General features: G+C 33.3%; 3 protein-coding genes and 2 long non-coding RNA genes across 9 annotated transcripts in view; 2 read left to right on the top strand and 3 right to left on the bottom strand.

Moving 5' to 3' along the window:
- Positions 1-90,656, top strand: part of LOC126884299 (sulfite oxidase-like) — a 111,674-nt gene extending 21,018 nt beyond the window's left edge. Inside the window, exons 3-10 of the mRNA XM_050650239.1 lie at positions 2,481-2,662; positions 14,379-14,538; positions 45,453-45,642; positions 46,729-46,860; positions 61,660-61,852; positions 66,409-66,609; positions 66,668-66,840; positions 90,364-90,656. Of these exons, the coding sequence (XP_050506196.1) occupies positions 2,481-2,662; positions 14,379-14,538; positions 45,453-45,642; positions 46,729-46,860; positions 61,660-61,852; positions 66,409-66,609; positions 66,668-66,840; positions 90,364-90,492 (1,360 nt within the window). The 3' untranslated portion in view covers positions 90,493-90,656. The remainder of the gene's footprint in view (positions 1-2,480; positions 2,663-14,378; positions 14,539-45,452; positions 45,643-46,728; positions 46,861-61,659; positions 61,853-66,408; positions 66,610-66,667; positions 66,841-90,363) is intronic.
- Positions 75,065-87,609, bottom strand: LOC126884300 (uncharacterized). Its single transcript, XR_007697947.1, has 2 exons — positions 86,989-87,609; positions 75,065-76,233 (listed from the first exon to the last, which is right to left on the bottom strand). It is a non-coding gene; the product is annotated as an uncharacterized LOC126884300 (long non-coding RNA).
- Positions 90,657-92,976: 2,320 nt separating the features above from the next.
- Positions 92,977-96,062, bottom strand: LOC114335060 (uncharacterized). The gene is made up of 3 exons (XR_007697946.1): positions 95,736-96,062; positions 95,483-95,677; positions 92,977-93,700 (listed from the first exon to the last, which is right to left on the bottom strand). It is a non-coding gene; the product is annotated as an uncharacterized LOC114335060 (long non-coding RNA).
- Positions 96,063-117,997: 21,935 nt separating this feature from the next.
- LOC114332354 (sulfite oxidase-like) lies at positions 117,998-279,592 on the top strand. Of its 5 annotated transcripts, none has more exons than XM_050650231.1 (11): positions 117,998-118,147; positions 118,199-118,485; positions 122,282-122,369; positions 133,023-133,198; positions 193,463-193,634; positions 214,326-214,515; positions 233,219-233,356; positions 239,431-239,617; positions 264,217-264,420; positions 275,517-275,686; positions 279,432-279,592. In XM_050650231.1, exons 1-11 carry the CDS (start codon positions 118,119-118,121, stop codon positions 279,555-279,557), a joined length of 1,767 nt encoding a protein of 588 aa, XP_050506188.1. In that variant the 5' UTR covers positions 117,998-118,118; the 3' UTR covers positions 279,558-279,592. The 5 variants fall into 5 exon arrangements, 4 of the variants coding, with proteins under 4 accessions (XP_050506188.1, XP_050506190.1, XP_050506189.1 ...); XM_050650233.1 differs by having other exon boundaries at positions 275,517-275,721; XM_050650232.1 differs by lacking the exons at positions 117,998-118,147; positions 118,199-118,485; positions 122,282-122,369; positions 133,023-133,198 and adding exons at positions 151,105-151,249; positions 151,310-151,539; positions 178,718-178,796; positions 185,897-186,081.
- On the bottom strand, positions 158,600-161,239 carry LOC126884296 (uncharacterized). Its single transcript, XM_050650235.1, has 2 exons — positions 160,592-161,239; positions 158,600-159,466 (listed from the first exon to the last, which is right to left on the bottom strand). Exons 1-2 carry the CDS (start codon positions 161,042-161,044, stop codon positions 158,645-158,647), a joined length of 1,275 nt encoding a protein of 424 aa, XP_050506192.1. The 5' UTR covers positions 161,045-161,239; the 3' UTR covers positions 158,600-158,644.
- Positions 279,593-288,358: the final 8,766 nt, after the last annotated feature.

Here is a 288,358-nt window from a genome sequence, read left to right as displayed (position 1 = left end):
ACATTGTTGTTCCGATGCCCAAAATATTGTTTCAAAATACAATAATAATATGGGTGGCACTGATTTGATGGATAGCGATGTATCTTGCTATCGAATTGGAATCCGTTCCAAGAAATGGTATTGGCCTATTTTTACATACCTAGTGGACGCGAACATTAAAAATGCGTGGAAGTTGTATAGAAAATCTGGTCGTAACATTAGCCAATTGGAATTTACACGGGCTATCATCCAAATGAGTCTATTAAGAAATAAATCCCACCGAAAGCACCAGGAAGAGTGTCCGCAGCTGCAAGAAATGACTCTCGAATTGGAGATATTCGGTACGAGGGATTAAATCATTTTGTGGTTTCTGTACCAGAAAACAAATGAAGAAGATGCCCACGGATTGGATTTTTAAGCCGAGGGAGAACAGTGTGCTGCAAATATGATGTAGTCCTTTGTATTGACTGTTTTCGCAATTTTCATACCAAGTAACTCTTAACGAACATCTATCGGGTTTGCGCCTAGTGGTCCCATATGGGAACAGTTTTTTTCTCAATAAGTCTTTCATTTACAAACAATTTTCTCCTTACGTTTTGTACAGAATACGGTTACATTTAAAGATTTTTAATAAATGTTGAAAACAAAAAAAAATTCTCGGCGTTAGTGGGTTAAACAGCTAATAGGTTCAACTAACAAAAGCAACCATTCGCGGACAATGAATTTGTTCTGCAACCTTTCAAATATTTACGCAAAGAGTTAAATCATGGTGATGGGTTGGTCCCGAAATTGTTCAGACGGACTCTGAAATATGTCATAAAATAGAATGTCAATAGAACCAATATTCTAATGAACAAGTTAGTACAACGTGCCACATACACGATGAGATTAACAGATATGCAGAGCAAAGGAGGAACAAAATATATATATATACAACTGAAAAGAGCCATATAAGTCAAAGGATCATAATAAGGACTTGGAACAAGAAATCGATTACCATCAGCCCTCAGCAACACAATATTGAAACAGTAAAAAGCTTCACATTTCTACTAGTCGAATTAAATACAGCAAACTTAAAAAAAATATTAATGAAAGGTAATAAAATGTCTTCTTCACTAGCATATTCCTCACTCTAACTTTATAGATACATTCGAAGATTAAGATCTATAAAACATTTTCAGACCACTAGTATGTAGTATGTTATGTTATGGACACCGGACAAAGGCTATTAAAAAAAAAACAAAAAGGAAATTCTTTTTTAGAATTCGGAAGTTTAAAATTTGAAGTTTTTTGGAAAATTCCACAGAAGATCTTTGGACTGATCAACGAAAATTAATAAATATGGAGATTTACACATACAATTAGCCCTAGACAATTTAATGCAGGGCAGAAGAAAAAAAGAGAGCCCAGGGAAAATATGTGTGTGAAATGCCAGCTGACGTGCAATACCTGATGAGCATTAGAAATTGGAGGTGCCGAGGCACAAATTATTGGATGTCAAGACAATTTGGCAGTAGCGCCATTGGAAGAATATGCATTTTTAACTCTTGTATAATATACAGTGCTAGTCAAAAGTCCGTAACCTCCCCCTCGTATCTTTTGAACGGTTATACCTACAATAGTGAACTTTGGAGGGAGGAAATAAACGGACGTAAGCTTCTTAACTAGTCATGACAGGTGACGTAATTATGACAGATGACTTTACAGCGCCACTGTGACAGATAATTTTAAATGGGACCTTATGGCAAGTGATACCTCGTTTGAAAGGTATTGAAAATACCTATTCAGTCATACTAATTTTGTTTGAGTTTAAGCTAATTTTGATGAATAAATGAAATAGATATAAAATTGTATTTTCGCATTTAATTAATAAAAATTCAAAATTCCTCCTATGATTACTTGTCAAAAAGGTTGAAGTTGACGTAAAAACTACTAGAGAATTGAAAAACGTCAACTTTTTAGACAAAAAAACCATAGGCGGACATTTGAATTTTTATTAATTAAATGCGAAATTACAATATCATATTTATTTAATTTAATCACCAAAATCAAAATCAACTTAAACCCAAAAAAATTAGTATGACTGAATAGGTATTTTGAATACCTTTCAAAGGAGGTATCACTTGCCATAAGGTTCCATTTAAAATTATCGGCCACAGCGGCTCTGTAACGTCATCTATCACTATTACATTACGTCACCTGTCATGACTAGTTAAGAAGCTTACGTCCGTTTATTTCCTCCCTCCAAATTTCACTCTTAAAGGTATAACCGTTCAAAAGATACGAGGGGGGGGGGTACGGACTTTTGACTAGCACTGTATAAACATGTCTTGTATACATTTTTCTTGTTTGACGGAATGTAACTTCTATGTAATATTTTACACCAATTAAGTACATCATATAAATTGCATCTTTCATTTTTATTAATACTTTTATTATGATTTCAACATCCAGAACTTTTCGTTTTCTTTGAATCTATTAAATAATTTGTACCCTTTTAGAGAAACAGGAATATGGGTAACCTATAAAGAAGGGGTTTACAACATCACAGAGTTCGTTGAAGGACATCCCGGTGGAGATCAAATTTTGATGGCAGCAGGTAGTTCAGTGGAACCTTTTTGGATGTTGTATGGTATACACGAAAATCCACATGTTTATGAGATTTTAGAAACTTATCGAATAGGTAAATAAAATTTTCTTATTATTTACACGAGAATTTTTATGAAATTTTATAATCATCTAGTAGGGCAGTAAATGAGGGTATTTGGCTCCGAATTCCATCCTACTACATCGATTTACTTGAAATTTTCACAGTAAGTAGGGAATAGCTAAAGAAATAAAGTCTACAATATATTATACTATGGCACTTTTATCTTGGGGCGGTTCCCGTCCCTTCAAATGGGTGGAAAATTTTTTGGTCAAAATAACTGCATGAGTGGCTAGATAATCTAATTCTAAGCATAAACTGTTCTAACTATTTAATGGGAAATAAGCCACAATATTATTAAAAAATGATTTTTATTAACGTTTCGATTGGGGTTGATTTCAAGTAATCGAATGAACTATCTTTCAGTAAAGTCGTCCCAGGAACGCAACTCATAAATATTGTCAACATCATTTTAAAGTCTTCTACTTTAAAATGTATCATATGTATAGTATTTTTACTACAAAAGCGATATTACGTAGGTCAAAATTTTTGACATAAGAGAACTGTCAAAACATTAGAATGTGACTTTTCATTATTGCCATGTTTATAATAAACATTTCAATAATGAAAAGTCACATTCTAATGTTTTGACAGTTCTCCTACGTCAAAAATTTTGACCTACGTAATATCGCTTTTGTAGTAAAAATACTATATCTGAATTGCGGATATAAATGAGTCAAATTAAATAAATTATTAGAAGAATTTTTTTTACTAAGCAACAACATTTTTGTTTATGTTAGTAGTATTTTGTATTTTGACAACGGCACCCGACTTGGGCGTCGAAACGTTAATAAAAATCATTTTTTAATAATATTGTGGCTTATTTCCCATTAAATAGTTAAAATTGTAAAAATGCCACAAGAAAATAGCTTCAGAACAACATAAACTGTTCTATAATTTTTTTTAGAAAACTCAATACTTTTTGAGTTATTCGTGGTTGAAAATTGGTTATTTTCATTGAAAAATGCCACCTTTTCGGACGGTTTCTTGGGAATACCTTAAAAACTATGCATTTAATTAAAAAATGTATACAGTGATGAGCGTGCTAATAACCGGCAAAATAGCGCAAAAGATGGAAAACATATTAAATTGTGAGATAAAAAGAAATAAAACTAGTAGAGTTGTTAAATTTAGCGATAGTAACATATACATTGACATTATATTGATTTTTTCTCACCTTTAGACGTATCAGAGAAGTATATCAACTAAAACTGTCACTGTGACAGTGGCATTTCTTAAATTCGTCCGATACGTCTAAAGGTGGGAAACAATCAATATAATGTCAATCTATAAATTACTTTCGCTAAATTTAACACCTCCACTAGGTTCATCTCTTTTTATCTCACAACTTAATATTTTTTCCATCTTTTGCTTATTTTGCCGGTTATTAGTGCGCTCATCACTGTATAAAACATTTTTGTAGCTGATAAACATAAACAAAGAGGTTCATTCTTTCACAAATCTTCTAGTTATAATACAAAAAGAGATATGGTAGGTGAAAAGAGTTTGTATTTTGGTACAATCTCAAATCGGTGCATTCAACTTGAAATAACAGAGAAACGGCCGATTTTAGGTGTATAATGTTACCAATACTTTTTATAGTGCTTGAAAACACCTTTAAAATGAGCAATATTAAATGTCGATTACATTCAAATAATACTGCCAATAAAACTGATGACTTAATGTATTTTAAGAAAAAAATGAGAAGTATATTTAACCCCTCATCCACCAGAATTTAAATGCATTGTTTTTCTTGTACAATACCTTTTACTACAGTGTTATTGTTATGTTCAAAAAGTTGGACAGGTTTAAAATAAATGGTTTTTGAAAGAAAAAAATATGAAAAAATTAAAAAAAAAATTTGAAAATTTTTTTTTTAAGAAACGCTTTTCTTTAGTTACGAGTGACTAAAATTAAAAATATTATAAAAAAATCAACTAAAAGGCAAAAAACAACTCAAAGGATTATTCGAAAAAAACTGTCATGACAGATTAAATATACAAAAATTTTACACATTCGTTAAAAATTTGAAAAAATCTAACACATTCGTTAAAGAAAATCGTGTGGCGCGTCAAACCGTTTATTCGATGAAGACGCATCCCACGCTTTTCTTTAACGAATGTGGTAGATTTTTTCAATTTTTAAACGAATGTGTGAGATTTTTGTATATTTAATCTGTCATGACAGTTTTTTTCGAATAATCCTTCGAGTTTGATTTTTTTTATTTTTTGATTTTTAGTTGATTTTTTTATAATATTTTTAACTTTAGTCACTCGTAACTAAAGAAAAGCGTGTCTTAAAAATTTATTTTTCATATTTTTTTATTTTTTGCATTTTAGTCTTACCCCCTTTCAAACATTAAAATATATCGTCATGTTTAAAAAAAAAAGATGTATATGATAGACACATTTTTTGCATTTATTTCAACATTTGATACATACATTGTACATTTTCTGTAATTTCTTCATACATTTCTTAAATCAAAATCATTATTTACACCTATTACAGTTTTCGCAGTCTTTCCATCTCTTCTAATGCTTTACTATTGCACGGTGTAGACCCTGTTAATTTCTTGCACTCGGCTCAATGCAACGTAAGCCCAACGTAAGTGAAATTATGTATAGTTAATATAATTAGCTACAATCTGTATAAGTTTCAAGTTTCTACATTGTAAATAACAAGAAAATTTAAGCATTTTCCATTAGGTACAATCGTTTCTTTTATTTAAACAATTAATACACATAAAAATTTTTATTTACTATTCGTGTACTGTTCCTGCCAATGCATATGTCTGCAAATTTTCATCTAAAAGTCAAATTAACGTCTAAAAATTTGCCCAAACGATTAAACTAAAGTAAAGCAAGTATTTTTTAAATTTCCTTAAAAATCTTCCTTTTTCTCCGTGTATCTCGAAAATGATAAGAGATGCGAAAAAAAGATACCGTACAAAAATGTAGGGTTTTTAGATCAAAATTTTGTTTTCATTTTTTATTACTGTACCTATTCAAGTTACATGGAGAAAAAGGAAGATTTTTAAGAAAATTTAAAAATGCGCTCTATAATTTGATCTTATTTTTTTTTGAAAAATCATTCATTTTAAACACGTCGTTTTCAAACTTTTTGAACACAGAAATAACGCTATAATAAAAGGTATTGTGGATGCATTTAAATTCTGGTGGATGAGGAATTAAATAAAAATTTCTCATTTTTTCTTAAAATACATTAGTCATCAATTTTTTTGCAGCATATTTTGCTTAGTTTGAATGTAATCGACGTTTAATATTGCTCATTTTTTAAAGGTCTTTTCAAGCACTACAAAAGCTATTGGTAACATTATACATCTAAAATCGACCGTTTCTCTGTTATTTCAAGTTACATATACCGATTTGAGCATGCACAAAAAAAAACAAACTCTTTTCACCTACCATATCTCTTTTTGTATTATAACTACAAGTTTTATGAAGGAACGAATCTCTTTGTTGTTTTTGCATAGTTTTTAAGGTATTCGCAAAAAAGCTTCCGAAAAGATGTCATTTTTCAATGAAAATGACCAATTTTCAACCACGAATAACTCAAAAAGTATTTTGTTTTAAAAAAAAGTATACAACAGTTTTTGCTTAGAACTTGGTTTATATCCACTTCCGTAGTTATTTTGACCAAAAAATATTCCACCGTCTTGAAGGGGTGGGAACCGCCCCCAGATAAAAAGCGCCATAGTATATAGGGTAGACTTTGAATTAGGAGATAAGTAGAGGCTATTCCTAAAATCTCATTAAAATATATTCAGTAGGATAGTATTCGGAGGTAATATCAGAGAACAACGACCACAGAGAAGTGACACGCCTTTTATCTTTCGTGGCTAAGCCACCAATGACACTAAACCAACCAGAGCAACCAGGGAACCAATAGTCAGTGGCAAATATAAAGTATTGCACCGAGAAAAAGTGGGATGCAGGGCCGGCTTTTGTTGGCATTCTTTAGAATGATTGAATTATTTTTGATTTACAAAATGTTGCAAATAACGTATGGTCCTAAAGTTTTGGGAAAAATTTCATCTGGTCTGATTGAGAAGCAAAATGCATTTAACAAAGAAGGCCATGGAATTGAAATGTCATCAGTTATTGACATTTAATAAACAAAGCAGAATATTTTGGTTTGTGCTCTGCAAAATGTCTTATAAAATTGATATTCGTCGAGGTGTTTATAATATGGTTGGGCGAATGTCGAAACGAGATATTGTTAATATTTATCGAGATCAAAACATAAGCAAATCGACAATTTATCGCACAATCAGAGAATGTGAAGAAGGGATACCATGTGTTAACTTACGTAAAAGTGGCCGACCGCGGGTTTTGAACCATATAAGAGAGGCAAGACTGATTGAAGCAGCTAAGAACAAAATTGGGGTCTCACAGCGAAAACTGGCCAGAAGATTTCATGTTGGAAAGACTACAGTATACAGGACCCTATCGAGTAACAATATTATCTACCGAAAAATGAAGGAAAGCTCCAAAATACACAGAGGATCAATTAGAGAGAATTCCGAGATGTTGCCGCGCGTTAAGGCGAGTGCATTTCGTCAACAAGTTGATCGTGATGGACGATGAAAAATATTTTTCCACCTACCTCTACCGAAAGTATACTTTTCCGGACCTGTTTGTAGGGAGCAAAGTTGTACTTTTCCTCCCTAGGGAGGAAAATATTTTTCCTCCCTAGGGAGGAAAAGTAAAAGTGACGTCATGGTATTTCATTCATGAAATGTAACTTATTGACGCCCTGTACAATATCTATTTTTTATTACGTAAGTTTCTATACATTTTAACGTTTATTTATAAAACACTCTGTATTTTGCATAATGGTAAAAAACAGTAAATTGTTATTTTGATTTAACAATGTTTACATTATTTATTTGACTTATATTTGACAGTTGACAGTTATATTGTACGTACTTGTTAGTTTTAGTTCTAATAAATTTTGTTGGTTAGTTACATAAATAAACTAAGTAAAAATGAAAAAATGACTTGTTATTTGAGGAAGGTGGAAAAACCATATGTATAACATGGGAGTAAAGTGCCTTTTCCTCCCTTGAATGATTACTGCCCTCCGCTACGCGTCGGGCAGTAAACTTCATTCTCGGGAGGAAAAGTAGCACTTTCCTCCCTTGTTATACAAATAGCTATTACTTTGTCCAACTCTGAGATGAAGGGTAACGATGGGTTTTACACGAACGATTACGAAAATGTACCTGATGAAATAAAATTCAAAAGTAAGAAAAAATTTGAGGACAAAATTTTGGTATGATGTGCAATTTCTGAGGCTGGCTTTATCTCACAGCCCTACATTGGTGTTGTTCGAGGCAAAGCCTTAAACGGAAATATTTATATTCAAAGATGTCTCTCTAAATTGCTTCAGTTTGTGAACACACATCATGCAAATGATCAAATTAATAGTCTTTTGGCCAGATCTTGCTTCATGTCATTACGCGAGGATCACAAGGGACTGGTACGAAACTAACAACATTACCTTTGTACCGAAAGCAGACAATCCCCCCAACCTACCTCAGGCTCGTCCAATTGAAGAGTTCTGGGCAATATTAAGTCGGAAAGTCTATAATAACGGATGGGAAGCACAAAATCAGGAACAGTTAAGACGCCGCATATATACAAAAATTAGAGAAATTGACGCCGAGGTCGTCCAAAGGATGATGCAACGTGTCAGGGGAATTATTAGGCAAATCGAAAATAATGGTCTCTTTTCTCGAAAATATAAGATTATTGTGGTCAGAGTTATATGCTTTTGAAATTTTTCCCAAAACTTTAGGACCATACGTTATATCGCACAATGCAAAATAATGGTGAAAATCATATTGATTGGAACCATAGATGAAAATACGTTTTTGTTTATCCTGATTTTGGCATTGAAAGATCAATAATCAAATATACTTAATATACACTGATTCTTATTGGCTTGGGCTGATACACGATATAATTTGGTCGTCGAGGTATTTCCTAGTAAATTAGATTTTTTAATATAGGTAATCGAAAAATAACACAGCCATTGTAACTGCCACGGAAATGTCACAAACTCTGAAAGTTCTAATTCTCTTTGGGTGACAAATGTTCGTGATCGACAACAAGAAACTTGTATGGTGAAATCGAATGTCAATACTGTATTTGTCTTGGAAACCTACCAAAAGTACATTTTTCCTTTAAAGTCGAATAATGGGACAAAGTAATAAAAAAAAAACCAAGAAGTACTTTACCAGTAGGTATATTTATATAAATATAAAGATGTAATTAAAAAATAATCAAAAAAGTATTACACGAATCGTTACAATTACACCGATTTGTAACATTACATACACTACATACATTCAGTTTCATTGTAAATCCAAGATGTCCACCGCTATATAATGGCGGATTTCATATTTTTTCACAACTACTTCAATATGGGTATCAAATGAAAGGACTTGACTATTAATAAAGAGTTCATAATAGAAAATCCAAAACGGCCGCCAAAAATGGCGGGTTACATATTTAATTTCACAACTACCTCAATATAGGTATCAAATGAAGGGGCTTGACTAGTAGAAAAGAGTTCATTATACACTCACCGCCACAGAAAACGGGCACCCCAAAAAATGGGTCATTTTTAATGACTTGTATTTCCTAAACCTGATATCCGACTTAAGTAATTTTTTTAATATGTTATAGCCTTATTCTTTATCAATATCGCTGTAATAATATTGTTGCTAGAGAGGTACATTGTCATTGTATACAGGCGGTGCCGCCCAAAATCCCGACAGCCAAAATCCCGACGGCCAAGCCACAATCCCGACACGTAGAATCCCGACAGGCCAAAATCCCGACATACAACAATCCTCGCATAAGTAAAAATTCCGACTTTTGTTTAATACTTTTAATACAAAATACTTTTGTTTAGTAACAAAAAATAAAAAACAGATGACCATAAACAAAAAACAAGAAATAAATGTAATTATATGTTAAAAAGAAACTTATCAAACCTGTCGGGATTCTGGCCTGTCGGGATTTTGGCCTGTCGGGATTCTGGCGGAACACCCTGTGAAATGTTATAGCTTTTATAAAATACTGAAATTAAAACCCAACTATAGCCTCAGGTTTTCTCAACATTCTGTTTTTTTATTCATTCGCTTATGTTGGATAATAAAAAAGTTAGGGAGTTTAACAACTAGCGATGTTCTTTATCAATACAGGGTGTTTTTAAATAAGTACGGCAAACTTTAAGGGGTAATTCTGCATGATAAAATAATGACAGTTTGCTTTATAAACGTATGCCCGCAAATGCTTCGTTTCTGATATAGGGGGTGTTGAAGTTGTTCTTACAAACTGACGATTTATTTATTGCTTAAAACGGTTTGTGATATGCAAATGAAATTTGGTAGATTTTAAGAGGTAGTTATTGCGCATTTTTTGGCATACAATTAAGAATTTTATATTCACCATTGGCGTGCATACGGGATATATCTGAAATATTTATACCCGTATGCACGTCAATGGTGAATATAAAATTCTTAATTGTATGCCAAAAAATGCGCAATAACTACCTCTTAAAATTTACCAAATTTCATTTGCATATCACAAACCGATTTAGAGCAATAAATAAATTGTCAGTTTGTAAGAACAATTTCAACACCCCCTATATCGGAAACGAAGCATTTGCGGGCATACGTTTATAAAGCAAACTGTCATTATTTTATCATGCAGACTTACCCCTTAAAGTTTGCCATACTTATTTAAAAACACCCTGTATTGACGAAAAACAGGGGTAGTTGTTAATGGTAGGGGAGCCCGAGCGGGGATTTTTGCAGTTACTCGAGCGCGTCAGATTATCATATGGGGAGAAACCTGGTACCCTGCAGATGTACCTCTACCATATATTGGCTCTTAACACAGGGGAGTTCGTTAAGGGGGGCCCGAAAAAAAATCTATCCTTAAAAAAACTCGAAATTGTCAGATTAAGATAAGGTAAGTTAAGTACATGCAAAAGAGTGTATATTTCAAAAATCTGACGATTTGAGTGGGGCGTAAGGAAATGGGTGAGTCCCAAAGTTTCACAAGAAAAAGCGAATATTTCGCGAAATGAATGACAGATTGAAAAACTAAAAAATATGTTCTCAATATTTTTTTAAAATCTATCGAATGATACCAAACAGGACTTTCCACGGAAAGGGGTGGGGGGTAAATTTAATATTTTAAATACGAATTCCGCGATATTTCGCGAAATAAACATCAGATCAAAAAACTGTGAAATACACTTATTCAATATTTTTGAAAAATTTATCCAATGGCACCAAACACAACCCCCCACGGAGGTGGGGTGGGGGGTTACTTTAAAATCTTAAATAGGAGCCCTTATTTTTTATTGCAGATTTGGATTCCTTACGTAAAAATAAGTAACTTTTATTCGAAATATTTTTTCGAATTATGGATAGATGGGGTTATAATCAGAAAAAACGATTGTTGGAAATGGAAAACTAAATTAAAAAATGGCAAGCGCCCACTAAAATGGAAAACTTTACTTAACTTTTTTTGGTTTTAGGACCTACTCTTCACAACCCAATAGGTCCCCAAAGCGCTCGAGTGACTGCACGTTTAGCATACTTTGCTCCCCTACCATAAAGTGCCTAACTTTTTTATTATCCAACATAAGCGAATGAATCAAAAAACAGAATGTTAAGAAAACCTGAGGCTATAGTTTGGTTTTAATTTCAATATTTTATAAAAGCTAGAACATTCCACAGGGTGTTCCAAAGTTTGAGAAAAAACACAGTTTGATTCGTACACCCTGTATACAATGACAATGTACCTGTCTAGCAACAATATTATTAAAATATATTATATAAATATATTATATAATATATTATAAATATATTAAAAAAAAAACAATATTATTACAGCGATATTGTTAAACAATAAGACTATAACATATTAAAAGAATTACTTAAATTGGATATCAGGTTTAAGGAATACAAGTCATTAAAAATGGCCCATTTTTTAGGGTGCCCGTTTTTTGTGCCGGTGAGTGTAGAAATTCCAAAATAGCTGCCAACAGAATAGCCGATTACATATTTTCGTTGGCATACTCTTATACCCCCATGTACTGTTGTTTTATTTTTATTGACTTCCAAAAGGCATTTGATCGTGTTAAATATTTTATATTGATCGCAGTTTTAAGAAACATTGGCTTGTATGGCAGAGACGTTGCTACATGAAAAGGCCACTATCAAGGCTGTTAAGTCTCATTAAGAGGACTAAGCTAGATGAAGTGCTTTAAAAGAAAGGGGAAACACAATAGATCTACTAAGGTCGCAGTGTATCAGGCTCTATTGGCCGCCCCATTTTCTACATTCTTCTACATTCTTCTACATGGCAGAGACGTTCGTTTAATTGCAAATTTGTATTGAAATCAAACAACATCAGTTTTGGTAGATGGTTTGCAATCACAGGCTCTTAATATTAAAAGAGAAGTACGGCAGGGATGTCTCTTGTCGCCATTTACTCCGAAAGAATTTTCAGAAATGCACTTTCTGTCGTCAATAATTTGCGATATGCGGACGACACAGTGCTCCTAGCTTGTCACGCACGGGAGGCTATACTATAATATACGGTGATGAGTGCGCTAATACCCGGAAAAATAAAGCAAAAGACGGAAAACATAATGCGTTGTGAAATAAAACATAAGACTACAATATAATATCGATGTATCCACCTTTGTATCCACAAAAGACATGTTAAACTACAAAACCGTCTATTTTCTTTGTTTCTAAAGATATCAGTTACATTCAAAAACAAAATATTCAGAAAACACGAATACAATACGATTTCGATGTGTACTTCGATCCATATATGTATTTGATCTTTGCTATTTATATTTGTCGAATTAAAAGTTGGCACACAATTTTTGTATACTTCAGAAGGTAGATAAGTATTTAGTTTTTTCACAATTTAATGAATTTTGTTTATTTTCAACCATGTTTTTGATTCGACAAAATTCGACAGATTCGACACTATTCAACTGACTAACATGTTACAGGAATACCAGATAGTAAACATCTTTGTCTATCTCGGGTCTAGTATAACTAACGATGGCAACTGTGAAGCAGAAGTTCGGAGACGTATTGGTATGGCAAAAAATGCGATGAGTCGCCCAACTAAAGGTTGGAAAGACAGATCTATCTCTCAAAATATGAAGATGAGACTGGTGAATGCCCTTGTATTCTCAATATTTCTATACGTAGCAGAGACTTAGATTCTTCGCGCATGCGAGCGCCAAAAAATTGATGCCTTTGAGATGTGGTGATGGAGAAGAATGCTGCGCATACCATGGACAGCTCATAGGACAAACGTTTCCATTCTGAACCAACTCAATATTAAAAAAAGGCTGTCCACAATATGTCTGCAACGAATTCTGCTATTCTTTGGTCACGTGGTTCGCAGAGGTGACGACAGTTTGGAGAGATTAATCGTTTCTGGAAACGTTCCGGGGAGAAGATCAAGAGGACGATCACCAACTAGATGGTCCGACCAAATAAAGAATTCAGCTGGAAACTCATTCTGCGAAGCTCTTAGAGCAGCTGAAGATAGAGACCAATGGAGAAACATTGTTAGGAATCTTGGAAGAAATCACGATCCTCAGTAATGGGGAAACGACAAGAGAGAGATATGTTTTTGCAATGTTGAAGTCTTGTTCTGCTATAATTTTAAGATTTTCCCAATTATCGGCCCCAATCATGTCTTCAAGAATTTTTAGTTTAAATAGTATTTTGTTTGTATCGTATTAGAAATTCTCGTGTATAGAACTCTTTATATATTTTTATTTCGTAAAAATAGGATATTTGTATTATTGTTTTGGAGTGCGATGATACACGGACAACATCTGTTGATTTTTGACCTGGCTGGCCCTTCGCAGACGTGTCTGTTAATGAAATACATACACTGACACCAAATTTAATATTTTGAAATATCCCTTGCTTGGCAGAGCGAAGTTTTTTATGCATTATGTAGGGGTAATGTATACAAGGAAATGAATCACTTTCGTCTTGATTTATTATGAAAAATATTAATCAAGTCACTAATCAAGTCAAATTAATACTATTATAATATACCTATTAACTAATATGTAACAATTACAAAGCAATAACAATTACCTGCTATTATTCTTAGGAAATCTAAACTTATTCATCTTTCTGTCGTAGATGAACATCCGCGAAACACACACGAGTAACTAGACATTTTAACTATACCCAATGCTACTATATAATTATTATGTAAAATGATCCAATCAACTTGTTGAGTCGAGTATTTACCATACACACCTACGGACTATCGTAAAACAACCAGAGGGACAGAATTAGCACATGTTGACGACAGTAAACCAAACAGGTTCGCGCATGCGTCTACAAAAACGGTACACGTTCGAGTACGTTCGTGTCGTTTCTCAGTGGTCGTTGTTCTCTGGTAATATCCTATTCTTGCTCTCATTGACTGGCGTATAGATAGAAAATATGATGTAGGTCATTATTTCTTGCTATTTGCTACAATGCTACAATTTTGTAGCTATATTATATGTATATGTCGTTGCTATATATTACAATAATATATGACAACCTTTGCCGCATTGAAAAATAATATACAATAAGCTGTTGTTTCAGGAAATTTAAAACCAGATGACAGGAATTATTTTACTTCAGATATGTCGGACCCATATTCTACAGACCCTAAAAGGCATATAGCATTGAAACCAGCCTGTGTCAAACCATTCAATGCTGAATTACCGCCAGAGCTGCTAGTGGAAAGCTTTTTAACACCAAAGTAAATATGTAATTGTTTTAATATTAGAATATATTCGTCTGTTTATCATTTTAATCGATTTTCTGTTGAGTAAACTCGGCGCAATCCAATTGTGAATGCTTTCGGTTGTCATGGAGTGTTTTACTGACATTCATTCATGTGAGTCTGGCTTTTAGTCCAGAGAAGTAAGGTTTTTGTCGGGACACTTGACCAGCCAGGTTGCAAATGGATTTTTAGGGTACTGTATACCTAATACATTATAAATACAAAAATGCCTGTCACAGTTCGGACGAGAATTTGAGTTATTAACAAATAAGGTACAAAACTGTCAGTTTTTCGTTTAAATCGCTACAGGAAAAATAAGGTATGTAATTAAATGTCTTATTTGGAGTATGCACCTTTTAGTTCATGAATAAAGGTTTAAAATTGCAGTTTTTAATTTTGGTCTGATTATTTGTTGCTTCGGAAATTGCAAAATAAGAAAAAACAGTCTGGTAGGATGTAGAATAACATTTTTGGATGTTGTTTTATGTGCTATTAAATTGAAAACTTAGTTTTTGCTAGCAGTTGCCGCTAGGGCATCCCTGCCATTTCGTTCGTTGCAATCCGTGACTGCACGCCGGGGTTTGTCCTAGTTGGGTCAGAGAGAGCAGCATATGTGCCTCCTGATGAGAGACTAATAAGTTTCGAAACCGGTAGAGGTGCTTGCTGCACTCTCTGATTGAACTGGAATGATGATGCGGCTGTAGTTTCGTGTTGCAACGAAATTGAAAATGGTTATCAAGTTTGATGCAAAATAAGACTAAAATTTCGAAAATCAAAAATTTGCTATAACTTTTTCGTAAATGAACTTAAGACTTTGATATTGTATGAAAGGTAGAGTCAAACAGTTCTTATAATACACAAAAAATTTCAAGACACTCGTCTATTAGTTTAAGTTTTATTCAATTTGTTTATTTCAAAGAGCTTTTTTGCAATGTTATTGTTCAGAAAATAATAATGATCCAGCAATTCTGTGGAAATCACATGAAAGAAGAATACTTATATTTTCAACGTATTTAAAAATACCAATAAAAAGTTATGGTTACCATTTCGAAAATAGTTTACTAAAGTAGAGTCATTTTTGGCTTATAATAGTTATTTATGTATTAAGAGCGAAAAGTGATACGTTCTTGCTTGAGAGTAAGAGTTACCGGTAATTAATCGAAAGCAATAATGTTACTTTGCGCTTGTAATACATACATTTTTTCTACAATCACTTAATAAAATGAAACTATTTGTAAATAATTAACTTAATTGTAATTATTTTATATATGTCATTATAATGTCATAACATTAACTTTTATATATTTCAGTTTGAATGTTCAATGTGTTTGTATTGTATGGTTGCTAAAGTGGCTAACTTTTGGCCTTAATTGATCTAGGCGAAATTTTTTTTTGTGATAATTGGTGTAAGAATATCAGCTTTACAAATAACAAAGTGAATTTGGTCTACAATTAATATTAACAAAGTTATTCAAATTGTTTATAAGCCCAAAATGACTGTACTTTATTAAAATGTTTTTGCAATGGTAAAAATGACTTGCTGATTTTTTATTAAAAATAATGAAAATATTGGTCTTTTTCTTTCATGTGTTACCCACAAAATCGCTGTATCGTTATTATTTTCTGAGCAATAACATTGCAAAAAAGCTCTGTGGGATAAAAATTTAATAAAATTTAATCCAAGCGACGGATTATCTTGAATTTTTTTTGTGCATTCTGTGGACAGTTTGACTCAAACTTTCATGCAATATTCAGCCGTGTGATGGATGACCGAAGTTATCTTTAACGTTTGAGTTAAAGTTAGGCTTACTCTCAGGTATAACGATGCCCATAACTATTTAGGTAAAATTCGGTGTGATGTATTTTTCACAGTTATAAGATAGTTATTTCGTCAACGTTATATTAGAAATAACATTTGAGGGACAAAGTTTGAAGTAACAAAGAGAACCTTATGTAGAAATAGTACAAGTTGGAGTGAGTGCGAGGGATTGTTCGGAATTCGGAACATGCTACAGGATGGGTAGATGACCGTAAAAGTAAATACCCATCGTCGGCCACCGCCGCGCGCCGATGACCGAACAGTGCGGAACAGCAAACATCTGTTCGGGTTGGGTGGTGTTTTAAACGGTAGATAGAAACGGGATTGCCACATTGGTGTATTTTCCCACAATTTTGGGGTAACTTGAAAGCGTCTAGGGAAATTTTTCTAAACAGAAATTGTAGTGGAATTTTTTGGGGGCGGAAAATTATATGGGATTTTAAGGAGTCATGGTAAATTAAATTTCCGAATGTACATAGAACTGCATATTATACTCCCTTATAATCGAAGACGATAGGAACTATGAATTATTTCCAGGGCCCTCGTTGATAAGTAGTATAATTTTGGCTTACTGTTCTCTTCATTTGACTACTAATTTATTAGAATGCGGCAAAAATTTAAATTTGGGGTATTTGAGCTTCAATTTGAGGGAATTTCAGTTTCTAAGTGGGGGATTTATAAAATATCTGGCAACTCTGGATAGAAAGCTCAGTAGGTACTTAAAATAAAATTTCAACTTATATCTGTCGATTTAATTTTTGTATATTTAAAATTGTATTACCCTTCTATTCTCAATTATTAAATTATTAGCTTCTAAATTCACTTGATTCCTTACTAAAAACAAGTCAAAAGATGAACCTAACCTTACATAACTACAGAGTTATCTCATAACTTAAGGTTTAACGTCGCGTTATAAAGTGACAGTTGATATATCAGATAACTCAAGAACTGTCAAGAAATAACGCAAGTAGTTAAGTTAAATATGATACATCACACCAATTCGAGGATTGTAACTTCGGTCATCCATCACAGGGCTGATTAAAGTCTTATGTCAATTTTCGCAAATGTTATAGCGAATTTTTGATTTTCGAAATTTTATTTTTATTTTGCAATTTCCGAAGCAACAAATGATCGGACAAAAATTCAAAAACTGCCATTTTAAACCTTCGTTCATCTACTAAAATATGAATAATCTAAATAAAATATCTAATTACCCTATTTTGACCTGTAGCGATTTAAATAAAAAAACTGCCATTTTTGATCCTTATTTGTCAATAACTAAAATTCTCGTCCGAACTGTAACGGGCATTTTTGTATTTATAATGTATTAGATATACAGAGAAGACGAGAAAATTTCGGATCATACACGATACATGTATTTGGGCTCAACTCTGCTCTAGGTTGTTGACCAACAAAAGGTTTTCAAATAATTATATTATAAAAAATTGAAGAATCTCAGATGCAGAATCCACACCAATTTAATAAATTAAAATGGTAGATAGTATTTTAAACCTGAGATTTTTCGTGTTTGAAAGTTCTTACTGGTACATCCTTAATCTGCGACTTTTTCAATTAATAAGACAGCAGACGACGAATATAGAAAACGAAAGGGAAACGATCACATTTCGCTTTCATTCGTCTAGGAAAAACGGACAGCAGAGGAACTTTCAGTACTCAAATCCGAGTAAAGGAAATAAAAATAATAATAAATGATGGTTTTGCTTGTTTTCGATCCAGAGGGTTGCACACCAGCTAGACAGGCACTGTTTCTACCCTTTCAGGCGTCATCAGTAGCTTTCGAAAGTGTGCCCACCTCTGAACCGAAAAACAACTCCACCATCATTTTAAAGGGAATCTGAAAAATAATTCAAATTTCCCATCAGACGCGATACAGCGACATCTACTAAAAAATTGAAGAATCTCAGATGCAGAATCCACCAATTTAATAAATTAAAATGGTAGATAGTATTTTAAAACTCAGATTTTTTGTGTTTGAAAGTTCTTACTGGTACATCCTTAATCTGCGACTTTTTCAATTAATAAGACAGCAGACGACGAATATAGAAAACGAAAGGGAAACGATCACATTTCGCTTTCATTCGTCTAGGAAAAACGGACAGCAGAGGAACTTTCAGTACTCAAATCCGAGTAAAGGAAATAAAAATAATAATAAATGATGGTTTTGCTTGTTTTCGATTCAGAGGGTTGCACACCAGCTAGACAGGCACTGTTTCTACCCTTTCAGGCGTCATCAGTAGCTTTCGAAAGTGTGCCCACCTCTGAACCGAAAAACAACTCCACCATCATTTTAAAGGGAATCTGGAAAATAATTCAAATTTCCCATCAGACGCGATACAGCGACATCTACTAAAAAATTGAAAAATCTCAGATGCAGAATCCACCAATTTAATAAATTAAAATGGTAGATAGTATTTTAAAACTGAGATTTTTCGTGTTTGAAAGTTCTTACTGGTACATCCTTAATCTGCGACTTTTTCAATTAATAAGACAGCAGACGACGAATATAGAAAACGAAAGGGAAACGATCACATTTCGCTTTCATTCGTCTAGGAAAAACGGACAGCAGAGGAACTTTCAGTACTCAAATCCGAGTAAAGGAAATAAAAATAATAATAAATGATGGTTTTGCTTGTTTTCGATCCAGAGGGTTGCACACCAGCTAGACAGGCACTGTTTCTACCCTTTCAGGCGTCATCAGTAGCTTTCGAAAGTGTGCCCACCTCTGAACCGAAAAACAACTCCACCATCATTTTAAAGGGAATCTGAAAAATAATTCAAATTTCCCATCAGACGCGATACAGCGACATCTACTAAAAAATTGAAGAATCTCAGATGCAGAATCCACCAATTTAATAAATTAAAATGGTAGATAGTATTTTAAAACTGAGATTTTTCGTGTTTGAAAGTTCTTACTGGTACATCTGCGACTTTTTCAATTAATAAGACAGCAGACGACGAATATAGAAAACGATTTTTACGATTTTAATTATTATTATAATTATATTATAATTCATCATACAATAGTTCATCGGGCTACTGGATTCTGAACTCATTCAAAAATAAGTCAAAATTTAACTCCACCCAAATAGTTGCTACGGCTCCGCCCATCACGTATAAAAATTGAAAGTCGCACCTGTGGCGAAAACTAGACTAACCTCTAACCTGACTAACGTGTCAAAACTGCTTTTGCATGTCCGCATATCCCAAGGATTATAACCGAACCGACTACAAGCACAAGCCAATTGCAGATTCTAGCTTTCTACGCATACGCGGTACGAATGGACTACATATTATGGATATGTACTTAAAACATATAATTTCACCTAAAATACATCAAAGTTTTAATAATTTTTTCTACAATCACTTGATAAAGAAGACTTTTTCGCTTGCCAATGGCAACGAAAAATTGACGTTTATTGAGTACCGTCACTTTATCGCTCTAGTGCGTTAAAGTTTGAAAAACGCGCGTCGTCCATAGCAACCATACCACCATACAATACAAACAAATTGAAAATTCATACTCATAAAGGCGCGTCGTCCGTAGCAACCATAAATCCATACAATACAAACAAATTGAATATTCAAACTCATAAAGTTAATGATTTAAAAATAGTTTCATTTTATTAAGTGATTGTAGAAAAAATGTTGTATGTATTACAAGCATAAAGTGACATTATTGCTTTCGAGAAATTAACGCGCTCCGCTACACGTCGCGTGGTAACTATTACTCTCAAGCAATAATGTATCACTTTTAGCTCTTAATACATAAATAACTATTATAGGGTGTCCCAAAAGTAGCGGAACGGTCGAATATCTCGCGAAATATACATCGGATCGAAAAACTGAAAAATACGTGTTGACTAATTTTGAAAAATATATCCAGTGACAGTAAACACGACCCCCCCCACTCCACCCCCTAGAGGTGCGATGGGGGTAACTTTAAAGATCTGCGACGATTATGACTAAAGGAGTTAATGTACATACTTACATATATTATATAGAATTATTAAATTTTGATGTATTTTAGGTAAAATTATGTTTTAAGTACATATCCATAAACTTATAATAATCTATTCTTACTGTGTATGCGTAGAAAGTTAGAGAATATGCAACCGGCTTGTGGTTGTTATCAGTTTGGTTATAATCCTTGGGGCTCTGCGGACATGCAAGTGTCCTAGACAAGCTCGTTCCTTTTCTAAGCAGTTAAGACGTTTGGACAGTGTTGTCAATCGCATTTCTCTAGATCTTTCTCTCAAACAAGGTATAACGTTTAACCACAAAATATTTACAGGAAAGACAGGAAATAACTACAAACCATTAAGCATTAAGTTTATTTTTGTTATTAGTCTGTTCTATAGTAGATTGATAGTTACACTGAAAAATATAGGCAAATATCCGATTTATTCGAAGACACGAAGCAGATATAACTTTCAAACAGATCCTCAAATCGGATTATTAAGGTCGCTTGGCAACATTGAATTTGGGCGGCGCTATGGGCTATAATAGCACCTCCTCAAAGGAGACAGATAATTGAACGATATTTTATACAATGTCTATCAACGTGGTATGGATTTCTGTGTGTCGAAGTTTTATATTGGTCCACTATGTTAAATGCAGTTCAACCGTACATGTCGTCAATGCAATATTCCGAAATTTGGTCGCTGAAACTGTATAGTACCCAAAAAAACCCATTTGCAACCTGGCTGGTCAAGTGTCCCGAATATGGTATATTTTTGCCTTATTTCGGAGTATTTGGTCAGTGATGTAATAAAGAGGGGGGAGTATATTGAGAACAAATTACTTTTTATTACTTTTATTAATATTATAAAGATTTTGTTGCAAAATAATTCTTCTTCTTAAAATGCCCTCTCCTCAATTGAGGTTGGCTACTACAATTGCAGCTTCTCTGTCTTCAGCTGTTCTTATCAGCTGTTCAAAATTTAGCCCTGTCCATTGTCTGATGTTTCTTAGCCAAGATAGTCGTTTTCTTCCTAGTCCTGTCTTTCACTCAATCTTTCCTTTCACTATTAGTTGAACTTTTCTAATTTTCACTGTATAATATGGTGTAACTAGTTCCAAATCCAGACATCCAAAGTGAAAGTTATCCTCCAACACCAAATTGTTCTATATGGTCCACATAATGTTCAGAAAAAAGTCACACCATTTTGAGCGTCGGGTTTGGGGGGGGGGGGGGGGGGGGGGGGAGAAATCGGTCAATATTTCTACAACTATGCGGTTTAGCATGAACAACCTTGTATACAAAAATGTTCTACATTAAATTTGAAACAAAAAAGGCCCTATGCATAATCCTTCTAAAATGAACGGTTTCAAAGTTACGGAGGTAGTATAGTATAATTGGTCCAAATAAGGCCTAACCCAGACATTAAAAGTAAAAGTTTTCCTTCAACACCAAATTGTTCTATATGGTCCAGATATTGTTCAGTAAAAAGTTACACCATTTTGAGCGTCCGGTTTGGGGAGCAGATGGGGGAGAAATCGGTAAATTAGTAGTTTTTTTATGTTTTTTGTCAATATTTCTAAAAATATGCTTTAGTGTAAACAATCTTCTATGCAAAAATGTTCTACATCAAATTTAAAACAAAAAAGGTCCTATACATAATTGTTATAAAATCCACGGTTCCAGAGTTACGGAGGGTGAAAAGTGGAGGTTTTCAATACTTTTTATATTTTTTGGGCAATTTATAATATTTTTACTGATTGAAAGAAATTTTCTTTAGCAGAATTTGCTATTTCAGTGGCCGATGGTATGTTAGTGATAAGCCCTTGAAGAAACGTCAACCTCACCACCCAAAACCATCATCAATTGCCCAAAAAATATAAAAAGTATTGAAAACCTCCACTTTTCACCCTCCGTAACTCTGGAACCGTGGATTTTATAACAATTATGTATAGGACCTTTTTTGTTTTAAATTTGATGTAGAACATTTTTGCATAGAAGATTGTTTACACTAAAGCATATTTTTAGAAATATTGACAAAAAACATAAAAAAACTACTAATTTACCGATTTCTCCCCCATCTGCTCCCCAAACCGGACGCTCAAAATGGTGTAACTTTTTACTGAACAATATGTGGACCATATAGAACAATTTGGTGTTGGAGGAAAACTTTTACTTTGGATGTCTGGGTTAGGCCTTTTTTTGGACCAATTATACTATACTACCTCCGTAACTTTGGAACCGTTCATTTTAGAAGGATTATGTATAGGGCCTTTTTTATTTCAAATTTAATGTAGAACATTTTTGTATAGAAGGTTGTTCATGCTAAACCTCATAGTTTTAGAAATAGTATTGACGAAAAACGTAAAAAACTACGAATTTACCGACTTCTCCCCCTCTCCCCCCAAACCCGACGCTCAAAAAGGTGTGACTTTTTTCTGAACATTATATGGACCATATAGAACAATTTGGTGTTGGAGGATAACTTTGACTTTGGATGTCTGGGTCATGTCATTTTTTGAATCAATTCTATCATACTAGTATTGAAAAGGTCTCATACCTTGCCTATAATGCACTGCCAAATAATTGACTGCCACTATTTTTTAATCGTCTTTATATTGAAAAACTTTGTCACATGCCTTAAGAACCTACGTGCTTTTTCCAAAAAATTTTAATAAATGGAAGACAGTTTGACATTTAATTTCATTTCAGAGACCACACCACCACTATCTGTTTTGCGCAGTTTGATCTCTTGATCGCTTTAGAACAGCTCGTGGTGTGCTCGGGTACACCACGCACACCACGGGCTGTTCTGAAGAGATCAAGAGATCTAAATATGCAAAAACAGATAGTGGTGGTTTGAAACGAAATTAAATCTTAGACTGTCGTTATTAGAGCTCCATTTTCCCGCCCCCTTTTGATTTCCCGGGAATCGGGAGTCGGCAATTTGGATTTCCCGGGAATTCCCAGGAATCGAAAAATTTAAAAATAAAAAAAAGAAATTGTTTTTTTTTAATGTATTAATGTTTTTTCAATGCAATTAGTATAAAAACGCATTTTGATTAGATATTAGAAATTTTAGAAAAATTTATAAAGTTAAAAGAAAATTCGAAGTTTTAAAGGAAATTTTAAAAATAGGAAAATTATACATTTTTGTTCTGAATTTTCGCTATTTCTATTATTGAAATAAATGTTTTGAGAAAACATAAATTGTTCCGTGTTTGATCTTTCAAGCAAGCAAGCAAGCAATTTGATTTAACCCGACCTGTGGGATTTGTTCACCCTCTCGAAGGAGTACATTCGGGTGTAACAAGTCATTGGGGCGAGGTGTTTTGACCCGAGTTATACAGGGATCACCCCACCTCGCTCCAATGCCCCAGGCCATCCCTTTCCCCCCCCATAGCACGCTGATGCGCGATGGGGGCACAACTATCGTAGCCAAATGCTCTTCACAATGGAACCCTGGGTAATAAGATTCCACTGTGGTACCCTAATCGAATGCAAAAAAACTAGGCCCAGCGTGATGCGCTCTATGCCTTTATCTTCTTAATAACTTACCCGCGGTACTAAAAATTGCTTGCTTGGGCCCCGAGTCATCGTGCCGAGCCCCACTGAGCCCTGTTGGGCCCTGCTGGGCCCCGCCCGATGACTCGATGCTCTAATTTTTTTGTGTTTTTGGTTTTTTTAATTTTTTTTGGGGGCTTTCGCCATTTTTTATTTTATATAAATTTTTTTGGGGGCTTAAGGCCCTTCTAATTTTCTAATATTTGCTTACCTTGGAGGTGGTCGTGGTACTTGGACTTCGTGGGTAACGCTATCTTCGGCACTTGTTTCGAGCTACGAACACACTACTATCACTTATCACTTTTAGTTTATCCTATAATTTGTTGTTTCGGGCGTCTGTGCTTCCATCGGTGGAACTCGTCGTATCTTAGCGTCTCTCGCAGTATGTAATTTGGGTGATGTTCTAACTCTGCGAATTTGACCCTTGCCTTGTCTGTCATGGTTTCTGTGACTCTCACCTGTTGGAGTTCTCTGAACAGGAATCTTTCAGCTACATATCTTGGGACTCTGACGGCCTCCCTCAAGCTGTTGTTATGGACTGCTTGGATCTTCTTCTTGTGTGTATTACATACGTGTCCCCATGCGAGAGACGCATAAGTTAATACCGGTAGGATTATACTATTTATCAATCTTAACCTTGTTTTGAGTGTTAGTTTACTTTTTCTGCCTGTGAGTCCTCTTAGATTCGCTCTTGCTATGTTGGCCTTCTGGACTGTGGCTTCTACGTGTTTTTGGAAGGTTAATCCTTTATCCATAATGACTCCTAGGTATTTGGCTTCGTTTTTCCACTCGATGGGCCTGTTCTGCACCCTCAATTGTTCCTCTGGCTGCTGTCTCCCTTTCTTGTATAGCACCGCTTGTGTTTTCTCTGAATTTATGGCTATCTTCCATTTGATACACCATGCTTCAATTTCTTCTAGTGCAGTTTGTAGGTTGGTCACTGCTATATCTGCGTTTCTATGCTTGGCCGCTATTGCTGTATCGTCGGCGTAGAGGCTCATGAGGGTACCTGGTGTTCTAGGTACATCTGCGGTGTATATCGTGTACAGCAGGGGTGACAGGACCGCTCCCTGTGGTACTCCAGCCTCCGGGATTCCGAGTTCGGACAGGACTTGTCCTATCCGAATCGTGAACCTCCGGCCGCCCAAGTACGACGAGATTAGCCTCGTCATCGCTCCGCTGTACCCGTAATCCCGCATTTTGAATAGGAGCCCCTTGTGCCAGACTCTGTCGAATGCCTTGCTTACATCCAGGAACGCTGCTCCAGTGTACTGCTTATCATTGAAACCGGCTGCTATGTACTCGGTTAGCCTGAGGACTTGTAGTTCGCTGGAGTGCTCTGCTCTAAATCCGAATTGAGCCTCTGGGATGATATTTAGTCGGGTTGTTTCCGCTTGCAGTCTGCTGAGGATGATTCTTTCCACTATCTTGCTGATCGCTGGAAGTAAGCTGATTGGCCTGTAGTTCTGTGGGAATGTGTGATTCTTGCCAGGTTTTGGAATCATGATGACACGGGCCTCTTTCCATCTGTTTGGGAATGTCTTGAATCTTAATATTGCGTTTATAATGTTTGTGAAATACACTATAGCTTTTCTGGGCAAATATTTTAGGGCTCTGTTGGTTATTTCGTCGAGGCCAGGCGCTTTTCTCGGTGAACTATTTTTGATATGTTCATTGATTTCTTCCGGTGATGTTGGGGGGATGAAGTCCTCTGGGTCTTCTGGTCCTTCTTCTTGTTCTTCGACTTCTTCCAGGAAGTCGTCGTCTTCGTCTTGGTGGAAGTTCAGTCTGCATTCATCTTCGAGTGTAGTCCTCATCGCCTCTGCTTTGTCTTCTATGGTGTATACCATGCCGTATCTTCCATGTAGTGGGGGGATGGGTTTCCTGTCGCTTCTCAGCATTTTCTGGAGCTTCCAGACATTTCTCATGTTTGAGTCTTGTTCTTCCATCTCTTGTACGAAGTTGTCCCATTTTTCGCTACGGTGGAGTTTTAGGGCCGTTTGGACCTCCCTATTTAAAATATTTGCCCAGGATTTATCTACTCTGTTTCTTGTTCTTCTTGCTGTTTTCTTTGCTCTATTTTTTTCCCTTATCAACTCTTGTGTTTCTTGTGGTATGTCTTTGAACCTTCCCATGAATATCTCGACATCTTCCTCTGTTGTGCTGTTTCTAATTGCCTCTTGGATGATATTTTCGAACTCTAGGACTTTTCCTTCTATTTCTTCTGGATTGTTTATTACTGGCACTATGTTTATTCCTTCACTTACTAACCTTTTGTAGTTAGTCCACTTTATTTTCTTTTTTGTTCTTTTTGGCGGGTTTGTCTCTTCCCATGTTCCGATTTCTAGTAGGATGGGGTGGTGGTCAGTTGATCCTTCGTCCAGCGTGATTAATTCTGATTGCAGTCCTAGGTTTTTGGCTACAACTAAGTCGATGTGTGTCGGAAGTGCGTTTCCTGGGTAGTGGGTAGGTTCTTCTGGGCCCATTGCCATTGTGTCTTCGTTGTTTTCTATGTATCTGTTTAGTAGTCGTCCATTTCTGTTCGTAGCTCTGTCGTTCCAGTTGGGGGATCTTGCATTCAGGTCTCCTATTATGATGGATGGTTCGGCGATGTTTAGGAACGCATCTAGGTCATCGTCCATTAAAGGGTCTTGTGGTCTTACGTAGGCTGATGTGATCCTTATTGCGCCTTGCCTCATGTTAACTTCTATTGTTGTGGCTTCCATGTTGACCAGTGGTGGAGTAGTGTAACTGGTGTGTCTAATACCCTTCTTTACTAGGATGGCCGTTCCTCCTGATCTTCTAGTGAGGTCGTTCCTATATACGTCGTATCCAGGAAACTTTAGGTTGAAGTTGTTGGTCAGTTTTGTTTCCTGAATTGCTACGATGTCCATCTCGTATCTGTTGGCGAGTTCATCTAGTATGTTCTGATTTGTGGTTATGCCGCCCGGGTTCCAGGAGCCTATCCTCAAGTATCCCCTCTCTGCCATTAGTTCTGTGCCTGCCTGGTGCTGATTATCACCTCTTGGACTACCTTAGTCACGATGTTTGTGACCATCCTGACTAGGTACTCTTCGTCTGGGAGGGTTGGTCGGTTGGACGGTGTGTTGTTCTGCGCTGGTTGGTTTCCCTGCGTGGCTTGCGCGTAGGATACCCCGGTTGCCTGCTGTCTTCGGTTTGGTGGTGGTCGCTGTTGTGACCTCTGTGGTGGAGGCCTCCCCCAGGTTGGGCACCTAGGACATCCTCTGTAGTTGGCTGGGTGGCTCCCATTGCAGTTGGCACATGTTGCCTTGACTTCTCTGTCTCTCTGGCACTGCTTTGAGTGGTGTTCTTCGCCGCACTTCACACATCTCGGGTCCTTGTGACACGAGTTCTGGGCGTGATGGAACCCTTGGCAGTTGAAGCACTGCGTCGGTCCTGCTGCCTTGCGTAGGTCCTCTACCACAACTTTCATGTGGCACAGGTTCGTTACCCGCTTTGCTTTTTCCACGTCTTCCTGATCCAGTGTCATGACAAACATGGGTAGTGGCCTCCTTTTCCCTACTCTCGTAGACATGTTACGTGCTGTGTGGCAGGTTATTCCATATTGGTTTGCCATGTCTTCTTGGATTGCCCTCTCGGTGGTATTCGTGGGCAATCCTCGTAACACTAATTTTGGTTTCCTGTCTTCGTCGAGTGGAAAGGCTATCCATTGTAGCCTCTTTTTCTCTTTGGCGGCGTATGCTTCTGCATATTCCTCCACTATCCTTGTCATCTTTCTGTAGTCATCCGGGCTTTTAGCCTGGATGAGCGTCTCTCTGCCACTTCTGGAGATTTTGTTTGTGGTGATGATGCCTTTGCCCTGGGCTATGGTAAGAATAGCCCCTGTCTCGCTGACACTCTGTAACTTAATTACAGGCGGTTTTCTGTATGGTGTTACCTGGTTTTCAGGTAACACGGCTTCTTCGGCGTCTTCTTCGTTTTGGTTTGTTTCCATTGACACTGTATCAGTTTGACTGGAAGCGGCAAGCGCGTCCCTATCTGTGCTCGTGGATGGCACTGGTTCCTCGGGGAGGGGTAGATGTACCTGGGGAGCTAGTTTCATGGCTTTTTCTTGGTTGGACGTCCATGTGGCGTCTTCCTCGTCGGTTAGTGGAAGGTGTGTCACCAGGGGTGGAAACTCTTCCTTTCTCTTTTTCCTCTGTTGGGTGGACGCCTCCTTCGTCGAGGTGGTAGCCTTCTGGCTGGGTGGTCGAGTCTGCTCGGTGGTCATCTTTTTGGTGGCAGGCTGCTCTACTGGTGGCTTTTTGTCCGTCTTTTCGGGGTTTTTCTTCTCCGGTTTCTTTGCGAGTTGTTTCTGGAGAGCTATCAACTCGTCGAATCTGGCATCCATCTTTTCGCTCATTCGTCGAATCTCCGTATTCAGCTCTTTGATCTCTGCCTTCTGTTGTGCGATCACCTCTTCGTATTTTTTGTGGTTTGCATCAACGTTTGCTGCAAATTCTTTCATCAGGGTTCTGAGTCGGTTGATTTCTTCTTTGGCCCTTGTCAGCTCGTCTTCGCTGGCGGCATCCTCTTCAACCCGCTGACGTTTGGTAGTGCCCCCGCCTTCGGCGCCTGGGACGTCTTCGTCCATGTCCTCGACTTCCTGGGTGGCCTCGATGTTCTGGGAATCCTCGACTTCCTGGGTGGCTTCGGTGACGTTCTCGGTGGTCTCGACGTTCTGCGTGGAGTCCTTGCCTTTTGACTTCTTTTTCTTTTTTCTTATTCTACGATTTTGGATCGTAAAACCGTCTTTTCCATCTTCCTGGTCGCTCGAGTGGTCATCGCTGCTCTCTTCAGGGTGCTGTAACAGGAGGGACTCTTTAGAGTCTGCATATCTTGGCGGGGAAAGCGCCTTGGATCTGGGGGGTGACCGAGATCTGACTCGTGTCATCTTTGGTTGGGAGCGGTAACCTAACTTTTAGAAGAAGCCTTTTTTTCAGCCGATTGGCCCGACACCACATCGACTTCAGGGTTGGCTCCCTGCACAACAGCGCGGTAGTTCTCGTACCTAGACAGAACTAGGTACGGGATCCTCTTGATTTTCTCAACTCTCTGACCTTAGGGGCCGGGGCTGCAAGATGTATTCTAAATAACTACACCTTGCAGTGTCGAGGTACAGTGTTTTAAACTGTACCCATTCCTATCGGAGGCACAGAGAGTATCCCGTAGCGGGCTCACGTCGAGCCCGCTATTGCTTATTCTGCTTTCCAACCCTTGTTTGCAATGTCTCAGAAAATTCAATGAAATCAAACTTCCTGAGTTTCACCACATCCAAGAGGTTGGCTTTTGCCTCTGCTTCCACGTCTTCGCGTCTAGCGAGAGCGAGCGCTCTAGTGTTGCTGTGCTTACATTCACAGCCGTACTAAGAAGTACGTTACACTAAAGCACTTCCCTCTCCTCGACTTGTTGCGCTGCTACTGCTGCTCGTCCGCACTCTGCACGTCTTGTCTCTTCGGCGGCTACCGAGAGACTTTACTGCGTGCGTATTGTTTGATCTTTCAGGTAGGCTCTTCTTTTTTTATACAGAAATTTGCTGTTGAAAACGCCCTTTCGCTGTCTGTTGAAGTATAGTTGTACAAGTTGTCAAACATAGGAAGAAGTTTGAAAATCTTACAGTCGCCACGCCCACCTGATGCGCACTAAATTTATCGAAAATATAACCAATCGAAGTCTGCAATTCAACGTGTAAAGTTCGGTCGGTATAGTCTGCGGCAGAGGTTCCTTAAAGAACACCGACAGTGACGTAAAATGGAATTTAAATCCAAATTAAATGGAAAAGTTTTGTCCGGTCAAAGCCGAGAAATTATAGCAAATGTTATGCATTTTATGCAACAAGAAGCAAGGGACAACGTACCTCTAATAGATTTAAAACAAGTGCAAAAACGTGTTGTAAGAGCAACAGGTGTAAGTTTAAGCGCCATACAAGCAATTTCGAACGAAATGAAGTGCATCCAAGACGGTACAGCATCAACATTTAGTACTCCAAATAAAAAAAGAAATAAGTCTGCTTTAAAATCTAACTTGGATGAGTGCGACAAAGGGGTGCTTCGTCGATTTATTATTAATTTTTGTACTACCGAAAAACAAGTTCCAACTTTACGACGAATACATAGAAAATTTGCCACTGAGTACAACTACAATGGTTCGCATGAATCATTGAGAAAAGCCATGAAGGATATAGGGTTTCGTTGGAGAAAAACAAAAACTAATAAAAAACTTTTAATGGAAAAACCGCAAATCCAACAATTGAGGCGTAACTTTCTTCGAGATATTAAAAAATACCGAGAAGAGAAGCGCCCTATCATATACATGGACGAAACCTACATTCATTCTTCCCATACTCATTCAAAAAGTTGGAGCGACCATTCCAATGAGGGATTACGTGCTCCGATTTCAAAAGGTCAGAGACTGATTATAGTGCATGCAGGTGGAGAAAACGGTTTTGTAAAAAATGCTTATTTGAAATTTAAATCCAACACAAAAACAGGTGACTACCACAGTGAAATGAATTATGAAAATTATAAAAAATGGCTTCAGGAAATGCTTATTCCCAATCTTCCTCCACGTAGTGTACTGGTTGTTGACAACGCTCCTTATCACAACGTGCAAGCTGAAAAGTGTCCTACTATGAGTTCAACGAAAAGTGTAATGAAAGACTGGCTAATAAAACGCAACCTGCCTTTTTCAGAAGATATGTTAAAAGTAGATCTTTACAGCATTGTACAAAGCCATAAACCCAGATTTAAGGTGTATGAAATTGACAGAATACTGGGTAATAGTGGTCATTCGGTATTACGGCTACCTCCGTATCATCCAGATCTGAATCCCATAGAATTAGTGTGGGCAGCTCTTAAGAAATACGTGGCTGATAAAAACGTTGACTTTAAGTTTAGTGATGTGGATCGTTTTTGCGATGAATTTTTTGAAACATTTTCAAATGAAGAGTGGAAAAAACGATGTGAACACGCTAAAAGTTTCGAAAAATTTTTTAGGGAAAAGGAACCTGTTCTAGATGTAGTTTTTGATAAAATAATAATTAATCTTGATGAAGACAGTAGTAGTGATTTCAGTGATGATAATTCTGAGTCTGATAGTGATTTTTTAGGAGTTGAGCCTCTGTAAACATTTTACTCTTCTTAATTATTATTTCTTATTGCTCTCTCTTCGCTAAGTTTTAAAATATTATTTTCTGTCCATTTCTAAGGCTCTATACGCTCAATCCAAAATAAAATCAATTTATTCGTTAAAACATCTAGGTTAACATTATCAACTGCCCCTGCAATATCCTCGAAACCTGCAATAGCCATGAGGTTACTAGGAAATCCAGCTAAAGTATCTGCTTTTACTGTTGTATTTTTATTATTATTGCTTTTTAGTAAATGTTTCCTTTAATTAATATGGCTACCCCTATAACAGTAGTCATATTTTTACATTGTTTATTAAAATTTATGGGTTATCATTATCTTCTTTTGTATTTACTTGTCTTTATTTTTTAATAAAATTATTTACTTTATATTATAGTTTCATTTCATTATATTGTTTATTTATTTAGTGTAAACGCATGTACAATCTAAACCTTTATTGGAAAAAAGCTGATGAATATAAAATAAATGCACGACGTATTTTTTACATAATTCCTACCTACTTGCTTGAGATGTTATAATAAATTAAAATAAAATAACTTTTGAGGAAGAGTGTACCGTATCGCCAAACCGAGCGTTTACGTCTTCCCTCTCTTACTCTCCGAATGCGTTCTCTGTCCCTTCTCTGCGCCGACGGCTAGGATTCCGAAACCTTTTCCTATATTTGACAAATAGTAGGTCTAATGCTTTTTAGTGCAGTGAGTAATTTTTTGTCCGGTCAGCTGATTTGAATTGTACAACACGAGCTCTTTTGTTTAATCATTTTCCCTATATACTAATTCTTCATAAACATAATTTTAAATTAAAATATTTATGTTTATAATTCTGGATGCTTAAAAATTAATCAGATCAGTCTGATAAACAATAGAATGTTTTTTATGCTGACCGATATGATACATTCTGATTTATGGTCAAAATCGGAAAGTTTAAAATATTATTAAAAGACAAAAAATATTTTAAGTGGAATAATTTAAAATGATTATTAAGCAGACAGAAATAATTGTATCAGAATCATTTATTCAATGTAAGTTGCTCATAATTTAAAAAAATATTTAAAAAAATCCCAGGAAACCTCTAAGAATTCCCGGGAATCAGTATTTCCATTCTCTACTGATTTCCCGGGAAATTTGTCCCGGGAATTTCCCGGAAATGGAGCACTAGTCGTTATTTTACCTTCGTTTTACTCACAAATTGAGTACTAGGAATCAAAATTTGTTTGATCTTTACCTAGATAAATTGACGTATTGTGGAATGCATATCGTAGATTCCCCATGTCTATCCATATCTTAAACTCTCTTTCTTTTACCTTCGTTTTACTCACAAATTGAATACTAGGAATCAAAATTCGTTTGATCTTTACCTAGATAAATTCTGCCGTGCTTGAAAACGCCGTATCTGCAAAAATGTTTACTTCTTTCTAACCCAAATGTGCATATCTATCTTATTTGCTTACTAAAAATGACGTAAGTTAAGCCAAAACACATTAAACACACCGAATCTTCTGCCGTATTCTGTGTAAATGTATACGAATTCTTAAACAAAAATCAATTCTACTCGAATGTGATGTCTCTGTAGATACGGCGTTTTGGCTAAGCACGGCAGAATTGACGTGTTGTGGAATGCATATCGTAGATTCCCCATGACTATCCATTTGTCTTAAATCTTATAGTTCTCCGGTTCATTAGATTTCTCGTTGCTGTTAATTTTTAATAAGTTGGCAGACCTACAATGTCTGATATATTTTTTTACTAAAACCACATATATGTTTAATGGGCAGTTATAAGACGCGTTCCAAGTGACATGAAAACCGTCCTTCGTACTGCCCTCGTCATGCGCATTATAAAAAATGCGTTCCAAGCAAACATGAACGATGATTTGTATCGTACACTGTGTTGTTCCAAGCGATCCATGTACCGTTTCGAAATCGGTAACTGAACGGTCCTTTTGATACATGCCTTCAAGCAGAAACTATTTGTACTGACTTGCGCAGTTAGGATTGTTTTCATTTTTACTGGGCACTGCTATAGATCAGGCTGATGATTCAATAATAGAATAATCCACAATCCACGCTATTAATACCTGTGAATCTTGATTTTCGTTTAAATAATTATTAATTCTTTTTTTTTCAAGTTATTCCTAAAAATTATCTTGGATAATTTATTATTTTTTTTTTCATAGAAGACAGTTATGTTATGTCAAATATCGAAAAATCTGATGACAATTTTTAAGCTGAAATGATAAATTTCATAAAGAAATGATAATGTCTAACCATCTAGCAAACTACAAGTGATACTCGTACTGAAAATGGTTCCGGCGCAACTCGAACTTGAAATGGTACACAAATGCGTTCCAAGAGGGTTACGTACCGGTAATCGGTTCGGGATCGAAAGAAAACCGTTCAAGGGCGATTCTGCGCATTAAAACAGTCCAATCGATTTCGTGACGGTTCAAGGGATCGTACAAATGTGTCGTCTTGGAACGAACCTATAATAGTTAGAGATACACATGACAGTATTGTTGCTGATCGAAAGCAAGGTGCCTTAACCGTAGTAACTACCGAAATATGGCGTTTGAAAGAAGAACTTTCAGTAAATCCTAATAAAACGAATGGTTTTATTAAAAACACAGAAACAAAATTGTACGAAAGCCTCAAAAAAAAATAAAGGAAGAATGAAAATTTGCGGATACGTAGATAAAAGTATCTATTATTATATAAGAAAAAGTTTACATTTCTACATCCCTTTCATATTACAAAAATTGGGAAATTACCCCTTCTCGGGGGAGAAAAAATATACATTCAAAATAAGCCCGGAATTGAATAAAATGACTAATTCTAAGTAACTTTTGTTCTATAGAGTTGTTTCACTAAGTCAATACTTGTCGAGTTATTTGCGAGTGAATTATGTTCCTTTTTAATAAAAAAAACATGTTTTTGGACAGTTTTCGCAAATAACACCAAAAGTAAGTATTTTATCGAAAAAAATATTCTTAGCAAAAATATAGCTTATAAAACAGTGAAAAAATGGTGTACGTATGAAGTCTGTACCAGTAGAAGCAGAGAGCAGAGTAATTGTCTCAGAGTAAATCAGAGTAAACAGTCTGTAATTAAAACTAGGTTCGTATTCGTCAAATTCGAAATCGAATATTTCAACGTGAAATAACCAAAAAACGAAGCACTTTTCGGGGAAAACTCTTCACAACTTTTTTAAAGGTTTATTTTTGTTTTTTAAAAATTTTTTTAACATTAAAAGTAAATGAGGTACGTTTAAAATATTGTTGGTCCCTTTTATTTTTGGGCAAAAAGAATCGCGAAAACCACCCTCTAATTAGCATTCTAAATAAAGTTAATCGTTACTGCTTCACGTTACTTGACTTATAGCCCGGGAGGTAGTGTCAAATTTAACCGGAGCATTTTAGCATGGCTGTTTTCGTTTTATTTAGATAGGTGTTCCAAAGCTTTTTAACAAATGATGTGTTGATGTGAAGCCCCGAGCTTGCCCAACTCGGGGATTTTAGGTAAGAAAGGGTAAAATATGAAACTTAATGGAAAAACGCTACAACTTATATGTAAAATATTTATCTCCGTGACTTACGTGTATAATAGCCAAGAATACGTAGCTACTGGCTTTCACCCAGACGACTCAGGTTCAATTCCTGGCCCTGAAAATCGTTGTTTTTAAAATTGACATTTTGATTTAAAAAATAATTACTTTTTGATAATACCACGTTTTTATTATTTATACGACACAGTATAAAAAAGTCTGTATGTCTTTTATAGAATCGTAAACTTTGCATTTGATCATGTATATACAGCTGACGCTTTTTTCTTACAATCTAAAATTCATAAATTAATGACTTATAATACTTTTTAAATCTTTTTCAAACTACATAGTTCAATATTTTTTTATTATTAACTAGCTGACCCGGCAAACATCGCACCGCCTTAGACCTAAAAAATTATGTTTAAAAGTTAAATAAGTTCAAAAATATTTTTTTATTATTAACTAGCTGACCCGGCAAACTTTGCACCGTCTTAGAACTAAAAAATAATGTTTAAATGTTAAATACCTACAAATTATCAGAAAGCCAAAAAACTCAAAAATATTGCGTATACTTTTTTCTAATAATAGTATATTGTACAACAAGAGAGAAAAAAAACATATTTCTCACGAGCGCAGAAGTTTGTTGGCACGAGCCGAGGTACGAGGCGAGTGCACCAAATCAAGCGAGGGAGAAATATGTCGTTTTCTCACGTGTTCTACACTGTACTTTTTCTATGGATGCGTTTTTGTCAAAAGTTCAAACGTTAAAATTAAATAATTTAGGTGCTTTTATGTAGATTATTTGTCAAAATTGAAATAAAATACATATTAGTATACATAATATGTAGGTATTTAATATTCTTAATATTTATATACTTTTATTTATTTAAAATTATAGTTACCAGTTATATTTGAACAGTTTTGAAAGGTAATTCCTGGTAAGTTTTGATTTGACACATTTTATTTGACAAAAATATTTGTGTTTGTATTGTGCATGTTACCATGGAAACCGCGATTCTACGTATGGAACCCGTGAGAAAAAATATTTCTCACTGCAATGGCCGACTTTTCTCACAGCCTGAGAAATTGTTCGTTTTGAATGTATGTAAGTAGTGAGAGAAGTTGCACATTGTATAGCATCCATCCATCAAGCAGGCCATCGAAATTTGTAAATCTAAGAATCCTTTCCATTCGCAAATTAATTTCGTTAAGAAAGATACTTTAGAACAGGGGTGGGCAAAGTGCGGCCCTCGGGCCGCATGCGGCCCTTTATACATTTTTTTGCGGCCCGCGGAGAAAAGTGAATTATTTATTTGAAAATTTTTTTAATTAGTGCTAATATTAATAAATAAATATAGATAATGCAGCTATTAATTAACAATTTCTCAGCGGGTGATTTTTCCGCAATTTTTCAACATAAAGCTGGCAATTATTTGGGTTTCCAACAGATTTGTCGGCTCCCTGAATGAAATCCACGAAATTTCAACAAATGGAAACGATATTTTTGAAGTAGTCTGGGACTGTTTGGAAAACTTTAAATTAACGCTGTAACCTAGTAAGTGTAACAACTGACGGAGCACCAAATTTAAGAGGAACAAATATTGTAATGTTGAGAAAACTTAAAGGTTACGTCCATGAACAATTTTCAGAACATTAGTTATTATTTTTCACTGCTTAATCCATGAGCAGGTATTGTGCAAAAATGTTTTGCAAGTAGTTAACGCCAACGTCATTTAAATTATAACTAATATTGTTAATTATTCGTTCAAAGAGAACAAAAACAATGAAGGGAATCTAAGATTTTTCAAATTTATAACTTTGTTTATTTTGATTTAAATGACGCGTGTTGCATATTACGTATGATGCGTGTTTGTATCTATTTAAGCACGGAATTTCGCTTCAAATATTTAAGTAACTAATAGCAATGTGAAAATATAATCCAGAAAATAAATTTAATTTCAAACTTAAATTGTGGCTTATTCCCAAATAAAATAGTAAATTGCATAAGATGTCACAAGGAAATAGCTTCAGAACAGTATTAGGGAAAAAAGAAATAGGTTCAAAAATAAAATAAAAATGAATAAATATATTGATACACATATATTTGAGGGAAATACCATTCTTAATTAAGTGCGAATGCTTTTTACTTTTATTATTTTAAATAAAAGTACATAAATCAATAAATAAATAAATAAACTTCAAAAATACTCTCTAAAATTTTAAGCTTTACCGGAGTAAAATTACCGGAAGTAAAGCATGTTTAACATCCCTACCTTCGACTCGTTTTGCAGTAGCTTGAGCGTAGTGAGAAACGTTCAACAGCTGTTCCCGTCGCTTTTGTAAATTACTCTACGATTAAAAAAACCAAAAAGTCAAACCAAACGCGTTTTTCGCAAAACTGCTTTTTTCAAAGGCGGTGGACATTGTAACTCAAAAACTACCTACTTGACAGATCCACCTGAAATTTTTCATAGATTTCCTTTGGACATTTCTTGAGGTAACTCTATCGAGATATGTTTTGGTTAACAATAATAAATAGGTTGATTTTCACCCTTTTTACAAAAATTTCCTTATTTTGACTGGTATTTTGAGTGATATCAAAAACTCAAAAATCGTTAAAACTAGAAAACTCAACAGCGTTACCTTGAGAAATTCATAAGCTAATAAAATAGTTTTGAATTTTTTGTTTCATATGATCTATTGACGAGTTCTACTGCAAAATCCATTTTTTCTTGGAGCTGCGTGTAGAAATTTGCCACCGTTGGCCTATTTCTTAATATTTGGTCTTGAATTTATTTTAAATAACCTTTGAATTGTACTGAATATGTTTGTTTAATTTAACCATGCCCCCCACCCGTAAACAAAATTGGTAAAAAGTTAAAAAATCGAACATGTTAAGGTAACAAATATTGCGGCCCTCGGTAATAGACCAAAAATATTTTGTGGCCCTTACTAAAAAAAGTTTGCCTACCCCTGCTTTAGAACCATCTATAAATCTGGATCCTTTGACTCCACCAAGAGATAGATTAACCAATAACTCTAATAGTCGGTATCTTCTAGCCAGATTAAGGGAACCGGATATCTTAAAAGCCATTAAACTTCATCTTGCTTATCTACACGACCAACCTGCTTCTGTATTTTGCGATGGATTTACGAACACAAGCGTTAAACTGTTTTTGGCTTCCGAAGGGCTTCCTACCAACACGGAAGATCTACGAAAAATTCTTCTAGAATTTAACGAAGTCTATGGAATTGGTCCAGATGAGGTGGAAGCTGATCTTGCTGCTTTTAGGTCCTTTCTCGCTTCTGAAAGAATTATCCATTTACAAAAATCAAGGGAATGTCACCAAAATTACTATTCCGCTGTGTCTCCTAAACGAAATTTTTAAACATCACGACGTGTTCTGAGGGACTAGAATCCTCAAATTATTTTAGTGATAACAACTTTAGCATGTTTCTGATTAATATTCGTTCTATAAGATATAAAACTTATGAATTATTTCTATTTCTAGAGGAATTAGGGTTTCCTCCGATAGTTGCGGTTACTGAGCACTGGCTTGAAGTCAACGAGCCTTTTTTTGTAGAAAAATATTCCACTATTGCTAAGTACGATCGTCAAAGTTCAGCGCATGGAGGTACCCTGATTCTTTCTACAAATAATGATTTTTCTCTGGTAACAAAATATGATTTTCTATTAAGCGAAGCATTCTTTGAGTTTTCCTTAGTTTACAGTAAGAACTTTAATCTTTATATTATTTGCATTTATAGATCACCTGACTCTTCCGTGGAACTATTTTTTCAGAACCTGCTTAATTTGTTAGATGACCTGCCCCATAAAAGCAGAAACATTTTATGCGGGGACTTTAACATTAATTATGCTGCTGCTTGTGCTACACAAATATCCCTAGTCAACATATTTGAATCGTATGGTCTAACAATGCACATTGATTCTCCTACAAGGATTACAAAAACTTCATCTACCATAATTGACTATATTGTCTCAGACTTCTCACCCCGTGATGTCTGCGCTACAACTGTTAATGCGGGACTATCTGATCATGAAGCGGTTTATACGAAGTTTACCATCTTTAGCAAGCACTCTTCGAAAACTCGATGTTTAGGCAGGATTTTTTCCGCTCGGAATTTTCGTAAATTCCAAAATTTATGCTTAACCTCTGAGTGGCCCTTTCCTTCTATGAACGTCGATAATAATTTCAGTGACTTGTTGAATAAGCTTGTCTGTATCTTTAATAAAGCATTTCCTTTAATCACAATTAAGCCAAAACATCACAAACCCTGGACTACCAAAGGTGTCCGCATATCAGCCAAAAATATGCGTTCACTACTGTACATCAAGAAATTTACTACCAACGTCTCTGTTACTGAATATATCACCAAGTACAGGGCAATCTATTTAAAACATAAAATCAGCTAAAAAATTGTACTATCAAAATCGTCTGAGAAGCTCTAAAAGTGTTGCAAAAGAAACTTGGTCCATAATAAACGATCTTCGTAATAAAACTCACACAGCTCAAACATTTTCCCTTCCAGACCCAGAAAATCTAAATGAATACTTTGTTAATGTGAGTAAAAATATAACATCAACTATTGTGTCACAACAAGATCCCATTTCCTATCTCCCTAATTCAGGAAAGGTCTCGAATTCATTCTATATAAGACCGGTTGATAAATCTGAACTGATTCAGACAATCAATAATATCAAAAGCAAATCTTCCTGTAGTACCGATGGACTATCCATAAAAATTTTCTCAAATCTCCCAGACAGTGTGTTGGGAGTCCTTATCTCTCTAATTAATGATTCTTTTGAGAAAGGTAAATTTCCAGAGTGCCTAAAGACGGCCATCATTATTCCTCTTCATAAGGGTGGTGAAAAATCAAATGCCTGCAACTATAGACCTATTGCATTACTACCGGTACTCTCCAAAATTATTGAGAAACTCATAAAAGCCCGACTTATGTCCTTTCTCGTTGATAACAATATTTTATCACAAAATCAGTTCGGCTTTTTAAATAATAAATGTACCACAGATGCCATGTTTTCTGTACTACATGAGGTTTATCAAGCATTAAACAATAATCTGCACACTGCCACTGTTTTTTGTGATTATGCCAAAGCTTTTGATTGTGTGAATCACGACATTTTGATAAAAAAACTAGATTTCTACGGAATTCGAGGTATTTCTTCGAACTGGTTTCAATCTTACTTGGATAATAGGAAACAACTGGTTAGAGCAAATGATACAGACTCTAGTCTCAAAAATGTTGTATGTGGGGTACCACAAGGTTGACTATTGGGTCCTCTACTTTTCCTTATCTTTATTAATGACATCACTAGCTTAAAAATCGATGGAAAAGTTTTTCTTTTTGCTGATGATACCAGTATCACTTGGAGCAACTCAAATATCGCAACTCTTCATGCTACTATAACTTCTGATCTACTTACAATAAAATCTTGGTCCGATTCAAATTTACTCTCTTTTAACGTAGATAAAACAGTAGCATTGTCCTATAAAGGAGCTCTTCAACCCTTACCTCTTCATAACAGCCAGATCAGTATCGTTGATTCTGTAAAGTTTCTTGGTATTTTTTTAGATAGCAATCTGAAATGGTCCCTTCATATTGATGTGTTAAGCAAGAAACTATCCTCAGCTTGCTTTGCAATAAGATCTGTTTCGAAGGAAATGAATTTAGCCTCTTCCAAAATAACATATTTTTCTTTGTTCGAGTCACATCTTCGATATGGTCTCCCTTTTTGGGGTTCTGGTGCGGCTGCCCAAACTGATGTTATTTTTAAATTACAAAAAAGAGCAATAAGATATCTGTTTGGCCTCAGAAGAACAACACATTGCAGAAGCTACTTCAAAGATCACAGGATTCTAACACTACCTTCTTTATATATTTTAGAAACTGTTTGCTTAATTCGTAAACATCTACATGTCTTTCCAGCAAGACCTAGACATGACTATTCCACCAGAAATTCTACCTTTGACATCTATTTACCGATCCCGTCCAGTGAGTTAGTAAAGAAATCTATATTATATTCTGCAAAAAAACTTTACAACCATCTCCCTCTACAACTTAAATCTGCAACATCTTTCCCCACGTTCCGTAAAATGACTAAAGCCTATTTATCTGAAAGACCATATTATTCAACAGCAGAGTTTCTTAACCAATAACTAAGAAAGTACAGTATTCTTATTTATAAGTATAATCTTAATCTATATTTGAGTGTCATATGCAGCAGCTTAACTTAACTTATTAAATTTCTTAAGGTAGAATATGCAATTTGCAAATTTTTTTTTTAAATTTTGCAATAGATTGTTACTGTTTTTTTTTGTTTCTCTTCATTATTTTTATTTATATAGACGATTTATATCATTTTAGTAAATTGTATTTGTTATTTGTTATTGTTCTTATTTATGATTCTTGTAAGCTTTGTCTATAAAATTGTTAAATTTTTCATGACAATAAAGCATATTTCTATTCTCTATTCTATCAATTGAAAAAATTAGTATATTGCACAACAAGAGAGAAAAAAGACAGATTTCTCACGAGCGCAGAAGTTTGTTGGCACGAGGCGAGGGCCGCAAATCAAGCGAGGGAGAAATATGTCATTTTCTCATGTGTTGTACACTGTACTTTTTCTATGGATGCGGTTTTGTCAAGAGTTCAAACTTCAAAATTAAATAATTTAGGTGCTTTTAGGTATATTATATGCATAATTTGAAATAAAATACATATACATGTAGGTATTTAATTTAATATTCTTAAAATTTATATACCTTATTTTTTTAAATTTTAATAAACATATTTTTGAACAGTTTTGAAAGATAATTCCTGGTAAGTTTTGCTTTAACACATTTATTTAACAACATTAATTGTGTTTGTATTGTGCATGTTACCATGGAAACGGTGATCATAGTATGGAAGACCGTAGGAAAACCCGTGAGAAAAAATATTTCTCACTGCAATTGCTGATTTTTCTCACTGCGTGAGGAATTGTTCGTTTTGAATGTATGTAAGTAGTGAGAGAAGTTGCATATTGTATAGCACCCATAGAAAAACAATATTGTTTTTGTGGTGTCTGCGTAAAAAATAATGATTACTTAGATTGGTCGTATTAACTCAGAAACCTTCCCGGGTTCATGTACAACAACTTTGCTTGAGGTGGTCATATGATCAAATGCATAGTTTACGATTCGATAAGAGGCATACAGACAAACGTTCATTTCTATGTATCTTAAAGAACAAGGAAATATTTAGATTAATAAGGGGTTGGTGATAGAAAACTGAAAAATAAGGCTCAAAAAAAAATAAAAAAGACCGTCGGGGGGGGGGAACCCCCTTTTTCACTTAGATTGGTCGTACTAACTAAGGAAGCTTCAGGGGATTATGTACAACTTTGTTTATTAAGGAGGTCAATCATAATAATATTATGAAATTATCATATTATGATCAAATGCATAGTTTACGATTCTATAAAAGACATACAGACTTTTTTATATTGTGTCGTATAAATAATAAAAACGTGGTATTATCAAAAAATAATTATTTTTCAAATCAAAATGTCAATTTTAAAAACAAAAAAGATTTTCAGGGCCAGAAATTGAACCCGAGTCGTCTGGGTGAAAGCCAGTAGTTAGGTATCTTGGCTTGTATACACGTAAGTCACGGAGATAAATATTTGATATATAAGTTGTAGCGTTTTTCCATCAAGTTTCACATTTTACTTTTCTAGCCTAAAATCCCCGGTTTTGGGCCAGCTGACACATCATTTGTTAATAAGCTTTGGAACACCTAACTAAATAAAAAGAAAACAGCCATGCTAAAATGCTCCGGTTAAATTTGACACTACCTCCCGGACTATTATGTATTGTTTATATGATCTATAAGTTTCATTGGTTCAAAGTGCTCATTTTTGAATTTTTTTTTAATTTCTTTTTATTTTCAAAATAACTTAAAAATTATTAGTAATACCAAAAATCTCAAAGAATAATAAAATGTACGTTTTGCTTTTCTGAATATTTTGGTTTTTTTCCTGTTGGACAAAAATTGGTTATGCTATGGCTGTTCAAAATTTGCATACACTCGTGATTTGTGACTCGTTCAAACCATTTTAACTACAGCCTTGTCAAAAATAAGCACTTTGAACCGATGTAACTTACAGATCATATAAAGAATACATAAGCAAAGTAACTTATGAAGCGGTAACGATTAATAATTTTATTTGGGATGCTAATCCCAGGATGCTAATAAAGGGTCCAACATTTTGAGCGTAACTCACTTTTTCAATGTTAGAAGTTTTTTTTAATAAAAATAAACCTTTTTTAAGCACTAAAAAAAGTTGTGATGAGTTTTCCTCGAAATTTGATGATTTTTCCAATTTTTTTTACCACAAAAAAGGCACCAATTTTATTTTGAGCGTAACTTGCTTACTTTTGATGCTAGAAACTCTTTAAAAAAAAACAAAAATAACCTTTTTTTATAAACTTCTAATGAGTGTTCCCCAAAAATTGCTTCATTTTTTTGGTTATTTCACGTTGAAATATTGGATTTGGACGAATAATAATCTACATTTCATTAGCTACAACTCTGCTTCTACTGAGTCTACAGACTTCATACATACACCATTTTTTTCACTTTTTCCGTTATTTCCGAAAAACCGTCCAATAACATGTTTTTTTTGTTAAAAATGGACATATTCAGTCGCAAATCTCGAAAAGTATTGACTTAGTGAAAAAAACTCTATAGAATAAAAGTTGCTTAGAATTGGTAATTTTATCCAATTCCGGACTTATTTGAATGTATATTTTTTCACCCCTAAGAAGGGGTAATTTCCCAATATTTGTAAAATGGAGGGGGTGTAGAATTGTAAACTTCTTCTTATATAATAATAGACAATTTCAACTACCTATTCCCAAATTTTCATCCATCCTTTGTTTTTTTTGGGTCAGATTGTTCTTTGATCGGGCTAGAAACTTTTAATTCACAAATAGAAGGAAATTAACAATTAATTCTGTGACGACGAATCTGACACCACTATCATTCTCAGTCAAACTTACATGAAATTCTCACCTCGCGAATATCGCTACTAAATCAACAAGGTCTCTTTGGACGTACTGTGGGCTTTGTGGCAAAACATGGGATCTGAAACTTAAAATGTTAGTTATTTGGACTGCGATACGAATAGCGGAGTCGTAAATAGTGCAAATTCTCGTTTATGTAGGAATAATCATTAAAAGCTTTTGGTCATGCTCGCCTCACATTAGTAATGATGAACACCGAGAGAGGGCCAGTAATACTTAGGGAACGCTATCCAAGTTACACCATAAGTATGCAAACTAATTTTACATCTCTTCTGGGAGATCTTGCAAATAATGTTGGTTTTGTGCTTTCACAGCAGTTTCAAAAGAATTTTGACGGTTATATTATATACGAGCATTATTTTTATTGATATTAGAGAGCATCCATACAGCGCTTGTCTGAAATGTCTTCACAATCTTTGTTGTTCATGTAAGAGTTCGTTGTTGTTGTCAATCAGATGCCAATTGACATCTAAGTCAGCAGCCACTTCACTTAAAGACCACTTTTCTATTCTTTTTCTCATGAGGATCTTTCAGTGCGTCACAGTTTTTCGATTTTTTTCTAACGCATTAAATTGTATATGACAGAAAAAAAGGCACGTCGGAGATTACAGACATTTATAACATTTATTCTAGTTGTCGATAGACGGCGCTATAATCGAAAAAAATTATTTATGAATTATATAATATATCTACGAATATAATCTGTACAATTTATGACTATACAAATCAAAGAAAATATCATTTTATAAATGCAATAAACACAAATGATTTGTTTTTATGCCAAATTGCAAATAAAATGTGACAACTATCAGATTTAACTAAAATATCATGTTAGAATAAGTGTGTATTATCACGGACTTACCTTTTTTTCTATCATTTTTGACGCACTGAAAAATGCTCATGAAAAGGACTATACCAATTTTGCTATTTCATTCGACACTTGAGGCAGATCTAAATGCTGCAGTATTTTTGAAAAATAATTGTTTATTTATAATTTGTTAATTGTTTTTAAGAACTGAGAAATTTGAACGCTGAAAACGATTATGACGCAAAATCTAAATGGCATGATTAAAATTACGCTTTCACATTTAGGTTTCGTCAACTGTGCACTACTAAGACTTTTAAGTTCTGTCCATAAGTTTCTACTGAGCTTTTTGTAATAAATTTATTCTCCATGCACTGCTAATATTCATTTAACCGCCTCCTTTAGTTCTATAATATTTGTGAGTTACTTCCTGTTTTTGGATATTCTCCAAAGTTAAGATTCGCCTTTAACCTTCCGATGACCAACCTTTTTTTGTTACACGGATGACCAATGGGGGGGGGGGAAAGACCCCTAGGTCAAAAATGACAATTAAAAAAAAAATGAAGTGTTTTTTTTTGTCGACGTCATAAGCGTAAAACTACTTGGAATTACACATAATAGACGGTATTTTACTAAACATCAACTTCAGAATATATTTTTTATTCGTAAAATATAGGGAATTTTTTTTATTTCAAAATATGAGGATATCTAGAATGATATTAAAGTCAAATAAAAAAATAATGAGTTAAAAATTGAAAATACTTTTGAATTTATTAAAGAAAAACATACGCTGGGGTCACAATTTCCCCCGCTTGGTCATCCGAAGGTTAACATATTTTAATAATATATAACTATTCTTACAATTTTGCTTTAATGTCTGTACATTGTATTATTCATAACGTTTTTAGTGAACTATTCTACGTTAGGAATCATTTACCTGTTCCAGAAATTAATCCAGATAGTTACGAATTGGAAATAGACATTGAAGGAAAAAATAAAGTAACCGTTTTTACGTTGGAGCAATTGAAAAAAATGCCAAAGCATACCATTACTGCTACTATCATGTGCGCCGGTAATAGACGAAGTGAAATGATACAGGTAAAGATATTTAATAATATCCGGTAAATAAAATTTTATAAATTTAGTAGGCATCTTATATTTCGATTAAGTCTGTGATGAAATGAAGAAAATTGATATCGTATTGAGATGACATCTGAGACTAAAATCTGATTTGTTCCATTTGAGTCTGATGTGACGTGAGTATAACGTTTTGTGTGCAGCAAGCTTCATTGCATATTTCTATGATGTGTATCATTAAACGTACAGCTGCGGTCACTGATAATTTACAGCTTCATATTTACATTTTATTTTGATTGTAATCAACCTATTCTGTGTCGCCACTGGTAATTAACGTCACATTGACGTATAAAGTGCGTTTAAACAAGGCAAAAATTCAAAAAATCCCCTACTAGATACATATTTAACAAAATTAAATTAGCGTGCAAAGGGTGTAAATTATTCACTGGCCGCAGCTGTACATAGACATGCGGAATCTACACTTTAACGTCGACTCAGTATGGCCAAGTATGGAGAAGCTGTAAGGTTTTCCAGGGCGCAGGCGTTCGAATCGGCAACATGCGCAATACTTTTTGAGTTTGTAGTGGATATCGAACAAGCATCATTCAGCATCAAAGGCGGATACAATCACTTCTCAGCTAACTGGGCAGCTTCACGTACTATATTCAATGAACACTATTTGCTGTACGTTCAATAATTAACAGATATGTTTTTAATTTGGAATAAATTGCGCAAAATAACTCCTTTTGCAAACTAGTAAAACTTTATTGTTAATAAGATGTTTAACGGGGATTCTTTACGATTCATCGATATTCATTCACCCTTAACAGATTTTATTAATTCTAGATTCATAATATCTTTACTTTTAATTATTTCCGATTTCCCTGTATTCTCTACTATTCTGGAAGTACGAAAACACTGTGTGATAATGACAACGGGTTACTGTTTTACTAGGACCTGTTAAAACAGATCTTCATGATAAAGTTGGAAAACCAATGAAGATTTTAATAATAATACAATAAATAAATAATTTCTTTGTGAGAAACTAAAACTGATTGTAAACTTATAATATGTAGTAGTTATTATAAATGACATGTTTTATTTCAGGTTAGACCTGTCAAAGGTTTAAATTGGGGAGCAGCAGCTATCGGCAACGCTACTTGGAGTGGTGTATATTTACGTGATGTTTTGTTACTTGCTGGTATGGACGAGAATGATCAAAAATATAAACATGTTCAGGTATCTGCAGTTTCTTTTTTCCCATTACATTATATATCTTAATATTAATACATTGCATACTTATAAAAATAGTGTCATAACTCAAGAAATTTTCATTTACGGCCACATCTTAATTGTGATACAAATGGTTCGTACAGTATAAATACCGTTGCACGCCATCCACGTCACAGCAAGTGATGTCACATGATACCAACATAGAATATTTAAGTTATAGGTCTGTTCGTTCTTAGAATCGTTTAGCCAAGTACACCGGAATTACAGCCATAGAAAGAATATTTGAAGATTTATATGTTATTAATGTAAACTTAAAGAAACATACCATAACTTGTTTCATTTAATTTGCATAAATGGATAAATAAAAGAAATATGAAAAAAATTTTTTTAAGAAACGCTTTTCTTTAGTTACGAGTGCCTAAAATTAAAAATATTATAAAAAATCAACTAAAAAACAAAAAATAAAAAAAACTGAAAAAATCTAACACATTCGTTAAAGAAAAGCGTGGCGCATCTTCATCGAATAAACGGTTTTGGCCCCACGATTTTCTTTAACGAATGTGTTAGATTTTTTCAATTTTTTTTTTTTTTATTTTTTGCTTTTTAGTTGATTTTTTATAATATTTTTAATTTTAGGCACTTGTAACTAAAGAAAAGCGTTTCTTAAAAAAATTTTTTTCATATTTTTTTTATTTTTTACTTTTTAGTCTTACACTTTTCAAACATTAAAATATATCGTCATGTTTATTAAATTATGTATAAAACATATGATGTAGGTACAAACATGAAAAGTAGTCGGAATCGGCAAAAAATTTGAAACTTTATTGCATAACGTAAACAATTAACGTAAAAAGTGAAATTATGTATAGCTCATATAATTAGCTACAATTTGTAAAAGTTTCAAATTTCTTCATTGTAAAAAACTTTTACATTTTCCTTTAAATTTAATCATTGATTTTAATCATTTTCCGTTAAAATCGTTTTTTTATTTAGACAATTAATAAACATAAACAATTTTTTTATTGACTATTCGTGTATTGTTTCCGCGAATCCATATGTCTGCAAATTTTTAGTCATTTGCATTGAGCAAAAGGCAGTCAAATTAACGTCCAAAGATTTGACCCAAACGATTGAACTAAAGAAATGCGTTTAATTAATACGCCAAAACGAATGCGTTAATGTTAATTGTAGCACAAAACCTCTCTACCGGTGGTTTTTCTAAGACTACGATAAAAACAGGAATTTTTTTAATTCGATGTTTGGTTGACGATGGCTTAGTGTGAAAACCTCATATCTCATTGTACAGAAAATTTTACATGAGTGACTTTAAACTGAATTTCTGCATACTCTAACCCAAAATATATATGAAAAATGTATGTGTAATGCTCTAAACATAATCAAAAATATGTAAACATAGTTTTTTTGTTTTAAGTTATAATATGCAGAATAGACCAGTAAGGATCTGTTTTTAGGTGGACGTGAGAGGTGGCATTCAGATTTTTGCGGATAAAGTAAGGTGATAGCTTCGATAATAATAATTAATTTATGCTCCTTCTTAAATATGCCCGGAACATTAATAAAAAAAATAAAATATTTAAAAATTTAAAAAAATTTCGTTTTTTTTTTTACTTTTTTTGCTTATATCTTTAAAACGATTCATTTTGGAACAAAGTCGTATAGTCATCGTATAATAAAACAAAGATAATTGAATTTTCTATCAGATGCGATTGGTTAACAATATCTTAATTTATCACCCTTGCTGCAAAATAGCAATAAATATAAAATAAGAGAGCAAAACAAGCCTGTCCTGATTCAATGATTTTCCATCACTTAGGTTACACTTGGAACCTTCCTAATTCGCTTAGAAAATTTTTGTAATGTGCTAAAACCGTACACCAAATTTCATTAAAATTGACTTACTAGATTTTGAATAATAATTTTGCAATCTAAACTTTTTTTAAAAAATTAAAATTTTTTAAAATCTTGCACAACAATAACTAGAACATACAAAGATTTGTCCATTTTTTTACATATAAAGAAGCACTCCACCTATCTAATGCACTTTACAGAATTGAAATCGGATTGTTTAAGCAGCCTCAGCAATTATAACAGCAAAGTTATAAACAATTTTTTGGCTTATAAACAAATTAGTCCTGTGGTCAGGAGGGGGTGCTACGGGCTCCTTTATTTAGATGGACTTATCCAAGATTTTTATGTATTTTTGACCCGTAGAACACTATTTTTTTGGGTAACAGTTGATCCGGATGCCGATAAGATTGTTATAAACAAAGAACTTGAGGAATTACATAACATCGATTTTTCGCAAAATAAAACATTTTTTTGTATTTCTTGGGTAATTCTAAGCAAAAAATGTTCTTACAAGTTTTTACGTAGGATGCATAGTTTTCGAGATAAACGCAGTGGAACTTTCAAAAATTCGAAAAATTGAAATTTTTGAACGCGAATAACTGTTGATTAAAAAATAAAATAGCAATTATGCTGACAGAATTTGAAAGTCTAAGTCAAATTATACCGGTTTTAATTATTTGCATTTCTAAAAATTAATTTTTTTATTATTAAACAAAGCTATTTGTTTATAAGCCAAAAAATTGTTTATAAGTTTAAAACATTGCTGAGACCCCTTAAATAATCGTATTTTAATTCTGTAAAGTGTATTAGATAGGTAGAGCACCTCTTTATATGTAAAAAAATTAGGCAACTTCTAAATGGTCTACTTTTTGTTCAGAAAGATTTTAAAAAATTTGAACTTTTTTAAAAACATTTAGATTGCAAATTTATTATGCAAAATCTATTAAGTCGATTTTAATGAAATTTGGTACACGGTTTAAGTATGTTAAAACAAATTTCCTAAGCGAATTATTAAGGTTCTAAGTGCCACCAAAGTGGTTAAAAACATTGAATAACAACAGGCGTATTTTGCCCCCTTATTTTGTATTTATTGCTATATTGCAGAAAAGGTAATACCTTAAGACATTTTTGACCAGTTGTATATCATACAAAATTCAATTATCTTTATTTTATTTCTCAACGACCTTGTTCCAAAACGAATCGTTTTAAAGTTATAAGCGAAGAAAGCAGAAAAAAATCGACATTTTTCGAAATTTTTAAATATTTTAATTTTTTTATTAATGTTCCGTGCATATTTGAGAAGAAGCATAAGTCAATTATTATTACTGAAGGTGTCACCTAACTTTATCTGCAAAAATCCGAATGCCACCTCTCACATCCGAAAATAGACGTTTTTTCACAGATCCTTACTGGTCTAAGAAATTAAGTTTAAAGTCTCTCCTGTAAAATTTTCTGTGAAATGAGATACGAGGTTTTCACACTAAGCTATCGTGAAGTTTTGTTTCGTATCATATTGAAATTTGACACGAATAATAGGGGAGCAAAGTATGCTAAATTTGCAGTCACTCGAGCGTTATGGGGACCTATTGGGTTGTGATTATTAGGTCCTAAAACTAAAAAAATTTAAGTAAAATTTTCCATTTTAGTGGGAACTTTCCACTTTTTAATTTAATTTTCCATTTCCAACAATCGTTTTTTCCGATGATAGCGCCATCTATCCATAGCTCGAAAAAATGTCTCGAATAAGTTGCCTATTTTTACGTATAGAATCCAAATCTGCAATAAAAATTTGGGGCTTCCATTTAAGATTTTAAAGTAACCTCCAACCCCACCTCCGTGGGAGGTCATGTTTGATACCATTCGATATATTTTTCAAAAACATAATGAAATTGTATTTTGCTGTTTTTAGATCTGATGTTTATTTTGCAAAATATCGCGGGTTTGAATTTAAAATTTTAAATTTACTCCCCAACCCTCTCCGTGGGGGGTCATGTTTGGTACCATTCAATCGATTTTTGAAAAATATTGAAGACGTATTTTTTAGTTTTTCGATCTGACGTTCATTTCGCGAAATATTCGCTTTTTTTTGTGAAACTTTTTGATTCACGCATTTCCTTACGCCCCGCTCAAATCGTCAGATTTTTATTTTTGAAATATACACTCTTTTGCATGTATTAAACTTACCTTATCTTAATCTGACAATTTCGAGTATTTTTAAGGATAGATTTTTTTTCGGGCTCCCCATAACGAACTTCCCTGTGTTAAGAGCCAATATATGGCAGAGGTACATCTTCAGGGTACCAGGTTTCTCCCCATATGATAATCTGACGCGCTCAAGTAACTGCAAAAATCCCCGCTTGGGCTCCCCTACCATAAGCGCCGATTTTTATATAAACAAATATGAGCGTTCAAAATTTGAAACTTCATTGTTTATCTATGAAGCATAACGTAAACAATTAACGTAAAAAGTAAAATTATGTATAGTTCATATCATTAGCTACAAAAGGTAAAAGTTTCAAGTTTCTACATTGTAAAAAACAAGAGAATTTAAGCATTTTCCATTAAAATCGTTTTTTTTTTATTTAAACAATTAATAAACATAAAAAAAATTATTGACTATTCGTGTATTGTTCCCGCGAATAAATATGTCTGCAAATTTTCATTCATTTGCATTGAAGAAAAGGCAGTCAAATTAACGTCTAAAGATTTTATGCAAACTATTGAATTAAATAAAAGCGTTTACAAAAGGTTTTTATTAGGCACATTTGTCCGGATCCCACTTTAACTGTGAACGAACGAAGGTGACATTTTGGCATAAATTGGTAACACTTATTTGACAGTTGCGGTGTTGACAATTCAGATTTATTTTTATTATTTACTATATTGAATATTTTATATATTGTTTTATACACTCATGGACAAAAATATTGCATATTGACAATGTGAAATTATCATGTGAAGTGAATTTTTTTGTGCTGCAATCCTTAGCCCTCTACGTGTCATAGGTTTATGATTAAGTTTACGATTGCGATGTTTTAAAAAGTCATATAAATGCTCGATTGGATTTAAATCTGATATCGGCTATATGGTGGCCAATATGATTTTTAAATTGAATCTCATTATGGTAAGTATTCACTATCCTAGTGACATGAAGATGTGTGTTAACATGTATTAGAACAAATATATCCAATATGGCTAGAAAATGCGTCTAAAATGTTTTTAATGTACATGTCACCTGTCATTCACCCAATCACCTACACAAGTTCAGTATGTCCTTTCCAAGAAACACCATTCCATAGTACTATGCCGCCGCCACCACCAAAATTAACGCCCTGTATGCGTTAGACGAAGTTTTGTTAATCATGCTTCCATATGGTGAACGGTATGCCCGTTGTAACCTCATACAGAGCGTTAATTTTCGTGGTGGCGGCATAGTGCTATGGAGTGGTATTTCTTGGAAAATACAATATTTTAGGAGATCGTGTCTTGCCATTTGCCAGCAATATTGGATATGACAGATTCGTTCTAATGCATGATAACGCACTATTAGAATAGTGAATACTAACCTTGATGAGATTCAATTCAAAAATTATATTTGCCACCATATAGTTCATATCAGATTTAAATCCGATCGACCATTCATATGACTTTTTAAAATATCGCATTCAGAAAAGAAATCCTATTTCTATAACACTGGGGGCTAAGGATTGCAGGACAAAAAAATTTCTCTTCACATGAAAATTTAAAAATATGCAATGTTTTGCAAATGCAATCCACTACTGCAATAATTATGTGATATACATATTTGTTTTATAATGAATTCAGGAATTTTTTGTAATTTTGCAGCAATGTCAACTTACGTAGATCTCTGACGTAGATAATGACGTGCAACGGTAAATATACTGTACTAACCATATGTGTAATAACGTCATCTGTCAATTCAGGCTAATTTTTTTTTGATGGTGAAAGTATCGTTAGACATTTCTTCCCATTTGATTAATGCCAATTTGGCAAACCATTTAAATAGTGACATAAATGTCTCGGTACGGTGTACATCAAATACATCATACAAATTATTTCATTATTTGACCACAATAGCTTGAGGAAAGCTTTGGAAGCGCTTAAGGTTAGCTCTAAGCTGGTTCTTGAGTGCAAGAGAGCTCTGATGATGTTGCTCTGACCAACAGGGTTGGCTTAGTATGAGCACCGGGTCACACATGTGTAGAAGGAAACGAACGGGCTGACGCCCTGGCAAGACGGGGCTCATCCACTCTGCCTGTGGAATCCGAACCTGTAATTGGGGTGCCCTTCACTACTGGTCGGGGTAATCTCAAGGAGCTTCTTATGCGGAAGTTCCAGGACTTCTGGGCCAGTTGTGGAGGTATGAGACAGGCTAGGCTTCACATAGTGGGGCCATCCAAAAATCTCACAGCACAACTTCTTCTAGACCGTAGAAGATGTTTCCTGGTGGTCAGTATGCTCACCGATCACTGTAGACTCCGGCGGCACCTTCATCTGCTTGGATTGGCGGATGGATCACGATGCCCGTCTATGCGATGAGGAGGAGGAAAATTCCTCACATGTCCTCTGGAAGTGACCGGCCTTTCAGATGTGGCAGATATTGGGATCGGCCTTTATGCAGCCGAGCCAGGTGAGTGAGTAACCTTTGAAGATACTTGTAGCTTTCTATATGACCGTAAGGTTGCTGAACGATTATACTTCGGGCCGGCATCGGCAGGAGGAGCTCAGATTTGCTGATTCTGATACACATGGGAGCCCGGTGAAGCCTGGGCCCCAGTAACGTCGAAGACTAGGTTTTTATGGACCTGGTCCGTAGGATAGGGGTAATACAATGGCCAGCCGTAGGAGGTCTAAGTGTCTGAAGGGCTCAGAAGTGGACCCTGAAAACATTAACCGTAAATGAACTGGAGGCCTTTAAAATCTGGATATACTGGAGGATCCTCAAGATTTCACGGACATTGTATACCTCAAACGAAGAAGTGCTACATAGAATATGCAAGGAACGAGAAATTGTTACAAGAGTGAAAGTTGGGGAATAAAGCACCCGGTCAAGATGGGGTAACAGTGAAAATGTTGAAAAATGGAGGGAACTTAGAATTCCCTACAGATACTGTTCAACAAAATACAAGAGAAAAGAATACCAGAAAACTGGAATGAAGCAATAACAATGTTATTCAAAAAGGGAGACAAATGTGATCTGAACAATTATAGACCAATAACACTACTGAACACCATGTATAAACTGCTTATAAAAATTATAACAAACAGATTAATTAGTCCAAGTAATGAAGCTTAAAATAGGGCAAAACCTCGCAATTTTTACAGAATGGATCGATTTGCTTGAAAATTTGAGAGTAAGTAGTGGATAGTCCAAGGATCAAAATCTATATGATGCCGAAAGGCGCTTTTACCATGGGGGTGGTTGCCACCCTATGTCGGGGGTGAAAATTTTTTATTATATTTTGACCGCAAAAGTTGGTAAAAACATTCATTCTAAGCAAAAAATGTTCTATACATTTTTTTGATAAAATTAATAGTTTTCGATTTATTCGCTATCGAAAGTGTTAGTTTTATATTAAAAAAATTAATGTTTTTAATCAGTTTTCTGCAAATAACTCAAAAAGTTTTCGTTTTATCAAAACAACTTTGCTTAACAAAAATGTACCTTTTGAAAAAATAAACAAAACCGTTTTTTTAAATTTTCTTTAAGATCAATAGTAATCGAGCTATACTTTATTATATGTTAGCTCTTCTTCGTCAAATGCTAAATATTGTAGTTTCCAAGTCAAAAGACGGGAAAACTATGCATTTTTCGAGGATAACTTGTTTAAACTAATTTGAAGTATTTAAAAATATCTATCTCCAGAAATAAAACAAAGTCTTTAGCTCAAAAATTAAGTGGCTTATAATGAAAAGAATGTCACCCTATATTTTTCAGCGAAAAAGTGATTGAAAGCAAACCCCTAATCACCACCCTGAATAAAATTAGTCATTGACCTTATTTCGTCTTCTTTACTTATGTATAGGTTTTAGAAGTTTAACTGGTTTAGAATGATTAGTTTTTAAAAAAATGGAGTCAAAAGCAAATATCGAATTTTTGAAGGGTGGTAAAAAATTTCCTTTTCTTCAGAATAGAAAGATTATCATCATAGATACGAAAAACTATTTAAATATGAAATTGTAGCTTATTTAATTCCCAAGAACTTGGTTTGCAAAAAATTTTTCTACGGTAAAAATTGAGTGAGCGATTGACAATTAAATCGTATAATAACATGCAAAAATCACCTTTACCAACCCTTTCAAAGTCACCACTTTTTGCAACTGAGGATTTTAAAAGAATTTAATATTAATAGTCTTATAGATCTTGTAAAAACCTACAAAACTATTTTTTACCAAACTTTCTAAGATAAAAATTAAAAAGGTTATGGTTAAAAAATCAATATATTTTTTTAAGAGAAAAAAAAAGAAATCCAATTGGAAGCATAATAATGTAAGTTAGCTTTGCTTTTAGTCATTGGCCTTATTCATTCTTCTTTATTTATGTATTATTAATAGATTCTAGAAGTTTGACTGGCTTAGAATGATGTTTTAAAAAAACTGGAGTTAAAAGCGAATAACGACTTTTTGTAGTTTGGCAAAAAATGCCATTTTCTTCAGAATAGAAAGATTAGCATCAGTTATACGAAAAAATGTTTTTATATGAAATTGTAGGTTATTTCATTCCCAAGAACTTGGTTTGAAAAAATTTTTTCTACGGCAAAAATTGAGTGAATGGTAAATGAGTATATAAAAAAACATTGATTTTTTCTGTATAAAACTAACACTTTCGATAGCGAATAAATCGAAAAGTATTAATTTTATCAAAAAAATGTATAGAACATTTTTTGCTTAGAATGAATTTTTTTATCAACTTTTGCAGTCAAAATATAATAAAAAATTTCCACCCCTAAGATGGGGTGGCAACCGCCCCCATGGTAAAAGCGCCTTTCGGCATCATATAGATTTTGATCCTTGAACTATCCACTACTTGTTTTCAAATTTTTAAGCAAATCGATCCATTCTGTAAAAATTGCGAGGTGAAATGCTTCGGTTCCTGGACTAAATAGGAAAGCTAGATGGATACCAATGTCGAGATACTAAAACTGGATTCAGAAAGGGACAAAGCGCAACAGACCACTTGCTAACAATGAAAATCCTCATTGAACGCGCTAATGAGTACAAAAACCCCTATATGTTGCTTTTGTGAATTTGAAAAAAGCCTTTGATAGTATTGAACACTGGACCATACAATCCTTGCTAATAAACGGAAGGATCGACTATCGATACACAGAAATGTTGAAAAACATCTACGAAAGAGCAACAAACACAGTAAAACATCCAAAACAAAACAACAAACCAATAAAAATAAATAGGGGAATCTGGCAAGGGGACACAATATCCCCAAAATTATTTACACAAGCACTAGAAGATGTATTCACAAAATTTTAATGGCTCAACAAAGGAATCAACATCAATGGAAAACTGCTGAAAAACCTGAGATATGCGGATGACATAGTGGTGATATCAGACAATATGAAAGATCTTAACGAAATGGTGACACAATTGGACAAGGAAGGAAAGCATGCAAATAGGAACAAGTACAATACAGAAAGGTCAAAGAGTACATATCATTATCATCGGTAGCTCGACAACCCTTTTTGGGTCCTGGCTTGTTCTAGGATTTTCCTCCATTCTGTTCCGTTCCTTGCTTTGTTCTTCCAATTGGTGATCTCAAGTGTTTTCAGATCTTGTTCCATGTATCTAAGTTTGGGTCTTCCCTTTGACCTTCTCCCTACTGGTGTCTGCCTCATTATATGTTTTGGCGTTTCAGTCTCCAACATCTCCTCAACATGGCCCATCCAGCGCAGACGCCCGATCTTTATGGATGTAATCAAGGAGTACATATACCTAGGGCAAATAATGAAACTGAGTAAAGAAAATCAAACAGCAGAAATAAAAAGGAGAATAAGACTCGTATGGGTGGCATTCGGAAAAATGAGCTGTATCCTGAAAAACCAGAAATATGCTCAATACCTCCGCACAAAAGTATATGATCAATGTGTTCTACCAGTACTTATATATGGAGCACAGACATGGACCTTCACAAAGGAAAAGATGGCGAATACTCAAAGGGCAATAGAAAGGCAGATGCTGGGTATCAAGCTAAGTGATAAAAAGAAAAATACATGGATCAGAAATAAAACCAAAGTGAAAGACGTAAACAAACATGCAACTACTCTCAAATGGATTGCAGGACACAACGGTAGATAAAGAAACGGAAGATGGAATGAAGCGATAACCCACTAGAGACCTTGGGACCATAAGAGAGGAACGGGCAGACCACAAAGAAGATGATCGGATGACCTAAAAAGATACGCAGGGATCAGATGGACAGGCTTAGCACTGGAAAGTTTTTAGCAACTGGAGCACAAAGGAAAGTTTTCTTGGGAAAGAAAGGACTAGGAAGAAGATTATTGTTACTAAGAAACATCCGACAATGGACACAACTACATTTTGAATAGCTATTCAGAACATATCGAGACAGAGTTTGCAATTGTAGTAGTCAACCTCGATTGAGGAGAGGGCACTTTAAAAAGAATTTCACTAGAAAGAAGATACATTTTTTCTTTTTTATGCTACAAATCATTTAAAGAGATCTTCGAGGCTGCCACTCAAAACATGCATGACTTCACGAGATAATAAAGGAAAGTGTGTAAGGCGACATATCAATACCTCGTATCGAAAATCATTATCTTCTTGAGCAAATTGCTAGAGAATATTTTGAAGTTCTTAAGGCAATATCCGATATATGTATACTAAGCTGTGTGTACTAAAAACGGTAATGAATTAATGAATCGACTGAACTCATATTTTTAATACATAGTATAATACACTAAAAAAAGATAAGTGCGAACTGTGTGATGCATACACTAATACGGGAAATCAAGAGAAGGAATTAAAACAAAAGTATGAAAGTCACGAGAAAGAAAAGAATCTATCAAGATCTGAAATGAAACAGGATATGAAGAATAACAGATAACAAACATAACAAATATTTTTCCTTGCAGGAGGGCTTGTAGGAGAGCATATGTGGATTCATTTCGCACAATGTGTTCGAAGTACTGTAACTTTCGAGGTTGGATGATGGCATTGTAATGTTATTGTTGTAAGTACATAGTAATAGTTGGTCAGACCAATAGGTAAATTTGTTTGATTGTAATTGAGACAGTCACCAGATGTCACCACCATTTCTGTCAGGGTCGCAACGTCACGCGTAACTAAGATATGTACATCCAAAATGTAAAGACACCAAGTTGGATACGATCCTATTCATAACACCCCAACTCACATACATATTAAGAAAAATAAATACAGAGAGAGTCTGTAATTTGCAATAAATTCAATATCTCAAATACTAATTGTTTTTTTGAAAAATGCTCAGACCCGTCGATTAGTATTTCAAATTGTCCTTTTTGACATACAATAATAATGTATACAGGGTGTCCCAATTTAGAGATATGACGTCATCGTTAATTTTCTTAAATGGCAACACTGTCATTTTGAAAGCTATTTTGATAGGGTGTGTAAAGTTATATACAACTGCAAAATATTAAATTTTTATTGTTTACCATTTACAAGATAATAGTAAATAACAAAGTTATGTCTGTAATTCGGAATAAATTCAATAATTATAATACTAATTGTTTTTTTTTTAAATGCTTAGACCAGTCGATTAGTATTTCAAATTGTCAGTTTTGACATACAATAATAACGTATACAGGGTGTCCCAATTTAGAGATATGACGTCATCGCTGATTTTCATAAATGGCAACACTGTCATTTTGATAGCTATTTCGATAGGGTGTGTAAAGTTATACACAACTGCAAAATTTGAAAATTTTTTCCCTACCATTTACAAGATAATAAAAAATAACAAAGTTATGAAAAACAAGTAATCAAATAATAATTGAATTTAATTATTTCGAATAAACAAATACTCATAATGTTGCCCATTGACAATTTAACAATAATTTAGGGCATCATTATGAGTATTTGCTTAATTGAAATAATTAAATTCAATTATTATTTGATTACTTGTTTTTCATAACTTTGTATTTTTTATTATCTTGTAAATGGTAGGGAATAAACATCTGAAATTTTGCAGTTGTGTATAACTTTACACAACCTTTCAAAATAGCTATCAAAATGACAGTGTTGCCATTTATGAAAATCAACGATGACGTCATATCGCTAAATTGGGACACCCTGTATACATTATTATTTTATGTAAATAATGACAATTTGAAATACTAATCGACGGGTCTGAGCATTTTTCAAAAAAACAATTAGTATTTTAATTATTGAATTTATTCCAAATTACAGACATAACTTTGTTATTTTCTATTATCTTGTAAATGGTAAACAATAAAAATTTAATATTTTGCAGTTGTATATAACTTTACACACCCTATCAAAATAGCTATCAAAATGACAGTGTTGCCATTTAAGAAAATCAACGATGACGTCATATCTCTAAATTGGGACACCCTGTATACATTATTATTGTATGTCAAAAAGGATAATTTGAAATACTAATCGACGGGTCTAAGCATGTTTCAAAAAAACAATTAGTATTTGAGATATTGAATTTATTCCAAATTACAGACTCTCTCTGTATATGGAAGAATATATTTAGAAATTGAATTAATGATGTCATGCTACTGTACATTATACATTTATAATAGCATGACATCATTAATTCAATTTCTTAATATATTCTTCCACATATTTTTTTTTAATATGTATGCGAGTTTTGGTGTTATGAATAGAATCGTATTCAACTTGGTGTCTATGCATTTGGATTCATCGTAGTTACGCCAGACGTTGCGACCCTGACAGAAATGGTGGTGACATCTAGTGACTGTCTCAATTAGAATCAAACAAATTTATTTATCGGGTTGACCAAGTACGAGAGGTGAATCAAATATAAACCGACCTTTGCTAATAGCTTTTTATTGAATTATAAATACAACAATTAAACAATACTGAGCTTCACCGATGAGGCATAAGGATGCTGAAGTAGCTATATGGAGATGGTGGTCCAACTCTGAATCAAATATAAACAAAACCTGCCTTGATCTTTTTTTATCTAAATTAAACAATACTTCATTTTTCTATATACATTCCTTCTTTCTGTATGCATTTTTCCCAGCGGATAGGAAGTTTCTTTATTCCATTTTGCTCCACTTGATTATCATCATCAAAACGCGCTCCGCCTAGTGCATCTTTTAATGGACCGAACATGTGGTAATCACATGGTGAAAGGTCAGGACTGTATGCAGGATGTTCAACGGAAGTCCAATGCATTTCCGCTAATTTTTCTTGTGTTAGGGCAGCTGTATGTGCTCGGGCGTTATCATGCAATAGCAACACATCTAGTATAGGACATCCCCGTCTTTTGGACCTATAGGCAGCTCGAACACGGTCCAAAAGACTACAGTAGTAATCGGCATTAACGGTTCGTCTCTCATGAAGAAAATCCAGCAACAAAACGTCACGATAATCCCCAAAACACTGTCGCTAAAACTATGCCTGCAGACAAACGAGTTTTCGCCTTTATCGGACAATCTTCATCTTTTTTTCTCCACTCCTTACTTGCTCTATTAGACTCAGGTGTATAGTGATGTACCCAAGTCTCATCGCATGTCACTATACGCTGTAAAAATGCATTTCCTTCTGCTTGCTTACGCGTCAGCAGTCTTTGAGAAATTTCGACACGAGAAGTTCGTTGAACTTCATTCAAAAGCCTTGGAACTTTGGAACCCACCTTGCCGAAATTTTTCGAAACCCAAGTTTTGTCCTGATGATTGACTGGACACTACCATAGCTTATTCCTACTGTTTGTTGAATTTGTGTTATGGTCAGTCGATCTGCCGCAATAAGGTCACGAATGGTGTCAATATTTTCCTGAGACGTGCTTGTTTTTGGACGTCGTTGATGACTTCTGTTTTGCACGGTATCTCGTCCTTCACGAACTTGTCTATGCCAAAATTTCACTTTTGTAATGGACAGTGTTGATTTCCCATATTGATTTTTTAATCTTCGCCAAATTTCAGCGGGACCAACATTTTCTTTTGCAAGGAATTTGATAACAATGCGTTGTGCAACCGAACATGGCACTACTCTCTCGCTCATCGCAACAGTAACTGACCGCACGCCATTAGAAAAGGGGCGTTAGCGCGAATTCACACATTAGACTATAACCTTTCACCACAGCACTAATTTAGACATAATAATCAGTTTATGCTAAGTGGGGACGGGAAGGTCGGTTTATATTTGATCCACCCACGTATTACTATATAAACAATGATGATGGTCAGTAGCTCTCGGTTCTTCTTCATTCTTCTGAGGACCTCGTCATTTGTAACTCGGTTAGTCCAAGGGATTTTAAATATTCTCTGATGTGACTATATGTCAAATGTTTCCAATTTTCTGTACATATCTGCGTTCAAAGTCCACGATTCAACAAGGACATAGCATCGCAGCACTTTTATACCAAGAGAGAGGTTGTGGCTCTTGATGAAGGCCCCTATCCGGTTGAAGGTGGATTTCCGATGCGCTCTCTTATCTTTTGGTTTTTGGTCCATTCTTCATTTATTGTGGTGCCGAAGTAGTTGCAGTAAGTCACTATTTCTACACGGTTTTGAAAGTACTCACAAGTCACTGAAAATATAGGCACTCAGCGACTAATTCATTAGATTCTAACGGGTTTTACCAGTTGCCTGAAGCTTGTAACTTGTGCTAAAGGATTATTTCATTATATACGCGAATTTTTCCTTTACAAAAATGGTTTATAAACTTAGCTTTTAATTCTAGTTTGAAGGATATGACAGTGATGCAACAGGTAAAACTTATGGTGCATCAATACCAATCTGGAAAGCTCTAGATCAAAGGGGAGACGTATTGCTAGCTTATGAAATGAACGGTGTGCCCATTCCTAGAGATCACGGTTTTCCCGTGAGAGTTATTGTCCCAGGCATAGTGGGTGCGAGAAATGTGAAATGGCTTGGTAAGTTTTTTATGGATCAGAAAATTTAACGTAAAAAATATTGATCTCTGATGATATTAGATATTTAGTGGTATAAATAAAAACGGAGTATAAATTGACGAGTATGTTCTCATGGGTGTGAGCATAAAGTATAAGTTTATACTCTATTTCATATGAATAAAATACATAGTGAAATAACTCCAAAATTTCGTATATGGAGTTATTTATAAGGAAATTTATTAAAATATATTTCGTATATGCGTCCGCAGGATAATACTGCACGTGCACCCTGGGTAAACTAAAGAACTAGCACAAGAGGCGCCAGACAATCTTTTTCAAGATCCTGGCAGAAGAATATCGCAGTTTTTTTATAGTAATTAAAGATGACACAGTTAATGAATGGACTTTCCAAGGAACAAATAACAAAAGAAATTGGATCCAATGTAAGAGTTTGCCAATTAAATACAGAAGGTATAAGTAGAACAAAATCTCAAATTCTATACAGACTATTAAAAGATAACGATATTGATCTGGTTGCAATACAAGAAACACACACAGAAAACGAATTCCAATTGAATTCAAGAGGAAAAATCCCCGGCTATGATCTACTAGGTAACCAACAGGGTACCAACTAAATTTTTGTTTATAAAAATGAATTATTTATAATGTATTGTTATCTTTATTTGTATACAAAAACTGTGATATATAGCCATACGCTAAATAAATATAAGGAAATGTTCATTAACTCTTGTTTTATCGATACCAAAAGTATCGATACCGAAAGTATCGATATTATGTTGTACTATATTATAGAAACAAGTCAAAATTGTATTTTACATTAGATTAGTTTTAATATTTCTTTACAATATTATCTCTATTTCATATACAGGGTGAGTCATGAGGAACTGTACATACTCCTACCTCGTATAGAGGCTCCTATGGGGAATAACAAGTGACCATTAAAAAGTGTCTGCTCCCATTGTTTAATAATATACAGGGCGAGTTTCGCATTTTGACAGAAATTTGTATTCGTCATAATTTTTGAACGGTCAGATCGATGTGTCTCTTATTTTGGTCAATCGTTACACTATTACCACCTAATCAACTGATTTATTCAAACTAGAAAAAAATCCGGTCCGGCTTTAAAAAATTAGTTCGTTTGGGTCTTAGAAAAAATTTCACCATGTATACGCTTTTTGAAAACTCTAATATGAATTTTACAAATTAGACAAATTGGCAATTAAAATGGCATATTAATTTTTTTCCGCACACGATTACTTAATTTTTTATAAAAAAATCAAATTTGACTATAAATTAAAAGTTTGGTAAAGTGAACCATAGATTTAAAAAAATTAAGTTTTATTACAAAAATTAATTTTTTTTGAACAAATATTTAATTTATGTTACCTCTCAGTCAACTGATTTATTCAAACTAGAAAAAAATCAGGCCCGGATTTAAAAAATTAGTTCGTTTTGGTCTTAGAAAAAATTTCACCCTGTATACGCTTTTTGAAAACTCTAATATGAATGTTACTCTAATATGGCATATTTATTTTTTCCCCACACGATTACTTAATTTTATATTAAAAAATCAAATTTGTCAAAATCGGAATTTTAACCTAAAAATGAAAAAAAAATTAAATCACGGTTTAACTCGTTACAACTCTGTTCCATTTTAATATTTTTTTTCTGAAATTTTTACAGCACATATCTCTTACCATTGTGAAGACTATGAAAATTGTTGTAGACTTTCAGTTTTCTTCTAGTAAAAGTTATGAATTTTTAAAAAATAAAAGGTGCAGATTCGTGAATTGCAAAGTTAAATCGCAAAAATTAAGTGAAAAAATTTAAAATTTATCTATTTGATCACGTCTATGTTAAACTATAGAGTCCAAAAGAAGTGTTATGGGGAGTTTTAGATCTAGACGTGTTATAGAAAAATAAATAGTAAAACTTTTAATTTTAAGAAAAACGTTGTTTTTGTAAATTAATTTTTGTAAAAAAAGTTAATTTTTTTAAATCTATGCAAAAACTTTGCCAAACTTTTTATGCATAGTAAAATTTGATTTTTTAATAAAAAATTTAGTAATTGTGTGGGGAAAAAATAAATATCCATTTTAATTGCCTATTTGTTTAATTTGTAAAATTCATAATATACACTTGCGATCATAAAAACCGGGTCACTCGATGAATTATTCAAGTTAGATGTCTCGAATTTTCTAAACCTGTTGTCCGATTTGAGTGATTTTTTTAGTATGTTATAGCCTTATTCTTTAACAATATCGCCATAATAATATTGTTGCTAGACAGGTAAATTGTCATTGAATACCGGGTGTAACAATCATACTGTGTTTATTCCTCAAAGTTCGAAACACCCCGTGGAATGTTTTAGCATTGATAAAATATTGAAATTAAAACTCGATTGTAACCTTAGGCTTTCTTAACATTTTCTTTTTCTATTTATTTGTTTATGTTGACAATAAAAAAGTTAGGCACCTTAACAACTAACCATGTTCTTCATCAATACAGGGTGTTTCTAAATAAGTGCGACAAACTTTAAGGGGCAATTCTGCATGAAAAAATACTGACCGTTTGCGTTATAAACGTATGACCGCAAATTCTTCGGTTTCGATATACGGGATGTTGAATTTTTTCTTACAAACTGACGATTTATTTATTGCTCTAAAACCGGTAGAGATATGCAAATGAAATTTGGTAGATGTTAAGAGGTAGTTATTGCCCATTTTTTGACATACAATTAAGAATTTTATATTTACCATTGGCGTGCATACGGGATGTATCTAAAATGTTTATACCCGTATGCACGCCAATGGTGAATATATAATTATTAATTGTATGTCAAAAAATCCACAATAACTGCCTCTTAAAACCTACCAAATTTCATTTGCATATCTCTGTTGGTTTTAGAGCAATAAATAAATAGTCAGTTTGTAAGAAAAATTTCAACATCCCGTATCTCGGAAACGAAGCATTTGCGGACATGTTTATAAAGCAAACTGTCATTATTTTTTCATACAGAATTGCCCCTTAAAGTTTGTCGCACTTATTTAGAAACACCCTGTATTGATGAAGAACATGGCTAGTTATTAACGTGCTTAACTTTTTTATTGTCCAACATAAACAAATAAATCAAAAAAGAAAATGTTAAGATAGCCTAAGGCTACAATTGAGTTTTAATTTCAATATTTTATCTCTGCTAAGACATTCCACAGGGTGTTCCGAACTTTTAGGAATAAACACAGTATGATTGTTACACCCGGTATACAATGACAATTTACCGGTCTAGCAACAATATTATTATAGCGGGATTGCTAAAGAATAAGGCTATAACATACTAAAAAAATCACTCAAATCGGACAAGAGGTTTAGAAAATTCGAAACATCTAATTTAAATAACTCATCGAGTGACCCGTTTTTTATGATCGCGAGTGTAGTTTTCAAAAAGCGTATACAGGGTGAAATTTTTTCTAAGACCCAAAGGAACTAATTTTTTAAATCCGGGCCTGACTTTTTTCTAGTTTGAATAAATCAGTTGATTGGGTGGTCCCATAAATTAAATATTTGTTCAAAAAAATTAATTTTTGTAATAAAAGTTAATTTTTTTTTTAATCTATGGTTCACTTTACCAAACTTTTAATCCATAGTCAAATTTGATTTTTTTTTATAAAAAAAATAAGTAATCGTGTGCGGAAAAAAATAAATATGCCATTTTAATTGCCTATTTGTCTCATTTTAAAATTCATATTAGAGTTTTCAAAAAGCTTATACAGGATGAAATTTTTTCTAAGAACCAAACGAACTAATTTTTTTAAAGCCGGACCTGTTTTTTTTCTAGTTTGAATAAATTAGTTGATTAGGTGGTAATAGTGTAACGATTGACCCAAATAATAGACACATCGATCTGACCGTTCAAAAATTATGATGAATACAAATTTCTGTCAAAATGCGAGACTCGCCCTGTATATTATTAAACAATGGGAGCAGACACTTTTTAATGGTCATTTGTTATTCCTCATAGGGGCCTCTATACGAGGTAGGAGTATGTACAGTTCCTCATGACTCACCCTGTATTCAATCAGACAATCTTTCTAAATATCTCCTGGCAGAAGTATATCGCAGTTTTTTTAGAGTAATAATTAAAGATGACACAGCTAACGAATGGACTTTCCAAGGAACAAATTACAAACGAAGTTGGACCCAATGTAAAAGTTTGCCAATTAAATATAAGTAGAGCAAAATATCAAATTCTATACAGACTTTATAATGTATTGCTATCTTTATTTACATACAAAAACTGTAATATAGCCATACGCTAAATAAATAAATTTCATTATTTTACTAGATACATGCAGCGACACTTCTAATATTTTCTTTATGAACGTTAGATTTGTAGTTGCTGACTATAATTCATACAGAAAAATTTTGAGTTGTTTCTGTATAATACTCCTACACAGATTCCCTTGAAAACATTTTGAGGGATTTGAGGCCGAAAAATGATTTTTTCAAATGATTTTCTCAGATGATTTTCTTTGATACTCATCATAAGTTTATTGTAGAAAAAATAATAGTTTCTGAGAACGAGAGTGATTCCCATTGGCAACAGAATGATTATAAAGGATTTTCACCATCGGTCGACTGGGACACTGTTGACTTTACTAAATCTCCCGCTATTCAGGAATTACCAGTGATATCTGCTATCTGTCAACCTACAGCGAATGGTGCCGTTAAAGTAGAGGATGGAAAAATAACGGTGAAAGGTAATCACCTTTTTAAATAAAAGAAGCCAACAGATATAGTCTTGAATTTGTGTTTTAGGATATGCCTGGTCAGGAGGAGGACAGAAAATTGTTAGAGTTGACGTTACGATAGATGGAGGAAAAACGTGGCACGTTGCTAAATTCGATCATCAAGATAAAACACCTCCTCCTAAGCATTGGTCTTGGACATTGTGGTCGATTGAAATTCCCGTTGATGCAAATTTAAAAAGTGTAAGTAGCTATTTAAATCGTGTTTATAGTTATAAACGAAACGTTGTTCCATTTTACTACTATCCGTGCGATAGAAGATGACAAATATATGGTTTTTTGCCTTTTAAAACCATTCGCTTAACGTTTGTTAAAGTCAAGAAGCCTTCTTATAAAAATTTGCTATATTTGTTTTGATAATTTTGAATTTACTCCTTGATCCAGTTTGGATTTGCACTTGCAGTGAGATGAAATGTTTGAAGGTTGGAAAAACAATTAGAACGTTTTGTGTATTTTTGTGGAAAATAAGAAAAACCTGCCTAACCTAACCATTTTCCTGCCTTTTCATTTATTTATTGATTGATTTATTGACCCTCATTTATTTTTATAAGATGAGGAGTTACACTCATAGTGAAAGGGAGGAATGCATGGTTTCTTCTTCTTCTTTTTGTGTAGACATGACTGTTTTTCAATGTGCCTCCAGTAAGTTGTTCCATCGTTTCACTTCCCACTGATCGTCATCCTATTGAGAACAGTCTCTCGTCGTATTTACTACTGTATTTGTTGTCTTTGGCTTATACAGTGCGCTGGAATAAGTGTTACCCCCTTACTAACTTATTTATTTTTAGCACATAAGCAAAACGCTCGGACAGGTCGATTTTTAAAATAATCATAGTATATTATAGCATTAATGTTTTGAACTTTACGCGGTCCCACTTCAGGTGACAGTGATAACTTTGATTTTTTTAAATGGGAAAGTACACCATGTGACACCTTTTTGAGACCGTAGGCGCAAAATTTCGGTCGAATTATTTTGAAATGTATTCATGTTTTTCGAATCATGGGAAAACTAATAAGTATTTTTGAAAAATTTAAGCTCAGATTGAAATATTACAGTATTATCGAGGGTCAAAAGTCCGTGAGAACTTCTACATATAATGATTATTTTAATAACTCACAGGGGTGAAAACAAAAGAAAATTTAGTCGGATTTTTAATTTCAAATATATCATTCAAAAGAAATTTTTGTTTATTCTATTCTATAGTACAGTCAGTCATTGAAGCTTTTTAGCTCAGAAATTTTTTACTATAAACCGATTTACATGAAATTTTGGAATTAGGCTTATCCTACCCTTAACTTCAAAAGTGATATTGAGCCGAACTCCGTTTTCAACCTGAGGGTGGTTGCCACCCCTTTTCGGTGGTGGATTTTTTTTTCAAAATAACCTCAGATATCGATAGAAGACCTAATTTTAAGTAAAAACTGTTGTATAAAGTTTTTTCAAAAACCCAATGCTTTTCATGTTATTGGCAATTGAAAATTCGGAAATTTCTCACGATTTTCAACAGTTTTTTGCAAATATCTCCAAAAATATGCATTTTAACGATAATATTATAATGAACAAAATTGTAGCAGGTAAAAAAATAAACAAATTGGTTTTTTAAAGAGTGTTCTAAGTGCAATATTAAGCGAGGTATTGAAGATCAAAACCGTTTTTTATTTTGTGTGAAATTTGGTCGATGTATTCAATGCCATCTAGCGGAGAGCTAATAAATTTTATGCATGCTAATGAGAAAGGGTTTTATAGTGCTTAAAATAAGCTTTAAAATGAGCACTGTTAAAAGTCTGTTGTAGGTAAAATAAGTGCGCCGTAATGAAAAAAAGAGGAACATCTAATGGGTTTTTTTTAATCAATGGATTTCCACCAAAATTAAAATTAATTGTATTCCGTCTAGAATTAACTTTAATATAAAGAGTTTGGACTGGCAACACGGTAGTCAAACGAAAACAAATATTGTATTTACCGTCTGCAATAAACTTAATTTTTGAGAGTTGTAACGGGAAATAAGTTATTAAAAGTATCCAGTGAACAATATAAGACATTAAGTTAAGGTTAGTGATAGTTAAAAACATTAAAATCGGTGAAATAACATCAAAATAGAACCAAGGACATACAAAAAGTAAGATCGCTAAAATTGTTAAGCCTGTTTAACAACAAAACGTAGTCACGAAACTCTGGCCGATGAAATTGCGACGTTGCCGTTGTGAGTAGATTTTCCAGGTAACCACAGAAAATAACAACCGATAATAAACATACAAAATAAATACGGTAAACGCTGTCTTCTCTGCACTGTTGAGGTGGAAGACAGTGTTTGGCGCCGGAAAATGGAAAGGTATCTGGAAACTTTAGACAGTGATGATACACAGTCAGAAGGAGGGTCAAAAAGGAAGGACAGATATATGGATAACGAAGAAAATGATATTTTTAGAAAGAAAAAAAAGTTCTCGAGAACACCAACAAAAAATCAAGAGAAAAGAAATGAAGAAGCAAAAATTGATCAATTATTAATAATGGTGAGCCACCTCACCGATGACATTAAGGAAATAAAAAGAAATCAAAAAGAAAGCAAGGAAGCAATAGAAAAGCTCGTTATAGAAAACAGAGCGCTGAGAAAAGAAAATGAGGATCTAAAACAAGAGAATATAGAAATCAAGGAGGAACTCAGAGAAATAACAAACCACATGGAAGTTATAGAAAAACACCGACGAATAAATAACGTAGTCATGAACGGTCTAAGGATAGACACTAGTGATGTAACGAATGTCATTTTTTTAACATTCGCGAATACGAATGTGAATGCGAATATCTGCTACTGACATTCGCGAATGCGGATGCGAATGCGAATGTCCAGTTTTTTTAATTTGTTTCTATTTTTGTAATGTTTCCTAAATTTTTAATGAAAAGTTAATTGATATTTAGTGTAAATCAATCTGAATCTTAAGCTTTATTACATAATACCAAATAATAAAAAAAAAACGTGAAGGCTGATAATGTGATTATACAAGGTTAAGTTCTATCTATCTATTGCCCTTCATTTGTCCAAAGTTGAACGTAGGCCTCCCCCTTACTTTTCCACTCTTCTCGGTTCAGTGCTAATGCTGTCGATCTGGTCGCTGCGTATCTCTTTAGGTCATTCGACCATCTCGTCTGTGGTCTGCCTCTTCCTCTTTTGTAGTCCCAAGGTCTCCAGTGAGTTATCGCTTCATTCCATCCGTCTCTTTGTCTGCTGTTGTGTCCTGCATATTTCCATTTGAGAGTAGCTGCATGTTTGAGGTTAAGTTACCTTTTCTTAATAAGAAAAAGATGAGAAGTGAACCTAATATTATCTTAAAATTATTTTTTTTCTGGTTTTCATATTCGCAAAACATTCGCACAAATTTCGCGAATGCGGATGCGAATGCGAATATGCAAAAACATGCGAATATTCACGAATGCGAATGCTAATACGAATATTCGTTACATCACTAATAGACACATATGAGCAATCAGGGTTAAAAGAAACAACTAACAATTTCATCAAACAACACTTAGGAGTAGAGGTTAAAATAAGAAATGCTCACAAGCTAGGAGAAAAAACATGCCTCATTGAATTAGAAAACCAAGAAGAAAAAAGAAAAATAATGGAAAAAAAGTATAAGTTAAAAGAAATAAGAGGGCTGAAGGTATATATTAACGAAGATGCAACCATAAGAGAACGAGAAATACAGAAAACAATTAGAAACATTGCTCAGGAAGAAAGAAACAAAGGAAATGAAGTCAAGATTGGAGTAAAAAAAATATGGGTAAACAACAACGAATGGAAGTGGAACGACAAAGAAGGAAAAATGATCAAAACAACATCAAAAAACTAGCAAACAATTGTACCATGGGAATAACGATGACGACACAACTACAGAAAAAGGATAACGATAATACAAAAACAGGACAAAAGAGAAAAAAAATGAAAACCGGACAAAAACACAAGAGGACATGTCGAAAAGAACACTTACTTTTAGGAACATGGAATGTAAGAGGCACATATGGAGAAGGTAAACTTAAACATCTAGCGAGAGAAATAGAAAAGTTCCAATTTGACATAGTAGCCTTGCAGGAGACGAAACAGCTGGGAAATGATATATTAGAAATAGAAGATACAGTGTTTTTTAATAGCGGCGGAAAAAATAGAACATTAGGCACAGGTTTTATGCTACGAAAAGAACTAAAGGAAGCAATAGTAGAATTCAAACCAATATCAGATCGAATATGTAGTATCAGGATCAAGGGAAAATACCAAAAAATCACTCTCATAAATATTCACGCACCATCTGAAGAAAAAGATAATGATTTCAAAGAATCTTTTTACAGTGAACTAAATAGAACAATCGAAAGTATACCCAGATACGACATGAAAATTATTTTAGGCGACGCAAATGCCAAAATAGGGAAGGAAGAAGTATTTAGACCGACAATAGGAAAACATAGTAAACACAATGAAACTAATGAGAACGGACAGTTCCTCATAGATTTTGCAAGAGAAAAAAATATGATCATAATGAGCACATATTTCGAAAGAAAAGAAATACACAAGGAAACATGGATATCACCAGATAGAAAGACCAAAAACCAAATAGATCACGTGCTGATCGAAAAAGAAGAGCAGCAATGTATAAAGAAGATTAGAACATACAGAGGACCAGATGCCGACTCCGACCATTACATGGTGGGTATCAAAATGAAGCAACTGATACCTGAAAACAAAAACAAAATAAAAGAAAAGAAATGTATAAATAAACCAATTCGGTTTGCAACAAAAAAAGAGCAAGAAACATACAGAGAAACAATGGAAAGAGAACTAAAAAAGATACAAATAAATAACAAACGGAGAACAACTGGGAAATCATAAAGCAAGTAATGAACAAAGCAGCAAAAGAATGTAATAAACAAGAGATTAAAAAGAGGAAGGAGTGGTTCGACATAGAGTGCCAAAAAGAAATAGAACTAAGACAATCACTAAGGATGGAAATGATCAAGAAAGAAACAACAGAGACGCATAATAGATATATAGAACAAAGACAAAAAGTAAAGAGGTTGTTGAGAGAAAAGAAGAGAAACCACTTAGATAATAAGCTAAAAGAAATAGAAGAGAACTACAGAAATAAAGAAATAAAAAACCTTTATCAAGGTGCCAGAAACGAGAAAAGAGGATACCAGCAAAAACCCATATTCGTTAAAAACAAAGCTGGAGATAATATAAGCGGTGAAGCAGAAATAGTAGAGAGATGGAAAGAGTATTTTGACGAATTACTAAATGGCAAGAATAAGCCAAACCAAAATGAATCCATAGAAGCAGAGACAGAAAATGAACGGTTAGAAGACATAGAAGATAATCCACCGAGCAAAGAACAAATCGAGGAAATAATTAAAAATCTTAAAAACAACAAATGTCCTGGAAGCGATAACATAACAGCAGAGATGATGAAATATGGTGGAAAATTGCTGAATGATTGGATACATAAAATCATAAAAGATATATGGTTAAAAGAACGAATACCAGAGGACTGGAAGGAAGCAATTATCTGCCCATTACATAAAAAAGGCGACAAAACAGAATGCAGTAATTATAGAGGAATAGCATTACTAAATACCGTATACAAAATCCTAGGAAAATCCATAAAAGACAAACTTGAAAAAGAAGCTGAAAATATAATAGGCGAATATCAGTGCGGATTTAGAAGAGAGAGAAGCACAACGGACCAAGTATTCGTAATCAGAGAATTACAAGCAGAAGGCTATGAACACAACCTACCAACGATAGCATTATTCATCGACTTCCAACACGCATACGATAGAATAAAGAGGAAGCAATTAAAAGAGGCGCTTGAGGAATTGGGAGTTAGCAGAAAGTTACGTAACATGATACATCTTACTCTGGAGAATACAGAAAACAGAGTCAAAATAAACAATCAATCATCAGAAAAAATTATAGTAAACGAAGGATTAAGACAGGGCGATCCTCTGTCATCTTTACTCTTCAACTTATGCCTAGAAAAAATAATGCGAGAAGCGAAAATCAATAGAGAAGGACTCATATATCAAAGAAGACACCAAGTTCTGGCGTTTGCGGATGATGTGGTGTTACTGGCAAGAGGAAAAAAAGAGCTACAGGAGATGGTACAGAGAATAGTAAAAGCAGCGAAGAAAATGGGACTGTATATAAATTCAACTAAAACAAAATGTATGGAGTGGACAGATGGTCAGTTTAGGAATGGACAAAAGTTTAAAGTAGAAGTAGAAGAAGGAACATCATACGAATTCGAAATGGTAGAAAGATTTACATACCTAGGGGCAATAATATCACGTAAACCTATCATTATAGAAGAAATACAAGCTAGAATAATGGCAGGCAATAGAAGTGTACATGCGCTTAATGCAATGTTGAAAAGCAAGTTTCTATCAAGAAGGGCAAAAGTACAGCTATACAAAACAACTATACAGCCAATAGTAACATACTGCAGTGAGACATCGACAATGACAAAAAATGAACAAAATTTACTGGAGATCTGGGAAAGGAAAATACTAAGGAAGATATATGGAGGAAAAATAAGGGACGGTTTATGGATGAGAAGATCAAATGATGAGTTAAAGCAATTATACAACCAACCTAATATAATAGGAGTGATAAAGGCTCAGAGACTTAGATGGCGAGGTCACATTGAAAGGATGCCAAACACGAGGACTCCAAAAAAGGTACTAAACTACACTATAACTTCAAGAAAGAGAAGAGGAAGGCCGAAAAATAGATGGAAGCCAGACGTCGAAAAAGATTTGGAAAGAATGGGGCTAGAGGGCCAAAAAAGAAAAATGAGTAACAGGAAGGAATGGAGGAAAATCACATATCAAGCCAGAGAAGAGCTCAGCACATAAAGAAACGTGAAAATGAAGAAAAAAAAACAAACTTTTCAAGCCATGGGCCTCTAAGGCCTTTAGTGCTATTGTATATATACACACACCGGCAAAATTAGCCGAACACGTTAAAAATGGGACATGTTTGATGTCTCGTATTTCATAAACCAGTGGTCCGATTTGAGTGATTCTTTTAGTATGTTATAGCCTTATTATTTAAGAATATCGGTGTAATAATACTGTTGCTAGACAGGTAAATGTCATTTTATACCGGGTGTAACAAGCATACTGTGTTTTTTTCTTAAAATTCGGAACACCCTGTGGAATATTCCAGCATATATAAAATATTAAAATTAAAACTTGATTGTAGAATTATTCTTTCTTAACATTTTCTTTTTTGATTTATTTGCTTATGTTGGAAAATAAAAAAGTTATGTGCTTTAACAACTAACCATGTTTTTTATCAGTAAATCCTCATAGTAGGGGAGAAAAGTATGCTAAATTTGCAATTACTCGAGCGCTCTTGGGACCTGGAGTGGATTGTGAAGAGTGGCTGCTACAACCAAAAAAAGTTAAGTTTTCCATAAAGTGTGGGACTCTCCATTTTTCAATTTAATTTTCCATTTCCACCAATCGTTTTTTCCGATTATAGCGCCATTTATCTATAATAGGAAAAAATGTTGCGAATAAAAGTTGCTTATTTTTACGTCAAGGATCCAAATCTGCAGTAAAAATTGGGAGCTCCTATTTAATATTTTAATGTAACCCCTTACCCCACCTTCGTAGGGGGTCGTGTTTGGTGCCATTCGGTAGATTTTTGAAAAATATTGAATGGGTGTATTTTGCAGTTTTACGATCTGATGTTCATTTCGCAAAATATCGCAGGGTTCGTATTTATAATTTTTAATTTACCCCCCACCTTGTAACCTGTTAGAAGAAGATTTTCTGTTGAGTGAATGCACAGAGAGTGATAAACTCCAACAGAAGTAGGAAAAAGAAGATCTACTTAATGTAGCCAAAGGAACAAAAATGTGTGGCTTCTACGTTGGAAGAAGCTGAAGTAACTAAAATACTACTTCGCAGTAGTACTTGTATGGGAAGATGTAAAGACAAAGAGTATAGACTTGATATAGGACTGGAGATGGAAAATTATGAATAGATAGATGTAACTTGAATAGCTAGCTCAATATGCAAGAGAATGGCCACTTGACACTCAAGGAAGGATTCGGCCAATTTGCACGGCTATTTCTGGCTGGACAATAAATTAAAGGAAATGACAATGATGGCTAGAAAAGAAGATATTAAGACACTGTTCACAAAGTAGATAAGGTAAATATAATAATATAATGAAAATAGAATAAATTTTTGGGCGCCAGAAGAAGGATAACTGGGTTAACCCTCTTCCAGGTATTCTACGCTGCTATAGAGTATATTAAATTTGTAGTACAAGTAGGTTAAATGTTATTAAAGATTATTAAGTTATAAAATATATTATCAAGATAAAGGAGTAATAAGAAAAAAAAATCACAATAAATGTATATTTATTGAATGTAACTACCAGATTTTCACAATCTCCGAGTTAAGACAAGTAACTAGTATGTAACTCTAACATGACAAAAAAAAAATACTAGTGAAAGTCATTTACAGAATTACCTTACAAATATAATCTAAGAATAATCTTAATAAGGTTAGAAAATCTGAATAAGGGTACCTCTAATACAGAAAGTACAACTTACACTTGGTTAGCAGTAACTACCCTCACCCAATAACAATGGTACGAATATCATACGTACACTTAATTCAATACTACCTGATAATATGAACAAGATATTTAATATATGTATGTACAACTCAATGAGTTGACGGGTACCAAGTCCCTAAGTGAACCAACGGAGTTCTGGATACCAAAGATCCTTTTACCGACTCGTGGTTCTTAATAATAATGGCAAGTAAAACTAGTACCTTCCTGAGGGGATGGGTACTAGGGATTTATTCGAATTTAATATAAAAATTAATAGTTAAAGTTAAATAATTTGAATAATAGAAATTTTTAATGATATTTGAAGTTAATTTGAAAAATTTAATTTAAAATATACTAAAATAATTAAAGGAGTTTAAATAGTTATATAAAAGGGAAACAAGCCAAAGAATAATAAAAAAATATAAGAGTACCAACACTATTGTATGGGAAAGTATCTGAGCTCAGAGATTCTCACCATGGAGGTTACGCAGCTTTGGGGAACGCTATCAATTATTATACTGTTCTGTAATACTATAAAAATCTTGAAAAGGGAAAGGTTATGTGCAATAAATTTATAAAGTACCTATATGAATAAACTAAGTATCCTGAAAATCACAAAAAACCAGTCTAAATTTTTACTTAGAGCAAACCGAATGTTCATCAACACAAACCCCTTTTCACAATCTTCCAATGTTCCTTGCGGTGCGTTCCTTGCTGTGTATTCCCCAAATTGACCGGGATGCAATGAGCACAAGGGGGTGCTAACTCCCTCTTGCAACTGTCCTGCTGGAGGTACAAGAAAACAGGTGAAAAAAAAACCAGTTGAAGGTACAGGCGAAAAAGATAGATATGGAGATCTTCCAGGCTGGTCTTCTAGTGACCGTCTCTCTAGAAGTGGTCTACCTTGGTGGTCTTAGGTTTTCTTTTTTTTTTTATGATTTCATAGTGGTGGCTAAAAAAAACACATATGGTATTACTACCAATCCACCAATGTGTCAAAAAGAAGCAAGAGAAACGAGGAGGTGTTTTTATTCCTATGGGAATAAGAAGAAATAGGTCATTAAGTCCAAAAACTTGAATGACTAGACAGCTCGACTCTTTATTAAGTTGTTATCAGATGACCTTGTTCAAATAACACATGTGATTTTCAATTTGGCTACAAGATATAATTACTGTGAAAAAATATTTCATTATAATATATACACAGGTATATAGATATATTATACAAGGATGAAATATAGTATGATTAGGCAATGGATACTTGTTTGATCATGGTTCAAAAGATAGGAGATCTGTAGACTTAAAAGGAATATAAAAAAAATTGAGTTTAAATTAGCTCTATTTTCCAACAGAAAGCACAAATTAGCAAAGAATATTCAATTATCTCTCGATGATTTTGATCCATGAAAATAAACCATAGAAACCATGAACATAGACGACATGAAACTTAATTAGCAAGTTAGTCAAGAAAATTTCAATATGGCGGAAAATAAATTAATAAAATTTTTTATTTACCAGGCCGGAACTCATTTTAAATCTGCATTCAAATTCTTCAACTTCGTATTCACTAATAACTTTATATTCCCTAATGCTGGATGGATTCAATCTTTAATTATAATTTGGATCTTGAAATTGTGGGTAAAATATCAAGCTACCGACCTGCCACTCCGACACACTTCTAGAAAGCCAATGCCCTCTCGTTAGCTGGCTGACGATCTCCGTGGGCAATTCAATTCCCCTCTCCCATCGATACGCTGTCAAACGCAAGCAAACCAATGTTGCCACACTTAAAATGTGACGTCACAAGCATTTAAAATTCTGTGATGGTGTTATGTTATATTTTAATAACCATTGAAAGAAAATAATTCTAAAAATAATGAAATAATATCTTCCCATCAATAATGGATTCTATAAGGGGCGGAACGTCACATTCCCTTTTGACCACGAGAAAAAAAAATTTTAATTAAAATTTTTTTTTTTTTCACATATTAAACTAAAGTAGTAGTACTTAGTGTATCATTCCCCGTTGATTCGCAAGATTACAAATAATCACAACTAATAATCAAGGGAAAGCAGGATGGTCACTGCAGCAACTAACAGGAATTGCAAAAGATGACCCGAAGTCCTAGTAAACGTGACTGTTTTTTTTTTTTTTTTTTTTTTTAAAGCCAAACAACCTACAGATGAGATTTAATTTATAATGACAAATAAGTGTCGAATTGGCAGCAAATCCAAAGTTGTACTATCCCTGGACATCAGATTTATAAAGGGTATATCCAAGGACGAACAACCAGGCAAAGGTGTGAGCCAATTCATACCCTAACGCAAGTAAATATACTAAAGTCACCAAATAAATCAATAACTAAAATTAGTGAAGAATAATCGAACACTCAATCCAAAATTGGAATAACAATGGACACCAGATTTGTAATGGCATATCCAGAGAAGAACAATCAGGAAGATTTATGGAACAATTCTCACCAATACCGAATAATACAAATAGTAAACATACCAAACGAATCCAAACACATTAACCAAACTAAATGTGGAATTGGACACTCAATCCAAAATCGGACTATCAATGGACACCAGATTTATAAGAGCATATCCAAAGAAGAACGATCAGGAAAATTTATGGACCAATTCCCACTAATACTAAATAAATAACTAAATTAGCTCTACATCTTCCCTCATTCGGTAATATGAGCCTATCTAAACTAAATAATAAAAATGAAGGGTAACTTATAAGTACTATGACTCTATGGTAAATACAAAATATGACGGGAACGAGCTCCCAATTTTTTTTTATAAGACTGTATATTCATTTGAACATACATAGGATTATCCAGGAGATATTCCTGAATCTAAGCAACAACTAATGCCTGAGGATAGAAGAGGGAATCTACTAAAAAGAAAATCAATAATTTGTCCCGACGGGTTGATCACTAACATTACGACTCTACGTATATGGATAATCAAAGCATCAATATACTATGAACTAAGAGACATAAAATAAGCAAACTAAACTTCCCTATTATCGTGTGAAAACGTGCCTGGAATATCTGGACTAATTACACAAGAATGGTTAGGAAATGTTGCGCACCGTTTCCCGACCGGAAATATTATCATGCATAAACATCCGCATACTCAACCATGAAAGACATGGATTACGAAATCGGATAGCAGTGATCAGTTGCTGAATTTCGAACCCACGTATTCACCAACTTTGAGCATTAACAGACTAGTTCATAAGAAGAAATATGAAAGACTCAAGAATTCATCTATAAACCAAAATTCCAAACTCATTCCAGAATTATACTGTGGAGAAAATAAGGATCTGAATTATTGTAAAGTATCTAACATGTCCGTGACAAATGTCAATAGCGTAACCCAATAACAAATTAAAAACCCCATCTTTCCAATATGGCAAATCCAATACTTACATGATATAAAAATAATATAAAAAAAATAATAATAAGTAGGTAATCAAATATCCAAAATATAACACATAATCTAAGATATGGTAGTGTAACATAGTTCCATTTCTATTCAGCAAGAATACTTGTATGAGCCGACATATCCAAATATCTAATAATCAACAGCCCTTTTATTATAAGAGGTTGAGTACACAAACTAAAAGTACAAGTGGGGATTATCAACTTGGTAATACTATTGGCTGGATTAGTACTTGAGAATATTTGTCCATGAATTAAAATGCAATTCATAATACAGAAAAAATGATAAACTCATACAAGCGGTATTACACAAGAATTCGGTACCTAATAAGTAACTAATAAGTGAGAAGTCATCAAACCATGCCGAAGGTTAAAAATTATGCTATGGTCCTGCACTCTCTGGTGATTAAAAATTTAGACTAAAATACTATACCATAATAAAACGAGCTAAAGGCAAACACAGGAAGATATTAGCTTAAACAACCCTAAGTTAATCTTCTTCCGATGAAGTTGAAGAATCAACATCGTCCATGGTATTGTCAGGCAGTAAATCCTTTACATGAAATTGACCAATTCGCTTATTAGTCAAATTGTCCTTTAATTCATAAATCAAAGGAGATATTACCCTTAAGACAGTACATGGGACATACTTCTGGCAAAACTTTGCAGAAATGGCATCACCCTTACTGGATTTGACAAAATTGCGCTTTAATACTCGATCACCAACAAAGAATCGCAGATCTCGTTTCCTCAAATTATAGTGCTGCTGGTTCCTTAGGTAAGAAGTTTTTAACTTCTTCCTAATGTCTGCGAAAATATGAGGTAACGTCTGGAGATCATCTAAGCGATGAAGTTTCTCAGATATTTGAGGAAGATTTTCGGAATTGTCTGAAATTACACCAAAATAATCACCTGATAAAGCAACATTCCTACCAAAATTCAGATATGCTGGAGAGCACTGGGTAACTTCATGGACAGAAGTCCTTATGGCTTGAGCTATGGAATGAATATATTGATCCCAAGCTCTGTGATCTGGGTATGTATAGGACCTTAGAGCTGTGACAATACTGCGATTTACTCTCTCAGTATGGTTTGCTTGTGGATGGTAGGCAGCATTATAAAAGGTCTTCTGAACCTTATATTTAGCTAAAAGATCTTTAAAGGCCTTTGATACAAACTGAGGACCATTGTCACATGACACAATTTGGGGAACACCGTACACCAAAAAGACTTGTTCCTCCAAATATTTCAAAATTGCTGGAGTTGTGGCCTGACGAAGAGGACAAACTAAAGGAAATTTAGTGAAATAATCCACAACTACCAGGCAATAGGTATTACCCTTGTAGCTCCGAGGATACGGTCCAATGAGATCCATTGAGATCATCTGCCAAGGAAAATTGATGTTTCTGAAGGAACCCATAAGTCCAGCTTGTGGTAGGTTACTTGGTTTGCAAGTAGCACAAACCATGCATTTAGAAATGTACCTTTTAATAGACTTCCGCATGCCAGGCCAATAATATAATTCAGCAATGCGGTGATATGTCTTATAAAACCCAAAATGACCAGCTGTAACTTCATCATGAAACATATGCAGAATATTTTCCCTATTTGGCGTAGGCACAACTATTTTCCACTCCGACATGTTGGATAAGGACTCTATCGGACTAAAGGTGTGTTTGTACAGAACATTATTCTCTACCTTAAAATCAGGATATTTTTGTGGGTCTTGAGTAACCCTATCAATCATATTCTGATACCACACATCAGGGGTTAAAGAAGACAGATCTAGGACATTAATATCGTGGACACGTGAAAGAGCATCTGCAACCACGACCCCGTTTGCCTTTCTATGGACAATCTTATATGAATAGGCAGCCAGTTTACATATCCATCGAGAAAGTCTCTGAGAAGGGTTTTTCATACTATGAAGCCATACCAAGGAACTATGGTCCGTAATTATAGTGAAATTACGACCTTCCAAATAATAACGAAACGCTTCTAACCCATGGATGATAGCTAAGAGTTCTTTCTCTGTGGTTGAATAGTTTTTCTGGGCCTTATTCAACTTCTTACTAGTGTAAGCTATTGGGTGTTCAGAGCCATCCTTCAACTGAAATAATACGCCACCAGAAGCAGTATTAGAGCAATCTGTCATTAGATAAAAATGCTCATCAAAATTAGGTGACATCATGACCGGAGCGCTCGTTAAAGCATCTTTAACGCGCCGAAAAGCTTCATCGGCCTCAGGAGTCCAAGTAATGGTCTGTCCCTTTTTCCTGTTCTTCAAAAGATCAGTAAGAGGAGACAACAAGGTAGAGTATGACGGTACAAACCGACGATAATAGCCACACATTCCCAATATCCTACGGACTTGGGTGGTGGTCTTAGGTATGGGAAAATTTTTAATAGCTACTATTTTCTCAGGATCAGTCCTTAGCCCCTGGTTATCAACAACATAACCCAAGAACTTAAGACTAGGACGACAAAACTGACATTTATCCAAATTGATCGTCAGATTAGCTTCCTTAAGACGTAAAAATAACTTATCTAAAATTTCCATATGAAGGGAAAAATCGGGAGTGACAACCAAAATATCGTCCAAATAATAGAAAACATAGGGCTCTAACTGTGGACCAATGACTAAATCCATCAGACGACACATTGTCTGAGGAGCAGAAACAAGACCGAAAGGCATGGTGACAAACTGGAATAATCCTTTACCACTGACAGCAAAAGCAGTATACTTCTTGCTCTCTTCACTCAGTGGGATCTGTAAGAAGGCCTTAGACAAATCAATAGAAGAGATGTATTTGGCATTCTGAAGTTTGCTCAAAATCACATCTATTCTGGGGATAGGATAAGCATCCCTGTTCGTTGTGATACTGTTTAGTTTTCGACCGTCAAAGCAGATCCTGAAGGATCCATCCTTCTTCTTCGTTAACCAGAGTGGGGAACAATAGGACGACGTTGAATGTTCTATGATATTTAAAGCAAGCATCGAATCTACTTCTTTTTCTAAATCTGCCTGCCAGGCTTGAGGTATGGGATACTGATACAACCTAAAAGGAGTGGGATTTCCCACTTCGATAGTGTGAGATATTAACGACGTACGACCTAGTTTGTCTTTTGAAGAAAGAGTAGTGAATTTAGAGATCATACTCTCTAATTGCCTTTGTTCGGAGCTTGATAAACTAGCAAAATCATGAATAGCACTAAGGGTAGATAAATTAAATTCAGATATGGAAAAAGAAAAATCAGAACAACTTAAGGTGCTATTGAAAGCATTGAAAAAGTCCATACCTAGAATTATAGAATTCTGCACGGAAGGAATAACATAGAATGTAATTTCTCTACATAAATCGGCCACTGTGATTTCAATTTGGAGTTTGCCTGTAATGGACTGAACTGTACCATCTGCAGTAGATACTTGCAAAGATGAAATGGGCATAATGGGAATACTAGAATTTTTCAATAAATTTAATGAATGTGCCCCTATCAAGGAAATATTAGAGCCACTATCTAACAAAGCTAAACACGATTGTCCTAGAATTTGAATAGGGAGATATGGCCTATTATCATTTTGTTTCCTAACTAATAAAGAATTAATATCTAGATATAAAGTATTTGGTTGTCTAGAACCGTTATAGGGAACTAACCTAGACGTATCATCATCATTAACAAAACTAGAATCTAATATAGATAATGGAACTACATCACTATCACAATTATTATTGTTACGTTGAACACTACCAATCAAAGAAGAATTTGTAAATGAACATCTGTGATCATTTGAATCAAGCGAATCTAACGTATCATCTATAGAAATTAATTTCTGGTTTAATTTTGTTTTGTGGTGTGTGCTGTTTTCTTGAACGACACCCCTTTCCCTTTTCGTGAAGATGGGTTTGGGTTGCTGGATGTGCTTGGTCCAGCAGTTTCGTTTGACGATGGGGTTGGATTCCCTGATTGGGTGTTGGACGGAGAAACGTTCAGGGGACGGACCTCCGACGTCTCGTTTCCCGAACACTTAGAACAATTCCTTTTAAGGGTGTTCTCTCGGCCACAACCATGGCAGAAAATACGACTTTGAGGAATTGCACAATTGTAAAACGGATGACCTGGCTGATCACAATTCCAACAGACAAGAGAACTAACAACCGAAACATTATGATCATGGCCCTTATTTGGCCAAGAACGTTGCCTAAAGGAAGTTGGCTGAGAAGAAGAGTTAGAATAGGATCGAGATGTGGATGGAGGTTGCGAAGACCAGGATAAAGTTTCCTCCAAACGTTTGCACTTTATAGTAAGGTCATCAATGTTCTGAATGTCCATAAGAGCTAATTGTTGATGATAAAAGGGTAATAGACATTTAAGGATGATTTTAATTTTAGCTAAATCTGACAAAGGAGTGTCTAAACGACTACACATACCTAATATAGTATTAATAAACATAGTAACAGATTCCCCAGGTTTCTGCTTATGATTCTTAATTTGATCTAGTAGGTCGTCCTGGAACGAGTACGGAAGAAAATCTGACTTCAACTTTTTAATCAGATCAGACCAACAAGAAAAATTACCCCTATTATTCCTAAACCAGGTAAAAGCTGTCCCGGTGAACAGTTCAGCAGATGCAGCAAACAAATCCTCTTCAGAAACACCTCTAGATACTCGAAGACATTCAACCCTTTCCAAAAATGACATCACATCAGTGTGCTGTTTTTCACCTGAAAATGAAATACCCCATTTGTGTACTTGCACAGGTTTGGAGTAAGTGAAACTAGATACATTGACTGGAGCATTAGGAGTAGAGGTAGCTATGGGGTTAACTCTAGAATCAAGTTCACCCTCTAGTGTTAATATTCTAAGAGAAACAGATTTCTTGAAAGGTTCCTGTTCTTCGGTAGGACAGTGTAACAAGTGTACACGGGCAGAAATATGGCCTAGACGAGATGTTAATCGCGCATACTCTGTATCCTTTACAGTTCCCCTAAATTTTTCGATTTTTTTAGACAAGCTGTCCAATGTTTCAGAGATTCCTTTCTGTTGTTCCTCAAAAGGGATGGATACAGCTGATATTTGGAGAAAACTCCTATTGCCAGCTTCTTGTTTCAAAGCACCTCTCAGAAGATTGCGTTTTTTATCGACAGTTGTCGACTCCTCTGGCATTATGTCCCTAATCTTTAATTCATAATCCAGTTCATCCACCAGAAGATGTTCAGCTTTAAAAGCACACATGATGAGAGCAAAATTATTGACAAGTAGTCCAAAGAACAGAAGTATGAAAGATACCTAAGTTTGCACGCAAAATATATATACCGAGAAAATATTCGCAACACACCAACAAAATCAAAATGGCCAGCAAAAAATATATATATATATATAATGAAGTATATAATCAAATAAATAAGATCAAATAAATATATAAGATCAAATAAATGGATAAATAATCCAATAAATAATGTATACTCAAGTAAACCTACTACCTAAATACTGGAAGTAAATTTTTATTTATATGTAACTTACCACCACTTTGGAAAAAATATATATAATAATAATCAATGCTTAGTTGTACCTCCAACTATACCACTATTGGCTGAAGGAATAAAAATTACCTTATATGAATTATATTATTAATAGCAATATTAAATATAAGTTCCCAATAAAAAATTCAAATTTAACCCAGAATGTAAGTTGCACAAACCTATACTATAATGAGGTCCCAAAATATAAACAAAAATCAAAACAGCGTATAAGAATACCTGATATGTATCAGAAATTAAAAATAAAATAAATAAGTAACAAGATGTGTATAGAGATACCAAACGGAAATAACAAAGAAACTTGAGATAAAAAGAGAAGAATTGACCTAAATAAGTACTGTCTCAGACCAAAAATAAGGCCCCACGTTGGGCGCCAATGTAACCTGTTAGAAGAAGATTTTCTGTTGAGTGAATGCACAGAGAGTGATAAACTCCAACAGAAGTAGGAAAAAGAAGATCTACTTAATGTAGCCAAAGGAACAAAAATGTGTGGCTTCTACGTTGGAAGAAGCTGAAGTAACTAAAATACTACTTCGCAGTAGTACTTGTATGGGAAGATGTAAAGACAAAGAGTATAGACTTGATATAGGACTGGAGATGGAAAATTATGAATAGATAGATGTAACTTGAATAGCTAGCTCAATATGCAAGAGAATGGCCACTTGACACTCAAGGAAGGATTCGGCCAATTTGCACGGCTATTTCTGGCTGGACAATAAATTAAAGGAAATGACAATGATGGCTAGAAAAGAAGATATTAAGACACTGTTCACAAAGTAGATAAGGTAAATATAATAATATAATGAAAATAGAATAAATTTTTGGGCGCCAGAAGAAGGATAACTGGGTTAACCCTCTTCCAGGTATTCTACGCTGCTATAGAGTATATTAAATTTGTAGTACAAGTAGGTTAAATGTTATTAAAGATTATTAAGTTATAAAATATATTATCAAGATAAAGGAGTAATAAGAAAAAAAAATCACAATAAATGTATATTTATTGAATGTAACTACCAGATTTTCACAATCTCCGAGTTAAGACAAGTAACTAGTATGTAACTCTAACATGACAAAAAAAAAATACTAGTGAAAGTCATTTACAGAATTACCTTACAAATATAATCTAAGAATAATCTTAATAAGGTTAGAAAATCTGAATAAGGGTACCTCTAATACAGAAAGTACAACTTACACTTGGTTAGCAGTAACTACCCTCACCCAATAACAATGGTACGAATATCATACGTACACTTAATTCAATACTACCTGATAATATGAACAAGATATTTAATATATGTATGTACAACTCAATGAGTTGACGGGTACCAAGTCCCTAAGTGAACCAACGGAGTTCTGGATACCAAAGATCCTTTTACCGACTCGTGGTTCTTAATAATAATGGCAAGTAAAACTAGTACCTTCCTGAGGGGATGGGTACTAGGGATTTATTCGAATTTAATATAAAAATTAATAGTTAAAGTTAAATAATTTGAATAATAGAAATTTTTAATGATATTTGAAGTTAATTTGAAAAATTTAATTTAAAATATACTAAAATAATTAAAGGAGTTTAAATAGTTATATAAAAGGGAAACAAGCCAAAGAATAATAAAAAAATATAAGAGTACCAACACTATTGTATGGGAAAGTATCTGAGCTCAGAGATTCTCACCATGGAGGTTACGCAGCTTTGGGGAACGCTATCAATTATTATACTGTTCTGTAATACTATAAAAATCTTGAAAAGGGAAAGGTTATGTGCAATAAATTTATAAAGTACCTATATGAATAAACTAAGTATCCTGAAAATCACAAAAAACCAGTCTAAATTTTTACTTAGAGCAAACCGAATGTTCATCAACACAAACCCCTTTTCACAATCTTCCAATGTTCCTTGCGGTGCGTTCCTTGCTGTGTATTCCCCAAATTGACCGGGATGCAATGAGCACAAGGGGGTGCTAACTCCCTCTTGCAACTGTCCTGCTGGAGGTACAAGAAAACAGGTGAAAAAAAAACCAGTTGAAGGTACAGGCGAAAAAGATAGATATGGAGATCTTCCAGGCTGGTCTCCTAGTGACCGTCTCTCTAGAAGTGGTCTACCTTGGTGGTCTTAGGTTTTCTTTTTTTTTTTTATGATTTCATAGTGGTGGCTAAAAAAACACATATGGTATTACTACCAATCCACCAATGTGTCAAAAAGAAGCAAGAGAAACGAGGAGGTGTTTTTATTCCTATGGGAATAAGAAGAAATAGGTCATTAAGTCCAAAAACTTGAATGACTAGACAGCTCGACTCTTTATTAAGTTGTTATCAGATGACCTTGTTCAAATAACACATGTGATTTTCAATTTGGCTACAAGATATAATTACTGTGAAAAAATATTTCATTATAATATATACACAGGTATATAGATATATTATACAAGGATGAAATATAGTATGATTAGGCAATGGATACTTGTTTGATCATGGTTCAAAAGATAGGAGATCTGTAGACTTGAAAGGAATATAAAAAAAATTGAGTTTAAATTAGCTCTATTTTCCAACAGAAAGCACAAATTAGCAAAGAATATTCAATTATCTCTCGATGATTTTGATCCATGAAAATAAACCATAGAAACCATGAACATAGACGACATGAAACTTAATTAGCAAGTTAGTCAAGAAAATTTCAATATGGCGGAAAATAAATTAATAAAATTTTTTATTTACCAGGCCGGAACTCATTTTAAATCTGCATTCAAATTCTTCAACTTCGTATTCACTAATAACTTTATATTCCCTAATGCTGGATGGATTCAATCTTTAATTATAATTTGGATCTTGAAATTGTGGGTAAAATATCAAGCTACCGACCTGCCACTCCGACACACTTCTAGAAAGCCAATGCCCTCTCGTTAGCTGGCTGACGATCTCCGTGGGCAATTCAATTCCCCTCTCCCATCGATACGCTGTCAAACGCAAGCAAACCAATGTTGCCACACTTAAAATGTGACGTCACAAGCATTTAAAATTCTGTGATGGTGTTATGTTATATTTTAATAACCATTGAAAGAAAATAATTCTAAAAATAATGAAATAATATCTTCCCATCAATAATGGATTCTATAAGGGGCGGAACGTCACAACCTCTCTCCGTGGGGTGTCACAAGCCCCCACGGAGGTGGGGTGGGGGATTTAATTTAAAATCTTAAATAGGAGCCCCCAATTTTTATTGCAGATTCGGATTCTTTACGTAAAAATAAGCAACTTTTATTCGACATATTTTTTCGAATTATGGATAGATAGCGCTATAATCGGAGAAAAATGATTGTTTCAAATGGAAAATTAAATTAAAAAATGAAAATACTCCCACTTTATGGAAAACGTAACTTAACCTTTTTCTGATTTTAGCACATACTCTTCACAATCCAATAGGTCCCCATAACGCTCGAGTAACTGCAAATTTAGTATACTTTCCTCCCCTACTATGAGGATTTATTGATGAAAAACATGGATAGTTGTTAACGCACATAACTTTTTTATTATCTCACATAAGTAAATGAATCGAAAAGAAAAATGTTAAGCAAGCCTAAGTCTACAATCGAGCATTAATTCTAATATTTTACATATGCTATAATATTCCACAGGGTGTTCCAAACTTTAAGAAAAAAACACCAGTATGATTGGTACACCCGGTATAAAATGGTATTTACCTGTCTCGCAACAATATTATTACAACGATATTCTTAAATAATAAGGCTATAACATACTAAAAGAATCACTTAAATCGGACAACTGGTTTATGAAATACGAGACATCAAACATGTCCCATTTTTAACGTGTTCGGCTAATTTTGCCGGTGTGTGTATATAAAGAGTTTGATGGATTCTAGCAGTTTCGCTATTTCGAAACACATATTTTTTGAAAAAATCACGATTTTAAGAAACAAAATTTTTCGAGTTTAAAACAAACCACCTTCTTTTCATAATATCTCAAAAATAATGAAAGGTACGTTAAAAAGTGTAATAGTAAAAAAATAGGCTTTTTTGACAAAAATTTTGATTTGTTTATTTTTCCTATCACACAAAAATTGACCAAAGATATGATTGATTAAAGAATACGATTAATTTTAATTTTGATGAAAATGGCACTTATAAAATCCATTGATTTAAAAAAACCATTAGATGTTTCTCTTTTTTTTTAATTACAGCTCACTCATTTTACGTACAAAAGACTTTTAACAGTGCTTATTTTACAGCTTATTTTAAGCACTATAAACTCCTTTCTCATTAGCATGCATAAAATTTATTCGCTCTCCGCTAGATGGCATTGAATGCATCGATTAAATTTCACACAAAATAAAAAACGTCTTTGATCTTCAATATCTCGCTTAATATTGCACTTAGAACACTCTTTAAAACACCAATTTGTTTATTTTTTCACCTGCTACAATTTTGTTCAGTATAATATTATCGTTAAAATGCATATTTTTGGAGATATTTGCAAAAAACTGTTGAACATCGTGAGAAAATTCCGAATTTTCAATTGCCAATAACTTGAAAAGTATTGGGTTTTTGAAAAAACTTTATACATTTTTTGAAAAAAAAATTCCACCACCGAAAAGGGGTGGCAACCACCCCCAGGGTGAAAACGGAGTTCGGATCAATATCACTTTTGAAGTTATGGGTAAGATAAGCCTAATTCCAAAATCTCATGTAAATCGGTTCATAGTAAAAAATTTCGGAGTTAAAAACCTATTTTACGCTTCAATGACTGCACTACTAAGGGACTTTCAGGCCTCGGTAATAATGTAATCTTTTATTCTGCGTTTAAATTTTTCAAAAATACTTATTAGTTTTCTCAGAATTCGAAAAAAATGAATGCATTTAAAAACAATTCGATCGAAATTTTGCGCTTACGCTCTTAAAAGGATTAAAGTATTATACATTTTTGTAATCAGTATTTCAAACGCTTTTACATGAGCTATCACATGATGTACTTTCCCATTTAAAAAAATCAAAGTTTTGCCTGTCACCTGAAGAGGGATCGCGTAAAGTTCGAAACATTATATAATATACTTTGAATATTTTAAAAATCGACCTGTCCGAGCGTTTTGCTTATGTGCTAGAAATAAATAAGTTATTAAGGGGGGCTAACACTTATTTCATCGCACTGTATGATCGTTTCATTTTACTCTTCCGTTTCTTACCCAGTTCTTGATGTTCTGCACCTTGCATCTCCGTCGTATATCTGTAATATCAGCTCTGTCCCATAGTGCCTTACCATGGATTTTTTTGTTTTTTTTTTTTTTCGTTTGACACATAAACGTCAAATTTTATTTATTAATGTTAATATAGGTAATGTTAAATGGTAGCTTACTATTTTGTATTTGACATGTCTACCCAATAATATGTATTATATTAAGTTGGACACATGGCGTGTCTACTTAAGTTGGACACATAATTATTATGGGAAAATTTTTTATTTTTAATTTTATAAAAACAATATTCTTCATAAAAAGTTTTGCGTGGTCTAAAACCTAAGTTTCAATAATCAAATATCAAATTTTATCTATATTATACGAGGTATGTCAAAAAACATGAATTTTGCTCAAGAGTAAAGTGCCTTTATTTATCACAATAATAAAAAATTGTTTTTATGAAAAGTTGTTTGGAATTAAAATTATGTTCTAGTATATGCAGTATCCTAATGAAAAAAATAATATTTGAATTTTTTTCTCAACTTATTGATACCTTAAATAATTTTCATTAATAACTCTTTCAGTATTGATTTTACGAAAAAAGTTATTCATAAAAAGCTCTTCATGGTCCAAAAATGTAACCATCATATTAAATTTTAAATTTTGTACGAGGTAGATCAAAAATATGAATTCGCTCAAGAGTAAAATACCTTTATAGTTCACAATATTTCAATTAGAGGGATATAATTGCATATTAAAACATAGTTTTTAATTCTAGACAACTTTTCGTAATAGCAATTTTTCATATAATGAATCTAAATAAGTAAATAGACAACGTTTTCGTTATGATAATGCTCGCATTTTCAGCTTGTTGTATATAAAATACGTGTAATAACTTATTTCAGGTAGAAATTTGGGCGAAAGCAGTAGATTCTTCATACAATACTCAACCGGAAAACGTTGAAAATATTTGGAATTTAAGAGGAGTGTTAAGCAACGCCTATCACAAAGTTAGGGCAAATCTAAAAAAATGAACAATCTAGTTTTAAGTCACTTCTTTTTTATGTATTGAGAGTATTAAGAAATTGCTTAATAATTTTTGAGATTATATATGTATAAGGCGAACAAAGAGTCAAATAATTTGTTGGTTGTTGAGAATTGGTATATATGAAAGAAAATATATATTTAAATTAATTAATTGTTGTTTTATTTTTATAACCAATAAAAAGCTTAAGAGGCTATATCGGCGCGTCATCAATATTTTTTTTCTAAAGTTCTGCTAACTTTCAACAGTGCGTCGGCAATACGACAGTGATAGTGACGCTATACTATCAAAAAAGAAAGCACACTATTGTGATAACAGTAATTATTATACTCATAGGCGCGCTAAATGTTGCAAAGTCAGCCAAGTTCGATTTCTTGTTATAGATAATCCATTTTTAGTAATTCCAATGTGACACAATATAAAAAGTGGGATTAAAAAGTTTATTTGAAGAAAGTGTATTTACTTTGTTCTTTTAATGGCGGTACAGACTCGCTTTTTTAATATTTTATTTAATTAATTGATGTATTCGACTGTTACTTGATGGAAGTTTATTTTATCTAACAATAAAACACTGAAAACGTTTGTTTTCTATACTTCCACAAAATTTATTACAACTAAGTGACTACAGCTGTTTCGGCAGAGTGCCTTTCTCAAGTGATTTAGTTTACTATGTGTTTGCCTTTTTAAAGTCTTTATCGACTTTACAATTATATCTGTATTTTTCAATTTATTAATTTCCATAGATTCTAATAAAGATAGCTTAAGACCTTTATTTTGAATATGCAAAATTGGAAACTGTTCATTAAAAGAATGATTATGATCTAGAAGGTGAAGTGCGTATGTAGAAGTGTCTGTTTTTCTATTGTTGAAAGCCCTTTTGTGTTCTGCTATCCGTTTGTCAAAGGTTCTGCCAGTTTGACCACAAGAATCTACAGGTCGAGCAAGTCTCGTAAATTTCACGATTGCGAGCCACGCTTCACGCAACCGTGTTTGCGTACTTGTGTTTCGAGTTGCGTGGTCGTGCGGAGTTATATTTACCAATTCGCGCAATCGTACTTGAGACGCTGTGTCAGGTGAGGTGTTTGAAAATTTGTGTAACTTGATACTTGATTGCTTGATTCTGTGGTGTGAAGGTTAAACTTTTGTTTTATTTTTTTTTTGTTTTGTGTTTTTTGAAGATAACACAGAAAATACAAGAGGGCAGCATACTTTGCAAAACAACTGTTACAATTTGAAATCAACAATTTGTTAAGTTGTTGTCTTGCAGGTAAAAAAAGTGACTTTTTAAAAAAATTATATCTTGGAAACTAAAAATTATTTTTATTTATAATTGAAACATGTAAAAGTATAGTACTCTCAAAAAAATTTTAGCCAAAAATATTCATTTTTGTAGAGTTGACTGCAATTTTTCGACAACAGCCCTTTTTTGCATAACAAGTCCAGTCTCATCTGAAATCAAAGTTTCTTGTAGTTTATACCGCTGGCTAGTGAATGAACAAAGGATTTTTTATTAGATGAGGTCATTTTTGTTTTATAAAAAAAACTACTTTAAAAATGAGAAAAATTGGGGTCAAAAATGTGTTTAAACTTATGTAAAATCTTCAAATTTCATTTTTTTTAATTCCTTCGTTCATATTCTAGCCAGAGGTATAAACTACAAGAAACTTTTTTATTTCAGATGAGACTGGACTTAGTTATGCTGCCAACGCAAAAAAAAACTTAAACTCTACAAAAATGAATATTTTTGGCTGAAACTTTTTTTGAGACTACCTAAGTACTATACTTTTACATGTTCCAATTATAAATAAAAATAAATTTTAGTTTTCGAGATATAATTTTTTTAAAAAGTCACTTTTTTTACCCACAAGACCTATGTAACCCCTTAAAAAAATGTTTGGAAGAATATGTTTGATGGCCAAGATGCATACATATATTTAGAAGGAAAGTTCCTGATTTCTGTAGTATAATACATAATACCGAAGAGGAAGTAGCCCTAAGCGTCGGACTCCACTTGCGATTTGTAGTTGTGAAGATTGAACACATTCTTTCAAATAGAAGTCAATCCATGATTATTTAGTCACAAATGGATTGACTTGTATTTGAAACAATGTGTTCAATCTTCCTGATTACAAATCGCAAGTGGAGTGCGGCGGTAATAACACCAAAATATTCCATAGAAGGTACACAGACATTGAAAAATTCCTGGAATATCCCCGAAAACATGTTCCCTGAACATCCCAGGAAAATCCTGTGTCAGCATTTTAAACATTACCTGAATGTCTTATTGGAACATTCCATGAATGTCCACGAATGTTCTCTGGACATTCAAGATATATTTTGTAGACATGCCCTGGATATACCAGAAATACAGTGATGAGCGCTCTAATAACCGGCAAAATAGCACAAAAGATGTATTAAGTAGTGCGATAAAAAGACATGAAACTAGTCGAGCTGGGAAATTTAGCGATATTAACTTATACATTTAGATTGTATTGATTTTGTACCACCTTCAGATGTATCAGACGAGTTTGGAAACTACCACTGTCACAGTGACAGTTTTAGTTGACATACTCCTCCGATATGTGTAAAGGTGGGATCAATATAACGTAAATTTAAAGGTTAATTTCGCTAAATTTCCCAGCTCGACTAGTTTCATTTCTTTTTATCTCACAACTAAATATGTTGCCCATATTTTGCCGGTTATTAGGGCACTCATCACTGTACATCCTTGCTGATGTGACAATACCTCCTATCTGTTTTTTCATGAGTTTTGTATGAGAGATGGAAAAACATGTTTTAAGGTCACCTCCTGTGTTCATATGTAAGTTTTGACTTGTTTTGTAGTTCATAGATAGTTTAATTTACTACAAAACAAGTCAAAAAATATCATATGAAAACAGGAGGTGACCCCAAGACAAGTTTTTAGTCTCTCTTACAAAACTCATGAAAAAACAGATAGGATGTATTATTACATCACTGACGATATGTGGCCATACCAAATAATACATCCTTGATAAATATAAACATTTTTATTGAACAAAATCTTTTCATACATTTTTTTAATGCAATTTACTGATATTCCTAAATATTTCAAAAAAATGTGTCACATTTGCTTTGTAAACCTTTCTTTTGCCTTTCGTAGCCACATATTCCGTTTCCTTCCTGGTTTTTTTGTAGACCACTTCTCTCAGCTGATTCTAAAAAAATAAAATAAATGGTAATTTTTCTATCCTTTACAATTAACAATCAGAAGAAATATTATTTACAGATAATGATATGCATAATAATAATAGGTTTGTTCTAGCATCAGTTTGAAACCATCAGCGAATAGTGGACCAGCGCGAGTAGAGGGGATCGCATTGGTGACTGTATTATGTTCTTTTACTGACCAACTGTTTGCTGATGGTTTTTGACTAGTTTGACTGTTTGCTAGAACAAACCTAATAATAATGAATATTTTGTATTTTGACAATGACATCTGATGTGGAAGTCAAAACATTAATAAAATTATTTTTTCAAGTTAACTTTCACATGCGTGTCTTAAAATTGTACTTTTAATACTTATATCATAAATAACTATTAAAACTATCTTAAGAGGAAACAGTATCGATCAACAGGTAGCGAACATGTGTTCCAAGATTGCGGCTGTAACTTTGAATATTTTTTCGAGATATTTGGCACACATATTCGTAATATAATAAAGAATGGCGGTACAGAGCCCAATTTGAAAAATATATTAATATGTGGAAATTACTCTGTAATTAAATACAATATAAAAAACGAGCTTGTACCGCCATTAAGAAGAACAAAAAAATACACTTTCTTCAAATACATTTTTTATCCGATTTTGTGTTATTTTGGAACTACTAAAATTTTTTATTTCATTAGTAGTTCCAAAATTACACAAAATCTAGGCATCGGATAAAAAAGTTTATTTGAAGAAAGTGTATTTTTTTGTTCTTCTTAATGGCGGTACAGGCTCGTTTTCTAAATATTGTATAATTACAGAGTAATTTCCACATATTAATATATTTTTCAAATTGGGCTCTGTACCGCCATTCTCTATTATTTTACGAATACGTGTGCCAAATGCATCGAAAAAATATTCAAAATTACAGTGACAATCTTGGAACACGTTTTGGCTACCTGTTTATCGCTACTGTATTACCTTAAAACATTGTAATTTGCTAAACCAGTATATTTTACTCTACTACTACTCTACTAGCTACCTCATTTTCCACTGTTTCTAAAGACTTGTTTACATGGGTAGAGTTTTGAGGAGAGTAGAGTAGCAGTAGTACTCTACCAAAAATGGCTTGATACCATTCACATGAGGAGAGTACAAGTATAGTACTGATGCTAGTATAGTGAAACCGATTTTTGTATTTTTAAACACTCTTGATTATAAGTGCACCTTAAATTCTTAATTTTTTGCTTAAGCTCGTTTACTCCAAAGCCCCCTTTGCCATTCTTTCGACGATTTCATCCTCCGCAGCTTGCTTCAAACTTTTATTTCTGTAGTATACACTACCTAAATTCCATAAACACTGGTATTCGCCGTATTATAGCTCTACAAGTTTTAAAGTTTCATCTTCGGTGAACTTCATTTTCACTATTTACACAAAACACAATTCCAGCCAGAATGACAGCGCCCCCATGTACCCTCCTACCTACTCTATTCTGCCATAATTGAGCTTGTTCCATGGGTAGAGTGTGCAGCCGAGTAGACATTTTGGCAGTAGTGGTGGTCATAGAGTAGTTACTTTGCCATAGGTTGCTAGTCACTCTACTTTAACTCCAACTATACACTCTACCAGCTATTCTACTGTGCTGAGCATTTTTACAGGTAGAGTTACTCTACTCTATCAAGTACTTGCAACATTACTCTACCCCTGTAAACAAGTCTTAAATCTACTGAATGAAAATCTACTTAATCTTAATCTACTCTTAATGAAAAATGTCTAAAATCATTTACCCACCTAGTATTATTGTAGAATTTAAGACAGTCCAGTGCCTTATAAATAATTTCAATATGAATATTTTTTCCTTTAATTCTCCTTTGATACCACTCCATTTTAGATTTTCTGGAACTTATTTCATTGTGTTAATAGCCCATATTTATTGAAGGAACCCAATCTGGAGATTGTTATTATCGATTAAGTCGGCTGGTTTTCCTATAAGATTAAAATGTTAACATCTTCAAAAATCCTTACTGTTGTAATTGTAACTTACCAGATATAAAATGATTACAGCAGACAGGACAGGAAAATTTTCATTTCGCTAGTAAAACCTGTACATTGTATTGCATTTAACCATTGTTGTCTCTCAGATACCTTATTTAGTTCAGTTTAAAAGTGAACTTTATCACAATTACTTTGCATTTCACACTTCAAAACACAACACCAATGAAGCATATTATCTTTCTAAATTAATACTTCCAGAGAAAATGTTAAATTAATCTTTGTACAACACAAAATTACAAAGAAATACAACTAAAATTATCTAAAACTCATTAAGAACAGATAGAATAACATTTATCTTTTACACCCAGTAGCCATATTGACATATTGATTTAATTTTGACATGATATATTATATGATCAGTAGAAACGATTATATTTTTTGGTAAATATAACTCCGCACGACCACGCAACTCGAAACACAAGTACGCAAACACGGTTGCGTGAAGCGTGGCTCGCAATCGTGAAATTTACGAGACTTGCTCGATCTGTAGATTCTTGTGTTTGACCGGTGACACAACAAACATGAGTTCTTCGTATATCATTGTTCTATCGCCTCTAATAAAACTTTACCGTGAGTATCATTAGTTTCGCAACCCCATGCCATGTTGTGAGCGTTGAAGTCCCCTCCAATGATGAATGGAGAAGGAATGTGTTGACAAAAATTGACCCATTCTTCAACCGTTACTCTAATACCGGGTTCTTTGTATGTGGATATTATATGTATAGGTTTCTTGATACACGAAAGTTTAACGGCCATGCAAGTATAAGTAAAATTATAATTATCAGTAGTAATTGCACAAGAGCTCTAAAATTATTGAATTTTTCCCGAGTGACACTTTGACAGTTTTAATTTCACGAACCGAAGGCGAGTGAAATTATGTCTTAAAGTGTCACGGGGGCAAAAATTCTATATTAATTTTAGAGATCGAGTGCAATTTGTTGCGATTATTTCATGAATAAAACTGTTCAAAACCCAAATTTTATTGTAATTTATTTATGTAAGTACAAATTAGTACAATTAAACACACAGTTGTTATAAATATTTTACGGTTGAAAGTCATCACTTTTATAATTAAAAAAAAATTAATTGTAATTAATGTCACTGAATGTATTTTTTCGTAGCAACGAAGGGCATCTGACGTAATATACTTGACGACGGGAAATTATCAAAAATTATCCATTTAATTTAGATTTCTGTAGCTTTCTATTGGTCAGAATCTCCTATGAATGAAATATTCCAATAAATTTATCTCTTCTGTAATTATTTTATTTTTAATTAAAATTGCTGAACCTCCGTACCCATCGGGGCGATCAGATCTAAAGCAATTATAACCTGAGAAGTTATAAAATTTTCCTGGTTTAAACCATGTTTCTGATAACATGGCCACATATATTTTTTTGAATAAGTAAGGCTTCTAAATTTGGTTTATTAGAAACTGCTGAGCGACAGTTCCATTGTAAAAAATTTATAGGGTTAGTTGTGTCTGACATAATGTTTGAAATAGTAAGTCTTCTTGTGAGATCGATGCCGTACTTAAGTATTTATTAATTTGTTGTATAATCACTGTTTTTGATTTGTCTAAATTTTCAGCGAGTTTTAATGAACTAATTATATTAAGAACCAATTCTAAAATTACATTATTTAATTGTGATGGTACTCCTTGTGTTTGCAAGTTTGTTGTATTTGTATGCTCTGTATATTTGGACGTATTATAAATACCACCTTTTTGTCTAGGAATATTTTCTTGAGAAATTATTTCTTTTCTAGCTGATTCCAAATGATTGGAAGAACTTGGCCGGTGTCGCTTAAAATTTGTTTTTGTTATTACTGCTGAAGAACATATGTGATGAGAATTTCTTTGCGGATGAAGCTGATTTATTTGGAATTACTTGATAGGATTGCTCATTCTGATTAGAATTGGTTGGCAAGAAAGAACTACTATTTCTGGCAGCAATATTGGCATATGAAACTTTCGGAATTTGTTTACATGCATCAAAGAAATTTAGATTTATTGATGGCATCGTATTCTTAATTTGTTTCTGTCTAGAGAATTCAGGACATGCACTTGTTGAAACATGTTGGAGTATATTCATTTACTATACAATCTTTTGTATTATGGAAATCATGACATTTGTTGCACCTGGGACGTGCTTTACATTGAGATCCAAGATGTCCAAAACGGAAGGCAAGAGAAACATAATAAAATTTTTTGAACATAGGGTTCGACGTCGTTAATCACTTTATTAACAATACATGATTTTGTTGGAACTTTGTCTATTATTGTTTTATCTTCCATATGTTTTTCTACCTTTCTATTTATTCTTCTAACCGAAACTACTTCGAACTTACAGTGCATATCGTATTGTTTAATTTTATTTTTGATATATTCTTCTGAAAATTCTATATCTATGTCCCTAATTATCCCCTGTCTATGCAGTATAAACTTCGGAACGTAAACATCTAAATTGTTGTTTGTAAATAATAGGGCTTTTCATCGATTGTCATTTGTTTCGAGCTTCTGTCATATGTTGTCTAATCCATATATATTAATATTATACACGGATTATACGACATTTGACAGAAGCTCGAAACAAATGACTGTGAATGAAAAGCCCTATGAGCAAGCTTTTTGATTGATTAACAAATTGGCTGATTGATAATCTTTAAATTTAATTCTAATTCTATTCTTGCCTATGGAATCAATACTAGTAATTTTGTTATCTAAATTCGAAAAATTAGAGAGTATAATGTCGCCAATTTTGATAGCATTAAGCTGACCTTTAAAGTTCGGAGTATTATTTTCTATATATATACATGGAAAGGACCTACATCACTGCTCTGATATAGGAAATGTTCTCTTATATTGTCTGTAGAAATATCATAAGATTTATTAGGTACTTACAGTTTCTCCTTTATTTTTTGATTTACCGTCCCATGTGTTATTTATATTGATGTCACTTTTCTCTATTTTATCATCTTCATCCATCCTGTTATTATCTGGAGGTTTATCTGGAGGTCTCCCCGCATAGTCCATATTAAATTTTAAAGTTTTTAATTATTGAACACTTTGTCACTTCCAATTGACGTCTCCAAACGGAAACCCCAAATGGGGTAAAATAGATTCAAATACAATTAACTTCTAGGTTTTTCTTGGTCACTGGGAATGAAAAACTATAAAGGATGTAATAAATCGGGTTTTACAAGCCCAAATTTTATTATTTCACTTTTTAAATAGCACTTCACTTCAAAAGCTAATAAACAAGATAGTTGAGTATGGAGAAGAATATGGATTATCAATAAACATCAAGAAAACTAAATTTATGAGGATATCAAAAACCCAAAATAATGATGAAAGCCTGACAATTAAAGGTAAAACTTTAGAACAAGTAGAAAACTACAACTATCTTGGCACAATAATTAATCACACAAACGATTACTCCAAAGAAATCAAAGTTCGAATAGAGAAAGCAAGAACAAACTTCAATAAAATGAGAAAGGTACTTTGTGCAAGAGAACTGAAATTAGACTTGAGAGTTAGGCTAACAAGGTGTTATATTTTCTCGACTCTGCTTTACGGGATAGAAGCATGGACACTTAACGCATCGACTACTAAAAAGTTGGAAGCATTTGAACTGTGGGTGTATAGAAGAATCCTGAAGATATCATGGACCGAGCATATAACAAACAACGAAGTCATGAGAAGAGTCAACAAAAGACTGGAAATATTGGAAACCATCAAGACACGAAAGCTGCAGAACCTGGGGCATGTTATGCGTAATGAGAGATACAACATACTTCAGTTGATTATACAGGAGAAAATCCAGGGCAAGAGAAGTGTAGGAAGGAGACGAATCTCGTGGTTGCGTAACTTGAGGGAATGGTACGGATGCACATCAACCGAACTATTCAGAGCAGCAGCATCTAAGATCAGAATAGCCATGATGATTGCCAACCTCCGTCTCGGAGATGGCACATGAAGAAGAAGACAAAAGTCAAAGTCATGCCAGGGGTTAATCTGGAAATATTTTTAACATCCTTTAAAATCGGATTATACAGTACGTAAATCGTTCAGCTGGATAAAGGGAACATGCATTGTATATATTTAGATACATAAATACATACATTGTATTATATTGAGAAAATGGTGGCAACTGAGCACTCTCGATGACAATAGGGTTGTTAGCATTAAGGGACATTAACCTCAAAAATGACAAATCATTTCGACTGACACAAATAAACGTCAAAATATAACAATGTAGTAGCTAAACATTTTTGGCCTAAGGGAATGGGTAATTTGTTTAATTTTTAAATTAGTTTTTAAATAAATAAATATTTAAAAAATTAAAGTAAAATTATTAATTTATTAATCATAAACTTTGTTTTTGATTTATTTATGGACAGCCTTGCTTCAAAACTCACTCATTCTATTTGTTCGTTCTAACAGCTCTATTGCACCAAAAACTCGTACTCGAACAGAAGCTTCAACTAACACAGGTTAGCGCAATTGCCACAATTCTCTCAATGTATATTCCCTATGTCCAGCTGAACGATTTACGTACTGTATAATGTAACCTCAACTGTTTAAAATCAACTCAAGGGTTTTTACCCGTATATTTTGGTGGCTTAAAGCATGTAAACCTGTAAGTATAACTATATATTCACTTTTTACCTTGTCAAAATTTAACCTCACGTTTGTTTTACTTATAGAGTTATACTTATTTTAGGTGATAACACTGATGATGGGATATTGATTCCGAAAACGTTTTGTTGTGATATTTTTCTGAAGGTTTTTATTTTTTTTTTAATATTGTTACCTTCTTACCGGCGGGCGTGAGAAATACAAAATAAGATTTACTATTTTATTTGGGCATAGGTTTTAAATTAATTAAAATTATTAATTAAATATATACATAATTCGAGTTTTAAATCAAGTTTACTTGACGTTTCGACTTTCACTTCGGAAATCGTTATCAATATAAAAAAACGTTATAATCGTTATCAATATAAATTAAAAATTTAACTTTGTTTTTGGCGAAGCAACGCAGTTGGAACAAGCAGATGTAATATTATAATAATTGTCACCGGAAAGCGAAAAAGGTAACGCACAACTTGAAAGAACCTATAAATTTCTAACTTCGTTTCTGGTGAAGCAACGAAGTTGGAACAAGCAGATATATTATAATTGTGTCATCGGAAAGCGAAAAACGTAACGCACAACTTGGAAGAAGCTATAGATTTCTAATTTCGTTTCTGCTGAAGCAACGGAGTTGGAACAAGCAGATACATTATAATTGTGTCATCGGAAAGCGAAAAAGATAACGCACAACTTGGGAGAACCTATAGATTTCTAACTTCGTTTCTGGTGAAGCAACGCAGTTGGAACAAGCTATATATTATAATTGTGTCACCGGAAAGCGAAAAAGGTAACGCACAACTTGGAAGAACCTATAGTTTTCTAACTTCGTTTCTGGTGAAGCAACGGAGTTGAAACAAGAAGATATATTATAATTGTGTCACCGGAAAGCGAAAAAGGTAACGGACAGAATTGTGTATTGTTAAGTGTAAGTGAAAGACAGATTTCCCGGCGGGTGCATGGTAAATGTTACTTGTACTGGCTTTCTTTCATTGATTTTAATTCTTCAAATTCTCCATTGATTGTACCATTCTGCGGGTTGGTTTTATGTGGGGTTGGAGATGAGAAGAGGCATCTACTGGATTCTCACTAGTTGATAATACAGCTGCGTCATATGCAAAGAATGCAATTATTGTACTTTTGTGTGTTTCTGTTACCTAAATCCGCTGTGAAAATCAGGAGAAGTATTTTTTGAATTTCCGTTGCAAATCGACTGTTATTTTGTGTGATTGCATGACATGGGTTAATATTAATAAATCAGCTTCTATCTGACTTCTCACGGTATTACACCAAATTCAGAAACGCTTTAAATTAGTTTGGTTAGTCTTAAATCATATGTACTATTTCCGAGCTAAGATATAAACAGAATTTTGCATTTTTCGTTCTTTTCTTTGATTTGTCATTCTATAATTATCTACATTATTGGTATTTTTTATTACTCTACCCCTAATTGATATCTATTGCTTGATTTTTCACATTAAATTTGTGTTTTGTTTCTTTCTCTTTGGATTTTATGTGTTATATGTTTGTATTTGTTGTTTTTGTATTTCTTTATTCTTTAGCACGTATGTCTTAAACTGGTTTACAATTCTCTTAATTTTTCTTATTTTTTCTTCTTGCTTGTATTTTACTTTTATCTAAAGTGACCAGAGTTATAGCGTGCACTGCGCACCACTTTTGTTTCTAATTCTAGGTACTTATATTGTTTAAAGATCATGCTTTGTTTATGATGGGATCAATAAAATTTGTTGTTTTCCACTGGTTGAAATCAACGTCCTCTTGCATTCTTCTTTTCATCGTAGCTATGTGTCTTTACAAACATTCCATTATTTATTGCAAAACTTTTATTATACTTTCCCCATTGGCATTCGTTGTTTAAATTTTTTTGTATGACTTCCTATTGTATATTCATGTATCGTTTCCTCTCATTGTATTAGGTAGTTACTCTTTTATCAATGTTTTACTATTTTATATAAAATTTTGAAAATATTTTTATTTTTTTGACCTCTCCCATTTTTTATAAACTCCTCTTTCCGCTCTCCAAACGGAGAGAGGAGTTACACAGGGAAACACTATCTCTCCAAAATTATTTACTATTGCATTAGAAGATGTGTTCAAGAAGTTAAATTGGGAACAACGTGGAAATAAAATAGATGGCAGATTTTTAAGTCATCGAACAGTTGCCGATGACACAGTACTCATAAGCAACAATACAGGAGAGCTAATCTACATGGTAAAGTAACTTAAACATTTAAACAAGAATCTGAAAATGTCGGTTTGAAAATGAATTTAGATAAAACAAAATTGATGATAAATCAAGATATCACAATCGACTTAGGTGTAAGTGAGATCGAAAGTGTCGAAGAGTATATTATATACCCAGGCCACACAAAGCAGGACGAAGGTGGAAGATGTAATTGGCAGAATTGCGCAAATGAAATGGAACTGGGTAGGACACGTGGCACGACAAAATCTCGAAGGGTGGACGAGAAATAATATACCTTGTAGACAACGCGAGCACAGTCATAGTAGAGGAATACCACAAAAACGATGGCTAGACGACATTAAAGCAAAAATGAGGAGAAACTAGCACAAAACAGAGAAGAATGGAGAACTCGTGGGGAGGTCTTTGTCCAGGAGTTGATGCATATAGGCTGAAGAAGAAGATTTTTTTATTAAACACATCGATATCTTCCGACTTTATTCTTTTGGTGTGCTTGATTTCTTACGTTTTACCTATAAACACAAAATATATTGTAAGGAAAGAATTTCGAATAGACGGTCCCCAAGACTAGAAATTTCCATTCGTTTGAGAGAACGGTAGGCTTGCCGACAGAGCATCGATCAAGTGGTAGAGATGAGCGCGGATATTTCTGGAATGTTCCATAATAACTTTATCGCATATATAAACCGAGGACGATGATACCTTAAGTTAATTTTAGCTAGAGTTTGTAAAATAAACTCGTATAAATAAATTAATAAAGTCATATATAAATAGGAACCGCTAGTTTCATTGTAATTATAAGTTATTACACTTTTTATTTACAAATATAAGTTATTTACAAAAACACTTTTGAACTTTATTCGTCGGGAATAATTAAAGGGCGTTAATTGTTCGGTATTCGGACTTTTAAAAGAACATTTGAAAAGTACGTGTGAGCCTACCAAAGATGTTGCTAGAAGACCTTTCCGTAAAACAGTTGCGGGAACGGGATGCAGACAGCAGTGGGGCCAAGAAAACCCTACAAACATGACTCAAGGGTGTCCTCAGGAAGAACGGAGATGACCCAAAGACGTTCCACTTCCAGTCAGCAGAACAAGCAATCTTATCGAAATTCGAAAGTGTTTCTCAAAAGATCTATGAAACGTCTAAGATAAATAATGGGAAATTCGACCAGAAATTCGAAGGTATTTCTCAAAAGATCGATGAAACTTCTAGAAAAAGCGACGAGAAATTCGAAAACGTTGCTAAAAAATTTTACGAGATTTCTCAAGTAATTAAAGAAGTTTATAGAGATAGAATAACGAGAAATTTGAAGAAGTTTCTAGAACATTCGATAAAATACAGAAAAGTGTAGACAACAATAAAGAAATGCTAGAGGAAAAGATCAAACAATTAGAGAGCATGATGACCGATACAAAAGTGCAACCATCAGTGAATGCAGTAGCTTTAGATCCTGTAGTGGAAGATGAAACACCGAGAGACCAAACATCGCATCATATGAGATTTAAATTACCACTATTTTGATGGAAAGTCTTCTTGGTCCATATACCTGAGACAATTTGAAGCTATAGTCGGTTCGCTAAACGCAACTGGCTGGTGATTTTAGTAAGTAATTTTGTCAAATTGGTAAAATTGGCAAAACAAATAATTACTAAATAGTTAATAATTACTAAATAGTTAGTAATTTTGCCAATTGTGGCAAAATTGAACAAAAACAAAAAAATTACCTACTAAAATCACTAGCCAGTTAATTGTGTCTGAGTTTAGCGAACCGACTATATTGCGACCGCCAATCATTAGACCGAACAATAAAGGCTGTTTCTTTGACTGCTGCTCTACGAGTTGATGCTGCAGATATATTAAGGTTAATTCCTAAGGGCAAAGAAAAATGTTACCAGACCTTGTTCACTCGTCTAAAAAAAACGCTATGGAGATGCCTATCTACAACAAGTATACAAAGCACAACTGCGAAGTAGAAGTCAACGAGCAAGTGGGAATCTGCAAGAATTTGAAGCAGATGTGGCTCGTGTGGTGCGGTTGGATTATCCGGAGGTGCCAGACAGCGTTTTAGAAGAAATTGCGGTAGATATCTTCGTCAATGGGTTGAAATATAGTGAACTACAGAAAGCTTTACGACTAGCAAGACCGAAAGTTTTAGATGAAGCACTTGCTATTGAATTGGAACACGAAACGGCTAGTCAAGCTTCACGAAGCCATAGAGTAAGAACCATTGAAGAAAGTGACGAACACAACGATGAACGTCTAGTGGAAATGATACGGAGAGTAGTTCGTAACGAGATGCCAAAGAGACGCGAGCCTAGATGTTGGAATTGCGGCGACGTAGGCCATATTCGTCGAAATTGTAAGAAGATCGTACAGCAGTTGGAAAACTAGAGCGGGTCGACACCAAGGGGCAACTGCCGACCTCGAAAACTAGAGCCTCCATAGTAACTGTTAACATTACGTCCTGCGGTGGAATTCATAACCCAGGCAACCAAACGACGTTTTTATAACGTAGATAACACGTCATAAAAATGACCAATTGACGTGTTTCTATGACGTAGTACTGACGTTGAAAATCACGTGTATTTGTCTCATCGATTTGACGTCATAATTGTGACGATTTTAAAACGTAATCGTATCTACGTTTTTTTCACGTCGGTAAAATCACGTCTTTAATACTTTCAAAAAGTGACCTCTTTCAGATGTTTCAAAATAGTATAAAAAATAGGTACATAACATGAAACCTATAGGCCTACGTCCCATGTGTCGAAGATATAAGTACTACCACTTGTTTAAGATCGCTTGTGCGCTAGGCTAGAAACATTATTAATTCTGCATGATTGTACCAGCCCTCACATTTTAGAATTTTCACAAGTTATATATACCTACTTACTGTGTCAAAACTGAAACAACATATATATGAAACTAATAAATAATTTATTAACAAGTTATCCAGCATACTAATATCTTAATTTAACGCTGCCTTCATATCTTCATTTAACGCTTAATTAAAAACAAATAAACATAACCTCAAATAGTTTTCAAGAAGAATTACTGCATTAAACTAACTCACTGAGCAAAAACACATAAAAATCGCTTAATTTACACGTTTCTTCAACTAAATATCTAAATGAAAAGTCTTATTTTATCACACAAGGCACAAACCACGTAAACAATAAATGAGAAATTTCTTATGAACATTTAGCGATATCTATACCCAAACGAAATTGTTTGGAGTCAATACAAACAAGCAAGCTCCTCCCAATTTTGTGACGTCAGACTTAGGCTGTCTGAAATTAAAACGTTTTTTAAACGTAATTTTAACGTCATTAATCTTACGTATTTAAAATCACCTACAAAAGACGTCTATATGACGTAATGTTCAAACACGTGTTATATTCAACCAAAAACTGACGTTTCCTCAACGTTATATGACGTCACTTGGTTGCCTGGGAACTTACACATTGAAGGTCGTATCAATAATAGATGAAGATCGTTTTTGGCGGATACAGGTGCAACAAGAACTACCGCACGTCCAGAAGTAGTACGAGGCCATCTTAAATTGTCACCTGCAACACTAAGGTTTAGAACAGCGACTGATGAGCTAATTAATGCATATGGCGACGCTAATATGTCAGTTTCCATTGGCCAGACCACAGCTGAACACCAAGTATTAATAATTGCCGAGATCTCCGACGAGTTCATATTGGGAATGGACATACTAAGAAAAGTTGGGGCTGTATTGGATATTCAAAATGGAGTCCTCAAGATCAATGGTGAAGAGTTTCCCTTTCACGACAACAAAGAAGATGTCATCCGCTTACTAACTACAGGCGATGCTAACCATACCCGGTAATAGTGAGAAAATTCTGATGGCCAGACTTGATGGACACTGCCGAGAGGGAAGTTTAAGGATGGTCGAAGGGTTTTGAATTTAAGGGAAACTGCTATCAAGTTGTATAGAGGAGCTTTTATCGGACAGTGTGTTCCAGTGGCTTTAATTTGGGAATACCAATGAGAAATCATCGAAGTCGAAGTATCCAAAGGAGCTTGTTGAGATGATCATTGAAAGATGCCAAGATCTTGATCATGAACGAACGGAAAAAGTAAGGTCTTTGCTGATAGGGTATCAAGATGTTTTTGCTATTAATAAGAAGGATAAGGGCAAAAGAAGCATAGTAACGCATAAAATAAATACCGGAGACTCATCCAATCAGACAACGGCCTAGACGACTTCCATTTTCCAAAAGAGATGAAACCGAAGAGATTATCAAGGATATGGACAAACAAGGGGTAATTGAACAATCAAACAGCCCATGGGCATCATCAGTAGTTCTAGTAAAGAAGAAAGATGGTTCAGCGCGTTTTTGTATTGACTACCGCCAGCTCAATGCGGTAACAAAAAAGATAGTTATCCTTTGCCCAGAATAGACGATACATTTTATATTCTCTCCGGTTTTCGTTGGTTCTCCACAATCGATTTAAAAAGTGGATATTGTCAAGTAGACATAGAGCCAGCCGATCGGGAGAAAACCGCGCATTTTCGATAGGATCAGGGCTTTGGCAGTTTACGGCTATGCCTTTTGGTTTATGTAATGCTTCTGCCACATTTGAAAGATTAATGGAGGCAGTTTTAAGAGGCCTAACATGAAAAACATGTCTGGTTTACTTGGGTGGTGTAATTGTGGTTGGAAGGTCCTTTGATGAACATGCTAAGAATCTAATAGAAGTCTTTCAACGATTGAGGGCAGCGAATTTGAAGTTAAGCCCGAAGAAATGTCACATGTTTCGACGAGAAGTTAAGTACTTGGGACATATTGCATCGAGTAATGGTGTAACAGCTGATCCTGAAAAGATTGAGGAATTAAAGATTGGCCAGTACCAAAAGATAAACATGAAATTAGAAGGGGGAAGGGGGAAAGGCAGTTTTGTTTCAATTTGATTCAGAGTTAGATTACCATCTACAGATAGCTATATCTGCATCTTATGCTTCATCATTGTAGCTATGCAGTCCCAACTCTGAAAAAAAATTAAACAAGCCTGCCTTTTAAGGGAAATCACCGCGATGCAGTAATTCCACCTTTGAGATGCAAAACAGCGACATCTCTAGGAAAACGACGAAAAGACCCAGATGCAAAGTTTACTGAAATAAAACAATTAAAATATTATAATTGAAATAAAACAATAAACAATATTTTAAATCCAAGACTTTTCGTCGAAAGAAACTGCTTTCTGGTTACATCCTGAATCTCCAGCTTTATAAGCACGGAGACGACGAATATAGAAGAAAGTAGAAAGGACAATGGTCACGTATCTACTCCCTTTTCGTCTAGGAAAAAGTGCCGAAAGACAGTTTCGAGTACTCAAAAATCTGAGTAAAGAAGAATCTTTTCGTTGTCTTCCTAGTTTTATGAAATTAGAAGTTTACTTGGCGTATGTACATATTACCGTGTGGACCTGTGAGGAAAAACGCAATCTTCAGAAGTCGATACAACAATGAACTTTATCAACTTTATATGGTAGCACCTCTGTCAGAGTTCATTAGAATACAAAGATTGTAATGGGCCGGACATGTGATAATAATGGGAGAGGATAGGCTACCAAAAAGAGCACTTAATGCTAGAATGCAGGGAAAGAGACCGGTTGGAAAGCCAAGAAAGCGCTGGGAAGACACAGTGAACAGCGACGCACAAGCCCTTTTAGGAGTCCGTGTATGGAGAAGAGCAGCCACAGACAAGCAAAGGTGGAGGCCAAAAACAAAGGAGGGGAAGGCTCAATTTGTGCTGTAGTGCAGTAGAAGAAGATGTACATATTACCGACAATTTGTCAAAGGATTTGCCAATATCTCCAAGCCCCTAATAAAGTTGATGGAGGAGGGCAAAAAATATGCATGGAGTCAAGAGTGCCAAAAAGCTTTCGAAAAACTACAAATGGCTCTGATCACTGCACCGATATTAAGCTACCCGAGACAGGCATGAAAATTTGTTTTGGACACCGATGCTGGCAACAGTGCCATAGGAGCTGTTCTCTCACAAATCCAGGATGGAGAGGAAAAAGTCATCGCTTATTTCAGCAAAGTCCTATCGAAACCAGAAAAAAAAACTATAGCGTTACCAAAAGAGAACTGCTGGGCGTAGTGAAGGCTTGCGAGTATTTCCCTAAATACTTGTATGGCAGAAATTCCCTTCTTCGAACAGATCACGCTGCTTTAAAATGGCTCATACAATTCCGTAATCCAGAAGGCCAGATGGCAAGATGGTTAGAACGATTACAAGAATATGATTGCGAGATAGAACACAGGGCCAAAACAGTTCATTCCAATGCTGATGCCTTTTCCAGACGACCATGCAATGCAAATTGTAATCATTGTGCCAAATTAGAGGAACGATTTTGCCCCGTGAGACGAACCACCGTCGTTAATGATAAATGGCAGCCTTAACAGTTACAAGACGCCCAAGAAGATGATCCATGTATAAAGAGAGTATTGGATTGGATGCGTCGAGGCGAGAGACCTAGTTGGCAGAACATTAGTGTATGTAGGCCAGAAGTCAAGGCCTATTGGAGCCAATGGAATTGCCTGGTACTAAAAAATGATCTTGTGTACAGAACCTTTGAGAGTGATGATTGTACAGAATATAAGCTTCAGTTGATTGTACCTAAAAGTAAAGTGTCAGAAGTATTGCGTCAGTTGCATGACGGTGCATCAGGTGGACACTTTGGTATTACGAAGACTCTACAGAAGGTTCGGGAACGGTTCTGTTGGTTGAACTGTAAAGATGAGTACGAAGATGGTGCCGGAAATGTGAACTGTGTGCATCCAGTAATGGTTCAGTTGGTAAAAAGAAAGCACAAATGAGACAGTACAACGTTGGCAGTTCTATGAAAAGAGTAGCAATCGACATTTCAGGTCCATTTCCAGAAACCGATGCTGGAAATAAATACATCCTGGTAGCCATGGATTATTTTACGAAATTGACCGAGGCCTATGCATTACCAAATCAAGAAGCTGCTACCGTTGCAGAGGTACTTATTAAATAATTCTTCAGCCGATTTGGTGTTCCCTTGGAGATACACTCCGAAGAAGGGCGAAACTTTGAGTCAGCCCTTTTCCAAAACGTTTGTAAATTGATTGGTGCCAATTATACCAGAACGACACCCCTGCATCCTCAATTAGATGGAATGGTCGAGAGGATGAACCGAACGATGGGTAAAGACTTGTCCAAAGTTGTATCTGAACATAAGCGAGATTAGGATCAGCACATTTATTTATTCCTGATAGCCTACCGCTCGGCCGTGAATGAAACTAGAGGTCAGACACCAACCTGCCTGATGTTGGGTCGTGAAGTTCGTTTGCCCTGCGACCTAGAGTTTGGCTGCAGACCTTCCGAGGAATATGTTGCAGAGGAAGAATATGTCGAGCGCCTGAAGTTGCGAATGAACAGCATTCATGAACTTCCCCGACAACACATCCAGATAGCCAGTGACAGAATGAAAGATCACTATGATTCTCGATGCCAGAATGAAAAATTCAAAGTAGGTGATCTTGTCTGGCTTTATAATCCACAACGTCGTCGAGGCTTGTGTCCTAAACTGCAAAGACAATGGGAAGGTCCGTATGAAGTTAAGAAGAAAAAAATGACGTAATATACAGAATTAATAAGTTCCCAAACGGTAAACCAAAAGTTATTCACATAAATCGTCTTGCACCATATGCCGGCTCAAATGAAACAGAACAAGCACGAATCCTCCAACATAAGATGAATGATGCTGTATAGCCAAGTTTTAAGGAATTTATGTCAAATTACGCAGAGAGAACGAGTACTAGATTCGGTGTGACCACAAAAGTTCTGTTTAGTGTTTCATAAAACGTCTCTCCAGCCCACTGTGTTGCCCAAGACCGCGAGATGACTAAAGGAATCTCGTCCGTATTCAATAGGAAGTTTGGCCACCTGGACGAGTTAAGAAATCAGTAGCCTAAAGTTGAAAGAATGCTACGATTAGAAGATGGTTCTCGATCTTTGCTTTATATGGCGACCAGAAAATGATATACAGACACGCCAAGCTACGAGAACATATGGCGTGCTCTAACTAATTTGAAGAAAATCGTGTGTAATTATGACATCACGAATTTGGCTTTACCAAAAATAGGCCATGCAGTAGAAAATCTGGATTGGAAGAATGTGAGAAGCATGCTTGAAGTGATTTTCAGAGAAACCGGCGTACGAATCACCGTGTGTTGCATGAACCCGAAGATATACCCTTCAAAGACAGCAGACTGTTATTTCTTTTCTAGGCGTGTATGCAGAGCTTAGGAGTCCTGTAGATTCCGCCATCCTGGATCTTCATCTAGAGTTGCTGATCGGTACGTTCAGATCTTAAGAGGTAAGCGGTGTAACGAAAGAATTTCGAATAGACGGTCCCCACGACTAGAAATTTCCATTCATTCGAGACAACGGTAGTCGTGCCGACAGAACATCGATCGAGTGGTATAGATGAGCGCGGATATTTCTGGAATGGTCCATAATAACTTTATCGCATATATAAACCGAGGACGATGTTAACTTAGGTTAGTTTAAGGTAGAGTTTGTAAAGGAAACTCAGTGGCGGCTCGTGGCTTTAGGGACAGGGTCGGCAAGGTTTTTGTCTCATCAGATAGGTATACCATCTAATTAAAAGACTTCAATCATCATAGAAGATTTTTGGTTTTTGTTTTTTTTTTTATTTTTTTTTGTTTTTTCACATAGATTTAGAATCTAAACATGTATATAAATTAACTTTAGTCTATGTTGTTTGCACGTACATAGCAAAATGGGTTATAACATCATCGTAAAATTTATTAATGTGTTGGAGAGATTTGAATAGTTTTTTCTATTGACATTTGAGAAAAGCTTGACATTCTCTTTTGTTTCATGGTGTTTCGACAATACGTTTCGACACTTTTGAGACAAGAGAAATCCCATTCATTTAAGGCAAAAGTTGGTAGCAATGAGAGAATTCATGATAATAATTTATTAATTTCGGGAACAGTTTGTTGCAATGAATTGCAGTACCTATATAAAATTATACATATTTTGTAACTTATCCCATATCTTCCGAAAATATTTGGATCAGCATATAAAATTTTTAATTAATTACCTTAGTTTATTTGATTAAAGAATGATGGATAGTTTTAATACACTTGTGTAATAGATATTTTGAAAATTCTTTGGCGTAACTTTTAAATTTTTGCAAATCTTCAAAATTTGAAAAAATTAGTACCTATCTATTTACATATTTGCACAAGTAATAATAGTATAAAAAATTTCAAAATATACTTGTTTTTCGAGATCTGTGTCATACTTTTGTATTTCGTTGGGGTGTTCGGAAATATCAAGCGAATCCAAAACGTCATTGCGTATATATTGAAAATTACTATCTCTGAGATTTTTTACCAGCTTTGTTATTCTGTTTTTGGAATAAATAATGTCAGTTGACTGATTTTGAACAACATTGAATATCACATCAGTTTGGGTAAACACTTTCTTAAAATTATGTAAAAAAATATTAAAAGAATAATTATTTAGTAAAGTTTTCAAACCGATTGCTTCACGGATCGCGATATTATCACTTGCAACATTGTCGCCTTTATTAATAAAATTAAAAACTTCCAAAAGCTGTTTACGCAAATCGGCTACAGTGAAAACTAACCGAGATTTGAAATTCCAAAAGCTACTTTATTTCATAAATAATTTCATCCCAAGCTCACTATTAGCAGAGTATGTGGCTTGGTACATGCCTTGCTGGTGTCTGCCCATCACCGATCGGCAGATTGCTATCTGCCGGGCTCTGCCATTCAAATACGGGTGAAATTGTGGTGAAATGTATAATTGGTTGCCTATCGGCTAATATTCCACAGCGCTTCTTACAAGTGAATCGTAAATCTAGGGACGGCTTGCCGTCCCTGTCGAAGCAGATCTTATAAAAAAGAATTCACACAATTGCAATCGGATGCATCGCTGGGATTATTAATTTGAAAAGATTCTTACGCGTAGGGATCACTTAACGTATCGGATTGATCAAATTCTTTTAAAAACAATGAATAAAATTTAGTCTGTATTATCTCACAGATTTTTTTTTTATTTTACAGAAACAAATATCATCAACTCTGATTAAATTAAATATTTAGAAAATCTACAATGTGTCCATAAATGTGTGGGTCGGCACTGCCGACCCTGACTGGCCGCCACTGAGTAAACTTGTATAAATGAACTAATAAAGTCTTATATAAATACGAACCGCTAGTTTCATTGTAATTATAAGTTATTACAGTAAAAAAACCTCTACAATATTTAATAAATTACAAACAAGAAAAAGAAAAGCTTAACATCTAAAAACACTAATTGAAATTAACTCCATATATCTTCTTCTTTAAGTGCCGTCTCCCAATCGGAGGTTGGATATCATCATCACTGTCTTTACTCTATCTACCGCTGCTCTAAATAGTTCTATAGAACTGCATTTAAACCAGTCCCTTAAATTCTTCAATTATAACACTCTCCTTCTTTCTATACTCCTGCCTCATCTTATCTTTCCTTGTATTATCAGTATTAGCAGTTCAATGCGCTGTCCCCTCGCATTAAGTGTCCCAGATATTGTAACTTTCTTATTTTTATTGTGATGATTATTTCGTATTCTTTGCCCATTTTTCGCAATATTTTCGTGTTAGTTTTCTGCTGTGTCCATGCTATCCTAAGCATCGCCCTGTAACACCACATTTCGAAGGACTGAAGCTTATTTATGTGTTCTTGCTTCAATGTCCAACTGCATAATATATACTTAAAATAATAATTTTTAGTCCAGTAATCTTAAAATAAGACACACGAAGATTCACAATACATAGAGTGAGGACGTTTGAGTTGGAATAAATTCATTATCTCAAGAATGGGCAAATCTAGAGAGAAATCCTGAGACAAGTCGATTTTTATTTTTAAATTATGACTTTTTGGCATAAATCTCGTAATAGTGACGTCATCCATCTGGGCGTGATGACGTAATAGATGATTTTTTAAATAAGAGTAGGGGTTGTGTGATAGCTCATTTGAAAGGTTATTTAATTATCTATTCAGTAATATAAACGTTAACATAATTCTTTATACAGCGTGTCAAGAAAAATTTATTTTGAATTAAATTAATTTAGACAAAAAGAAGAAGGTATGTAATTCATTTAATTAAAAATACATTTTAGTGCTGCCAGAAAACAGAAAGAAATGTTGATTTCACAAATAAACATTGCTTCTCGCTTAAATTCAATGTTAAAGCTCCCACCCACCTGTCTCTTAGCAGTTTAAACATTGAATTTAAGCGAAAAGCAATGCTTATTTGTGAAATAAATATTTTTACCTGTTTTCTGAGATCAGTAAAATGTATATTGAATTAAATAAATTGCTTTCATTCTTCTTTTTGTGTCAAATAATTTAATAAAGAAAATAGGTTATTGTTTATATTAGTGAATAGGGAATTGAACAGCCTTTCAAATGACCTATCACACAACCCCTACTCTTATTTTAAAAAACATCGATTACGTCATCACACCCAGATGGATGACGTCACTTGTATGATATATATGCCAAACAGTTCTAATTTAAAAATAAAAATCGACCTGTCTCAGGATTTTTTTCCAAATTCAGCCATTCTCGAGATAATGAATTTATTCCAACTCAAACATCCTCACTATATTGAAAGGATGGATGTAGATGTTATGTATCATATAAAGCCACGGTTCTTAGACATTACTAAAGCTATTACAAATTATATATGATACAATTAATCCAAAAGATGGCATAACCCAGACATCCAAAGTGAAAGTTATCCTCCAACACCAAATTGTTCTATATGGTCCACATAATGTTCAGAAAAAGGTCACACCATTTTGAGCGTCGGGTTTGGGGGGAGAGGAGAAAGTAATCGATAAATTCGTAGTTTTTTTAGGTTTTTCGTCAATATTTCTAAAACTATGCGGTTTAGCATGAACAAGCTTCTATACAAAAATGTTCTACATTAAATTTGAAATAAAAAATGCCCTATGCATAATCCTTCTAAAATGAACGGTTCCAAAGTTACGGAGGTAGTATAATATAATTGGTCCAAAAAAAGGCCTAACCTAGACATCCAAAGTAAAAGTTTTCCTTTTACACCAAATTGTTCTATATGGTCCACATATTGTTCAGTAAAAAGTTACACCATTTTGAGCGTCCGGTTTGGGGGGAGGGGGAGATGGGGAGAAGTCGGTAAATTATAGTAGCTTTTTTACGTTTTTCGTCAATATTTCTAAAACTATGCTATAGGTAGCGTAAATACTATTGTTATAATACTAACGTATGTTCTATACAAAAATGTTCTACATGAAATTTAAAACAAAAAAGATCCTATACATAATAATTGTTATAAAATCAACGATTCCACAGTTACGGAGGGTGAAAAGTAAAGGTTTTCGATACTTTTTATATTTTTTGGGCAACTGATGATGATTTTGTGTGGTGAGGTTGACGTTTCTTCAAGGACTTATAACTAACATACAAACGGCCACTGAAATAGCAATTCCTGTTAAAGAAAATTTCTTTCATTAGTAATAATATTATAAATTGCTCATAACATATAAAAAGTATCGAAAACCTATACTTTTCACCCTCCGTAACTCTGGAACCGTTGATTTTATAACAATTATGTATGGACCTTTTTTGTTCTAAATTTTGTGTAGAACATTTTTGGTTAAAACATTGTTTACGCTAATGCATAGTTTTAGAAATATTGACGAAAAACGTAAAAAAACTACTAATTTACCGATTTATCCCCCATCTACCCCCCAAACCGGATGCTGAAAATGGTGTAACTTTTTACTGAACAATATGTGGACGAAATAGAACAATTTGGTGTTAAAGGAAAACTTTTACTTTGGATGTTTGGGTTAGACCTTTTTCCGGACCAATTGTAATATACTACCTCCGTAACTTTGGACCTTCATTTTAGAAGGATTATGCATAGGGCCTTTTTTATTTCAAATTTAATGTTGAACATTTTTGTATAGAAGGTTGTTTATGATAAACCGCCCATAGTTTTAGAAATATTGACTTCTCTTCTTCTTCTTCTTCTTGTAATAGGACTATGTCCTGTTTCTTCTGTTACAGTCTTTGCTGCGATCCGGAGCTCCAACTCTCGTACCATCGTTTTTTGGGTCTTCCTATGGGTCGCTTGGTGTTGGGCTTCTGTGTTTTCGCCGAATGCGCCATACGTTCAGGGTCCATCCGATCTACGTGGTCCCTCCACATGCGTCGTCGCGCTCTTGTCCATCTCACTACGTCCTGAACGCCTAGCTCTCTCAATGTGTCTTCGTTTCGTACTCTATCATCTCTGAGTGTGATACCTCTTATGGATCTTAGGGTTTTCATCTCTGTTGTTCTCATTATCTGTTTGGTCTTTGTTGTCTCGGCCCTTGTCTCAGCTGCGTATGTCAGTACGGGTCTAACACATGTCTTATAAATGCGGACTTTGCTTTCGGTGCTCATATATTTATTCCGCCAGATTATATCCCTCAGGAAACCAGATATTCTCGCTGCTTTCATTGCCTGCTGTTTTGATTCTTGCCACAGATGCCTGTCGCTAGATATTTCCACACCTAAGTATCTGCAATCCATTACCTGTTCGATTATATGGTCGTCCACTACTAACTTACATCTAATTGGGTTCCTGGATATTACCATCGATTGGGTTTTCTCTTTGGATAGTGTCAGGTTATAGTTTTCGGCGGTTATTTTGAATTTTTGTAGTAGGCGTTGTAAGTCATCTTCGTTTTCGGCTATTAAGATTGCATCATCTGCGTAGCAAAGTATTCTCATGGTTCGGTTACCCATTTTGTATCCCTGATTCATTATGTTAACACTACCTATAACTTCATCCATTATTAAATTAAATAGGCATGGACTGAGGCTGTCCCCTTTTCTAATGCCTGCATTGATTTTGATTTCTTCCGTGAGCCCGTGTGTGGTTTTAATTCGTGTTTTGTTGGATCTATTGAGCTCTTTGATTATGTGTCTATACCTCTGACCTATGTTTTTCTTTTCAAGGATAGTGAGCACGTCCTTTAATCGTACTCTGTCGAATGCTTGTTTCAGATCTACAAAGCATGTGAACATGGGCTTGTCGAATTCTATTGATTTCTCAACTAATTGTCGCATTATGAAAATAGCGTCTATTGTAGATCTGTTTGGGCGAAAACCCTGTTGTTCTTCCGATACACCGGCTTTCTTATATATTTTTTGGGATAGAATTTTTGTCAATAGTTTTGATGTAGAATTGAGTAGTGTAATTCCTCGGTAGTTCGTAGGATCTGTCTTTACGCCTTTCTTGTAAATGGGTATTGTTATACTCTCTCTCCATTCCTCTGGTACTGCCAGGTTGTTTACAATTTTTTTGAATAATGTTGTTATCTCTTCTATTATTTTTGTACCTCCGTATTTAATTAATTCATTTGGTATATTATCCGGACCTGGTGATTTTCTATTTTTTGATCTTTTGATTGCTTCGTTTACTTCTTCTTGGGTGATGTTGTCATTCTCTGTTTCTTCTTGGTGAATGCTTTGTAGGTCATTTCTTTGTACTTCATTATTATCGTCGTTATCGTCTTTGTATAGATTCTCGAAATGAGTTACCCATTCTTCTGGTTTTATTGCGTTAATTTGTAATTCTTCGGTAACCGGCTTCTTCTTGTTCCTCAACATGTTCCATACCTTCCTTTGACCTCCTCGTAAATCATGTTCCATGTCATTTGAGAATTTTTCCCAATATATTTGTTTTAGATCTTTGATTCTGTTAGTTGTTCTATTTCTTTCTGATTTATATCTTTGATATTCTTCTGGGGTCCTATTGTTAATATATCTTACGTATGCATCTTTCTTCTCTTTTGCTAAATCTTTGACTTCCTGTGTGAACCATGGTTTTTGGTTTCTGCCGCTGTTTAACTCAATTGTTCTTTCTCCAATGGCTTCTTTTGCACTACTAGTTATATGATTTTTTATTTTTTCCCATGCTTCGTTTATATTGTCTGTGATTTCAATAGGGCTGAGATTGATCTTTTCCTCAAGTCTTTTTTGGTAGAGATCCTTAGTACTTTCGTCTTGTAGGGATTCTATGTTGAACTTGGTGATGTAGTTAGGTGGTTATATTGACGAAAAACGTAAAAAACTACGACTTTATCCGATTTCTCCCCCCCCCCCCCAAACCAGACGCTCAAAATGGTGTGACTTTTTTCTTAACATTATGTGGACCATATAGAACAATTTGGTGTTGGAGGATTACTTTCACTTTGGATGTCTGGGTTTTGCTTCTAGTTATACCATACTATAATAACCGTGATATAAAGCCATGTTTTGTAATACATACGCCTTCTTTATATACTTAGTTCCTACAAATTGTAAATCTACATAAATCTGTCATGTTTTAACATATGTCAAGTTATTTTTTCATTTGTGTTTTAAGAAATGGAACTTGTTAAAGGCGCTCTGAGAAGGTTGGTATTAATAATTTACTCCTAATTAAAAATAACCCCATTTTATTTTAGGCTGTCGACGGGACTTCCAACATACCAAAAACTAAGACCAACTGCACAGAAATTTTGTAATTTTAATACCACTAAAAATTCCAGTAATTTTTTTCCCAAATCAAAACCTAGTTTAATATGTGGACAGACATTTCCTCACTACGATTTTAATAAAACCATTAATAATGATTTTAGTCAAAACTATTATAAACAGTTTCACACAAAGAAATTTGCAAAAGATCGAGCTTCCCTTTTAAAAGCATTTGTTATAGGAGGCGCTTTTGTAGGATCGGTGACCTATTTTCTTGGTGAGTACATATCTATATACTTAGCTATCTTTTAATAGCATTTTTAAAGATATTTATTATTTTCCTACGTCATTTGATATCGGTATTCTTTTTTTGATTTGTGTTGGTTCTTTTGGTTGGCTAAAGGAAATGGATGTAGGATAAATGCAAGGAATTATAAAAGTTGAATGAAAAACATGATACATTTAATATGTTTAAAAAAGTTAGAGAAGTAGCTGGTCTTTATAATAAGAAAACTCCACATACTATAACCGATTCGTCGGAAAAAATAATAATAGACGAACACGAAATTAGAACAACGTGGTATAATTATATAAATGAACTGTATAATGATGATAAACCCGAAGAACTGGAGACTTTAGATGAAGGCGAAGGACCAGAAATACTACATGCTATAAAATTGGCAAAAAACAAGGAAGCCGTTGGTCCTGACAACATACCGACAAATATGTTAAAGCTTATAAATGAGGAAAACATTGGAATAATGGTCACACTTTTCAATGATGTTTATTCGACTGGTGATGTCGCTGAAGCTTGGTTAAAATCCGAATTCATAACCCTACCAAAAAAACAACGTCCGAAAAACTGTAGTGATTACAGAATGATAAGCCTTATGAGCCACACTTTGAAAATATTTCTGCGTATCATCCACAGTCGAATCAGAGATAAAATGTGAAGAAGACCAGGATGAAACACAATTTGGCTTTAGAAATGGACTGGGAACTCGGGACGCACTCTCTGCACTAAATGTATTATTGCAGAAATGCCGAGATCAAACGAAAGACATCTTTGATGTATTCATTGACTATGAAGAGCCCTTTGATCGTGTGCAGCATCACAAATTAATTAAAAAATATTATAGAAAAATTATACTGGCGTCAAACAACGGCAACTTGCATAAATAAAAAATCAACAGAAATATGTACAATTTAAAAAGGTGCCAGACAAGGTTGTATACTGTCCCTACTGTTATTCAATTTTTATTCAGATAGAATATTTAAAGAAGTGCTGCATAATTTGGAACGGGGCGTGAAAGTTAATGATAAATATTCTGATAAATACAATTAGATATGCAGACGATACAGTTATTTTAAGTGATGACATGAATGGATTGCAATGCCATTGACACAGTAGGAAGAGAGTTTGGCCCAACCATAAACTGTTCAAAACCAAAATACATGGTGTTTATAATATTTGGCACATCAAGTCCCACGGTTATATATGTTGATGGTCATATAATTCAAAGAGTACCCTGTTTTGAATATCTTGGTTGCCATATTACTGAACAACTAGATCCATATAAAGAAATAAAATGTAGAATCGAGATAGCCTGCACAACATTTTTAAAAGTGAGGTCATTCTTCTGTAATGATAACTTGCAACTTCAACTTCGAAAGCACATGATTAAATGTTACATTTGGTCAGTCCTCTTATACGGTGTCGAAGCATGGACATTAAAAATATCCAGCATTAATGTTTGGAGGCGTTTTAAATGTGGCTGCACAGACGTACACTAAAAATACCATGGACGGCTATGCTGACAAATTTGGCAGTCCTTAAGAGAGCAAATGCTGCTCGTGAACTGCTTGGTAATGTCAAATGTAGAAAGATGGCCTATTTTGGACACGTAGTAGGGGAGACCGATATAATGTTCTTCAACTTGTTATGATGGGTAAAATCGAAGGACGCAGAGGAATTGGTAGAAAACAGGCCCCTTGGTTGAAGAATATCAAGGAGTGGACAGGCATAAAGAAAGCAGAACAACTATTTAGAGTACCTCGAGTTAGAGACAGTTTCGCCATGTTAATCGCCAACGTCAAGGGGACTTGATAGGGCACGTTAAGAAGAAGTTGGTTCTTTTTGTTTAAGCTCCGTCTTGTTATTGTTGGGTGGCAATTGTTAGTGCGAATATGACCAAACTTTGGACTTTTTTTGTTAGCATTTGTAAGTCTAATCCTGTTAAGCTACGTAGACAAGTTATTTGCCATGATTAGGTAGATACTTTAACATTCCATTATCATCTACAGGAAGCTATACTTATCAGATAAGATGTTACTGGAATTATCGTATTTGAAATATTCAGATATCCAAAGACCTCTAAACATTACGAGTTGATTTTTAAAACGATACTAAACGGTACTGTATACATAATATTTTAACATGCGGTATTGTAGAAGATCGGTACGGCGAGTAATGAGACACTATCACATTTTTGAGAAATTATTTCTGTCCAATTTTATTCTACATCCGATTTCTTGTTTAAAGTTTAATATATCCAAAATCATTGGTATTAAAAGTTTTCACGTGTTTCATTTCGTTTATTGTACCCCCTCTGTGGCTCAGTGGTAAGAGAGCCTACCTGCGGATTTAGGGGTCGTGAGTTGAAATATTATCAGGAATAGTAAATTTTTCATTTATTGGAAATTCATAAGTGAAAATAGTTTCTATCCTTGTGGGATCGGTACTCATTGGAGAGACCGCAGACGTTCGGATACACTTAGCGTCTCTTTATAAAGACAATGAAGTTGACTTTTCAAAGTAACAAGACATTTATTCAACACACACACTACACACTACACTTGGTATCTGATTGCAAAATCTACTGTACCATGACCATTAGTTGTCGAGGCATTAAGCTAAATAAAAAAAATAGTTATTATTTTATTGTTTACTAGTATTTCATAATTGGTCTATTACTTTGAGAAATTAGTATGGTTTTTGTTTTATTGAAATTCATATTAAGGCTTTACTTTTACCGTTTTGTTCTTCTTTTTGTTGTGCTACTTTTTTCGGAGTTGGGAAATCAGCAAGAATATCGCTAACTTTATACTGCTGATGGAAAGAGTGCATATTGCAGGTGCTATTTTATATTGCTGTATCGAATGAAATTTATAATCTTCTGGTTGACTACTATTCCTTCCCTCTGGCAGATACTTTCACAGTAAATATTAAACAACATTGGTGAAAAGATGCACCCCCTGTTGCACTGTTGCAAATATTTCTATTTCTTGGGCATCCCATCTTCCATTAATTAGATTTCTAATTCCAATATAGATTAAGAGAAATTTGCAGAAACTTGCATTACTTCACCTGACCTTCACCTTCTTGCACTATTAAGTATATTATTTTACGCGAATTTGCAGTTCTGGTTAATTTCCAGCAATTACAACTACTGTTGTTAACAATTTTTACGTTAAATAATAATAGTAAAAGTAATAGTTTTATTTAGCTGTTCTTTGAATATGTATCTATACTTTTAGTGTTTTCCATTTATATTCTAACCAATAAAAATTCTGTTTCAAAACCTTTGTAAGACTTATCATAAGTTATTAAATATCATTAATGTATGCTTTGACAATTTTTTTAACGGCATAGGTATTAATCATTCAACCAGTCGCAATCAGTGTAATGTGTAGTGTGTGTTGAGTAAATGTCTTGTTACTTAGTACAGTCGACTTCATTGTCTTTACAAAGAGACTCTTATTTTACTGACCAAACGTCAAGTTATTGTATCCGAACATCTACGGTCCCTCAGGTGAGTAAGTACCGATCCCACAAGGATAGAAATTATTTTTATTTATTAAATTTTTAATAGGGAAAAATTTTCTACCCAGCTGGGATTTGAACTCACAACCCTTGGATCCAAAAAAGGACTCTTTTACCACTGAGCCACAGAGGGGGTATGCTTTGACAATAACTTTAATTTATTTGGATAATTTATATCCAAGTTAAAAAAATCTGGAAAGTTCATCTGTTAGAGTCGAATACCACCAGTATTGTATTTAAATATTTTTAGGTAAAGCCACTAACAAAGTAGTACTTGGTGAATATGATGAAGATTTACCTTGCTACACAGCTGAGGACGTAGCAAAACATAAAACGAGGTAAGTAGTTAGCAACCTCATTTTTATGACTAGCAGCAATTATTAGCAAATTAGTCACATCTATTTACTTGGCGCTATATATACAGTCTTCTTTTTCCGTTTTTTTCTTAGATTTACTTTGACCATTGCCAGTCCCCCGTTGTAATAATTTCCGATATTATGTCTTCGGTACTTTACTTATTTAAATGTCTGGGATAAGTAACATGTGTCATTGGCCTACAATCCCACTAAGTCAGCGGCGGATCCAGCATCATTAAGAGGAGGGGCCGATTGGCTAAAATAAAAATCGGATCGAAGAACTGAAAAATACCTGTTCAGTAATTTTTAAAAATCTATCGAATGACACCCAATACGACAACTTACTCCAACCCCTGGAGGTGGGGTGGGGCTCAATTTAAAATCGTAAATGGAAACCCCCAGTTTTTATTGCAGATTTGGATTCCTTACGTAAAAGTAAGCAACTTTTATTCGAGACATTTTTTCTATTCTATACAAATAGAATAATATAGAAATAGTCTGTCTCGAGAAATACACTTCCAAATGAAAAACTAAAAAAACACCTTATATATTTTTCAAAACCCTATCGAATGACACCGTGTCGTGTTTGGTGGCATTCGTCGATAGGATTTTGAAAAATATTCAACTCGTATTTTTTGATTTTTCATTTGAGAGTGTGTTTCTATAGATATTAAACAATTTCTATAAATTACCTATGGTATCACGATAAATCGTTTTTCCGATTATAGCGCCATCTATCCAGAATTCGAAAAAATGTCTCGAATAAACGTTGCTTACTTTTACGTAAGGAATCCAAATCTGCAATTAAAACTGGGGGTCTCCATTAAATATTTTAAAGTTACCCCCATCCCACTTCCAGGGAGTCGAGTAGGGGGTCGTGTTTGGTATCATTTGATATATTTTTAAAAATTATTGAACACATATTTTTTATTTTTTCGATCCGATGTTCATTTTGCTAAATATTCAACGGTTCCGCTACTTTTCGGTTGGGACACCCTATATATAAAGTTGATGAAATAAAAATAAATATATGTAGTGAATTATCACTAGTAATACCACTAGAGGTCAAATTATTTCCGGAAATTTTTTTGAGATCATGAATATTTTGAAAATTTCCCGAGTCGCAGACGAGGGAAATTTTCTAAAAATATTCATGATCAAAAAAAATTTCCGGATATTAATTTGACTTCGCGTGGTATTCGGTAAGAAAATTCCACACCAAATTTGCATTTGAAAATCCAAAGCTGCATGAACAGATTAATAGCGCGCCATAGCTTTGTCAGCAATTATTTAGGCTTTCAAATTCGTAATTTCTACTCATTGTAGTTGCATGGGAATACCATTTCAAGATAGAAAATAGTATATTCTTCAATTTTACATAAGTTTTGAGTAACTACAAGTGATAGAAAATGAATCAAAACTAAATTATGTAGGTAAACAAATAAAAACCAGTCTGTCAAAAATGTTCTGTTATTGTAAACGTCAAAAAATTTCCACTATAATTCGCTGTTGGGTACCCCACGAGCAAAAAATTTCCGATAAAATACCTCCGTTGCCATGGTGATCTGTCAAAATAACGTATTTTGATTGGTTCAAAATTACAGGTGTGGAATTTTCACTAGTAATACCACTAGAGGTCAAATTATTTCCGGAAATTTTTTTGAGATCATGAATATTTTGAAAATTTCCCGAGTCGCAGACGAGGGAAATTTTCTAAAAATATTCATGATCAAAAAAAAATTTCCGGATATTAATTTGACTTCGCGTGGTATTCGGTAAGAAAATTCCACACCAAATTTGCATTTGAAAATCCAAAGCTGCATGAACAGATTAATAGCGCGCCATAGCTTTGTCAGCAATTATTTAGGCTTTCAAATTCGTAATTTCTACTCATTGTAGTTGCATGGGAATACCATTTCAAGATAGAAAATAGTATATTCTTCAATTTTACATAAGTTTTGAGTAACTACAAGTGATAGAAAATGAATCAAAACTAAATTATGTAAACAAATAAAAACCAGTCTGTCAAAAATGTTCTGTTATTGTAAACGTAAAAAAATTTCCACTATAATTCGCTGTTGGGTACCCCACGAGCAAAAAATTTCCGATAAAATACCTCCGTTGCCATAGTGATCTGTCAAAATAACGTATTTTGATTGGTTCAAAATTACAGGTGTGGAATTTTCATTAAAATTTAAAAAACCTACAAAATGAGACTTTGCAAGTTAATAACTTACAGTAGTTTAGGAAATGTAATAATGAATTAACCGAATGTAATTTTCAAAAAATCAAAATACTTTACTTTTTTCAAGGCAAAAAAATTCATGTTGAAATAGTTTTAATTTTATTTCGTAATGGGAAAGTACATCATGTGACACCTAATTTAAAATCGTTTGAAATACTGATTACAAAAATGTATAATTAATACGTACATGCGCAAAATGTTGGTCAAATTCTTTTTAAACGCATTCATTTTTTTCTCAAATCCTGAGAAAACTAATACTATAATCTTTGAAACATTTAAACGCAGAATAAAATATTACATATTACCGAGGGCCGAAAGTACATTAGAATAAACAAAAAGTTTCTTTTGAATGATATATTTGAAATTGACACGCTGACTGACAGAACGTCTATAGCCGTCTAATTTCCATTGATGTAATGTGACACAACGTCTATAGACGTTGCGTTTCCCCTATTCTACTTTGCAAAATACATATAGTGTCACAACACTTGCTTATACATTAGACGCGCTGTCCGTCAACGTGTTAAAAATCATACTCAATTTTCTCTTTTTTTCACCCCTGTAACTTATTAAAATAAATAATATAAAAGTTTTCAGGGACTTTCGACCCTCGGTAATAACGTAATCTTGCATTTTGCTTTTAAATGAGGTGTCACATGATGTACTTTCTCATATAAAGTTTAAAATTTAATTTATTACCATAATTTTATATGTGGATGATTGCATCCCGCGACATAAATGACTATCTATCGTACTCGTGGAAAAATACTCACTTCTGTCAAACGTGATATAAAATAAAATTATATAATATATAAGACATACATTTCATGCATATAAGACATACCTTTTTCCATAAAACTAAGTAGAATTGGTTTACTGCGTCATCGTTGATTTGTATCTGACACACTGAAAAATCGCATGACTTGTTTTGAATGCTCTCAGAACTTAAATTTGATCCAAGATCAGTAGGTCTCATAGTATGATCTATCTGATAAGATGTACCTTGTACATATTTTATATCATCATTACTATTAATATTATCACCTAAATTACGCTAATTTAAAAAAATATCAGTTATATTGCGACATTTGAATTTTTTACTTTTAAGTTCTCGGTAGAAGCTTCTGGTTCCTATCGTTTATTTGACATTTTATAACTCGTCGTAAATCACACATATATTAATATATAAAAAAAGAAGAATAAACTCAAAATACTATTAATCACGCTAACAATTTACAAACTAAGATCTGTACGAATCAGTATTAGATATGTTACTTGCATCGATACCAAAATATAGTGGAGTCAATGAAGGTGGATATGAGTTATTACCTCAGATTTCGTTGAACCTCCATCGATTTTCATAAAAATTGATGAGTGGTTAAAGGATACCTCAAGGAACAAAGGTGACATAGTGCCAACTTGCGCTTTTTGCATTTTAGGGGTGAAATACACCCCTTTTTTAAAAATTATTTTTTAGATTTCTGAAAGTGCAGTCACTGTAAGTTTTCACTTCCTATTTTGTTGAACCTTCATCGATTTTCATGAAAATCGGTAAGTAGTTAGAGGATACCTCAAGCAATAAAAGATATATAGCATCAACTTGCGCTTTTTCATTTTAGGGGTGTAATACACCCCTACTTTTTAAATTGTAAAAAATGCAGATTTCCGCATTATGGCGCAAGTAATCTCGTTTAATTAAGAAAAATAAATATTTTTTTTATATTTATGTGCATGAATTACATTTTTTTTTAATTTTTCAACCCTTATAGCAACCAAAAATACGAAAATTCACAAGTCGAAAATCACGAAAACCTTATTCTTCTATATTTCTGAAAGTGTAGTCACTGAATGTTTTCACCCACGATTTCTTTGAACCTTCATCGATTTTCATGAAAATTGTTGATTAGTTAGAGGATACTTCAAAAAAAAAGTGATATGGCACCAAGTTGCGCTTTCTGCATTTTAGGGGTGAAATCCACCTTTTTTTTTTTAATGATAAAAATGCAGATTTCAGCATTCTGGATCAAGCAATCTCGTTTAATTAAGTAAAATAAATATTTTTTTACATTTATGTGCATGATTTATAATTTTTATTAATTTTTTAAACCTTATAGCAACCAAAAATCAGATAATTAGCAAATCGACAATCACGAAAAAAATTAATCTTTTATATTTCCAAAAAGGCAGTCACTGAAGGTTTTCACCCCTGATTTCGTTGAACCTCCATCAATTTTCATGAAAATTGGTAAGTAGTTAGAGGATACCTCAAGAAACAAAAATGATGTGGTACCAACTTGCGCTTTTGTCCTGGGGGTGGATGTTACCCCTTCTCATGGGTGAACACTATTTTATTAAAAATAACCCCATAATTAGATAGAGGAGTAAATTCTAAGCAAACTTTCTTTTATCAAGTTTATAAATTTTTTATTTAAATAATATTTCATAATTTAATAAAATTTTATTGGTACAGTAAAACCTGACAATAACGGCCACTAAAAATAGAAAACAATTGGCCGTTATAGAAATGTGGCGGCTAATGCTAGGTTTCCTTTTAAACAAATACATAAAATATAATTGAAAATTTATTTATTTTAGTAATTAAAGCAAATCTAATTAAATATAATTCTACAAACAAACGGAACATACTAAAACTAAATTCAATTTACTACAATATAAAACAATATCTATACGAAAAAACAAACGGAACATACTAAAACTAAATTCAATTTACTACAATATAAAACAATATCTATACGAAAAAACAACTACAAGAAAAACAGAATTTTTGTTTGTTTTACATTTTTTTAGATAAACGAAACATACTAAAACTAATTTAATATACGTAATACATAATATAAAACAACATACTATAGCTACTAAGACAAATACGCTTATCACTAAAGTATCGTCGTGCTTCCATGCTATATTCAACAAAACCAACTTGGTAGGGCCTTTAATTAGATATCGCAAATCACTTTGGCTGATTTTGTCTGCATATATATTTTGTTTGAGGAATCCCTTTTTTTTGTGGGACTGGATATAGGACATTTCTCAAGTATGAATTCACATTCATGGTATATCGTTGCTATACAGGGATAATAATCTGTGCAATGTTATGGTACAGGCTACGTTAAATATGAAGTAAATGTGGAAGATATACACTGGTTATTCATTTCAATTTAATTTGATTGTTTTTTAATCGTTTACAATATTTAAAATAATTAAAGACATAAAGTTAGTGATTTCAAAAATAAATTCAGTTCTCACTGGCAGGGTGGGAAATAATAAAGTGCCATACAATAGCATTTCATTACAATGCTCATTAGATGCATTACAGGCAGCTCCGTTTGAGAAAACTCATACTCTCAAACTTTGAGAAAACACTCATTCAGTTTCGACCAACCCTGTATTAGCTAAAATTAAACGTTTTGCTAGATTAATAATTTTTAACAATAATAGATTATATTAAAAATCACTTGAACATAAATTGATTTTCTGATGTCAAATCACTACAATTATACAGGTCGTGAATATTGCTATGAAATTTGAAAATAAAAACGTAATTATCTTTTAAACTACTTCGTATAACATCACAAAACCTGATATTTTAAGAAATAAAACATAGAGGAGAATCCAAAAATGTAAAAATATACAGGGTGTTCCATTAAACAGAAGATAATTTTGTTTCACCCTGTCAATATGGGTGGCCCTGTATATTTGGAAATGTATTTAAATTCTGATATTATCTATGCCCCAATCTCACCTAAATAAACTTTTTTCGTATCTCCTACAACAAACGACTAATTGGACTTCCCACAACCTGTATACATACAAAATCTCCGCTATAAATTTTTTTCAAAGAAAATGTTATTGGTTTTTTAAAAATAACTCCGTTAAATTTTGAAATATGAGATTTATCCAAAAACCATTACAAAGGTTCTATAACACTGTATTAAACATAATTTTCTAAATCCTTTATTTTTATTTAAATACAAGGTGAAAGGGCCCCGGTTACATGGTTCTCGCAGTAAAATTTAGGTTTTAAATGTTTCTACCTCGGTTATTTTTTGTCGTAAAAAAATATTAAAAAAAGAAATAGCTTAAATAAAGTTAAAACTAAAATTTTGTTCACTACCTTTTTTAAGTATATCGAGTATTTTTGGAGTTATTATCAAAAGAAAATGAAATTCACGAAAATTTTAAAAATTCTAATTTTTTTAATCGTATTTTTTTTTCAAAAATATGCATTCTAAACCGGTCAAAATTGTTGAAGTTATTAGTCATATTAAAATAAATAAAGTTTTAAATGGGTTACTATAAATTTTAATTTTTGTGGAAATGACGTATGTTTCATTTTTCATTCTTCCCTAAAAAATCTGAAAGGGTCCTCTTATTTCCATCATAACTTGCTTAATTTTGATGCTATCTACTTCTTATATAGCTTTTTGATAGTTACCTTTAAGTACTTTATTAAAATGTTTAATATCTATATTTAACAAAGTGCATCGTTTTCCTGTTATTTAAGCTTGAATACTAAGATTTGAGTACTCGCGGAAAAAAAATATACATTCAATTGCATATAACTCACTTTGTATATGTAATAAAGGATTTTTCGAATAAGGAGCTTATTTATTTTTATATTATCTTCGATTTTGGTAATAACAACTTTTTTGAAGAAACTTATGGTTTTTGAGTTATTTATGAAAAACTGCTTTAAAACATGGATTTTTTTCAGGAAAAATCAAAACTTTTGATCTTTAATAACTCAAAAACTATTGATTTATTGAAATAACTTTATATAACAAATTTTACTTATAATTTGTCCCTCTATCGATTAGTGGTATTATTTTTAATAAAATAATTGCCACCCCCGAGAAGGGGTGGCATCCCCCCCCCAGGGTAAAAGCGCAAGTTGGCACCATGTCACCTTTGTTTCTTGAGGTATCCTCTACATACTTACCAATTTTCATGAAAATCGATGGAGGTTCAACGAAATCGGAGGTGAAAACCTTCATTGACTCCACTAATACACTAATTACTAATAATTAATGAGGGTGTTCTTTTTTCGTTGTCAGCTATCGGCGTGTGAACATATTTATATATTCGGCGAATTAATATAGTTTTTGCTAGGCGCGCAATTTTCGAGAGATTTCCGGCGAATCTGTTATCTGCAAGTCTGCAAGCGATTTTATAATTATTATACGTGGAGATGCTTAAGTATGTGTTCACAGTATATAGGATTACATATTTTTTAAAAAAATGCTTATTGTGATCATTTTTAATTCTTAATTTATAAGGATTATAAATTACTCATTTCCAAATACACTGGCGTCACTGGCCCGTTTTAGCCAAGTCTCATACTAATAAAATACATTTATTATATGTAATTCATAATTCATATAATATTGTAATTTTAAAACATGCATAATTATCTATTTGAAAAAATAAATGAATGTTTTTGTAATCTTTATGTTATAATTAAAAAAAAAATAAATCACTTGGGTTGAGAGGGGGACCGATCGCCCCCATCGCCCCCCCTGGGATCCGCCACTGCACTAAGTATTACCTCATGGTCCTTCTTATTTTCTTCTTTATGTTTCTCATTCTTTAAGGACATTGGCGATTATCATGGCCCATTTTACTTTGTCTGCGCAGGGGTTCCGAAGAGTTTTTTACTGTTCTTCCACTTCTTTCCACTTTCTCTTGTATAACTAATCGCACCAACTCTTATTTTTCATTTCTTAGTATGTGACCAAAGTACCTCATTTTTCTTCCCTTCATAGTGTTGAGTATTTCTTATTCTTTTTCATCTTTCATAATATTTCTGTGTTTATTATGTATGGTGTCCATGATATTTGCCACATTCTTCGATAATACCACATCTCAAAGCTGGCAAGTCTTTTTTCAGTTGCGTCCGTAATTGCCAAGGCTTAAACTCAATATAAAAGAGCAAAGAATACATAGCATTTCAATACTATAAGTAGTTCTTATCTCTATTCCCAGTCATTTATTGCATATTACTGTTTTTATCTTATTGATAGCGCTTCTGGCTATCTTAATTGGTCGTTTTACTTCGAGCTACGGTCCCATTGTTCATTTAGTTCACATCCCAAATTGTTGTATCTGCGTAACTAAACTTTTTCCTTTAACATAGTTGTCTTCAATCTTGTTCTTACTGACAATCATGATTTTTGTATTTTTGTGTTCAGAGCCATTCCATATGTCTCGCAGTACTGCGAGGTGCGAGCAACCAAAATTTGCAGCCCTTTTCTGTTGATCGCAAGTAGTATTATATCGTCTACATGTCTGAGATTATTCACTAATCTTTTTTTTAATTGATATGCCTTCATTGATGTCTTCTAGTGCCTGTTTAAACATTTCTTCTGAGCACGTATTAAAATGTAGAGGTGATCGTACTCATCCTTGTCGTACTTACAGTCACGTATATCGTTTTTCTTGGCATAAAGTAATCTCTTTGAGACTGATATACGACATGAAGGTTTTCTGGATATACTTCTTAAATAAAATGTTTTCTCTTTTTCTTCTGCTCAAATCAGACAAGACTCGTTAGTATCTGGCACTTGGTTTTAAGGCCTTGTACCATACCTTGTTTTTTCCTTAAACTCTAATAAGTCCTGTGGCCTCAACGAGGACCAACAGCTTTCTTATTGGTAGTTCTTGGGAGCTCTTATAAGCCCTAAGGTGAACTCTAGGCTAGTGTGGGAATGTCGACAAGAACTTGACAGACTGGCGCAACATGAAAGTGTTATTCTGGTATGGGTTCCAGGTCATCGGGACATATACGACAACGAAAGAGCTGATGAACTTGCCAGAAGGTCATCAGCTACAAAATACCTGGATCCAGAGCCGGCCGTGGTAATGCCAAAAAGCACCGTCCGCTAACGTATAAAAGCCTGGATCCGAAGCCAACACAACTCACACTGGGAGGGCATACCCGGTCAAATACATGGCAAGACGTGTATCGAACGGACATGTGCTAGAAGCGCTGAATTATTGCTGAAAACAAGTAGAAGTCAGCTCAGAGTCATAACAGGTTTCCTCACTACGCATGCGCCAGTTAAGGGTCACCTGCATACAATAGGGATGTTTCATGGAGACTTGAGCTACAGACTCTGTAACAGAGGACCTGAAACAGTCAACCATATCTTGCATCAATACAGACCACAAAGCAAAAACGTAAATTGACCCTAGGTTGTAAGATTTATTATAATTGCATGTTTGTCCAAAAACTCCTAATCCAGTACCATGGGCAGTTTTAGAGCCATCAGTGAAACATATCATATAGTACGTAAATCGTTCAGCTGGACATAGGGAATACACATTGAGATAATTATGGCAACTACGTTAACCTGTGTTAGTTGAAGCGAGTTCTTGGTGCAATAGCAATAGAGATGTTAGAACGAACAGAATGAGTGAGTTTGGAAGCAAGGCTGTCCATAAATAAATCAAAAACAAAAATAATGATTAATAATTTTACTTTAATTTTTAAAATATTTTTTATAATTACAATACATTGCCATGTTTTGACGTTTATTTGTGTCAGCCGAAATGAATTGTCAATTTTGAGGTTAATGCCCCTAATGCTATCAACCATATTGTCATCGACAGAACGCAGTTGCCACAATTATCTCAATGTATATTCCCTATTTCCAGCTGAACGATTTACGTACTGTATAAATCCCCATTAATATTTGGCTGCCAAACTCACAAAAATATGGAAGAACACTGACATTACAAAAAACACAAAATTATGCCTTGTTTGAGCATTAATTTGATTTTTTGTGGCTCTCTCCGGTATTTTGGTTTAGTTTCGCTAGTCCGTATTCTCCACTAGGTATATCTTAAAATTTGTTTTGTTCATTATTCTTTCTACATAAGTCTTCCAAGTTGTTGGCTATTATGACTGTATCGTCGCCATACCTAATGTTATTAATTAAACTTCCATTCACTTTTATGCTCGTTTATCAAAGCTTCTTGTATGATCTCTTCAGAATAAGCATTAAACAATAACGGCAACAAATATAGTGAGATATTTGGGACATATAACTAGAAGAAGAGAAGGTATGGAACGAATGATATTTGACGGCAACGTAGAGAGCAAAAGATCTAGAGAGAGATCTCCAGTAAGATGGTCGGACCAAATAAAGGACATGACTGGTTACTCATTCTCCTAAGCAAATCAACACGCACAGTAGATAGTGAACAGAAATAGTCAAACAAAATACATGACGACGCTACATTCTTATGAAGGAGAAAATATAGAGGAAGAGGAGTATTTGGGAGCTCTCAATGAAGTTCAAAGTTGCCAGGATTAATCTTCTCATTGAAAATTAGTTCTGATGGTGCCCTAAAATATTTTATTTTTGTAGGAAAGCTGGAGTGTGGGTATCATACAACCGAGGAGTATACGATATCACTGATTATCTTAATAAAAATCCTGAACATACCCTGCAAATCTCAGCAGGTGGACCAGTGCATAGATTCTCAACAGCCAAAGAAAACTATGATGCAGATTCCCTTGAATTTTTAGAAAAATATCGTATAGGTAACAATCTAATATTACCAATTCAACCCAAATAAAAGTAAACAGTACGTCGACAATCAAATAAAACGCATTCTGAAAATACGTTTTAATTAATGTTAAGTACTAAACAATATTTTCAAGCATAGGTATTCAAATAAACTGCTCGTCAGAAGTTAGGGATACCTATAGAAAATTCTGCTGAATTTTTATAGTAGATTTTTTCGTAAACAGATTAACGGATTCCGCTAATTTTTTTTATTATTATTTTAGACTTTTCTTTAGTATTTACACAGTTATGCAAAGGTTTACTCAAACTTTTTTTTTGTACTTATACCGGATGGAAGAAAAGAAATGTTTTTCTTATGTTAAGTTTGAGACGCCCTGTAGGGAGGACGAGGTACAAATGGGAGTATATATTGAAATCGTATTGTAGTCTCATGTTTTGTGAACATTTTGTTTTTTGAATGTCGCTGATTGATATCTTTAGAAATAAAAAAATAGACGGTTTTGTAATTTAACATGTGTTTTAACCGAAACAAAAGTTTGAGACATCTTGTAGGGAGAAAAAGGCACAAAGGTGAGTATACCTTGATATTTTGTTGTAGTCTCATATTTTGTGAATATTTTATTTTTGTAATTTCTCTGATATCTTTAATAACAAAGAAACTAGACGATATTACTCTTTAATATGTGTTTTAACTGACGACATGCGTCACATCACACATGTGAAACTTAGAAAAACATATTAAAGAGTAATAGTTTCTTTGTTATTAAAGATATCAGAGAAATTAAAAAAAATAAAATATTAAAAAAATATGAGACTACAACATAATATCGGGGACACCTTTGTGCCTTTTTCTCCCTACAATGTGTCTCAAACTTTTGTTTCGGTTAAAACACATGTTAAATTACAAAACCGTCTATTTTTTTGTTTCTAAAGATATGAGGCACATTCCAAAAACAGCAAGTTCACAAAACATAAGACTACAATATTATTCTGATGTATACTCACATTTGTACCTCGTACTCCCTACAGGGTGTCTCAAACTTAACAGAAGAAAATCATATTATTTTCTTCCACCCGTTATAAGTACAAAAAATAAATTTGAGTAAACCTTTGCACAACTGTGTAAATACTAAAGAAAAAGCTAAAATAAAAATAAATAGCGGAATTCGTCTGTTCGCGAAAAAATCAACTACGAAATTCAGCATAATTTTCTGTATCTCTAACTTTTGACGAGCAGTTTATTATTTGTATGAAAGGTTTACAAGTTTAATCAAAAGTAGAGTGGCTTGAATTATAATAATTATGAAATTTGTGGTATTTTCGTTGTTGTTGAAAAGATTTTCCACTTTTCCAAAAACACTAGAAATTGTTTTCAAATTCACCATCCTGTATATTCTATAATTTTTAGATTCCAGAGTAATTTAGATCTGCCAAAGTAATATGAATAACTTCATGTAACAGTGCTTAAACATAGATGCAAGTACTTCACATAAATGTCATCAGTTCCAATTTTTATTATACATGCATATTAAATTTTTTTTTTTTTGATTTTGTTAAAAATGTGAGAAGGATAACAAAAAGAAGATTGGAGGAGGGCAAAGAACTCTTCCTAGGGTTTATAGATCTAAGTTGACACGGTAAACTCGCTATGAGCCAATGAGTAGAGGGGATTTGACAGTTTTCATCAGCGCTGTTAGTGGCAGTTTTGTGCATTGAATTTGAACAATTTTATCAGAAAAGTACAAGTTTCAAACCGCGAGAGAGCGCTACCGACGAAATTCACAGCCAATAAAAACAGAGGTAACCTCTAAATTTCACAAAACTTCTTCTTTTTCTCAGTGGCCTCTTGCATAAGCAGTCATCCAGTCGGACGAATTTATATATTAAATATTAAAATTATAATGAATAAAATAAAAAAACATAATTACTTTTACTATTAATTCTGTGTATTAGGAAGTAAATATGGAGTTGCTTCGAGAAGAAGTTACTGGAGAAAGCGTAAGGGCGCGTCCATAGTGCACGCTGGTTTCCGAAGTCAGCACCGAGTCCGTGTGCAAATAATCCTTCGTATTTAAACGGGCCTGTCCAAAGTCCACCTGCGCGCTGTTATTAGGATTATTCGCAAACGGACTCGGCTTTATGACTCGGAAACAAGCATGCACTATAGACGCTCCCTAAGGTCCGACAATGACGCAAATATTATATGAAAATTAGGTCATACTATACTGCCCATATAACACAAATTTCATAATATTATTTCATAATATATTACCTCCGATATCTATCCTAAGGCATCGATTTTAATGAAATTTTGTAAATATGCTCTAATTACCTCCTAATTCAAAGTCCACCCTATGCCGACATATGCTTATTATTTTTAGGGTTGAAAACTACCCCTTATTGACAAAATGCAATAAAACTAGTTCTAAACGCCAATCCAAGTACTTTTTAGGTTTTGATATAGTTCGATGAAGTTAAATAAATATCGTTTTATAATTTAAAATATTATTGTTGGTTGGTAGAATAATTTAACCTTTATAAACCACCCCTTTTAATAATAAAATGTACAAAAAAGTGATTTACTAATATTTTTAATTAATTTAATATCCAATTTAAATCAGTTTTGTCAGTAGATTGGATAAATATTATTTTTCATTTTTTCATCTTTCAACCCTTAAAAATAACACATATATTTTTAAAGTAAAAAAAAATAAAAAAATACATTTGAACTTATCTATGTTGTTTATTTCTCTTTGTTTACATGACGTTGATACTTTTTTGTCATTTACAATAAAAATATCTTTTTATAATTTTGCATCCCTTAAAATTACCCCTCAAGGTGGAAAATATATAAGTAGAGAAAAAAAGATCTTTGCAGAAACAAAATATCTAATAAAATTTATCCAAAAAATGTATAGAAAAATATGTAATTTTTTTTTAGACATTTAAAGAAAAACAGTCATGTCATTAAGATATTCTAATCTTCATAACTGCTGCCACTGTCATTCGTTTTTCCTCATCTTTGTCAAAGATTGGAGTACTGTTTTTTCAGTTAACACCTGCACATTTCCACAAGCGCACGACGCACTTTATCCTTTTTGGCAGTTTCAAAAAATTATTTCTGATAATTCCTGCGACGCAGGAGATTTATGCATTTTTGTGGACTGCAAATATCCATTAGCATATTCCATCCCTAATCAATTGGGTTGAGAGCTTTATCGCCTAGCCAAATATGAATTTTAGTCCAGAGAAATAAGGTTTTTGTCGGAACACTTGAGCAGCCAGGTTGCAAATGGATTTTGGATACTATATACCTAATACATTATAAATACAAAAATGCCCATCACAGTTCGGACAAGAAACTTAGCTATTACCAAATAATAATCAAAAATGGCAGTTTTTTAGTTTAAATCGCTACAGGTAAAATAGGGTAATTAAGTATCTTATTTATAATATTCTCCTTTTAGTGGATGACCCAAGGTTTAAAGTGGCACTTTTTGAATTTTGATCTGATCATTTTTTGCTTCGAAACTTGCAAAATAAGACTAAAATTTCAAAAATAAAAAATGTGCTATAACTTTTGCGAAAATGGCCTTAAGACTTTCATATTGCACGAAAAGTTGAGTCAAACATTCCGTATAATGCACAAAAAATTTTAAGACGATCCGTTAAATAATTTAAATTTTATTCAATTTGTTTATTGCAAAGAGCTTTTTTTTTCGCAATATTATTGTTAAAAAATAATAATGATATATCAATTCTGTGGAAACCACATGCAAGAAGAATAGTTATATTTTTAAAGTATTGAAAAAAATCATTCAAAAGTCGTTTTTATTACTCCGAAAACAGTTTAGTAAAATAGAGTCATTTTTCGCTTATAAACAATTTGAATAGCTTCGTTAATATTGACTATAGAGTAAATCTGCTTTAGGATTTCAAAAGTTGGTATTTTTACACAAATTTTTGAAAAAAACTTTTTGTCTAGGTTAATTAGGGTCAAAGTTAGCCACTTTTATTATTTAATTCACAGTGACTTCTATATACATCAAATTCTCCTGTAACAGTGTTAGTTACCATACTACTCCGAAACGGCTTGGTCGATTTTTATGAAATTTTAGAAGTATATCCTATAGGATGGAGAATAGGTTTTAGTCTATTTTTTATGCCCATAAGTTATAAGGGGGATTGCCCCCCTAATATTTTTTAATTTTTTAGACAAAATGATCTACCTTAATTTTATATCATGTTGAATTAAAAAATACATACAACCCTTAATTTTTCACTCTTCTATCACAACCCCTATTTGTTAATAGCCATCTATATATTTACATCTATAAAATTCTCCTGTCACAGTGTTAGTTTCCATACTCCTCCGAGACCGCTTGACCGATTTTTATGGAATTAAATATGTATATTCGGTAGGTCTTAGAATCGGTCGTAATCTATTTTTCATATCCCTGAGTAATAAGCGGAGTTCCCCCTAACATTTTGTAATGTTAGGTGGGGATGTGTGTACATACCGTACTCTATAATAAGACTACGAGTACATACAAATTAAAAAAAATTATGATCAAAATTCATCAACAAGATCCGGCGATATTAGCAGCATATCTTTAAAGAATCAGTTTCATTTTTTGAGTGCACGGATTTTAATAATTCCCCTCCACCGACCACGAATCCATTCCGTTAGGACGTCATTTTTAAAACTTTATTAACCACTCTGTTGGGGTTCAAAGTTTACTCAAACTTTTACACATAAAATATATACCTTCAGCTTCAAAATGGTTCGAGTTAGGTTGTTCTATTGTTATAAACAAAGTAGCCGTCAATTAAATAAAAAAAAAGTGGCTAACTTTGACCGTAATTAACCTATATATAATTTTATATAATATATAATTATATATAATTATATATACGGTTTTCTTTGAAAATTCGTTTAAAAATACCAGTTGTTCAAATCCCATTGTAGTTTTAGCCTACAGTCAATATTAACAATTCTAACTCTATTTAACTCTATTTTAGTTAAATGTTTGCGGAGTGATAAAAATGAGTGATGAAAATATGACTATTCTCCTTTCATGTTGTTTCCACATAATTATATCATTATTATTTTCTGAACAATAACATTGCGAAAAAAAAGCTCTTTGGGATAAACAAATTGAATAACATTTAAATTAATTGACGAATCGTCTTAAACATTTTTGTGCATTGTGTGGACTGTTTGACTCAACTTTTTATGCAATATAAAAGTCTTAAATTCATTTCGCAAAAGTTATAGCAAATTTTTTATGTTCGAAATTTTAGTTTTATTTTGCAATATCCGAAGCAACAAATGATCAGGCCAAAATTCAAAAAGCGCTATTTTAAATCTAGGCTCATCTACTACAAGAAAAATATCATAAATAAGATATTTAATTACCCTATTTTTACCTGTAACGATTTAAAAGAAAAAACTGCCATTTTTGACCCTTATTTGTTAATAACTAAATTTCTCGTCCAAACTGTGACGGGCAATTTTGTATTTAAAATGTATTAGGTATATAGTACCCAAAAAACTCATTTGCAACCTGGCTGCTCAAGCCAAAAAAGACCTGGCTGCTCAAGTGTCCCGAACATGGTATGTATTTTTGTCTTATTTTCCTGGCGTATTTGGTCATAAACTCTCTTAATATGCTCGTCCAAAGCATCAACTATTCGCGGTGTGCAAGTACTTGGAAGGGGAAACGAGAAACGACCCTGCGCGAGTCGCGGAGAAATATTGCAACTATCTTAAATAATTCATATTGTCAAATTGACGTATATTTCATACCTTCTGTCAATGAAGCAGAAAAATTATATATTGCTCCACAATATTGATATGATATGCAATTATTATATAAAGGTAAATTTAATTAATTTTATTTAGCTTGCATACTGCATTTTAATAACTAATTTTATTTACTACATACAATTGTTGACGTTTTCATAACATAACCTGAATCTTATTTTTTCTTCTTATTATTTTTTGGACTATGGCCTTGACAATTATCCAGTAACTAGGACTAATAAGTTTGTTCGTAGAACGATCAGCAACCGTTGCCAACCATCAGACGCATGCGCGTTCGTAGTCTACGAACGCTAACTGTTAACTGCGCAACGCTAACTGTTCACTGCGCATGCTTCTGATGGTTGGCAACGGTTGCTGATCGATTGGATCGTACTACGAACAAACCTATTATAATTGGCCAATATAATTAAAAGTGCGAATTTTAGTATAGAGCGTAGAAATAGGGGTCGCTTTGCCGAACTTGCACGGTCCCAATAGGTACGAGTGAGGCCATTTTTAAAGCAGTGCTTTTCACCAGCAGCGGTAAAAAGTGAGTCGTCGATATGAAATACATACCGACTACTCACAGTACAGTATAGTAGGTATCTTCAAAATGACCTCCGTTTATTTCAAAAATACTGTATCAATTCAAAAACCATTTTAAAAGAAAATTGAAGGTATATAAAACCATATTGATCACATCAATTCAAATTCTTTAGTTTTTAAAAGATAGAGAGTCAAGGAGCACAAGAAAGTAATACTCGCGCTATCAACTTAAAGTAGTGGTATCTTAGACACTTTTTATGCTACAGTAACGAAAAAATTAAAATTTTTGTCAAAAAATCCATACATTTTTGTACTGAATAATTATTTTTTTCGTACATATAATATCATAAAAACATCTATGTTTGGCATTCGCTGATGATGTAGTAATTCTATCCAGAAGCAAGAACGAATTAAAAGAGGTAGTAGACCGACTAGAAAAGGCAGCTCGAGAAAAAAGACTCTATGAAATAAACATTAAGCACTTGAAATGGACCGACAAAGAATTTGAACAGAGGCAATATTTAATGATAACAACGGATAAAGAAAAAATGTATAAATTTGAAAAGGTAGAGAGATTTGAATATTTAGGGACTTTATTTTCGAGTAGACCAAGCATCTTGGAAGAAATACACAAAATACTAATGTCAGGGAACAGGGAATCGTTGCATGTATGCACTCAACAGAAGCAAAAATATATCCAAAGCAGCTAAATTAAGAACGTTACTGTGATAAGACCAATAGTTACGTATGCCTGGACTATGACAAAAACCGAGCAATGAATGTTACAGGTATGGAAAAGAAAAATACTTAGAAGAATATGTGGGGGAAAATTATCAACAATCAGTGGACACGAAGAACAATCAAAGAGTTAGAAGAATTGTATAAGGAGCCCAATATAATTGCAGTTGTAAGAGCACAAAGACTTAGATGGTTAGAACATGTCCAAAGAATAGCTCAAGTTAGAATGCCCAAACTCATGTTAAGCGCTACAATAGGTGGTAAAAATCGAAAAGGAAGACCTAGAACATTAAAGTAAAAGGTACTGTAAAAGGAAAATGTATTTAAATGTTGGTGGATGGGCGGTTAAATATACTGCTCTGTTTTTTTTTATTGAGTGATCAAATTTTTGTGCATCATATATCGCTGAGTTTGAAGGCAATCGACATTTAATAGTGCTTATTTTAAAGCGCTTTTTAAGCACTACAACAACCAGTCCAATGATTTGAGCTTGAGCATGGAATGTTGTTCTGAAGCTATTTTCTTGTGGCATTTTTATAATCAAGTATATTCAAATGGGAAATAAGCCACAATTTTACCTAAAAATGATTTTATTAACGTTTCGACGCCCAAGTCGGGTGTCGTTGTCAAAATATTAATATTATTAATATTATTATATCAGTATTATTTTGTATTTTGACAACGACACCCGACTTGGGCGTCGAAACGTTAATAAAATCATTTTTAGGTAAAATTGTGGCTTATTTCCCATTTGAATATACTTGATTGAGCATCGAAATAACATTAAAATAAAAGATGTTGTAAAAGGAAAATGATGTATTTAAATTCTGGTGGATGCGCGATAAACATATCTACTGGTCTTTGTTTTTTTAATTGGGTGATCAAATTTTTGTGCACTGTATCTCGCTTAGTCTGAACGCAATCGTCATTTAATAGTGCTCATTTTAACGAGCACTACAAAAATCAGTCCAACGAATTGAGCATAGAAATAACAATAAAGTAAAAGGTATTGTAGAAGGAAAATGATGTATTTAAATTCTGGTGGATGCGCGGTTAAATATACCTACTGCTATTTTTTTAATTGGGTGATCAAATTCTTTGCACCGTATCTCGCTTAGTTAGAATGCAATCTACATTTAATAGTGCTCATTTTAAAGGTATTTGCAAGCATTACAAAAAATATTGTCAGCATTATACCAGTAAAATCGATCATTTTTCTGTTATTTCAAGAATGCATCGATTCGAACATACACAAAACAAAAAGTCTTCTTTCACCTACCCTTTCTTGGTTTGTTTTGCAACTAAGACATTTCTGAAGAAACGAATCTCTTTCTATTTTTATATGCTGTCAAATAGGCTTTGTAGTAGACTTTTTTCGTCAGATGCATAGTTTTTAAGTTATTTGCAAAACACCGTCCGAAAATTGTCATTTGTAAATGAAAATGGTTTTTCAATCAAGAATAAGTCAAAAAGTATTAAGTTAAAAAATATACAGTGCTAGTCAAAAGTCCGTACCCCCTTCCCCAGTATCCTTTGAACGGTTATACCTATAATAGTGAAATTTGGAGGGAGGAAATAAACGGACGTAAGCTTGTTAACTAGTCATGACAGGTGATGTAATAGTGACAGATGACTTTACAGCGCCACTGTGACAGATAATTTTAAATGGGACCTTATGGCAAGTGATACCTCGTTTGAATGATATTGACAACACCTATTCAGCTATACTAATTTTGTTTGAGTTTAAGCTAATTTTGATGAATAAAATGAAATAAATATAAAATTGTAGTTTCGCATTTAATTAATAAATATTCAAAATTCCGCCAATTATAACTTGTCAAAAAGGTTGAAGTTGACGTAAAAACTACTAGAGAATTGAAAAACGTCAACTTTTTTGACAAAAAACCATAGGCTGACCTTTGATTTTTATTAATTAAATGCAAAACTACAATATTATATTTATTTTATATATTCACCAAAAATCAAAATCAACTTAAACCCAAAAAATTAGCATGCCTGAATAGGTATTTTGAATACCTTTCAAACGGGGTATCACTTGCTAGGTCCTATTTAAAATTATTGATCACAGTGGCTCTGTAACGTCATCTGTCACTATTACGTCACCTGTCATGACTAGTTAAGAAGATTACGTCTGTTTATTTCCTCCCTCCAAATTTCACTATTATAGGTATAACCGATCAAAAGATAAGAGGGGGGTACGGACTTTTGACTAGCACTGTATAGAACATTTTTGCTTACAATAGGGAACTTGCACAAACTTTTAAATTCGAAAAAAATGCTATAAATCACGACAGAACATAATTTAAAACATATATCAAAGAAAAAAAGTTTTTTTTGTCTTTCGTTTGGCCCCTAAAGACGATTAAAAATTCAAATTATAGCAGCCAGCCCAAAACGTGCTCTCATTGATCGTGACGTCATATCATTGTAGTATTGGATTGTCCTCTGTGATCGTCATTAATTCATTAGGTTTGGCATTCGTTTTGACACTCAGTTTTATAAATCTGTTAGTTGCTATTTCTGGTTAATATTTGAGTGTTTTTGTTAAGACAACTTTTAATTAATAGTTGAGTGTTTTATTACTTAAGACAATTTTTTAAAATGACCGAAGAGGGTTTTTCTAAAGGCCATGGCCAGTCTGATAACTTACTTATAGTAAATGCATATGTGTATGGTGGCCACATATTTTCAAAAGGGTAAAGGGTTAAAATTTTTTCGTTGGAGAAGTTCGCGGAGTTAAAGCAGATAAGTACATAATTACTTTACTTAATCCTAAGCCTTTCTACCTCTAGATATAAGGCTGCTAGGGGAGTTCGAGATTGGCAGGCGAAGCAAGAAGTTGTGCGGCCGGTGTATTGGCGATAAGGTAATTTCGGAATCGAAACCTATCAAAATAAAAACACCGGTTTTTAAAAGACCTATCGTTATCGATAATGGTTAAAGTTAAAAAGTGTTCAAAAATGAATAACCATTTTCAATTTAGTTGCAACACGAAACTACAGCCGCATCATTATTCCAGTTCAATCAGAGAGTGCAGCAAGCGCCTCTACTGGTTTCGAAACTTATAAGTCTCTCATCAGGAGCCACATATGCTGCTCTCTCTGACCCAACTAGGACAAACCTCGGCGTGCAGTCACGGATTGCAACGAACGAAATGGCAGGGATGCCCTAGCGGCAACTGTTAGCAAAAAACTAAGTTTCCAATCTAATAGCACATAAAACAACATCCAAAAATGTTATTCTACATCCTACCAGACTGAAAACAATGGGAACCTTCTCTGGTAACACCTCCGAGGCTTCTACAATTTGCAAGCCATAACGGATGCTGAGACTAAGGAAGATGAAGGAATTTTACAATTTATAATTCACGTCCCATCTTTTTTTTAAGTGTTCTTGTGCGAAATAAAAATAAACTTTAAAGTGTATATAATAATATTTATATTAGTGCTGAGGATAACATTTAACATTTAATTTAAAAAGTACATAATATGTATATTATATACCTTTTTTTATCGGCTGGTTTTAATAGTTGTAGTTTTACAAAATGGCACTAAGCAAAACTTATAGTGTTTTCTTTTATTTTCCATAGTAAACCTTCTCTCATTTCCTTCAAAAACTGTATCAAATTACAATCTCTACAAATTGGTATATGTGTATTATTACAATGACAGACGATAAATGTCATTTAATTATAAATATAAACATAAACCAAAATATAATGATGTGACGTCACGGGTCGTTTGAAATGGTTTATACACACAGATTTTAAAGTTATTATGAGTTTTTAAAGCGTGAACTTTTGGAAATCTCATTTTTAAACAAAAATTTAACATGAACATGTAATAAAAAATGTGCAAGTTCCCTATTACGTCCTCTAACGACTTCCGTGGTTATTTTAACCAAATAAATTTTTACCTCCGAGAAGGGGTGAGAACCACCCACAAGATAATATCATATTTTGTCATGTGGTAGACTTTGTTTCCTGAGCTATTCCCTACTTACAGTAAGGTAAAGAAAATTAATAGGTAATTAGTATTAGGTATTTATATATATACACCGTTACTAAGCGTCAACGCCCTTCGGTAGGAATCTATGCAGGAGTATCACCAAGCCGCAAGCCCTTATCCCTTGCCTTGCCGCTCCTCCATAGGCCGATCAGACGCTAGTTATTCCAGACCAAGTCGTAGATTCTATTGAATTTTATACTACCGACGTTGGTCTTTTATTAATTTCATGTCCTGGCTAAGGCTCGAACCGTCGATCGCAAATCCACTAAACTTGTCGATCGACTGTGCCTCTTCCAACTGGACCGTCGTGACTGACTATTAGGTATTTATAAAAGGATGTAATTTTAAAATCCACGAGGAAAAAATTTTGTAATTTTACTCCGTGTTGTTAGCCCGCCATAGAATACATAAAATAAGATGTTTTAGTTTTTATTTAAAGGAATAATTCAGTTTAACGTTATTTCCCAGAAATATGCTTTGCTAGCGGTGACAATAAGAAAACTTAGAATTTTGAATGATAGAAGGTCTAATAGTCTAAGAGCTGGGAGCGGATTTTGTGCGTGATAAGTAATATGGAAAAACTATACGGGGATATGTTGAATTAGTTGTGTACATGACTTTCATTAACGGCCGGAAACCAGAGTTGGGGCCGAGGGTAGTTATAAGGGGTCAAAGTCGCGGATTTTATTATTTTTTTTATGACGCTCATGATCGAGAGGGTGCACCAAAATTTGGGAATAAGTAGGTCATGACGTACCTAAGTAAAATCTCTAGGGGCTCAACGCTGCGTGGCCGACAAAGGGGTGGGGGTAGAAGTGAATATAAAAAATATAAGGGGTTTTTTGCGACGTTCGTGATTGAGATAGTGCACCAAAATTTGGGTATAAGTAGACCATGACATAAATAATTAAAATCCCCAGAGCCGGAAACCAGAGTCGGGAAGGAAGGTAGTTATAAAGGGCCAAAGTTCCGTTTTCTATTATTTTTTTTTGTGACGCTCATGATCGAGATTTTTTCTGCCGTTCGTGATCGAGATAGTGCACCAAAATTTGGAAATAAGTAGATCATGACATTACTAAGTAAAATCTCCAGGGGCGGAACACTGCGTGGGGGACAAATGTTGTGCCGGGTCACAAAAAAAATAATACACACTGCGACTTTGACCCCTTAAAACTACCCTCATCCCCAACTCTGGTTTCCGGCTCTGGGGCTTTTACTTAGCTAAGTCATGGTCTACTTATTCCCAAATTTTGGTGCACTATCTCAATCTAGCACGTCGCAAAAAACCCCTTATATTTTTTATATTCACACCTACCCCCACCCCTTTATCGGCCACGCAGCGTTCCATCCCTGGAGATTGTACTTAGTTACCTCATGACCTACTTATTCCCAAATTTTGGTGCATTGTCTCGATCATGAGCGTCACAAAAAAAATAATAAAAACGGCGAATTTGACCCCTTATAATTACCCTCATGCCCAACTCTGGTTTCCGGCTCTGAGCATTTTACTTAGCTATGTCATGGTCTACTTATTCCCAAATTTTGGTGTACTCCCTCAATCACGAACGTCGCAAAAAAACCCCTTATATTTTTTCTATTCACCCCTGCCCCACCCCTTTGTCGGCCACGCAGCGTGCCACCCCTGGAGATTTTACTTAGTTACGTCATGACCTACTTATTCCCAAATTTTGGTGCACTCGATCATGAGCGTCACAAAAAAAAATAATAAAAACGGCGATTTTGACCCCTTATAACTACCCTCATCCCCAACTCTGGTTTCCGGCTCTGGAGATTTTACTTAGTAATGTCATTATCTGCTTATTCCCAAATTTTGGTCCACTATCTCAATCAGGAACGTCGCAAAAAACCCTTTATATTTTTTATATTCACCCCTACCCCCACCCCTTTGTCGGCCACGCAGCGTTCCGCCCCTAGAGGTTTTACTTAGTTACGTCATGACCTACTTATTCCCAAATTTGGGTGCACTATCTCGATCATGAGCGTCATAAAAAAAAATAATAAAATCCGCGACTTTGACCCCTTATAACTACCCTCGGCCCCAACTCTGGTTTCCGGCCGTTGGTGAAAGTCATGTACACAACTAATTCAACATATATCCAACATATCACGCACAAAATCCGCTTCTATCTCTCCGACTATAATAGAAGTATTTAGTGGTACGTATGTATATTCTAAATAGAAAAACGTACAATTTGAATATTTTAAATTACATTTATAATATGTTTTATCTACGACTGATACATAATATATGTATTATACTTGTGGTGTTTGCAATATAATGCCATATAATAATCCCTTAGGGATTAATAATGCGGGATTAATAGCTATTAATCCCTCGGAATGTTACTCCCTCGCCGCTAACGCGGTTCGGTTCGTAAATATTCCTCGGGAATAATAGCCATCATTATTGACTCGTGGTATAATCTACTATAATATTATTTCTATTCGTTTATTAAAGCATTTCCTTTGATATCATGTGGGTTCTTTTTTAAGCTCATTATTAAAAATCATATAAGCAATAATATAAAATAGCACTCTTTTTACTTTTACTTTTTACCCATTTTAACCCATGATTTAAATTATTCTACTACTCTAACTCTATCTTCTAATGATCTACTTAAACAGGCTAAAGTGCTTTTTCTTTGTATTTCAGCAGGTTGATTGTCACTAGCAATTGGTACTTTTCATGACTTAAGTATTTATATATGAACTAATATTTCGTTGCAGTCGGGTCTCGGCGTTTTTTATAATTTTTTAAATTAAGGACAGAAATAATATCTAATTATTGTGTTCCATAAGTGAGTTCCATCCTGTATAGGCAGTAGAGTATTTTAACATTTTTATTGAAAATTATACAGTTTAAAATGGGTAAGCAAATTTTGTTATGAATTTCATCATTATAAAATTTATCTGTACAGGGTGTTTGGTAAAGAATGGGCCATAGCTTAACCTCAGGCTCCTGAGGGTAAAATAGGCCGATTTAAGCTAACTTACCTTAGTACAAAGTTTATAATAACCGAGATACAGTTAAACTTATTTTTTATTTATTATTTAATATTTCCTGACAGGTATGAGATAACAACACGAAATTTGGTATGTGGGGGTTTTTTAGGTCGAGAAAACTAAATTCCCCACCAAAAATTATGTATTGCCCAGAGGGCGCCACATACGCCTTTCAGCACTCATTTATTACGTTCAATTTTTTTATCACTCACTTTGTATAATTTTGACATTAAAATTTTTATTCTCCTATTAGTTTTACTTAAAAAAGGTATACTTCTTCCATCTCCCTAAACTCAACCGTTTTCGAGATAAACGCATTTTAAATCTGCGATACACCATCATTTTTAGCATAATATCATTGTAGTTTTGTAGTTACACCAGAAAAATAACTTAAAACCATAATAATTGTGCCAATTCTCAAATTTATGTCATTGCATCGCAAATTCCATTTGAAGAAATTTGCGATACATTTTTGGATAATTTTATGGTTTTAAGTTATTTTTCTGGTGTAACTACAAATATTATGCTAAAAATTATGTTGCACCGCAGATTTAAAATGCGTTTATCTCGAAAACAGTTGAGTTTAGGGAGATGAAAGAAGTATACCTTTTTTAAGTAAAGCTAATAGGGGAATAAAAATTTTAATGTCAAAATTATACGGAGTGACGGATAAAAAAAATTGAACGTATTAAATGAGTGCTGAAAGACGTATGTTTTGTGCTGAAAGGCTCCCACATAAAAAAAGTTTAACTTTGACACCCTGTATCTCGGTTATTATAAACTTTGTACTAAAGTAAGTTAGCTTAAATCGGCCTATTTTAACCTCAGGAATCTGAGGTTAAGCTATGGCCCATTCTTTACCAAGCACCCTATACCTATGTATTTTTACTATTTAATAAACAACCAAATATAATGTGTTTTAAGTCCCCCAGTTCACCACATAAACACGAGGAATCATCAATTAAACCAATTTTACATTATTTATAGCTTGGTGACATATTGCATGATTTGTTCTTATTCTGTTTATAGTAACAATAAAGTTCCTGTTATTTTGATTGTGGAACCATCTTAGCCTTGGGATTTAGATGACATGATTTATGGTAGAGGAGCCCAAAGGGGGATTTTTGCAGTTATTCGAGCGCGTCAGATTATCACATTGGGAGAAACCTTGTACCCTGTAAATGTGCCTCTATCATATATTGGCTCTTAATACAGGTGAGTTCGTTAAGGGGGTCCGAAAAAAATCTATCCTTAGAAAAACTCGAAATCGACAGATTAAGATAAGGTAAGTTAAGTAAGGGGGGCGTAAGGAAATGGGTGAGTCACAAAGTTTCACAAAAAAGCGAATATTTCACGAAATAAACGTCAGATCAAAAAACTAAAAAATTCGTGTGCAATATTTTTCAAAAATCTATCGAAAATAATACTATACACGACTCCCTTGGAGATGGAGGGGGGGGGGGAATTTAAAATTTTAAATACGAACCCCGCGGTATTTCGCGAACAAAACATCAGATCGAAAAACTGAAAAATACTAATAGACCAGGGCGGATTTGTTTTGAGGTGGATGTGAGAGAAGGCATTCGGATTTTTGCAGATAAAGTTAGGTGACAACGTCAATAATTATAATTGACTTATGCTCCTTCTCAAATTTGCCCGGAACATTAAACGAAAAAATTTAAATATTTAAAAATTTCGAAAAATATCGATTTTTGTCTAATTTCATTGCTTATAACTTTAAAACGATTCATTTTGGAACAAAGTCGTACGGAAAGAAAATAAAGATAATTAAATTTCGTATAGTATACGACTGGTTTAAAATGTCTTAAATTATTTTATTCAATATTTTTCAACTACTTTGGTTGCACTTAGAACCTTCATAATTCGCTTAAAAAATTCTAACAACATACTTAAACCGTCCACCAAATTTCATTAAAATCGATCTGATAGATTTTGCGTAATATATTTGCAATCTAAATTTTTTTCAAAAAGTTAAAATGTTTTAAAAACTTTCTGAACAAAAAGTAGACCATTTAGAAGTTTGATAATTCTTTTACATATAAAGAGGTTCTCTACCTATCTAATACACTTTACAGAATTAAAATCAGAGTATTTAAGCGTCTTCAGCAGTGTTTTAAAGTTATAAACAATGTTTTGGCTTATAAACAAATAGTCAGGACATTTGAGTTGGAATAAATTCATTTTCTTGAAAATGGGCGACTCTGGAGGTAAATCCCGAAACAGATAGATTTTTATTTTTAAATTATAATTTTTTGGCATAATATCATACTAGTGACGTCATCCATCTGGGTGTGATGACGTAATCTAAATATTGTAATTAATTTAATTCAAAAAAAATTTATTCAAACTTTGTACAAATAAGTATGTTAATGTTTATATTAGTGAAAAAAAAATTGAATAGCCTTTCGATTGATTCACCTATTCTCATTTAAAAAAATCATCGATTACGTCATCACGCCCAGATGGATGACGTTACTAGTATGATATATATACCAAAAAATTAGAATTAGAATTAGAATAAAAATCGACCTGTTTCGGTATTTCCCTCCAGAGACGCCTATTCTCGAGAAAATGAATTTATGCCAACTCAAACGTCCTCACTGTATTTGTTTATAAGCCAAAACATTGTTTATAATCTTAAAACAGTGCTGAGGCCGCTTAATTAATCCGATTTTAATTCTGTAAAGTATATTAGATAGGTAGAGAACCTCTTTATATGTAAAAAAATTAGGAAACTTCTAAATGGTCTACTTTTTCTTCAGAAAGTTTTTAAAAAATTTGAATTTAAAAAAAAATTAGATTGCAAAATTATTCTGCAAAATCTATCATGTCGATTTTAATGAAATTTGGTGAACGATTTAAGTATGAAAGAATTTTCTAAGCGAATTACGAAAGTTCTAAGCGTAACCAATGTGGTTGAAAAACATTGAATAAAAACAGGCTTATTTTGCCCCCTTATTTTGAATTTATTGCCATTTTGCAAAAAGGGTAATAATTTAAGACATTTTTAACCAGTCGTTTGTCATACAAAATTCAATTATCCTTATTTTATTTTCCTATGACTTTGGTCCAAAATGAATCGTTTTAAAGTTATAAGCAAAGAAAGTAGAAAAAAAATCGATGTTTTTCGAAATTTTTAAATATTTTAATTTTTTTATTAATGTTCCGGGCTTATTTGAGAAGGCATAAGTCAATTATTATTATTGAAGTAGTCACCTAACTTTATCTGCAAAAATCCGAATGCCACCTCGCACATCCAAAAATAGACGTTTTTTCACAGATTCACCCTGGTCCATAAAGAATGACACCAAACACGACCCTCCACGGAGGTGGGACGGGGTGTTACTTTAAAATCATAAATAGGAGCCCCCATTTTTTTTATTGCAGATTTGGATTCCTTACGTAAAGATAAGTAACTTTTATTCGACACATTATTTCGAATTTTCGATAGATGGCGCTATAATAAGAAAAAACGATTATTGGAATTGCAAAATTAAATAAAAAAATTGAAAGCCTTTCACTTTATGGAAAACTTAATTTAACTTTTTTTGGTTTTAGGACTTTCTCTACACAACCCAATAGGTTTCCATAACGCTCGAGTAACTGCAAATTTAGCATACTTTCCTCCCCTACTAATTGAATCCCGTTTATTTGTACATTGTACTCATACAATTCTTAGTTCTTGACATTATTATCTTGAATAGACTGAGAGTCTCCGTCTAAGTTTGAGCCGGATTTTGCAAACTTATCACGTTGGTTGGTAAACCCAATTATATGTACCATGTAAATTTTAATATTTTGGCTTTGAACATGATTTTTCTCTTTGACATGAAGTTTTATAATGTCAAAGTCTTTGATATTTAATATATTCTGATGCATTTTTTCAAATTATTTGTTAAAAGGTAAGTTTATAACAGATTATTTATACATTATATTTCATTATTATTCTATACTTATTTCAGATTTGTAAGGCATGTTAAACTTTTCCCCAGAAATAATAGTAGTCAGTTACTTAACAAGAAACAGTTAAAGATATATAAGAAAAATGCATTGCTCAAATTCCTGCCAATTTATAAATATAACAAAAAATATTATTCATATAAGTTCGACTATAGCAAGAATTCGAAAAACTTATATAAAGTGATTTTAGGAGCAGCACTTTCTGGTTCCCTAGTGGTATATTTACTGAAAGGTAAGTTTTTAAATTAATTATTATAACAGCGAAATATACCTGTTGCTACTGAGATTTTTTGGGTCCTTTCCTGGTTTTAACAAGACTATTACTAAAGATTTTCTCTATGATTTTGTAATTTCGCAGGCTTTGTAGCACATGTTATAAAGTTGCAAGATCCAGTTTCTTGGTCCTTGGCCTATATGCTTTATTTGTTCATTGCATATATTATCCACATTTGCAGCTTTCCCGTTTTTTATGTTCATACCGTCGCCGTCGTTGAGTTCTTTTAGTGCAAAAGAAGTTCCTAGATCGTTTGTCTTCTGATTCAATCTTCTTCTAGTATTTGGGTCCTTATATCTCGGTTCTTAGTTCGTCCAATCTTAAGGAGTTGAGTAGCCACTTGGTTTGCTTTAACCTTGCAAGGTGGTTTATGTTCTTTTGAATCACCGTTAAGTTTTTTTGACAAGGTTATATGCTATTTTGCCACTATGTCCATTTTTTTCGAGGGTTTCATCCACTTTTCCTTTCTGGCCCCTGTCTCAGCTGTTGGAGTAGGACTGCTCCGAAGTCAACCATTTCTTGGCTAAAAGGATCAGCGGAATATAGGGTTTTGTACGTTCCTATTAGTTCTTTGGACTCGTTGGACATCCCGGAAACATATTGCTGTCTACATCCCCTGGGGATAACTTTCCTAGACACATATTACCTCTACAAATTTTTCGTATATCTCTACATTTGGTTTAAAACGGAGCAGCTCAAAATCTAGCATGTCTTCCCATTTTTTTGTCAGTTTGCCTTTTTGAAGTTAAATCTCGTTCTTGTGGTCTGACAATTGGAAAGATATTTATACCAATTGAAGACCTAAGTGTATACCTAGAATACCTTCCTAGTGAATGAAGGTGGTATATAACTTCACTATCATATGACACTTATTAAATACTGCACCTCCAAAAAGCTTAATAAGAGATATTCTAGTTGATGAAGGTGGTATGTAACATGTAAAATACGATTTTTGAATGGAAGAGTGAGGTATGAACCATTTTTCGTTTTTTTCAGGTTTAAATTGTTTATAACTTTGTTAAAAACGATTAACTTTAAAAAAAATTACAAAAGTCCTTTTTTATTTCCAACGATCAAAAGAACCTAAAATAATGTCTACCCAGGCCGAAAAATTGTATTTTTATAATTTGTTTATTTTTTTTTTTAAATAAATGTAGCAATAACTCCGAAATTATGACATTTAGGTATAGGGAATATAACACGAAACATAATCAGCATTTCTTAAGAACTTCAAAACGCAAAAAATATATAGCGTGTTCCATTCGAAATAAGAAAGTTCATTAGATTTACAGAAAAGAGCTTTCGATACAAAAAACTCACTCTGTATAAAATACTCCATTTAATAATACAAGGCAAGGTAGACGGATGAAGAAGGGCCAGGTCGTAGAAGACCGTCATGGCTTAGAAACCTGTGAGAATTGTTTAACAGATCCTCTGCATCCCTTTTCTGAACTGCCGTCAAGAGAATTACTATATCCAATTTCATAGCCAATGCTCTATAATCGATCACGGCACATGAAGAAGAAGATTTTTTTTGTATTCAATCACATAAACTTCTGTAAAACGGATTATAGAGTGTTATTTCATGCAACATACCCCCTTCATCCATTCAGATAAAGGATAGTTATACAAACTAAAATTAATGGAAGAAGGTACGCTGGTTCCTAAAAAAACTGATACGACTCTTAAAGCGTATTTTGTAGAAAATTGAGCAGTGTATTTTGAAGGATAAATACTTATTATTTACATACTGTCACTGTCACTGCCAAATCTTAAAATTTATCAGATAACTTACTCTGTTCAACCTCAAAAAATTCTTACATTCCGGACATTCTTACAAAAAATTTAAGAAGTTTAAACATTTACGGTCCCTATAATGTTATGTATCTTTTGGCACTGAGTGATAAACGTATTTTTGATTTTATTTTGTTTTTCCTATATGACTGTAAAATTAAGTTATAGAATGACTAGATTAGGCTTGTAACCTTAAATAATGTCTTTCCTTTTGATTGCCTACATGCCTGCCTTACCGTGTGGGGTGGGTAAATAGGTAATCAATAATTATTAAGAAAAAAGAAAAATCCTTGAATGAGAAAAGTGTGACCCTTGTCCTTATCCCAAAATTTTTATTAAGATTAATTTAGCAAAAATTCACTTTGAAAATAAAATGTTTATTATATATATTCTTAACAAAAAGGTAGGTCAGACTTAGATAACCTTAACTTAGATTAGTAATTAGATAGTTTAGATAAGATATATATATTATGTTTATGTATGTACTATTTACTTTGTTTCTGGCCGCATGGTCTAATTCTAAAGCCAATAAAAAAAAACCTCAAAAAATGGCTCCCCATGCTAGCAAAGAACTAAAAGCAAGAATTGTAACAAAGTTAGAAGATGGTTGGTCACTATCTGCCGTAGCGAACCATTTTAACGTAAACAGAACAGTTTTTAATATTAATAAAATATGGAGAGAACAAGAAACTTTCGAAAGAAATGAAGGTTCTGGAAGACCTAAAATATCTGCCGCTCATGAAGATCTTACGCTTTTGGAGAGATTAGAAGAGAATCCTTTTGAAGATGCGAAAACTGCAAGCATTATGTCACAGTTTCATTAGTTAAGTCGTTTGTTTTATTCCTTAATAATAATAAAAATAATAACAACAACCCCATTTTATGTAAAAACTATCATTTATATACTCTTTATAAAATGCAAGAATTTAAAATAATATCAAAATTTAGACCTTAATAATTATTACAATTTATGAATATGTAATGAGTTGTTTGTTTAATTTATTATTTGTCTGTCATAATAAATATAATATAATGTCCGACCAATCAAATACACTGCTCAAAATGATCAAACCTTACTAAGAGTCAGTATCAGTTTTTTTAGGAACCAGCTGTACCTACAGTTTTTATTTATTTTTAGAAAAAAAAAATACTAAAAATATAAACAAATTATCAACATTATATGTAAAGAAATGATTATAGCAATATAAATAAAGCCAAATAGCACAAACAATATTTTCATGATAAAAGTAGAGGAATAAAAATTTTAACTGCCCATATATCAAAAGGTAGGCTTTGTAACATACCCTATTTCTTCCACTTTCAGGTCTTCAATTGTTCTAAGAGTTTTTGGTATGGGGCCATATATTATATTTGGTACATCAGTCTTTGAGGTTATTACTTGAAACACAAATGTCCGGGTTATATTCTGTTTTTCAAACTTTGCTCTGAAAAGGTGGGGTAGTTTAAGACCATGGATTAACGTAAGACTACTCGTTTCAGCCCATTCTTCAACTGCGTCTCCATTTTTGCGCCTGAATCTGCATAGCCCTGTAGAGTAAACTGTGACTGTTAAAGTCTCCAGTATAAGCTGATTGGGTTGTGATTGGAAGTTCGTTTTTTTCTTCTTTTTTTTTGGCATCAGAATTTTGGCATCACTTTTGATAGATTTTTTTGTGTCACATATTTGTCACATGCAAAAAATATATGATCCAAGTCACTTATTGTATTGAAAGGTTCCCACAAATCCGACTGTATTACATTGATTTTATATAGATGTGCGGGATAACAGGCCTGGCCAAATTTTAGTCGAGAGATAGTAACAATATCGTGTCTTGAAAAATCTAAATTTTTATGCCAATAAACTGTCGGGATTTTCGGATGCAAAAGAGTATACTTTGTTGGACAATTTATACAGTACTGATTCCATTGAAGTTTCCAGTTATCATGTAGTCCTGTTTTACTTATGGTTATACATTCTTGAAGTCCAATATCATTCAATGTTTCCTCGCCCCTCAAAATGCTGTCTTTTGCCAACTGATCTAGTTTTTCATTATTTTCAAGACCGATACGAGCTTTTAGCCACGTGAATACTATATTACACTGCATAGTAGTTAGATTAGATAATAGTATTTTTAATTCTTTGATGTAGGGATTTACGTTAACAGAATTTTCGTCTAGTTGACTAGAGAAACTTTTTAAAACTGATAATGAGTCGAAAAATATGTTTATTTGTTTGAGATTTTTATTTTCGGCGTATTGGCATGCTTTTATGATAGCTATGGTTTCTGCTGAAAATATTGATGTATTGGAATTAAGTTTAAACTTTTCTTTAACATCTAGTGATGGTACGGTATACAAAAGGCACAGCCCACACCATCACTTTGTTTTGAAGCATCGGTATATATTTTCAGGTGATTAGGGTATTTTGGAAGTTACATAGTTATGGGTGAAAATATAAAGAGCTGGTTTGGGGGCTTATATACCGAGGTTATTGTGTAGTTTCCGATCTCAATGGTTATTACCTCTTTACCATTTACATTCGTTGTTCCCACAGATGAGACTATGGTTTGAGTTCTCACAAATACCGCGCTTTCATGCTTATTTTGTGGCATCTCCGCAATCGTTTCATGCTTTTTTGATTTTTGTTCTCGCTGCAATTAGGTCTGTGAGTTTACTGGATGCACACTATCTCACATTTCGTGTTCTTGCAGAATTCTAATACAATATCTTCTTTGGATGTCGTGATGCCCTCAATATATATGCTCGCCGTGACCAGACACCTCGTAACGCGACAGTTCGTAACCGGACAGTTGGTAACGGACAATTCGTAACAGTGACAGTTCGTAACGGCGACACTTGGTAACGGCGACAGTTCGTAACTAGACAAATTCGTAACGGACAATTCGTAACGTCCAAATTGAATTATTCTGTATATTTTTGTTAATGTGGAAACTAACTGTTCTCACAGTTATAATTGAAATTATCTTTATCAATTTAACGAATCAGTACGGGGATAAACATGTTTAACACATTTTATATTTCGTGTTTCAGAGTATGTACCTATATTAAAAGTTTTTAAACAGAAACAAATATTTAAATACATACAAACTTTTAACAATATTCTTAAAAGTTTATTTCTCTTATTGTTCCTTAAATTTGCATATACAGTAAAACCTGTGTTACCGGCCACTTGCCAAAAACAGCCACCTGTACTAACGGAAAGTTTAAAAATTCTCCAAAACAATTACAGTAAAACCTGTGTTACGGGCCAACGGCCCAAAAAGGCCACTTGTACTAACCACCAGTTTAAAAATTCTCTAAACCAATTATATGTAGACTACAAAAACTGGCAATACCGGCCACCTTTCTATATCGGCCAATAGTTCTTTCATTTTTAGTGGCCGTTACTGACACGTTTTACTGTATATGTAGACTACAAAAACTGGCAATACCGGCCACCTTTCTATATCGGCCAATAATTCATTCATTTTTATTGGCCCTTACTGACAGGTTTTACTGTACCTAGACAAAGGAATAATGAAGTACTTAACTCCTGACATCTTTAATCTGACAATCGTCTTTAGACAGTCTCAAATTTTAAATAAACATTTTGTAAAGGAAAGATTATAATTACCTGTTATTATAATAAACCTTGTGATTGGTAATAGGTAATAGCTTTGGGACATTCAATCAACGGTTATATGTAGTTGATAAGAGGAATGGCTTTTATTACTTTAATACGTGGTTTAAATACTTTTATTATATTCTGAAACACGAAATATGAAATGCCTTAATAGTTATTTATGATATAAGTGTTAAAAGTACACGTTTAAGGCACGCATGTGAAAGTTTGCAGAAAGAGCGAAGCGAGTTCTGCAATTCACATGAGTGCCTTAAAATGTACTTTTTAACACGCATATCAGACAATATTTTTTGTACAAACGTAATTACAGGACAATATCTACAAAAACTTTTACTTGAACTTGACCGACATTCCATTTTTATATTTTTTTGACATTACATCAAAATTGCCTATACGGTCAATACGAACTGCAGTGCCATAAAAATTTTAAAGCACTAGTGCCTTAAAGTAGCATTTTTAACGCTCGCATGGAGTGCTAAAAATTGCATTTTTAGCACGGTTGTAGAAAAAAATGTTTATCCTGATACTGATTCGTTAAATTGATAAACATAGTTTCATTTATAACTGTAATGACAGTTAGTTTCCACGTTAACAACAATAAACAGAATAATTCAATTTGGACGTTACGAATTGTCCGTTACGAATTTGTATAGTTACGAACTGTCGCCGTTACGAACTGTCGTCGTTACGAACTGTCGCTGTTACGAATTGTCCGTTACCAACTGTCCGGTTACGAACTGTCGCGTTACGAGATGTCATGGAACCATGCTCGCTACTGTCAGTATTGGTTCTGAGAGGAACCGTTGTGGTTTGATGTTTGCCATCTGATTTAGTTTGGTCCAGTGTTGGAAGGATTAGCCGTCTACTATAGTCCTTCTCACCTTGACTTTACAGTATAAAGAACATAGGTAACGCAGTCCTTATAAAGTATAGTTTCCACCAGAGGAACATGAAGGAACTTTTGTGTTTCTGTTGCTTGTTGCTTAAAAATGTTTCGCAAAGTTCCTCAAAGTTCCTAAGTGTTTCTTCTTGTTTCGACAACAAATGTTGCATGTTTGCGATTGTTGGTGGTTTCCAGTTTTAGCGGTAAACTTCAAAAGAAATACGGCAACAACAGGCAACATAAACATATTGTTGTCTGAGTGGAAACAGATACAGCAACTTGTAGTGACTTGTTTTTGTCTAGTGCAGCTCGACGGCGAACGTGGAATAATTTATAGTCGGTCGGACGTGTGAAAAAATAGAAAAATGCCGTTCATGTGGACAAATGAGTTAGTACTCGAATTAATCGAAATGTGAGTGTTTATGGAATACAAAGCACGCCCAGTATAAATGTAGAAATGCGAAACACGATGCTTGGACAACATTGGCAGAAAAAACAGGCTCAAATATAGAAGAAGTGAAAAGAAAAATGAAAAATGTTATTGCACAATTCTATAGAGAAAGAAAAAAATATCGTACGTTAAAAAAGTCGGGAGCCGGCGCCGTATTTATTTCAAAGTGGTTTGCTTATGAAGTCTTGTTGTTTCTTGCGGGCAGGAACAAAGTTAGAAAATGTACTGAAAAAGGAATAACTACAAGTGAGGTACGTATTTTTTTTGTTTTATTTGTAATTTTTATACAAAGTTAAAAATTATTTTGCCATGGAACCATTCCTTCGGGTGACATAAAATATTGAGCAAATTCATCTCGAACTTGTTTAGCTTCCAACGTTGAATTACGTGCTTGTTTTTGCAGTGATGCAAACATATTGTTGTTTATTTCGTTTCTCCAAGAACCTGGGATCCTTTCGCCCGTATCTTTGTCTTCTGAATCAAAGGTGCCAGGAGGTGAGTATGACTTTCGGGAATGTAAACTGCTTCTCAGAAAATTATGGAGATATACACATGCAGCAACAACTAATTCCACTCTGTCGGGTTCAAGTAGCATGGGTTTTCTTAATACCCTGAACCTAGCAGACATGATTCCAAAAACCATCTCAGAAATACGCCTAGCGCGTGACAAGCGGTAATTAAAAATTCGTTTTGAGGAACCTTTCTCTTGAGTGCCAGGGTAAGGTTTCAATAAGTTTGGTGATAGGGGAAAAGCGTCATCTCCTAGAAAAACAAACGGAACAGCTTTTGTTCTTCCTGGCAATGGTTCTAATTCAGGCAAATTGAGCGTGTTTTGATATAACATTTTTTTGAAATGAGTACTGTCAAACACTCCACCGTCGGATATACAACCTTGGCTGCCCACATTAAGATACATCACCTCATAATTTGCGTTGGCCACAATAAATAACACCACACTGAAGAAGGACTTATAATTATAAAATTCACTGCCACTATGTTTTGGTGCTTGTATCATAATGTGTTTGCCATCCATAACCCCGGCACATTTAGGAAAATTCCAAAGATTAGCGAATTGATGTCCCGTAATAAGCCACTCCTCTCTACTCTGAGGCATCTGAAAAATAAAAAACCGGTAAATTTGTTTAATCAAAACTTCTCTCGCTTTAAATATAATTTGTATTTCATATTAAAAGAGTAAGAAGTAAAAATATATTTTTAATTTTCAGGGTGAAGATGATGGGTCAGACAGCAGTGCAACGGACAGCGGGGAAGTTGAATCGCAAGATTCCAATATAGCAGACGAGGCAGATGCAGTAACTGATTCTTCTTTTATTGTTGGAGAGGCGAACAATGACGTCGACACTCTGAACAAAACTGTTGCTGCTATTACTGAAACACCTACAAAGCCTAATGAAAACAGAACCAGATCTCCAACGCCTTCCACAAGCAGCACTACAAAAAGTAAACAGGGACCTAGGCTCTTTAAAAGTCCAAAAACAATGAAGAAAAGACAAGCTGATGTGAAAACTGACGAACGACAGGAAGAGGCATATGTATTGCTGAAGCAGCTACAAAATAAAAAGCCACGTAATCGGTTCCAAATTTTCGGCGAACTAGTTGCCTGTAAAATCGAAAATCTTCAAAATGAAAACGCTAAAAACACGGTAGAGCATTTGATCTCTAATATTTTGTATGACGCATCTATGGGTAAATACGATCGGCCATTTCCATGTTATCAAAGTTGGCATACACCTTCGGCCAATAACAACACAGCAAGATATTATTCAGATAACCAGAACTATTACTCATCCAGTACCAATGATTCTGTAACATCACCAGCCTCAACAACACACACACCTATGCCATCCCCAAATAGCTCTTGTTATGAAACTAACTATCTTCCCCAAACAGAGACAAACAATTCGACACTCTCAAAAGAAAAGCAGCCTTGTAGAAATCTTCAAGAATCATCTATATCTGATGCGATACGTCTGGCCATGTCAGATGCAGGACTTGATGTAAATTACTGATAAAATATTATTTGTTAAAAAGAATATCTCTTTAATTTTTTAATTAGATTTTTTAAATTTTTTATTTAGAATTTAAATAGAATATCTTGTTAATTTTTTTCTCACACTTCAAAAAATTGGTTTTTATTAAAATTTTTTAAAATGTCTACTACTAATTACATTATGTCATTTGATTGAAAAGCTGTATATCTACCGAGGTATCTACTTACCTTAAGTTTATCCTTCAGAACTTCAGCGATTACTTTACATACTTCTGGTATAATTCTACTAATTGATGATACCGAAATTTTGAACAAGTACATCAAGGAATGGTAAGAATCGCCTGTTGCAAGGAATCGCAGTGTGAGCAGTAGTCGTTCCATTGGTGAAATGGCTTGTCTATAATTTGTATCTTCTTTCTGTATTTTGGGGGCAATTTGACATAATAACCATTCAAAATCGGTGCTGGACATTCGTAAAAAATTTTTGACACTACCATTATTTTTATTATTTCCTATGTATACATCGTCTTTTTTTAATACATTGAGTAGATGCATGCCACCATATTCACTTCTATCACAGAGACTTGGTTTCACCCAACATTTGTGCTTTCTTTTTTTCTTTTTTGCCGACAACACTATATAGGCCGCCGCTGCTGCAGCTATTTCATCATCTTGATCCATGTTTACCAACCGCGGTGGAAACACTAAGTTGCTCTCTCTCAGTTATCAGAAACGACCGGAAACAAAAAGTTCTGTCAGTGGAAATAAAAAGTTTACATTTGTTGCTAATAAGTTCCTAAATTTACAAACAAGAAGAAACACAGGCAACAAAAATGTTGCTACATGTTGCTATTTGTTCCTCCGGTGGAAACAATGCTTAAGAGTTTTTAGCGCAGTGATGCCGATTTTATCAAAAAGAATTTTTAATCGAACATTAGAGAGATTAAATTAAAAATGTACGTTTCGTTCGGTTTCGTTCTCACACGGTAGAAAAAAAAATAATATTAATGTCCGACTGGTATATTATTTAACAAATAATAATGACATGATTTCGAAGTCAGTTAACTATGAAATAATGCCCTAGGGCAGGGGTCGGCAACTTTTTCGTATGGTCGGTAACAACATTTTATACGGGCCCAAATTCAAATATAGCTCAAATAGTCTTCTTCTTCATTTTGTTTGCATCCACTTCTAGACAAAGGCCTTCCCATGAGTTATCCACTTCTCTCTATTTTGTGCTATTTAGTTAAAGTTTCTCCCCACTTTTGCTTTGATGTCATCTAGACATCGTTTTTGAGGTCTTCCTTTATTATGACTGTGCTCGTGCGGTCTCCAATGTATAAAGTTTCTCGTCCACATTTCGTTGTTTTGTCACGTCACGTGTTCTACCCAGTTCCATTTCATTTGCGTAATTCTTCCAATTACATCTTCCAACTTCGTCATGCTTCACTCATTCTTGTTTTCGTAATATGTTCTTTCAGAGATACTTCTAACATAGCTCGTTCGATGGACCTCTAACTCGTTCGATGTATATTTTGTATTATTTTTATTCATTTTTCATCTGTTTTAAGGCATTTATAACTTCCTTGTTAGTAATTTTGGGAATATTTAGATCCTACATTTAATATTTCCATACTGTGGTTTTCTGGTTTTGCTACGCTGGACAAATATAATTCTGTATAAATAGTAATCTTCAACAATGTTTATTATTTTATGTTTGTCGTTTGTTCGGTATTGTTGTCCCTGAAGTCTTGTCTTTTTTTTTTTTGGCTTTGGCAGAGCCAATTAGCCAGACTTGTTTGTGATTGATTGCAGATTCATAGTCATAAATTTCTTATAAACATAGGTACATTCTACAATATTATTTTTATAGATACATTGGTACATTGTGTAGCTTTTTTTATTTTGTTTTTTTTTAATTATTTTACTGTTTTTTTAATATATATTTTAATTTGTGCGAAACACTTCTTTTTTTATGTTTGTTTCTATTTTTTTTTATTTATTATTTTTTTGTTATTATTTTATTATGTGTTTTTTTATATATTTTTTTATTTTTTCAAACCACATTAACAAATTATGCCTATTATATTACGTTTACAACTTGTATTTACATAATTTAACATGTTTATAAATGAGATGAAGAATTTCCATATCATTTGTAAATATTAAAGTATTAAGGTTTATTGGGAAAAAACATTTTAAATCTTTTAATTCCTTATAAAGGTCGTTTATGTTATTTATGTTTAAATGACATTCTAATATGACATGTGTTAGATCTCCGATTTTGCCACAAGTACAATTGGGAGTATCTGACAAGCCTTATTATTATTATCTTATTCTTTTTCATATTGCCTTATTAAGTTCCTTATTTTCTAGTGAATTTTGGTCCATACAACTTCTGTCCTTAATCGTCTGTTGTGTTTCTGTCTTTAATTTATTATTCATCATAAGTTTGTTGATTTTTTCTAAAATTATATTAGTACTTTGGCGGGCCGCGCAAAAAGTTGCAAAGGGCCGCATGTGGCCCGCGAGCCGCAATTTGCCGACCTCTGTCCTAGGGCAATAAATATAAATAACTAGTTAAGTACTATCAAGTTGACAAATAACAACCTAAGTAAAACTATGGTTAGTTACCACAATTACGTTATGACTATTGCTGGTAAATGTAGTTATTTGAAAACTTCCCTTTTAATTTGTTTAATCATCTCGGACAAATCTCATTGTTAGCTATATTCTACAAGGATGACCCACTAAAATTTTCAGATGGAAATATTTGCAGCGACCAAAGATACAGCGAGGTAAATATGAAAAATCATCAAAATTGATTTTTCGCATTTTTGCATAGAATTTGATTGTTAAACATGTTCCACCAATTCTAGATAAAAATAAACTTCATATTCGGATTCAGCGACCTCGAAAACATAAAAAAATGACCAAAATTTGCCATTCACCTATCCTATTCGCTTTTTCGATTTCTAAGCCTCAAATTAGGGGTGTGCCGCTCGCCTATAAGGGGAAAGGAGCAAAATGCAAAAATTTTGACGCATGTCAAATTTTTCTATGTGTTTTAAATGTATTCATGTTTTTTCGAATCCTGAGAAAACTAATAAGTATTTTTGAAAGATTTAAACGCAGAATGAAAGACTACTCTATTACCGGGGGCTGAAAGTCCCTTAGGATAAATAAAAAGTTTGTTTTGAATGAAATATTTGCAATTAAAAATCACACTAAATTTCCCCTTTTATTTTCACCCCTGCAACTTATTAAAATAAACATTATAGAAGTTTTCAGGGACTTTCGGCCCTCGGTAATAATTCAATGTTTCATTCTGCGTTTACATTTTTCAAAAATATTTATTAGTTTTCTCAGTATTAGAAAAAAATGTATACATTTAAAACAAATTGAAAATTTTGACATGCTTCAAAATTTTTGCATTTTGCTCTGTTTCTCTCAAGCAGTAAACATCTAGTGACAAAGGGACACAAAAGATTTTTGAATAATACCGCTTCCTCATGGAAGCGTTAATTCCTAATGTATTATGCGTCAAAATGCGTAATGTATTATACGACAAAAAATTTTCATGTGCAAGGGCAAAACCGAAACAGTTACATATTTTTCCGCCATATTCGTATTCACAATTTTTTATTTAAAAAAAAGCGCATGTATATGCATATATTCTAATGCTTTCGGCCACAAAGATTTAAAATTACTTCCCACAATTGTTAATAGATTTTTTAATCCAGAAACAGGAATTCAAATTAGAATATTAGATTTTGTTTCAATGCCGGGTGAAACTTCACAAATAATTTTTGATTCAATGCGGCAGTTGTGTGCACCGATCTGTCATGTTATACAGTATGTAGAAAATAACTATCTGTTATTACTCTGGGCTAATTAGCAAAATTCGTGGAAAAGTTATTTACCAGCAATTTTATTGCTGGAATCGAATTATAAGATCCTATATAATAATAATATAGGTATGCAAAGTCCGCAGATAGTGTGCTACTTTTTTTATAAACAAAATGGCGCCGACTAATCGTATTTTATTCAATTATTGCTCTATAACTCCGAAGATTTTAACTTTACAACAAAAACACCCAAATAAAAATTCACCGCAAATTAAATTCTGCATAGAGATATGTTTTTCACGATTTGCTCCGACGAAAATTTTCCTCGGAAAATGCGGGTTTTCCTAACAAAAACTCTAATTTTCAAATAAAGTTTTAGGTAAGTAATTATTAATCAATAATTAAATAACTTAGTGATATCAAAGCTTTCTTGGTATAGATTGTAATTCCAGAAGCCGGTAAAAATTAAACGGATATTTTAGCAACAATTCAATTGATACTTAAGAATTTATGATCGCAATAATAACCAAAATAATCATGATACATTGATCAAACTTATAAAGATTATAAAGATGAGATGCTTATTTAATATTTTATCGACAAAATATAAATTTTTCTTTTTTTGCATAATCTTTAAATTTTGAAAAAAAAATAGTTATAATACGCTGGTCTAATTAGTAAAGTACAAAGAAAGTTTATTTACCAGCAATTTTATTGCTGGAATCGAATTATAAGATCCTATATATTATTAATATAGGTATGCAAAGTCCTCAGATAGTGTGCTACTTTTTTTATAAACAAAATGGCGCCGACAAATCGTATTTTTTTCAATTATTGCTCTATAACTCCGAAGATTTTAACTTTACACCAAAAACACTCAAGTAAACCTTCACCCCAATTTAATTCTACATAGAGGCATGTTTTTCTCGATTTGCTCCGACGAAAATTTTCCTCGGAAAATGTGGATTTTCCCAACAAAATCTCGAATTTTCAAATAATTTTTTTGGGCCAGTAATTCTTTATCAATAATTATATAGCTTGGTGAAATAAAGGCTTTCTTGGTATAGATTATAAATTCAGAAGCCGGTGAAAATGAAACGAATACTTTAGCAACAATTCAATTGTTAATTAACAATTTACAGTCGCAATAACAACCAAACTTAGAAAGATTATAAAGGTGTGATGCCTATTTAATATTTTGTCGACAAAATATAAATTTTTCATTTTTTGCATTGTCTTTAAATGTAACATTTCTCAGAAATGGTTTATTATGTTCTAATTTTAAAAATACTTAAAATGCGTTTTTCATAGGTCTTGAAAATGAATGCTTTAAAAAAATTTTCCAACCATTTGCAAAAAAGTTATGAAACAGTAAAGTAAATATACGATATCTCCGTTGTTTATAATTTGTTTTAATTGTTTCAAAGCTTAAAAGTGAGTCTATGGTACAATCTAATTACTCACAAAGAATGTCAAAAATTAGTGCAATGGATATATTTTAATCAAAGATTAAAAATACTTTTTTTTGTAATTTTTAGCGCAAAAGTAGGCCTGATACAGAGTCGGAGCTAAAATGTTCACTCGAAGCGACTGACACGCAGCATACATTATTTATTAAAAGTGTACGTCGCGCGACCGCCGGTCGTCGCTCCGAGTGAAAATTTTTGCTACAGTACTGTATTATTCTACTTTCGCGCGTGTAAATTACAAAAAAATATATTTTAATCTTTAATTAAAATATAACCATTAAACTTATAATCGATATTTTTTTGTAAATAATTAGCTTTTACTTTAAACTCACTTCTACGCTTTGAAAGAATTAAAAAAATTATAAACACCGTAGTAATCGTATGTTAATTTTGCTATTTCATAACTTTTTTGCAAATGGTTGCAAAAAAGTTTTAAAGCATTCTTTTTATGCAAAAAAATAAAAAAATTATATTTTGTCGACTAAAATGTTAAATAGGCATCTCATCTTTATAAGATTTCAAAGTTTAATCAGTGTATCATAATTATTTTGGTTACTATTGCGACCATAAATTATTAATTAACAATTGCATTGTGGCTAAAATATTCGTTTAATTTTCACCAGCTTCTGGAACTATAATCTAAACCAAGAAGGCTTTTAAGTCACCAAATTATTTAATTGTTGGTAGATAGTTACTTATCTAAAACTTTATTTGAAAATTAAAGATTTTGTTGGGAAAACCCGCATTTTCTGAGGAAAATTTTTGTCGGAGCAGATCGGAAAAAACACGTCTCTATGCAGAATTTCATCACGGTGAATTTTTATTTGAGTGTTTTTGTTGTAAAGTTAAAATCTTCGGAGTTATAGAGCAATAATTGAAAAAAACACGATTTTCGTGCGCCATTTTCTTTATAAAAAAAGTAGCACACTATGTGAGGACTTTTCATACCTATATTATTAATATATAGGATCTTATAATTCGATTTCAGCAATAAAATTGCTGGGTAAATAACTTTTCCCAAAAATGGCCTATTATCCGATAATCAGCCCAGACTATACAGGGTGTTTCATTGGGAAACGGAAATACTTTAATGGTGAATAGAGGTCACCAAGGCGGTTCTAGGTCTACTAAATTTTTTGTCCTACCGACTTTTATATCCGAGTTACAGGGTGTTTTATAGATTTTGCTCATTTCTTTCCTAAGCCATAACTTTAGAACTACCCTGTATATTTTTTTAATATTTGGCACACATATTTCTCATTCAAAACCCAAACGACCGACATACTAATCACAAGAAAAATCCAGGTCCGTACTAACAAAAAATTATAAAATAATTGTGACCTTAAAACAACACTCTGTATATTGAAGTTTTGAAAATATGTTTGCATATTTGAAAAGAGCACAAAAAACTAAGTCTAATAGTTTGCTTCGATTTTTCGGCCAGACAATTTTTTGACTTTAATTTTGAAATTATATTGAATTTTTCTAAGAACTCCACATTAAAAAGCAGGTATTATTAACTTTTAATTGTAAATTATTAAATTTATTGAATAAATACTCATTTTAAAATGAATCAATATCTATTTAACACATTGGAAAGACCCAATTATTACTCACAAGAAAAATCCAGGTCCGGATTAACAAAAAAACATAAAGTAATTGTGACCTTGAAACAACACCCTGTATATTGACATTTTCAAAAATTGTTTGCACATTTGAAAAGACCACAAAAATCTGAGTTTATTGGTTCACTTTGATTTTTTGTGCAAAAATTTATTAACTTTAATTTTGAAATTAAATGTATTCAAATTTTTAAGAACCCTGAAATTAATAAGCAGGTTTTTAAAGCACTTTTATTAATAAATCATTTAAGTTAATGAATAAATACTAATTTTAAAAATAATCAGTCATTATTTACAGCATTAGAAGGACTTACTTACGAATCACAAGAAAAATCCAGGTCCGTATATTCCGTATATAGTTGACAGAACACCCTGTATATTGAAATTTTTAAAATACGTTTGCACTCCTGAAGAGAGCACGAAAAACTAAGTTTAATGTCCCGCTTTAATTTTTGGTGCAGACAATTTAATCACATTACTTTTGAAATTATATCGAAATTTTTATTATGAGTTCCCAGAGTTCTTAAAAATTTCGACATAATATCAAAATTAAATTCATTAAATTTGAAGAATGATAAGTTTCTGCCAAATAAATGACTTGTTAATAGGTAATTCTTTCTGGTATCAACCGAGAAACGAAAAATATACATACGTAGCAGAAGAAAGAAATGCGAGAAGCATAATTGACTACATAGTATATCCTCGAGACGCAGAACTAACGATACAAAATATAAAAACGGAGAACGAAGCCGAACTCGGTACCCAACACAGACTAGTCACAGCAGAGATAAACATGAAACTAATGGAAATAATAGAGAGTCCTCAATATACAAGAATAGCAATACATAAGATGAAAAATATGGAAATGAGGAAGTTATACCAAAGAGAGACAGATAAAATACTGGAACAGTATGAAAACAATGAGGAAATATGGAATATGGAAGAGAAATGGAAAAAATTAAGAGACACGTTACGGAACACTGCAAAACAAGTATGTGGAATAAGAAAGAATGGTAATAATAATAAAAGAACTGGATGGTGGAATAAGGAAATAAAGCAAGCTGTAAAAAGGAAGAAAGAAATGTGGAAGCGATACATAAACACAAATCAAGAGCAAGACAGAGACGAATACAGAAGACAGAGAAATATAGTGAAAGAACTAGTAAAAGATGCGAAGAAGAAGAGCTGGAAGGAATTCGGTGAAGAATTGAACGAAGGTTTTGGGAATAACAATAAACAGTTTTGGAATAAAACAAGAAGCATGAAAGGAACAAAAAGGAAACAAATAAGAGGAATTAGAAATGAGCGAAATGAATTGAAAACAAACATACAAGACATACTAACCATATGGAATAAGCACTATAAAGAAAAATTCGAGGCAAGTAACCAACAAGATGAGGAGAGAGGACAGCAGGCAAGAGAAGTGGATAGGGACAATCGAGTAGACGAAATTCATATCAAAGATATTGAAGAAGGATTGGCAAGAATAAAGATTGGAAAAGCGGGAGGTGCCGATGACATAGATCCGGAGATGATGAAGTACGTGGGAGAACGAGGCAAGTTTTGGCTGCTGGAAATAATGAGGGAAGCATGGAGAACAGAAAAGATACCGGAAGACTGGGAAGAAAATTTATTGATACCAATACACAAAAAAGGAGATGAAGCGGAATGTGATAACTATAGGGCTATATGCTTATCATCAGTGGCATATAAAGTCTACACCGGGATAATAGAAAGGAAGCTCAGGAAAGAACTGGAAGGAAAACTAGAAGAAGAACAAGCGGCTTTTAGGAAGCAAAGAGGAACAACAGATAATATATACATACTGAGAAATATAATTGAAAGGAAAAACGAAATAGGAGAAGACTTATATGTTAAATTTAAAGAGATATTAAAGCTGCTTTTGATTCTATAAATAGAGAAGTAATATGGTCAGTAATGGAAGATCTGCAAATCCCGCAAAAGATAGTAAGCGTGGTAAAAAGTACGTATAGAAACGTACTTGCTAAAGTACAAATAAATGGAAACAGATCTCCAATAATAAACCTAAGGAGAGGAATAAAACAAGGGGACAGTCTCAGCCCAGTTTTGTTTATATTAGTAATGGATAGAGTAATGAAGAGCGCTAAAAGAAGGTCAAGGCAATTACAGTCAATAATAGGGTACAGGAATTTAGTACCAGTGAGAATGGAGGGATTACTATATGCAGATGACTTAGTAATAATAGCAGACAATAAAGAGAAAATGCAAAAATTAATCAATATATGGGTGGAGGAAATAGAAAATTTGAAAATGGAGGTAAATGTAAAGAAAACGAAGACCATGATAGTAACCCAAAAGAAAAGGGAAGAAATAAACCGTGTGTGTGTTTATGTTTTATTGGCACTGGTTTAAGCAACCAACTGGCCAGTCAATGTGTTTTGAATTCTCTCTTTTACAAAATATATGCTTAGTATCTAAATTTAAAACTATTAGTACTACTGTTTTTTTTACTCTGTTTTTTTTATTATTTTTTTTATTATATTTTTTAACATTTTTTTTATTACATTTTTTATTTTATTTTTTTTTTTTTGTATATTTTTTTATCGCGCTAAGACCTAAACCCGATTCAACCTCGCGGAGGTTTAGATCTTAGTAACTTTTTATTTTATTTAATTATTATTTTTTTTTTTTTATTTTTTTTTCTTTTTTTCTCAGAGCTTTAATTTTAAACAATTAACATGGTTGTACAAAATTTTATAAACATCTAGATTGTTTGATTGTAAAAGGTATATAAGATTAAAAGGAAATTGTACATTAATTTGAACTAGATTGGCAAAAAAGTTTGATATTTCAATAAAATGTAAAGGACATTCTAATAGCATATGTTGTAGATCAGCTAGCTCTCCACATAAACATTCATCATTATCTACAAGTCCTATTTCTCTTTTGTAGACTGGAGTCAGACAGTGATTACTTCTTATTCGACAAATAGTTTTGATAAAGCCTTTGTTGGAAACTTGATTAAACCATGTCTTGATGGGAAGTGTAGGCTGGATTTTTTTGTAATAATTTCCTTTGTCTGAATTATTGTATTGTTCCTGCCATTTCGTCCGTTTGATAGATCTCATAATAGAAATTATGTCTCCCATAGGAAGTTGATAAGTATGCAGAGTGGATTCCTTCGTTGTTGCTTTTTTAGCCAGATCATCTACTATTTCGTTGTTTTTTATACCAATGTGTGCTTTTATCCAACACAATATTATATTTTTGCCCGATTTCAAAGCTTCACTGTTCATTGCTATGATGTCACTGATGATATAATTTTCTGCAAAATTATGTACATTGTATTTCAATGTCTTTACAATGCTTTGGCAGTCTGTAAATATAACATAATTGAGTTCTTTTTGATTAATACATATTTTGTATGCTTCTTTGATTGCAATGAGTTCAGCTGTGAAAATTGTCATTTTATCAGGTAATCTGTTGTTTATTTTTATACTTTTTTGTGGGTAATATATAGCATATCCAACTTTTCCTTCCATTTTTGAACCATCCGTATATAATTTCTGATAACTCCCCCAGTTTTTTTGTACACACTGAAGGTGGTCTATTTTAGTAAGGAAGTCTGTCGCACGAATATTACTTAAATGACAGTTAACTGGAGATAAATAATCTTCATAATTTAGCTTTCGAGACGAGCTTTGTTCAATTTGGTGTATGTCGCCAATGGAATTAGAAACGTTGAGGAAGCTTTCCACAACTAAAAGCAGTTTCTTTTTTTCCCAGTAATAATGAGTTAGGTATGAGGTGGTTAAATGAACAATTTTATTTAATAGCAGTTTATCGTTAACCGCTGTTTTAACTATAAATTTCTCACTTAGGTATTCCCTGCGTAATGAAAGTGGAGGTTCATTAAGCTCACATTCCATGACCAATATAGGTGTGCTACGAAGATAACCAGTGCATAACCTAAGTGCCTTATTTTTGATCCTCTCGATTTTTTGGAGTACAGAGTTTGATGCTGAGCCATAAAAAATAGATCCATAGTCTAAGATTGATCTTATCAAATTTCTGTATAGTAATATTGATATGTTTGGATCAGCTCCCCAGTTACTGACACTTACAGTCTTCATGATATTCATTGCATTTTCCATTCTTCGTAATATGTAATTTGTGTGTTCTTTCCAATTTAATTTGGAGTCTAAAAATACGCCAAGAAATTTTATTGAAGTTTTATAAGGAATACTAGTATTATCAAATTGTAGATGGCTTTGAGGAACATATCGTTTTTTAGTGAAGGTAACAATGGTTGATTTACTCTCTGATATTGTTAAGTTATTATCGGTAGCCCATTTTTTTATAATATTCAATGTCGATTTAAGGTAGTTATTACATCTATCTATTGACTTATTTTCTGCATATATCGCAACATCATCAGCGTACTGTAGGATTTTTATGTGTTGAGGAAGTTTAGTTTCTAAGTCAGCAGTATACAGTATATATAATATAGGACTTAGGATGCTACCCTGAGGTAGTCCCAAAGATGTGTATCGGGAGTTAGATTGATCTCCATTTAATCTAACGTGAACTGCTCGATTAATGTATAAGTTAATGATGTTCCATGTTACTATCTCGGGTATTCCTATTTCCAACATTTTCGCGTATAGTATGTGAAGATTAACGTTGTCGTAAGCCCCTTTTATATCTAAGAACAAAGCACTAACTGCTTTCTTATAAGTAAAGGAACTATAAATGTCTATTAAAAAGTGGCAGAGGCTATCTTGTGTGGATTTACCTTTTCTAAAACCAAACTGACTTCTTGGTAATAGGTCGTTCTTTTCTAGCCAAAATTCCAGACGGTTTTTAATAAGTCTCTCATATGTTTTTAGTATACAGGAAGCCAGACCGATTGGACGGTAAGAATCCCAATTCTTTGATGATTTTCCTGGTTTTAAAACCGGGATAATAGTGTAAACGTGCCAATCGTCAGGAATCTTTATGCGGCGCATCCAAATTTCATTATATATATTTAGTAGTGCAGCCTTACCAATTCTTGAAAGATTTGATAGCATCGAGTAATGGATATTATCGGCACCTGGTGCTGAATTTGAGTTTTTCTTCAACGCAAAGTTTAGTTCAGTGGCAGAAAATGGTTTGACTAGGAAACGGATTGGTTCTGGATAGTCGTACAGAGCATTTAGTTGTAAATCAGGAATTACTAATTCTGCAGACGGCGGTGTGATATTTTGATGGAACTCTTCTATCCACGAAGCTTCCGACAGAATAACAGGGACTTTGTTCTTTGTTTTTCTATTTTTTATTCGGTTAACTTTTGACCATACATCTTTAATAGGGACTGACCTATTTAGGGATCCGACATAATCTCTCCAGCTATTTCTTTTAGTTTGTTTAGTGATCTTCTTGACATGTGCATCATCTTTTTTATACTTAAGTAGGTTTTCATGGTTTGGATTTTCTTTGAATATACAAAAACTTTCCTGTCTTCTTCTGACTGCTTCTTCACATTCTAAATCCCACCAGTATTTTCCTCTGGAAGTCGGTTTTTTTATTTTAAATTTGGGGATGCAGTAGGATGCAGTTGTATTTATATTGTGCAAAATTTGTTCATAAGAATTTATATCTTTAAATTGAGAGAATACATCTTCCGAATACTGTTCATATAATTTCCAGTCGACATTCTTTAAATTCCACTTTTGTGAATATGGATTATATGTATGAGTTGGTTGATCCTCTAACTCTACTCTTATAGGTGTATGGTCTGAACCAAATAGGTCTTGAAGTGTTTTCCAAGTGATCAGGTGGTTTAAGTCAGGAGTACAAATGGTCAGGTCTATTGCCGATTTCGAGAAGTTCCTAAAGAAAGTAGGAGAGCCATAATTTTTGAATATTAAATTATTATCGTCTATACAGTCCATCAAGATTTTACCTTTCATATCTGTTTGGTTGTCTAGGCCCCAGGCAATGTGGTGAGCATTAAGGTCACCTCCTATTATAAATGGTCTTTCTATAGATGTTATGAAATTGTTCCATTGTTGTAACAATAACTTGGTTCCTGGGGGAACATACATAGATATAAATGTGACAGTATATGACTTAAACTTTATTTTTATTGCTACTTTATTGACGTTTATTAAATCTACTTTCATGGTGACTTCCTCGTAATATAGGTTTGAATTTATTAAAATTGCTGAGCCACCGCCAACAGTTACTGAAAAGCGGTCGTCTCTGACAATATTGTACCCGTGAAAGTTATAATACTTTTCTGGTTTAAATCTAGTTTCTGATAATAATGCGATATCAACTTTCTGGTCTTCTAATAGGTGGATAAGGTTTTCTCTATTAGAGTTAGCCGATCTACAATTCCATTGACAAATTACCAATCTATTCATTATTATATAAGAGAGAACTTAAAACTGATTGAATTGAATTTACTAGAACTGATTTTTCTGGAATTTCAAAATTTTTGTGATTTATATTAGAGATAATACTTGTAACTATATTTGATATTAATTCTGTTAATTCTTTTGATGGTTCATGTATTTTAGATCCTTGTTCTGGATTAAATGTAGATTGATACGAAGAAGAGGTGATAATACCACCAGGTCTGTTGGACATGGGGTTTAACTTTATTATTTTTTGATGTTCCATTGTTACTTGGTCTGGTGAGGAAGAGATAGGTCGTTTGTATTTTGGTGGTTTTATTATTGTGTATCTATTTGAAACTGAAGGTAGAGCGAACTGATTGGAAGATGTTTGAGACGTGGACAATTGAGTAAAGGAATATGAAGAGGATGGTGCATTCATATTTGGAGTTTGATGAGAATTTATTGAGGAATTATTGGCTGCTATAGATGCATAAGTTATCTTAGGAAAGAGTTTAATTGTTTCCTTAAAAGATAAGCTGTTTTCAGACATATAATGTTTTATTTTCTTTTGGCGATCAAATTCTGGGCATATCTCCCATTCATTAGTGAAGTGTTCACCTTCACAGGATAGACATTTTTTGTTAAACGATGATAAAGAACAAGAATCGGAAAGGTGAGATTCATGACACTTAAAACAGCGAGGATTACTTTTACACTGCTTACTCATGTGCCCATACCTATAGCAGTGGTAACAGATAATTACCTTTTGCTGGTATTTTTCAACAGTGTGTAAGACATGATTAATTACTACATACTTTGGTATATTCTGGCATTTAAAAGACACAATAACTGATTTTGTTGGATTAAATATTACTTTGTCATCTGCTACTATTTTTCTTGTTATTCGTTTCACATACTCAACCGAGAATTTGCAATGGTGATCAAATTCCTTTACTCTATTTTTAAGATATTCTTCCGATATATCTGAATCTATATCCCTTACTACACCTAGTTTAAACAATTGAAATTTTGGAATGTATGCGGTCAGATTTTTTTGAATAAGGAATTTGGAAGTAACTAAAGCATTTGCGCTACTATAATTTTTAAATGAGACCCTAACTCGGTTGCGTCCGATTGAGTCAATTTTTTTTATATAATTGTCAATTTCTGGATGTAACGTAAATAGGATCTCGCCTATTTTAACAGCGTTTAATTTTCCTGTAAAATTTAAACTGGAGTTTTCAATGAAAATGTAAAAAGGTCCTAAATCAATTTTTTCGTATAAATAAACAGGCCTGGTTTTTTCTGGTTGATCTGAGTTTACTAAAGTATTTTGTTTTTCATTAATATTGTTAAGATTAATACTACTACTTATCTTATTTTGAGGCTGGTTGGGTAGAAATCCATTTAAATCTTGTAAATCACAGCTACTATCCATCGAATTCTCAATATCAGGCGGTTCGCCTCCACTAGATGACTCCATAGAGGAGTTTTCAAGTAACGTTTAACTTATGAACACTTTCAAAATGTAAACTAAATAAGGAAAAGTTTAACAAAACTAAACAAACTAAATTAGAACGGTATAAATCAAATAATCCGCCAAAAATTAATATTTTTCGGAGAGATTTCCAAATTTAAATTAACTTTTGGAAGAAATAAACCAAACGATATTTAGGTGCAAAAACGAAATAATAGAAACAGTCTCGACGTTTGAATACCTTGGAGTAATAATATCAGAGGATGGAAAGATAGATCAAGAAATCTCATACAGAGCGAAAAAAGCAAATAAGATCTACTATGCACTAAATAAAACAATATTTGGAAAGGAAGAAATAGATAAAGAAATAAAACTGAAGGTATACAACGCAATCTCTGTGCCAACTTTAATGTATGCAAGTGAGACATGGGTAAACAATGCAAAAATAGACAGTACAATAAACGCAGCGGAGATGAAGCAGCTAAGAAAAATAGCAGGAAAAACGAAATTGGACAGAATAAGAAATGAAAATATTAGACAAAGACTGAAACAGGAATCGATAATAACCAAGATACAAAAAAGAAAATTAAAATGGTATGGACACATTAACAGAATGGACCAGGGAAGACTACCAAAGCAGGTGATGGAATCGAAAAGATATGGTAAAAGAAGGAAAGGAAGGCCAAGGAAGAGACGGATCGATCAGATTATAGAAATTGGACAGGAAAAAGGAAAAACACATCAACAAATGAAAGAGTTAGCAAAGGACCGCAAGAAATGGAAGAGATGGATAGAAGATGAATAAAACCTCCGACGCCCCTGGGGGGCATAAGGAGTTTCGAGAAAGAAGAAGAAGAAGAAATTCATTAAATTGTCTGGCCAAAAAAATTGAAGCTAACGATTAAACTTTGTTTTTTGTGCTCTTTTCATACCTATGTGCAAACGAGTTTTGAAAATTTCAATATACAGGGTGTTGTTTCAAGGTTACAATTACTTTATATTGTTTTGTTAATCCGGACCTGGATTTTTGTTGTGATTTGTAAGTGGGTCATTCGAATGTCGTCAATAAGTATTAATTATTTTTAAAATGGGTATTTGTTTAATAACTTTAATAATTTATTGTTAAAAGTGCTTTAAAAATCTGCTTTTTAATTTTAGTGTTCTTAAAAGTATCAATATATTTAATTTCAAAATTAAAGTCATTAAATTTCCTTCACGAAAAATTAAAGCAAACCGATAAACTCAGATTTTTGTGGTTTTTTCAAATGAGCAAACAAATTTTGAAAATTTCAATATACAGGGTGTTGTTTCAAGATCACAATTACTTTTTTTTTGTTAATTCGGACCTGGATTTTTCTTGTGATTCATAATTGGGTCATTCCAATGCGGTAAATAAGTATTGATTAATTTTAAAATAAGTATTTATTCAATAGCTTTAATAATTTACAATTAAAAGTTAATAATATCTTCTTTTTAATGTCAGAGTTCTTAAAAAATTCAATATAATTTTAAAATCAAAGTCATAAAATTGTCTGGCCGAAAATTGAAGCGAACGACTAGACTTACTTTTTTGTGCTCTTTTCAAATATGCAAACAGATTTTTAGAATTTTAATATACAGGTTGTTGTTTTAAGGTCACAATTACTTTATAATTTTTTGTTAATCCGGACCTGGATTTTTTTTGTGATTAGTATGTCGGTCGTTTGGGTTTTGGATGAGACACACGTGTAGCAAATATCAAAAAAATATACAAGGTGGTTCTAAAGTTATGGCTTAGGAAAGAAATTGGCAAAATCGATAAAACACCCTGTAACTCGGTTATAAAAGTCGGTAGGGCAAAAAATGTAGTATACCTAGAACCACCTCGGTGACCTCTATTCACAATTAAAGTATTTCCGTTTCCCAATGAAACACCCTGTATAATGTTTTTTATTTATAACTTTTTATAGTATAAAAAACAGCAGTAGTACTTTTTTGATGTAAAATTTTAACAAACATTTTAAAACTTTTTGACGTTTTATGAAGATAATTAACTTAGATGTAACATCGTTTGTGAATAACAACGACCTATTTGACCAAAGCTTGGATCAAGTAAAAAGTGTTTTCTTTCACCTAGTATTTGCTGAATTCCCCAATAACATCACCATCGTGTTTTAAGAGGAAACAGTAGCGATCAAAAGGTAGCGAAAACGCGTTCCAAGATTGCGGTTGTAATTTTGAATATTTTTTCGAGATATTTGGTACAAGTATTCGTAATATAATAAAGAATGGCGGTACAGAGCCCAATTTGAAAAATATATTAATATGTGGAAATTACTCTGTAATTAAATACAATATTATAAAAACGAGCCTGTACCGCCATTAAAAAGAACAAAAAAATACACTTTCTTCAAATAAACTTTTTTATCCGATGCCTAGATTTTGTGTCATTTTGGAACTACTAAAATTTTTTATTTCATTAGTAGTTCCAAAATGACACAAAATCTAGGCATCGGATAAAAAAGTTTATTTGAAGAAAGTGTATTTTTTTGTTCTTCTTAATGGCGGTATAGACTCGTTTTTTTAATATTGTATTTAATTACAGAGTAATTTCCACATAGTAATATATTTTTTAAATTGGGTTCTGTACCGCCATTCTTTATTATATTACGAATACGTGTGCCAAATATCTCGAAAAAATATTCAAAATTACAGCCGCAATCTTGGAACGCGTTTTCGCTACCTGTTGATCGCTACTGTTTGCTCTTAAGGGTGTAGACGCAAAATATCGCGCCAATAATTTTTTTTGAATCCTGAGAAAACTAATAAGTATTTTAAAAATATTTAAACATATAATGAAAAATTGCAATATTACCGAAGTCCCTGAAAACTTCTATATTTATTTTAATAAGCTACAGGGGTGAAAAAAAAAGAGAAAATCCGAGCTCACATCTTGTTTAAACCCTTCATTAACAAATTAAAGAACAATATTTAAAAAAAGAAGCCCAAAATATTTATCGGCAACTGTTTTTGACACTTAGAAATCGTTATTTCTCATTTTTTCAATTTTAAATTGTTTATATGTCGATAACGATCTACTTTAGAGAATAATTACAAGATACCTGTTTTGTTCAAAATGATCCAAAAAGATTTTGATTTTTACAATATTAGCACCACTTTTCGTATTTCACTCTCGAATCTCATCCTGGAGTATTTCACGAAGATGATTCTGCAAAAAAGATCTCAAATCTCAAAGGAATATTTTTCCATACAAACCAGAGGTTACTGTCTTGTCTAAAACCCTTAATTAATTTTGTAAATACCCGCTAATGACAACACTACCAATAATCAGTTTGTTCTTTTTTGTTGTGTAAATATTTCCAGTATAAATAAAACTAAATGTAGGTAAATGCGTTAGTAATCAACATGCCCGGTTTACTTTTGGGTAACGGTAGGTCTTTGCTTTTTCCATTATGATACATTGGATTCTAATTGTGCAATAATAACCGTCTTTTAGTGCAAAACATATTAAATTTATTAACACGTTTATTATCAGTGAATATGTTTGTACGTGATAATATTATCTTGTAGGTGTCAAAGTTGTTCCAGGTGAACCTAAAAAGGGATTGCCAGATTATACATTAGAAGACGTCGCTGAACATAAAACAAGGTAAGCAAATTTATTTATTTATTTATTGCACATTAACAAAATTCAAGCCCAAATATAATTTGAACGTCTGAATGTTGTAAAATTGGAAGCCTTTGAAATCTGGGTATACCGAAGAATCCTACGAATAAGTTGGGTGGATAGAGTTCGTAACGAAGTTGTTTTGCACCGGATGGGAAAAGTCACGGAAGTCGTCAGAACAGTTAAAAATCGAAAAATTGAATATTTTGGCCATGTTATGCGACACCCAGAGAGATATAATATACTTCATTTAATAATACAAGGCAAGGTAGACGGAAGAAGAGGGCCAGGTCGAAGAAGAACGTCACGGCTTAAAAACCTGAGAGAATGGTATAACAGATCCTCTGCATCCCTTTTCCGAGCTGCCGTTAACAAAATTGCTATAGCCAATTTGATAGCCAACGTTCGATAATCGAGCACGGCACTCGAAGAAGAAGAATGTTTAAACGATGTTTTGTATAGTATGGTGCAAATGTTATTTCATAATATTGTTCTGAAGCTATTTCCTTGTGGCATTTTTATAATCAACTATTTTTAATGGGAAATAAGCCACAATTTTACCACAAAGATGATTTTATTAACGTTTCAAAGCCCAAATCGGGTTTCGTTGTCAAAATACAAAATACTACTAAAATAAACAAAAATGTTGTTGCTAAGTAAAAAAAATTCTTCTAATAATTTATTTAATGTGACTCATTTATATTGGCAATTCAGTTTATATTGTGACGGATATTCTTGAGTTGGGATTCATTTCATGTAATCGAATGAACTATCTTTTAGTAAAGTCGTCCCAGGAACGCAACTCATAAATATTGGCGATATCATTTTAAAGTCTTCTACTTTAAAATGTATAATATACGTCTGAATTGCCAATAAAAATGAGTCAGATTAAATAAATTATTAGAAGATTTTTTTTTTACTTAGCAACAACATTTTTGTTTATTTTAGTAGTATTTTGTATTTTTACAACGAAACCCGATTTGAGTTTCGAAACATTAATAAATAAAATCATTTTTTTGGTAAAATTTTGGCTTATTTCCCATTAAAAATATTGTCAATTTTTATTTTTAAATTATGATTTTTTGACATATTATACTATATCCTACTAGTGACATCATCCATCTGGGTGTGATGGCGTAATCGAAGACTTTTTTAAATAAGAATAGGGGTCGTGTGCTAGCTCATTTGAAAGCTTATTTAATTTTCTATTTAGTGATATAAACATTGATATAATTATTTGTACAGGGTACCTAAGAAACATTATTTTGAATTAAACTAATTGACACAAAAAGAAGAATGTATGTCATTTGTTAAATTCTAAATACATTCTACTGCTGTCAGAAAACAGAAAAAAAATTAGTTCACAAATAAACATTGTTTTTCGCTTAAATTAAATATTCAAACTATCAAGAGGCAGATGGATGGCAGCTTGAACATTGAAATTAGAAGAAAAGCAATGTTGATTTATCAAAAAACATTTTTTTCTGTTTTCTGAGAGCAGTAGAATGTATTTTGAATTAAATAAATTACCTACATTATTCTTTTTGTGTCAATTAATTTAATTAAAACATTTTTTTCTTGGACACCCTGCATAAATAATTATGTTATTAGTAAGTCTAAGTTTTCACTCTAATGGCATATAAAGCAACATAATGACATCCCACCAGAATGAAAACAATGGGAACCTTCTATGGTTGAACATTGAAAATGGTTATTCATTTTTTAATTATGTTATTGTTTATATTACTGAATAGAGAATTTAATTACCTTGCAAATGAGCTAGCACACGACCACTACTCTCATTAAAAAAATCATCGTTTACGTTATCACGCCCAGATCGATGAAGTCACTAGTATGTACTTACGATATATACCTATGTCAAAAAATCATAATTTAAAAATAAAAATCGACGTGTTTCAGGATTTTTTCTTAAAGTCTCTAAATTACGGAATAACAAATTTATTCCAAACATTACATAAGTATATTAAATTTTAATTTTTAAATTGTAAATAAACAAAATTGTATTAGGTACCGAAAATTTTTTATTGCTTTTTCTTTACAAGTTTAGCTCTCAGCTCTTAACTACTAAGCTTAGTTTCCAATACAAACTGCTCGGTCAAAAGTTAAGGATTTCTTCGGGAAGTGTTATTCAGACATATATGGGAAATAAAATTGTTTATTTTGAAAACATCACTGAATTTGTTGTGTGTCAAATATCTAATACCAACTCGAACCTTTCGTAATACTAAATAAATAAAATTACCTAACAAAATTCCTTGAACTCGTAGACCAGAGCTTCTTCTTCTTTAAGTGCTGTCTCCCAATAGGATGTTGGATATCATCATCACTATCTTTAGTCTATCTACCGCTGTTCTGAATAGTTCTATAGAAATGTATTTAAACCAATACATTGTCAAAATGTATTTAATTAAATTCCTCAACCAGGACACGCTCCTTGTTCCTATACCCCTTCCTCATCTGATCTTTTCCTGTATTATCAGTTTTAGCAGATCATTTCGATGTTCCCTCACTACATGTCCCAGAACGTGCATAAACTTGTCAACATCAGTATATTAAGAGCAAGATTTTACTACTTGCAGGATTTTGAGGTCGTTGAACATGAATACCCAATCAGAACCGACCCCAGGAGAACCGGTGCCCGGGGTTACTGCTAAAGCACTTCATCTGGAGTTTCGAGGATTTTCGGCATTAAATTGATGTAAACAGATTACTCGGTAGTTTTTGAAATCGCTAAACACGAATACGTCATTAGAAGGGACCCCCGGAGTACCTGGTGTCCAAGGTCACTGCTGAGTTACGTCATATTTTAGAGTCTCGAGAGTTTTCGGCACTAAATTGATGCAAATAGATTATTCGGGTGGTTTTTTGGGGTTGCTGAACAGAAACATGACATTAGAACTAACCGTCGGAGCATCTAGTGAACATAGTGACTGATATGCATGTCATATTCTGGAATTTCAATGGTTTTCGGTCTTTGTAGGTGGGTTCTGATGGCATGTTCGTGTTCAGCAACCCCAAAACCCCCGAGTAATCTATTTGTATCAATTTGGTGTTGGAAAGCCTCGAAATTCCAGAAGATGACATGCACATCAGTCACCCTGGGCATGAGTGCTCCGCGAGTCGGTTCTGATATCATATCCGTGTTCATCAACCCAAGAAAACCCCAAAGAATCTGTTTGTATTAATTTAATGCCTTTTATATGACAGGAGGGTTAAAAAATACCTCGAAACTCCAGAAGATGACGTGCCTCAGTAGTGACGTGCTCCGGGGGTCGGTTTTGATGACTTATTCGTGTTCAGCGATCCCAACAACCCCAAGTAATTTGTTTGCATCAATTTAATGCTAAAATCCCCTCGAAACTCCAGATGACGTGCCTTCGCAGTAATCGTGGGCACAAGGTATTGCGAAGGATCGGTTTTCATGTTCAGCGTATTCATGTTCAACGACCCCAGAAAACCTCGAAGTAGGAAAATCTGGTCTTTAATTTTGATTTTTACAAGTTAATGAACTTTTGGATGTATTTTATGCACTGTAAACGGAATTATGCATTTCCATCCATTTTTTTTATTGTAGACTTTTTCCTGACGACCGACATTCCGAACCCAATTCAAAAAGTTGTAAGTTATAGTTGTTCCATTTTATCTTTGCCCATGCGTCAGAATTCATTTTCAAACAAATTAAATCAAAACATAAAGTGAAACGCACGCCAACGTACATAGTATACAGTGATGAGTATATGTAAAACATAATACATTGCGAAACAAAAAGAGATGAAACTAGTGGAGGTGGAAATTATCGTTATAAACGTATTAATTAACCTTACATTTCATATTTTCCCACCTTTAGACGTCTGTGACAAGAGTATTTTATAAAATTCTACTGTCACAATGACAGTTGTCATACTCCTCTGATACGTCTAAAGGTGGGAAACTGTGTAAACTATGTACTTAATATAATGTTATTTTAGACGTTTATAACGATAATTTCCACCTCCACTAGTTTCATCTCTTTTTGTGTCGCAATGTATTATGTTTTCCATCTTTTGAGCTCTTTTGCAAGTTATTAGCACGCTCATCACTGTAGTATAGTATACAGTATACAAAATGTATAAAGGGTGTTTCATTAATAATTGTCCATATAATAACTGGAGAAACCTTAGCACAAAATACGAAGATTTAACCTAAAACACTTAAATAAAATGTGGTTCCTTACTGAGTTACAGGGTGTTTTATCTAAAAATTTAAAAATTATTTTTGTATAGCATTTTAAAACTATTCGACGTATCCTTTTCATACTTGGTAGGTAGTATAGGTACTGTACAAACTACTAAATTGTGTTAAACAAAGGTTTCTGGTTATTACCAGAGGCGTACGACGGGGGAAAGTGAATGGTTGACCCTTTCCAAATTCTACGCCACTGACGAAATTGCTATTTTGGTTAAATTTTTCGATTCTCCAATACTTTCTATGAAAATAATATACTCTTCATTCATAACGATAAAGTCATTAGTTTTCGAATTGTTTGCAGTTAAAAATGAAACGACACGGTTATTTTAATTAATGTATTGTGCCGCTTAATTCTTAGTTTCAAATATCTCGAAAACTAATCGATTTATCGTTACGAATCAAGAGTATAATATTTACATAAAAAGTATTGCAAAATCAAAAAATTACACTAAAATAGCAACTTCGTCAGTGGCGTAGAATTTGTGAAGGGTCAACCAGCCACTATCCCCTGTCGTACGCCTCTGTTAGTAGCTAGAAACGTTAATTTATCTTAATTTAGTAGGGTGTACAGGACCTACACTTTCTGCCAAGTATGATAAGGATACGCTAAATAGTTTTAAAGTACTGGGTACAAATAATTTTTAAATTTTAATCATATTTGAATCATATCATAAATTAATCAAAATAACTGCGCCGTTTCATATTTAACTTCAAATATCTCGAAAACTAATGACTTTATCGTTACCAAGGAAGAGTATATTATTTACGTAGAAAGTATTGGATAATCTAAAAATGGCCCTAAAATAGTAATTCCTCCAGTGGTGTAGAATTTGAGAAGGGTCAACCATTCACCATCCCCTGTCGTACGCCTCTGGTGGTAGCTAGAAACGTTTGTTTATCATAATTTAGTAGGGTGTCTAGTAGTCGCACTTTCTGCCAAGTATGAAAAGAATACGTCGAATAGTTTTAAAATGCTGAGCAACAATAATTTTTAAATGTTTAGATAAAACACCCTGTAACTCAGTAAGGAACCACATTTTATTTAAGTGTTTTAGGTTAAATCTTCGTATTTTGCGCTAAGGTTTCTCCAGTTACTATATGGACAATTATTAATGAAACACCCTGTATAGACACACCCAAATTTATATGGAATCATCTGATATTTCTTATTATTTCGTGCGGATTTAAAAAACGAATACACGAAGTCAAGTAATATTTTTTATTTTAAAGCAATTTAACAACAAATGCATAGTGATTAAATAAAAGAATAAAGTATTTAAACAACAAATTGAAACTAGTTGTTTTAAAGTCAATATCATAAAAAAATTCCATGTAAAACAAATAATGTTTAAATAGATTTTATTTATTTTTTTTTTTGTTTTTGGCAGACAGTGTTATAACCTCTAGTCCATATGCAAGCTTCAGTTTGCGTTGGAATGCTCCTAATCAACTTATCGACATTTTGTTGTGGTAGGTTGCTCCATTCTTCAAGAGCAGCTTGTAGTAGCCGTGCGGTGGTTTGTGGATTTTCCCGGCGAGCTCTAATTTTTCTTTTAAGCATATCCCACAAATACTCTAAAGGGTAAAGCTCGGGTGAGCAAGCAGGCCACTCCAAACAAGGAATACCTTATGCTTCAATGATGTCTCAAGTCCCTCTAATGGTATGTGGAGGTCCATTATCATGCATGAAAATTAAATTTTCTCCTGTTGCACCTCTCCAGAGCCTTATTTATTACAGGTTATCAAAATACCTATGAGCAGTAAGTTAATTGGATGAAAATTAAAGGAGTTTTTTTACGATTCACAATTCCTCTCCAGAACATTATACTTTCCCTTTTATATTTGTGAACAGATCTGACAGTTTTCGTTCTTGCTTGTCTTCCTCGACCTCTAAGTACACGATATCGTGGGTCATCTGATTTTACACAAATCCTGACTTTTTCTGAAAATAGCACATTTTGTCAATTCCCAATGTTCTAGTTTTGGTGGAGAAGACACCAATTTAGGAGATCAATCTTATGCTGCCTGGATAACTCGGGAACCTATAACTGTATCCTGCTGTATACTTCTTGGCACGAACTCTTCTTCGTTTCGTTTCAACTGAAACAGTTACACCTATAGCTTTCAAAAGGTGTCTTCCACCTGATTGGACAATTAAACAATCCTAGCAAGCCGTTTTTACTTTTTGGCGATTTTCCCTTGCTTTATTTTTGAGCTATCCTAGCTCCTGTTACCTAGCATAGGTTTTGGCCAGAACGCCCTCTGTTACGCCTATCTCTGCAGCTATGTCCCACTGAGAACATTACTTGCTCCACAAGACCAATAATCTTTCGTTGTAAGTTCTAATACCCCACATGATCCATATTTTCTTCTTTGGACGCGAAAGTTAGTTTATTTATTTTCGTTCAATTTGCAACTCCAGCAAATAACCTATACCGTAAGGAGCTGTACTATCTAATTGTCTTATCGAATTGTTTATTTTCAATAAAAACCTTTATTCTTCACGACAATAACAACTGTTTTCAAAAGAAATAAATATTGATTTGAAATACATGGTGATTCCTTATAAGTTTGGGTGTGTGTACACATTGACGTTTGTTCACGCTATGTTTTGACTTCAATTGTTTGAAAATGAATCGTGTGACGCATGGGAAAAGTTAGAATGGAAGAACCATAATAGGTGCTGTATTTAAAAATCGATTTATTTCGGTGTTTTTGTTGTAAATGCACTGGTCTATTTTAACTAGGACCCCGCATTCTCTTTCTGTGTACGTTTTTTTGGAATAATTTGAATTTCTAATCATTTCTAATTTACTATTATCTTACTGTTATAGGGACACACGAGTATGGGTAGCATTTCATAAAGGTGTGTACGATGTCACTGATTATCTTAATGTGCATCCTGGTGGTGCGGATATGCTCATGATGGCTGCTGGTGGACCATTGGATCCCTTTTGGGAAATTTACTCAGCACATTTAAATGACAGTACATATATAATTTTAGAAAAATATCGAATAGGTAAAGTAAGCTAAAGAAGGAAGTTAATTTTTGTTTTAATATAAATGTACCTACCATTTCATATGTATATTATAATGTATATTATATAGGTAAAGGTGTATCCGTAATATAGGTTTATTGTTAGGTACTTGTTGTTGCTGATGATTGCAGGTAATAGTTTCTTCTGGGGCTCCTCACAAACTAAAATACTAGATTTAGGTAATTTTCGAAGATTTGTGCATCCCTGGATATAATTTTAACACTTTGCAAAATAACAACAGGTTAATGTTACATACCGTAAATACACTTGCGAGCAAAAAAATCGGGTCACTCGATGAATTATAGACGTTATATATCTCGAATTTCCTAAACCTGTTGTCAGATTTGAGTGATTTTTTTAGTATGTTATAGCCTTATTATTTAAGAAAATCGATATAATGATATTGTTGCTAGACAGGTAAATGCCATTTGATACCGGTTGTAACAATTATACTGTGTTTTCCTTAAAGTTCGGAACAACTTGTGGAATATTATAGCACATATAAAATATTAAAATTAAAACTATCTTGTAGCCTTAGGTTTTATTAAAATTTTCTGTTTTGATTCATTTGCTTACGTTGGATAATAAAAAAGTTAGGTACGTTAACAACTAGCCATGTTTTTCATCAATAAGTCCTCATTTTCTGTTTAGTTTAATAAACAAGCCTAAAGTAGGCTATGAGAAATTAACAATTTAATGGATGTCAAATTGTTAACACTCAGAAAGTGTCTGGTTTGTTGTGAAAATTAGTAGATTTATTGTTTAAAGTTTCAATTAAGTCGTGTGGTGGAAATGGAACGCGCTACAAGGAATTTGATCCGCGATGAGTGTGTTCAAGCAGTGATCTTACATAGCGAAGGACTTAGCTACCATGCTATCGGCTCCTTATATTGGTAACAATTTTTTGCTAATGCACGATAATGCAAGACCTCACGTTCACGAACTATAACCGAATATTTACAACCAATAAATCTTAGGACTTTGAATTGGCCATCGCATAGCGTCCAGATCTGAACCGGTAGCTCTCGAGATTTGAAATGATATTGATCAATAACAAATAGCATACCTCATTTGTAATATTAAAGTATATATCTCTTTTATTATCGAACATAAAGCGAATGAATCAAAAAAACAAAATGTTAAGAAAGCCTAAGACTTTTGAGTTTTAATTTAAATATTTTGTATATGCTAAATTATTCCACAGGGTGTTCCTAACGTTAAGGAAAAAACCATATGATTGTTACACCCGGTATAAAATGACATTTACCTTTCTAGCAACAATATTATTACATCGATTTTCTTAAGGTACTAGTACACTTTAGAAGACCAACAATAATCATTTTTTTCAAGAATTTTTTTCACAGAACCTTTATTAAAAATGAACGTACAACGTTTTACATATTAATATAGACAAGGCGAAAACGGCGGGTTCGTTGGGAAAAATATTCCCATGAGATTTTTTTTGCATAATTACGTTCGTGAGACATCCCAGAATAAGGTTCAAGAAGTCGCCCACGTGAAAATTGGGCCAAAGTTTTTTTAACAATTATTTTTTAATCAAATTGCAAAAACCAATATTTTTGGCCCGGGTAATTTTTTGTAGGTTTTTTGGACCATTCTGCATAAAAAAGGTCTCTTATAATTTTTCTCTAAAGTTGATCGTTTTCGAGTTATAAGCAATTTAAAATTGAAAAAAAAAAAAAACGAAAAATGGCGATTTTCAAGGCTTAATAACTCGGTTAAAAGTTATTACTATGAAAGTCAGAAAGTGACTAAATCAAAGTTTAATGCCCCCTACAAAATCGTGAAGAAATGTTTGTCATTATTTTATTACTAAGCTGTTATTTTTAAGTAATAATATTAAACGCCATGCACGTGGTAGCCGGCCGTAAATGCTGAGTGCGAGAGAGATGCCACTCCGGCAGTCCAATTGTGCATCTTAATTTACGGCAGCCTACCTCGTGCATGGAGCTCATTATTTTTACTTAAAAATAACAGCTTAGTAATAAAATAATGACAACAATTTCTTCAGGATCTTGAAGGGGGGGTATTAAACTTTGATTTAGTAATTTTCTGACTTTCATAATAATAACTCTTAACTGAGTTATTAAGCCTTAAAACTCGCCATTTTTCGTTTTTTTCAATTTTAAATTGCTTATAACTCGAAAACGATCAACTTTAGAGAAACATTATAAGAGACCTTTTTTTATCCAGGATGGTCCAAAAAACCTACAAAAAAATTGCCCGGGCCAAAAATATTGATTTTTGCAATTTTATTAAAAAAAATTGTTACAAAAAATTTGGCCCACTTTTCACGTGGGCGACTTCTTGATCCTTATTCTGGGATGTCTCACGAATGTAATTATGCAAAAAAATCTCATGGGAATATTTTTCCCAACGAACCCGCCGTTTTCGCCTTGTCTAATAGGTTTGTTTCAACACGACTGAGAACCGTCCATGTAACACCCGTGTTGAGCTGGCCCCCCCCACTTGCAAAAATTAAAAAACAAATAGCCCTGATTTATGAGCTATTTATGAGCTCTCATATTCCGCAAACTAAAAATTTTGAGCTCGTTCCACTGAGCAGGAATTTAATACCCTAGTGGGGGGGGCTGAGTCAGCCCCCCCCACTACTTAAAAATAGGAATATTGAATCGGTTTTTGCGGCAGAATTACGAGCTATTTATGAGCTCTTGAAATTATATAGTTTCGATTTTTGAGCTCATCCCCTTCACCCCCAAACAACCCTTTAATTGATTTAACTTAAGAGAAAGATGCTGGGAAAACTTAAAATATATCGTATTGCATATATAATTCATATAGCTTATATACTCTAAGAATAAACTATTAAATCAAGAGCATTTCGATTATTGAGCTACAACCCCTTCGCAAGAAAACCACCCTATCTTCTCGGCTTAAGAGAAAGTTGTACTTAAAATACATTAAACTAATTATTTGGCGACTACATATCATTTAATAATTTATAAGCTTCCAAATTAAGCGCATTTAGATCAGTAAATTGCAATTTATTTTGTATAGTGCAGTCACTGAAGGTAAAAATCAACGATTACCTTCAATTTCGGTGAACCTTCATCGATTTTCACGAAAATTGGTCAGTAGTTAGAGGATACGTCAAGAAACAAAGGTGACATGGTACCACCTTGCGCCTTTACCCCGAGGGTGGATACCGCCCCTTCTGGGGGGTGAAAATTATTTTATAAAAAATAAATGCACAAATCAATAAAAGAACAAATTAACAGCAAAATTTATTATATAAAGTTAATAAAATAAGTCAATACTTTTTAAGTTATTAAAGATCAAAGATTTTAATTATTTGTGAAAAAAATGCATCTTTTGAAAAGGTTTTTTGTAAATCACTGAAAAACTTTCAGTTTTTACAAAAAAGTTAATAGTAGTTTAATTCGTATAGCTTATATTCTAAGAATAAACTCTTAAATCACGCGTCTTTCGATTATAGAGCTACAACCCCTTCGCAAGAAAACGACCCCATATTCCCGGCTTAAGAGCGAGTTGTTCTTAAAATAATTTAAATTAATTATTTGGCGACTACATATCGTTTAATAATTTATGAGCTTGCAAAATATACGCATCTCAATTATTGAATTGCCATTTTCTTTCTATAGTGCAGTCACTGAAGGTAAAAATCAACTAGTACCTTCGATTTCGGTAAATCTCCATTTATTTTCACGAATTGACAATAACAACTTGGGGTTTTAGCCTGGGGTATATGTCACCCCTTCTCGGGAGTGAAAATTACTTTATTAAAAATAACCCCACAAATCGAGAGTGGGACAAATTGTAAGCAAAATTTGTTATATAATGTGATTAAAATAAATCAATACTTTTTGAGTTATTAAAGATCAAATATTTTAATTTTTGGAAAGAAAATGCATGCTTTAGAGCGATTTTTCATAAATGACTCAAAAACTGTAAGTTTTTACAAAAAAGTTTTCATTACTAAAATTGAAGCTAATAACAAATATAATAAATTGCTTATTTGAAAAACCCTTTAATGTTAATTTAAAGTAAGTTATTGGTAATTAAATGTATATTTTTTCCGCGACTGTTAAAATCTAAGGGTTCAAGCTTAAATAACGGGAAAGAGATGCATTTTATAACACTTAGGTACTAAATACTTGTCAAAGTACTTAGAAATAACTATGAAAAATAAGATGCAGAAAAAGTTGATAGTATCAAAATCCGCTCACCAATTTTCGTGAAAATGAATGGAGATTTACCGAAATCGAAGGTACTAGTTGATTTTTACCTTCAGTGACTGCACTATAGAAAGAAAATGGCAATTCAATAATTGAGATGCGTATATTTTGCAAGCTCATAAATTATTAAACGATATGTAGTCGCCAAATAATTAATTTAAATTATTTTAAGAACAACTCTCTCTTAAGCCGGGAATATGGGGTCGTTTTCTTGCGAAGGGGTTGTAGCTCTATAATCGAAAGACGCGTGATTTAAGAGTTTATTCTTAGAATATAAGCTATACGAATTAAACTACTATTAACTTTTTTGTAAAAACTGAAAATTTTTCAGTGATTTACAAAAAACCTTTTCAAAAGATGCATTTTTTTCACAAATAATTAAAATCTTTGATCTTTAATAACTTAAAAAGTATTGACTTATTTTATTAACTTTATATAATAAATTTTGCTGTTAATTTGTTCTTTTATTGATTTGTGCATTTATTTTTTATAAAATAATTTTCACCCCCGAGAAGGGGCGGTATCCACCCTCAGGGTAAAGGCGTAAGGTGGTACCATGTCACCTTTGTTTCTTGACGTATCCTCTAACTACTGACCAATTTTCGTGAAAATCGATGAAGGTTCACCGAAATTGAAGGTAATCATTGATTTTTACCTTCAGTGACTGTACTATACAAAATCAATTGCAATTTACTGATCTAAATGCGCGTAATTTGGAAGCTTATAAATTATTAAATGATATGTAGTCGCCAAATAATTAGTTTAACGCATTTTTAATACAACTTTCTCTTAAGCCGGGAAGATAGGGTGGTTTTCTGGCGAAGGGGTTGTAGCTCAATAATCGAAATGCTCTTGATTTAATAGTTTATTCTTAGAGTATATAAGCTATAGGAATTATATTCGCAATACAATATATTTTAAGTTTTTTCTCTTTAAGTTAAATCAATTAAAGGGTTGTTTGGGGGTGAAGGGGATGAGCTCAAAAATCGAAACTATATAATTTCAAGAGCTCATAAATAGCTCGTAATTCTGCCGCAAAAACCGATTCAATATTCCTATTTTTAAGTAGTGGGGGGGGCTGACTCAGCCCCCCCCACTAGGGTATTAAATTCCTGCTCAGTGGAACGAGCTCAAAATTTTTAGTTTGCGGAATATGAGAGCTCATAAATAGCTCATAAATCAGGGCTATTTGTTTTTTAATTTTTGCAAGTGGGGGGGGCCAGCTCAACACGGGTCCATGTAACGATCACCGTGCTGCGTAGTACCATAGAACGTATTGTTTCGTTCCCATGGAACTCATGAAACGTTAGTTATATAGTAACGTGATCGTTACATGACGGTTCTCAGTCTGGTTGAAACAAACCTGATATCTAATTAGCCCGGCCGCACATCAAAGAAACATGAAACGTAAATTACGTTTCATGGAAATAAACCACTGCTAAACAAATATATATCCGGCCATTTATGAGACTCTCCGAAAATAAAAATGTGTCATGAGCATGAATCACACTCGTTTCATTAGTAGGCGGACTTTGAGATGTTTTTAGCAGTGTTTTCTTTTCATGAAACATGTTTTTCGTTTCATGTTTCATGTTTTTCGTTTCATGTTTCTTTGGTGTGCGGCTTGGCTTAGCCCGGCCGCATATCAAAGAAACATGAAACGTAAATTACGTTTCATGAAAATAAACCACTGCTAAACAAATATATATCCGGCCATTTATGAGACTCTCCGAAAATAAAAATGTGTCATGAGCATGAATCACACTCGTTTCATTAGTAGGCGGACTTTGAGATTTTTTTAGCAGTGTTTTCTTTTCATGAAACATGTTTTTCGTTTCATGTTTCATGTTTTTCGTTTCATGTTTCTTTGGTGTGCGGCTTGGCTTAGGCAGGCCGCACATCAAAGAAACATGAAACGTAAATTACGTTTCATGGAAATAAACCACTGCTAAACAAATATATGTCCGGCCAATTATGAAACTCTCCGAAAATAAAAATGTGTCATGAGCATGAATCACACTCGTTTCATTGGTAGGCGGACTTTGAGATTTGTTTAGCAGTGTTTTCTTTTCATGAAACATGTTTTTCGTTTCATGTTTCATGTTTTTCGTTTTATGTTTGTTTGGTGTGCTGCTTGGCTAAGAGAATACAAAAATATGTCGTTTTCATTTATGCACGTAGACTAATATTGTAGAAGGCGCAAAAGTCGAGGTCTCGAAAAATGATGGCGGACAGTTAATCTCAGGAATGGGATAGCTGAAAAAAAAATCGTACTGCATTTGAAACAGGAGAGTATCTTACGGGACAATTTACCACAATTTGACCAAAAAATTTAAAATATATATTTTTTAACCATGAAAAACTGAAGAAAAACGGGCTATTTTTTCACAAAATTTTTTTAAATTTCCGTAAAATCTTTGTTTTGCGGAATTTTTCACTAATGGTGGTAAATTGTCACGTAAGAAACCTTCCTTTTTCAAATGCCGTACGATTTTTTTGTTTCAGAGATCCCAATCCTGAGATTAACTGTCCGCCATCGGAACTACTTTTTTTCGAGACCTCAACTTTGGCGTCCTCTACAATATTAGTGTACGTGCATAAATGAAAGAAGATATATTGTTGGTACTCTCTAAGAGTTAGATATTAATATGCAAAAAGTTTTATGTTCATTTTTAATAAAGTTTCTGAGAAAAAAATTGTGAAAAAATGCTTATTTTTGGTCTTCTAAAGTGTACTAGTACCTTAAATAATTAGGCTATAACATACTAAAAAATCACTCAAACCGGAAAACAAGTTTAGTAAATTCGAGACATCTAACATGTATAATTCATCGAGTGACCCGATTTTTTTGCTTGCAAGTGTATTATAATTATATGTACTATTATTTTTTACTAATAATACTTATTGTTTACAGTTTGAAATAAATAATATTAATTCTATGGCTGGCTAACTAAAATAAAATAAACAAATACTTTTTCAATGATACTGTAAGCTACAACAAATTAAAATTATTTTGTATCGAGTGATAAAATAGCTAAATTTTGTTTTAAAATACTGAAAGTAAATGAAAAATAAATTTTTCATGTGTATCAGCTAAATGACAATTCCTTTTATATGTTCACAGGAAATTTAAAATTGTCACCTCCTACCCCCAAAAAAGTTTGCTACGCCCCACCAGCGGGCCTCCCTTTCGATAATGAACCTACAAGAGATCCAAGACTAATTCCGGTCACTGAGAGGCCATTTAATGGAGGACCTAAGTCATCTTTACTTGTAGAAGATTTTTATACGCCAAAGTAAGATACATCAAAATAAAATCTACGTTGATACAATATGGTGCAATTACAGTGCGGCCATAAAGTAACGCATAAATTCATTATTAGCTAAATAAACAACATTATAAGAAATTCCCGGAACAGGTCGAATTTTATTTTTAAATTACGATTTTTTGGCATATATAGGGCGTCCCGAAAAGATTGGTCATAAATTATACCACAGATTCTGGGGTAAAAATAGGTTGATTGAACCTCACTTACCTATATACAATAGTGCACACAAAAAAAGTTACAGCCCTTTGAAGTTACAAAATGAAAATCGATTTTTTTTTCATATATCGAAAACTCTTAGATATTTTTTATTGAAAATAGACATGTGGCATTCTTATGGCAACAACAGAAAAAGAGTTTAAAAAAAGTTTAAACCCCCCCAAACTTTTGTGTACGTTCCAATTAAATTATTATTGTGGCACCATTAGTTAAACACAATGTTTTTTAAACTTTTTTTACCTCCTAGTACTTTTTCGATAAGCCAGTGTTTATCGACATATTTTGAATATTTATCGAATCCACCACATATTTGTATATGGTTGAGTACGATTATAGAGACCTGTTAATAATCTGAAAATTTATTTATAATTTATATTTTTAGGTATATTTTGAAAAAGAAGCCACATCTCGATAAAAGGTGACTTGTCAAAAAAAGACTAAGAGGCAAAAAAGTTTTAAAAACACTGTATTTAACTAATGGTATCACAATAATAGTTTAATCGGAACGTACACAAACATTTGGGGGGTTTAAAGGAATAAAACCCTCATAAAATTTTTATGTAAATATATTAAAAAAGAAGCCGCAGCTCGATAAAAACTGGCTTATCTAAAAAATACTAAGAAACAAAAAAGTTTTGAAAACGTTGTGTTTAACTAATGGTACTACAATTATAAATTAATTGGAACGTACACAAAAGTTTGGGGGTTCTAAGGGAACAAAACCCCCATACAATTTTTATGGGGTGGACAAACTTCACTTTAATTTTGTTTCAAGATGTTCCTGTCATAAGAATGTTACATGTTCTTTTTCAATAAAAAATCTCTAATAGTTTTCGATATATTGAAAAAAATCTATTTTCATTTAGTAACTTCAAAGGGCTGTAACTTTTTTTATGAGCACATTTGTACTAAGGTAAGTTAGGTTCAATCGAACTATTTTTGACCCCAGAATGTGTGGTATAATTTATGACCCATCTTTTCGGGACACCCTGTATATATCATATTAGTGACGCCATCCATCTCGGTCTGATGACGTAATCGATGATTTTTTTAAATTATGATAGGCATCATATGATAGCTCATTTTAAAGGGTATTCAATTCTCTATTCAGTAATGGAAACAAAAACATATTTATTTATACAGGGTGTCCAAGAAATATTTTTTTCATTAAATTAATTGACACAAAAAGAAGAAAAATTATGTAATTTATTTAATTCTAAATACATTTTACTGCTGTCAGAAAACAGAAAAAAATTAAAGTAAGTTATCACTCGAACTAGCACAGAAAACGAAAATAAATATTGTTCCCATACCACCAGATTGACAACAGGTGGAATACTTTCTTTGGTTACACCTCCTGAGATAACTTACTTTGTTTTTCGGTAGATGGCTCTAGTTCATTTGTGACATTTCTTTCTTTGCAATTCGGAAAGGCCCAAAATGTGATAACTGGAGAAATAGGAGAGAAGAGGATATGGGACTACTGATGAGGGGAAAAGACCTCCGAAACCGGTATAGACTCTTCCTGCACTCTCAGATTTAACCAGAGTATTATGCAGCTGCTGCATTTTCGTGTTGCAAAGAAATTGAAAATATTTATACATTTTTAGAAAAAAAAATATTTGAAAAATAAACATTCATTTTCGCTTAAATGGAATGTCCAAACAGGTGGGTGGCAGCTTTAACATTGAATTTAAGCGAAAAACAATATTGATTTGTCAAATAAACATGTTTTTCCTGTTTTTCTTTTTTGACAACAGTAAAATGTATTTTGAAATAAATAAATTACATACATTCTTCTCTTTGTTTCAATTAATTTAATACAAACAATTTTTTTGGAAACCCTGTATAAATAATTATGTTAATGTTTGTATTACTGAATAAAGAATTGAATACTCTTTCAAATGAGCTATCACATGACGCCTATTCTCATTAAAAAAAACACCGATCGAAAAAACAGATCGATTACGTCATTACGCCCAGATAGGTAACGTCACTGTTATGATATAGATGCAAAAAAAACTTAATTATTTAAATTGAAATTATTAAAAACTTTGTTATTTATTTAGGTATTAATGAATTTATGCGTTACTTTATGGATCGCTTGAGTTATTTCAGAAACTGCTAATAAAATAATTATGAAACTTGCTTTGATGGGTTTGCTTCACATTTTCCTTCATTTAATAGAATGAGGGCTGCTTGCTGCTCTTTTGATTCTTCTCTGTCTTAAGTCTGTTTCCTTCGTGATTATTAATGCATCTTTCCATTGTACATTGCGTTCGTTGTCCTAGGCATGTTTGCATATGTGTAATTTGTGGAAATCCCTGTTTTCGATATGTCTTTCATGCTCGTTTATCCTGACGCTTAGTGATCTTGTAGTTTCTCCCACATAGAAATTGTTGCTTTCAGAGAGTATTTTGTAGATGTACTTCTTTGACATCTCTTGTGTGTTGTTGGTTTTGGTTTTGGATAGATCTGAGTTTGTTTGAAATGTTGTTGTTATATTACCTATATTTATTTACTGTCCACTTTAATTTTTTGATAAGCCCTTTAATATAGTATTGGTGTCATTTGAGTCCTTCTTGTGTGGATGATAGTGGGGAGTGACCACTAAGCGTCAGGATAAAATGATGAAACATACATCAAAAACAGGTATTTATTTTAATTATTTATCAACGGGCAATCACCCAATTAAAATACAGTGTAAACATTAATCACAGGAGATTTATAACCTAACCTAAAGTAAATTTAAAAATTTTAATCATACAAAATAGGAACATTAAATAAATAACAAATAAATAACTAAAATTTCGACGGATAAATAACTGATTTTGACCAATCACAGATATACAAACATACCTGGGACAAAGAACACAGTAGAATGAAAAGATGCATCAATAACCATGAAGGAAACAAACAAGAAAAAGAGAAGAATCAAAGAAGCAACCCTCATTCTACTAAATGAAGAAAAATGTGTATCAGCAGAATACAACAGGCTTTGATTGCCAATATTTAAAGAATAAATGAATAACAAGAATATACCAATAATAGCGGATGAAAAAATGTGAAACGTATGTACGTCTTCCATCATACACAATACATACGCAACACACAATACACAACGCCAACATTTCCATATAAATAATTCAGAAGCACACAGAAACATTCAGAAACACATTCATGTTTCACATAGGGCATAAAATATCCACTCTCAGAACTTTTCAGCTAAAGCGTTCCTGTTGCCTACAATACCATGGCCAAGGAAAAAATAAACGTATTTTATCTGACATTGTAGTTAATTCTCATTGAAAATAGTAAATAATCCTGTTATTCGCTTTGAAATAATTTAAGTGTTCTATCTATTTGCCTCAAATTGTTTAATATTGCGATATTGTTTGACTTTGAAATATTTGCTTTTAAATATTTATTCTTTAACTCTGTGATCTCTTTGATAATTATCTTCTGCCGAGGAGGTTAGTGGATTTGGTTGAATGCTATTAAAAACATATTTTTTCTTCTTCCATGATTACCCTCATTACTGGAATTTCTAAGATGTCTTATCTTACCTGCCTGAAAGTTCTTTTAAGTTATTTATATATAGAGCTTTGCAACAGGCCATTTAGGCACAGAGCTCGGTTATTTCTTTCCATTTTTTTCTGTCGAGTGATATGGTTCTCCAATTCTAGACATTCTTTTCTTTCAAATCCGCTATAGGAGGATCATCCTTTGAGGAGCTGAGTATCAAAGACGGACTACTCCATTTTGTACTTTTTTGAGGAAAGCTGAAAAACTGTAGCGCCTTATATTCTCTACATCCAATTGTGATTTTTTTTATGAATATACTTCTAGCGTGTCCATAGGCGTAGCGTGACCTAATAATTTGGGGGGCACGGGGTCTACGGGGGGGGGGGGAGTGGTGGTCCCGTGGAAATTTTTTTGAAAACTACCACTTAAGAACTAAAGTAAAGTATATGTGTATTTTTGTTAAACATTGGTTTTAATCAATTTTTACTATATTGATGGATTGTAAAAAGACTCAATTTCAAAATATACAAGTTTATTCTATTCTAGACATAACTGCATGGACATTTATAACACAAAAACAAATTTGTGTACAAGACAAAGTTTTAAGGTGAACAGAACTACAGTAATGGTTTTCAACGAACCAATTTTCGTTAGTTCTAATGAAGCATTAGCCTCCTATCGGCTAGATTTGAAAATCTGTCAACTAACAGATCTAGTTTTTTATCTTTCATGTATTCAGACGTCAATTCTTGCTCAATAGACATCAGGGCAAGCCCACTTAAGCGGTCTTCTGTCATGGTGCTTCGAAGAAATGTCTTTAGCCTTCGTAGTGTAGAAAACGATCTTTCTGCGCTTGCTGTTGTGATAGGCCACGAAAGTGATATTTCTAGTAGCTGCCAAACATCTGGTGCACTGGCTTGAAGATCATTCTCAATAAAAAAATCAGCCAACTCTTGGAACGTTACTCTTGTGGTTGCTTTGTCTGTTTTGACAAAATTGTTCTTTGCATAACAGTGAAAAAACTTAAGATGTGCAGAGAAACTTAAAGACAAGTTATAAAACTTTTGGATTGCCATAACAGCGTTGTTGTCAATTTCGGTCCAATTAAATAGTAACTGGGCAATGCAGTTGATTTTATCATAATCGTTCTTGGAAAAACGAGATTGCAAGTTTACAATTACTGTGTCTAAAGCAGCAAAGTAAATGTCAGTCTTGAACATCTGTTCAGGTGATTGATGAAATGCAGCATCTGAAGAGCTACTACTAGCTTCAAGTTTTTTCGGAATCTTCCGTTTGCGTGGTAGTGAAGGCCTTTCAACTGACAAACCTTTCATACCATATTTGTTACACTGTTCTTCTGACTCATTCCACATCTGAATAAAGCCATCATCATTTATGTCCAGTTTTAAACAGTCAATGACTGATTCAACTTTTGCAAAAACCTTAGAAATGTCAAGAGATTCACTCTGCAGTTCTTTGGAGAGTATATCAGTCTGACTCAAAACGCTGTGCAATAGTTTTAAACTGAATACAAATTCAAATGTGCTGATTTGTTTGGCTAGACCATCAGCTTCGGCTGCAATTTTACGATTTGATACATCGTTTGCAATAACTTCCAAAGTTTCGTACACTTCAGGGAGCTGCTCTAGAATTACATGGATTGCTTTGTGTCGAACTGTCCATCTAGTTCGAGACAAGCTCACCAGTCTTTTCATTTTTGTTTCTCCGCTTTGCTTACATATTGATTCAAATATTGAAAACCTGTTAGCTGATGCATTAATTAAGTTATACAGATTATTTACTATGGATAAGCAATTCCGAAGCTGTCTTATTTCTTCACAAAATCTCTGAACAGCCAGATCAAGCAAGTGGGCATGGCAGTGTGTGTACAAAGCTTTAGGCTCTTCTTCTTGGAACCTTGAGGCAACACCTTTGAATTTGCCGCTCATGTTACTAGCTCCATCATATGCCTGGCCGTGCATTTTATTTAAGCTTATACCCAACTGCTGCAGATACTGTTTAATAGTGTGATGTAAATTTTCACCAGTAGTGTCTGACACATCAAACCTTTCATTGATTTTAATGTGTCCATCTATTTTAGTAATGTATCGAATGCAAATGCTAAGCTGTTCACGGGTTGAAATATCCGTAGTTTCATCACAAATAATTGAGTAGGCCAAAGCCTCACTCACCTCTTGGACAATTTGTTGAAGCATTTCACTTTTTATGCAATCTATTATCTCATTTTGTACCTGGGCACTTTTGTATGAATGGACTGGGGATTTCATTAATGTTTGGATTCCTTCCTCCATTTCAGTAGATCTCAGTTCTAGCAGTTCTATAAAGTTCCCCCTGTTAAATGAAGCAGTACTCTCATCATGTCCTCTTAAGGCAAGATTCTGTTTTCCAAGGAATAGGATGTTTTCAATTATGAATTTTAAATACCTCCTATTCATCTCAACCATTTTAGTATGTGCCGAGGACAACGAATCTGCTACCGTGCTTCCTGCTTTTCTATACTCATTGAGAAACTGTTTAGATTTTTGATGCATTTCACTCTTCTCATGTTTCCTGAATTTTTCCAAAGCTTTCTTCCAATTGTTCATGCCCAGTTTAGTGAATGACTCCTCCCCGCGACCAGACTTATGTTGACAAAATAGTCGGCATGGGTAACAAAATGCAGCGTCTGTAATGGGGCTATATTCGACCCAATTAAATTCACTGTACCAGGATTCTTTGAACTGCCTCGATTTGGATTGAATCTTGCTTACCTTAAAACAATCAACAGGCTGAAATGCTCCTTTTGCAATATCTGCACTTTGTACTCCCAATGAAGGATCTCTACTTTCGCCCTGGAATGTAGCATCACGATCTGGGCGTAAACAAGATGGCGATTCATCACCAACGCTACCTCCAGTGCTACTTCCCGCTAAATGTCTATCTTCATTTACACTTTCACTTGAATTTACAAGTTTTTTAAAGAATGTTAGTACAGAGGACTGTTTCTTAGACATGATAACAAACGAACATCCGCAAAAATTACACAAACAATAGCAGCTCAGCTAGTAACAATAAGCTTATTGAACGAATAAAACGTGGCGACCACCTACACAACACAACACACGCGCACTGAGCTGGTATGATATCCCTCCGCCAGGCGTCGGCTGGGCTCGGGTGCATTCGATCGGCTGCTCCAGCTCGGGCGCAACCGGCCAGAGTCGGCTCACCGGCACTTGTAAATTTAGTTGTAACACGCGCATACTTTACACACACAGAATCAAATTAGATGCATACAGAAAAATAGACTAACGGGGGATCTATATTAGTTATTCATTCGTAACTTTTAGTGTATACATATACGTAATTTAAAGATAATTTATATTATTTTTTTCTTTTTTTGCATAATGTTGGGGGGGCACGTGCCCCCCCCCGGCCCGACGCCACTGAGCGTGTCTGAATACTTCTGAATAACGAAAATGTAAATATATTTATGGTTTATTCCCTAAAACAAATAAATAAATTTTATTATGTTAAAAAGATTATGTTTACTTTGAAAGGTGTCGTATTTTTCTCTTAGCTAAGGATACGAACACGTAAAACGCTTGTTGCCGTCGCTGACAAGCGCCTACAAGCATGTGAGTATATTAGCATAATCTGATATGGAACGGTACACAAAGAACACTTGTCTGAACTTGAACTTATCGGCGTTTGCCTTGGCGTTGACAAGCAAACAAGAATGTTCAATATGTACATTTTTTTCTAGCTTCTATCTAGTACGCTGGTAGCCGTATTTGGAATTGTCTGTTTAAGTGTGTGTGTTCACAAAGAGGGGATGCCATTAGATAAACTTTTTGCCACAGATATTTTAAAGTTAAAGATGTCATATTAAATTTTTATTTTAGAATATTTAAGAAATTGTTGATAATAGGTTTGTTCTAGCAAACAGTCAAACTAGTCAGAAACCGTCAGAAAACAGTTGCTCAGTGAGAGAACATAATACAGTCACCAGTGCTATCCCCTCTACTCGCGCTGGTCCACTATTCGCTGATGGTTTCAAACCGTTTGAAACTGATGCTAGAATAAACCTAATATCATTAATAATAGTTTTGGTGTTAAAGCTTAGTAGGTGTGAAATATTCAGCGGTAAACTTACTTTCTGCTCTTAAAGTCTAGAAATTTTATTGCTTTCGTATGGTCTTTAAGTTTACAATTAAAGATTATATGATTTACCTATTATCGGCACCTTTAGCACAATGGAGCTTCATTTTAATTAGGTTAGTAACCAAATTAGCTGAATAAAGTGTATTCAGATTATTGTTTTGGCTAATAAAATCTATCACAATTACACACAGAATATTTACTTTATCCTAAAACAAACTCATAATATTTAAAAAATTAATAAAATAAAAAGTGTCGTGAGTCCCCATTATCGGCATTCTAAATTAAATTCATGCTCTAATTTTCAGCATATCAAGGATCCTTTTTTCGGCATGAACTAGATACCCAAAATTTGAATAATTATTGTATAAGATACTTACCTAAATATTTACTTAGATACTATTGAAGTAAATAAATTATTATTGTATGTAAATACATATTATTTCTAACAATTATTAAAGCTAATTAGCTCTTCCCAAAGCCATAAATTCCACAAAAAGAAGAAGAAGAAAAAAAATTCCTACCCATTACTACACCCTTCCTCGAGGCACTTACGAAATTTTTTCAAAATTTCAAAATTTGTCATCAAGTTATCGCGAAAAAGGATAAAATGTGAGATTCTATCTAACGTCGCGACTACTCGCGGGTTAAACACACTTTATTTTAGTAGTCATTGACACAAGCATTTCCTTTTCATTTTCCTCTTCTGGTGTGGAAAACGGGCCTTCGTGACATTATTTCGTGACATTATATCTTGACAATTTAATCTTTGTCTTGCGATTAGAAATTCTATTATTAAATGTTTGTGCAACTTTTTTTTCTTTTCGTTTTCAAATTTTTTTGGATGCGCTTTTCTTTCCGTTGCATTTTTAGCTGTTCTTCTTGTTTTTCTTTTCTTCTATTTTCTTGTAATATTGTTGCCACTGAGATTGTTTGTATGTTCTAAAAAAAGTCCTTATTTCAATATATCATTGAAACTGCCTATCCAACAACTGCTTTTTTGTTGCAGGAAATCCACAGGCTGCAATCCGAAATAGTTATGCTATCAGCAGGTTTTCTTCTTCTTCTGTTAGTGTGATTCCTAGTCCAGATTTCTTCTCAAAGAAGTTCTACCGTTTACTTTATCCTGTAGAGTCGATCTAGGTACCTTATACAATTTGCCAGCTGTTTTAAATGGCATTCCTGACTGAACAGTTACAACAGTTTTGTTTATATCTTCTGAAGAATACTGAATTCTATATTTTTCTTTTACATTATTAATTTCTTAATTTTAGTCTAAAACAAAGAATTTCCAATTATCGGCACGTATAGTCATGTATTATCGGCAGTGTTATACTTGGTCAAATTATGGCTATTTCTAGTATAGATATGGGATGCCGAAAATTGGTACAGAGAATCATCGTTTTTTATTGCATATAATGATAGTTCAGAGAAATAAGGAAAAAAAAATATCGTGTTGGTGACACATCCCCCTCCAGGCTGAAACCAAATTTTTCGAGTAATATGGTCATCTGTAATAATAACCTATATGTTTCCTGCAGCCGATTTTGATGATATACATAGTTATAAACAAATGAAGATCAAAAAACGGTAAATTTTCGCTTTTTTCGTCTATAACCAAAAAGTTAAGTATTTTAAACAAATTTGAGAGTAATAAACTCATAAACCGTATAAAAAACTTCAATATGGCGTTCGCTGAATATGTATATCCTTATTGGTTACTTAGAAAATTGCCAAATAAATCATAAATTTTGAGTTTTTATAAATATTCATAGACTCTGAGACTTATGGTGCTTAAATTATACCCTAAATTCCAAAGCAATTGGTCAAATAGTTTAAAAGTTATTTAATTTGTTTATCCAAAATTAATTTTTTTGCAACACTGTAAGTCAGAAAATGATGAAGTTACAGTAATATTTTGGATAGTTTATGAAAGAAGAAAATTTACAGTATTAATTTAATTTAAAAAAAATAACAAAAAATAATTATAGATATTGCAAAATAATTTTGCAAAAACATGTGAATTAAAAAAATGGGGGGGCTAACTTTGTCCCTAAATGTTCTAGAACAGTTGTTTTTCTTTCTAAATGTGTATAAAAATTCAGTCTTTCTAAATATGAAAAAATAATTTTTCTACGGGTAACGGTTAAAAAGTTATTCTAATTGTTTATAAGTAAGCAAAGAATGGACATGTTTTTGCAAAATAATTTTACACTGTTTAAAATTATTTTTTGTCAATTGTTTTTAATTAAGGTAATAGTATAAATTTTCTTCTTTCATAAACTGTCAGAAGTATTATTGTAACCTCATAATTTTCTGACTTACGGCCGGTTTCACAATCTGTGGTTAACCCTAGCGGTCAACTAACCTTTACCCACAGTCTAACTGACAGTTGCTGTTTCACAACCACAGATTCAATCATGGTTAGTTGACCCTAAGTTTTGTTTTATTTTTCTTATGTTGGTAGGAAATTATGGACAATGATCACCAGAAATAACATTTTTATGGAAGAATTATCAAATCAGCTGATCAGTCAGATGAGTTTCCATTGATTTTTATTAGGATAAATTCAATAAATTGTTATATTTCTTTATGTCTATTAATTTGTTGTATATATTTTTTAAGGATTTTATATTTAGTCGTGGAGTTTATTTTGCAGATTAAGGAAAAATAAATGTGTGTATATGTGTGGTTAGGATATTCAGTCAGACTTGTGGTTGATTTGCATAATCATATTTTTGATGTTGATTCTTGCTACCTTGCTTGCTTTAAAAATTCATATATTTTAACATACCTCCTATGGGATTAATAAAATTTCATACATGATGGTTGCATCTTAGATTTTGGACCATAAAAATTACTATGCAAAACTTTTTTGAAGTATCTTTTTTTCGTAAAATTAATATTAAAAATGCTTCCCATACGTGGCCAACTAAAGTACACATACTGTATATTACATGCACATTATACATTTTAAGTTTTGTTTAAGAATAATATTTGTTTTAAGGTCTTTCGCCAATATTGTTAAAATTAAATTGTTAATATAAAAACATGTAGCAAGCAAGAGAATATAGTATGTATTAATAATTACCCCAGAAAGCAAATCATTTAAAAATCGAACAATTATTGGCCGCTGAAATGCTAAACGCATTTAAGTACATCATATAAATTCATATCTGTAATTAATAATTTACGTGTATACACTCTGTCCTGTCAATAAAACGAAATTAGGTTAGGATAACCTCTGGTTAAGAGCTTAACCATCACTCCAAGCTCTGGTTAAAAATTCTGTCGGTTAACCACAACTTCGCCGTTGACCTGATATTGTGAAACACATATTTCGGGGTAACTTCTGGTTATCTCTTAACCACAAGTTAACTTCGACTTGTGAAACCGGCCGTTATAGTGTTGCAAAAAAAAGTTAATTTGGGAAAAATAAATTAAATAACTTTTAAACTATTTGACCAATTGCTTTGAAATTTAAAATATAATTTAAGTACAAGAAGTCTCGGCATTCCGTGTAATAAGAAGATTCTAAGTTAATTTTTACCTAAGTTACGAATATTTATAAAAACTCAATATTTATGATTTATTTTGCAATTTTCTAAGCAACCAATAAGGTTGGACATATTCAGCGAATGCCATATTGATGTTTTTTATACGATTTATGAGTTTCTTACTCTCAAATTTGTTTAAAGTGCTTAACTTTTTGGTAATAGACGAAAAAAGCGATAATTTACCGTTTTTCGATCTTCATTTGTTTATAACTATGTATATCATCAAAATCGGCTGCAGGAAACATATAGGTTAATAATATAGATGTCCATACTACTCAAAAAATTTGGTTTCGGCCTGGAGGGGGATGTGTCACGAGAAAAACCTTATTTCTCTGGACTATGACCAAACATTTGCCATAGTAAGTTAAAAGATGACGCTAAAATCAACATATATAGAGTATAATGCATATAACCAATTATCGGAACTCCAGCCGATGATTGGATCATCTGTTAATATTTACGTACCTATTATCGGCACCCTCAAAATACTGCAAAAAGCTATAGAAAAACAGTTTTTGGCCAACAAATAATCAAAATCAACTATTTCTCAACACATAAAACTTAATAAAACGGTTATTCGAAATTTTAATCAGAAATTATAGCATTCTATAGCTTACCTGTTTCTTAACACATACAATAAGAAACACTTCCGATGAGAGCTTGGCGCCAACAGGCCAATATACATATTTTTAAATGTTGTGATTACAGTTTTCGTCTGACAATTGACATATTTTTCGTACGCGTGGATAAAGGTTCTTATAAATTAGTGAAATACTTTCGTTCAACAATCACGCGCAAGAATTCTTATTTTTTTCGATTATGTAGAATTACTGCCGATAATTGGGGTAGTGCCGAAAATAGGATCGTTTACCTTAAATCTGCAGTAGAGTAGTTAAGTATCACATGAACAGAGAGAGTTGATACGCATTCCAATTTTAGCTAAATGTGCAGGAAAGTTACCACTAGTATCCAGTATGGATTCCTCGAAGTTTGTACAAACTTGAGCCAAATAGTTTCCCATTTCTTTCTTATATTTTTATGCAGTTCTGGAATGTAGTCGCTGGAGATTGTTAAATTTACTATTTTATTTAAAGTTGCTGAATTCTTTGCTATTTCATCCACTATCTCATTTTCTTTTATTCCGGCATGCCCTTTTACCCAGATAAAAACCAATTCATTGCTATTAGGTGTATTTAAATCGATCTATTGTCTTTTTAATATGGCATAACTATTCATTGTTATGTTTTTTGGTTATTGGTTGTGATATTGTCTCAAGAGCATTTACACAATATTTGAGATTATAAAAGCATGTATTAACGTTTTGATAAATTTTCCTCTGTTTTGCTCAGGACGTAATTAATTGTGTCCATCTTCATCCTCCATCTAAAGACTCTCTGACTGTCTATTTTTAGCTGCGAAAAGGGATGGTCATAGGTACTCCTCGAATTTCCGCCGTTCACCATTAATTTAATGCACTCCAACTTCTTCCTTCTTCTTTGGGTGCCGTCTTCTTAGCGAAAGTTGGCGATGACTTCTGCAAAATCTTCTCTATTTTGGGCTTTTCTTATTAGACTTTGAAAGTCTAATCCTGTCCATTCTTCGATGTTGCACAGTTAGGTCATTTTGTTTTAATGATCTTTATAGACGTGTCTGGGGCTTTTGACAATCTTTGGTGGCCGTCATTCTTTGAAAGACTTCGAAGAATGAGATGTCCAAAGAATCTGTACGGAAGTCTCAGAAACTACTGTCAAGACCGATATGCAAGCCAAAGCTGTCCAACAGGAAAAAAGACAAAACATATCACAAAAGGATGTCCACAAGGATCAGTTTGTGGACCTATGTTCTGGGATGTAATGCTAGAGGAACTGTTATAACAATTGACTATAGATCCTGAAGTGCTTGGAAGCATAGCATATGCAGATGATTTGTTGTTGATCATAGATGCAAACTCAAGAAGAGAATTAGAAAATAAATCAAATGAAGTATTAATAAGAGTAAATGATTGGATGAATAAAGTAAAATTAACAATATCAGATTCAAAAACAATATATAGTTTAATAAAAGGAAATTTAGAAAGAGATCCAATTATAAAAATTAGAGGGAAAACAATAAAAAGAAAAATGGAAACAAGATATTTAGGTATTATAATAGACGAACAAAAATTATTTACAAAACACATGAATTGTGTCTGTGAAAAGGCAACAAAGATCATGCATAGCATTGCTAGTCTAGCACAGAAGGAATATAGAATTTCGTTCCGACAGATGAGAATATACCTAAGTACAATACTTGCATCAATTGTAGGGTAAGGTTCAAGTGTATGGGCACATAGATTAATAAATAAAAAAAATGCAGAAAAATTAAATAGAGCTCAGAGAGGATTTCTTGTAAGAATGACGGGAGCATTTGGAACAACTGCAACACAGGCACTCACAGTTTTAACTGGAGTAATGCCAATGCATTTAGAAACACAAAAAAGAGCATGTAATTATTGGCTAAAAAAAGAAAAATATGAAAAAATAATACAAATAATAGGATTAGATATAAAAAATAAAAGAGAATTAAAAGAAATAATAAATAGAAAAAGACAAAATGAATTGGAAAATTCAACAAAATCTAGACGTTTATACAATTTTATACCAATATTGGAAAACATTCCAAATTATTTTAATCCAAAACAAGGTTTAATACACTTTTTAACAGGACATGGACCGTACCCAACATATTTGGAAAGATTTAACTTAAAAGATGATGCATATTGTGAATGTGGAGAACTAGGTACACCAGAACATATAGTGTTACATTGTGAAAATACTATAGAAAATGAAGAACATAGAGAAATGAGAAGATTAGAAAGAATTGAAATAAGAGATATATTACAAAATGAAGAATATTTTGAAATATTAAACAATCTCACACAAATAATATCTAAAAAACAACAAGAAATCTATAATAATAGAAGAAGACAACCAATAATCCAACCCTGATGAAGTTGAGTAAGATAAAGTTAAAATAAATAAAATAAAATATAAATTCAAAAATAGATATTTACAATTATAATAATAATAATTCAATATAAAATAAATAAATAAAAATAATAATTCAATACATAATTCATGAAATTAAAAAAAAAGACTACCAACTCTCTTCTGAAAATAGAGGGACTGTCTTTATAACTTAGAAGGGAGTTGATAGTACCAAAAATATTTTAAATTGTTTATTTAAATTTGTTTGTTAAACGTAATTAATAGATTATGGCAAATTGTTAATTGTAAAAATAGATTTAATAGTTGAGTAAAAAATGTAAAAATATAAAAAAAAATATCTGTAATCCCATCAGGAAAAAACGACCTGGATTAGTCACTAGGGGCCAGGTCATATGTATAAATAATAAATAAATTAAAAAAAAAAAGTTAGGTCATTTGTCGTCTACCTGGAACCTCTTGTTCTTGATCTAAGGTTTCATGTATCCAACATCCTAGGTAGGTACTTAAACTTTTTCACTTGTTCAACGAGATTGATGTTGACTAGGATATTTATAACTGGTGTGTGCTTTTTTAAAACTACCATTGTTTTAGTTTTTTTACATTCACATTAAGGCCATATAGTTCTCCTTGTTACTATTGCACTACTTTGGTTAACAGAATTTTTACTTCTTCTTCACTGCCAGCAATCAGTACTGTATCATCGGCGTACCTGATGTTGTTCACTATTTTTCCATTGCCTTTTATTCCTTCTTGTGCTTCATCTAGAGCTCGTGCAAAAAGTTCCTCTGAGTACAAGTTGAATAATAATAGTGATAATATACAACCTTGTCTAACTCCTCTTTGGATGTTTATGGTTTCAGTATCACCCATTTCGGTTCCAACAGAAGCATTTTGATTCCAGTAGGGTTCATGTATTGTATTAATGTCGTTTGGATCCAGATTCTTTTTTGCAAGCATCCTATTAGCTGATCATGTTTGACTTTGTCAAAAGTCTTTTCATAGTCTATAAAGCACAAGTAGACATCTTTTTGTTGATCCCGACACTTTTGCATCAGAACAATGAAACTGAACAAAGCTTCTCGAGTGCCTATACCGTTTTGAAAGCCAAATTGTTCCGGACCCATATCTTCTTCGCATTTTTTGTAAATTCTGTTATGGATAATTTTTAGACATAGCTTCAGAATATGGGGCATGAGACTTATTAAGAGGATCGGTACGTATTTTAGGCTGCAATGCTATTCAAATGGGGATTCATTTTTTTTCGAATCCTGAGAAAACTAATAAGTATTTTTGAAAAATTTAAACGCAGAATGAAAGATTACGTTATTAGCGAGGGCCGAAAGTCCCTGAGAACTTCTATAATGTTTATTTTAATAAGTTACAGGGGTGAAAAACTAAGAGAAAATTTAGTGTGATTTTCAATTTCAAATATCTCATTCAAAATAAACTTTTTATTTATTCTAAGGGACTTTCGGCCCTCGGTAATAATTTAGTCTTTCATTCTGCGTTTAAATTTTTCCAAAATATTTATTGGTTTTTTCAAGATTCGAAAAAAATGAACACAATGCCGTGGTAATATTTTCCAAATCTATCTTTGTCTTACAACGCACTCAGCCGAATATAATATTGTCAGTCAGACACTGACAATCAGTGACAATTTTAAATATTTGACATTGCATCGGGAATATTTTGAGTTTTGATTAAATATTATTGATATATAATGTATTTGATAAATAATTGATTTAAGACGTGAACTTAATAAAAAGTTATTTATTGTGTATTATTTGTGGAAGATCCAAGCAAAGAATACATCAGGATAATATATTCTGTGATCCAAGTATTTTGTTGTTAAAGATGTTCAAAATTGTAAGCGTTCCATAACAATATATTATTAAAAAATCACTTTAACACTTTTCCTCTTTTCTCGATTGAGTATTAGTTTTTGTTGTACAAATGAATTATTAAAATCACTGAATACATAGTTAGTGAAAAAATTATCACATTTATTAACTGAATTAATAATTTGCAATAATTATAAAAATAACAGTTATCCAAGAACATTTAAAACCCATCTCTTTAAATTAATGATGACATTTTCAAGTAGAATGACATTTTAGTAATGTTTACATATCCATACCAGTGTGAATTTTACTACACGTAATTTGCCGTGTAAAGACAGAAAAAGTAGGGATACACGTAAAATATTTGCGAATTATGTACCCATAGCCTTAATCGAAAGTCGTTACATTTTTTGCGTAGTTTGATTTAGGTATAGGCACAAACGTAGACGTTAACCAATCTTGTGGAATTGTACCAGTCTTGTATTATACTGTTGAAGAGTCTTAAAAATAGTTCTAAATTGTCTTCTTGCAAAAATTGTATAATTTCACTATGAACGTAGTCAGGTCCAGAGGCTTTTCCGGTTTTCATATTTTTTAAGGCGTATTATTTCTAATGTTAAGATGGGCCAGTCGTTATTTTCGATGTTTGTTTGTCTTTCAATATTTATCTATTGTTCTATTGTCTGAGAATAGGTTTTGTATGTATTTTCGCCATTCAATGCTTATTTCTTCTATTGTGGTCAGGACTCTATCATCTGTGCTTGTTTATTGTGCCACTCTGCCGAGTGCTTCTGATACCACACATTTCTTTAATTTTTTTATGGAGAAGTCTATCATCATGTTTATTTTGTAGGTCTTCTATCTCTTCGCAAGTTTCTGCAAGCCACTTTTCTTTTGCTTCCACTATCATTTCTCTTATTAATCTTTGTATTTCATTATATTTATTCCAGTCTTTGTTCTTGTGTTGTCGTTTCATATTCATCATTTCTAATATTTCATTAGTTATTCATAGTTTCTTGCCTCTTTGATTTGTGGGTTTAAGGTGGTCTTCAGCTTTTAAAAATACAGTCTTAATAATTTCTCTCCATATTTGGTTTAAGTCGTCGGATTCTTCTGATACATCATTTTTCTTTTGTCTCTTGTTAAGTTCTCGACATTCGTGGTTAAGTTCTTGTGATATCTTCTGTTTTGTTTCTAATTCCTTGAGTAAGCTCATATCTGATCTCTGTTCTCTCTTCTTTCTTTTTATGCTTTTCAACGTATTTTTAAATTTAGCGACAAGCAAGGTATGGTCGGAGGGGACATCTATACCGGGGTAAGTTTTTGCGCTTTGTATGCTATTTTGGTATATCTGGTTGATCATGATATATGTAATTTGATTTCTATTTGATATCTGACGCAATTTTTATCATTGTCTTGTGGCGATTTCCATGTGAATAGTCTGCGCGCAGGCAATTTAAACCATGTAGGTATTCATCACAGTAATATTCTGTTTTTGACAAAATTGAAACAGTCTATTCCTTTTTTTATTTCGCTGACCTTATCCATGTTCTTCACTGATATTCTCAGATCTACCTACCTTTTCCCACTTTCGCATTGAGGTCTTCCATTTTTATCGTCATTTCGTGCTCTTTTGTAAGCTGCATTAATCCTTGTAGGTCTCCGTAGAACTCTTCAATTTCAGTGTCGGGTTTATCAGTTTGTTGTTGGAGCATATACCTGTATGGTATTGAAGTCGATTGGACTTCCATGTAATTGTAGAAGTAGCATACCTACGATCCGAGGGGTACATCACATTTTTAATGCAATTTTCTATACCTTTGCTTACTATGAAGCATTTTACATGTCTGCTCAGATGGGGACACGGATAAGACCAACTATAAAAATACTGGGGGTCGAAATAGGGCTAAAGTAGAAGAAGCAGACACATAAAGCCTCTTTGCGAGACGGCAGCTCATGGATTGTGCGGTGGCGGGTCGTGGAATCGTTGGGAGGTGAGGAGGTTTAAAAGAAGACTAACTACCGTTACCAAATAATCAAAGGGTACTTACACAGACTGGAGAATTTTCCTACTATTTAACACAATGTGGACGCCGTTTGGAATAAAATATCCTCCGTTTTACTACTGGGTACTTACTAGACATATGGGCTACTTACGGGTACCAATTGGGGGACATCTACCTTAGATTCCTCGTTGGGTCAAATTGGGCAATCATTATTCTCAATCTTGGCTTCTTTGCCAACTTCCTTCTCCTTTACACTATTGGAACCGTCCAAGTTCGGAAAAGCGACACCTATTTCTACGCTCTGCACTTTTATTCGCACTTTTGATTATATTGGCTAATTATATTAGTCCTGGTTACTGGATAATTGTCAAGGCTATAGTCCAAAAAAATAATAGGAAGAAAAAATAAGATTTAGGTTATGTTGTTTAAACATAAACAATTGTATGTAGTAAATAAAATTAGTTATTAAAATGCAGTACTGCAAGCAAAATACAATTAATTAAATTTACCTTTATATAATAATTGCATATCATATCAATACTGTGGAGCAATATATAATTTTTCTTCTTAAATGACAATAAGTATGAAATATACGTCAATTTGACAAATTTCCATTGACATTATGAATTATTTAAGAAAGTTGCAATATTTCTCCGCTATTCGCGCACGATCGTTTCGCGTATCCCTTCCAAGTACTTGCACACCGCGAATAACTCATTACAGTTGCATTAGGATCTAGTTAATAATTTTCCACAGGGGTAAAAAAATAAAAAAGGTACATTTTACCATGTTTATTTTAACCTTTCAAACTGTAATTTTATTACAAAAAACAATACTCTCAAGCATGAAGTTACAGTTATTACAAACATGACTTTACCATGGACAATAAACAATTTACAATCTTTTCTTACTTTCAAAAATAGGTATACAAAATTTATTATTTCATATGATTTTTACATACATAAAATTTTTAAACTTGTTGGACAGTGTATGTAAACATAATATTTGACCTACTTATATCAAACAAGATTTGACTCTGTCAAATGTCAAAAGTCACTGTCATTTTATTTTACTTACAAAACATTTTCATCATGGAAGCACTATATCTTTATAAAAATACTTAAATTTCTTTTACCAACTCTAATGTCCCCTTGGAATTTAATTAAAAACAAAATATCTCATACCCTTCTCTTAAAACAAAATCCCATCGTCACACGTCACACTTCAAACACTTTCATGTGTCATTCTACAGGCGGGTGGAGGGGTTGGACTTCTTATCGATGAAAACAGGCTCAAGACAATGGAGACAGGACGAAATTTGGGACATCAATAGGGGACTCTAATACGGGAACATCGAAGTTCATGGCTAACAACTAGGGCTTCAATGGAAAGAACCGAACTTTAGAACAGGAAAAAAAAACTCACACAATGCCGGCATAGAATTGCGTCATACAACTTGATACGGAGTGCCCGATTTTTACCGAAAAATCTATTACCAAGTGGTAAAAATCCTCCTAGAGCACTCACTACAGGTTACTAAATTTTCATAGCTTCACAAAACGACAATACTGTACTTATTACCGGCAAAGTAATAGTTCTTTATTTGAATCCCATATGGCAAGTTGACACCCGCCAAAGGGTGAGGTGGGACTGACTGCGCTTTGCTCTGAAGCCACAGATTGAGGAAAAGAACCGCGCAATTGGCGAGCGATTCTGATCCTTAGAGGTGCTTATTTGACAAAATTTATTTACTTAAGACGAGTTCAACACACAAATTACAGGGGAGTTGGGTACTTTCCTAGCATTGTATAATATTTCGTAACAAATTGAAACCTTCAAACAGGGACGGCTTTAAAATATTTAAGATAGTATATTGAATTAATGTTGGAGTTTTTTCAAACGTTACAACTATGATACCAAAGCCATTCCGTGCTGTCTTTATTGTTACGTAAGTAGTATCTTGTTGTCAATTTTCATCGTTTTCATGCAAATCTGACGATCTTAATGTAGTGGTTTCCCGTTGCCTTCTAAATCCTTATGCCGTTGACCATATATAGGTCTAACTTCCAACTTCCTCTATGTAAAAATTTTCGCTCTTAAATTTTCATTAATTTAAATAATTTTACCTTTTATAAGTTATCCCTTTCTGTTATTAGTATTTCCGGATCTAAGATATAGTTTTCCTGGTATACTGATTGGTACCTCTTTTACGGTTCATTAACAAAATCTAAATATATGTTTTGTACCATATTGTTAAAACTATTTGAACAAACGTAAAATGAAGGCATTCTCAATTGCTCTTTTCTTCTTTAGCTTTAATTTATTTTTGTAAAATAATTAACTCTAGTTCTGTTAATACTATTTTCAGTGATATATTTTATATAAGAAACCATCTACCAGTACCTAAAGTAAGTGCGGCAGATTTCAAACTAAAAATCGACGTTGAAGGTGGAAGTTCAAAGACTTTTAGTTTAGACGAAATAAAGCAACTACCACATCGAACCGTTACAATTACAGCTCAATGTGGAGGACTGCGAAGACATGAAATGACGGAGAAGGTAAGAAGCAAATTTCTATGGTTATGAATTATGATACTTACTTTTACTTTATCGTGTCCGGACATGTCATTTACAAAATTTCGGCCCAGTATCGGGCTACGTCGGTTCCATGATCGTTGGCGAGCCACAAATCTTCGAAGGTACACCGATAAGGACAGTTTCTGCATGTAAAAAGATGTTCCATATTCTGCGTTTCTCCACAGTCACAGTTCACATCATTTTGGTCTATTTTCCCCCATTTGACCATGTTTGATTTCACTGGAGCGACCCCCGTTCTTATTCTATTCATAGTTTTCCAAGTTTTAAAGTCTAGAGACTGGCGGGTCCATTGAACCTGAGGAAGAGGAAAATACTCAGGCGGTTCATCCTGCACTGTTCCAAATAAGCTTTTCCTGAATTTTAGTCGCTTTCGTAGTGTTCGAGCTTTGTATAAGGCATGCCGCTCGTCCGCAATCTGTTTAATCTTCGCTATGTGCTCTGCAACGCCTCTGCGTGTTGAGGGTTCTGCAAAACCCGCTGCTTTATATTTGCAGGTTTGAGAGCGGTGTTGGTTTCATGCACCCCGTTACTCTCCTGCATGTTTCATTTAGCGCAGTATTGACTTGTTTAGCGTGGGTAGATCTGCCCCAAATTGAGCACGCATATTCAGCAGTTGAGAAACCAAGTGCCTGTGCCGTTGTTCTTAAGAAGCCAGGACATGCACGCCATTTACTTCCCGTTAGCTTTCTGAGTATGCTGTTCCTAGTTGTTACTTCCCCTCTCGTTTTTATGCAATGTTGTCTGTAGGTAAGGGACCGGTCCAGAGTTACTCCAAGATATATATATGTTGGTCTGTGTGCCCTAGTATATTACCATTCCACACAATTTGGAGTTTTCGCTTGGCTTCCTTTGCGCGAAGGTGGAAGTAGTACTCTGTCATTGTTTTTAAGGTAGTTTCGAGCCTCTCCTCCACTTCTTCAAAGCTATTTCCTTGAGCACATATTGCGAGATCTTCAGCATAGAGGAAATGCTTGGTTTCAGTCGGCGTAGGTTGGTCGTTTGTGTATATATTGAAAAGCATTCGTGCTAAATCACTTCCCTGTGGGAAACCGTTCTTTTGGACTCTCCACCCACTTACTTTGCCCTCCAGCACAACGAAAAAACGTCTGTTTTGTAGTAAGGAATATACGACCTTACCCAGATGGTGGTAATTGAGAGTATAATTTACGGAGCAATGTTTTGTACCTTACTGTGTCATAGGCTGCTGTCAAATCTACAAAAGCAGCCCCTGTTATAAATTTTTCTTCAAAGCCCTTTTCAATGTGTTCTGTTAGTGCAAGGACTTGACCGGTGCAAGATTTGCCGGGTCTGAATCCTCCTTGTTGTGGGATGAGGTGCTTGTCGACATTTTTTTTTTTTATTCTGGCGAGGATGATCCTCTCATATAGTTTGAAAAAGTGACACGACAGCGAAATAGGTCTGTAGCTACTGGGAGTTTCTGGGTCCTATCCTGGTTTTAACAAGGCTATCACTTTAGATTTTCTCCATGATTTTGGAATTTTGCAGTCTTTGCAGCACGTGTTGTAAAGTTGCAAGATCCAGTTTTTTGCTCCTTGGTCTAGAGGCTTTATTTGTTCACTGCATGCATGCATCATCCACACCTGCAGCTTTCCCGTTTTTTAACCTGTTCATACCGTCGTGGAGTTCATTTAGTGTAAAAAGAGTTCCTAGGTGGTTTGTCTCCTGATTCAATCCTCTTCTAGTATATGGGTCTTTATATGTGTTCTTAGTTTTTCCATTGGTAAGGAGTTGAGTAGCAACTTGGTTAGCTGTAACCTTGCAAGGTGGTTGCAAAATTTGGTGGAAGTTTAGGATCATGGATTATCGCGAGGCCACTCGTTTCAGTCCATGCTTCTACTGCGCCTCCATTCGCATCCGAATTTGCATAGCCCCAGAGTAAACTGTGACTGTTAAAGTCTCCCAGTATAAGCTGATTCGGTTGTGATTGGAAGTTAGTTGGGGGGATGAAAATATAAAAGCCTCGTTTGGGGGCTTGTATACCGAGGTTATTGTGCATTTTCCGATCTCAATGGTTATTACCTCTATACCGTTTACATTTGTTGTTCCCAGAGATGAGACTATGGTTTGACTTCTCACAAATATCGCGCTTCCATGCTTATTGTGTGGTATCTCCGCAAACAGTTTCATACCTGAGATTTTCGGTCTCGCTGAGGTATTGTGGAAAAGCATATAATAATATATAATAATATATAATGCATATAATAATAATAATAATATATAACGCTGTGGGAGTTTTATGTCAGTTCTTCTATCAGGCGCGGCCCCCTGCGAATGGGGGATGCTTTCTGGATATTCGTAGCGCCAATACCCAGAGAGTAGCAGGCATACTTGCCGTGGAACAAAAACTGACACCCATGAGAATGGAGACTAATAGTTTATGTTTAGGGCCGCTGCCTGGGGATCGCCAGGGCACGTCTGGAGCCGACGCTGGACGTGACAGCATGCGGGACGTCGGTGGCAGGGTGTTGAGGAGGCGGGCCCCTGTCACACAAACAGCTACAGCCCAACAACAAGAACAACAACCACAAGCGAGCCAAACAACAGCAAGAGCTCCACTCGCTGAAGGTGCTGCGCCGGAACATCAGCCGGCGCTCACTCAAGCGGGACGACCGAGGCAGCGCATGAAATGGACTGTGTCCATTAACGAAAGCATTTTGCGCTTCTATTATAAGGTGACAAACCTCGGTCAAGAAACGATCGGCTACAGACAACAGCTGTATGCCGAATTTTGCAGGGAGTACCCAGATATTCAAGTATCGGAGCAAAGAGTATCAGATCAATACCGGGTAATCATAAGAAACAAACTTATCCCAGAGACTAGACGCAATACGATCAAAAGCGAAGTCGAACGGGAGATTAATAACCAAGAGCTAGTTATAGATCAAGTCCCTAATGAAATCCTTGATGAGCAGATTCCTGAGATTCCCATACCAGAAACTCAACCTGACAATACACAGCAGGAAAACAACGAGTTGCGCGATAGTCTAGAAAACGAAATGGCTCGTGCCGTACAAGAGTTTAATGGAACAAATCCACTTAGCAGACCACCGCTACCACGAATAAACTCTTGTAAGAAACTAGGTGCGCTGTTACAAATTGTGAACACTGAAGTTCTACCCAATTATGTCGTAGAAGCCCACACATTGGAGTATCTGCATATGCTAATCTATTGTGCAGCAACAGCAATTGCCAATGTAATGGGCGTTAAGATCAGAACACGGCGGGGTACTAACAACGGAAGGACTGGTAACAGAATTGCACCCTGGGAAAAAAGACTTCTCGGAAAAATTGAATTACTGCGTAGAAATATTGGTCAAGTCACAGAATATATAAGAGGTGTAACAAGTAGAAAAGTCATTAAGAGAGCTGAAGAAATAATGCGGAGCACTACAAGACACTCGAGATACGATCCAGAAAATAACACAGCCCAACAATGTCTGGATACATCAAAACAAAAACTCTCCGTCTATTCAGGACGATTAAGAAGGTATAAAGTTAGTAGCAAGCGAAAATGTGACAATGCACTTTTTGAGAACTCTGAGAAGGAGTTTTACCGAAAACTCAATTCCACTGTAGAAAGTGTCGACAAGTCTTACCCAAGCCAAGAAGAAATTCATGGGTTTTGGGGAAATCAACTTTCCACACCAGCTGCTTTTAACAACAATGCTGGCTGGATAGAAGATACGACGCACAACTGTCACCACTACGTCACTGCTAACTACGAACCATTCACGACTGAAGAAGTCTCAAATGTCATCAAAGAGCTTCATAACTGGAAATCTTCTGGACCGGACGGAGTTCAGAACTTCTGGCTTAAAAAGTTTTGGAGTATCCATGAGTGCTTATCAACATTAATTAATCATGTTATTTCTAATCCGCAGGAATTACCATCATTTCTAACTCAGGGAACTACTTATTTAATACTTAAGGATCAAAATAACACCCAAGATCCATCCAAGTACCGCCCAATTACTTGTCTTCCAACTTTGTATAAATTGATCACATCATGTGTAACTCGGCGTATCTACCAACACTGTGCTCTAAACAATATCATAGAGCCTCAACAGAAAGGATGCGCTAAGGGTTCCATGGGTTGCAAAGAACACCCGTGTTGAGCTGCCCCCCCCCCCACTTGCAAAAATTAAAAAACAAATAGCCCTGATTTATGAGCTATTTATGAGCTCTCATATTCCGCAAACTAAAAATTTTGAGCTCGTTCCACTGAGCAGGAATTTAATACCCTGAGTCAGCCCCCCCCACTACTTAAAAATAGGAATATTGAATCGGTTTTTGCGGCAGAATTACGAGCTATTTATGAGCTCTTGAAATTATATACTTTCGATTTTTGAGCTCATCCCCTTCACCCCCAAACAACCCTTTAATTGAGTTAACTTAAGAGAAAGATGCTGAGAAAACTTAAAATATATCGTATTGCGGATATAATTCATATAGCTTATATACTCTAAGAATAAACTATTAAATCAAGAGCATTTCGATTATTGAGCTACAACCCCTTCGCAAGAAAACCACCCTATCTTCCCGGCTTAAGAGAAAGTTGTACTTAAAATGCATTAAACTAATTATTTGGCGACTACATGTCATTTAATAATTTTTAACCTTCCAAATTACGCGCATTTAGATCAGTAAATTGCAATTTATTTTGTATAGTGCAGTCACTGAAGGTAAAAATCAACGATTACCTTCAATTTCGGTGAACCTTCATCGATTTTCACGAAAATTGGTCAGTAGTTAGAGGATACGTCAAGAAACAAAGGTGACATGGTACCACCTTGCGCCTTTACCCTGAGGGTGGATACCGTCTCTTCTCGGGGGTGAAAATTATTTTATAAAAAATAAATGCACAAATCAATAAAAGAACAAATTAAAAGCAAAATTTATTATATAAAGTTAATAAAATAAGTCAATACTTTTTAAGTTATTAAAGATCAAAGATTTTAATTATTTGTGAAAAAAATGCATGTTTTGAAGAGATTTTTTGTAAATCACTGAAAAACTGTAAGTTTTTACAAAAAAGTTAATAGTAGTTTAATTCGTATAGCTTATATTCTAAGAATAAACTCTTAAATCACGCGTCTTTCGATTATAGAGCTACAACCCCTTCGCAAGAAAACGACCCCATATTCCCGGCTTAAGAGAGAGTTGTTCTTAAAATAATTTAAATTAATTATTTGGCGACTACATATCGTTTAATAATTTATGAGCTTGCAAAATATACGCATCTCAATTATTGAATTGCCATTTTCTTTCTATAGTGCAGTCACTGAAAGTAAAAATCAACTATTACCTTCGATTTCGGTAAATCGCCATTTATTTTCACGAATTGACAATAACAACTTGGGGTTTTAGCCTGGGGTATATGTCACCCCTTCTCGGGAGTGAAAATTACTTTATTAAAAATAACCCCACAAATCGAGAGAGGGACAAATTGTAAGCAAAATTTGTTATATAATGTGATTAAAATAAATCAATACTTTTTGAGTTATTAAAGATCAAATATTTTAATTTTTGGAAAGAAAATGCATGCTTTAGAGCGATTTTTCATAAATAACTCAAAAACTGTAAGTTTTTACAAAAAAGTTTTCATCACTAAAATTGAAGCTAATAAAAAATATAATAAATTGCTTACTTGAAAAACCCTTTAATGTTAATTTAAAGTAAGTTATTGGTAATTAAATGTATATTTTTTTCCGCGACTGTTCAAATCTAAGGGTTCAAGCTTAAATAACGGGAAAGAGATGCATTTTATAACACTTAGGTACTAAATACTTGTCAAAGTACTTAGAAATACCTATGAAAAATAAGATCCAGAAAAAGTTGATAGTATCAAAATCCGCTCACCAATTTTCGTGAAAATGAATGTAGATTTACCGAAATCGAAGGTCAAAGTTGATTTTTACCTTCAGTGACTGCACTATAGAAAGAAAATGGCAATTCAATAATTGAGATGCGTATATTTTGCGAGCTCATAAATTATTAAACAATATATAGTCGACAAATAATTAATTTAAATTATTTTAAGTACAACCCTCTCTTAAGCCGGGAATATGGGATGGTTTTCTTGCGAAGGGGTTGTAGTTCAATAATCGAAAGGCGCGTGATTTTAGAGTTTATTCTTAGAATATAAGCTATACGAATTAAACTACTATTAACTTTTTTGTAAAAACTTACAGTTTTTTAGTGATTTACAAAAAACCTCTTCAAAACATGCATTTTTTTCACAAATAATTAAAATCTTTGATCTTTAATAACTTAAAAAGTATTTACTTATTTTATTAACTTTATATAATAAATTTTGCTTTTAATTTGTTCTTTTATTGATTTGTGCATTTATTTTTTATAAAATAATTTTCACCCCCGAGAAGGGGCGGTATCCACCCTCAGGGTAAAGGTGCAATGTGGTACCATGTCACCTTTGTTTCTTGATGTATCCTCTAACCACTGACCAATTTTCGTGAAAATCGATGAAGGTTCACCGAAATTGAAGGTAATCGTTTATTTTTACCTTCAGTGACTGCACTATACAAAATAAATTGCAATTTACTGATCTAAATGCGCGTAATTTGGAAGCTTATAAATTATTAAATGATATGTAGTCGCCAAATAATTAGTTTAACGCATTTTAAGTACAACTTTCTCTTAAGCCGGGAAGATAGGGTGGTTTTCTGGCGAAGGGGTTGTAGCTCAATAATCTAAATGCTCTTGATTTAATAGTTTATTCTTAGAGTATATAAGCTGTAGGAATTATATTCGCAATACGATATATTTTAAGTTTTCTCAGCATCTTTCTCTTAAGTTGAATCAATTAAAGGGTTGTTTGGGGGTGAAGGGGATGAGCTCAAAAATCGAAACTATATAATTTCAAGAGCTCATAAATAGCTCGTAATTCTGCCGCAAAAACCGATTCAATATTCCTATTTTTAAGTAGTGGGGGGGGGCTGAGTCAGCCCCCCCCCACTAGGGTATTAAATTCCTGCTCAGTGGAACGAGCTCAAAATTTTTAGTTTACGGAATATGAGAGCTCATAAATAGCTCATAAATCAGGGCTATTTGTTTTTTAATTTTTGCAAGTGGGGGGGGGCCAGCTCAACACAGGTGCAAAGAACAGCTTATCATCGACTCAGTCATTTCTAACCAGGCATTCACTAAAAAAAGGAACCTTTTTACTGCTTTTATTGACTATAAAAAGGCCTTTGATTCAGTACCGCATGAATGGCTAATAGATATATTGAAAATATACAAAGTCGATGATAACATAGTGTCCTTTTTAAGGCATATAATGAGAGATTGGAAGACTAAAATTCACCTCCAAATACCTGGTGAAAACAATATCGAAACCGAAAATATCGCAATCAACCGGGGCCTGTTTCAAGAAGACTCGTTGAGTCCACTGTGGTTCTGTTTAGCTTTGAACCCCCTTTCCCAGCTATTAAACTCCACTGACTCAGGTTTTAGCATTAAAAGCAATAATACTGTGGTAGCGAAGCTCAATCATCTGTTGTATATGGATGATTTTAAATTAATGGCTTCCACTCGAGAACACCTAGAAGAGATGCTAAAAACTGTAGAAACATTCTCTAATGATATTAGTATGCAGTTCGGTCTAGACAAGTGCCGTGTTTTGAATATAGTCAGAGGAAAGGTACAGCCCGGTGGATTCGATATGCAAAATGGCCAGAACATCGAGGCCATGGGCGATAACGATATGTACAAATATCAGCAGGCGCGGAAAATTGATCATAAGCAAATGAAAACTGAGATAACTACTGAGTTTATAAGAAGGGTAAAACAGCTGCTTCGTTCACAGCTTAACAGTAAAAATTTGTTTAAGGCACTAAACACATACGCTTGTTCCGCGCTTAGCTATTCATTTGGTATTGGTAAGTGGACAAAAACGGATATAGAAAATCTTCAGCGAAAAGTACGAACACACCTCACAAAGGCACAAAAACACCACCCTAAAAGTGCAGTAGAACGAACGACATTACCCCGGTATTTAGGAGGAAGAGGACTTATGGATATAGGTGAGCAATTAGATAAGCAGATTGCTAATTTAAGAACTTATTTTCTGATGCAGGCTGAGACATCTACCCTACACCGCGCAATTTGCGCAGTAGATGACACAACACCGATCAAACTGAGGGAACCAGAAATGTGCATAAACCACCTTACTAAGGACGAAAAACTGCGCACCTGGATGGGTAAACCTCTGCACGGGCGACATCCCAATGAAGTCAGCCAAGACTATGTCGACAATACAGCGTCGAACTATTGGTTGACATCAGGAAAGATGTTCCCTGAAACGGAGGGTTCATTACTGGCCATTCAGGATCAGGTTATACCAACCAGAAATTACCTGAAATATATCGTCAAAGACCCTCAGGTTCAAAACGACAGATGCCGATATGGATGTCAAGCCCAAGAAACCATCCAACATATTACAGGAGGCTGCCAGGCATTTGCTGCAACTGAATACAAGGAACGGCATGACGCAGTGGGAAAAATCCTTCATCAAGAAATAGCTAACAAGCTGGGACTTCTCCAAACGGACCATCTCCCATATTATCAATACGTTCCTGAGAGTATGCTTGAGGATGGCAACTACAAGCTATACTGGGACCGCACTGTGCTCACAGACCAAACAGTGGCACATAATAGACCAGATCTCGTACTAGTTAATAAATTAACAAGACAAACAACACTAATTGATGTGGCGATACCTAACAACAATAATCTACGTAGTAAATTTACTGAAAAGATCGCCAAGTATAAAGATCTGGAAATTCAAATACGGAGACAATGGAGAATGCAAAGTACCCAGACGATACCTATTGTTATGTCCACTACTGGAGTCATTCCGGAGACCCTCCTCGAAAGCATAAAAAAGCTGGGTCTCAATGAACATCTTTATAAGACCATGCAGAAAGCTGTACTACTTGCGACAGCCAGAAGTGTACGAAAATTTTTGGGAGATACACCTGCATTCCAAGTCGCCTAGGGCTCGATAACACGGAAAGAGTCCCACCAGAGCTCAATCCTTTTGATACCGTAGGTATCTGGGATGAGTCAATTTTCCCCTTAGAGGGAGTGTGAGCCGTATGGCTAAATCTGGATAATATACAGGGTGTAACGAAAATACAGGTCATAAATTTAATCACATATTCTGGGACCAAAAATAGTTTGATTGAACCTAACTTACCTTAGTACAAATGTGCATATAAAAAAAGTTACAACCTTTGAAGTTACAAAATGAAAATCGATTTTTTCCAATATATCGAAAACTATTAAAGATTTTTTATTGAAAATGGACATATGGCATTTTTATGACAGTATCATCTTAAGAAAAAATTATAGTGAAATTTGGACACCCTATAAAAATTTTATGGGGGTTTAGTTCCTTTAAACCCCCCCAAACTTTTGTGTACGTTCCAATTAAATTGTTATTGTAGTACCATTACTTAAACACAATATTTTTAAAACTTTTTTGGCTCTTAGCACTTTTTCGAAAATTCAGTTTTTATCGAGATATTTTGAATATTTGTCAAATCCACCACATATTTGTATATGGTTAAGTACGATTATGGAGACTTGGTAAAAATATGAAAATTTATGTATGATTTACATTTTTAGGTATATTTTGAACCGTATTAAAAAAGAAGCCATATCTCGATAAAAGTTGCCTTCTCGAAAAAATACAAAGAGGCAAAAAAGTTTTAAAAACATTTTTTTTAACTAATGGTATCGCAGTAATAGTTTAATTGGAGCGTACACAAACATTTGGGGGGTTTAAAGGAACAAAACCCCCATAAAATTTTCATGTAAACATATTAAAGAAGAAGCCGCAACTCGATAAAAACTGCCTTATCGAAAAAATACTAAGAGCCAAAAAAGTTTTAAAAATATTGAATTTAACTAATGGTACCACAATAATAATTTAATTGGAACGTACAGAAAAGTTTGGGGGGGTTTAAGGGAACAAAACCCCCATAAAATTTTTTTGGGGAGCACAAATTTCACTATAATTTTTCTTGAAGATGCTCCTGCCGTAAGAATGCCACATATCCATTTTCAATAAAAAATCTCTAATAGTTTTCGATATATTCGAAAAAATCGATTTTCATTTTGTAACTTCAAAGGGCTATAACTTTTTTTATGTGCATATTTGTACTAAGGTAAGTTAGGTTCATTCGAACTATTTTTGGTCCCAGAATATGTGATTTAATTTATGACCTGTATTTTTGTTACACCCTGTATAATGCATATAATAATATATGCATATAATGCATATAATAAGTACATTTTAAAGTGCGTAACATGTATCTAGAAGTGCATAAACATATAAAAATCGGTATATTAACACATTAACCGCCACAATAAAAGTTTTTGTTTTTGACTTCAGGCTCCACGTTCAGAATCTCAATGTTAAAGTGAATTATATTTAACTCACTGAGCGCCTGGGCCAAATAAGGCGTGAGGAAAATACCACACTCAGGGTGGTACCACGCTCAGGGTTACTGCTAAGGCAGGTCATTGGGAGTTTCGAAGCAGGTCGAGCCCCGATAGTCGGTTCTGATCACTTATTCGTATTCAGCGATCCCATAAATTCTAAGTAATCTGTTTGCATCAATTTAGTGCCGAAAAGCCTCGGAACTCCGGATAGCATGCCGTAGCAGTAACCTTGGTACCAGGTGCTTCTGGGGTCGGTTCTGGTTACGTAATCGTGTTCAGTAAACTCGAAGTCAAACAATTAGGAATACACGTCATAGATTTAATGACTTCATAACTCACCGGTACAAACTTAACGGCAAACAAATTCAACAAACTTTAACTAATTTATTAGCTTTTTCGCTACCGTCAAGTTTGACAGGACAGCGCTGTTGCCAAATAAAAAACCATATTTATTTACCAAAGCTGCTACAGCCTACACTGTTTCTCTTTGTCTTTAAGAGTGTGAAACAAAGAAAACTAAGTATCTTTACTATGAGTGTCAAACTGACATTGTCCGATATAAAATTATACTTACATAATATAAGATTTTTGATTTGTTTATTTTTTCTTCTTCTTCTTTTATGGTCTTTGTGAGCAGTGGCTATTTAGCCAGCAACATTTCTTAAAATTAACCGCTAATTAAACCTACCATACAACAAGACCAATCAAGCATAGGGCAGGGAAAGTGAAGTTGGTGAAAAAATAAACTGTTGTTAAAATATAAACTAGATAAATAAATAAAATATAATTTGAAAACAATAATTTTTTTTTCTTCCTTATTGGCTTTGGATTACTTGATCCATTCAGCCACGATAGATAATAAATTACTGTTTGCTACAATATTCCAAATATAATACATTGCATTACATAATACATTAGGTACATGTGCGCACATATAATACTTATGCACGCACATACATACATACATATGTAGAAGTGGAAACATTTAATTGACCAGTAGGTATACTCCTCATTCATAAAAACAATAATTTCACATTATATTTAACCTAAAATATTATAACAGACGTCAGTTACTATTTACCATATGACCAAATATAATAATGACGTCATATTATATAATCGTCATTACTTCTAGCCAATAACATGCTTTCTGTAATAGGAATGGCATGACAAAAAAATCTTATTATTCCTTATATATTTTTTCAAATTTAGAATATGGCAACAAGGGGAAAATTACGTGCATTCCTTATTGTTTGACTTCGAGTATAACCCCAAAAACTCCCCGAATAACAAAATATGGCCCTTAATATACTGATTTTTACATGTTTATGAACTTTTGGATGCATGCTTTGCACTTTAAAATGCAATACTTTTTTCCTGAGGTAATCCTGAACACAACATGGGGCCCCTGACAGATTGGGGGCGCCCTGCAAGCTTCATGCTGCGGGGGCCCCTGTTACGCCTCTGCCTACTTATGACTCTACACTCATACTAGATATGAATCAAGATGTATACAGTGTGTCTGCGTAACTTGGATCCATATGGGAAACTTTTTTAATATCAGTTTTACAAAAAAAGTTATTCTTCATAAAGTGTTCTGCATGGTCTAAAACCTATGATGCGATCATCAGATATCAAATTTTATCAATAATATACGAGGTATGCCCAAAAATATGAATTTCGCTCAAGAGTAAAGTGCCTTTATATTTCACAATATCGAAAATTGTAATTAAGAAAAGTTGTTTGTAACTAAAAATTATGATATATATACATTTACACTCTTCTAATTGAAAAAAAAAATTGAAAATTTTCCTTAAATTACGGATACCCAACATCATTTTTATTAAGATAGCTCCGTTATTATTAATTTTGCTAAAAAACCGCTATTCTTCATAAAAATGTCTGAATAGTCAAAAAACTAAGATGCAATCATAAGATATCAATTTTTTTAAAATTTATACGAGGTATGTCAAAAATATGAATTTCGCTCAAGAGTAAAATACATTTCACCATATTTCAACTAGAAGGATACAATTGTATATTAAAACATAGTTTTTAATTCTGAACAACTTTTTATAATAACAATTTTCAATATTGTGAAACATAAAAGTACTTTACTCTTCAACGAAATTTAAATTTTTTTGAAATACCTCGTATAAAATTGACAAAATGTAATATCTTATTAATTGTAATCTTGGTTATTAGACTATGCAGAATTTTTTATAAAGAATAACTTTTTTTCGTAAAATTAATAATAACGGAGTTATCAAAATTAAAAATGATGTTGGGTGTCCGTGATTTGAGAAAAATTTTCAAAAAAAAATTTTCAATCAGAAGAGTGTAAATGCAGATTATAACATAATTTTTAATTACTAACAACTTTTCTCAATAACAATTTTTGATATTGTGAAATATAAAGGCACTTTACTCTTGAGCGAAATTCATATTTTTTGACATACCTCATATACTGTTAATAAAATTTGATATCTGATAATTGCTCTTAGGTTTTAGACTATGCAGAGCACTTTATAAAGAATTACTTTTTTTCGTAAAATTGATATACCTAAAAAGAGTTTTCATATGGTTCCAAGTTACGCAGACACACTGTATGTGCCCTTTAAAGAGTTTGGGGAGTTAATGATAATATAATTATACCGTCTTATACTAAGCATTTGGTATCATCAATTAGTCTCAGCCGGCTAGTAACGTAAAAATCTAAAAATCTAATTCTGGGCACATTCATGACTAACAAAATCATCAATGTTTTGTGTAAAGGTACGATTCCGACAACGACTGCAGACGGCAGACGGCAAGTCAGTTGCAGTTGTCGCCGTGACAGACGTCACTACTTTTGCACTATTAATTTGTATGAGACTGTTTATACAAAGGCTATAGCGGGATAAAATGGTAAAATCTGCACTCGGCTGGATTCTTACTTGGGATAGGGCAATCGAAAGTATATATCTAAAAACGCCCCTAACCAAAATTTTAGCTACCTACGTGGCCCCAGGTGTCCCCTATCGCAAAAAATGTGTTTTTAAAAAAAAAAATTTTTTTGAGCGATCCCTTACTTTAAAAAATGCGAAAAAAATTGTGAATGTACATTGTTACGCCCGAAAACATACTGATTTTTTTCAAATTTTTTGGAGTTCAGGAAAAAATTTTGAATTTTTTAAAATTTTTTTAGGTTATGTAGATAATTTTTGGCTAGCTGCGAAATAATAAATATTTTTAGTGTATTTTTTTTTCACTCTTTCGTTTACTGCTTTAAAAAATCTGAAAAAAATTATTTTTCAGATTTTTTAAATTAAAATTGAGCCCAGGAATTTTTTTTAATTTTTCAAAAAATTTTTGTTAATTTTTCAAAAAATTTAGGTTATGTATGTAAGTAATTTTTGGCAAACTTCGAAATAATTATATATTCGTAATTTTTTTTTCGTTTTTTAGAATGATACGGTTAGATTTGCCATTTTCTCTCCGGAATTTCCCTACAATTCTAAAAATAAAAAAAAACTGTTTTGATGTCTCCCCTCCCCACATTGTTAGCACATAAACTGCATGTATATAAAAAACAATTTTTGATATTTTGTTTGGTATTTCTAATGATATGATCAGGTTTGCCATTTTCAGACCAAAACATGCTCAAAATACAACAAACGCTCTTTTTTGATATTTATCACGCATTAATTTAATTAATACGTGACAAATAACGATTTTTGCTCCCCCCTTTATTCGAAGGGTGATTATCAGTAGTAATAGCACAAGAGCTCTAAAATTCTATATTAATTTTAGAGTTCGAGTGCAATTTGTTGCTATTATTTCATGAATAAAACTGTTCAAAACCAAAATTTTATTGTAATTTATTTATGTAAGTACAAATTAATACAATTAAACACAAAGTTTTTATAAATATTTGACGATTGAAATTCATCACTTTTATAATTTTTAAAACATTAATTGTCATTAATGTCACTGAATGTATTTTTTCGTAGCAACGAAGGGCATCTGACGTAATATACTTAACGACGGGCAATTATCAAAAATTATCGATTTAATTCAGATTTCTGTAGCTTTCTATTGGTCAGAATCTCCTATGAATGAAATAATCATTTAAATATTATAATTTATGAATTAAATTAAAAGACATATTTTACTCAGTTTGAGTATTTAGAAACTGTCTTTCGGTCCTTTTCCTTGACGAAGGGAAGGTAGATGCGTGGCCTAAGCGTCCTCTATTTGCTTTCTCCTACTTTCGTCGTCTCTTGTGATTATATATTGTAAAATCCGGAGATATGGGATGCAGCCAGAAAGCAGTTTATTAACGAAAGGTCTTGGATTTAAAATATTGTTTATTATATTTTTATTTCAATTATTCTAATTGTTTAAAAGGTAGTAAACTTTGCATCTGGGGCTTTTCGTTGTTTTCCTCGTAATACGAGAGATGTCGCTGGATTGCGTCTCAGAGGTGGGTTCATTGCATTGCGATGGTTTGCCTTAAATTGGCAGAATTGTTTGTATTTCCTTCAGAGTTGAGACTTCTGAGCTTCACCGTTGAGACATAAGGATGCTGAAATAGCTATATGGAGATGGTGGTCCAACTCTGAATCAAATATAATCAAAACCTGCCTTGATCTTTTTTATAAAAGATATATATTTAATTTCATATTGAACCTTTTTTTCAATTTTTTTCTAATAATAATGAAATATAAAATTACAAAATTACAACATATATGTTCTAATTTACATTAAAATACTATAGGTCTGGATCCCGCGCATGAAAAAAAAGTTGATTAATAGCAAGCTGCAAATTTGTTAATAGCTTAAGGGTGTCTAGTCGGACAAACTTTTATATAAAAGAACACTGGAACAGGGGAAGTTTTAATTGTGGAACAGGTTAAAAATTTGGAACGGTCAGACCACGAAAACGGCACATGTATTTTGTCCGACAGAACAGACTTAAATTCTCCGAACAGAGATTAAACTCTCATGCAAAAAATCAGACAGCTATTTATCACCAAATGGGCGTTTTAATGAGTGGAACATGTAGAATATGTCAAATGACAGGAATTATGACAGGTGATCAATAGCAGTCTGATTTTTGCATGAGAGTTTAATCTCTGTTCGGAGAGTTTAAGTCTATTCTGTCGGAAAAAATAAATGTGCCGTTTTCGTGGTCTGACCGTTCCAAATTTTTAACCTGTTCCACAATTAAAACTGCCCCAGTTCCAGTGTTCCCATATATCAAAGTTTATCCGACTAGACACCCTTAAGTTATTAATAAATTTTCAGCTTGCTATTAATCAACTTTTTTTTCCATACGCGGGATCCAGACCTACTAGTTTGAGTCTTTGTCACTATCTTATTTTATTACGGGATCAATATCTGATATGATAAACCAGTCTGAAAGCACTTTTGCTGGTCTAATAATTTTTGACATACACCTAGCATTGCTAATAAGATAATAAATGATTGCTGCAATGTGAGAACAGTCTACAGTTCTTAATCCGTTCTTACAGTCACAAGCATGGAGCAAAATACCTCCGTACCTAATTGAATTAGGTTGGTGTTGGACATAGCATTTGTAGGTTTTACTATTTATGTGTCTTGACCTAATTAAAGCTTTAATGATATTAGGTTTGATCCTGATTTACTCCAAATTGATATTTATTATATATTTAATGATATTGTCATCAATCAGCTGGGCTAAGTAGCAAATGGCTTGACCTAACTAGTAGGTCCCCGAAAAAATACTTTTAGACCCCTTTCATTCACTTCTGGAAAATCTTCAATTTCTTGATCAGTTAGTTTTACCGCAGTAGTGGGCCGCCTGAACCATCTCTCTGTCTCAACCCCTAATGCGAGCCTTTTCGAGTCCAACATTCTTCGAGTTATTATCTCCTGCAATCCATCATCATATTTATCACTATAAGCATTTGCCAAAAGTGTTATTGAGGAAACATGTAATCTTAGCATATGAAGCATCTTTTGGTATAAGTTTATTGTCCAATTGCTGGTGAAGTAACTTGTATTTTTTGCTAAGGATGCCATGGATTGTCTCTAAAACCCATATCAGTTTTGAGACGAAGCGAGATTCATTTGCTTCAATTGCACTTAAATTAGATCTTTTTTCTTCTTGGCAAGCACAAGAACCTTGAATCCTTGACTTTCTAAGTAGGATATCACATCCCTAAAACCTCTGTCCACGATGCAAACATCACCTTTCTTCATGATACCAGTGATTATCCAGTTCTTATACCAACTGGATCATCCATTTCGGAGAGGATTTCTGCACAATCCTGGTTTTGGCTATCGGTTTCTCTAACAAACTATCGTGGTGTGTTTATTTAAAGGATGATTTTAAACATACGATAGAAAAAAAATTTATACAGATGAAAGTGTTTGTCTTTCAGATCTAATATGTACCTATACTAAGGCGTGTAGGTCTCGTTTGTATTAAAAGTTGTACTAAAACCTAAAACCTATAGACATCAGTTTGAAAAAGCAACAAAACAAGTTTTGTTTATACCGGTATGTTTTATATAACTAAAATTGCGAGCATAGAAATCAGCCATACTTAAAAATTTGGTCATTTTTGATGTCTCGAGTTTCCTAAAGCTGTTGTCCGATTTAAGTGATTTTTTTAATATATTTTATGTTATAGCCTTATTCTTTAATAATACCGCTGTAATATTATTGTTGTTAAACAGATAAATTTTCATTGTATACCGGGTGTACGAAACAAACTGTGTTTTTTTTCAAAGTTCGCATCACCCTGTGGAATATTCTAGCATTTTTATAAAATACTGAAATTAAAACCCAACTATACCATAATGTTTTCTGAACATTGTGTTTTTTGATTCATTCGCTTATGTTGGACCATAAAAAAGTTAGGTACTTTAACAACTAGCCATGTTTTTCATCAATACAGGGTGTTTTTAAATAAGTATGGCAAACTTTAAGGGGTAATTCTGCATCAAAGAATAATGACAGATTGTTTTATAATCGTATGTCCGCAAATGCTTCACTTCCGAGATATGAGGTGTTGTAATTTTTCTTACAAACTGACGATTTATTTATTGCTATAAAACCGGTTGAGATATACAAATGAAATTTGTTGGGTTTTAAGAGGTAGGTATTGTACATTTTTGGACATACAAATAAGAATTTAATATTCACCATTGGCGCACATACGGGTAATATGACCGATCATATTACCCGTATGCACGCCAATGGTGAATATACAACTCCTAATGGTACGTCAAAAAATGTGCAATCACTACGTCTTTAACCAACTTTCATTTTCATATCTCAACCAGTTTTATCATCATCATCATCATCACCACACAGCCAAATTTGTCCACTGTCGGACATAGGCCTCTTCAAGATGTCTCCACCCTTCTCTGTCTTGGGCAGCGGCAATCCAGTTTGTCGCTATTCTTTTAACATCGTCGGCCCATCTGGTAGGTGGTCTTCCACGACTTCGTTTGTCTGCCCTTGGCCGCCTCTCTAAAATCTCCTTTGTCCATCTGTTGTCTCTCTGTCTTGCAACGTGTCCTAACCGGTTTTATAGCAATAAATAAATGGTTAGTTTGTAAGAAAAAATTCAACATCTCACAACTCGGAAACGAAGCATTTGCGGACATACGATTATAAATCAAACTCTCATTATTTTTTCATGCAGAATTACCCCTTATAGTTTGTCGCACTTATTTAGAAACACCCTATACAGATGAAGAACATGACTAGTTGTTAAAGTACCTAACTTTTTTATTATCCAATATAAGCGAATGAATCAAAAAACAGAATGTAAAGAAAACCTGAGGCTTTAGTTGGGTATTAATTTCAGTATTCTATAATCGCAAGAATATTCCACAGGGTGATGCGAACTTTGAGGAAAAAACACAGTTTGATTCGTACACCCGGTATTCAATAAAAATTTGTTTAGCAACAATATTATTACAGCGATATTACTAAAGAATCTGGCTATAACATATTAAAAAAATCACTTAAATCGGACAACAGGTTTAGGAAATTCAAGAAATAAAAAAAAACTATATTTTTAAGTGGGATTTCTATGCACGAAGTTTATATTAGATAGAAAAATGTCATAATTTACAATATGATATTATTTATTAGATACATATATCATCTTTATCATTTTATTATGTGGTTTTAGCTGAAAAAAGATACTCAAGGTGTAAAGTGGGAAATAAACGGTGTAAGTAACGCAACGTGGACTGGTGTAGCTATGATAGATGTATTAAAAGCAGCTGGTTATAACGAGGAGACACATTGCGATCTGGAGCATCTTCAGGTATTTGGATTTTGTATGAAGATTTTTCTATTTAAAGTAAATATATATCGCACCTCCGAGCGTTTAAGTATTGTCACAACTCAAAAAAATTTAAAAACGGTTTTATTACACCAACAGTTTAATAAAACTACAAAATCTTATCTCAAAAAGTGTTACGTGTATAGTTCAATTATTTGTCGTTAGATGACATTAGAGTTATTATGTGATTAACCAAAATCAACGGTGCACCGAACATAAGCAATGTCACATATCGACTTGTGCAAGGCATTTTGTCCATCTAAGAAGTGTACAAAGCGTCGTTTGTCGAGTTAAGACAGTATATTTATGTCAAAACTTTATTCAAAACAATCTGTGTAGGTATGTGTTCAAGAAAAGTGACACATTTATCACTTTTTTTTTTCCTTATTGGCTTTGGATTGCTCACTCATTTATCTTTCTTTTTGTAATATTTTTTGTTTAATGGTGTTACTTGTTTTTAAAATTACATCATTAAGAAGTATAAACCTGTTAACCAGATAATAATGTTGTTCTGAAGCTATTTTCTTGTGGCATTTTTACAATTTTAATTATTTAGAATGGGAAATAAGCCACAATATTATTAAAAAATGATTTTTATTAACGTTTCGACGCCCAAATCGGGTGCCGTTGTCAAATTTAATTTGACTCATTTATATCGGCAATTCAGATACATATGATACATTTTAAAGTAGAAGACTTTAAAATGATATTGCCAATATTTATGAGTTGCGTTCCTGGGACGACTTTATTTACAACTATCTTTCAGTAAAGTCGTCCCAGGAACGCAACTCATAAATATTGGCAATATCATTTTAAAGTCTTCTACTTTAAAATGTATCATATGTATCTGAATTGCCGATATAAATGAGTCAAATTAAATAAATTATTAGAAGAATTTTTTCACTAAGCAACAACATTTTTGTTTATATTAATAGTATTTTGTATTTTGACAACGGCACCCGATTTGGGCGTCGAAACGTTAATAAAAATCATTTTTTAATAATATTGTGGCTTATTTCCCATTCTAAATAGTTAAAACCAGATAATAATAATGATATTATATTCTCTACTGCAAGAGCCACTTTTGATAAATAATATTTCGTAAATTGTTCGTTATTTTATCTGTATAGGTACTGTCACAATTCAAAAAAAATGTTTTTAAATGTTTTTAGCAAAATTAATACACTATTTTGTAGAGCTTCAAAAACATTTGAAGTTGACTGACCAAATAAGTTATATTCTACCTACTAATTTTAAGAGTTTTTGAATTAAACCCAAAAAAGTTCTAGCACAAATTTTAAACGTCGTTTTCTCGACACTTTGCTTTTTTGACTTACGACACTGTTTAAGCGGACGTGCGATATGTACGTTCGCTAACGGTAAAATATTGCAAAACCTCTAAATTTTGAAACACCGCTTGGATTGACTTAGTCCATTAAAATGTTACATTTAGTTTGCATTTCTTAGAGGAGTCAATTTTATTTTTTTAATGTGTAGGGGGGTTCAGTAGAAGTTCAAGTTTTTGGGGTCGCCACCCTTGTGCCCCCGGCCGCCATATTGGAAAAAGGGGTGCAAAGGGCTTTCGCGCTTTATCTTCTAAACTAGCAATCCTACAGAAAATTTATTTACACATAAAATGTAGCAAATTAAATTTTCTACAATTTTATATCAATTACTTTTTATCGTCAAGTGACCAACAAAAAAGTTATAAATAAAAATATGAGAAAATTTTGTAACAAGTTTCCTTTTGGAGGTTATAACTTTTTTTCGTTCATTTCACAATAAAATAACTCATAGCGATTTTGTAGAGGATTTTTCAATGAACAATTTTCGCTATAAAGTTGTATAATTTTATTTATTATCTAGGTTTTACAACGCTCCAATCTTGACCAGATTCTCGAATTCTCATAGGAATACAATAAAAAAAAATAATTTTCTATCTATACAGGGTGTTTCATTAATAATTGTCCATATAGTAACTGGAGAAACCTTAGCACAAAATACGAAGATTTAACCTAAAACGCTTAAATAAAATATGGTTCCTTAGTTCCTTACTGAGTTAGAGGGTGTTTTGTCTAAAAATTTAAAAACTACTTTTGCTCAGCATTTTAAAATTATTCGACGTATCCTTTTCATACTTGGCAGAAAGTGCGACTACTGTACACCCTACTAAATTATGATAAACAAACGTTTATAGCTACTACTAGAGGCGTACGACAGGGGATAGTGAATAGTTGACCCTTCCCAAATTCTACTCCACTGGAGGAATTACTACTTTAGTGGCATTTTTAGATTCTCCAATACTGTCTACGTACATAATACACTCTTCATTGGTAACGATAAAGTCATTCGTTTTCGAGATATTTGAAGTTAAATATGAAACGGCACAGTTATTTTGATTAATTTGCGATATGATTCATATGATTAAAATTTAAAAATATTTGTACCCAGTACTTTAAGCGTACTTTAAGCGACACAGTACATTAATCAAAATAACCGTGTCGTTTAATTTTTAACTTCAAATATCTCGAAAATTAATGACTTTATCGTTACGAATGAAAGGTATATTATTTTTATAGAAAGTATTGGAGAATCCAAAAATTGAACTAAAATAGTAATTCCGCCAGTGGCGTAGAATTTGGAAAGGGTCAACCATTCACTTTCCCCCGTCGTACGCCTCTGGTAATAGTCAGAAACGTGTGTTTAACATAATTTAGTAGTTTTTACAGTGCCTATGCTTTCTGCCAAGTATGAAAAGGATACGTCGAATAGTTTTAAAATTCTGAGCAAAAATAGTTTTTAAATTATTAGATAAAACACCCTGTAACTCAGTAAGGAACCACGTTTTATTTAAGTGCTTTAGGTTAAATCTTCATATTTTGTGCTAAGGTTTCTCCAGTTACTATATGGACAATTATTAATGAAAAGTATATTAGTCGAGCGGCAGCAATCGTTATGCCGAACACGAAAGTCAAATTTAAGGTGAATGACCAATTTTGGTCTATTTTTATGTTTTCGAGGTCGTTGAATCCGAATATGAAGTTTATTTTTATCTATATTTGGTGGAACATGTTCAAAAATCAAATTTTATACAAAAATGCCGAAAATCAATTTTGATGATTTTTCAAATTTACCTCGCTGTATCTTTGGTCGCTGTAAATATTTCCTTTTGAAAATTTTACTGTGTAATCTTTGAAGCATGTAGATAACAATGGAATTTATCCTAAATATTTAAACACGTTAAAAAAGGAGTTGTTAGTTTTTAAACATTTTGTCATCATATTTCGTTAGTTTCATTGTTACTTAAAAACCTTGAGTGACAAACTTTTTAGTTTATAATTTTAACGAACACAACAATAAAATAAAATTCATGAAGTTTTTTGGAAAATTTTAAGTCAAAATAAACAATAGGAAAAAAGTTATGTTACTTCATAAACAAGCGGCACACCCCAAAAAACGCTTATATCACCACATCCTGACCACGGTGTGGTGAATGGCTAATTTTAATCATACTTTATGATTTTGATATCAAAAATTCGTTTTTTGCTCTTCTTAAGAATTTTGCAATATGCGGTTGCGTCATTCTTCTTCTGAACCGGCGAATTTGTCGTCAAACAACTTCTTGGGCCGTTTCTACATATGCTTAGGGTTATAAGTTTTATAGTGGGGAGAAAGGTCAAAAACAGATTAATAATAGCATAGGAATGTTAAAATCATAATAAATTGTGTGAATAAAAAATATATATAGATAGAAAAGTAAGCCTAACTTTTGTTTTTATTATATCCCTATGAGCATTCGAGAATCTTGTCAAGTTTGGAGCGCTGTAAAACCTATATAAATAAATATAATTAAACAAATTTATAGTGGAAATTGTTCGCTGAAAAACCCTCTACAAAATTGCTATAATGTAATTTTACTCTGAAATGAACTGAAAAAAGTTATAACCTTCAAAAGGAAACTTGTTACAAAATTTTTACATATTTTTGTTTATATCTTTTTTGTTGATCACTTGACGATAAAAAGTAATAGAAATAAAATTGTAGAAAATTTAATTTGCTACATTTTATGTTTAACTATATTTTCCGTAGGGTTGGTAGTTTACGAGATATAGCGCGAAACCCCTTTGCACACCATTTCCAAGATGGCGGCCGGGGGACAACGGTGGCGACCCCAAAAACGTGAACTTAAGCTTCTACTGATCCCCCCTACATATTAAAGAAATAAAATTGACTCCTCTAACAAATGCAAGGTACGGCTTAAAAAATGTAACATTTTAATGGAGTAACTTGAAATTTGGCAAACGCATATAGCTAACATGTCAAAGAAAAAAGTGATAAAGTGCCGATGTGTGCTTTTGCCCTGAGGGTGAGTTTCACCCCTTCTCGTTGGTGAAAAAATATAAGTCCAAAATAAGTCCGGAAATAGATAAACTGACTAATTTTAAACAACTTTTGTTCTACACAGCTTTTCACCAAGTCGATACTTTTCGAGTTAATTGTGAGTTTAATTTTTAGACAAAATAACCACGTTTTTTGACAGTTTTTCGCAAATAACTCAAAAAGTAAGTAGGTACCTATTTTATTAAAAAAGATATTCTTACCGTAAATATAGCCTGTAAAAAAGTGAACAAAATGGTGTATGTGTTAGATCTCTATATCTAGTATAATCAGAGTTCTAGCTAATGAAAACTAGGTTCATATTCGTCAAAATTCAAATCAAATATTTTAACCTGAAATAACCAAAAATAAAGCACTTTTTGGGAAAAACTCGATACAACTTTCTTAAAGTGTTTAAAAAAGCTTTATTTTTGTTTTATAAAAAGAAATTCTAGCATCAAAAGAAAACAAATACGCTCAAGATAAAGTTGGTCCCTTTTTTTTGGAAAAAAATCGGCAAAATCACCCCCTAATTAGCATCTCAAATAAACTGAATCGTTACCACTTCACAAGTTGCTTTACTCCTGTTTGTATTGTTTATATCGATTCAAAGTCATTATTTTTGAAAGGGCTCTAGTTGAAAGGGCTTGAACGAGTCATTAATTACGAGTGTATGAAAATTTAGAAACACCAAATCTTAACTAATTTTTGTCTTACAGAAAAACAAAAAAATACAAAATATTCAGAAAAGCAAAGCCAACTTTTTTACTGTTTGAGATTTTTGGTATCTCTAATAATTTTTAAGTCCTTTATAACTTAACTTAGATAACTAATTAGATAACTTAGATAAGATATATTATGTTTATGTATATACTACTTACTTTGTTTCTGGCCGCATGATCTAATCCTAAAGTCAATAAAAAAGTCATTTTGAAAAAAAGCATTTTTTTCAAAAACAAAAATTTTAAAAATTTTATTTTAAAACCAACATAACCAACATTTTAAACACAACATAAGTAGAGCAACTTATTTGTTGAGTTCTATAAATTAACATTTTCACTCGTAAATAACTCAAAAAGTATTGACTTTTTGAGCGAAAAAACTCTTACAACAAAAGTTGCTTAGAATTTTTCAGTTTATTCATTTCCGAAATTATTTTGAACGTATGTTTTTTCACCCTCGAAAATGGGAGGCTTTCACTCACCAAATAAAAGCAACCCTGGAATCAAGTCTAAAAATGAAGTGGGAGGGTAAGAGGAACCTAAATCCCAATTTTTAAGTAAATCCGTCGCCGTCGTGACAAGGAAAATAACACTGCAAAACGGTTATTTATGCCTGGTTCCACCAACAAATCTTAAGCTTAAGATGTGCATTAAGCTCCGCTTACGAAACATACGTGTTGGACTATTGAGTCTTAGATCAAGTTTTAGCTTTCTACAATGGATTGCCACTTGGAGTGCTTAGATAAGAATCGAAAATGTTGGAGCAGCGTAAGTGAGACTTAAAGCGACCCTATCTATAAGCTGAGCTGGTCTAAGCTGGAGCTTGAGATTTGTTAAGATTTGTTGGTTTAACCAGGCATATACTGGCCTAATATGTACTTCTAATCATGCATCATTGATGTTGTTGAAGGATTTATTTTGAAATATCTATCTTGTGTTAATATGATTATTTTACAGTTTACTAGTTATCATTCAGCAGGAGGCCCATACGTAACCGGAGTTCCTATTCAACGAGTTTTAAATCCAAAGAATAACATCATGCTATGTTGGGAAATGAACGGCCAAGAGCTGACACCAGATCATGGGTATCCGTTAAGAGTTATAGTTCCTGGAGTTATTGGCGCAAGATGGGTGAAACAAATAGGTAATAACCATAAATGAATACAATACTATCAAAATAAGAAAATCTACGGTTTCGTTTTGATTAAAATTCATTTCACAATACTATCAGATTAACGTTTTAAGTGCAACATACATAAGCGCATATCAAACGTCAAATATAGATGTTAAGTAAAAGTCTTCTAGTTTGATTTAAGTGGATGGTAGTAAGGAGTACTTGGCTCATTAAACTAATAAACCTGTGTTCTTCACATTTCCTAGCATTGGCCATTAGCTTTGTTGGGATGAATATTGATACTAACCAGTCTTTTGGCACTTGGCCAGTCCCATATGTTGTTGAATAGCTTAGTAAGAGATGTGATTTTGTGTACGTCTAATAGCTGTAAAATTTCACCAGGCACTTTATCGGATCCTGGTAATTTCCCATCTTGAAACCGCGTAATGGCCATTTTAATATATTCGTATGCTATTTCTGGACTACAGAGAGGGTCTTTTCAGTCGGGTTTCTTGCTGTATCTTCGAATATTTCTTCGTTTATGATTTCCTTTCTTCTTATTTTCTGGGGTTCTATACATTTTTAATTTTTTGTGTGTATTGAAGTCGTCCTGTTTGCGTTGTAGTGTTTACGTACATATCTTCGTCAGCCATGATTTGTTTGTTGTTTTTATTACCTGTAGTATTCCCAACTTATTTTATTCGTTGACATTCCTATCTTTCCACTTAACTCCTCTACTGCCATCCACTCTTCTTCTTTTCTTTTTTTGATTTAAAATTTTCATGCGAAAATATGGTAATAAATGTCTTCATTTCGTTCCACTGTTCTTCTATGTCGTTAGTGGGAAATTTTCGCAACATTCTTATTAAGCTCTCTTCTTAGTTTTTCCGGGATATTATTTTCTTTCAGTAATTTTATATCTATTTTGGGTCTTAATATATACAGGGTGTTTGGTAAAGAATAGGCCATAGCTTAACCTTAGATTCCTGAGGTTAAAATAGGTCGATTTAAGCTAACTTACCTTAGTACAAAAGTTGATAATAACCGAAATACAGGGTGTCAAAGTTAAACTTTTATTTTATTAATTTTCAATATTTCCTGACAGGCATGAGACAACAAGACGAAATTTGGTAAGTGGTGCTGGTACTGTACAGTCTACTAAATTATGTTAAACAAACGTTTCTGGCTACTACCAGAGGCGTCCGACGGGGTAACGTGAATGGTTGACCCTTCCCAAATTCTACGCCACTAGCGGAATTGCTATTTTAGTGCAATTTTTTGATTATTCAATACTTTCTATGTAAAAAATATACTCTTTTTTCGTAACGATAAAGCCATTAGTTTTCGAGATATTTGAAGCCAAAAACGAAGGAGCATAATACATTAATCAAAATAAGTGTGCATTTTCATTTTTACCTTTAAATATCTCTAAAACTAATGACTTTATCGTTACGAATGAAGAGTATATTATTTGCATATAAAGTATTGCAGAATCTAAAAATTATGCTAAAATAGCAGTTTCATCAGTGGCGTAGAATTTGGGAAGGGTCAACCATTCACTTTCCCCTGCCGTACGCCTCTGGTACTAGCCAGAAACGATTATTTAAGATAATTTAGGAGCATATACAGTGCATACACCTTCTACCAAGTATCACACGGATATGTCAAATTATTTTAAAGTATTCTTTTTTTTTAATAATTTATTCTTTATTTAAAACTTTAAGAACTATGTGTGCCCGGTACTATAAAACTATTTGACATATCCTTATGTTACTTGGAAGAAACTGTAGGTACTGTACACCCTAATAAATTATATTAAAATCGTTTCTGGTTAATACCAGAGACGTACGACTGGGAAATGTGAATGGTTGACCCTTCCCAAATTCTACGCCACTGGCGGAATTGCTAATTTAGTGCAATTTTTAGATTTTCCAATACTTTCTATGTAAAAAGCATACTCCTCATTCTTAACGATACAGCCATTAGTTTTCAAGATATTTGAAGCTAATTACGAAGGAGCATAATACATTAATCAAAATAAGTGTGCCTTTTCATTTTTAACTTCAAATATCTCGAAAACTAATGGCTTTATCGTTACGAATGAAGAGTATATTATTTACATAGAAAGTATTGCAGAATCAAAAAATTGCACTAAGATAGAAATTCCGCCAGTGGCGTAGAATTTGGGAAGGTCAACCATTCACGTTCCCCCGTCGTACGCCTCTGGTAGTAGCCAGAAACGTTTGTTTAACATAGTTTAGTAGATTTTACAGTACCAGCACCACTTACCAAATTTCGTGTTGTTGTCCCATGCCTGTCAGGAAATATTCAAAAATAAATAAAATACTTAAAAGTTTAACTTTGACACCCTGTATTTCGGTTATTATCAACTTTTGTACTACGGTAAGTTAGCTTAAATCGACCTATTTTAACCTCAGGAATCTACGGTTAAGCTATGACCCATTCTTCACCAAACACCCTGTATAAAGAAGCCATGTTCCAAGAAACTATATTTGATAGCGAACAGAGTTCATACAGCAAAAGCAAAAATAAAATCCTAAGCAGCAAAAACATCGACAGTCGCGACATTAATATTATATCCAGGTTGTATTGGGGACAAACAGCAAAAATCAAGGTTGATAATGAATTAACCGAAGAAATTGAGATTCGTCGAGGTGTGCGTCAGGGTTGTGTGCTTTCTTCACTACTATTCAATATATACAGCGAAACAATATGTGAGGAAGGAATCCTAGAGCAAAATATTGGTATGAACATTAACGGAGAGTTAATTAACAATATACGATACGCTGATGACACGCTAATAGTAACAGATAACCTAGCAAATTTACAGTATTTGATGGAAAACATAAACACTCATACCAATAAATATGGTCTAAAACTGAACATCAAAAAGACTAAATTCATGATTGTAACGAAGAAACTATACATCAATGTGAATTTAACAATAAATAATCAGCCAGTTGAAAGAGTTAAGTCCTACAAATATTTAGGGGTTTGCTTCACTGATACTAATGACCAGACAAGAGAAATCAAGAGGCGAAGAGAGATAGCGAGACAATCGTTTGTCAAAATGAAAAAGTTCCTATGCAGCCGGGACATAAATATAAACTTAAGAACAAGAATGTTGAGGTGCTATGTTTTCTCCGTTCTGCTGTACGGCATGGAAGCTTGGACGCTGAAAAAGATAAACATCAAAAACATTGAGGCATTCGAGATGTGGTGTTACAAGAGAATGTGGAAAATACCATGGACAGAAAGAGTAACAAATCAAGATGTTCTGCTGAAGATGGGGAAGGAATGCGAAGTCATAAAAACCATACAAACGAAAAAACTGGAATATCTAGGCCACATAATGAGAGGAGAAAAGTACTCTCTGCTAAGACTCATCATCCAAGGAAAAATATCGGGAAAGAGAAATGTGGGACGTAGGAGGATTTCCTGGTTGCGAAATTTAAGAGATTGGTATGGGTGCAGTTCAATACAGTTGTTCAGAGCTGCAGCCAACAAAGTTAAGATTGCTGTGATGGTAGCCAACCTCCGATAGGAGACGGTACTGCAAGAAGAAGAAGAGTTCATACAAGTACAAGTATTAGAAACCACGTAGAAGTGTTTATTTCTCCGGAAATAAAACTTCGAATGGTTGGTTTTACTAAATTATGTTTAGGCAGCGTAATATGCAGTGCATGTGGCCATCTGCTAAAGCCAACACGACTCTTGCGGCAAAAACAGAATTTATATTCAGTGTAAAGCCAACTGGAAATATCCATGTTGGGAATCAAACTGCAAGACAGAAAATCAAACAAGTGGATAAGAGAGAAAACAAACGTAAAACATGTAACTGAGCATATAACAGGGTTAAAGTGGATATTTACAGGCCACAATGCGAGACAGGAAGATAAAAGATGGAATGCTGAAATACAAAACTGGAGACCGTGGAGAGGAAGAAGAGGAAGAGAAAGACCTCAGATGCGATGGAAGGACGATATTGTGAAAGCTTCAGGAACTCATAATATCGTCCGCACAATATTGGCGCGGCCAAGGACAGACAGATATGGAACGATTTGGGGAGGACCTATGTCCAAAGTTGGATACAAACGGGCTAAAGAAGTAAAGCCGGCCTCTCACGGTACTGCGGTGTCGTTCTAGAAAATTGTCGACGATATCAACTCTGCGGTACTGCAGTAGACAGGCCAGTCTCTCTGTGTTCAAATTGTATGATTTTGTTGGATGCACGGTCACACACACGATCAAAATTTTTGCCAATTGATCGAATTCGACAAAATTGAACGACGCCGCAGTACCGTGAGTGGTCAGCTTAATACACTGATAAAACCACAAAACGAAAGCTCTGTTGATAATAATAAATAATCATTTCGTTGTGAACCAAAACAAGAGCCGTTTTATTTTAGTTAGCTCAGAGAGCGCTAAAAGTACTGTAACTAGTTTCAACTCTTGTTAGAGTTTTTCCAGAGACCGCCTATTTGATTCTCTCTGATCCACGAAAACTCTGGCCGCCAGCCTCGATCCACAAACGAAAGAGCATGATGACGTGGATGCCGTAACAGTATTTATTATTTTTATTATTTCTACTTTTATTCTGAGTATTGGGAACTATACCTATGCCTTTTAAAGCTCTGGACAGATTAGGAAATGCCGAAAGGTCTTAATCTCGATGAAGGAAAAATCCGAATCTGCACCTCCACGTGGTACAAGGTGGGCAACATCAATGTTGATGGCATGATGTATTATGCTGGGAACAACGATCCGGCCCATCGCTATGGAGTCGCAATCTTGTTAGACAGAGAAACTAATAAATCAGTGATCAGCTTCACTCCTTATTCAGAGAGAATGATAATGGTTCAGTTGAAGACGATCATACAACAAATTAACTTAATTCATGTATACGCACCAACAGCTGATAAGGATGAAGAGGAGATAGAACATTTTACATGGAGTTATACACAATTTTAAGATCTATTAGAAAAGACGACATTACGATAGTAATGGGGGACTTTAATGCTAAAATCGGAAAAGGGAAAGTTGACGAATATGTTGGGGAATTTGGACTAGGTGTCAGAAACGAAAGAGGGGATAGACTCGTGGATTTTTGTCAAAATGAACATTTTGCAGTAATGAACACAATGTTCCAACTACCCGACAGAAGATTGTACACTTGGAGATCTCCTACAGACAACAAAGACCGCATCGTCAGAAACCAAATAGACTATATACTGGTCAAAAATAGATACAAAAATTCAATTAAAGAAGTAAAGGCGTAACCCGGAGCAGATGTCAACTCAGATCACAACCGGCTGATAGCAGTAATGTACTTGAAACTCAAAAAGATAGTAAGACGTAAAAATATACCATCACTTGATTATACGAAATTAAGAAAAACAGAAATACATCAAAAAATTATCCAACAAGTCAACTCAAATCTAACACAAGTAGAAGAAGAAATTTTAACATCAGAAGATGTCGATGAAAAATGGAATAAAATACAGAAGGCACTGCTAAAGGCTGGGGAAGAAAATTTAAAGCCTGCAACGACAAATAAAAAGCAGAAGTGGATGACTTCGGAAATTCTAGCATGAATGGAAGAGAGGAGAAAAGCCAAAGGGAGAAATGAGCCAAAATACAAAGAACTACAAAATAAAATTAGTAGAGATAAAAAAGGCCAAGGAAAAGTGGTTAACAGAACAATGCAAAGAAATAGAAGAGTATGACAGAAAATACGACAGCTTTAATATGCATAAAAAATAAAAGAACTAACAAGTACCAAAAAGCGAGCACACTATGGGATACTTAAAGATGATAACGGTAAACTCATCGCAGACATCAAAGATAAATTAAGGTTTTGGCAGGAATACATAATGAAACTATTCGACGATGATAGAATGATACAAGAAGAACCACAGGAACAAACAGGACCGAAAATAATAATGTGCGAATTAGAACAGGCAATTAGAAATGCAAAGACCGCAAAAGCAGTAGACCCAGATCAGATACCCACTGAGCTAATTAAATGCATTGACGAAGAAACACTGCATATACTTTTAGATCTGTTCAACAAGGTATATACAACAGGAGTAATACCCCAGGATTGGTTGCTGTCGACATTTGTAACACTACCAAAGTCAATACATGCGACATAATGCTCCCAGTACAGAACAATTTCTTTAATAAACCACGCACTTAAGATATTCCTCAAAATAATACATGGAAGACTATACAAAAAAAAATAGAGGAAGATATAGATGACACCCAGTTTGGTTTCAGAGGAGGACTAGGAACGAGAGAGGCTCTGTTCGCTTTTAACGTTCTCGAGAAAAGACGACTAGATATGAACCAAGATCTCTATGTCTGCTTTATAGATTATCAAAAGGGTTTTGATAGAGTACGACATCAGAAACTCATAAAACTTTTAAAAGAGAAGAATGTGGACAGTCGGGATATACGGGTTATTGTCAATGTGTACTGGAATCAAAAAGCAACGGTTAAAATCGAAAATGTCGAGACAGAGGCCATAGAGATCAAGAGAGGTGTTAGACAGGGTTGCGTGTTGTCTCCAACGTTATTCAATCTGTACAGCGAAGCTATTTTTAAGGAAGCAATATCAGAGGAAGAACAGGGTATATCAATAAAAGGAAAAATCTTGAACAACATAAGATTCGCAGACGACACCGCTTCAAAGTGAAAATTTTATGTTAAGATTGGTATTTCGAAAGGTATTTGCAAGAAATATCTAATAATAAAACAATAATAAATAATCATTTTTTGTTGTGAAGCGAAACAAATTTCGATTTTCGCATAATTTTGGTTTTTAATGGACTTTTTCTTGGAAGGTTTCACTGTATTTTTCGTTTGATTTACTTTTTCCATTTTGTTAAACTATTGATAATATTTTTAGAATAAAATATCCTCCTAAAACTTTATATACTCGCATTAGAATTCGAAATATTTTTATGTAAAATATACTTACCTACGTACATATAACTAAAACTCACAATTAACAACAATCTATTATTTCAAAGATGCCAACAACTTATACAACAACAAATATATAATAAATTAACTATCAATAAACACTACTTTCCTATGAAACAACAATAACGAATTCTTAAATTAACACACTACTGCACTGAACAGATATCGATAAGGATGACAGAACAAATTAGAGAAAATCTGACGCAGGTTTGTCAAAATGACAGTGATAATTTCTCTATGTTGCCTAATTAGTTATAATATGTTCAATTTCTTGTTAGAAGTAAAAAATTTTGGTATACCCTATTCCACGAACATACGCCTGTTTTGGATTACTTCGACAACGAATATTTTACTGTGCAAAATAAGAAGAACGAAAGTAAATTACAAATTACATTGTTGTTTATTGGAATAATTATTAGCGCCCTTTACTTTCTTACTTCTTATGTTGCACAGTAAAATATTCGTTGTCGAAGTAATCCAAAACAAGCGTATGTTCGTGGAATATCCCATAGTTCCAAGATTACACAAAATCTAGGCATGGGATAAAAAAGTTTATTTAAAGAAAGTTTTTTTTTCTTCTTAATGGCGGTACAGGCTTCTTTTTTCAATATTTTATTTAGTTATAGAGTAATTTCCACGTACTAACATATTTCTGAAATTGGGCTCTGTACCGCCATTCTTTATTATATAACGAATATGTGTGCCAAATATCTCGACAAAATATTCAAAATTAGAGCCGCAATCTTGGAACTCGTTTGTTGCTGCCTCTTAATCTTTTGCTAGCAGTTGCCGCTAGGGCATCTATGCCATTTCGTTCGTTGCAATCCGTGACTGCACGCCGAGGTTTGTTTTGGTTGGATCATAGAGAGCAGCATATGTGCCTCCTGATGAGAGACTAATAAGTTTCGAAACCGGTAAAGGTGCTTGCTGCACTCTCTGATTGGACTAGAATATGATGCGGCTCTATTTTCGTTTTGCAACGAAATTGAAAATGGTTATTCATTTTTGGTTAAAAAATCAATTGGAAGTTCTGTCCGACAAAATTAATAGGAAGTTTTCGTAGTCCGACATTCTAAACGTGTAAGATATAGACAAAAATGCTGGTGATAAATAGCTTTCCGACAAAAATGAAATTTAATTAAGTAAATTATTCCTTACAAAGAATGACTGTTGTCGGAAAAAAATAAGGGGTAGATTTCGTAGTCGGACAATTTAAAAAAATAATTTTTGAAATTTCAATAACGGGTAATTATTCTATGTCAAAAGTACCTACAATCAATTACAATCTATATCTTTCGATTTATTTCAACATCATTTAGGTATCTCACTGTAATAGGGCTTTTCATCGATTGTCATTTGTTTCGAGCTTCTGTCATGTGTCACATAATATTAATATATCTACGTCATACGTCTTTGGTTTGTATCATTGATATATACCAATTAGGCAATCCAAACCACGTGATTTTTAATGACAGGACGTATGGCAGGCAATTCAGCGTTGCCAGAGTTGTTAAAATTGTACCAATTTGATACAATTAACAACCAAACTTTTGATACTAAAGTCTCCTAAAGTAAAAAACCTAAAATTTTGTGACATAAGAAATTTGCTTCAAATAATATTAAACGACGTTTTTTTAAGTTTTTGTACAAAATGTGTTGGTTTAGTACTTTGTGTCACTATTCCAGTCATTCCGGTGCATTTACAAAAATTTCTCTGGCAACACTGCACACAAGCGATTTTATTGGATACTTTATTTAAATTAAAATTTCAAATTTAAGATACAATGTGGTATTACTAAGTACCTAAAATAATAAAATATATATTACCCCGATGATTTTACCTAAAATCTATTTTAGGGATGCTCAATATTATTTTTTATTAAACTTATAAAACATAAAATTTGTTAACCTAGCTTTCTTCAATCTTCCAAATTACTTAGTTAAAACTTTTTAACTACTTATTAAAGTTTATTGATGTAACCAATATTTGTTACTATATCACAGAAGTATTTAGCAATACTTACATGGACATAAAATACGAAAATTACTTTAAAATACTAAAATAACACTATACTATCATATGCCTTCAATGCATTGCATGCCAATCGCCAGACATATTGGAATAGTTTGACAGATCGTTGGATTCCCTAATAACGTATGACGTAGATATATTAATATTATGTGACACATGACAGAAGCTCGAAACAAATGACTGTGAATGAGAAGCCCTATACATTCTAACTAGTAGATTATGCAAAGTATGGGCCACTCTGTGCATCGAGGTGTAACGCCAATATTATGGATTGAGTAGTCTAGCCATCTTTGTCTGTCACGTGCGCTGGATCGCTGGGTTAAAAGAGATAGATAGACCACCGATCGACTTTTTGCTCTGTATTCTCTGTCTACCCTTAATAATATGTCTATGAATACATTGGCATTTAAGATTATTATAGTCCAAGCTATAGAGACTAAAAACTGTCACTTTTGACAATAATTCATAATAAATTGCAATCGTAACTTCAAATTTAAACTAATCGATTTATTTTGGCAGCAAATTATTTATTTATTTCTAGAAATTTGAGAAAAATTACGATATACAATTTTAATAAATAATTTATTTAGGTACCCTTCTTCAATCAAGCCCTTTTTAATTCAAAAAGCATTATAGCACGGATAATGATATCCAATAGAATCTTCACAATTATCTGGCAAATGAATTTCATTGAATTGACGACCAAGTATTTTACGAACTTTGTAAAATGTTCGACAATTACTCAAAAATGTTCCGTTGAATTGTTTCACTTTTTCATTTGGTGGCTTAAAATTTAAACTGTTCACACTCAAAAACGGACACAAAAACACTTCATAGTTAATATAAATTTTAATTTCCAACACACGAGGCAAACAGAAAGTCAGAGACCATGTACTTTCAAAAAATACTACTTCATATAGTGTAGTATATTATAGTATAGTATAGAGTGCAAAGTGTCACACAGAGAAAAAATGCAGCCTTCTACATATAGGGTGTCCCAAAAGTAGCGGAACGATCGAATATTTCGGGAACTAAACATCGGATCGAGAAACTGAAAAATATATGTTCAATCATTTTCAAACATCTATCCAATGACATCAAACACTAATCCCCACCACACCCCCTGGAGGTGGGGTGGGGGGTAACTTTAAAATCTCAAATAGAAACCCCCAGTTTTTCTTGCAAATTTGAATTCGTTACGTAAAAGTAGGCAACTTTTATTCAAAACATTTTTTCGAACTGTGGATAGATGGCGCTGTAATTGGGAAAAACGATTTATCCTGATACCATAGGTAAATTATAGAAACGGTCTAATATCTCACGAAATACACTTCCAAATGAGAAACCAAAAAACAGATTTTTAATCTTTTTCCAAAACCTATGGAATAACATCAAACATGACCCTCTAACCCAGCCCTTGGAGGTGAGGTGGGGGGTAACTTTAAAATCTTAAATATCAACCCCCACTTTTTATTACAGATTTGGATCCGTAATAAAAAATTAAGCAACATTTATTCGAAACATTTTTTAAAATTCCTGATAGATGGCGCTAATAAATCGTAAGTTTTCAATTAAAGCGCCATCTATTTACAATTCTAAAAAATGTTTCGAATAAATGTTACTTAATTTTTCATGACGGATCCGAATCTGTAATAAAAAGTGGGGGTTGCTATTAAATATTTTAAGGTTACCCCCCACCCCATCTCCAGGGGGTGGGTTGGAGGATCATGTTTGGTGTTATTCGATAGCTTTTCGAAAAAGATTAAAAATCTGTTTTTTGGTTTCTCATTTGGAAGTGTATTTCGTGAGATATTAGACCGTTTCTAAAATTTACCTATGGTATCAGGACAAATCGTTTTTCCCAATTCTAGCGCCATCTATCCACAGTTCGAAAAAATGTCTTGAATAAAAGTTGCTTATTTTTACGTAACAAATTAAAATCTGCAAGAAAAACTGGGGTTTTCATTTGAGATTTCCACCCCACCACCCCACCTCCAGGGGGTGTAGTGGGGGTTGGTGTTTGGTATCATTGGATAGATTTTTGAAAATTATTGAGCACGTATTTTTCAGTTTTTCGATCCGATGTTTAGTTCGCGAAATATTCGACCGTTCCACTACTTTTGGGACACCTTGTATATACATACTTCTAAACATGTGTCATATTTCTCAACGTCGTCGGTTACACTGTTAAGATTTGATTATGGAAAAAACATATACAACGTTTTTTGTAGGAAATTTTACATACTTTCTGATGCGCCTAATTAGAAAACCCTAAGATATTGCTTTCACTAGTGTTGCCCAAAATCGGTCTTGGTCTTGCAGTCTTGGTCTTGTCCTTGCGTTTTCGAAAGACCAAGACCAAGACCAAGACCGCCTAATTTTAGCAAGACTTAAGCAAGAACAAGACTAAGCCTGCAAGACTCTTGCGTCTTGCAGTTAGAACTGAGGGTCGTTTTAGGGAGTGTATAAGTTTGGCTATATTCTATATGAGAGACAAAAATTATACTCTATGAGAGACAAAAAAAATTGTAACAAAAATTTTGAAAATTGGACTTATACGCATTACGAACAATGCCATAAACATACATAGCGAATCAAAATATCCATTAAAAGAACACATTTGACATGTACTCAGATATCATTATTATAATGTAAAAATAAAAATTTTTAGTTCATGCTTTCTCAGTAGCCGACTTCTTTGCTCTGAAATTAATTGTTCTGGTTTTGAGAATAGTCGTCTTCTAATCATATTCATATAACACAACATTCCTGCGTTGCGACGCCTACAGTAATATCGAATATCGTAACCAAACTTTTTAAAAATATGTCACCTTAGCAGTTTATAAAGTTACATAAATAATTTTTTTCATTATTAGTTTTCTAGGAATCTGAACACCAGATATCTTATTAGTATACATTATTATAGTAAGACTATTATGTATTGTTTTTGCTGACTGTGTTCTGTGTTATGTTATGAGGTCACTCGGCTAAACAAAATTTGCGGAAACAGCGCGGCTATTATTTATAAGTATCATAACCAGACAAAAGTATGGAGATAATGCCGGATATCGTGTAAACATAATACCGAAATATTATTTTAACGATATACACTTCTCAAAGAAATTATCGCACCACCTTAAAAACGGGTCATTTTTAATGTCTCAAATTCCCTAAACCTGTTGTCCAATTTAAGTGATTTTTTTAAATATTTTGTCTTATTCTTTATAAATATCGCAGTAATAATAGATATTGTTGCTAGACAGATCAATTATTGTCAGTGTATAGTGTATACCGGGTGTACCAATCAAACTGTGTTTTTATCACTGTGGAATATTCTAGCATTATGCTAACTTATTATTCTAGCATGCAAGAGCATACTGAAATTAAAGCTCAACTACAGCCTTATATTTTCTTAACATTATGTTTCTTTGTTCATTCACTTATATTGGATAATAAAAAAAGTTAGGTACTTTTTTAACTAGCCATGTTTTTCATCAATACACAATGTTTTTAAATAAGTATGGTAAACTTTAATGGGTAATTCTGTACGAAAAAGTAATGATAGTTTGCTTCATAAACGTTTACTTTATAAATGCTTGTTTACCAAATAGGGGGGGGGGGTTGAAATTTTTCTTACAAACTGACGATTTATTTATTGCTTTAAAACCGGTTGAGATATCCAAATGAAATTTTGTGGGTTTTAAGAGGTAGTTTTGACTTTGGTTAGTTAGAACATAGGTATGGATCACTTAGATCGTGTCAGTTATTTAGATATTTATTAATTTGGCTAGTCTTTACTATGGCTAGGATATTCAAGCTTAAAATGTACCTATCTGTTACGTTGTTCTAAGATATGCAATAGGCTAATGGGCAACTGCGAGACTTGCAAGACTCTTGGTGCAAGACCAAAACCAAGACCAAGACCGGGAGCGCAATATCAAGACCAAGACCATACCAGGTGTAGGTACTAGCGCAAGACCAAGACCAAGACTGTCTAAGTCTCGTCTTGGTCTTGCATTTGGGCAACACTAGCTTTCACATGTTCTATGATATTTTTTATTATCATTTTGAGAATTCTTCTTCTTCTTTTGCACTTTAATTCGTCCAATTTTAAACATAGGCTTCCCCCAGTTTCCTCCATTCGCTTCTGTTTAGTGCTTTCTGTTCCAGTGCGTTCCTCCAATCTTTTTAATGTGGTCTCCCCATCTCATCGGGGTCGTCCTCTTGCTCTCTTTCCTATCCATGGACTCCATTTGAGAATATCTAGAACAAATTCCACCCAAAAATTTTTTTTTGCAATATATACCTTTATATGCATTAATACTTACCTCATTGTTTTTGGAGTGTGCATGTCTGTATGTATATGTATATACAAATGCAAGAAAATAATTTTATTAACGTTTCGACGCCCAAATCGGGTGTCGTTGTCAAAATACAAAATACTACTAAAATAAACAAAAATGTTGTTGCTAAGTAAAATATTCTTCTAATAATTTATTTAATATTACTCATTTATATTGGCAATTCAGACATATATTATGCACTTTAAAGTAGAAGACTTTAAAACCATATAGCCAATATTTATGAGTTGCGTTCCTGGGACGATTTTACTGAAAGATAGTTCATTCGATTACATGAAATTAACCCCAACTCAAGAATATCCGTCACAAAATAATCATAGCATGTGATTTGTCTTTAACAAGACAACCAAATGCAACGAAGACAATAAAATTCTCGCGTTAGAGATTCCATAGTAAATCACGAGGGAAAACTAGGGAAAAACCTCGTGATACTATACCATCATCGTAAGTATGTGGTTTTACATTTAATTTACTCTCAAGAAACTAATACCAAATTCTGACTTTATTATATTTAAATTATAAATAATATTAATAATACATAGATATACAATAAGTAACTACTATATTACTAAACTAAAATATAAAATATGTACTAACTCGATATGCTATTGACTTACTAATCCTGGTATTTTCTTTCTATTGACTTCCTCTTTCAGTATGGGTAACCACATCCTACTGCATTCTACCGAGGAATTTGCGACACAATTGGTTTCATTTAGCAAAATTAGAGCCGCTTCTTTGATTTTTCTCTTTTTACTATTTGATACTTTCAGGACTAAAATACTTGAATCTCTCCACTGAAATTATTAATTTATTATTATTAAAATATATTTCTTAAGTTAGTAGGATAAAATTATTATATTCTATATTAATAGTTATTTATGTACCAAGTCAGTAAAGCGACTATCGAACGAGTCTGATATTACTAGCAGAGGGAGTGAAGCAAGCGAGGCGAGCAACAGACGAGATCATCAGAAGCATATGTCATTTTCAGATTTGGCGTAGATCTACGCTTCTGCTATGTCTTGGTCTCGAATGTTGTTTTTTGAGTGGAATGTGTCTAAGGATATTCAACCTCTCATCCTTACCGATGAGCCCAGAGAGGTTGAAGAGGGCGAAACACATTTCTAAGAACTAGTGTTTGGATTTTTAATTCTATTCAAAAAATTTTCCCAACCCAAAATGGTGGATGTGTGAATTATTCGTAAGGGGATTTCTCCACATTCTCTATTTCATTTGATTGATATCGTACGAGTGGTCGTTAAACCAATAACTTCTCATCTTTTGTTTTAAACATATGTTTTACTTCAAGTAATTAGGGAATTAAAACTTGAGACTGTCATTTTCAGATTTGGCGTAGATCTACGCTTCTGCTATGTCTTGGTCTCGAATGTTGTTTTTTGAGTGGAATGTGTCTAAGGATATTCAACCTCTCATCCTTACCGATGAGCCCAGAGAGGTTGAAGAGGGCGAAACACATTTCTAAGAACTAGTGTTTGGATTTTTAATTCTATTCAAAAAATTTTCCCAACCCAAAATGGTGGATGTGTGAATTATTCGTAAGGGGATTTCTCCACATTCTCTATTTCATTTGATTGATATCGTACGAGTGGTCGTTAAACCAATAACTTCTCATCTTTTGTTTTAAACATATGTTTTACTTCAAGTAATTAGGGAATTAAAACTTGAGACTGTCATTTTCAGATTTGGCGTAGATCTACGCTTCTGCTATGTCTTGGTCTCGAATGTTGTTTTTTGAGTGGAATGTGTCTAAGGATATTCAACCTCTCATCCTTACCGATGAGCCCAGAGAGGTTGAAGAGGGCGAAACACATTTCTAAGAACTAGTGTTTGGATTTTTAATTCTATTCAAAAAATTTTCCCAACCCAAAATGGTGGATGTGTGAATTATTCGTAAGGGGATTTCTCCACATTCTCTATTTCATTTGATTTATATATATATATATATATATATATATATATATATATATATATCTATCTTATCTTTATCTTACCATGTTTAAAACGTCGGATAACGAAAACTTGCCATTAATTTTGTCGGACAGAACTTCCAATTGATTTTTTAACCTTTTTTTAAACTCTCACGCAAAAATTAGACTGCTATTTATCACCAACATAATTCCTGTGATGTGACATGTTCTACGTGTCGTACTAGTTAAAATGCCCAGCATTTTTGTAGGACAAACAATTTTTCATATATTTAACGTTGGCTATTGAATAAACTTAAAAACAACTTGCTATTTTTCACAATCATAAACTTGTCAGGACGACACGTTTATCATGCTCCACAATTAAAACTTCCCCTGTTCCAGTGTTCCCGTGCATCAAGGTTTGTCCGACTAGACACCGTTAAGCTATTAACAAACTTTCAGCTTGCTATTAATCAACTTTTCTTTCTTACACGGGATCCAGGACTATTATTTATCAATAAAGTTTATTTGGTTTTATATTTATTAAAAAATAAATATAATATTTCAGTCAAATAAAGTAGTCGAGGAAATGAAGCATTTTGGCAATTTTTTCGTCCAGCATGGATATTGGATATACTTGAAATTTTCACGGAAGGTAGGAAATAGTCCAAGGATCATTTTATATATCATGCTGCTGTACGCTAAAACCTTGGGGTGGTTGTCACCCCATCTCGGGGGCGGGAATTTTTTATTACATTTTAGCAATGTAAATCGATGTAGAAAGTGATTCTAAGAAAAAAATGTTTTTTACATTTTCTTCGTAAAACTAATATTTTTCGAGTTATTCGCGCTTGAAAGTAACAGTTTTTCGATGAAAAAATCGACTTTTTTGGAGGGTTTTTTGAGAATACCATAAAAAATATGCATTTAATCAAAAAAATTGTACCTTTTAGTAACACAAACCAAATTCTTTTTCTGTAATATCTTTAAGACCAATACAAACCGAGATACGGCATGTTAAAAGTTAGCTTTTTTAGTCAAATGCATAATTTGAAATATTCAAAGTAAAATAACGGAAAAACTTTGCATTTTTCGAGGAAAACTATAAAACTAATCTTTTTTCAAGTATATAATTAGGCCTTTAAAAAAACAATAATGAGAAGTTTCTAGCCTGAAAATTAAGCGACTTATGATAAAAAAAAGGTCGGTACCTGCTTTTCTCTATGAAAAAATCAGTGAAAACAACCCCCTAACTACTCTCCTAATTGTACATTGGTCTTCATCTTTCTGTAATTCTTTTTAAATTTGTATTATCAATACACCAAGGAAGTTTGACGTATTTAAAAGACCAAATTTTAGCAAAATTGGAGTTTAAAGAAAAATAAGTTTTTTGGAATTTCCCATTTTTTACTGGAGATACGAAAAAAATGATAGACTACTAAATTGTAGCTTTTTTAATAACTAAAATTTCCTTGTGCATAGGTTTTCATTACAGTGAACAGTTAGCAAGATATAGCTGTTTAAAACCTCTATTTACGAGCAAACACCCCCTTATTCGAGCCCTTTAAACCCACCCTAATTAAAAATTAAGGGATATTACGGAATTTAGTTTACACAGTCTTATAACTCTTCAAAAATCCTACAGTCATTTTTGAAAAAACTTTTAATCTCCAAAAATGAAGGAGTGTTTATGATTATTTAAAAATTTATGAAACGAATTTTTTTTCGAAAAATTCGGATAGTCCGCTTATGCATAATTTTCAATGTATGTATAATACCACAAAACCGGTTCGTGTACTGGAAGATGACTAAAAAACTATTTGTATTTGTATTTGTACATATTTGTAAATTCGTATTTTTGTGTAAATAAATGTTTTGGTAATTCTTTAATTCTACTTTTTTTCTGTATAGATCTATTAAAATACCTACTTATAAAAACTTTAATGTTACTAAGGGTGATTTTTAAGGGTTGAAATATTATGACATTATATCCTAAAGTATAAAACAATCATTATTTAACCAATCAAAACCAAATTTTACCGATATTAAAGTTTACAATGTTTTTATATAATTTTTGACAATAAGGGGTAGTTTACACCCCTAAAAATAATCATCGCCCTTAAGCATAATATAGAATATGAAATAGAGGGTGAGATAATGCTAATCCCAAATTTTTTGTAAATCGATGCAAGCCGAAATTATTCTTTTAGGATAAGTAAATTTTTTATATATAGCTCCAACAAGGGTGGTTTTAAGGGTTGAAATATTATGATAGTATATCTTAAAGCATTAAACAATCATTATGTAACTAATAAGAACCAAACTTGGACAATATTAAAGTTTTAAATGTTATTTTATAATTTTTTACAATTAGGGGTAGTTTTCACTCTTAAAAAACTAAACGCGTAGAACGGTTCAATATAGATAATGAACTAGAGGGTGTAATGAGCCTAATCCCAAATTTTTGTACAAATCAATGCTGGACGAAAGAATTGCGAGGTTTTGCCATTTTTTCAGCTTCATTTCCTCGACTAAAGGAAGTTGCCATAGGTACTGCATGACTTTTGGGTCCCCAGACAAAGACGAGTATTAGTCCAGGGTAATAAGCTAGAAAAGGACCATGTTCGGGACACTCAAAGATCTAGGTAGCTGACTACTTTTTTAGTTATTATAGACCTATAGGAAGAAAACCTACCTGTTTCCTGCCTAGAGTTCGCGTCCGTTTTTTAATTATTAACAATTTAGTGCAAAAATCGCGATTTTTTCGATTTTTTGCATCCGATTCAAAAGCTAAACAGTTGACATAAAACTACAAAATTTAATTTTTTAGATCATTGAAAAACCTTCAAAATGCTGATTTTTGAAAGTTAAAAAGTTAATTTGTTGCTACGCAAACTGCAAAATAAGCGAAAATCGTTATTTGTTAATAAGTTTTACTAAAACTACTTTAGAATTTTAATGTTTCACCCAAAGTTTTGTATTGGGGTACTTAACAAACCCTCAAAATTGGAAACGAATCCATTAATTAGTTTAAAAGTTATTCTATTTGTTTATCCTAGGGGCCTTTATTTTGCAGTAACATAAAGGTAAGGCAATTCTGCGTATGTCAAATGAAAGTGATACTATCAAAATGTACCAAAAAAAGATAAAAAATTATCTCATATAGTCAAAAATACTAATGTCAAATTTTTTAAATTTTGTAGTTTATAAACATTTACAACAACTTTTAAAAATATTGTCCGTAGAAAAATCATTTTACATATTCGAAAAGATGGTATTTTACACGAATTTTTAAAAATGTTGTTCAGTTGGTGACTAGTCGTGGTAAGTGAAGAGGGAGCTGGGAGCCGACAAATGCACGAGTTTAAAAACTAAAAAAGGCAACTTAAAACTACTATTATTTTCTATATCTCGGGATCTGCTGAATATATTTTGATCTTTCTTTTTTTAATTTGTATGTAATTTTTGTGTACATTACAAATATGTAATTCGTCCATTTGCAATTTGACATTTATTAATTAATAAAAAGTTTAATTTGTTTAAACAATTTTTGAAAAAATAATTTTTTCCCAAAAATCCATGTTCTTAATCAGACTATCATAACTAATCATACAAAAAGTTAAGGTATACTTTAATAAATAAATTATCTTCAATAAATAATTATCTAATAAAAATATTTTACTAATTAAAGTGAACTTTAACTTTTTGTATGATCATTAATGATACTATGATTAAAAAAATAGATTTTTGTAAAAATATTTTTTCAAGTATTGTTTAAACAAATTAGACTGATTATTAATTAATAAATTTATAAACAAATTGCATATTTGTAATGTACGTAGAAATTACATGCACATTAAAAAAAGAAAGATGAAAATCCATTGAGTTGATCCGGAGATACAGAAAATTGCATTAGTTTGAAATTGCTTTTTCGGTATTTTAACTCGGTGGATTCGTAGGTTCCCCCTAGTAACCGTTTGAACTACAATTTTGAAAAATCGTAGAGGGTGCTGTGAAGACACAATGTTATTGCAAATTTTTTAACAAAAAATACAAATCCCATTATTTAAAATGGCATCAATTAAATTACTTAATTATTATAAACAAATTAGCTGTGAATTATAAAAAAACACATGGCTAACTTTGTCCCTAATGAACCCAGACTAAATGTTTTTATTTGAAAATTCGTGTTAAAATACTAGCTTTTCGAATATATAAAAAGATTGTTCCTATGGACAATATTTGTAAAGTTATTTAAAATGTTTATAAACTACAAAATTTCAAAAATTTGGCTTTAGGATTTTTGATTTTATTGATTAATTTTTTTATCTTTTTTTAATACATTTTGATACTATCACTCTTCTACTTTCATTTGGCATACTCAGAATTGCCTTATCTTTATTATTTTCTGTCTTAGTGCAGTCACTGAAGGTTTTCACCTCCGATTTCGTTGAACCTCCTTCGATTTTCATGAAAATTGGTGAGCAGTTAGAGGATACCTCAAGGAACAAATGTGACGTGATGCCAACTTGCGTTCTTACCCTGGGGGTGTATGCCACCCCTTTTCTTGGGTGAAAATTATTTTTTTAAATAATACCATAAATTGATAGAGGGACAAATTCTAAGCAAAATTACAATTTAAATATTAAGTTATTAACGTAAACCAATACTTTTTGAGTTATTAAAGATCAAATATTTTATTTTTTCGTAAAAAATGCATGTTTTAAAGCTGTTTTTCACGTATAACTCAAAAAATATTAGCTTTTACAAAAAAGATATTCTTACCAAAACTGAAGACAATAAAAAATCGAATACACTATTTACTCAAAGTACTAAACTAATGTTAATTCAAAGTGAGTTATAGGTAATTGAATGTATATTTTTTTCGATGAGTACTCAAATCTAAGTATTCAAGCTTAAGTAACGGGAAAACGATGCATTTTATAAAATATACTTGTTAAACACTTATTAAAGTACTTCAGAATACATAACAAATGAGCTCCAGAAGAAGTTAATAGCATTAAAATTAAGCAAGTTATGATGAAACTAAGAAAACCCTTTCAAATTTGTTACGAAAAAGTGAAAAATAAAACATCGCCATTTCCACAAAAATTAAAATTTATAGTAATCCTTAAAAAAAATTTTTTGTATTAGTATAAGTAATGATTTTAACAATTTTCGTCGGTTTAGAATGCATATTTTTAAAAACAGATATGATTTAAAAAAATCAGAACTTTTGAAATTATCGTCATTTCCATTTTCTTTTGATAATAACTATAAAAATACGCAATATACGTAAAAAATGGTTAATAACAAAATTTTAGTTTTTTCTATATCAAATATCATACCCTTTTACAATTTCTATAGGGTGAAAAATAACCGAGATAGAAACGTTTAAAGCTTAAATTTTGCTACGAGAACCATGTAATCATGGCCATTTAATCTTTGAGTTTTAAAAAAGTAAGGGGTTTGAAAGATTATATTTAACGCGTTTTAATAGTCTTTGGAGCTACCTTTCCAACCGTTTTTAGGTGAACTTGATATCTTAAAAATTAACGGAGTTATTAAAAAAAAACGATAACATTTTTTGGAAAAAATTTTAAAAGATTAAGTTTGAAAAATTTTAGGAGCATAAATTTTAATGCTATTAACTTGTTCGGTATCTCATTTGATAGATATTTCTAAGTACTTTCACAAATATTTAATAAGTTTATTTTAAAAAATGGATCATTTTCCCGTAATTTAAGCTTGAATACTTAGATTTGGGTACTTGCCGAAAAAAATATGCATTCAATTACCTATAACTCACTTTTAGTTAATACTAAAAGGTTTTTTTAGTACGGAATTTATTTAATATTTTATTAGCTTTAATTTTGGTAATAATAACTTTTTTGTAAAAACATAGTTTTTGAGTTACCTATGAAAAATCGGTTAAAAACATGCATTTTTCTTATGAAAAATTAAAATTTTTGATCTTTAATAACTCAAAAAGTTTTGATTTATTTTAATAACTTTATATAACAAATTTTGCTTAGAATTTGTCCCCCTATCTAACTATGGGGTTATTTTTCATAAAATAATTTTCACCCCGAGAAGGGGTGGCATCCACCCCCAGGGTAAAAGCGCAAGTTGGCACCATGTCACCTTTATTTCTTGAGATATCCTCTAACCACTCACCAATTTTCATGCAAATCGATGGAGGTTGAACGAAATCGGAGGTAATAGCTCATATCCACCTTCAGTGACTCCACTATCTTATGTTATTGCCAAATAAAGGTCTCTGGGATAAACAAATAAAATAACTCTTAAACTAATTAATGGATCGGTCTCAAATTTTAAAGGTTTGTTAAGTACCCCAATACCCAACTTTGGGTGAAACACTAAAGTTCTAAGATAGTTTTAGTAAAAGTTATTAACAAATAACGATTTTCACTTATTTTTCAGTATTCGTAGCAACAAATTAACTTTTTAACTTTAAAACATCGGACTTTTAAAGGTTTTTCAATATTCTAAAAAAATTGAATTTTGCAATTTTGTCAACTATTTAGCTTTTAAATGGGGTGCAAAAAATCGAAAAAATCGCGATTTTTGCACTAAATTGTTAATAATTAAAAAACGGACGCGAACTCTAGGCAGAAAACAGGTAGGTTTTCTTCGTATAGGTCTACCATAACTCAAAAAGTAGTCAGCTACCTGGATCTTTTTGAGTGTCCCGAGAAAATCCTTATTACCCTGGACTATATTGAGTATCAGTAATATCGTAGTGTTGATAACTCAATTGGTGAATAATTTGCAATTGTATCACTGTTTTCCCAAAGGTGTGATATATTAAAAATATTAATTGTTTTTTTATGTAATTCACTCGATAGTTTTGTAGTTCTCAAACTTAGGTTGCTGTGACTTCTTTGACTTTAGCTTTGTTGTTGTGACTTCTTTAAGATATTTATTACCGTTCTATATTTATCTTCGTAAATACTATACCCCGTTTTTAAACCAGAAGAAGAAAACTCAAAAAACAGATTAACACAAATACATCTTCTTTTTTGGTTGATTATGTTGGCCTTCGACGGTAATCCATAAAGAATATTATATTATACCAATACGTCGCTAAAGTGTTCTAAAAATAACTGTTTTTATATAAAAGCAGACTAAAATCTAAAAATTAAAGGAATAACGCAGAAAACACAATAAATCTTAGACAAGGAAAGAGAGAGGACGAGTAATCCTTGACCAAAAGTGAAGCCAAACTGACACCAGAGATTTTGATCATCGACGTATCTTTGGGGTATTGTTATGCATTGAGTATTTAAAATAAAAACATGAAATGTATTTAAAATGAAGAATTTGTGTACGGTAAATGTTTTACTAAGTTGCTCATATTACGTACATATGTTTCAATACATACATATGTTTTTATTACGAATTTTAGATGATGATTTACTTTATTTTTTATGAAATTTTAACCTTCAACGAACACCCACCACTGGCAACCCATTGTTATTTTTGACGTGACCGCCATGTTTCTGGTGACAAACAAACCAAAAACTGGCTTCACTTTTGGAACGTGTGTTTTAAATGAGTGTTACCCGTCCTCTCTTTTTTCCTTGTCTAAGCAATAAATCGCCAATATAACTTAATTAACCTATAAAATGTCAAAGTGTCAAAATTTCATAAATGTCAATAGTGTCAAAATTTCATAACAGTGGAATAAACTTGCCTGAAGTTGGACCAATTACAAATAAACATTACGGCGCGGTAAATTTGAATTACTACTCCTAGTTTAAAAACAGAGTATAGTAATAATCGGTAGGTATGATGTTCAAGCCATTTAATGTTGTTCACCAATCTGCTCAATTTTGAAAAAGATTAGAGAAAATTCAATAAAATAACCTTATAAAATACCTCAACCGGGATAATAACCATTTCCTAATTATTACGTTGACTGTAGGTACCTATGTATCAATTCAGGAGACGAAAAAATGGCGGAGCGGTTCCGCAACTGTTGGGAATTCGTTCTCTGACTGTGGCGCTACTTGCGGAACGTGTTACGGAACGGTCACCATGATTTTAATTCCGCTACCTCCGTCCAACGTATACCTACTTTTGTGAATTTGTCAACAGTGTTGTTGAAAGATGGCGTGAAGTAGGTACTAATTATCAATTGGAAAATACAGCAGACAGTAAACAGTCCATGGTCTTTGACCATGATTATGAAGTAAAAAACAATTTATTGTGCAAAGGCAAGTATATAACCTCACATATATAGGCTGTCACGAATTTAGGGAGGAGAGTTCACAATACACGAAACACAACTGTTACCGCTCCATCGGGAACTGCTCTCTTACTTTTTCGTCTTGTGAAAATTAATTTGTTATTTACTTTTTATTTTACAGTTTGTGGCTTAATTATTTCATTATAGTGGTGTTACGTTTTTAATTAGATTTAATCACAATTTTAATCAATTGTATTAACCTCCTCTCCGTTTTTATGTGTTGTGTTGTGTTTCTCCACATTTAAAAAAACAATGTAGTAGATCCTGAAATAGTTTATTCCAATAGACAAGTGTGTCATCAACATTTCGGGCCTATACATTTTTGGAAGTTTGTAAAAGAATTTAAGGTAATATTTATCTAAACAATCATCCTACAAGATTCTTTCAAAAATTTTCATTCAACTCAATATAATGTACACATCAGTGCTTTCACGTGACACATGGCAGTAGTGTTTAGCATTTTGAAAACAAATTGGAATATTTGAAGTTTTCAGTAAAATATTGAATAAAACATTGAATTGTCTTTCTGTTTTAATTTCCTGCGAAATTTCATCAAAAATCCCGCAAAATTTATAATTTGAAATTCTCTCGTAACTAAAATTTGTCAATTTAGTTCCCATTCCAATCAAGAGATGGCGTTAATTCGATCCGAAAGATTAACATGGTCGTGAAACGTCTATGAGTATGTATGGTTTGTGGACCCTAATTTCTCAACTGTCATCAACACGCCTCAACTTCACGCGCAACTTTGATACGAGAATTATAAAAAAAATATGCATTAAAATCCAGATCCCGTAATTTTCTGAGCATTATAAATTGAGTACAAGGACATACATAATTTTTTTTTGTAATTCCACCTTCAATTTACCATACACTTTTCGCTGACTCTTACCGATAAAGTAGAGTCGTTGATGAATCGGGCGGCGCCCGTTTTGATTTAACTTATTTGAAAATGAATCGTGACGCAAGGGAAAAGATAAAATGGAACAACTATATAATTCTAAATTAATTTTTTTGCATTTTAGAGAAAATTGAAGTTCGGAAAGAAGAATGCCAGGCACATTGGCATCAACAGCTCTACAAATATTTTGGTCCTTATGTAACCCTGGAAAATGTGGATTATTCATCGTTATCACCTGTACAAGAACTACCAGTCATGTCAGCTATATTAAGCCCTTCAGATCAAGAAACTGTTGTTATGTCAGGAAATAAAGTACTGCCAGTAAAAGGTAAATAAATCGATTTATCAGTAATGCTTTAATGCATATACAGGGTGTCCCAAAAAGATTGGTAATAAATTATACCACAGATTCTGGGGTCAAAAATAGGTTAATTGAACCTTACTTACCTATATACAATAGTGCACACAAAAAAGGTATAGCCCTTTGAAGTTGCAAAATGAAAATCGATTTTTTTCTCATATATCGAAAACTCTTAGAGATTTTTTATTGAAAATGGACAGGTGGTATTCTTATGGCAGCATCATCTTAAAAAAAATAAAGTGAAATTTGTGCATCCCACAAACATTGTGGGTTTTGTTCCCTTAAACCCCCCCCCCCAAACTTTTGGGTACGTTGCAATTAAATTATTATTGTGGCACCATTAGTTAAACACAATGCTTTTAAAACTTTTTTGCCTCTTAGTACTTTTTCGATAAGCCCGTGTTTATCGAGATATTTTGATATATTATAGAGACCTGTTAATAATCTGAAAATTTATTTATAATTTACATTTTTAGGTATATTTTGAAAAAGAAGCCACATCTCGATAAAAGGTGACTTATCTAAAAAAGACTATAAGAGGCAAAAGAGTTTTAAAAAGACTGTGTTTAACTAATGGTACCACAATAATAGTTTAATTGGAATGTACACAAGCATTTGTGGGGTTTAAAGGAACAAAACCCCCATACAATTTTGATGTAAATATATTATGCATCTCGATAAAAGCTGGCTTATCGAAAAAATACTGAGAAGCAGAAAAGTTTTAAAACGTTGTGTTTAACTAATGGTACCACAATAATAAATTAATTGGAAGGTACACAAAAGTTTGGAGGAGTTTAAGGGAACAAAACCCCCATAAAAGTTTTATGAGGTGGACAAATTTCACTATAATTTTGTTTTAAGATGCTCCTGCCATAAGAATGATACATGTCCATTTTCAATAAAAAATCTCTAATAGTTTTCGATATATTGAAAAAAATCGATTTTCATTTTGTAACTTCAAAGGGCTGTAACTATTTTTATGAGCACATTTATACTAAGGTAAGTTAGGTTCAATCGAACTATTTTGTAAAACAAAATGTGTTGTACTTATGATTTATGACCAATCTTTTCGGAACATCCTGTATAGTGGAGTCGATGGAGTTTACACTTACGAAAAAAATCAAGCAAATTAGAACTTCTTATAATTTCATGCAGGAATGTATAAGAAACAACATATCAAAAAGTTCTAATCCAGAAGTGGGGCTTCATTTTTTATTAAACAAATGAACTGCATAATTAGTTGTTTTTTAAATACCTACGAAAACATAAATCTTAAAAAAAACTGACATGACCATTGAAAAATTCAGAAAATTTTACAAAAAGAAACATTATATAAAGATTTTTCTAAAATTAAATCTATAGAATCTATATGTTTTATTTATTTATAACGCTAAAGTCACCCTTCTCACAAATATTGGCTCACTGTATGGTAACGTTCAGGGAAGTGCATGGTTGAGTTATTTTAATATAATTTTTTAAATAAGTTAAAGAACAAAAAGTTATGCGTTAAAATAACCGTTGCCCTACCCAAAATGGACGCCTGTGACCGGTAATAGAAATTCGCAACTGATGGAATCGATCTATGTCTGGAAGATAAATACATAAGTGTACCTGTTTCCGTTTTCAACGAAAACTTTTCGTTTATAAATTCGCAAAATCCGTTTGTTCGTTCGTTCGTGCGTCGCCGTTGCTGCAATACTTAGAACCGATTCACCGATGGATTCTCAGTTTTGTCTTCTGAATCCAAATCTGAAAACGGCATTTCGATATCTCTAACCATCTTCGAGATAACCGACTTCAAAATAAAAAATGTGACGTCACAATCCTTCTTCAAATATTTCTTTTCTGCCGACACAGCTAAACGTCAACTCAAATCGTTGCTAGTAGACTAGTAATGGTAGTAGTTTTACAAACGTTTGACATTTTCCTTCCAGAACTGAACGAGTGCAGTCGCATTTTTGTGTGTTTCTTAAAAATTTAATTTATTACATCAAATATCGGATCTCGTGTAAGTAAACTGTTTATTTCTTTAATTTATTTGTAAATTCAGGTTATAAATTGTATATAAATTATTTTTGAAATTAAAAAACATTAACGTAATTTAATATTTGACGTAAGGGAGGGTCATGTACCTTGAGCCGTCTTGTACCTCGAGCCACCCCACTAAATAGAGTATAGAGTATAGAAATATGCTTTATTGTCACTGAAAATTATACAATTTTATGGACAAAGCTTAACATAGATTCACGAAAAAGATATACATAACAATAACAATAACAAATACAATTTTATAAAATTAGATAAATCGTCAAAAAAAAAATATATAAACAAGTTAAAAAAAAAAGTGAAGTAAAAAACAAAAACCAATATATTGCAAAATTACTATAAATTGCAAAATTGAACCTACAACATAATATAATAAAATACAAACAAAGGAACTAATAAGTTTAAGCTGCTGTATGTGACACCCAAATATAGATAAATACACTTTAGTTACTTGTACATTACTGTGATTTCTTAGTTAGTCATTAAGAAACTCTTCTACTGAATAATATGGTCTTTTAGATAAATGAGCTTTTGTCATTTTACGGAACTTGAGAAAGGATGTTGCAGATTTAAGTTGTAAAGGGAGATGGTTGTATAGTTTTTTTGCGGAATATAGTATAGATTTCTTTACTAACTCAGAAGACGGGATCGGTAAATAGACATCAAAAGTTGAATTTCTGGTGGAGTAGTCATGATGAGGCCTTGCTGGAAAGACATGCATGTGTTTACGAATTAAGCAAACAGTTTCTAAAATATACAAAGATGGAAGGGTTAAAATTTCGTGATCTTTAAAGTAACTTCTGCAATGGGTTGTTCTTCTGAGGCCAAACAGATATCTTATTGCTCTTTTTTGTAATTTGAAAATAACATCAAATTGAGCAGCTGTACTAGACCCCCAAAAAGGAAGACCATATCGAAGATGAGACTCGAATAAAGAAAAATATGTTATTTTAGAAGATACTAAATTGAGTTCCTTCGAAACAGATCTTATGGCATAGCAGGCCGAGGCGAGTTTCTTACTTAACAAATCGATATGAAGGGACCATTTGAGGTTGCTGTCTAAAAGAATACCAAGAAATTTTACAGAATCAACGGTAGAGATCTGGCTGCTATTCACAAGCAGGGGTTGAAGAGCACCTTTATATGATAATGCTACCGTTTTATCCACGTTAAAGGAGAGTAAATTAGAGTCAGACCAGGTTTTTATCGTAAGAAGATCAGAAGTTATAGTTGCATGAAGAGTTGCAATAGTTGAGTTGCTCCAAGTGATACTGGTATCATCAGCAAAACGAAAAATTTTTCCATCGATTTTTAAATTAGTGATGTCATTTATAAAGATCAGGAAAAGTAGAGGATCCAATACTGAACCTTGTGGTACTCCACATATAATGTTTTTGAGACTAGAGTCAGTATCATTTGCTCTAACCAATTGTTTCCTATTATCTAAGTAAGATTTAAACCAATTCAAAGAAATACCTCGAATTCCATAGTAATTAAGTTTTTTAATCAAAATGTTGTGATTTACACAATCAAAAGCTTTGGAATAGTCACAGAAAACAGTGGCAGTATAAAGATTATTGTTTAGTGCTTGGTAAACCTCGTGAAGTACAGAAAACATGGCATCAGTTGTACATTTATTAGTTAAGAAGCCGAACTGATTTTGTGATAAAATATTGTTATCAAAGAGAAAGGACATAAGTCGGGTTTTTATGAGCCTCTCAATAATTTTGGAGAGTACCGGTAGTAGGGCAATAGGTCTATAGTTGCAGGCATTAGATTTTTCGCCACCTTTATGAAGAGGAATAATAATGGCTGTCTTTAGGCACTCTGGAAATTTACCGTTTTCAAAGGAATCATTAATTAGTGACACGAGGAGTTCTAACACATTATCTGTGAGATTTGAGAAGATTTTTATAGATATATTGCTATTTCATGTTATTGGGCTGGCATCAATGTAAACCATCGTCTGAGCATTAAATACGAATCCCATTCAGTTCACTATTGTTAGATTAGTTAGATCAACTACTACACGTGTTTTTTCATGAAATTTTAATTTTGAGAGTTCGAAGTAAGTAAGTTTTATGTAGGATAAACAAAAATTAGTATAGAAGCTATTTATTGCATGTACTTGTACCTAATATATCTGATACACTTTTTGTTGATTTTATCCATTATTTTGGGGTTATGCGATTTTATTTACTCTTTTATGCATGATCATGTACCTTGAGCCAGGTTGGAGCACGTACCTTAAGCCGTGGCCGAAGGTACATGATACCTCAAACTTAATTTGCTAGTTGTATTGATTAATTGAAAGACTTTGTATTTTTGTTCATATTTGTGTGTGGCAGTTGAGAACTAACCGGATACAATCTTAAGAAAATAGGTACAACAATAATTTTTTAAATTTACCTCAAACTTAATTTGCTAGTTGTATTGTTTAATTGAAAGACTCTGTATTTTTGTTCATATCTGTGTGTGGCAGTTGAGAATATAAAAACTAACCGGATACAATCTTAAGAAAATAGGTACAACAATTATTTTTTTAATTTACAGATGCCTAGAAGTAAAAATAAAGTGAAAAAAATTGGACCCATAAAGAGCAAATTACACTAGCTGTAGCTGTAGTTAAAAATGGAATGAGTCAGTCACATACCAAAAATAATCCTGACTCTTGGAGGACAAATGAAAAAGCTGGAATGCAGTGGTTCCGTGAGTTTATGAAAATACACCAGGAACTTAGTCTTAGGAAACCCGAGGCAACTAGCCTTTCTAGAGCTACGAGCTTCAACAGACATAATGTTGGATTCTTTTTACAAATTTGAAGAAATGAAATACAAATTTACTACAGCAGACGTTTTCAACATGAACGAAACTGGAAATTACACCGTTCCAATCACTACAAAGATAATTGCACCAAAGGCCAAAAACACGTAGGCGCTGCTACATCTGGCGAAAGGGGCTCAAACGTAACAATGATAGCCTGCTTTGGGAAATAGTGTACCGCCCATTATTTTATATTTCCTAGGGTCAACTTCAAACCGTACATGATAAGTGGTGCGCCAGCAGATTCAATCGGATCAGCTCATATAACTGATGGTCAAATTTTTGTTTTGTGGTTGTAACATTTTATTGATAAGGAAAGACCAAGCGCTGAGAACAAAAAGATCATTAATATTGGATAACCACAAAAGCCGTTGTTCTATTGAAGCAGTAACATTAGGCAAAAATAATGGGATAATTTTACTAACATTGCCACCCCATACGAGTCACAAACTCCAACCTTTGGACCGCACAGTTTTTGGGTCTTACAAACAATATAATACTGCTTGTGATATAAATGGCTTTTAAACCGCCCAGGGCAAACAACTATACAGTCGGAAAAATGAAAGAATACCCATGAACGAACATATAAAACACGCTGTATTTTCCTGTCACCGTGTCACAAAGAAAATTTCCCAGCGCAAGTACATGTAATAATAATTATTACATGTACTTGCGCTGGCCAATTTTTTGTATGGCACGGTGATAGTAAAATACAGCGTGTTTTATATGTTCGTTCATGGGTATTCTTTCATTTTTCCTACTGTATATAATGTCGCTGAATTGGCAGGAAAAGCATATCCACTGACATTAACGCCAAAAAATATCCTATCTGGATTTAGGGTGTCGGGAATTTGACCCCTAAATGAACACATTTTTGGAGATGATGAATATCTTTCCTCATCAGTAACCGATCGAGGGGATACTAGTGTTGCAGTTGCAGAGTTGTCTCCTGCAAGAGACCTCGACGTATCAACGGAACAATCAATTCCTTCCGCAAGTAAAGACGCTTCAATATTTACATCCCCTGTAGTCCAAGCTGTGGGTGAAAAATAGGTCGATTTCAGGATATAATTCAGGAATTTTTGAAACCTATCAGGTGTTGTAAAGGACGATGGCAGGAATAACTTATACTAAAATGTAACCAAAATTTTCAGGAGCTTTTTTATTTATGACGTTTTCATTTGTTAAATTTGCAATTTTTAAAGATTTTTAATTTTGCAACTTAGGATATTCATTTTAGAGAAAAACTTTTGAATAGAACATTGTAGTAAATAACAAAACCTACAATTTAAGCTATAACAAGTTTAATTTTGTTAATACATTATTGCAAAACAGCCTGCGAAAGGTCCAAAATAGCCGTTTTTTTGCAATTGCGTTATTTATTGTAAAAATAACTTTTATTTATTTTTTAAGGCTTTAAAATAAAAATCTTTCATTAAAAAACATAAAAAAATTATAGAGTCCGATTGGTAAACTTGTTGCTTAGATATTATAACTTGTTTATCCCAAGGGGACAATTGTCGAAGGCTATAACTTTTTGAAAAAAAAAACGTAGAGAGTTAACGTAGAACATTTTTCAACCTCTTATTTCGGGTTTGAAAATAAGGGGGCAAATTTCGTTATAAATATTTAGAACTGAAGCCACCCCTGTACATCCTAAAAGTTTTTAACTTGCAGATTATTGTTGCTGAAGATATATAGGCTATATTTTTGCTAAGAATGTTTTTTTAAATAAAATACTTACTTTTTTAGTTATTTGCCAAAACGCGCCTAAAACGGGTTTTTTTTCTTGTTGAAAAATGAACGTATTTACTTGGAAATAACTCGAAAAATGAGAAAATGTAAAAATTGCTTATGGGCCATTCCACGAACATACGCCTGTTTTGGATTACTTCGACAACGAATATTTTACTGTGCAACATAAGAAGTACGAAAGTAAATGGCGCTAATAATTATTCCAATAAACAACAATGTAATTTGCAATTTACCTTCGTTCTTCTTATTTTGCACAGTAAAATATTCGTTGTCGAAGTAATCCAAAACAGGCGTATGTTCGTGGAATAGGGTATAGAATTAAACGTTTAATCCATTTCCTAACTTATTTTGAACGTATATTTTTTCATCCCTTCTAAGGGGTGAACGTCACTCCCAGGGCAAATGCACACAGAGGCCAAATACAATTTGTATTCTTTGATATGTTATCTATGTGTTTGCTAAATTTCAAGTCAATCCAAGCACTGCTTTAAAATTTGGAGCAAAAACCGTGATTCAATGTACTATAAGTTGCTAACCGTTACTAAGGGCAACCGATACAATAAATCACATTCGTACAGAAAAATAAATCTCCACTACACTTTAAAAATCATGTTTAATAAATAAATGTAATTTTCGTTTAAAATAATTTTTATTTTAAGATAATATAAGTCTTTCTTTAGTTGATGACTGTGAAATAATTTCTTAATTGTTATAAATAAAGTCACTACGACTACGATTTAAGAAAACAAAAGCAATTATCTCGGCTTCAATTGGTCGTAGAAAATTTTTATTTTGTTTTGAATCTTTATTTTACTTCAGAAACAATAATCTGCAAGTTAGAAACCCAGAATGTACAGGGGCTGCTTCAGTTCTAAATGTTTATAACGAAATTTGCCCCCTTATTTTCAAACCCGAAATAAGAGGTTAAAAAATGTTTTACGCCTTTATTGACATCAGAATATGAAAATTTAAGTCTTTAGAAGGAGAATGGATCTTGGACTAACTCTCTACGATTTTTTTTTCAAAAAATTATAGCCTTCGACATTTGACCCCTTGGGATAAACAAGCTATACTATCTAAGCCAGCGGTTCTCAAACTTTTTAAGTAATATACCAGCTAGAGTTCTAATAATTATTTTTGGTACCACCTACATTTTTAGATTAAGTTATCAAAACTTACTAAGTACTACTATTTTAATTTTTTTTTGTGTTTTGTGTACCACCGCAAATAATGATATGTACCACCAGTGGTACATGTACCACAGATTGAGAACCGCTGATCTAAGCAACAAGTTTACCAATCGGGCTCTATAATTTTTTTTTATGTTTGGTATTGAAAGATCTTTATTTTAAAGGCTTAAAAAATAAATAAAAGTTATTTTATTATAGCTCAAATTGTAGGTTTTTTAATTCACTACAATTTTCTATTTAAAAGTTTTTCTCTAAAATGAATACCCTAAGCTGCAAAATTAAAAACCATTAAAAATTGCAAATTTAACAAATGAAAAACGCCATAAATAAAAAAGCTCCTGAAATTTTTGGTTACATTTTAGTATTCCTGCCATCGTCCTTTACAACACCTGATAGGTTTCAAAAATTCTTGATCACGTTTTTTCACCCACAGCCTGGGGTACTGAAGAAATACGACCATAAACTCATCCAAAATCACAAAAACGTGCCTTAAAAGTCAACAATCATAAGAAAACTAAAAGCCCAATTTTGACCGACACTACGGAGGACGAAATTGATTGAGTGTTAAAAAGAAAGCTGAAGCTGAATGCATCATGCATCATGCATCACTTTACTGAAGTAGAAACGTCTGATGAAGATGACATTTATTCGTCTAATTCAGATAGTTCAGAGATATCTGAATGAGTTTTTTCAGCCAGAGGAACACATCAGCGCTTTAAAACAGGGAGATTATGTGTTAGTGAAAATAGCTGGGAAGAAAACGAGATATCAAAATTTTGATCATTAGCATATTTTTGCATTTCACATTTGAAATAAACTGGCTTCAAGGTACAAGACCCTCCCCTAATGTACTTGTTATGTGACTTTTGTAATTAATGAAGTTGAATAATTTTAACAATATTTGGGTATTTTGAATTATTATTTTATTTAAGCTGTCTACCCAATAATATGTATTATGTACATTATATTTATGTGTATATATTATATTACGCCAGTCAATGGGAGCAAGAATAGGATATTACCTCCGAATTCTATCCTACTGCATGGATTTTAATGAAATTTTGGGCCTAGCCTCTACTTATCTCCTTATTCAAAGTCTACCCTATGCCGATGTGTGCTTTTATCTTGGGAGTGGTTCCCACCCCTTCTCGGTGGTGGAAAATTTTTCGGTTACATTAACCACGAAAATCGCTATAGAAGCTAATTCTAAGCAAAATCTGTTTTATATATATTTTTTGAAAGCTCAATACTTTTTGAGATATTCGTTGTTGAAAATTGGCCATTTTCATTGAAACATAATACCTTTTCAAACGGTTTTTTGCGAATACCTTAAAAACTATGCATCTAACTAAAAAAACTATATTAAACATTTTTCTAGGTTATAAAAAAAACAAAGAGACACTTGCCTTCATGAATCTTCTAGTTATAATACAAAAAGAGATATGGTAGGTAGGTGAAAATAGTTTGTTTTTTAGGTGTATAATGCTATCAATAATTTTTGTAGTGCTTGAAAAGACCTTTAAAATGAGCTATATTAAAGGTCCATTACATTAAACTAAGCGAGATGCTAAATTATGCTGCAAACAAAATTGATAACTAATGTATTTTAAGAAAAAATGAGAATGTAATTTTAACCCCCATTTAGCAAAATGTAAATGCATCGTTTTCCTTCCACCATACCTTTTATTATAGTGTTATTTCTACGTTCAAAAAGTTGGACGGGTTTAAAATGAATGGTTTTTGAAAAAAAAAGTTCAAATTATAGAGCGCATTTTTAAATTTTCTTAAAAATCTTCCTTTTTCTTCATGTAACTTGAAAATGATAAGAGATACAGTAACAAAAAAATAAAACATTTTTATCTGAAAAAGCCCTACATTTTTGTATGGCATCTTTTTTCGTATCTCTTATCTTTTTCGAGTTACATGGAGGAAAAGGAAGATTTTTACGAAAATTTAAAAATGCGCTCTATAATTTGATCTTATTTTTTTCAAAAACTATTCATTTTAATCCAGTCCAACTTTTTGAACATAGAAATAACACTATAATAAAAAGTGTTATAGAAGGAAAACGATATATTTAAATTCATATGGATAAGGGGTATATATTTAAATAAACTTCTCATTTCTTCTTAAAATACATTAGTCATCAACTTTTTTGCAGAATATCTCGCTTAGTTTGAATGTAATTGACATTTAGTATTGCTCACTTTAAAGGTCTTTTCAAGAACTACAAAAGTTATTAGTATCATTATACACCTAAAATCGACAGTTTCTCTGGTATTTCAAGTTGAATACACCGATTTGAGCATGCAGCAAAAAAATTAACTCTTCTTACCTACCATATCCCTCTTTGTATTTTAACTAGAAGATTTATGAAGGAACGAATCTCTTTGTTTTTTTATAACCTACAGAAATGTTTTTATAGTTTTTTTGTTACATGCATAGTTTTTAAGGTATTCGCAAAAATCCGTCCGAAAAGGTGTCATATTTCAATGAAAATGATCAATTTTCAACCACGAATAACTCAAAAAGTATTTTTTGAGTTTTCAAAAAATAATTATAGAACAGTTTTTGCTTAAAATTAGGTTCTCTAGCCTCTTCCGTGGCTATTTTAACCAAAACATTTTTCACCCCCGAGAAGGGGTGGGAACCACCCCCAAGATAAAAGCGCACATCGGCATAGGGTAGACTTTGTTTCTTGAGATATTCCCTACTCACTGTGAAAATATCAAGTAAATCGATTTAGTAGGATGGAATTCGGAGCCAAATATCCTCATTGACTGCCCTATATGCAGGGTGTCTTCACACCTTCAAAGTTCACAACACTTAAATTACAATGATATAATTGCACATTAAAACATAAATTTTAATTCTAAACAACTTTTCATAATAACAATTTTCATATTATGGATTTAAATACGTAAATAAACAAAGTTTCCGTTATGATAATGCTCGCATTTTTAGATTTTTAGCTTTTTTTTAAATAGAAGCGTTCTGGAGGTATTAAAAAAAAAACTAATTCCAAGACGCCACCTTTAAAGAGATCTAGCTTCCTTAGGAAGCATTTTCGGACTAGGTGAATTGGGTAAAATTGTCTCCGGTCTTCGTTTGTCGGGGAAAGTTTCTGGACACCCTGTATATAAACTATCAAAAAAAGTTTAAAAAAAACATAAGCCTGTTTGATTTTTTCCAAAACATTTCAACAGATTTCGATCTACAATGACTCCCCTATTAATATTTTTGCTTTAGGTTTTGCATACTCGGGAGGAGGGTGTAAAATTGTTAGAGTGGAAGTTAGTAATAACAGAGGAAAAACGTGGATGCCAGCCAAACTAGTCCATACGGGATCAGATCCTGTTCCGTATCATTTTACTTGGGCTCTTTGGTCATGTGATGTCCCTACAGATGGAAAGAGATGTGTACGTAATTTTATACTAATTTTTTTTGGTAAAAGGTATGTATAACACTAGTCCTGGATAAAATTGAGCCGTTGAAAACCAGAGTGGTTTTAGTGAAGAATTTCATTTTACGTTTTCGTCATGAATTTTATTCTGTTTAACAATGTTCTATTTTGCTAAAAAATTTGAAAAATATTAGTGCATCCACCCACTCACAGACGAAGTTACTACTGTATTTCAATATTATACACTCACCGGCACAAAATTCCGCCACCCAAAATGCTTGATTAAGTTTGACAATCTATAACGCTATAACTTTCTTATTTGTACTCCGATTATCATGATTCTTGCATCAGTTTGTAGGTATAGTCGGTTCGCTAAACTCAGACACAAATGGCTAGTAATTTTAATAGGTATTTTTTTTGTTTTTGGTCAATTTTGTCAAAATTGACAAAATTACTAACTATTTAGTAATTATTAATTATTTAGTAATTATTTTTTGCCAATTTTACCAAATTGGCAAAATTACTTACTAAAATCACTAGCCAGTTTTGTCTGAGTTTAGCGAACCGACATACATGTTTTGATGTCGTTTGTTATTACTCCAGTAACAAAAAATTTTGCTTAAATGGCATTATACGGGGGTGAATGAAAGCGTTGCATTTTCTCCTAACTTTAAAAAATTCTGTGGAAAAATTGGAGGGCTCATTTTGTTTCAAATACCCCATTCCACGAATATAAAACCCTTTTGGATTATCGCGACAACGAATATTTTACTGTGCAAAATATGAAGAACAAAAGTAAATTGCAAATTATATTATTGTTTATTGTAGTAATTATTAGAGGAAAATACTTTCGTACTTCTTATTTTGCACACTAAAATATTCGTTGTCGCGTTAATCCAAAACAGTCGTATATTCGTGGAATACACCATACTCCTTTTATATTATGCTGGAGGTATCGCTAAGGTTTTGTTTTTTGAATTATCCGAATATCTCTTTTCTTGTAAGAGCTATAAATAAAAACACTGCTTTGAAGGTTTTTTTAATTAAAAATATCAAACGCGCTAAAATTAACAACAAAACAAAACAATTCAATAGAGAGTATGTGAACCTCTTGCAGCAACGACTGCTCGCGATCTGGTTGGCATTGAATCAAGATGTTTTATCCTTGCCTGGGGAATAGCCCGATATTCCTCTACCAGGGCCATAACTGTACCAAATTTTCTGGAGGCCTAGAATGACGGCGAATAGCTTTTTTTAATCCATCCCATAAATGATCAATAGGATTGAGATCTGGGCTGCATGCGAGCCATTCTAATCTTATCAATCCAACCTCTATTTTATGAGTTCATCAGTGTTTTTATTTACAAAAAATGGTACAGCTCTTATAAAAAAAAAGAGATATTCGGATCATTCAAAAAATAAAATTTTAGTGATGCCTCCGGGATAATATTACAGGACTATGAAACAAAATCAGCTCTTCCATTTTTCCACAGAATTTTTTAAAGTTAGGAGAAAATACAACGCTTCCATTCACCCCTGTATAATGCCATGCAAGCAAAATATTTGTGTTATCGGAATAATACCAAACGATATCAATACATGTATATACGAACTGGTGCAAGAATCTTGAAAATCAGAGCACAAATAATAAAGTTATAAATAGGTAATTGTCAAATTTAATCAAAAATTTTGGGTGGCGGAATTTTGAATTTTGAAGTGGCGGAATATTACAGAAAAATAATAATATATGAAGATATCGCGTAAAATAAAATGCTTGACTTAGCCACTCTGGTTTTCAACGGCTAAATTATTAAGAGGCAATATTAGCGCGGAAAACATGTTCCAAGATTGCGGCTTTAATTTTGAATATTTTGTCAAGATATTTTTCACACATGTTGTTCTGAAGCTATTTCCTTGTGGCATTTTTATGATTAATTACTTATATGGGAAATAAGCCACAATTAAAATGAAAAAAATAATTTTATTAACGTTTCGACGCCCAAATCGGGTGCCGTTGTCAAAATACAAAATATTAATACACCCGATTTGGGCGTCGAAACGTTAATAAAATTATTTTTTTCATTTTAATTGTGGCTTATTTCCCATATAAATAATTAATCATTTTTCACACATATTCGTAATCTAGTAAAGAATGGCAATTGGAAGATGCGCCGACTCCCTCTACAGATGGGGTAAACTTCCCTCGCCTTCTTGTGACTGCGGCGCTGCAAGACAGACGATCAGACACATAATTCAGGACTTCCCACGCAGAGCATACACAGGCGACCCTATAGACTTTGTAATGGCGACCGAAGGGTCAATTGAATATATAAAAAAACTAGACATCTGTTTGTGATATACTGACTTATGATCATAATATATCCAGAAGAGATGAATGACTACAAAAGAGCTTGTGGGATGCTACATATCTCTGTCTCTTTCTTCAATCTCTTCCACGTCTATGTCAGTATTATGTCTTCTACGTATTATCTTCCGGGGGCTCAACGTTGTCACAGAGTCCTTTGCATGATATGCAAATTGGGATACAAGCATAGCCCGACTTCCTGCATCCACAATTGCGTCGGCAGCCCTTTTTACATTTACATGAAATATACCGGAGTACTGAGTTTGTTGCAGGATCCAAAGTGGTTGCCACTGGTGCGAGATCACTAGTAGTATTTTTCATTCCCACTCACTTGCATCTTTTTGTTCCTCGTCAGATGTGAACACTGCTGCACCTGATAGGAAACTGTCAGTGAATGTTCTCGTGCAGCAGCTTCGGTAGGGGTAATGAGACAATGTTGGTCTTATTTTTGTATGATGAAGATACGTATTGTCTGTATCTCAAATCGTTTAGACTGGTCTCTTTTTTATGCAAACAGAGCTATGAGAAACATGTTTCCTACTATGACAATATCATCTTGATGTGCATTAGGATCTTTGAAAGCCTTAATGGTTGGTTGCAAGTCTGTGTTCATCTGCAGGACTTAAGAAATTTCAGTTTTCCCTGATTAAACAATGCAGACCTAGTATCACAACCACTCATCGCATGTAGGAATAATAAATTTATATGGTCCATTAGGATTTTCTCAGCGCCAGATGAGGGTTGTAGAGGCTTTGTGACTTGTCTTGGGACAAGTTCCGTGTCTGTGTGTGCGGTATCCTCCATTAACAAGTTTTAGTACGTTATAGAAATTTCGCACTCGTACGCGTAAAAACGACTCGTGCGTCGTTTTTATGCGACGTTCGTAACGCTTTCAATAAAAAGGCTTTTGTCTTTTTCCTAAATTTAATGTCGACTCATTTTCTTGACAACAATTCCTTCTTTTTTTTAATAGACGAATAAGCTTTTAACATTTCTCCCGACTAAAAAGTCGGTTTTGTAGAGACCGCTGAAAATGACCCATTTTCAACTCGCACTTCAGACCAAACGGGTCATCTGAAAAAAAACTAAATAGTGATGTTTGTAGAAAATTTTGAGTAGGTACTTTAATTTCTGTTGCCAGACCATTTACTAAAAGTTAATAGTTTTTGAGATTTAAGCAAAATAACGTGAAAAAACAGAAATTTTTCGCTTTTTTCGCGATTTTTTCAATGTTGCATCACGAAATTTTGTCCGCAAACCTCATACCTATTTGGATTCAGCTCCCCAAAATACATATAGAATGAAAGAAATCAGAACTACCCCAAAACTTTCCTAGTCAAAAACACAATTTAACTGAATTATAAATAAAAAATAGTTTATTATATTTTTGTTTTAGATTGAAGTATGGGTGAAAGCTACTGATTCATCAGGTAATGTCCAACCAGAATGCTGGGAACCCATTTACAACATTCGAGGTGTGGCATGTACAGCCTGGCATAACATCAGAGTAAACCTGAAATGAAGTATTTTTTTTAATAAATTTATATTGACCAATTACCACTAAGTACTTTATTTATATATAAAATTTAATATCTAAAACAAACTAAACCGGCCATCAAAATCTTATATTCTAATTGAAATGGTGGTAAAGTACCCCGCACAAACCTTATGGAAATTAGGTCCCAGTGGATTTAGTTCATACTTTGGAAAAATAATCTTTGAAGCATCCTGATAAAAAGTTCTCATGGGCACATCTCGATCGTATGAACAATTTTTAAGATATAGAGGCACAAACTCGGAAAATTATAATAAGATTTTCCGGGTATTCCCATTCCCTGAGTTACTGGTTATCTGCCAACATGTAGAAGTTTGGATCAAAGAAAAGTACTAGTAGTCTAGGATTTCTTCCTGGCTGTCCAATGGCGACCTTTACTTTGACCTTGACCTTCAACGGACGTCATCGTCTAGAGTTTCAAAGGGTTTATAAAGATTACTCATGGGTTTTTGGGATCGCTAAACACGAATATGCCATCAGAATTGACCTCCGGAGCACGTGGTGGCCAGGGACACTGCAAGGGACGTCATCTTATAGAGTTTCGATGGTTTTCAGCATTTAATTAATGCAAATGAATTACTGGAGGGTTTTTCGAGGTCGCTAAACACGCATATGCCACCAGAACCGACTTCCGGAGCACCTGGTTTCCAAGATCAATGAAAGGGGCTCCTGGAGTTTCGAGGGTCTTCGGTACTACATTAATGCAAACGAATTACTCATAGGTTTTTGGAGTTGCTGAACACGAATACGATACCCATCAGAATAGACATCGGAGTACCTGGTGCCTAAGGCACGTCAACCTTTGGAGATTCGAGAGCTCTCGGTACTAAATTAATGCAAACTGATTACTCACAAGTTTTTGGGGCTGCTGAACGTGAATACGCCATCAGATCCCACCCACGGAGCACCTGGTGCCTAAGGCAGGTCTTTTTCTGGAGTTTCGACAGGTTTCGGGTTCGAGTTTCGAGTTTCGGGTTTCGAGTTTCGACAGGTTCGCATAAGTACGTAAGGTCAGGTGGGGTAAGTGTGTAGCAAAATATTAAAAGTTAGTATAGTTACCTCCCGGATTTTGAGACCAAGTAAGATTTGAAGCTAATATTTTAATATAATATTTTAATATGTATTACCCACAACTGCTTCATTTTATAACTTTCCACGGCAATGACGTCACCATATTTTAATTTTTTTTAAACTATGTCCGTAGTACACACTTTCCCCTTCAAATGGGGGAAGTGTGTCTACGATTTATTTTTTAGACATGCATCAATAGAAATGGAATCTGGGTAAGTGTGTAAAAGTAGAATGTTCATTCTATCGTTAGCTATTTAAATATTTTAAATAATCGTGAAACTGTCAAAGTTACAAACATTTAATTTAGTAAAGTTCAATACAAATGGCCTATGCTAGGTAAAAAAAACAACTTATTGAATATTATAATTAGTAAAAGTGACGCTGAATCGGTGTAATCCTCTTTTGGTCACTAGTGGCTCTGGAAGAACCAGTACAATCTCATCAATTCCTACAAAACTTTTTTCCTCTGGGTCTGCCCAAATAAAGGAATTGGAAGCAGACATATCTAAGGACCTCACCTTTCTTGTAAACTTTATTTCCACTTCATCATCTGCTTTATTTACTGAGACAATTTGGCCGATATAATGTTTAAGTGTTTTTTTAGATGGAAAGACCACCAATACCCAATTATTACAATCCACATTTTTTGGTGTTTTGTTTATTTGATGCAAATAGTTGTTCAAGTCTTCTTCCTCTCTAAGCTCTTCTTCAATGTCATTATCAGAATCCTCACATATTACTTCCTTCTCCCCTTCTTCCGATGATGATTCTTCTGACTCAATTACAGAAACTTTTTTTTCTTTGAGGGCTTCTTAGTTTCTTTTTCTTGTAGACGCTTAAGTACCTCTGGAGTTGTTATTATTTCAGCACCAGTTGCAATTTTTCTCTTTGGTTTTATTCGATCTAAAGGTTGGTGTTGTTTTACCATGTCTAATAAGAGTTCTTGAAATGATACAGTATGCTCATTCGAAGTGCCAGAAACTGATGGTTGCTCTATGTGTCCATTGTTTTCTTCTTCTAAGCGAGGGATATTAGGGCTCTTTTTGTATGTTTCCCATCGCTTTAACGCCAGAGCGGGTCATATTGGTCTGTTGAGATAACATTCGAATTAAAAGGATATATTCCGCCTTTTCTAAACCCATTGATTATAATTTCAGTATCTGCTGCAGACCATATCTTTCCAATCAACGTACTAAAATGTTTTTTGGGAATTCGTTGACCCTGGTTATATGCCTTTGCCACTCGACAAGTTGTGAATCCCATCGTAATTTAAGCGAACGAAAAACACTCAAATCGAGTGGTTGAAGCAAATGACTAGAATGTGGAGGGAGCTTTAGTATTGTTACATTGTTTTTCAATGCGCATTCTATTAGACATTCATCTACATGGGATACATGACCGTCATATATTACAAGGATAGGTCTAACATCACTGATTTCATTCAAGAAGCTTTTCTTAAAATAGTTCAAAAATATTTCAGATTCCATCCATCCGTTAGCTGTGGCGGCATATGTAGTTCCTCGAAAATCTTTTCCTTCAGGCGCAACCCATCCATCCCAAATATTTTTACCTTTAAAAACTATTAATGGGGGCGCCTTATGTCCTGCTGCATTTGCGGCCATTAGAACGGTTATATTATCTCTTCCACCTCCTGCTGTCGTTCTGGAAGAAGCAGTTCCCTTCTTTCCCACAATTTTTACCTTAGAAGGGTCAAGACAAAATCCTGATTCATCCAAATTCCAAATAAATTGTGGTTTATCTTTTAAATCTAAGTCATTTAGAGACTTCTCTAATAACTGAAAATATTCGCCAATAATAAATGGGTCCATACACTTTTTGCGGGAAAATTCAACCGACTGGGCTTTTTTAATAGATAAACCATGCCGCTTTGTAAATCCTAGGAACCAGTCTTCGCCGGGCACACCATTTTTAAAGGGAGTTTTAAGTTTATTGCGTGCGACATAATTACCTACGATGCTTAAGACTTCCATCCGACTTAAACCCCAACCCCACTTTTCCATGGTTGTGAGGCAGTCTACTAATTGAATTTCCATCTCCAACGGAATAGCCGTACTCCTTCCACTATTGACTTCTTCCATTGCCAGTCTTAAATCCTCTTTTGAATATGATGAGGCTCTATTGGTTTTTCTAATATATGTCCTTCCCATTATACGATAAGCATCAATTTCTGGAACAAAGATGTTTATATATACTAAAATACATACGTAATAATGGTAATTGGGGAAAGTGTGTATTAATACACATTTGCCCGGTAACAATAGTACACACTTCGCCAGATTAAGATTTAAGATAGGCAAGTGTGTACTATCAACAAATATTTAGAAAACTTTAATCTAGCATTAAAATACATTCATAATGTTAAATTAAACTATTTCTTAGAGGTCCGGTCCTGAACATGGTAACACAAACTGTGTTTACATTTCAGTCCCAAAAAATCATCTTTTTTCAAGTAGTTTATATCCAAATAAACTTGAAAATAAGCAAAAAGTAATAGTATATAGTGCAGTTGCCTTACGGAATAAACCAGTGAGTTTTTATTATTTATTTATTCAAAACATTACAAAGCATACCGTTTGTAAGGTTAAGTGACGGCCGAAAGGTCAGTTCTCGGAACTAGTTCTGGTTCTGAAACTGGTTCATAATTACTAATGAGTATACCAAATGATACCAGATCCGACCTAACTAATTTGTCAACAATCATGACTGAAGATCATCAACAACCTCAAAACAAAACCTCATATTCAACTGTGCTTAACAATGCTTCTTCAATTCAATTTCCTTCAAAGCTGCAAGCAATTTTATTTAATTCGCTACCTGATACTAAAATAGAAGAGTACTTAATAGCACTTGGTGAAGTTGTTCATCCACGGAATATTTTATTTTCATCAAGGCTATCAAATAACAGAATATGTATTTATCTCTCCAGCGAATCCCTGGTGGAAACATTTATGTCCGGTCCAGCAGAAATAACAATTAAAGGCGAAAATCTAAAAGCACGAAAATTGATAACTCCAAACGAAAGACTGTTACTATCGGGTGTTTGTCCTTCTATTCCACATATTCTAATAGAGAATGAGTTAACCAAATTCGGTCTTACATTAATGTCACCTTTAACCTTCCTTAGAATCGGTAGTCAACTTCCAGAATTTCAACACGTCCTCAGTTTTAGAAGACAAACTTATATTCAACCACTTGCAGATATAGACCTTCCCTCTTCTTTCTTAATGACATATGATCAAACTTCGTATCGCATATATTTAAGTTTAGATAAACCTTCATGTTTTATCTGTAAGAACACAGGTCACATTGCAGCAAATTGTTCAAATCATAATCAACAAAACGATTCCTCTCATATCCAACACCAACCGCAACAACCAATACAACAACAACCAATACAACAACAACCAATGCAACAACAAACAATACAACAACAACCAATACAACAACAACAACCAATACAACAACAACCAATACAACAACAACCAATACAACAACAACCACAAGAATCCCCCAAGTCTATTCCATCACCCCTAGAAATGGAACCAAATCATCCAGTCAGTAATTCTAATGCCGAACCTTCACTTAACCAACAAACAGATACTAATTTAATGCCCCCCGTATTAATTATGGAAACTAATTGTATATCTAAGGATCAGTCAACGACCAATAAGAGAACAATTTCGGAAATTAATACTACTCCATCTCCCACTGAAGAATTAAATAAAGAATTTAAATTACCAACACAAACCAAAAAGAAACAAAAAAAGCAAACTGAATCTACCAGATCAATTCAGGAAATAATGATGCCAACAAAAACAGTATTTCACGATACGTCAAATAATTTTAACTTAACATATGAACAAACACTTGACTTTTTTGAAAATTATACTAGCTCGACTGATCCCATTAGTTTATTACAAACATACACAACGGATATACCCAACTTTATTTACATGTTAACAACAATTAAGCCATATTTTACAGAAAAAAGCATGAAAACCAAATGCACTAAATTAATAAACAAAATCGAAAAAATGCTAGACGATCCCGCTTATCAAGATAGTGATTGTTCGACAAATTCAGCTCCAGAAATAAACTAAAATCTTCGAACCGATACTACAATGGAATGTTAACGGGTTTTATCCCCGTTTAGAAATGCTTAAACATTTATGTTCAATAATCTCACCATCAATAATATGTTTACAAGAAACAAACTTTAAAGGATATCATAGTTATGACATGAAGAATTATTCTTGTTTCCATAAAAACCGAGACAACGCAAACATCGCTAGTGGAGGAGTTGTTACGTATGTTAACAAAAAATATGAATCAGAAGCATTAGTAATCAATAGTAATTTAGAAGTAATAGGAGTATCAGTGTCCTTTCCACAAAAAATGAATATCTGTAATATTTATATTCCACCTGACTTACCTATCACAGAAGCAGATATTTCAGATGTATTAGATCAGATTCCCACTCCCAGAATAATCGTTGGTGATTTTAACAGCCATAATCCAATATGGGGATCTCTTGGAATAAATTCCAAGGGCAAAATTTTAGAAAACATAATTACCTCAAAAAACCTAAACGTACTGAATGATGGACAATCAACAAGATATAATATTCATACAGGTACTTCATCAGCTATCGACCTGTCATTATGTGATCCTGTACTGTCAGCAAAATTTTCATGGGATGTAATTCCGTTTTTATTTGGAAGTGATCATTATCCTATTAAAGTCTCTTTTAACAGTAATTATGAAGATACTAATACAACCCCAATTCCAAAATGGAATCTAAAGAATGCCGATTGGTATTTATTCAAAAAGTATATTCAACAGAACTGCCATAGCTTAAAAGAAGTCACCGAAAATCATCATATAGATGAACTTTTGAATTCGTTTATATCATTAATCCATCTTGCCGGTGAAAATCATATAGGTAAAACACAAACTCTACATAAAAGAAATTCATTACCATGGTGGAACGCAGAGTGTACTGATATAATAAAGAAATATAAAAAATCCTTTAACAAATTGAAACGTCACAAAACACTTGAAAATACTATAGAATATAAGAAGTTACGGGCTCAAGCTAGATATATAACTAAAAAGAATATCTAAAAAGAATAGAAAAAAATCTTGGCAAGAATTTATGTCCTCTATTAATTCCACTATGCCTATAAGCACCGTATGGGAAAAAGTTAGAAAAATATCTGGAAGTAATACCTATAAAAAGATTCCATTTCTATGCAATAACAAACAGATAGTAACATCTAATAACGAAATAGCAGATTTATTAGCAAAACAATTTAAAATGAACTCCAGCAATAACAACTTTTCTAAAGAATTTATCAATACCAAGATGATTTCGGAAAATAAATTAATAGATTTTAATTGCATTGAAGATAATCCTCTTAATATAGCATTTACCATGGAAGAGCTTAATCACTCTTTAAGTACCAGCAAAAAATCGGCGCCAGGACCAGACGATATTCCTGTTAGTTTCTTACAAAATCTACCAGATAATGGAAAGCAATATCTTCTTAACCTATACAACAGAATTTGGACTAATAATGAGTTTCCCACAAAATGGACGCAGGCGATAATAGTTCCATTACTAAAACCAAATAAACCACGAACTGATCCCGAATCCTATAGGCCAATTTCGCTTACCAACACAATGTGTAAAATCTTGGAAAAAATGGTGAATAATAGACTAAGGTGGTTTTTGGAAAATAATAAATTAATAATCAATGAACAAAGCGGCTTTCGCAGGAACAGATCCACTATAGATAATTTAATTGACCTAGAATCCGAGATAAATGAATCGTTTGCAATTGGACAGGAATGTCTTGCGGTTTTTTTCGATATAACAAAAGCGTTTGACATGGCTTGGAGATACGACATTCTTAACACACTAAGTCAGTGGGGCGTCAAAGGTAACATGCTATATTTCATTCAAAATTTTCTTAGTAAGAGACAATTTAAGGTTAAGATAAATGGTACACTATCCAGCACTAAAGACCAAACAAATGGAACACCTCAAGGATCTGTTATTAGTTCAACACTATTCTTAGTAGCAATAAACAAAATCTTAGAAAACTTTCCACAACTTGTTAAAGCGAGATTATACGCTGACGATTTAGTCATATATTCGAGAGGAAAAAATATTCTTTCTATACAGAAAAATTTACAATGTGCATTAAATCACCTTGAAAACTGGTCGAAAGCTGTAGGATTGCAATTCTCTACAACCAAAACTAAATGTATTTTATTTTCAAAAAAACGGCAGTCTACAACTCCAGATCTTCAGTTATATGGAAACAACTTAACTTATGTGGAACACTTAAAATTTCTAGGAATGATCTTTGATAAAAAACTATCTTGGAAGTACCACATTATGCACATTAAACAATCCTGTCAATCTGGTCTCAATTTAATGCGTACACTGTGCAATCGTAATTGGGGTTCAGATTGTAAAAGTTTGATTCTTATTTACAAATCTCTAGTACGATCCAAACTCGATTATGGATCAATTGTATACTCATCTGCAAAGAAGACACTTCTTGCTCAACTAGAAGTCATACAAAATACAGCATTAAGAATAGCCACAGGAGCATTCTGTACTAGCCCCATTAATAGTTTACAATGTTTAACCGGAGAACCACCTTTAAATTTCCGAAGAATGTACTTGTCATTAGTCTACGCATCATCCATATGTGCAATAGAATCGCATCCCACTTTCCACCACACTATTGCAGAACGTTTCAAAGAAACTTATGTAAATAAAAAAAGAACTAACCCCCCCTTTTACGAGAGAATCAGAAAATATCTCTCTCTCTCAATAATATTCAATTCCCAAAATTTTTTAATCAGACAAATACAGTTACTTCTCCGCCCTGGACCTTTCCTCCTGCAATATGTGATCTAACTCTTTCTAAATACAATAAGCTTGATACCCCCCATGCAACAATTAATCAATCTTTTCTCAACATACTTGCTTCTTTCCCAGATCATTGTTATATTTATACAGATTCATCTAAGACTGCTGATGGTGTGGGATCGGCAGTTGTAGATTCAAACACTATATTACAATTTAAATTATCTTCCACTTGCAGTATTTACTCTGGAGAACTATATTCAATTCTGCAAGCCCTCATTCACATTCGTACTCAAAAAATTCCAAAATCTGTCATAATTACCGACTCTCTCAGTGCATTACATACGATAGAACAGTTATATACAAGTAATCCTATAAGTATTTTAATAAAAGAACAATTACATTTACTGAAGAACACGATGCAGCAAGTAAGCTTTATATGGGTTCCATCACACATTGGACTTCAAGGAAACGAAAAAGCAGATTTCCATGCCAGAGAAGCAATACACAGTGCGTCTTCAGTGTTAGTGAACTTAGTGCCTGTTTCCGATTACAAACCATTCCTTAAAGAAAAAGTGTTAAACAAATGGGAAAACGAATGGAATCTTTCACAATCATCTCTACACACAATAAAGCCCTCAATTGAACCTTGGTGTGAGATAGACCTAAATCGCCAGCTGTTTGTGAAGCTAAATCGTTTACGCATAGGGCATAGCAGACTTACTCACAGCTACCTAATCTCCAAGTCAAATCGCCCTATTTGTGACCTGTGTAATTGCGACATCAATGTAAC

This window comes from Diabrotica virgifera, chromosome 5 (assembly GCF_917563875.1).
Source record: "Diabrotica virgifera virgifera chromosome 5, PGI_DIABVI_V3a".
Classification (NCBI taxonomy): Eukaryota; Metazoa; Arthropoda; class Insecta; order Coleoptera; family Chrysomelidae; genus Diabrotica; species Diabrotica virgifera.
This window is presented reverse-complemented; position numbering and strand designations above follow the sequence as displayed.

What these genes read in the sequence shown, in the direction of transcription:
- LOC126884296 (XM_050650235.1), bottom strand. Translation starts at nt 161,044, where the DNA reads ATGGATCAAGATGATGAAATAGCTGCAGCAGCGGCGGCCTATATAGTG. An exon ending in TTCTGAAGGATAAACTTAAG is followed by an intron (nt 159,467 to 160,591) that starts GTAAGTAGATAC and finishes TTTATTTTTCAG; the next exon opens with ATGCCTCAGAGTAGAGAGGA.
- LOC114332354 (XM_050650231.1), top strand. Translation starts at nt 118,119, where the DNA reads ATGGAACTTGTTAAAGGCGCTCTGAGAAG. An exon ending in GCGATCTGGAGCATCTTCAG is followed by an intron (nt 233,357 to 239,430) that starts GTATTTGGATTT and finishes ATTATTTTACAG; the next exon opens with TTTACTAGTTATCATTCAGC. An exon ending in TAAAGTACTGCCAGTAAAAG is followed by an intron (nt 264,421 to 275,516) that starts GTAAATAAATCG and finishes TTTTTGCTTTAG; the next exon opens with GTTTTGCATACTCGGGAGGA.